This window comes from Rhamphochromis sp. 'chilingali', assembly GCF_963969265.1.
Source record: "Rhamphochromis sp. 'chilingali' genome assembly, chromosome: 1".
NCBI classification, from domain to species: Eukaryota; Metazoa; Chordata; class Actinopteri; order Cichliformes; family Cichlidae; genus Rhamphochromis; species Rhamphochromis sp. 'chilingali'.
In genome coordinates, this window is record NC_137929.1 from 58936935 (window position 1) to 59180727 (window position 243793).

Sequence of the window (243793 nt, forward strand, 5' to 3'; positions counted from 1 at the left end):
TAAAGAGTGTCAGCTGATGTCACACTTGGATCTGATGAGGTAGCTCTGATTTCTGGACCTGGGGTCCGTTCTTCGTACGTCGCTTACTACATCCAAGACCAAATCATCGCTCTAACCGTGAGCTCGCTAATCCGGTTCTCCGAACACACCTGCTGTTGACGATTAGTACAGCTGGATGAAATGATGTGAGATCACTGGGTGTCGTAAAAGGGGCTACGCATCGATAGTAGAAACATTGATCGGCAACCCTCTGATTGGTCGGCGAAATGTCGAAGGAGCACGCACAGTATTTTTTGGCAGCAGAGCAAGAACTCTTGAGTGAGGGATTTTAGGAGTTTCAGAGTTTAATCAGTTGTAGCCACAGCTGCCCTGGGGCAGACTGACAGAAGCCAGGCTGCCATATCGTGCCATCGGCCCCTCTGGCCAACACCAGTAGGCGGTAGGGTAGATTTATTATATTACACTATATTATCCAATATTATATTACATTATATTATATTATGTTATATTATATCCTCTTTCACATTAGAGCCACAACAGGACCCACTAGAACATGGGAACAAGTAAAAGTGAAATATAAGAATATTCCACAGAATGGTAATATTTATCACTTATATTGCTTTTTGTCTCTTGGAAATCTGTGATGTCTTTTTGTATCGCTGCCTGGTTTGGTAACCTGACGGTGAAGAACAAGAATCGATTGGGACTTCTGGTAAAAACCGCTAGCAAAATTTCAGGGCGCTGGCAAGATGGACTTTTGGCCATTTACAATAGAAACGTGCTTAGAAAGGCTCATTCTATTATTAATTGTGTGAACCATCCACTTCACAGTGAGTTTGAGTTGTTGCCTTCCGGCCGCCGTTTTAGAGTACCTCCGAGGAGGACTAAAAGACTCCAGGTCTCTTTTATCCCTACTGCGTCTTGTCTCCTTAATGGCAAATAATTGTCCTTGAATTTTCTATCATTATTATTGTTATTATTGTTTTATAGTATTGTTCTGTTGTTCTTATCCTCCTGCTGCTAAACTAATTTCCCCTTGTGGGACAATAAAGAAAAATTGAATTGAATTGAATTGAATTGAATTGAAATAATCTGTTTGTTTGTTCATAACAGCAACCAAGAAAAGGGCAGAGCAAAAAAAAGACAGGTGGTGGTCCTGCACCCCCACGTCAACAAGTTGGTTAAGTAAATAATACCCTCACGGGAAAATCGATATCTCTCAATGAGCACACTGTCGCGCTGAGCTAAAGGATCCTGTCTATTCCGCAATATACGCTGGATTCTGAAAACTCTCCTTATCAATCTTGCACCTTCCGCAATGGGTGGCTCGCGTATACGGACAGGATATGACTGCGACAGACTTCCCAAATCCACCTTCGCTTTTATAGCCGTGGTCTCTCATCTTGATTACACGAAGTAATTTACAATTACTACTCTGAAATATGAATTACATCTGTAATAATCACATACATGTAATAGAATGTTAATAGTACATTTCCCTTTTATAGGAAATGACCTGTATGTATCTGTGTGACATCAATAAAAGGATCAAGTGCTGCATTATCTTTAGTTACATTGATGTTATTTATTTATGGTGAAACAGTGGTGGAATATCGCTGTTGCTTTCGTATAAATGAAGCGGACATACCTGCGTGGCCGCGATCTAATCCTGTTTACATAAAGTAAACCTGCTCCATTGCAACTCATTCTTGATTGCTTTAATGAACATTTTTTTATTGTCACAGTTTGATACTGATGATTTCTTGTGAACACTCCTTTAGTTTAAACCCAGTGACAGTATGAAGTTATTATGTTTGTTTTCATGTAAGTATCTACACTTATATTATCTATCTATACTTCGTCTGCATCCCTCGAGGCCCCATTTGAAGGCTGATTATGTCCCAACATAGGCCAGAATTCATAGCGCAGTGGTGGCTGTGGCTTTTTTTTTCAACAAAGAAAAAACCCCAGCAGATGGCTGAAGCGTGGTGGCCAAAGAATAAACTTTTAAAAGCAAGTATAAAATTTTAGATCACTTATATATCTGCAAAGAACGTTATAACATTACTGTTGGCTACATGTCCACAAAGTTATGTATAGGGGTGGGTTTTTAATTATCGATTTATCGATTAAAATTGGTTCTAGCTTGGATAATGTGATATCGATTCATTAAAATCCTGAATTGATTTTTTAATACAAATTTATTTTGACCAAAATGCCAGAATTTCAGGTTAAACCTCAGAAAATTTCAACAAATAACAACAACCAAACAGCTGAAATAGTAAATGAGAGCAGGAACACGATTCTGCACAAAGACGTAAACACAAAGCGTGGATCCACCGACGGATCAGAATCAGCGAGATGTCGCCTTTCTCTCACGACAGCACGGACACGGTCGGGGCTGAAAGCCGACAGCTCGCTGATCCGTGCTTTGAGTTCCCGCCCTTTTTCCACTAGATTCTGAAGCTGCAGGTTTTGTCTCTCTCCAAACAATATTGACTAAACCAGCAGCTAAAGAAGATCCAACCCTTCATATAAACATCGTCATGAACTTTTGCTGTTTTACTTCCACAACAATAAAATCACACTTCATGCACAGCTCTCTCCCTCTCTCTCTCTCTTTCTGTCTATGTGTACTTCAAGAACAGTTTCCCGTCAAAAAAATCTGTTTTCTGCATTATTCGCTTGTTTATTACGCACAAGTGTAGCGTTGTTTGCAGCGCTGTCAGCCGCTGTTTTTTCCCTTTTACCTAATTCTGAAAAGAAAGTCTCATTTCTGCTGTTCAATAGGCTACTGAACAAATTCAAACTTTTTAAAATTATGCGAAATTTCAAAACACTTAGCTGTGTCTCTAATAAAACCTCTGTAACTTTGCTCTGCTTCACTTCAGCAGCATCAACTAAGGTTCATATGTTGATTAATGGTTTTCTTTCATTTTCGATGTACTGCTGAATATTTTTATAAAATCCCAGGCCAGGAAAATCAACTTCGTGTTTTTCTGTGTTTTATCCTCAGCTACTTTGACACAAAGGCATCTGCTGTGATGCTCACACCTTTGATAGAGTCTAGCAAGTGTCAGCTTTTTTTATAGATATAAAAATATGGAAGTGTATTGATGCAGGACCTGAATGATGATATATGGAATGTGGAATATCTGTCCATGCAGACAATATTGATTTGTAACTTAAAATTTGTTATTTTAACTAATAATCTTGTCAGCATAAAGTTCTTTATTTGGAGCACAGATCTACAAGAAAGATAAGTTACTGAAACGCACTTGTGCTTAAATTCCATATCACTCTTTGGCAATATTGTGAGTAATGTTAAACTTAAAGATCATCTCTGCCTCCTGATCTGTTTCCTGCTGCCTGCCACTGAAGACAGTGGGGAGAGGTAACAATTACAGTTTTTTCTGATTGCTTAAGCACATTTTTTGTAACTATTGGCTAATTTTGCAAAACTCTTCACACAAATAAGAAAACCTGTCACCCAATAATCAAAACATTGTAGTTCTCTTGCAAAAGCAAACACAGCTAGATTAACTCTTCACACCTTCGTAAAAATGGTGTTTCCGTATCAAACAGTACACACAAGCCATCATCTACTAAGCACACAATGCGCCAACTGCACACTGATGGTATGAATACAAAACACATCTGGCTTTTGCTTTCTCTGTGCACAAGGTAGGCTATGTCAGTTTGAGCTCATACTTCTGTCATAGATCCATAAGCATAGAGGGATCCAAACTTCAAGTACTGGTGTTTATTCAAACACATCAAAACAAACACAAGTGTTTATTTCCAAGTATAGGATTATTTGCAATCGCCATAATGACTATATGGGTTACTTGGTCTGCAGTGAACATGCTTCCTCTGCCCCAGCATCTGGTCATCTAGCAATTCTGTAAAGTAACAATTTCAGTATTTTTACATCAGTGGTATTGGTGTGTTTCTCGTTGGCATATGGCAGTGCTACAAATCTTTGTAGATGTCCTTATGATGCTTGCTACAGTGTAGCGGCTCGAGTTAGGCTGGACCCGTTGGCCAGCTACCCTCAGGGTCATTCCACGGTTGATTACATGGTCCACTATTGTAGCTCTGATGTCATCAGCAATTCTATTTCTTACTCTTCCTACCCTTCCTCTCCCCCCTCCTCATCTTCCTCTCCCCCCTCCTCATCTTCCTCTTGCTCCTCCTTGTCCTTGTCGTCCTCTTCATCCTACTTCTTCACCTCCACGTCCTCTTCCTCGGCCTCCTCTACTTCTCACTCTTTCTGCTCCCTCCATTGTACTCCGCACACACAGCTTACCTGTATTATAGTGCTTAGGCTGATTGCAAAGTGAACTAATTATCTAAAAAAGCTTTCACATGTGAAAGTGTGCCAGACAGTTGGCAAATTAGTGTTAATGATAGCCATACATGTGTATACTTTTGCTAGGAGTGTGTTGGAAATTTGGTAATTGAGTGTTGTGCAGTGAATTGTGCCTACAGTTGTGCAAAGTGTGTGTTACAAAATTGCAAACTGAGTGCAAAGCAGTTTTTGTGCTTTTAGTTTTGCAAACTCAGTGAGTGGTTTTGCTATAAGTCTGAATAGTTTTAGAGATTGTGCTACAGGAATCACAGTTAGGGTTTAAGCATTCAGAAAAAACTGTAAGCAGTGCATTTACTGTGGCATATAATGTCATCTTTTCTCATTACAGTCCACTTTGACCAGCAGGTTTGTGACAGTTGGCTTAACATACTGAGCCAAGGAATCTAAATATACATTTGGGATCTCAGTGGGGCTACCAAAAGTCATCACCTCAGTCTTTTTATCATTGAATTTTAAAAAGTTAAGAGACATCCAAGCCTTAATGTCATCAAGACACTGAAGTAATGGTTGTATGGAATATGTGCCTTTTTTATGTAGGAAGGAAGGTCATTCATTGACTGTCAACTCTCTTTTCAAGAATTTTGGAAAGAAAAGGTAGTTAGAAGAAAGGCCTGTAATTTGCACAACTAAAGAGTTTATTATATTACTCCTTCTGGGTCACAGAACAAACAATTATTATATTTTCAGGCGACAAAGTAGCTGTGTAAGCTTCAAATATCTGCTCGATTTGTCAAGATATCACATATTTGCAAAAGTGCTTCGACATTTTTAGAGATGTCTGTTACCCACCAGATCGATAACTGTCAAGGCTCAGTAGAGCCGGCGAGAACAGTGAACTACTGGCTCATTATTTTAACATAGATAACATAAAAATATTATTGTTTGGCTTTTTTCAGTGTTTTATTTGTTGATCAGTAAATTGGTTTGGCTGCGATTAAAGTTACAGTTTTCATAAAACCCAAACAGAAAACTGATTAAACAATAGCGTGAGATGGTAGAATTTTCTCCAGTGTCCTGTTATATATTAGATAGTAAGGAGCAGACGGCTGAGTTTAACTCCACCAAGGCTAGACCATCCCATTACACAGCTTCGCACTTCCAGCCTTCTCAGCCTTCTCAGCCTTCTGTTGACCCAGTGTTTTGAGTTTTAGTTTATTTGGATGATATGTTTGAGTTCTTTAGGGTAGCTCAGTTGTTTATTAGTTTCCCTATGTGTTTTCTACCCTAAAGAACTCAAACATCCATATCATCCAAATAAACGTGACATGGGTCCTCCGAAGGATGCAGCCCCTGAATTAAGACACAGCCAGTCACTCGTCTTTCCGAGACATTCAGTCAGCTTCAGGTGGCAGTAATAACTTACATTAATGCATCTTAAGCAGACTTCTTCTAAGAAGCTTTAAACATTGTTTTTCTTTAAATAGAGGAATTATCATCAGACCAAATTTCAGTCCAGCATATGTCTCACCCACCTTCCTCCCTACATCCTCTCATTCATAAACCTGTGAGGTTGTTCTCTCTTTCCTCTTTGGATCCTGCTCTTTACTGAATGCCAGGATGATAGTTGACTGTGGACTATCATTTTGGCTGAGAAAAGCTCCGAGACATTTCAACACACTGCGATTCAACATTAAGCTGCACTGAGCTACCACTCTGTTGTTGGTCACGTGGTTTTAAATAAAGAAAAAACAAAAACACTAAAAGCAGCAGAAGGAAGACTGAAGATTTAATATAGATTAAATTTTGTAAAATATGTGTACACACACACACACACACACACACACACGTAGAAAAACATTTAGTATACACATCCAGAAATGCATATACTATTATATATTGTACATATATTTATTAGTTTCAGATGTAGCCATTCTTGTATTTTGCTTGTTTACATTATTGTATTTTGCACAACTCTGTTGCTTGTGAAGCTCGCACACAAGAATTTCACTCACATGTACTGTACCAATGTACCTGCACATGTGATGTGACAATAAAAGTGATTTGATTTGATTCCTTCCATCATCCCATAAATACTACTTTAATTCACTGTGCTATTTCTTTAATTTAGACATCATACAGAAATATCAGAAATATCATCCTCACCAATTTATCAATCCAGACCTCTGACCTCCAGACAATCTAAAAAAATCTATATTTCTTTGTTTTGTTTTGTTTTATGTTTGCACAGGAACCAGTTGCATAATGGACTGTTTTTATATTTGTTTGTTTTTCAAAATACAGTTCTCCTAAGTCTTAAAAACCCAGAAACAAAAATATTTTTTTTTCATTTTTAAAAAAGACCTTTTGTGTTTTTCCCAAAAAAACTAGTTTCAACAGTGAAAATGACTTTGACCTCTTAAATGGTGACCTTGCCAGTCCCATGAAACACTAGTCAAAACATATAGCATATGCAACATAACATAACACGTTTGTAAGACTCATGAGAATACGATGATGACGATGATGACGATGATTGATGGGTTTAGATTTTATTATTGTCATTTGTATTAGGAAATATTTAACCATATATGCTTAGAGGTGTATAATCAATTGTGTAGTGATAGGACTGTGGTCTTTAGCAGACTACAAAAGCTTGGTGTGCATTCCACAGTGGTTGATCTCCACATGATCCCGCACCTCTGCAACTCCGATGTTTGGGATCAGACCTTGGAAGAATTTAGCTCCTCCACTCCAAATGTGAAATTCTCGCGGCACTCCAGTGTCTACTGTCACTCCAAAAGAGTTAGGTGAGGCTCTTGTTCCTTTACTGCTCGGCACCGTCCTTGCACATCCTGTCCACTTCTGACTCTTTGCTTTTACTGGTATTCTGTAAGCCAGGTTGGACTTGCATTCAGTCCTCCTTAATGTCAAGTTCTCAGCGCACTTCGCACTGGTCAAGCATTTCATACACCTGCTCTCATTCTCTGGAGGTCAGTAGGTGTATATGTACCCACATAAGCGAAGCGGCAACTCCCCCACTGACAGTGATCCATTGTTCATCACACACAACGGCAGTTGAGCTGCGTTCAGCTTGTTCAGCAATATTATGTCTGGCAGTGGGTCTGACACTTGAGGCCAGGCCAATAAGTCAGTTTGCCCAGAACAATTCACGTGTAGAAGTGGCGACTTACTCCAGGTGATGTTCAAAGGTGCACTATAGTTGGCCTTGGACCAGAGGACTCTGTTGCCAGGATGAGTTGCTAAGCCCAACAGACACCAACTCCTGTCCTCTGGTATGCTGTACGGCCACAGTCCAGATGTATATGCGGATAACGGCATATGAGCACACACATAGCAGTCCGTTCTATTGTTCAAGTGAGCAGTTGTATTCATAAACTGCCACCAAAAGTTTGTAGAATAGCCATGAGGGTATTGGGTGTGGTTTCCTTGGACATACAGGGTCTCCACAGCTGACCATGATGACATCAAAGCCATTACACCCAGCAGGGTAGACGACACTTTACCAGCCATTCTGATGAGTACCTGTGGCTCAGTTGGTTTCTTCACCGGATTGAGACGAAGGGCCCTAGAGGCTTTCCCCCCCCCTTTGTACCCGGTCTTCCTGCCACTTACTCCGCAATTTCTTGCAATTTTGTCTGCAAAGGCGTTGCCTAGTACAATGGGGTCAGTGCCACGTGTGTGTGCTGCACATTTACAAACTGCAACTTTACTGGGCAGTAAGACTGCTTTCAACAGGTCCTGTAAAAGTGTCGCATGCTCCACCGGTTTCCCTGTTGATGTTGTCATGCCTCGTCTTGACCACTGAGCGGCAAAGAAATGAAGTGTAGCATATGCATACTGACTGTCTGTATATATAGTCACTGCCTGCCCTTCAGCTGCTTTGCAGGCTTCCGTCAGAGCCACTATCTCAGCTGCTTGGGCAGACATGGAATGTGATAACTGCCCGGCACGAATGACCTGCACATCATCCACAACAGCAAAGCCCGTTTTAGACTTTCCCTCTGCTGTTTTAAAACTGGAACCATCAACAAACCAAACCTTGCCCTCAGTGAGTGGTATGTCCGTTAAATCACTTCTAGGTTTACACTGTGTTTCCACATGCTCACTACACACATGTGGTGTACCCTCCTCCTCTGTGAGCAACAATGTAGAGGGATTCAAAGTTGTACACCGCTTAATAGTTATGTGTGGCTGGGAGAGCAACAGTGACATTAAAGACAAGTGTCTTGCAGGTGACAAGAATGTCATTTTAGTCTGCAGCAATAAAACATCAACCTCATGTGGAACCAGCAGGGTCAAAGGGTGAAACAAAACAATTTCACCAGAACACTTTACGGCTTCAGCGGCTGCACACACAGATCGCACACAGTGAGGTAAGGCACAAGCCACTGGTACCAGCCTCTTAGAATAATAAGCTACTGGCTTCATTCCACCTCCACATTTTTGTGCTAACATGGATGTCATAAAATGTACTTTACAGTCAACAGTTTGAACAAAAGGCTTGTTATAATCTGGAAGTCCTAAAACTGATGCTCCTGTCAGCATCTGTTTCAGCATGCACAGAGCTTGCTCCCCCTCAGGGGTCCAACTTAAACTTTCTGACATAGCCAAAGGTTTACTGTACATCATATCTAATAATGGCTGCGCAATTTCAGAGTAATGGGGCATCCACGATCGACAGAAATTTAGCAACCCTAGGAATTGCATCATGTGTTTCTTTGTCACTGGCCTAGGTGCTGCCAAGATAGCTGTTTTCCTCTCTGGATGTATGCTCCTCCCTGCTGCACTAAGCAGATGTCCTAAAAATTTCACTTCTGTCTTTACCCACTGTAGCTTGGAAAGTGAGGCCTTGTTACCTGTCTCAGCTAAGTGAGTCAGCAATGCCAATGATATGTCTTTCCAGTTCTTCAATTAAAATGTCATCGACATATACCAACATCTGTGGATGTGATGGAATCACAAAATCAGACAGACAATTTGTAATATTCTGTGTGAAAATTGTAGGACTATCACAAAAACCTTGCGGCAATCTGGTGTATGTGTATTTTTTGCCTTGCCTTTGCCTTTTTGCCAGGAGTACGCAGAGACTGTTACTGCCTACATCAACAAGTGTATTGAGGATGTAACAGTCACGAAAACCATAACTGTCCGGGCAAATCAAAAACCATGGATGACAGGAGAGGTCTACAGGCTGCTGAAAGCTCGGAATGTTGCCTTCAGAGATGGAGACGAGGCGAGCCTGAGGACAGCTAGGGCCAACCTTTCCCGTGGCCTCCCAGAGAGGCTAAGAGACAGTACTCCAGGAAAATATCTCATCACTTCAAAGACAGCAGAGACTCACGGAGCCTGTGGCGGGGCATTCAGACCATCACAGATTACAAGCCCCCACCACAGACCTGTGATAGCACTATCCCCCTGCTGAATGAGCTGAATACTTTCTTTGCTCGCTTTGAAGTCCAAAACAGCACCACTGCACAGAAGACCCCACCCCCTCCTGGTGACCAGGTGATGACTCTGTCCCCGGACAGCGTGAGGAGATCCCTCGGCAGGATCAATGCACGTAAAGCTCCGGGTCCTGACAACATTCCTGGTCGTGTACTGAGAGACTGTGCAGTGGAACTCACTGATGTCTTCACAGACATCTTCAACATATCACTCATCCAGGCTGTCGTCCCCACATGTTTTAAAGCCACCACAATCATTCCGGTCCCAAAAAAGTCATCTCCCTCCTGCTTTAATGACTATCGTCCTGTTGCACTTACTCCCATCCTGATGAAGTGCTTCGAACGACTAGTCATGCAACACATCAAGACTGTCTTGCCCCCCTCCCTGGATCCCTTCCAGTTTGCGTATCGGCCCAACCGCTCAAACGATGATGCTATCTCCACTGCACTCCACTCAGCACTCACACACCTGGACAAAAAAGACTCATATGTTCGAATGCTGTTCATAGATTTCAGTTCAGCATTCAACACTATAATCCCCCAACAGCCCCAGCTGGACCAGTTTTTGGTCCAGCTGGGCCTCAACACCTCACTGTGCAACTGGCTGTTGGATTTCCTCACCGGAAGACCTCAAGCAGTACGGGTCGGCAGTAATACATCCAGCACCATCATTTTAAACACGGGGGCCCCGCAGGGATGTGTGCTGAGCCCCCTCCTCTTCACTCTGCTGACCCATGACTGCACTCCATCATATAGCTCCAACCTCTTCATCAAGTTTGCGGACGACACAACGGTGGTGGGTCTCATTAGCAACAGGGATGAGACCGACTACAGAAGTGAGTTGAGACGCCTGGCCACGTGGTGTGCTGACAACAGTCTCTCTCTGAATGTGGAGAAGACGAAGGAGATTGTCGTGGACTTCAGGAGAGTGCACACCCAACATGCTCCTCTGACCATTGACGGAGCGTCTGTGGAGAGAGTGAGCAGCACCAAGTTCTTGGGTGTGCACATCACAGAGGATCTCTCCTGGACGTACAACACCACAGCACTGGCCAAGAAATCACAGCAGCGTCTCTTCTTTCTCCGCAAACTAAGAAGAGCAGGAGCACCAGCCCCCATCATGTACACTTTCTACAGAGGCACCATCGAGAGCATCCTGTCGAGCTGCATCACTGTGTGGTTTGGAACCTGCAATGCGTCCTGTCATAGAACCCTCCAACGCATAGTGAGGGCTGCAGAGAGGATCATTGGTGTCTCTCTCCCCTCCCTCCAGGACATTTACAGCACCCGTCTCACTAAAAAAGCCCTTTGCATAGCGGCTGATCCCACGCACCCAATGCAAAGCTTCTTCAAGCTGCTGCCGTCAGGGAGGAGACTGCGGAGTCTCCAGGCCAGGACCAGCAGGCTGAAGGACAGCTTCATCCATCAGGCTGTCAGGAAGCTTAACTCCCTCCCGATTCTGCCCCCTCTCCCCTCTTCTCCTCCACGGTCTCACTGAACTCTGTCACATACACACACACACACACACACACTCTGACTCACTCACTGGCCTGCACCAGTTACCAGTCACTTTGTGGAGCATTGGACTGCCATTACCTCATAAGACTTTGTTGTTATACTATCTCTTACCGTATATTACTAAATCTCCATTTCCACTATTTGCCTATTTGCACTACTCTGCCTGGTTTACACTCAATGTCATTTACCCTTACCTGAATATTGTACATTGTATATTGCATAGCTTTCTTGTTAAATTGTATTGTATTTATTTAAATTTTTACTTTTTAATTATTTTATTTGCATTTTTTAATCACTCTCTTATATTTAAATGTTCATTTGCTATTTCATCTAGGGTTTGAGAGTAACGAAATTTCTATTCTCTGTATGTCCTGTACATGTGGCAGAATTGACAAATAAAGTTGAATTTGACTTTGACTTTGATACGTGAAACCAAGCCAGCCTTGTGAATTCTCATGTACTGGTATGGAAAAGAAAGCATTACTTAAATCTACCACGGTGAAGTGTGTCATGTCTGGTTTAAGCTGATTTAATAAGGTGTGGGGGTCGGGGACGCATGGAGCTATACTCTCCACTGCCTGATTTACAGCTCTTAAATCTTGAATCATGCGCCACGACTGTGAATCAGCCTTTCTTACTGGGAAGATGGGTGTATTACATACTGCTTGTGCACTGTAAACCCGAATGTTCAAAGTAATTAAACAGATTAAGTAGTGTATACTCAAAGTCTTTAAAAAGTTCTGTTAACTTAAATATGTCAAGTTCGTATAACATGTTCTTCTTTTTGAGTAAATGAAACTAATAATATTTGATTGAATTTAACTATTTCTATATTAAGTAAGCATCACTTAAAATAATAACTTAAGCACAACGTAACACAGTTAAGTTAGGACATATAAGAATGGTAAAGTCCTGTTATTTTTGTTGTTTCAAGTAGGTAGGATTTAATAATAAACTTAATTTATGTAGCACATGCTAAAATACAATAAAATCTCAAAGTGTTTCACCAAATAAGTAAAATCAAATTGTCTTAAATGCATTAGTGGAAGACAAAATGTATTTATTTTAATATTCATTGTTTTATCACTGTGTCCTACATATATATTTTTAATTTTTTCCGTAAGTGTTGAGCAGCTGCAGGAATCAATTTTTATTCCGAGTTAATCTCTGATTCACCCTCCGAAGCGGAAGGCGGCGCTAATGAGCATTAATACGAAACACAGAAGAAGTAAAGGTATATGGGCGGGAACAGCACCAAAGAGGCAACACGGACGACTGGAGAAAGTTGGACCTAACAGCAGCAACTAGCATCACTGGACTTACAGTAAGTTTTCAATGTTGATATTAGTTTATTGTTAAAATACGAATATTTAGTTGTATTTTGGGTGCGTGTCGAAAAGAATAGCAGAAATGTCGGTCCGTGTTTTTTATGTGCTTTGCTGCTCTCCCCGAAGGAAACTTTGCGCTTGCAGAGCTAGCATTAAGTTGTTGTAATGAGGGTCGCAGGCTGTTTAAAAAGTTAGATACTACTTGCTCTAGAGGTGGCGCCCGGTCGCCTAGTATGAAACAAAGTATTTTAATCTCTCTAAATTTTTAAACCCCCTCTCATGACTCAGAATAGTTGGGTCCAAACAAGCCCGTTGTCCCTGCAGTTACACAACGGAGATGCCTGTCTGCAGTGAGAGTGCTTTCAAGCAGTTTTCTTGTTAGAAACGCTATATTTTAAACTATATGTGCAGGGTTAGGGTTGTGAAGGAGCTCTTGGACCTCTGGCCTGCTCTAAAAATGGAGTCTGAGGTAATATGGATCAGCTCTGTTTAAAATGAAAATTGTAATTCTTACTCATGTGGCAGCTTTTTGCTGCTTTATAAAGATGTGCGAGATTCTTCAAATTGAACTGTATTGTCCTTCTGCTGTAGTTGTATGCAGAGTTTCAGCGGATTACAAATCAGAACCTGCCCAATACATTCTACGCTGAACTTGACCGCCATCTTCCTCGACTGATGACCTTATTCAGCCAGGGCATCAAAAACTGGGAAGACAGCAGATGACCTGGTTGAAATTCTAAGAATTCACAATGAACAGGTAATAATAGATTGTTACACATTTCATAGGTTGAACCAGTGGAACATTGGACAGGTTCAATGATTTAAATGAGCTTTTTGAATTTTGCTATTACTCCACTTTGTGTTTGCTATTTGTCTGACTGTATTAAAGATGTGAACAGGTTATTTGTGGACATATGTTCTGATTTGACTGTTGTTTTTGTTGTTGTTCAGTAAACTCACCAGTATATAAAATTCTGTTTTTATCTGGAAATAGGAAATCCATGATATCCACACCAAGTGCACTACCGTTCTCCCTGCCCTTCCTGTCTATCTGCATGAGGATGTCTCTGGATTTTTCAGAACCTGCACTGTGAGTGTCCTTAAGTATCTAACAGATACTACTGTGTATATAAACAGTGCATCAAAGTACAAACATGTATTTTGATGCACTGTTTGGACTTACCTTTGTTTAGTCTACTCCTGTGTATTTCCTTTAGCTTAGTTTCAGTCTATCTCACACCACTTGATTCTCTGGTGAATTAGCTGATTTATGTGTGCAGAACATGGATCTTCTGTTTTTCACCTCTTACAGTGAGACTCAGGTCTCCCTTGTAAAAGAGGTATTGGATCTCAGTGGGAGTTGGTAAAATGAGAAATTATATGTCGTCTGTTGTATTTCTTGGGTTAGATTGTGATTAGTATCTCTTTTTCATTAATTCAGGACGAATCTGATGAGTTGGAGCTTGATGGTGTGGAAGTGGCCCTCTTCACTGTCATCAGTGACCATCACACAACAAGTCCAGTTCACTACCAACCTGTGAAAATCTCTGTCGTCATTGAAAGTGATGCCGTGTTCAGTCTCCCCAGATTTGGTGAAGCCTTCCTAGTAATGTTTGGACTGATCTATGCACTTCACCTCAGCTACCCCAAAGCCCTGACCAACACTTTAGAATTTACTCAAAAGATTTTATTTGGTCTAGAAAGTGGTAAACTGTCACCCAGGTTACAGACCCTCAAGAATGACTTGGTTATGTAGGAACTCATCTGAAAGAAGGATGCAGGGTGAAGCATTATAAAAGGCTAGTTCAAAGTTCTCTCCTTTCATCTAAATAATGCCTCAAAACATTATTAGATTACTCTACAGGTATTCAGCCAATAGGTCCAAACTATACAACGTGCCTTTGTTCTCATTAACATAATGCAAAGCAACACTAATGTTTTGTATGTTTTTAATGTTTTTCGTAATACTATTTCCAAAACATTGTGGGCTGCGCAAGATGACCTAAATTTCACTGTTTGATACTGGTTAATGTAAAACAAATAGCATTGTAATTCACTCAAATTGCTGCCTTGTTGTCTTATTCAGATATTAGCCAGAGAGCCAAAAGCACATTTTGATATTATTAATTATTATTTTTCATTACTCTGACAGTTTTCCTGACTAAACAATTTTTGGTCTACTTATTTTAATTTATAAATGTTTTTGTTAATTATTTTTAATTTATGTAATTTTTTTTTTTTAAATGTATTTAATTTCAACATAGTGCTAAAAGGGAGCAGGCAAGATACTGTTCAATGGCAGATGTTTATGACTTTTGCATATTAAGTTACCGATACTCAGTGTAATTGAGGCAATCAATTGCCTCAAAAATTTTAAGTTTTGGGTCACATGTTTTTAAGTATCAAGTAGTCAACATATTTGACTAACGTGTACTTAAAATAATGACAACACAAACTAATAAACATTTGAGTTTTGTTAACATAAAAATGTTGTAGTTGTGTACTTATTTTTTATAAGTTCTGTGAACTTATTTCTTTGAATTTGTAAACTTGAAACTTTAAGTCATATTAACTGCAAATATTTGAGTTGACCGTTCTCAAAAGATACAAGTACCATGTAATCCAAACTTTTATGTTCTGGAAAAATTTGGCTTTTGAGTTGATCAACTCAAAAAAATTGAGGCAATCGATTGCCTCAATTTTTTTGAGTTCTGGTAACTTATTCGGGTTTACAGTGTGGAGCTTCAACTAATATCCCTGCTTTAATCATTTCCTCTATTACTGGTTTAATGCCTTCTACTGCATCAGGCTTCAAGGGATATTGTTTCACTCTTGGCCTAAACGACGTTTTGGGCTTTATTACTACTGGACTCGCTGTTGTTATTAACCCCACATCAGTCTTCCCAGTAGACCAGAGGTTCTCTGGGACCTGTTTAAGCTCCGGGTGATCTTTGACATCTACAACATATCATTCTGCTGTGTCATTCTCACTCCCCTGTAAATGTATTTGTGGTGTAGTATGTGTCACCCATCCCAGCTTTTTACGAAAGATGCTGTGCTGCGCGTCTGTCTCCCAACCCCCTCCTGCTTGCTGCCACATTCCAACACTCTCCCCCTGTCTCACCAAAGATGCTAAGTCTGTCCACTCAGCTGTGCCACTCTTTGTCAGTGAAATATGTGGTGTTTGCCCTGTAAAAAGTTGTTGTGCAGCTTCAGAAGGGATCACACTGCATCCAGCCATGGTTTCACCATCAGTATATATTGCTTTTATGGTGATTCTCTGTGGCCCTAATTTCAGCACTTTATCTGTGTAGGCCTCATCAGGCCCAGGCATGGTCTTAAATCTCAGTGTGACATGCAAGTCTTCTGGTGGCTGTATGTCATGGCTAGTTGTCAACATTTCCTCAGCTGCAGCTAACAGTCTACAGTTTATTTGATCAGGTCTGGAGGCCGAAAGGTCGAGTGTCCAGTAATAATGCAAATCCCCACTGTCCTGATGAACCATTGTCTCAGCAGTTTCACCTTTTCCTGCAGCTATCATCCCAATGGATGTTGGAATTATTGAAATTCCAAGTTTCATCATCATATCTCTTCCCAAGAGGTTTACCGGACAAGTTGGGCACATTACAACTGAACCCTGAGCTGCCTCTCCTGTGGTAGGATCTCTAATCCACACTGGTTTAGAGATTCTATGCTGATTTAACTGACCATTTGCAGACTTCACATAAATTGTGCCATTTGAAGGATCAACTCCTGACACATGATCTTTTAAAACAGTTTTATCTGCACCTGAATCACACAGAAATTGAACAGTTTTGCCTTGCACAGTTAACGTGCGAACTGGTTTTACTTCTTTCCCTGACAGAATTAACAATACTTCTGTCAAATCTAGAGTTTGAAACACAGGCTGTTGTAAATTCTGACAAAGTAAGGGATCATTTGTACATGTATGTGTGTTAGCAGTGTCAACAGGTGCTAGTCATTTATTATAATAAGGGTTTCTTGGATCAGGGCGTTTATACTCTTCAGGCATGCGATCAGGACACTCCCTTGCGTGATGGCCCATTTCCCCACATGCATAGAACTTATCATCTCTTTTACCACGGTTCCTCCCAAATTGCCATGAGCCTCTATTTCTCCTATTCCTGCCTCTATTTTGCTCTCTTCCAGCCTGTCCCTGAAACAAAATTTCACCTGCTAATAAAGCAGCGGCCTCAGAGCTTTGTGACTTCTTTTTTTTTTATTTTTAATGACTTCCTGTGCATGGCGGGCCCAGTTCATGCATTCAATGGACCCGTCAGTGTTATGACTAACATTTTGTTTTCTGATGAAATCAGCAATGGGTGAATGAAAGCCATTCATCAAAGCATGTTTTAACTGCTGCTGATATGGGCTGGCCTTCTCTGCACTCTCTTCAAGGCTGCTATGTTCTTTGAAAACTTCCTCTAATCTCGCCCTGAACTCATGAACATCTTCTCCTGCCTTCTGAATGCATTGGGGAATTTTGTTGTAATCTACAGAAGCTTTAAAAGTATTTCTAAGACGCTCATAAACCCCATCAACTTGGCCTCTTAAATTTGCATGGCCATAGGGCAGGACGGTATTACCATCCCTCCCTGTGTAGGTGCCTCGCACCCGAGCCCAGTTATATGTGAGACACTTCCTGAAAGTGGCTCGTGTTTCCTGACCGTTTAAACGGTACGAGGAGCAGAGTTGCTTGTGTCGGGTGATAAATTCATCAACATTAGTCAACGGGTTTCCTAAATCTTTACATGCCTCTGCACATTCAGATTCAGTCCATGGCCTGTAAACACAAATAACACGGCTTCGGTCATCTTCAACACCAAAATGGTGATTCGCAACCTCCACCATGGGAAAGGTATCATGGAAAGGGTAGGCAGGCATACCAGATGCACTCGCCTCATCCCTTTTAGTTTTGGATCTAGTGTTATAAGGGCTTAAATATCGTACTGCGGCATAAGAGAGGTCCTATCTTCTCTTTGTTGATATATGGTATAGCAAACACACGTATATCTGTTTAAGTATAAGAGCCTTTTGTTCAGATGGACCCGCTAGACTCCTGGCACCAGCTTTGGGGAGTCTTCACAGGGTCACATTTTGACCTCACACACACACACACACACACACACGCAGTATTCTTTGTTCACATGTATACCTTTTGTTCAGATGGACCCGCTAGACTCCTGGCACCAGCTTTGGGGAGTCTTCACAGGGTCACATTTTGACCTCACACACACACACACACACACACACGCAGTATTCTTTGTTCACATGTATACCTTTTGTTCAGATGGACCCGCTAGACTCCTGGCACCAGCTTTGGGGAGTCTTCACAGGGTCACATTTTGACCTCACACACACACACACACACACACACACACACACACACACACACACACACACACACACACACACACACACACACACACGCAGTATTCTTTGTTCACATGTATACCTATGTAAGATGTTATATGTTAATGACCCTATGCATATTCATGTAACCACAATAAAAGGAGTGCTATGGGGAACCTGGCTGAGAGTCTGACGGAGGTCAAGTGGTGGGACGACGCTTGGCTCCAGGCAGGTCTCCCTCATGCATGAGTAAACCAGAGAACTTTGGTGCCTTGTGTCTTGCTTTTTGCTGTGTAGCAAATTGTCCTTAACGTTCCAGCGGATAGGTTCAAGCTACAAACCTATCAATGATGACGATGATGACGATGATGATTATCTTTGTCATCGTATGGTTCTCAGGATTCATGCCTCATGCTGATGAGTCAGCAGTAATAACATTAATACCACTGCTGTCACGTCTGGTGAAGCAGACAACATGAAGTAAGAATATAGTGGACGCAAAGGAGGCGAGGGTGGATGAATAGCAAAAGGCAAGCTTTTATTTTGTAGACTGAACAAAACACAAACAAAAGTAAATGATTTTTTTTTTATGAACATAAATGTGACAGAGGAAACTTCTACATGTTAAAGAGGAAGGTCTCTGTTTAACTCTGCTGAACTGTGTTGGGTGAGCTGTAGCCGCTGCTTTTTCTAATAAGAGCTTCATGTTGTTGTCCCAGATTACAGGAGCAGATCCAAAGTGGCCGATTTCATCTTTGGTTCTCACACTAAAATATTAATGTATCAAGGTTTTTGTAACTTTTCAAAAAGTTATCTAAAGGTTAATTTAGAAGATGATTAGTGACTCTGTCTGCTGTTTTCTCAGTAGTATTTACTCCTGAAGAACAGAAACTAAACATGGCTCAATCAGTGTAGGGTCTACCTTACAATATTAAGCTCCTTGAGGCAACTGTTGTTGTGATTTGGCGTGGTATAAATAAAAAATAAATTGAATAGGACAGCTCACATTCAATATCAGATAAATTATTGCCAAAAAAAGACAATTCAAGTTATCTTTGATTTAAAACAATCTATCCAACAACCTTTAAAAACAAAACAAAACATAATCTTCAATCAATTCAAATTTCCACCAAAGTAAAGGGTTAAAGAATTTTAATTGTCAGCTTCATTCTGATCACATGACGTCTTTAACAGCAATAAAAAGAACAGCCTGCTTTTTTTTCACAATACAGACCATGAAGCAACAATAATAAAACATGATTCATATAACAAAGAAAGAAACTCAGAACTTCAGAACAAAACAGACAGATTGACGAAGTGACGATTTTTCCATTTGGTGTTTATTCATGATTTCATTTATACACAGAATATTTATTTCCTGAACATGGATGTTATTGAATACACATGAAAGAAATCATGTGAAAAGTGTTCAAGGATATGCAAATAGTGGATAAGAAAAAAACCCCACACACACAAAACTTGGAATTACAAAATAAGAATGAAAACCGGAAATCTGTGAATGTCAAATCAGATAAAACTGAGGTTACCTTGGCCTCCAGTAACGCTGTGAGGAACCTTGGAGTCATTTTTGACCAGGACATGTCTTTTCAACGCACATATTAAACAAATATGTAAGACTGCTTTCTTCCATTTGTGCAACATCTCTAAAGTTAGAAATATCCTGTCTCAGAGTGACGCTGAAAAACTAGTTCATGCATTTATTACTTCCAGGCTGGACTACTGTAATTCATTATTATCAGGATGTCCAAAAAACTCACTGAAAAGCCTTCAGCTGTCATGGGCTGGGTCTGTGACCCAGTGTTTGAGTTCTTATATGTATCTTTTGTATTCATTTGTGCCTAGCGTAGTTCACCTAGTTAATTTCTAGATTGCTGTTTAGTCTTGTTCCTTAGTTGTTTATGTCATCTCCCCCTGTACTAAGTCTCCCTGGTTCATGCATCATGTCTGCGTGGTTATGTTTAGTTCATGTCATGTCTAATCTCCATGTTTCCTGTTTTACTTTGAAAGTCTGTATTCAATGTCAGTGTATTCAGTTGCACCCTCCTGTCCTGTCATTAGGTTCATGTGTGTCAGCTGTGCTCCCATGTGTGGCCACTTCCCCTGATCATCCCTCATGTGTATTTAGTCTCTGTGTTTCGTGTAGTCTGTGTCACGTCGTCTGTGTTCCCACCCTCCATGTTGTCACAGCCAGTCTTAGTACTCATAGTTATGGTTTCCTGTGTCTTCATAGTTTTTCCTAGTTTTACTTTCCCAGTTTAGTCATAGTTTAGTTTGTCACTGCGTTTCTTCCTTGTCTGCACTCCTTGTCACCAGCCACAATAAAGGCTCGCTTTCAGTTAAGTTTACTCCAGTCTACTCTCGTGTGTTCGCACCTGGGTCCACCACACACACCACCGCACGGTCTGCCTCCGCAGATCGTGACATCAGCTAATCCAAAATGCTGCAGCAAGAGTCCTGACAGGGACTAGAAAGAGAGAGCAGATTTCTCCTGTTTTGGCTTCCCTTCATTGGCTTCCTGTTAAATCCAGAATTGAATTCAAATCCTGCTCCTCACATACAAGGTCTTAAATAATCAGGCCCCATCTTATCTTAATGACCTTGTAGTACCATATCACCCTATTAGAGCACTTCGCTCTCGCTCTGCAGGCCTACTTGTTGTTCCTAGAGTATTTAAAAGTAGAATGGGAGGGAGAGCCTTCAGTTTGAGTTTTCTGTAAAGTAACCAGCTTACAGTTTCAATTCCTCCACAGCTTCCATCATTCCCATGATGCATTGACTGTTTTTCCTTCAGTCATTTTTTTCACCAAATATGACTCTGCATGGAATCATTACTTGACAGGTGGCATTGAGCAACACTCCACAGAAACCATTAATTTCATTTTGACACTTGAGGACGACTTTATCATTGTCAGTCTCAGCAAACTGACACATATCAAAAGACTATCACGCTGTGATTTGTTGCTAGATTTTTACTTCAAGTTCGATATCTATCCACTATCTCAGCTTTAGTTAAGCACTGATTCACCAAAACTGTGTTATTAATCCAGGTTATGAATTTTGATGAGGTTTAGTTACAAGGAATTAAAATACAGGTATTTTACTGTGATCAATTTTAAACCCATTAAATGTAACTGTATTTTTAAAAAAAGTGTAAAAAGCCAGAATAGATGCAACACAGCTGTATTATAGTGGTTAAAGTTGGATGGCACAAGCCCAAAATAGATCCAACCTGGCTAAAGCTATAATGTGTAAAGACATTTGTAATGTCTCATTTTACAGTATGACAGCATCTTTTCAGCATGTAATCGGTAAGAAAGTTTCAGTCCTTTTCAAAAACACAGTCTACTCACTCATCAGAAGTTCATCTTTCAGTCTCAGCACTTACCAAAGTACCTGATAGCTCTGATTAAATCTAGTCCCAGTGGTCTACTCATCCAGCCCTCTCCTCTCCTTCCTCTTCTGAGCACTTTCTTTTTTACTTTGGTTGCTAAGCCTCAACTAAAAGGTCGCTGCCCTGACAAACTCCTCTATAAGACGCTCGCAGGAGACAAACGGGTGCATAGTTGATGCCAACTGGTTCTCCATTTTACACATATGACATGAAGCAAGGTCTGGAAATTACTGTAATATATTTCCCAGCAAGGCTTTTCAACAACGGTATCTATTTTAATCAGTGTAGGTCAAATGAAATATGCAGTGTATTGTAGGCATGATGTCTCCCTAATAGTCATTGTGACTGGGATACTCTTGAATCGTGAATCATTTTGCTGTGCTGTTGAATATTACGCCTGTGGATCAGAGTAAGTTAATTATTCTTTTTTTCCTCCTTCACTCACAGTCTAATTGTATTGTTGTCAAACGGTAAAGTTGGTGGTTTGTGTGTTTGCCATCACATGCTCTGTAGTCGGTTTCTCCCTCAGTGTCATAGTCATAACAAACTATCATATATTTGAAGATATATTATATTCATTATACAGTTTGGAATTTTATTGACTTACAGTCTAATTATGTGGCTGGAGGAGTCATGAGGATTATTGTGTGCTTTTTAGTCCATTTCCAAATAAAAAGCTCTCCCTTTTGACTCAGAAGATAAACTAAATACACAGAGGTTCTGACTGTTATCAGTCATTTATTGATTTATAGAAGAGAAAATCATAACTGTAGCTAATAATGAAACAAAAAAATGCATGTTTGCTCTGAAGGGGAATTCAGGTCTCATTTGGCCAGATTCCTGAAAGACAGCAGAGGAAACAAAGTGAAGGACTGGAGTGAAGTTTTTTGTAGTTTGAAGTGAATTCAGCTACATCTCCCACACCACATTCTAAATCAGAACATCTTTTAACCGTCTTTTTTTGTCTATATCTTTTTCATTCTGATTAGTCGTCGTCCCTGATTCAGACTCTTACATTTACAAAATGAGTGAGAGAGCTGCTTCGGACTTTAAAAGGCTTTTTCCAACCAGCCTGAGTGTACAGCTTCATCTTTCACACTTGGAAGTTTTACAGATGTTTTACACAGTTAGACAGAATACAAAAGACGCTTATCGTGTTGACCTCAGAAAATGTTGTATTGTGAGAACTTGAATTTGATACTTTTCATACATGGGTAACGCAGAGATGGTTCCAAAAGTTCTATTCAGCAAAGTGACCACACTGCTTTTATTACAATATGAGAGCAATACGCTTTGCCAGGTGATGAACTCCATGACCGTGTGATGGAAATGTATTTTATTTTATTTTTTGTATTGGTGATATGTTTTTATTACAGTTTTTTCTGAATGCTTAAACCCTAACTGTGATTCCTGTAGCACAATCTCTAAAACTATTCAGACTTATAGCAAAACCACTCACTGAGTTTGCAAAACTAAAAGCACAAAAACTGCTTTGCACTCAGTTTGCAATTTTGTAACACACACTTTGCAAAACTGTAGGCACAATTCACTGCACAACACTCAATTACCAAATTTCTAACACACTCCTAGCAAAAGTATACACATGTATGGCTATCATTAACACTAATTTGCCAACTGTCTGGCACACTTTCACATGTGAAAACTTTTTTAGATAATTAGTTCACTTTGCAATCAGCCTAAGCACTATAATACAGGTAAGCTGTGTGTGCGGAGTACAATGGAGGGAGCAGAAAGAGTGAGAAGTAGAGGAGGCCGAGGAAGAGGACGTGGAGGTGAAGAAGTAGGATGAAGAGGACGACAAGGACAAGGAGGGGGGAGAGGAAGACGAGGAGGGGGGAGAGGAAGGGTAGGAAGAGTAAGAAATAGAATTGCTGATGACATCAGAGCTACAATAGTGGACCATGTAATCAACCGTGGAATGACCCTGAGGGTAGCTGGCCAACAGGTCCACCCTAACTCGAGCCGCTACACTGTAGCAAGTACCATAAGGACATCTTGAAATGAGAATCGGTTAGTACAGTCACTTCGCACAAAGATTTGTAGCACTGCCATATGCCAATGAGAAACACACCAATACCATTGATGTAAAAATACTGAAATTGTTACTTTACAGAATTGCTAGATGACCAGATGCTGGGGGCAGAGGAAGCATGTTCACTGCAGACCAAGTAACCCATATAGTCATTATGGCGATTGCAAATAATCCTATACTTGGAAATAAACACTTGTGTTTGTTTTGATGTGTTTGAATAAACACCAGTACTTGAAGTTTGGATCCCTCTATGCTTATGGATCTATGACAGAAGTATGAGCTCAAACTGACATAGCCTACCTTGTGCACAGAGAAAGCAAAAGCCAGATGTGTTTTGTATTCATACCATCAGTGTGCAGTTGGCGCATTGTGTGCTTAGTAGATGATGGCTTGTGTGTACTGTTTGATACGGAAACACCATTTTTACGAAGGTGTGAAGAGTTAATCTAGCTGTGTTTGCTTTTGCAAGAGAACTACAATGTTTTGATGATTGGGTGACAGGTTTTCTTATTTGTGTGAAGAGTTTTGCAAAATTAGCCAATAGTTACAAAAAATGTGCTTAAGCAATCAGAAAAAACTGTAATATCAGCTTAGGCATCCACAGGTAATGATGCCCTTTGTTTCATGTCTTTAGGGATGGAAAAAGACATGACGTGTTATATGTGTCACCCCCCTCCCACACACACACACACACACACACACACACACACACACACACACACACACACACACACACACACACACACACACACACACACACCACCCTCCGTCTGGAGGGGTCAAATGTGTAAACAACAGCTGTGGAATGTGTATCTGCCAGCTCTGACTAAAAGGCTTAAAGACTACCCTATGATTTGTCCTGTCTCGAACCAGAGTGTTTTCTTTGTAAGAAAAAGGTGGCTGGGAAGGCTTTGGGAGGAAGACATTTGTCAGCTGGATGAATTTACTAATTTACTTCACCTCAGGGTTTTTTTTTAAAATTTTATTTATTTTTTCTTAACTGTGCCTATGTACTGGAGTGCCTAGGGGGGCAGTAGCTTAGAGCCTAAACATCCTGTAAAACAGAATATAAAGAATCTTCTTAGTTGGACTGAGTCACCAGTTATTCCTGCACTAGAAGTCTGTGCTCTCTGTCTAAGAGTATTTTAGTTTACTCACACATGTGTTTGAAGCTTTACAATTAAATAAAAACGAAAAAATTGGACTTTGATTGCAGGTTTATTTTAAGATTTTAGCAGGTGACAAGAGAGCAGCTCAGACAACAGAACAATTCATAAAAAAAAGAACTGGTATAAATCACTTCATTTGAGATGACGGTTGCTGGGCACTGGTTAATCCTCTGGTGTAATTTGCACAAAAATCTGCAAACTCCAGCTTTTCTTCCTGTTATTCCTGCTTCATGGCGACTCATAGAAAAACCCTAAATCCATAGCCGGCTCTGCGCTGGGCAAGAGGGGAAAACAAACTTTTAGAAGTCGAGAAAGAAAAAAATAGATTACTAAAAACTGCACATGGACAAAATGTACTGCAATCCACTGGAAAAGGCCCAAATGAGATGGTTTCATTTTTTCATTTCATTTTTCATCTCTTGTTCGCTCTTTCCCTCTGTACTCTCTTTGTGCGCAGGCTCACACAGCACACACTGCTGGTAACTTTGAGCCTGTCTGATGAATAGAGCCAACTCGAGGACGCGTGTCCGTCAGACCCGAGGCTTTCAACTCTCAACTCAGATTCCTCGTTTCATATATTGATGTATTCACAGTGATTATTCACTTTTAAATACGGCTTTCAGCAGCTCACAAAGGGAAAGTTAATAGTGTGTGACGCATCCTTTTTTTCAAGCTTTTAAATAGTGTGGTGTTGTGCCGTCTGCCTTGTGTCCAAAAAACGATGTGGGCTTTATAGTTTATTGGGAAATTGGGAAACTTTCTGTTGGAAACCAAAAGTAGTCTTGTTGTCCATCCCACTTTGGATGGAGCAGCTCTCATTTTTAGAAATATGGACAAATTTATTAAACCCCCCAAAATATGACTATCCAGAGTTGGGACCAGGAAGCAGCGTTGCAGTCTCACACGCCTCTCTGCAGCTTCTCACGTCCTGTTATCCCCCCAAAACCCACCTCCATTGAGAATGTGTCAGCTCCAAAACCGACAAAAAACAAACTAACAATCAACAAAAAAGACTTACACATAAAAAAAAATCACAAAGAAAGAACAATACAACATCCACATCTGAACCAAAGAGTAAAAACAGTGAGATGTAGTTATTATGTTATTAAACATTAGGTCTCTCCCTTCCAAGTCTCTGTTAGTACATGACTTAATAATTGATCAACAACTTCCTTGTACCAAGACAGAGCAGAAGCTACCTGAATGCTGCTCCAAGTGAGGTTGATTATCTTGTTAATAATTTTACATTTTCAGTACATATGTAATGTATGAATTAGTTAGAAACATCAGCTTTTAAATAAGAGATATGTAAGACATTATGAATGTGCATGTTGCATGGCAGCTTCACGCAAAATGCTACAGGACTGATTAGGGCATAGGTTTTAAGGGTTAAATACAATTGTGAGAGTTTGTGTGGTTTTGTGCCTAATGGAACATACTTGATGGTGAGCCATACTTTCTGTTGTGGTCGGTACTGGGGTTCAGGAGTTAAGCTGGGCAGAACCCCCCCTCCTGAACTCAGAAAGCACCAATTATGCAGAAAAAAATCTCTGCTTACCTTATTTTTGCAGCTGCTTAGTGCTTTCTGGGTTTCATAGATTGGCAATCCCCACAGGCCCCCGGTTGTCGCCTCAGACTCCTTGTCCCTTCGTCCAGTCGCCAATTGTTGAGTTGCAAATTTTGAAGTCAATATGATAACCTTATCCCACCAACGCTGTGGAGGTCCAGCTTTTCAGATCTAATTAGAATCAAATCACTCAAAAAGATCCTCTGGAAAAGTGAACAATGTTTAGAACTGAGTCTATTAAACAATGTCATATGAATAGCAGAAAAGTACATTTACAGCAGAAATAAGACAAAGAAAGAAAGCAAAACGAACAAAAGTGAAGCAACCTTGGGGTGTAGAGCCTTAAAGCACAAACAGGAAAAAACACACAAAAGACTGACAGGAACGAAGCAGCAGTCCGGGGCATATCGACCCTTCCCTTAAATAGTATCAGCGACCTCTCCTCCTGCCACTGGGTACTCTTTCATGCTTTGTTCTTTCTTTTCATCTTCCACTTCTGATACATACGACCCTACACCATAACGTCTTGCAAATCAGTCTTTCATCCATCATTTAATTGTGTCCTTTTGTCGTTTTGATGGCCAAACTGAGTCCGAAAGTTTGCAAAACGGCAGTTGATTCGACAATCTTGTTGGGTGCGCATGCCAGATGTAAACTGCTATCTATGCTTAGTAAGAGGTTTTTTTCCCTTCTGGCATTTGAGGCGAGAAACAGAATCCCAGACACCTGCCCTGCAAAGGCCAGGTGTTTTTGCTGTACAGCCATTGAAAGGACCGTACACGTCACGTGAAGCGGTACAGCTAAATACAGCTAAATGCTGAGAAGGGGTCCTATGCACATACTTTAGCAGTACCAGCTGAATTAACCCGATGTTGGACTAGTCACCGTTGGCCATAATACTATCAAATGTTAATTACTGACCCTATTGTTACATTTTCAACCAGCATGTGTTCATACAACAAGTGACACAAACTTTTTCATTAATATAATGGTAGATATTTTTGACCTAAATATATGGGTCATGTGATTTGAACATGCAGGTTAAACGCTTAACACAATGACCTCACTATTTAAGACACTTCATTTTTTTATGTGAGTAATTATGATTGCATGTGTATACAGGTATATATGTCCTAATAAAATCCACAACAAAAGTGAGCTGTCTCAGAAAAATGATCCACAATGGTTAATATCACAGTGTCACCTGCCAAGGGGGGAAGACCAGTGATGAAATCCAAAGCTATATGGGACCGAGGTTGCCAGGGAGTTGGTAGCAGTCGGAAGAGTCCTGCAGGCCGAGAAGTAACAGATTGATTCTAGTCATATACTTGACAGGCTGACACATAGTCAAGTGCGTCTTTAATGAGCTTAGGCCACCAGAACAATCAATAAAAAAAGAAAGATTGCATTATTTACCAGGATGGCAGGCAAATTTGGCTGTATGTCCCCAACTTGGGACTGAACTGAAGAAGGTACAAACAAAGGGTTAGGGTTAGGTTTGTCTCGCTGCACATTGCAGACCAGTGACTCAATCTCCCAGGTCAGCGAACCAATGGATGCAGGAGGGCAGCAGAATAGTGGTTTTCTCCACTGTGGTGTAATAGCTATAGCCTACCTCTGAATAGGTGGGACAAAGCATTGGATTTCATGTTCCGAGAGCTGGGTCTGTAAGTGATTAAAAAGTTTACCGTAACCATGCAAAGACGAGAGCCCACCTGGCTTGTCTTGAGTTCAGCTCTTTGGCCACTTTGAGATATGTGATATTCTTGATGTCGGTAAAAGTCAGCAAACCAATAGAAGTGTTGAAACTGCTTCTGAGTAGTTGGCATGGGCCAGTCAATTACCATTTGGATTTTGTCTGGCTCAGTTGTGATCTGCCTCTTCTCTGTGATGTAGCTGAAGAAGGAAATAGAATGACAGTGAAACTCCTATTCTCCCCTTTAACAGCTTACACTCCAGCAGTCGTTGGAACAACACACAGACGTCAGATATGTGTTTTAAAAGAGATTAAAATCAGAATGCCATTCAAGTATATGAAAAAACTCCTGTTGAGGTAGTACCGTCGAATGTCATTTACCAAGGCTTGGAAGACAGCAGAATGACACAGATGAGTGTTAAATGGGGTTTTCCATTCATCTCTATCCTTTTTACACACTAGACGATATGTGCTGCTAAAGTCCAGCTTTGTAAAAATGGTGGCTGTCTGCAAAAGCTCAGAGTCAGAGGAGAGGAGATCCAAAAGATACTTATTCTCTACAGTAATGCAATGCAAACAACAATAGTCTCTGGAGAAAAAAGATAAGACCTCACGATCCTGCACTAAGAAAAACCCTGCAGCTGATGCCAGCAAGCAAAGGAGTCAGCTTCATGCTCACGTTTTGATAAGCTGTACAACCTGCTGGTGGGGAGTGGAGCAGTAGGAAAAAAGTTGATCGCGCAGTCATACAGCTGGTAAGGAGGAAGAGACGAGGCAGAATTCTTATGAAAAACATCTGACAAGTAATAGTAGACAGATCAGGTGGTTTGAGTGGTTTTTCTTTTGGAGGCATGGTTCCAGGAGGAAAAGAAGATCTGCTGTTTTTGACTTCGGGCTCATTCAGGGTAACTCCTCTGGAACTGGAAGAGGCTTGGTGCGATGTAATATATCTACATATCTTTTATTCACTTACTCACTGACAGAAAAAAACACCATCATTTCAATAAAAATAGGTACAAAAGCTAAATGTACCTATTTAACAACCTCCACCTATCCAGGCCCGAACACACCAGACACACACCCCTCTACATTCAATACACACTCCCATACATGAACATAGAGCAAGCATAGGCTTTCAATTGCTGACATGAGAAAGGAAAGCAAAAGTAAACATTCACGTACAGCATTCAGATTGTACATGTGATACGTGCGACCTGTGAACACTGTGGTGGCTGCATGTTCAGGCATATACCATATTTGGGCAAAGGCAGCTTTCCCATTATGACGGACCTTTAAGCATTACCAGATGTGCAGTTGCCCCATATAAACAAGCAGGACAAAGCCCTTTGTTCAGCATGCGACATCTGAACAAACAGCCTATGCCCACGTGCATCAGACAGGTCAAACTGACTGAGAAAAAGTGAGTTTGGAGACCAAGACATTGATTTCTCTCTATATTAGAGTGGATGCTCATATGCTGGACTACCACTCAAAAAAGAACTACAAATCCCAGGGATCCATGTATGCGTGTGTGAATGTTGCTGTGTCTGAACCGTGATGCACTCATACCTAATTAAGATTAAAAATCCTTGTCTTTTACTCATCACTTCTGCAATGATTTATTTGCTTCATCTTATTTTTATCAATGGAATGGGTGTTGTTGATTTACTGTTTAATGCTGTTTCTGCCTTGTTTTCTGCAGATTTAAAACGAGCAGCAAAACTTCTGTTCATTCCTCTGAGGCTCATATGATTTTCTTCATGTCATTAAAATGTTCAGAGTCATAGAATAAATGTTAGAAATGTTGCATCTGATAGGTAGCAAGTTTCACTACATCCCACCCTGATTAAATAAAACTGTTTAGCACGAAGGCCTCTGTAGAAACCTTCTCAGTACCAGAAATACCAGGAAGGAAGAAAATACCAGGGTAATGAGTTACTGAGGCAGTTAAACTGAGAAGCATCAGTTTACCACTAGCTCTTGAAATTTTAAGAAATAATATTAATTATGGAATAAATGCTCACACAGTAATGCAGTATTTCAGATATTTCTATGCAAATGTGTATTTTTCTAATCAGAGAAGTTAGGTGAGCTTTGTTGTTTAACAGCCATATCGTCATTATATGTCAAGCAAATTTAGGAAATATTGATTTTCTGTCCTTTTTAAAATAGTTTTTTTTTAAAACATCCATCTATCCACACTTTCATCAATCCATCTTCCTGTAACAGCTGTTAATGTGTGATTAAAGAGGTTTAGTATGGTGAAATAAATAATAATAATTAAGTGACAATCTATCAGTAACGTTCTTTTTTTTAAATGGATTGTTATTTTTATGTGTTTATTTTAAAGAGGGGGAGGAGATAGAAACAAAACCTGAGCTTGAAAAAGTCAACTATCAGTAACCACCAAAGTCATTATCAAAACCACTACTCTGATTTTATGTTTTCTAAATATAGCGGCTCGGAGGAGCTTCTGCTTGTAAAGAGTAGAGCTGGAGCTGAGAGGGAGGATGACCACTGCTGGGACTGCATCACTCTGCTGCAGGACTCTCCTCTGCATGTGTCTCCTCGTGGTTTGTGCCGCCGAAGGTGAGCTCAGAATTTACACACACGGAGTAAATGCATGGCCATTTGTTTTTTCTTTCTGTGGGTTGGTCAAAAGCACTATTTTTGACTTACCCGCTATCATATGTACTAACTCGTGTGCTGGAAGACAAAATTACAGTTTTCCTCTTTGAAAAGGGAGAAAAAGCTCTTCTTTGGGGGCTATTGGGTTTGGAGATTCCAACATTCACACAGAAGTTTGAATCCTAAACGTGGCACTTTCTTTTGCTTCATTTATATTATTTTTACATGTTATAATACCTCATGAACTTAAAATTTGTGATTAATTATCATTAAAAAAGTGTCTTGGTTAGGTTAACAAAAACTGTGAAAGCAAATAGTTAAAACTAAGAGAAATGATCTGAGTATAACAGCTCAGAAACGATGTGGGCTTTATAGATAATTGGCAAACCTTCTGGAGGAAACCTGGTCTTGTTAGGAGAGACGGCATCCATTACACTTTGGATGGAGCAGCTCTCATTTCTAGAAATATGGACAAATTTATTAAACCCCCCAAAATATGACTATCCAGAGTTGGGACCAGGAAGCAGAGTTGCAGTTTTACACGCCTCTCTGCAGCTTCTCTCCTCCTGCTAACCCCCAAAAACCCATCTCCATAGAGACTGTGTCAGCTCCCAAACAGACAAAAAACAAACTAAAAACCAGCAACAAACAACTTAAACATAAACAATCACAAAGAAAGAACAATCAGTATCCACATCTGAACCAAAGAGTAAAACAGTGAAATGTGGATTATTAAATATTAGGTCTCTCTCCTCCAAGTCTCTGTTAGTACATGACTTAATAATTGATCAACAAATTGATTTCCTCTGCCTTACAGAAACCTGGTTGCAGCAGGATGATTATGTTAGTTTAAATGAATCAACACCCCCGAGTCATTCTAACTACCAGAAACCTCGAAGCACAGGCCGAGGGGGCGGTGTGGCAGCAATTTTTCACACCAGCCTATTAATTAATGAAAGACCAAGACAGACTTTTAATTCATTTGAAAGCCTGATGCTTAACATTGTCCACCCCAGCTGTAAAACTCAGAAACCAGTCTTACTTGTTATCATCTATCGTCCACCTGGGCCTTACAGAGTTTCTGTCTGATTTCTCAGACTTTATATCTAATTTAGTTCTGAGCTCAGATAAAATAATTATTGTGGGTGATTTTAACATCCATGTAGATGCTAAAAATGACAGCCTCAACATGGCATTTAATCTGTTATTAGACTCAATTGGTTTCTCTCAAAATGTAAAAGAACCCACTTTAATCACACTCTAGATCTTGTTTTAACATATGGCATAGAAACTGAACATTTAACAGTGTTTCCTGAAAACCCTCTCCTGTCTGATCATTTCCTGATAACATTTACATTTACAGTAATTGATTACACAGCAGTGGAGAGTAGACTTTATCAAAGTAGATGTCTTTCTGAAAGTGCTGTAACTAAGTTTAAGAATATAATCCACCCACTGTTATCATCTCCAATGCCCTGTACCAACACAGAGCAGAGCAGCTATCTGAACGCTACTCCAACATAGGTCGATTATCTTGTTAATAATTTCACCTCCTCACTACGTACGACTCTGGATACTGTAGCTCCTGTGAAAACTAAGATCTCTAATCAGAAGTACCTGACTCCGTGGTATAATTCTCAAACACGTAGCCTAAAGCAGATGACTCGTAATCTGGAGAGGAAATGGCGTGTCACAAATCTAGAGGATCATCATTTAGCCTGGAGAAATAGTTTGCTGCTTTATAAGAAAGCCCTCCGCAAAGCCAGAACATCTTACTATTTATCACTGATTGAAGAAAATAAGAACAACCCCAGGTTTCTCTTCAGCACTGTAGCCAGGCTGACAAAAAGTCAGAGCTCTTTTGAGCCAACCATCCCTTTAACGTTAACTAGTAATGACTTCATGAACTTCTTCACAAATAAAATTTTTATCATTAGAGAAAAAATTACCAATAATCATCCCACAGATGTAATATTATCTACAGCTACTCTTAGTACCATCGATGTTAAGTTAGACTATTTTTCTCCAGTTGATCTTTCTGAGTTAACTTCAATAATTACTTCCTCCAAACCATCAACGTGTCTTTTAGACCCCATTCCTACAAAACTGCTCAAAGAAGTCCTGCCATTAATTAATGCTTCGATCTTAAATATGATCAACCTATCTCTAATAATCGGCTATGTACCACAGGCCTTCAAGCTGGCTGTAGTTAAACCTTTACTCAAAAAGAATCTCTAGACCCAGCAGTCTTAGCTAATTATAGGCCAATCTCCAACTTTCCTTTCATATCAAAAATCCTTGAAAGAGTAGTTGTCAAACAGCCAACAGATCATCTGCAGAGGAATGGTTTATTTGAAGAGTTTCAGTCAGGTTTCAGAGCTCATCACAGCACAGAAACAGCTTTAGTGAAGGTTACAAATGATCTTCTTATGGCCTCTGACAGTGGACTCATCTCTGTGCTTGTCCTGCTAGACCTTAGCGCAGCATTCGATACTGTTGACCATAATATCCTATTAGAGCGATTAGAACACTCTGTAGGTATTACAGGTACTGCACTGCAGTGGTTTGTATCATATCTATCTAATAGACTCCAATTTGTGCATGTAAATGGAGAGTCCTCTTCACACACTGAGGTTAATTATGGAGTTCCACAGGGTTCAGTGCTAGGACCAATTCTGTTTACATTATACATGCTTCCCTTAGGCAGCATCATTAGAAGACATAGCATAAATTTTCACTGCTATGCTGATGACACCCAGCTCTATCTGTCCATGAAGCCAGATAACACACACCAATTAGTTAAACTGCAGGAATGTCTTAAAGACATAAAGACCTGGATGGCCGCTAACTTTCTGCTTCTTAATTCAGATAAAACTGAGGTTATTGTACTCGGCCCTGAAAATCTTAGAAATATGGTATCTAACCAGATTCTTACTCTGGATGGCATTACCTTGGCCTAACGCTGTGAGGAACCTTGGAGTCATCTTTGACCGGGACATGTCCTTCAACGCACATATTAAACAAATATGTAAGACTGCTTTCTTCCATTTGCGCAACATCTCTAAAAATAGAAATATCCTGTCTCAGAGTGACGCTGAAAAACTAGTTCATGCATTTATTACTTCCAGGCTTGACTACTGTAATTCATTATTATCAGGACGTCCAAAAAACCTGCTGAAAAGCCTTCAGCTGATCCAAAATGCTGCAGCAAGAGTCCTGACAGGGACTAGAAAGAGAGAGCATATTTCTCCTGTTTTGGCTTCCCTTCATTGGCTTCCTGTTAAATCCAGAATCAAATTCAAAATCCTGCTCCTCACATACAAGGTCTTAAATAATCAGGCCCCATCTTATCTTAATGACCTTGTAGTACCATATCACCCTATTAGAGCACTTCACTCTCGCTCTGCAGGCCTACTTGTTGTTCCTAGAGTATTTAAAAGTAGAATGGGAGGGAGAGCCTTCAGTTTTCAGGCCCCTCTTCTGTGGAACCAGCTTCCAGTTTGGATTTGGGAGACAGACACTATCTCTACTTTTAAGATTAGGCTTAAAACTTTCCTTTTTGCTAAAGCATATAGTTAGGACTGGACCAGGTGACCCTGAATCCTCCCTTAGTTATGCTGCAATAGACGTAGGCTGCCGGGGATTCCCATGATGCATTGAGTTTTTCCTTTCCAGTCACCTTTCTCACTCACTATGTGTTAATAGACCTCTCTGCATTGAATCATATCTGTTATTAACCTCTGTCTCTCTTCCACAGCATGTCTTTTATCCTGTCTTCCTTCTCTCACCCCAACCGGTCGCAGCAGATGGCCCCGCCCCTCCCTGAGCCTGGTTCTGCCGGAGGTTTCTTCCTGTTAAAAGGGAGTTTTTCCTTCCCACTGTCGCCAAAGTGCTTGCTCATAGGGGGTCATATGATTGTTGGATTTTTCTCTGTATCTATGAAGCGCCTTGAGGCGACTTTTGTTGTGATTTGGCGCTATATAAATAAAATTGAATTGAATTGAATAATAACCTCTAATACTTAAAGTACACTGTAATAAATAACTGCTAAACGTTGAGGTGTTGCTTTTTCTGGTAGTGAGTTAGGTCCAGATTCGAGTCTGTTTTTGTAAAATTGATCTTGCAAAGTCCATCCGCCATCATGGAGTATCCGTAGCACAGATGCCAGGAAACACCAGCAGGCATGTGCACAGCGGGATCGCAAAACTTGAAGGCTACCAGCCAATTGAGGGAGACCATGGAATAAAAAAACGTTAAGATTATTTAAAATGTCCTATATTATATGGCTATTCTGCCCTCCCCGTACCTTAATGTAGATGCCTGGTTTAGCAGATAGGCAGTTCCTCAAATGGAGAGGCAAAAGCTTTCAGTTGTCATTGCAGGGTTTATTTGTCTCCCTAATGAAAGCACTGTAAAACTACAAACATAATGTGGTGGCGTGAATGCGGGATAACCGATCCCGAGTGTTCCCTAGCTACCAAAGCCCACAGACTCGTTATTAACAGCAGACGTGAGACATGGATGTTACAAATCAAAATTTATTAGGAAGAACTACTAACTTTTTTTCCCTCTTCCTTTCTCCCTTTTCTTTTCCTCATTCAAGTCTGTCCCGTATCTAGCAAGTGAAAATAAAAAATAAAATAAACAATAAAAGGTGAATCAAATAGACCATTACGGCAAGGCTGGGATGGTCTATTTGGTAAAGTAAATCCGTTGGGCATCTTTCTTCGCCTTTAGACAATAATTCTGATGGCAAAAGAGCCAAACGGGACAGGCAAAAAAAGAAAAAAAAAAGGAAGAACTAAAAGCAGGGTTGAGACGGCAAGACCGTTAATTAAAACACTTTATGAACAACAGTTGATTAAAATGACCTGACTCACTACCACAGTGCTACCCTAGAACAATCACAGCTTGGTAAAAATAACTAAACAAAATAGTGGAGACTGGCCACTTGAGGAGGCAACGTACAGAGAGGAGTGCCACCAATTACTCACCCGTGTAGTTCCACTGCATGAACGTCATGCTTTGCTTCTTCTAGGCGTTAAATGGATAAGCATGTGTAAGTTTAACTGCCAGCAGGTGGTGCTAATCTATTCAAATCCAACAAATCACTATGAAGTACAATCCAGACTCCTGCTATACCAGGTTGGAAATTTCAGCACTGAGTGCCTAGTGTACCGTGTCTGCTTTTTCACAGTCTCTTTTTGTAGCTCATCATGACGGTTCTGTGCAAATGACACATTTAATGTTGACCTTTTTAACTCTCTGCTGCATATCGGCTCTTCTCTTTCAGTCAAAATAACCATCACAGTGGGACAGACTGTCATTCTGCCGTGTCAAACTCCTATCAACAAAAGCGATCCCATGATAGTTTTAGAGTGGAGCAGACCTGAGCTCGGGACAGAATATGTCCTCTTTTACCGAGACAAGAACTTTGATTTGGACAACCAACATCCATCTTTTAAGAATCGAGTGGATCTACAAGACAGACAGATGAAGGACGGAGATGTCTCTCTGATCCTGAAGGATGTGATGATTAACGACACTGGAACATACGAGTGTCGTGTTGTCCGAGGAAGAACAAATCGCAGGAAGAGATCTAATCTGGATGGTGACCCCATCAGCATCATCTACCTGAGTGTTGTTGATCCTCCAGGTGAGTGAATAGAGTTGAGTGTGTGTGTGATCAGAGGTGAAGCTGCTTCCTGGTTGTTGATGTTTGTTTCTAAAGATGTTGTTGATGAGACTTTGTAGAAAGCAGCTGGTCTGAGTGATGTGATCAGAGTGCAGTAGATAATGTCTGACAGCAGTTTGAAGAGGAAATGGATTCTGTTCTGTTCTTCACTCATCACCTACCTGACAGCTGACACCTCACACCTGTTTCTCACCTGCAGGTCAGACAGGAGGACACACAGAGGAGGGATCTGTTGGACTGATAGTTAGTCTGAGTGTTTTTATTGTGCTCGTTGCTGCTGTTGTTGGTTTTGTGATCTACAAAAAACACAAACAGAGTCAGGATTCAGAGCATCCAGAGCTTTCTCAAATTTCTAAGAGCTTTTTCCAGATGAAGTCTCCTCCTGCTGAGCAGAGAAGGATGACCTGAGGACAGATAGATAACCTGACTACAAGTGGCATTCAGCAACACTCACTTTGACACTTGAGGAATGACTTCATCAGCCTCAGGAAAGTAAGGTTCCCTGTTATATGTGTGAGTGCAAACACTAAGATTTGAGTATAAAGTCCCATTTAAGTTGCAGTAAGAATTGCAATGCGACATCATGGGTGAGTAACTGGTAGCACTCTATGGGCACTCCTCCCTGTAGATTGCCTCCCCAAGTGGCCTGTCTTCAACCACATTAGCCATTTTGTTCAGATGCATTTTACATTAGTAAAACAGTAAAAATTAAAATACATTTAAAATTAATTCAAATAAAATGTCCTGCTACTTAATTTGCTGTTTTCTTTGCTTGCTCTCCGTATTGTTTTCAGTTATTTTATTTAATAAACTTATTTGAATTGACTCACCACACCTCTGCCTTGTCAATAATGAGCATGTGTGCTTTTGCACTGGATAATGTAATATTTTTTGGGGTGGAACCGCCCCCTCCCAGGTGGCGTTGCCCATTTAGTTGTCTTCTAAGTTTCCTAAGTTCACTCATTAGAGTTAGAATTTAAATTTGAATAATTTTTGTATTTTTTCCTTATGTACTAATCTTATATTATAATAATATAGCACAACGTATAGTTGCTATTCAAATCTTAGAATTTTTCTTCAAGGAGCGACTTTTTACTTTGAGTACGTTTCAGAGCCTTCACTTTTTCTTGAGTAAAAGAAGTTGCTTCACTTCTTCAACCTTTACTAGAGTGGGGTTGTTTCTCTTCATCAAACCCAGGTTTAATGAAAATGTTACTTACTTAAAGGTTACTTAAATACTTACACACCACATTCTGAAATCTACTGCACCAAATTCATATTTTCAAAATAGTCAAAATGTGTGTTTTACCCTTGATTAATTCTTTTTGTACTGACTAGAATTTCCAAGGTGGGTTCTCAGTCACCTTTGTGGAAATGTTCTCAGCATTAATCTTATATATGAGGGACAGCCTGATTTTAAGAAAGCGAAAGTAAAGGGAAAGTATCCCAATTCTTATGTTTGTTTTCACTCCTTCAGGTAACAGAGTGCAATAGAGTTTAATTTTCAGTGTCACATGCAGCTGCCTTCCACTAGCGCTTTAATGTAAACAGATGGGGCTCTGAGGCATTTCCTCTCAGGTTTCACTTTTTTGGGCTCATTCTATATCGATCCATGCTTTACAGATATTACATACTATACACATACAGCTACTGCAGACTGTTAAAACATCCTTTGTATAAAATGGATCAAATGCAGCAGCAAAATTAGTGCTGCAGATAAATGTTTCCGCAGCCACGGCATTTTTCTTCATTTTTCCGCGTTTTTATTTATTTTTTTGTTGTGAGAGAATCAAACAGTGATGCAGACATGATGATTACAGAGATTTTATCAGCTGGTTAATGTCAGAATCAGTGAAAAAACAAAAGAAACAAACAAAAAACATAAATAAATGTTGAGTTTATCAAAATAAAAGTACAGTTTTATTACAAATGTCAATACTGATGCTAAAGTTAAGACAGCAAAAAGTAAGTTGAGGAGAACTCTCATTAAAAGGATGTTTTCTTGTTACGGAGTCGAACTTAAAAAAAAAAAAGTACCTGTTCAATTATTTTAGATTTTATCATGTGTGAAACCCCCACAGCTTCACTTTCAGCTGACTCTTTTTCACCAGAAACAGGAAACTCAAGAACATGCGAGGTGTTCGCTTTTATTAACCACAGGCTAAAAAAAGACGATCCTGCTCGCGAACAACAACACCCACCATTGCCTGTCATCCACAAACACAGTCCAGCTGTGGTGTTATCTTTTATTGCCTGAAATAATAAAAAATAACTGATCCATACGGGCGAGAGATGGTCTGTACTAAGGATTACAACTAGACTGTTTCTGTTTTTAAAGAATTAATTCTAAACTTTATTGTCTGTGATATGAAAAAAGAATGCTGTTCCAAACAAACCAAACATGATATTTCAGTCCAATTCTGCATTTACACTTTATTGAATAAGAGAAACCATGAATGTTAGCAGTACAAAAGTGCAGAGTAATGAAACACACACACAGTTGGCAAATGTAAAATAGAAAGCATTTTTTGGATTACTTCAGCTTTATATTAAAGCAGTGACTTCATGCATTGTTCAGTCACAGCGAACTAATAACAGCTGTCTGACTGATGGAACAGGAACTGTCTGCCATGGCTGTCAGCCCTTAGCCAGTCTCTGCTCATCAAGGGTTTGTGGTGCTGCTGTCATTAAGATGAGAATATTATTTACTGTCAGATGAAGCAATCATAATTTTTTTGTAATGGAGTCAAAAAGAAAGACGCTTGATAGGTAATTGGGGAGGGTTAGCATCAGAATGTTACCTGTGCCTCTGCTTCTGTATGAAGACACCATGAGGAGAGTGGAGATGAAGTACAGGCAGAACATCACCGGATAAAAGAGCTGCAGGAATGCAACCCGGAGAGAGGTGGAGATAAGGGGAGGAGCTGAGGAGGTGGACAGGATTTGAGAGTTGGTGGGCGTGGCTGTAGCTTGACCTGCAGAGAGAATTCCAACTGCTCAGGTGAACATGTGGATGGAAATAAAAATATAAGGCGAAATCAGAGTGAAGCTCCTCACCTGTGACAGTGATCCAGCTGGATGGAGACTCTCCATGACCGCTGATGTCACACTTGTAGAGGCCTTCATCAGACCTGGAAACATGCTGGATGGTCATGTGACCTGTAGGCTGCTTCCTGATGAGGGAGCCATCTTTATAGAAAGCAGCTGGGAGGTTGGAGGGAGTGGTCTTTGTTTTACAGAGCAGAGTGACGTCATCTCCCTCCATCACAGGGAGGACAGGACTCTGCAGGATCACTGATCCACCTCAACACAGAGACAAACTACAGCATTTCATCCATTTACACACAGCTTCATCAACACTAACTCCACACACTCAGCTTACCAGTGACTGTCAGGTTAACCATGTTACTGATGGGGCCCTCTCTGGACTCACACCAGTAAACTCCACTGTCCCACGTGGTGCTGTAGCTGATACTACAGGAAGAATTAGTCAATATTCCCCACCCAGAACCGCACTCTGTCATTTGTTTTCTGCTTGTGTTTCTCTTTACAGTCCATCCAGCAGAGCTGTCGTCCTCCTCACAGCTCAGCAACATAAAGTCTCCTTTAAAGAACTGAGAGCTGCTGGGACTCACAGTCAGACCAGCTGTGAAGAGAATGTTTTGTTATGATTTAGAGTCACTTTTAAGGAAAAACTGCCAGGGGAACTAAAGGTTTTGATTTTTGCCTAGGGCAGAAACAGTGAACCTGACTACAAGCCCATCGAGTTCAGCCAGCGATTGGAAAAATGGTGGTAAATTGGTGGTTAGAAAACTGGTTGGTGTAAACTACAGACTCCTATTTCCACCCTAATAACCGTAATAACTAGCCAAAACCCTGATCTGGTCTTCTGGTCTAAGTCCTGTCAGTTTGTCATCATCACTAAGCTGATAGTCCTGTGGGAGAAATGGTAAATGGCCTGTATAGCGCTTTTTTACTAGTCCCACCTAGGGACCCCAAAGAGCTTTACACACCCAGTCACACACTGGTGGAGGCAGCTACAGTTGTAGACGCAGCTGCCCTGGGGCAGACTGACAGAAGCGAGGCTGCCATATCGCGCCATCAGCCCTTCTGGCCAACACCAGTAGGCGGTAGGTGAAGTGTCTTGCCCAAGGACACAACGACCGAGACTGTCCGAGCCGGGGCTCGAACCAGCAACCTTCCAGTTACAAGGCGAACTCCCAACTCTTGAGCCATGATCGCCCCACATAAGGATATCGATGAGCCATATGAAAGAAATTTAAAAAAAACCTAATGATGCACAACTATTTATAAAAATGGCTTTAAGTTTATTAAAAGTTATTGCATTTTTTAATAAAGCTGGAACTCTGCACTTTATATTTTTTGATGAAACCTTCAGCAGCTCCAGGGTTAAATTGATGAAATAATTATATAATTTTACATGAAGGCATGGATCCAGAACCAGAGGACTTACAGTTCATTTTCAGGTTTAAACTGTGACAGGAGAAGGTTACTGACCTTGGTTTGTTGTGCAGCTCAGCAGTGAGATCAGAACTAAAGAGAAATGACACTCAGATCAGTACAAAGTTTAAGATTTAACAAAACAGCAGAGAAAACGATAAACAATGAATTTGGGAAATGCATGCATGATTGGTTTGGTTGAATTATGCACTGATAAGACAGACAAAGATTGGAAGCAGTTTTCTCTTTTATCGCTTACACTGGAGCATGTCTCCTTTTTCACTTTGATTGCAACAAAGCACTGAAAATAATTTTTTAAAACAACTATAATCATGGAGGATCATCAGTACTTGTGTGATGCCTTCACTGGCAAAAACCTGCGACAATCTCAGAATTAAGGAATCAAAGAAACTTGTGGATATTTGAAACTTTGCTTGTGGTGAGCATGCTTCAGATCAATGGAAACGAGTTATTTTTTTTCCTGTACCTGACTGTGGTTTAGCTGAGGGGAAGTGAGCTGCAGGTAGTCTGCGTAAGTGAAAGATTTTCAGTTTAACTGCTATTTTAAGACTGTAGTTGTTATTTTTCTGCATGGAGAGGGGCTTTCTGTTACTGAAAGTCAACAACGTTTTTTTTTTATTAAACAGACAACCACAAATAAAACAGAGTTAAACCTTTGGATAATATTGTCATGTGACTAGTTTTTTGTTTCTTTTTAAGTCCTTTGAGATCGGTTGGTATCCCGGGGGGTGAAATGTTTGCAGTTCAATGGCAGCATAAGTTTGAATGATCAGGCTCTATCATCGCACTATCATCATGTGAATGTGATCAGTTTTTGCTGCGGGTAATCATATAGGTTGTTACGAGTTCAAAATATTGGGGATGGAGACAAGAGAAAAACCACAATAACTACACTGGTCCGGTCGGGTTGAGTCAAACGATGATTTTTAATGATCACACACGTGGGAGATGGACACTGATGCAGACAGTCTCAGATCTCAAAATGGTGGAGCATTGCTCAAACTTTTATAGCCTCTGGTGCCTCCACCTTATCATAAAAAGCCTAAACATTCACATGCTTTCTCTCACACAGCACCTAAGCTACGACCTTGGCTCCCTGTTTATCTGCTCCTGCTGAGATGGGGCAGAAAACTCCAGCATATTCTGTTCTCTTCTAATCAGACAAATAAGACAATAACCTTCTGCGAACAGTATTTCTTATAACTCAGCAGTATAATGCATCATAAAACAATATCATTCATTCACAATAAATCAGCAGTCTAATGTAATGCAAATCAGTTTAACAAATGCAATAGTTATCACCTTCTTCTAATTCAGGAGAATAATGCAAACTAAAACTACATAATAATTCACAATCTTTAATTAGGGGTATAACATGGCATAAAATAATATTATAATCTAACAAGGTCTCACTGGAAACATGCTGATTCAGTTCTATAGAAACCAACAAAGCACCTGAATTCAGCTCCAGGCAAGAGCAGGTGAAAACTACACTGAGACAAACTTCAACACTAAAGGGTTAAAAGGAGCTGATCAGTTTTATCCTCAGGCTGATCTTTATGGAGTGGGTCAGATTTGGCAGATGTTTGGTTCATGCATGGTGTCTGTGAGCGCAACGTGAACAGTTATCACCCCATTAGTTGGTAATCCGAGGCTGGTTATAAGGAACAGCTGTGGCTTACTCCTGTCGTGGCAATTTGCACTCATTCCTGTTCAAGGTGGAGAATATTAGAGGGTTTTTTAGTATTTCGGATCGGATTCGTGTAACTGTTAAAGGGTGGCCTACACGCTGCTGCTGTCTTGTCTTGTTGCTTTGTGCATGTGGGATTGTTTCGAGTGTGTGTGTTTGTTCTTTTATCTCTCATTTACTCAGCAGTTTGGAGTATTTCATTTTGCTTTAGTGGAGGCACAGCAGCTTGTTGCGGAGTCTAGGCACGTGAGGTGGAATTCCCTCTGATGCATGTGAGTGTACACACTGGTAAATAGGTATAATGCACTGTTTGAGTTGCACAGAGGCTACACGGGTGAGTAACTGGTGGCCCCCTGGGCACTCCTTCCTGCAGTGGCCGATCTCCCCCATTTTGTTTAAATATTTTACTGAGCTGCTATTTCAACTAGGGCAGTATCATTGCAGCGAACCTTGTTCCTTTAATTGATGTTGGCTAACAAGGTGTCATGATTCACGTTTCTGTATTGCTGGCCCTGCTACCGAAGAAGTTTCTGTTCTGCACTCTACATTCAGTTATTTTGTCTAATAAACACTGTTTTAATTAAACTGACCTACCTCACCTCTGCTAACGAGCCTGTGTGCCTTTTTCTAACTGTTGCAACCTTTGCACTGGCTGTTGTAATCTCTCCTGGGGTGTAACTTCCTCCCCATGTTGCATTGTCAACATCAACTTCACCTGTTTTCTGCCTTCATGCTGCCACATTCAGATGTTGGCTTATTGACCCTGTGCACGAGAAAATGCTAACTTCCTGGTTTGAGACCGGATGTGGGGTTGTACATTTCCGGTAGCTTTACGTTGTGGTCAATCGCTACTTTTGAAGATATACTCCAAAATCATGTCCAAAACTTGAAAACGGAAAGATCGCGTTAAGTTACAAAGAGCAGAAGGTGGGAACACTCACCACTGTTGTGTCATAAAAAAATCTAATGATCAATTTTGAGTTTAAAGCGTTTAGATCGATCAGTTGTTTACATCACTCAACACAAGCAGAACTGCATTACTGCAGCAGAAGACACATCGTCCACATTCAGAAGCACATCTCTGTATAGTGACTGGTCTTATGATTTAAACAGGCAAATGTTCAGCATTCAAACTACAGGTGAAGAATAGTCAAACCAGATGTTTCCCCCGTTATGTCGAGATCAGCTATTCAAGTACACACCTACACAGCATGTCAACAAACCATGAAAAAAAGCCACACAAAAAAATGAACGATTGCTGGTAACGGTTTCTATACATTAGTATGTATGAAGGGTATGTTGTGACTTACCTTCAAAATTACAGTGGTCCCTTGCTATAATGTGGTTCACCTTTCACCTCGCTGTTTCGCAGATTTTTTTAGTGCAAGTTTGCATGCTTTTTTTTACGTCACATTGTGTCCTGCGTCCTGATCGCTGCAGACGATCTCCTCCGTGACGTCTCTCCTGTACAGTACAGAATCGCTGCATCGATCACTAGCAGTGTGACTCTGAAGTGCAGTACTGTATGTCCACGATGTCCACGAAACGTTTTGCACCGTCCAAAAATAAAATTGGCTACTTGATTTCACCTATCGCTGGTTATTTTTAGAACATAACACCCGCGAAAAACGAGGGACAGCTGAGAAATATAACATTTGAATCCATTTTCTCTTTTGCTCTGAGGCGCGGGGGAAAAATATCGACAAGCCGATGAACATCATTTACAGATATATTGGGTAAATGCCCAAAACATCTATAGAAATGTAAATCGCCGCTTGATTCATTCATTTGCTTAACTTGTTTTGGACCGTAAACCAGTCGCGAATAGGACACGGGAAACAAAGCTCCCCACAGGAGTTTCCGCACCGGAAGTAGCATATGCTAACGTGCACATAGTCTATTCCAACATTTCTGACATGGTTCTCATCCGTCTGATGCAAAAAAAAAAAAATCATAAAACAGACTTCACGTCCAGTGAAAGCTGATAAATATTTCCACTACATTTAACAACAAATGGAAACATGTATTTTGAGTTTCAGTTCCACCTTCTCGAAAGTTTTAAGAGGAATTCTTTTTCCTCGGAGAAAAGACAAACTATCCACCAGGTCTTCTTCTAAAAGCAACAGTACAAAACTTTGAGGATTTTGGGAACATGTAATTTCCAAAGCATCAGCTGAAAATGTTCAGATTTAAGTATCAGTTTGTATCTGCTCTATTCTTTTTCCGTAGTTTGGCTCTCTGAAGCAGATGGGAAATCTTTTTTGTGATCAAAATAAAGCTGCTGATGTTACCTGCATGTGCTAAAAAGAAGAAAAGTCACAAAAAATAAAATAAAACTCTGGATTAAATGGAGTTGAACCTGGAAGTGATACAACATTGTTGCCTCTAACTTTAAAAGACTGTTTCAGACTCCAAATGTGGAGGGGGGTCAGAGTCAGCCACATTCAAATATCCACATTTTAGTGGTTAAAAGCCTTAAGTGAGCTGTTTAAAAAGCCTGTGTGCGTGTGTGTGTGTGTGTGTTTGTGTGTCAGAGCAACAGGAGGAAATCTATGTCCACTGTGAGCGACCATCTTTGAACAGAGGCGGGGGTTTACGACACCAACTCTCTGCCATCTATAATCCAGTTTTGAGATCCCTTCCCAGACGCCTTAACGCCCACTCACATCCTGGGCCATCTGACCTCAGGAATTCGCATGATAAGGTGGGGCCAGGTTTCACAATGAACACACCCGAAACTCTGGCTGATTGGGACCCACACCCAGTTTCCCACCTTGGCTCAGGCGATTAGAGGATCATCAGGGGGTCCTTTTGTCCCTCTGTGGGGGGATACTGTTAGGATGCCTGGGACGTTGACCCAGGGTTTTTGAGTGTATGATATTATTTATACTGTCTAGTTTTTGGTTTCTTTGAGTTCTGTCTTATGGCTTAGGTCTCTGTCTTCTTTAGTTGCTCTGGCTCCCCTATCACCTGCATCCCCTTGTCTAGTTCGCGTCTATGTGTATGTAGTGCCTGCTTATGAGCCTGTGTCTTTGTTCAATCTGTGTTATGCGTTTCCTGTTTTACTTTGAAGGTCTCTGTCTTATCTCAGTGTGTTCAGGTTACGCTTCTTTGGTCTCGTCAGTTCTGATATGCCCCAGCTGTGTTTCCCTCCTGTTATTCATTCCCTGATTGCTCCTTCTGTGTATTTAAGCCCTGTGTTTCTCTGCGTCCGTTTCGCGATCTACTGTTTATTTTGCTGTGTGTTTTGTCAATCCGCTGGTGTTAGTTTATTTTTGGGTGTTAGTTTATTTTTGACCTTTTTTCTAGTGATGGGCAGATGAAGCCCCATGAAGCACTGAAGCTTTTCATCCAATTGGTTCACCCCAACGCGAAGCTTCATGAAGCTTCATTTGCTCTAGCAGGACACCTACTGGACGTAAAAATAATAGCTGGCATGAATTTGAAGAGTGTGGCATTTTGCACACAGCCTGTAAATGTCAACAACAAAAGGAGTGTGTAACACATGTATATTGTAGTGATGGCAGTATACTGTGTATATTTATAGTGGCAGTATGGGAAATGATTATTTGGAAATGCTTGAAATGGAAATGATCATTTACTGTGAGGTGAGGTGTGGTTGGGGTGTGGACAGTAGTTGTGCTTTTGTAACGTTGAGGTATGGACAGCTACACACTGAGGCTTTGAGCCTCAGTCCTGCCTGTTCACATTTTATTCTGTAAAAACTAAATTTTCACTGCTTTTATGACCTTTTTAGTGGGGAGAACATAGCTAGGATTTAATGATTTAACAAATCTTTTGAATCCTTTGTCCTCCACAATGCTAAATAGCTGGGAGTCCTCAATCACCATGCTGACCAGGTCTTCATCTATTTGAGATTGTTCTCCTGAGGAAAGACAATAAAGATAAAGCACAAATATAAATATCACACACGTAACTTATAACAGTTGTATAATATTGTTATATCATTTAGTAACATTACTGCATCCTATATTATCATTGCATTTGATGGCTCACCTGGTCTTGCTCCACAATCGGTGTCCCCCTTATTCTCATGCAAAGCTCTGTAGTGCCTAAGCATGGATGAGGTGTTGTTGTTGTCATATCCCAGCTCCCTGGCACATAGCAAACACTTCACCTTGTACAAAAGTCAAGACAGCTCAACATAAATTGTATTGCACCATCAGTATCATGAAAATACATCTTCTGTAGAAATTTACATACCTTGTTGGGAGGAATAAGATCAAAATGTTCCCACACAGCGGAGGACATCCTCCTCTTCTTAGCTGGCTCCATTCTCTCCTGACTTTCCTCACTCTCATAAACCTCCAAACGGTCTCCAAACTCTCACTAACCGCAACTCTCCATCAAACACCCACATTTTTGAATGAAGTCTGAGGGGTTTATATCGCTGTCATATCTCGCGGCAAAGTTCGAACCACTTCATGAACCAGTCACGTGGTACAGCCGGGCAGCGAGGCTTCGGACGTCATCATTTTCAGCTCCTCCCATAAATGAAGCAAGCCTCGATACGCGCTTCGCGGAAACGCCCCCTCCATTACTCGACACACGCTCCGAAGCCTCGATACAGAACGTCCCATCACTACTTTTTTCCCCAGTTATGTTATGTTTGAGTTCAGCATTAAAGCTGTTTTGGTTTAAGTTCTGTATCCGGAGTCTGCACCTTGGGTCCTATTCCTGTCTGCACACAGCCACACCTAACAGATACTCCCACTAGGTTTATATCTGGGACTCTCCACCATTTGACCTTAGAACTGAAGAAGCTTCTCGGATGAGAGGTGAAACGTCTTCAAGTAACTTAAAGAAGTCCAGACGCTTTTCTTTGCAAGCTCCTTTGACAATGAAAGACATGATTTAACTCACTCAAGATTATTAGCTAATTTTGATCGTCAGATCCCCAGATCAGCCAACGATCTGATTATTTTATTTTATTCCCATTATTTTGGAACTGGATTTCATTTCTTTGGTTTTTTACAGTACAGATCCAAGTGACAAATGGAAATGATGTCACCCTTCTGTGTCCAGCAGCAGCCTGTATTCAGTCCGATTACCTTTAGTAATAAAGTGGCACATCCTAAGGAGTGGATATCAGATTAAACCTTTGACCAGCACACATATTTTAAGGACCCTTTGAAGGTTGCAGTTGTTACATTTTTTTTCAGTATAGAGAGTAACTGTTTTTTTTTAACTGAAATCCATGAAGTCCATGATGAGGCATTAAAACAGCAGTTTTATATAATAGAGTTATACCTGTTTTATTTTGATATTCCCTCGTCTATTCCCAGGTGTCTCCTCATGTCTATCTTTGTCGTGTTCCCTTCATGCTGTCTGCCTTGTGCGTTTAAGGGGTTCCTCCTTAGCCAACACGTTCTCACTGTTAGTGAGTTTGTAGTTTCTGCATAGCCTGTGTCATTTTGTCTTATGTTTGTTTTATGTTCAAAATAAAGCTGCTGACTTTAACTGACAACGACAACAAAAAATGTCATCAGAACCCAGAGCAAAGATCGTTCTCCATAACCCAAAAGGACTATTTAAAACTTCAAAAGTTCAACTTCAAAAGTAAGGTGATTGGTCAGAGTCAGTCACATTTATATATCCATATTTCAGTGGTTCTCAGTCTTTGTAAGTGGGCTTCAGGAGGCTGACTATGTACATCAAAGCAACAATAGAAAGGTTTTCATCCTTTTCTTTTCCCACCTTTGGCTTTGACGGACAGCTTTAACTCAAAGCAAATCTGATTGCCTCAACTTCATGTGAACCCGACATCTCATTGGTTTTAACAGTTGAGCTGCATCTGTTTCACTTGTACCAGCTGCTGTAAGTCTTCTGTGTTGCAGCAAGATTAGATGCAGATGTGGCTGACAGAGAGATTTAAAAACCACCTGCCACCATTATTGCTCTCCAGTAGCACATAAAGACTTCACCCCATAAAACTTGTGCTTCTGCATTAAATCAACACTGTAGGTACATAGTAACAGCAAGCACACCGCACTGCAATGATACCATGAAGCTTAAACTTCAAACTGGTACATGATAAGGATGACTCAAATTGCAAAGAACTCTGTGCTCGTTCTCACCACTGTTTCACTTTGTTCACTGTCAAAAGTCAAACTTCTCACAGTAAAACATTTTATTGTATAAAACAATAAATAATATACAAACAAAAACAAAAGTACATGACAAACACAGCAAATAAAAACCCACAAAAACATTCACACTAAGCTTTAAAACAATCACCAAACAGAGCAGAGGATTTAGCTCATCTTCATTCATTTAAATGACCTTGGTCTACATAACAACTTAACCCACATGGAAATAAAACAGGAATGTGGGCGAAAAATGTTAATAAAATTGTTGAGAAGAATAGGAAACAACTGTGACAGTAATTGTCACAGTTCCTGACTCTGTTTTTTGAGTTTGTACCTTTTTTCCATTATATTCTAAGTTCTGGTTCTGGAAGTTACGTGTTCAAGCCACAGTCGTTACTTTTTGGTTTCTGTATCATGTTTATGTTTCCACGTCCTCATTTAGTTTTACATGTGTCTGTCTTTGGCTTCAGTCCTTCCTTTTGCCTCTTGTTCCTATGCATTCTTCCAGTTGTGTTGATTATAATTCCTTGGCTCCCCCTAGTGGGGAAACTGTGTACATTTAAATATAAGATTCACATCCTTGGATTAGATGGTTTTAACATTACTGAATCTGCTGTTCAAAAACGACGTGGTCGCTTTTGGCGCTTTCGTCTTTTTTTGTATTCTAGTAAAATCACAAAGCTAACAACAACAAGAAGTACAACAAAAACTTGCAGAGCAACACCTCCAACCATCTTCCCTCTATCCTTTGTGTGTCCTCCTGTCTGACCTGCAGGTGAGAAACAGGTGTGAGGTGTCAGCTGTCAGGTAGGTGATGAGTGAAGAACAGAACAGAATCCATTTCCTCTTCAAACTGCTGTCAGACATTATCTACTGCACTCTGATCACATCACTCAGACCAGCTGCTTTCTACAAAGTCTCATCAACAACATCTTTAGAAACAAACATCAACAAGCAGGAAGCAGCTTCACCTCTGATCACACACACTCAACTCTACTCACTCACCTGGAGGATCAACAACATGAAGGTAGATGATGCTGATGGGTTCACCACCCAGATTAGCTCTCTTCCTGCGGTTCCCTCCCCTCACAAGGACACGACACTCGTATGTTCCAGTGTCATTAACCGTCACATCCTTCAGAATCAAAGACACGTCTCCATCCTTCATCTGTCTGTCCTGTAGATCCACCCGGTTCTTAAACGATGGATGCTGGTTGCTTGGAATAACTTTTTCATCCCAGTGAAAAAGGACACGTTCTTGCTCCAGTTCAGGTTGGATCCACTCAACGCCTTTGATGGTTTTGTTGTTTGGAGCTTGACATGGTAGAGTGATGTCCTGTCCAGACTCAGCTGTGATGTTTTTCTGGTCTGAAAAAGGAAGCAACACATAGCCGAGATGTTAAAGTAACTAAAACAGCATCCAGTGAGACAGAGACCAGAGCAGAGAGCTCAGGGGGCTGTACAAGGAACTGAAATTCATGAGTTAATGCACTGTTTTGAACTTAAAGTTCCAGTTTTCATTGGCACAGAGGTGGCTCTATTTTAATCCAGTTCATTTCAATTTGATTTAATTTCATCTTTATAGCCAAAAATTCCAACAACAGTCACCTCATGGGACTTTATATTGTAAGTTAAAGATACTTTAATAATACAGAAACTCTAACAATCAGACGACCACCCTGTGAGCAAGCGCTTTGGCAACAGTGGGAAAGAAAAACTCCCTTTTAACTTGGGGAAACCTCTAGCAGAAGCAGGCTCAGGGAGGTGCGGCTAATTTGAGTTGAGGGGAGAAGGACAGGACAAAAGACATGCTACAGAAGAGAGCCAGAGATTAATAGTAACAAATGCTTAAATGCAGAGAGGTGTACAAACACATAGTAAATGAAGTAAGGAGATTGGAAAGAAAGTGAAAGGACTTCTTTGAGATTTTGAAGATGTTTGAGAAGAAGCTTCTCAGATGAGAGGGGAAACGTCTTCAAGAAACGCAAAGAGGTCCAGTCGCTTTTCTTTCTAAGCTCCTTAGATTACCATGACCTGGATGACTGAGATGCTTCACAGACATATTGAGTGAAGAAGAAACAATGAGTGATCCATAGGAAAGTTTTAAGCCTAATCTTAAAAGTAGAGACAGTGTCTGTCTCCTGAATCCAAACTGGAAGCTGGTTCCACAGAAGAGGGGCCTGAAAACTGAAGGCTCTCCCTCCCATTCTACTTTTAAATACTCTAGGAACAACAAGTAGGCCTGCAGAGCGAGAGCGAAGTGCTCTAATAGGGTGATATGGTACAATGAGGTCTATAAGATGTGACACGGCATACCTTCTGTGACTAGACGAGGTTGGTATGTATGCAGTGGTATGTCACGGTATGGAAAAACAATCTCAGGTATGAGGAAATGAAAAAAAGAGGCCGCGAGAGTCAGATAAAAACCGAGTGTAGCAGGTAGAGTTTTTATTATCTATGTTCCTGGATCCTCATCTGCTGGTTATCTGTTCTTGAAAAAAGACCTTAAATCATTTTTGATTTAGGTTTGATTCTATGTCCAGCTGAGATCTGACTGGTCCTTAACCTTAGCTAAATAGAATAAAATAGAGGAGCTACTTTACTCATGCAGTCAGAACATACACCAACTGATGTATTGTGATGACGCATTACTAAAACAATATAATACATCTAAACAAGAAAAAAGAACCAAAGATATTTGCATTATAAAAATGCTGTCTTTTAACTGTGCACATAAACATAACAGTAAAACTGTACTGGATCTTAGAAACAAATATATTGAAAGCAATAGATACACAGCAACAAAACCCCATTCCAGATGTGTTTCACTGCCCTAATACAACATGATTTAGGAGAGTCCAGAAACAGAGGCTGTTCAAAACATGAGGGAATCCTGTTTGGTATAAAATGAGTTTAATCTCACCTGCAGAGACGAGTAGGAGGCAGACAGACAGTAAAGTCCAGCAGAGAGACACAGACGCTACAGCAGGCATTTCACACAGATGACCTAGAATGATGTGAATATTTCCAGAGATAAAAACCTCAGTAAACTACAACTTATCAAATAAAGTGAAAGGAACTGAGAGTTTTACCAGGTGTATGCGGGTGGGTGGATGCCTTCAGCTGCTCTCTATGAATGGATTCTGAGAAAGGTGGAGTCAGAGTGATGGAAGTGTTTCAGAGCTGAGCCCTGAGATCCTGTTTTTCAGCTTCTTCCTGGTATGCAGAGATTCCCCTGCATTCTTTGAATCTTTGAGTGACAGTTGAAGACAGAAGCATGACAGGCCATCAGTTTTTCATTGTAACCCTTACAGCTCACCTGGCTGTGACTCTCAGCACTTCTCAGTTTGTTATAATCTGTTTCGTGAAAGTTTGAACTGTTCCTTAAAATGATCAAGAAGTGTTTCAGCAACATGAGCAGGAGTCAGGGCCGGATCCAGTGTTGTGTTTGGGTGGGGAACTAGAAGTAAGAGCTGGGTGTGTTCCTTAATAAACAAAACCTGACCTAGAATAGAAGATTGGTGTGTCAAGATGTAGCAGCTGACTCATTACCTGCACATTTCTTGTTTACAACAGGAACACAGATACACACACAGGCTCATATTTACAACTCTGATTCATCAGAACAACGACAGAGTCACCACTGTACAGACATTTCTATTAAACATGCTGCTTTTTGCTGGGGTACTTTCACATTAAAAGCTCATTAATGAAGGAAGGTGTAAGATTTGTAATGTGAAAGTTCTGGAGTAAGTCCTGAGTGTTGGCACTATAGTCAGTGAACTCAGTGAAGTGAGTTTAGGAAAGCCTTTGTGTAATCCTGTCATTGTGTGTTATGTAAACTGCACAGAAACTGTGTGTGTCACTTAGAAACTAACCAACACAAACAAACTAAGATGGCAGATTTTTCAACCTTTAGCTAATTGCTTGATTTAAATTAATTTCATGATCACGATCTAGTTTTATGTGACTAAAAAGTCATAATTTTGACTTTTATTTCATAAAAAAAGAAAGTAACCACTTGAACATGTTAGCTTAGATTTATAATTTCATTATATTTGACAGTTGCACTAATTCCAGTCATGTGGTGTAACAGGAAGCAGAGTAAAACTATGGCTATCAGTTTAGAGATCGCTGTTTGGATGTTTGTATTTTAAATGCCCCTCCTCCACGGAGATTCACTCAGTAGTTTAACATGAACACAGAGAGCTGAGATGATTCGGTGTCTGACAAACTTCAAAAACTCATCAGCTTGTGACTCAAACTGAGCCTGAAGATATTTTTTAAATCGTGTTTTCCTTTTTCCTGAGTCAGCACAAAGCCCACACACTCTGTAAACTCCCACTGAGGCTAGTGATGCAGATTCACATTTAAAGTCTTCCGCCATCTGTTGGTAATCTTGGTGTATTACAGCAGAGCGACATATTTCTGCTACAAGAAACATGAAAGTTATTTTAAAATATCCATCCATCCATCCATTTTCAACCGCTTATCCGAGGCCGGGTCGCGGGGGCAGCAGCCTAAGCAAAGAGGCCCAGACCTCCCTCTCCCCAGCCACCTCCTCCAGCTTATCCGGGGGAATACCAAGGCGTTCCCAGGCCAGCCGAGAGATATAATCTCTCCAGCGTGTCCTGGGTCTTCCCCGGGGCCTCCTCCCGGTGGGACAATTTAAAATATATTCTATAATATTTTTAATGATCAGTTCACTGTGGAGTGACACTGATATGCATATTTTATTTTTATTGATCCTGATAATATTGTGCCACAACGAATTTCTTTTTTCTTTTTCACCACTTAACATTTCATGGACAGATGGGAAAATACTAAACTTTAAAAACGGATACAGTCTTTTTTTAAATCAGAGTTTAGCAACAATCAGGCAACTCAACCCCCCTCATCTTTTCTGATTTTTTTTTTACTAGTTTTTCATTTGGCTGGGGTCAGTGTCATTGCTGGTAGCACGAGTCTATACCTGGACCCTACACAGGTTGGCAGTTGGTTGTTGGTCAGTGATGGTCTGGCATATCCTGGATCCTGGGTTCCTCCTGGTGCACAATAATTCCCAGTGCTATGTGGCAAGAGTATGCAGGCAGTTCCTGAAGGCTGAAGAAATTGATGCCACTGACCGGTTCAAAATCCAATTGAACACCTCGGTGACATTAAATTTTCGGTCCACCTCAGATGGTCGAGGAGCTCAGTGATGCCTTATTCCAGGTCTCGGAGGAGACACCATCCATCATTAGCATGACCTGATGTTGTCAGGTAGACATACAAGCACATGGGAGCCATACAAACTGAGCACCAGTATGAGTTACTGAAAAATGGACCAGCCTTCCACATAATCCTTTCACCTTGATGTTTGATGTTTCTTTAAGTTCAGTCTACTAGATAAGTTTCATTTCCATGAAACTATGTGGCATCCCTTTTAACACGCTACCCACTCCATATCATATACCTGTCTAGCATGAGCTTTGACGTCTGATCTATTTTTAAAGTGCTCCTTTAATTGTTTTAAGCAGTATTTTCATGCGGGAGTCCACAAAACAAGTTTGACAAAAAAAAACGGCAAAACACCTTTCTTTGTCTCTTACTCATCAACTGTAACCAGGCAGAAACAGATGTCAGATAAGATCCAGTAACTCTCTGATCTATCAGAACTGACCTAGTATGAGTGGTTCAGGTTCACCTCCCCAAATACTTACTTTTTTTTTTTTTTTTTTTACAGTGAACAGATTTTAATCCGACTGTGATGGAAATACTTGCATCATTTTTTTCTGCTTTAAACCTTGATCTCAAGATTGTAAACTGTAGGAATCTAAAGAATGTCTAACTGCCTAAGTGCCAGAAAGGTAACAGAGGTAGATTTTTATCATTGGTGGGTTTTTCTTTTTTTCCAATTTTCTTTCTTTTTGTTTGTTTGTTTTATTTTCACTGCAACTGAAAAGTGCTGACTTTGCCCCTTCATCCAGGCTCTTATCACAGGTTTTTTTTCTGTTCATGGTTTTGTGATCTGAAAGAAATGAGAGTAATAAATATATCACATGATATAATATATAAGTAATCCTAAATAAATAATTTTTTTACAATGAGTGACGAGTGTAGTTTTCATTGTGAGCCAGCATCTTCACAGACAGTCAAAAACCTCACAGCAGGACTTATGAAATCACACTCAACATTAGCACATGTTCACACTTTATTAATAATAAAATAACACAATCAATATAAACTGGGGAAAGGCACAAAAAAATGCATCAAAACTGATGAAGAAAGTTGATAAAACAGTTAACTTCACTACAGAAATGTTCTCATGATCTTCACAAACACAACTCTTTTCCTCCATAGAAAAACATTTAGGCGCTCCAAAGACATTTCCATGTCTCCCAAAGGAAAACGATGAAAACTGTCATTTTAACTTATTATTATGATGGTTGATTTCTAACTATTTGCAGACTAGACGTACCCACTCCCAAACGCCACCAATCCGAACCAGAAAAACTCCAAAGATGGAAAAAACAAACTCAAGATAAGTTAGACATTTACAGCTGACTACTGTCTGCTGGATTCCCGTCACTGTGAACTCACATCTGTCTTGGAAGCATCTGTCTTTTTGCTACGAAAGGTGGGACGAGTGACACGAGTGGAGCGTTTCAGCTTGCTGCTCGTCTGGGAAGTGCTGTTTTTTTCTCCTTCTGTATTTTCTATCATTTTTATGTAGTATATTATAGTTGCAAAAAGAGCAATAGAAAGCACAATAACAACTGTTAGTCCAACAGCTCCATCCTCTCCGTGTCCTCCTGGCTGACCTGCAGGTGAGAAATAGGTGTGAGGTGTCAGGTATACACAAGCTTCACCTCTGATCACAGGCAACATCTTTTTATGCATTTTGAGTTATCAGTTCACAGCCAAACAACTCTGACAATAACTGAATGTGTCCAAAGCCAAAATGAATTCCACTGACTTACCTGGTGAAATAACCTTTAGGTGGATGACGCTGATGGGCTCAGTCTTTAAAATGGCCAACTTTCTACCTTCTCTTACTTCATGGACGACACAACACTCATATGTTCCCCTATCAGCAGTCGTAACATCCTTCAGAATCAAAGACACGTCTCCATCCTTCATCTGTCTGTCCTGCAGATCCACCCGGTTCTTAAAAGATGGATGCTGGTAATATGGAACAAATTGTTTTTCCCAGTACCAAAGCACATATTGTGCCTTCAAGTCACGTCTGCTCCACTCTACACCTGGTATGAGGACAGTGTTTGGCGCTCGACATGTCAGAGTGACGTTCTGTCCAGACTCAGCTGTGATGTTTTTCTGGCCTGAAAGACAAAACAACACAGAGCAGAGAGGTTAAAGGTCTAACTGATCACTATAGCAGCCAAAAAAAAAATGTATCATGTTTATTTTTAACTAGTTCTTCAACATGTAGCCCTTTACCAACTTTGTCTAAGTTACTGTGGCCATCTAAGAAGAACATATGTTTGTCCACTTATGTTCTACAGGCTGCAGCCAGTAGGAAATACAAGGCACAAAGATCCAAGCTTTGGACCTCTGCTACATGTTTAACTCAAAAAACTTCAGACATCAACAACCAGGAAGCAGCTTCAACTCTACTAATAAACTAAACTCTACCAACTCACTTGGAGGAACAACAGTCAGGTAGGTGGTGCTGATGGGGTCACTATCCAGACTGGCTCTCTTCCTGCGGTTCGCTCCTCTCTGGACCACGTAACACTCGTATGCTCCCGAGTCATCAGTCGTCACATCCTTCAGAATCAGAGACACGTCTCCATCCTTCATCTGTCTGTCCTGCAGATCCACCCGGTTCTTAAAAGACGGATGCTGCTCTTCTGTATCAAGCTTATCGTCCCGGTAAAAAAGGACATATTCTTGCTCCAGGTCAGCTCTGCTCCACTCTGCAGCTATAATGGGGTTGCCGCTGTTTGGAGCTCGACATGGCAGAGTGACCGTCTGTCCCGGCACAGCTATGATGATTTTCTGGTCTGAAAGAGGAAACAACAGAGTGGTTAAAGAGATGCAAGTAAAACCAGTCACTACACAGTTGGGAGCTACTGCGAGATAAGTGAGCTTTTTACTGTAAATTGCTTCAGACAAACACAAGGGGCACATTCATTTAAATACATTTCTCTTCAATCAGGCAACCAACTAATATAATTCCCTTACCCATGTTGATCAGCCAATGGGATAGTTTTAGATTTGAAATCAGCTTTTAATGTTGTGTCATATTTCAAATATCAAGTAGAGGAGGTCTACTATGCACTGGTGCACAGCACTAAGTGGTCAACCATCCATTTCTGTGTTTGGGGTCACATCCATTGTATGTGGAAGAAGAGTGAAATGATGAGTCCAACAACTCTTTTTTATGTGAAAAGTGAGTGCTCACTGGGCCTGATCAAGAAGAAAAGTTGATGAGCTCCATCCAAATGGCCTAGCTTTGCAAGGGAATCCTAATGAATCTCGCTTGCAAAGGTAGGCAGTAAAGCTCAGAACAGCCATTTATGCTTCACTCAAACGACTGATAATGGAGCATTAATCTGGAATCTTGCAGCGAAGTCTACTAAATTCAAGTTTTACATTTTTAAATATCTGTTCTAGCTACTAATGCTGTTTGAAATTCAATGACAGTGACACTTTTCTGTGAATAGTGAAAGGTAAGGTCATGCAGTTAGTTCAAAAATAAAGATCTTTTTTGTCCCAATGAGAAGCTTTTATGAAAGATTATTTTTTTGCCAACTGATTACTGCACCCATCCTTGTGCTAATGACAGACTGCTGTGCAAGAACTGATTCAACCTGACTCGTTATGCTTGAAAAACACAAACTTGTGCAGATAAGCAGATATCAGATGTGCTCTGATGTGAACTTTGACATGACCTGTAGGTATGAGGAAACGAAGCAGGTGTAGCAGGAGGAGAGGACAAGCTCGGGTAAACAGAGTGTTAATGCTGTTAAACGACTCAACTCTCCTCCTGGAAGAAAGCCACATTTCTTTGTGAATCACAGTGTTTGCTGAAACTGCTCTGGAGCAGGAACAGTCAGAATTAAGCTTTAACTCTTTAACTTTAGGCATATCTGGCAGGTCATACAGTTAAACACACTTTTTTAAACCATGAACAGAATTCTTAAAGAGGTATTATTTTATCAATCAGAAATTCAATCTCACCTGCAGAGACAAACAAGAGGCAGACAGACAGTAAAGTCAGGCAGAGAGATGCAGACGTTACAGCAGACATTGCTTCTTCATTTAAAGTGCGATAAATGTCCAAAAGATGGTGGTATTTTTCAAGAATCACAGAATCCCTGAGTTTAAAATCTGATAAAGGAAGCTGAAAGTCTGTGAGTGTGATAGCAGGTATCTATGTTGTTCTTGTCATGGCCATCTGCTGTTTCTCCCTCCTCATTTCTGCCTCTGTCTCTCTCTGCAGGTGAAGAAGAGATTGAGGTTGTCTGGTTCCCTTGTTTGGCCCTGCCCAGAGGCGGAGTCTCTCCTGTTGACCTTGTTACCTGTTTGCCTTAAATTCTTTACTGCAGCGGATTTAAAGACCAGCTTTCGCCTTGTGTCCCCCTCTAGTACTTTGGCATTGCAATGGATACTTCTCCTCTTTCACTTCTACACTAAGAGAAAAAATAGTGATAACCATGTTGGGTTTTATCCCTCCTGATTAATTTTTCTGTGGTTTTACTTTTGCCAGTGTCCTCCATTATCCAGCATGGCATGCCGTTTTCCCTTTTTCATCAGCTTTTGACCTTTATGTCCTTGCGTACTGGAAAATGCATCGAAGGACCAATTTAAAATGTGGCATATTTAAGTTTCTGAAACTCTTCTTTAGCGTGTGAGTAAAATGTAACCATAGTGCAAAGTAGGTTGATGTCGCCTGCTTGATGTTTGGCTGTTAAACTGCTGTCATTTATAAAGCAGCTGCTCTGCTGTAAAACTTAGATTAACCAGCAGATGGCAGCAGAATTTAAAAGTTATTAGTAATTCCAAAGTTCAATGGTGAGCGGTTTAACAGGAGATTGGTGGTTCAGGAGATGTGGTCGAAAAATAAGTCGGTTCTGATTCACATGAATTCACAAATTTAGTCTGGTGTGGTTTGATGTTTATTTAAGTTTCCGTTTTAAATCTTTTTAGACTCACAGAAACACACGAGGAAAACACGCAAGACGAACACTCAAAGCACTTTCGCTTTCTATTGCAAGTCTCATTCACACATACATTATTGCAAGGATAAATATTGTAATATTCACAGACACACTCATATGCATGCATTGGGGGAAGCTCAAAGTTCAGTATCCTGCCCAAGAATCACCTGACAAACTACCAATCAAATTACCATCTGAACCACAGTCACCAGAACATTTTAACATTTACTGTTCACATTTTAAATTTTAGAGAAAATTCACATAAAAGATAAGATAAAATAATGTATACAAGTTAAATAAAAACATATTAAAAATATATATTGTTAACTTGTGGATCTCTGGTTTGAAGTGCTGGGGAGACCAACTAGAGACCAGCAGCTGGACGTCAGTGGTTGTACTGGTGGACTACTTCAGTGAAGAGTAGACAACGTCTGGCTCTGGTTTAAAGTCTGAACACAAACACACACAGTTCAGACAACAGAAAACATGATTAAAAGCTTTGTAGTTCAATCAAGACCTCGGTTGCTCTCTTATTTACACTCTTACTTACATTATTTACAATCTCCACCTCTCTGCATCACACACAGTCCCAGTTCAGACTGAGCTCGAGATATGATGCAATTATATTAGCTTAGCTTAGCATGATGGTGAGCCGGGGGAGCAGCTAGCTTGTTTAAAGTTAAAGTTAAAGAGCGGCTGTACCTGGTCCTCCTGGCTCTGATGGCTGTTCGTCCATTACTCATATCTTGAGTTTTCACTGCGGAGTAGACTGCAGCTGAGTAACTCTCTGCAAAATAAAAAACCTTTGACATTGTACAAAATCTGTATGACTGTCATATTATTGCAAAGATTGTGCAACATTATGAATAAAACCAATGTAGAGATTGAGCAATAGGTTTTATTAACTGCAGCTTCACACGCTTTTCTTATCTTAACATCTCTGCTATGAAACTGACCACATAAATCTGAAGGATGTTTCTGTGAAAGAGAAAAGAGGACAACCACAAAGCTGCAAACATCTGCTTTTAGTGCACACTGATGCACTTCACCACAGAGCAAAGACCTTCACGACATCAATACTATTACTGGCCAAACCAAGAGACACTGTGTTGAGAAGTTTCACTATCTTCAGACTACTGTAAACTAGAATCATCAGCAGGATGACTGTATCTGGTCAACATGCCATAAAGAACAAGATAATTATAAACTTTATTATAGCCAGATTCTGATTTTCATTTTCAAGAATTAGAAAGACTGGATTTAAAATGTTAGCATCATAAAACTATAAAAAGACGTCCTTGATGAAATTATTCACTTTGAATTCATGATGGTCTGTGAGCAGAGTTTAAAGAAATCATTTTCCAGATGATATCGCCGTGTTCCTTCCCGTTTTTAAAATGAACAGCCCTGTGCTGAAACACCTGCAGCTGAAGTGTTTTCTTTCTATCAGAAACAGGATGCTGGACGACTGCAGAGATGTTAGCTTCAGTTAACCACAGACCACAAACACACAGTCCAGCTCACAGTGAACAACAGTAAGTACAGTGTGAGACTTTAGTCAAAGGAGCTTGCAAAGAAAAACGTCTGGACTTCTTTAAGTTGCTTGCCCAGGATGTCAGTGGGCCATCCTGGGCCATCTGACCTCAGGAATTTGCATGATAAATTCAAATTCTGTCCCACCTTATTTTGCATGATAAGGTGGGACAGGTTTCACAATGAGCCGAAACTCTGGCTGATTGGGACCCACACCCATTTTCACACCTTGGCTCAGGCGATTAGAGGATCATCAGGGGGTCCTTTTGTCCCTCTTAGGGGGGACACTCCCACTAGGTTTAAATCTGGGACTCTCCACCATTTGACCGTCTTCAAGTAACTTAAAGAAGTCCAGACACTTTTCTTTGCAAACTCCTTTGACTACGACGACCTGGATGACTGAGAACCTTCACAGACAGTGTGAGACTTTACAGACAGACGGTTATATTTGACAAAACTGATCAAATTTTACATAAAGAAATAAAATTCATTTATAATCTATAAACATAAACGATTTATTGTGAAAGCATCAAATCATAAAAATCTTTATTTTACTGTTCAACAATCCACAATTTTACACAAACTGAAATAAAAAAAATACATGATCACACATAATCCAGAATGTCCTCTTAACCCAACACATCATAATGACAGGCAAGTGTTCATGAACCTATATCTGATTTTATTTTCATATTAAACTAACTTTTAGATTTAAATCTGAGGAGGAAAATGCTTACACACATTGTTACATGTTTGCAGTTCCCTGACTATCTTCACTCCTACTTTCAAAACATTATCTCAGATTGTAAGGCTGCATTAAAGCCTTTCTAAAAGCAAATCTAACCACTCGGTGTCCTGCCTGGCAACGCCTCTAAACAGATATTTGGGAAGTTTTATTGAAATCTATGGCAAATAGATAGAAAATGTCATTTAAGCTGTGAAGTCTGCACATGAAAGAATGTGTGTGAAAAATCAAAAGATAAAATCTGCGTAAAAATTTGTTATGATGAAAAAAAGAGCCCACTACCTTGGATTTCTCTGATTGGCTCTTGTTGATTTTTTGATATGTTGATTATACTGCACATGATGTCAGTGATGACTTCATCTTCTCCAGCTTTGTCTTGTTCTGCTAAGATGATCCATTAGATTAACTATCTAAACAGAGATTACATGTTAGAACGTTTGACTATGATCATAGTGAATGTGAAATTTATTCTACTGAACAAACTCAGACATGAAAGATCAGGAAGTCTGAGTCTCACCTTCAGGTTTCCTGTGAACACATCGCCTCATCAGCAGAACCAGTAACACCAGTAGAACCACAACACACACTGATCCAACACATGACAACACAGAGAGAGCAGGAGGAGAGAGTGATGGAGGAGGTGTGGATGTAGGTGGAGGTGTGGTGGTGTGTTCCCCTAAAATAAAGCAAACACAGTCATTAAGTTGTCGTCACATTGTGAATGTTGAAAGCTGCAGAAACACAGACAGGTGAGTGTGTCACCTGTGACAGTGATCCAGCTGGATGGAGACTCTCCATGACCGCTGATGTCACACTTGTAGAGGCCTTCATCAGACCTGGAAACATGCTGGATGGTCATGTGACCTGTAGGCTGCTTCCTGATGAGGGAGCCATCTTTATAGAAAGCAGCTGGGAGGTTGGAGGGAGTGGTCTTTGTTTTACAGAGCAGAGTGACGTCATCTCCCTCCATCACAGGGAGGACAGGACTCTGCAGGATCACTGATCCACCTCAACACAGAGACAAACTACAGCATTTCATCCATTTACACACAGCTTCATCAACACTAACTCCACACACTCAGCTTACCAGTGACTGTCAGGTTAACCATGTTACTGATGGGACCCTCTCTGGACTCACACCAGTAAACTCCACTTTCTAATGAGTAGATGTGACTGATGTTACAGGAAGAACCAGCTGGTGTTCCCCATTCCTCACACTCAGCTCTGTTGTCTGTTGCTGTGTTTCTCCTCAGAGTCCATCCAGCAGAGCTGTCGTCCTCCTCACAGCTCAGAGACACAAAATCTCTTTCAAAGAACTGAGAGCTGCTGGGACTCACAATCAGACGAGCTGCGAGGGTTAAAGTGAAAAACGATTAGATTTTATTTTTTTCTTCAGTTTTATATGTGAGCTCCATTGTGGAACATGAACCCAATCAGGTCATATCAGTGAGCATTTCTCAGGTTTAAACTGTGACAGAAGAAGGTTACTGACCTTGGTTTGTTGTGCAGCTCAGCAGTGAGATCAGAACTAAAGAGAAATGACACTCAGGTTGATTTGAGCTGAAGATAAAGAACAACTCCACACAAACAGCTGACAAACACAGATAATACACTCTTCTGGGTCTAGGGGTCTCAAAAAAACTAAACGTAGAATCTATCTTGACTAATTCAAACAGAATGAACACTGGAACCAATTCCAATAACACATGTCCTGGCACTTTGTCTCTAAATTTGGGCCAATTGTTTAGAAAGATTTGTGTCACATTCAGACCTAAAATCAGCAGTTAACCAAACATCACAACTGACTCGAACCACTGCACCACTGTGACGTGTGTACTGTTAGATATGATTTAAAAAATACGTTCTCACCACTTTTTCAGCAAATGTGCAGTTGTGCCACTTTAGAATATAATTTACAGATCTTTATATATTGTTTTTGTTAATAATTGAATAGAACAAAAAGTTTTGTTGGTGAATTTGATTTGATTGTTAAACACTCAAAGCAGTTCACACAGGTCGGACTAATTATGTTGACCCTAAGATTATATTTTAAAAAACAACACTTAAAGTTATTGTTTTGATAGTGTGCATTGAATGTTCTAAGTATATATAAAACACTACTTTTCACTACTTTTACACAGTAAAGTCATGTGTCCACTGTGCAGCTGTGTTGATATAATGAGTGAATGATTTGATCTTTTCACTGCCTGCTGTGTTTCCTCGACTCCTGAGCAAAGATAAAGAGTCAGTTCAGACCTGCAGTTGGTCCTCGTGGTGTTTGAACTTGAATTCAGCCTGATTTGTTTTTCATGTCTTCTCCTCCATCATCAGTTATCAGGAGAGCAGACAGTCAAAGTACAAGAATTCAAACAAACACAGAGATTCTACTTACAGAGCAGACACAGCACAGATGTTTCCTTCATCGTCCTTCTCACTCATTTGAGCTTTTTTCATTTCTGTCACTGACACCAAGTAAAGCCCGCCCTCTTCCTCTGAGTCTGTGTTTTTTCTGTTGGTACAAAGGCGGTGGTGGGTAACTCGCTTTTTTACTTGTGTACAGATGCCTATGCTAAATTATATTAAAATATAAATTCAATGTCAGTGTCAAAGATTCCCTCAGTCTGGTGTTGATGAGCTGTGATTTCGTTAATGAACAAATTCAAATAACCGTTAAGTGGTTCATTCAATTTTATAATGTGTTAGTGGTTAAAGCTTTCTTTTGGGTGTCATGTTTTTAGTATTTTTGGTTGTGAAGCACTTTTTAATATTTCCCTTTAAAGGGACTGTATAAATAAAATCTTGCTTACCTCACTGATGAGTATGATGTGAAACACAGGAATCGAACGAGGGACGCTGCTGTTATGGAGCTGAACTGGAACCATTCAGACACTGAGGCCGTCTGAACACATTTTAATTACAGCTGTGCAGAGACACACTGATGACTGACTGGAACACTATGATTCACAGATTGTTGAAATGCTACCCTTCAATGTTGCCACTTGAGCGAGATATTTGACTTTAAATCTTGACATGGATACAAGCAGATCATCAGTGAGAGTCACTTAATATTAAAATTAGTACCATCCATTCGCTTCCGCTTATCCTTTCCAGGGTCGCGGGGGGCGCTGGAGCCTATCCCAGCTGTCATAGGGCGAGAGGCGGGGTACACCCTGGACAGGTCGCCAGTCTGTCGCAGAGCCAACACACAGGGACAGACAACCATTCACACCCACATTCATTCGCACATTCACACCTAGTGGCAATTTGGATTATCCACTTAACCTATCCCCACAAGCTGCATGTCTTTGGACGGTGGGAGGAAGCCGGAGTACCCGGAGGGAACCCACGCAAACACGGGGAGAACATGCAAACTCCACACAGAAAGACCCCGGCCTGATGTTGGAATTGAACTCAGGACCTTCTTGCTGTGCGGCAACAGTGCTAACCACCGTGCCACCGTGTTAAATTAGTACCATCAGCGTTAATCTTATTAAAAGGACGTTAATATCATAACCGTATTAACGCAGCAAATCTCAGTTAGCTAGCTATCACGGATCGCCCTGCGCGTGGGGCTTGTTGTATTACCTCTTTATTTCCCTTTAACTTATCTCATAATTGTAAGGTAAATAGATTTGTGGGTTAAATAGCAGAGTTGAGTATGTGGGTTGAAACCATCACAAAATTGTCAAATTTTCTCTGGCACAATGTATTGTTACAATCAAAATATAACTGATCAAACACAAATTTCCTTATTCTTTGTGACTTTTTAGGAGTTTATATGTCTATAGTGGTCCTGAAACAGGCTGTGGGCAGTCTTTGTTTAAGGGCTTCCTCATCAGGTTGTAATAAATATTTTTTGGAAATATTTTAATAACTCACACATCCTTGCATTGATATGTTGGCAACACCGAGATTTATACCTCCAGATGAGTCCAGGTGACCTTATAACCCAGGCTTCTGTTTAAACATCCTCACAGTTCTTAAATGTTGGACATCATGACATTTTCATGGCTCAGTGCTTTAAAATAAGAGAACCTGTTGTTCGGTCCCATGATCATCTGACTCATCATTTGACTCTTTGTACACAAAGGTTTAGCCTGATGGCATCTCTGTTCAGTTTGCCCTTTGCTTTGAACTTTACACATATAAAAATCACACAGTCTCATCCTTTACAGATGGCTTTAGTTGGATTCTCAATTTCAATCATCTTTTGCATAAGACCTGTTTCCACAGAGTTTCAGTTCTTTTGTAATTTGGCGTATCGCAGTGTCAAAGAGATTTAGATCCCTAATTGCATTTTATGTATATTGGTATATCATAGTACGCCAAAGCTGGAAGAGAAGAAAATTCGTAACTATTGGAAGGATATTTAAATTCATGACTGCACTTTCAGACTAAAGATATGAACATTAATACCTATGTTTTATCGTCTTTCAAAGAATAATATTTCTACATTATCGAAGCAAGAAGAAACAATATAGAGCAACATCATTACATGAGTTTGTGATGCAGTTTTTGCGAGCACTGTTGCATTAAGCCTACAAAGTTCTGGGTTCTAACTTCCTTCAGCTGCTATTATGGGATTGTGTGTTCTCCCACAGTTTAAAAAGATATGCTGTGTGGAAATTAACTGAAAATCTTCCACAGTTTTTACATGAAAAGCTGACATCAATAACACTGTATTATTCATATTAATGTTTTCAACTGGTGGATGTTAAGAGGTTATATTGCTGGCATTTACAAAGCAGCTGCCCTGCTGTAATGCTCAGTGTTGCCAGTAGGTAGAAGCAGACTTGAACTCTGAGTCATGTCCCTTTGTAAATTCACTGAGAAGTTTGAAAGGAGGAGCTCTGTGCTGTGATCCAGAACGAAGTCCAGCCTGGGTCATATAGGTTTGAAGGTTTTCATACAATAAAAAACTTCTTTGTCTTCATGGTGAAGTCCTGAGTGTGGTACTACATTTCCATGGAAGAGGAGCATTAAATGCTACCAAATACATTTCTGTATATCCAATCCTTAATCCAAATAAACAGAGTAAAGGGAAAATTTAACTACTTTTGGAAGTTTGTTTTACAGCCACTGAATGGAGTTCCTGCTGTTTTATGTATGTGGCTACAGTTTAACTCATTTTGGGATTCATTTATTTTTCACAATAAACACAAGTGTGTATCAGCCAGAACCAAACCAGCCAAACTTTCCATTTGACTTTCTTTATTAAACCCAAAGAACTACTCAAGGAAAATATCCGACACAATGTAGAGCACTATGTCTGGATAAAACCAAACACAGGATATCATCACAAATACATCATACTGTACTGTCCGCAGTGGTGGAGGGGTGATGATTTTTGGCTTGTTTTGCAGTGACGGGAACGGGTCACCTGAAAGTAATTGAGGCTATCACAAACTTCTCTGTATATTAATATACTCTAGACTAGAGTCATAAATGAGCATCAGCGTCTAGACCTCAACCTGAATGATGCTGTGGTGGGCATAAATTAATGGGTGCAAACCTCACTACATAAACTGATTCCAGTAAATAAATAAATAGATAGATAGATAGATAGATAGATAGATAGATAGATAGATAGATAGATAGATAGATAGATAGATAGATAGATAGATAGATAGATAGATAGATAGATAGATAGATAGATAGATAGATAGATAGATAGATAGATAGATAGAAGAGCTCTATTAGACACACTGAATGACTACAATGTCTTTCTTGCTGCTGTTACAACCAAATTTCCCTTTGTGGGACAATCAAAGGATTATTCTATTCTATTCCATTGTATTCTATTCTACTCTGTTCTGTTCTATTCTATTCTACAAAAGCATAAAGAATAAAAATATTTTTTTAACGTGTGGTGGGGCCCAGTTAGAGACCAGCAGCTGGACGTCAGTGGCTGGACTGGTTGACAACTTCAGTGAAGAGTAGACAACGTCTGGCTCCGGTTTAAAGTCTGAACACAAACATATACAGTTAAAAAAAACAAAAAAAACCCCAACAGGAAACATGATTACAAGCTTTGTAGTTCAATCAAGACCTTGATGCCTCTCTTATTTACATTTGCATTTGAAGTGTGAACTGGGTCAGAGCTCTGAGCTTCAATCGTGTGTTGTTCTTTTTTTTTTAAGCTTAGCTAAGCATTATTGCTGGAAACAGGGTGAGTTACCTGGCCCTTCTTGTTCTGATAGTTTTTTGTCCATAACTGTCATTTTTAGTTTTCACTGCTGAGTAGACTGCATCTGAATCCGTCTCTGCAGAAGTAAACAATCAGAATTATGTGAAATTACAACAGGTATAACAACTGCACAACTTTTATACTATAGCAGAGCTGTGGGAAACTTTCTACCCTAATTTTGCATCATGAAGAGAATAAGCGACAACTTTAAAAAACCACAGCAGCATTTCATAGTTTTTTTTTAATCTTAATGCCACTGCTATGAAAAAAAAAAAAAGATTGGCCACATGAAGCTGAGGGGCGTTTCTGTGAAAAAGAAAAGCGGACGACCACAAAGCTGCTCCTGCCTTCAGTACAGACTGACTTGCTTCACCTCAGCACAAAGCAAACACTTTCTCACAGTATAACCATTATTACTGTCCAAACTAGGACAAACTGCAGTGAGAAGCAGCTTCAGACTACAGTTAACTGGAATCATCAACATGTGCTCAACGTGTCAGGATGGTACAGAAACTACTAAATTATCAACGTTATAGACGTCAGATTCGTTATAGAGACTGGGAAATGCTTTTAAATTAATTTTAAAATGAACAGTCCTGTGTTGAAACACCTGCAGCTGAAGTGTTTCTTTCTATCAGAAACAGGATGCTGGACGACTGCAGAGCTGTTAGCTTCAGTTAACCACAGACCACAAACACACAGTCCAGCTCACAGTGAACAACACTCACAGTGTGACACTTAAGGCAATTAGAACTGACTAAGCTGACCTATTTTCAGACAAAGGAAACAAGTTCATAACTACACTTAGCAAGTTTTGTTTGCTTGTTTTACTGTTACAACAGTCCACATTTTTACACTTCTGAACTTCCCTCATATGTTCCATAATGTTCCCATAATCATATCATCAAAGTCAGCAACAGTGCTAATCTTCTTCTACCTTCATATTCAACTGTGTGCCTGATACATTTGAAGAGGAAAAAATCAGAGATGTTATTCATCGTCCAAACTATGATCAAAACACACATTCTCAAACATTTCCAGTTCCTTAATTAAACATAAATTTGTTCACATTGTAAAGCTGCATGACAGTCCTTCTAAAAGGAAATCTACCCACTCAGTGGCCTTCCTGGCAATGCCTCCTAACAGATATTTGGGCAGTTTTATTAAAATCTATGACCAAATAGAAAGGAAATGCCATTTAAGCCACAAGGTCACCAGCATGTGAGAGACTGTGTGTGTAAAATCACAAGTCGAATCTGATGAAACCTGCTTAAAAACTTCCTATATTGGAAGACGAGCCCACTACCTCGGATTTCTCTGATTGGCGCTTGTTGATTTTTTGATATGTTGATTATACTGCACATGATGTCAGTAAGGATGTCATCTTCTCCAGTTTTTTCTTGATCTGCTGAAATGATTCAAAATGATCAATAATATAAATTAAAATATGTAAACAGAGATTGCATTTAAGAAAGTTGTTACTGTGATCATCATGAATGCGAACTTTATTCTACCAAATAAACTCAGACATGGAAAATCAGAAAGTCTCACCTTCAGGTTTCCTGTGAACACATCGTTTCACCAGCAGAACCAATAACACCAGTAGAACCACAACACACACTGATCCAACAGATGGCAACACAAAGAGAACAGGAGGAGAGAGTGATCGAGGAGGTGTGGATGTAGGTGGAGGTGTGGTGGTGTTTCTCTCTAAAATAAAGCAAACACAGTCATTAATTGTCGTCACATTGTGAATGTTGAAAGCTGCAGAAACACAGACAGGTGAGTGTGTCACCTGTGACAGTGATCCAGCTGGATGGAGACTCTCCATGAGCGCTGATGTCACACTTGTAGAGGCCTTCATCAGACCTGGAAACATGCTGGATGGTCATGTGACCTGTAGGCTGCTTCCTGATGAGGGAGCCATCTTTATAGAAAGCAGCTGGGAGGTTGGAGGGAGTGGTCTTTGTTTTACAGAGCAGAGTGACGTCATCTCCCTCCATCACAGGGAGGACAGGACTCTGCAGGATCACTGATCCACCTCAACACAGAGACAAACTACAGCATTTCATCCATTTACACACAGCTTCATCAACACTAACTCCACACACTCAGCTTACCAGTGACTGTGATAGAGATCATCTTGTTACTTGCTTTATTTTTGGATTCACACCAGTAAAGTCCACTGTCAGATGTTGAAATGGAGTTGATGTTACAGGAAGAACCAGCTGGTGTTCCCCATTCCGTTCCACAAAGAGTGATCATAGTTGTTGTTGTGCTTCTTTTCACAGTCCATCCAGCAGAGCTGTCGTCCTCCTCACAGCTCAGAGACACAAAATCTCCTTTAAAAAACTGAGAGCTGCTGGGACTCACAGTCAGACGAGCTGTGAGGGTTAAAATAACAAAACAAACAAACAAACAAACAAAAAAACTGATATATTTTTGTTAGAACTGCAAAGATGAACCCAATCAGGTCATATCAGTGAGCATTTCTCAGGTTTAAACTGTGACAGAAGAAGGTTACTGACCTTGGTTTGTTGTGCAGCTCAGCACTGAGATCAGAACTAAAGAGAAATGACACTCAGGTTGATTTGAGGTGAACATAAAGAACAACTCCACACAAACAGCTGACAAACACACAAACTCTTATCTCCGATATATGTGCTCATTTTCAGCTAAAGCTAAAAAAATCCAAAACAAAACAAAAAGGAAAAACAGCAGATCAATTTGGACTTCATGCACTTCTACTCTAATATGTATCTCAAAAAACAGCTTGTAGTACAATCTACAGGGTGGGCCATTTATATGGATACACCGTAACATGGGAATGGTTGGTGATATTAAAGTCCTGTTTGTGGCACATTAGTATATGTGAGGGGGCAAACTCCTCAAGATGGGTGGTGACCATGGTGGCCATTCAGAAGTCAGCCATCATGGATACAACTTTTGTTTTTTCAATAGGAAGAGGGCCATGTGACACATCAAACTTATTGGTAATGTCACGTCACGTTCTGGGTGGTAACCTGCATGTGCGGCCATATTGGAGGCACTCGGAGGTAACCACTGCAATGGATCAATGTCCGAAACCACAGAAAAGCTCCTCAAAATGCGTTATAGATGCAAAGGTATACAGGGAAGGACTTGGTCCACAGGTAAGGGCACGATATTTGGAAAAGTTAGGTTTTATTTGTGTGCAGATCCAAACGAGTTGGCTCCTTCATCTTGGATCAATGACGAGCCGGAGAGTCTTCCATCTATTGCGTATCTTGATATCAACTACCTGGTTTTCTTGCCCAGAAGACAGCAGACCTCAAATCTTATAAAAGTTTGGAGGCCTATAACCAGATGGTGTGTGGATGGGTGAGGGAGATGCAGTATCAAGTCATCAGTGACAGATGTGTTGTGAATGCCAAAGTAAGTAACGCAATAACATCTTTAATCAGCCAAACCTTAACTGTATGATATCATCCCTTACCAAAAAGTAGCATACTTCGAGTATATTTTATTAAGTATGCTTAACTATAGGAAAGAAATGAGTGGAACAAATTCGGATGTTGTCCAGATTTTTGCCTTGTAGATCCTGGTTTAGCTTCGCTAACCACAACCGCCTCTTTTCCTCTGATAACTTTCGGCATTATTCTCCATGATTTGTAATAACTTTTGGCTGTCTATAAAACTGCACATATTTTTCACATATCAAACGATCACTATGGCATTACTGAGAGTTGAAAAACTGTCTAAAGTCTTTCATCTTTAATAAAATGATCAGCGTTCTGCTCTACCAGGTGTAACAATTGAGTTTAACATCCAGGCATCCATGAAAACAGAATGTATGACATTTAACGGAGTTAGAAGTTAGCAGGGAGTTAGCTTGCTAGCTTCTATCTAAATACAATATACCATGTCCTGACTGCGGGGTTTTGGAAACAAATTAAAACGTACAGCTCTGCTATCACTTCCAGTATGAATGAAGACAGAAAACTAAACAGCAGTGACGTTTGTAGGGTTACTGAAGTTGGGCTAGCTGGTATATAATGATGTGCTACGTGACCGCTAGCGACACAGCTATGTTAGCATAATATAAACAAGCTAACTTTTTTTCCACTCGATAAAAGTTAACGTGAGTGTTCTCGGTGGTCAGGAACAAATGTAATCGCATGGCAGGATGCTGTAAAAGGACCAAACTTCAGCCAGGAGAACAACTGAGATAATCCATCCACAATACGAGGTTAGTCATTCATATACTGCTGCATGGGCTGGGCTGTAGTTACATCCTAAGGTTTTAAAAACTGAGCTTAAATAAATGATTAGCGGTAATAAAAGCCGAGGGAGGTCAACAGTGATCACTGACTGTTTTAGGAGCTTTTTGAGATCAAATAGAAGAAAATACATAACATTAAACATGTTAACAACACAAAAGCCATATTAAACGCAGACTACTTTAGACCCGGAAGTAGGATTCGTCGCGTCATCACTGAACAACCGGATAGGTGTTGACCGCTACTAAAGGTAAAGGCTAAGTTTTCACCCACTAGAGGGTGCTAACGTACCTCGTCATGTTTAGGCAGCGATGCAATAATTTACAAGTTTCACTGTTATATGTTATGTAAGTTCAAGATAATTAATTTGTGATTAATGAATAAGGCAAAGGTGTGTTAAAGGTAACACACTGATTTACTAATGGTCTTACGGGGTGTTCACATACACAGCTGTTTAATAAAAGTATTGTGAACCATCAGTTTGAGAGACCATCTTTTCAACCGGGGATGCTACACACGTATCTAAACAGCATCTCCTAAAAATGATCATTGAAATAATAAACATTTGACTAAACTTTTAGTATATGCAAAACATCCATTACTTTTAAATAACCCTGTAAAGTCATGTGTCCACTGTGCAGCTGTGTTGATATAATGAGTGAATGATTTGATCTTTTCACTGCCTGCTGTGTTTCCTCGACTCCTGAGCAAAGATAAAGAGTCAGTTCAGACCTGCAGTTGGTCCTCGTGGTGTTTTGAACTTGAATTCAGCCTGATTTGTTTTTCATGTCTTCTCCTCCATCATCAGTTATCAGGAGAGCAGACAGTCAAAGTACAAGAATTCAAACAAACACAGAGATTCTACTTACAGAGCAGACACAGCACAGATGTTTCCTTCATCGTCCTTCTCACTCATTTGAGCTTTTTTTCATTTCTCTCACTGACACCAAGTAAAGCCCGCCCCCTTCCTCTGAGCACCAGCTTTCTATTGGTTCAAATATAGTGGTGGGAGACTACGAATAATTTTAATTCATCAAGTGAATTAAACACAATAACTATGCGCATTATTTCTTAATTTTTCTGAAGTAAAACATTTGTCAGTTCACACATATGAAAAGAAACATGGCAGAAAATCTCCTCTGCTCTCAGTGATCTGTAGTTTGGTTGATGAAAAAATCCATTTCCATGCAGTGGACGTCCCCCTCAGTGAGAGAGGCAGATATGAGCTGAAACACAGGAATCAAACCAGGGACGCTGCTGTTATGGAGCTGAACTGGAACCATTCAGACACTGAGGCCCTCTGAACACATTTTAATTACAGCTGTGCAGAGACACACTGATGACTGACTGGAACACTATGATTCACATTTTACATGAACACCATCCTCAAACATGTTCATATATGACCACTAGAGGGAGATGTTGGACTTTAAATACTAACATGGATACTGGCAGATCATTAATGCTTCCATACTCAAAAATACATTTTAACAGCGACGGTCCACAATATCAGATGAGTTTGTACAAGTGACATGATAACATCATGATAAATCATGATGACATGATTTAGTGTGGCATGATTTGTAAACATGACTAAATTGGCATGATTTTGATTATTTCTCATTTCTAATATTTTTAAGTGGCAAGGTTGATGTTTGTTTTCTTAAGACTGATTAAAATTCAGATTATTCTATTTCAGTTTTTCTTTAATTATGATTTTATTTTATTTTTTTAATTCTAAGCACCAAACACTGTAAACAAATTAGAGTAAAAAAATAAGAACATTATAAAGCATAAAATAATACAAAAAAACATTTAAGATATAGACTGAATTACAATGAGCACAAGTATCACCATCATCTTTTTTAATAAAGTCTTTAAAGCAACCACAGCTGGCGCAAAGTGCTATAGATCGGAACTAAATAATAAAAATAACATTTGATTTAATTGAAAGCAAATAAAAGAAAAATAAAATAATTAATTAAATAACACATTTAAATACAAGAGACACTAAGTCTCACTGAGGTCAAAGGCCAAAGGCGTGTTTTAATAGTGGACAGAGATGGGACCTCTCTAAACTCAGGAGCCACGATAGAGAAGGCCCTGTCCCCTCTGAGCTTCCTCCCAGATCTCGGTACTCCAACTAAGCAAGTAAGAGACCAACAGGGTGTGTAGGGATGAAGAAGCTCAGAGAGGTAAGGTGGGGCAAGATTGAGAAAACATTTAAAAACAAACATACACATTTTAAAAGAAACAGGCACATATCAACACAGCAACACATGTTCAGTCATTAAAATACAATTTATATTCACAGTTAAGACTTTAAAACACTGTAAAAAGAAACCCAATAAACAGATAAAAATGCATATTGGGTTGGGCGGTGAATCAGGAACTTCAGCTTTAATTTCATTAACATTAACAATAAAATGCATATTAGAAGTAAATATATTGACAAATCCAGACATGTGCAAATACATGTAAGCAGTGCTTAAAAAATGTAATGAATAAAAGCTGCCTAGCTTTTCTTTAAAATGAGAAAACTCTAATAAATATTTAGTAACAATTGCAAGCGACTCAGTTCACAGTTAAAAAGCTCTGAGACATTTTAAATACACTGCTGTTCAACAGGAAGGACGTGTGAATCCTATTTGTGGGGTTTTCTTCTGTAGATCAGAAAACTGACCACAATAAAGACAGTGGAACCAAGTAGACAAAGTATCAGTGGGACAAATCTGCCTCCTCCTGTCTGACCTGCAGGTGAAAAACAGGTGTCAGCTGTCAGGTAGGTGATGAGTGAAGAACAGAACAGAATCCATTTCCTCTTCAAACTGCTGTCAGACATTATCTACTGCACTCTGATCACATCACTCAGACCAGCTGCTTTCTACAAAGTCTCATCAACAACATCTTTAGAAACAAACATCAACAAGCAGGAAGCAGCTTCACCTCTGATCACACACACACTCAACTCTACTCACTCACCTGGAGGATCAACATGAAGGTTGATGTTGTTGATGGATTCCCACAAGCGTGTTTCTCTCATGAAGACACGACACTTGTATGTTCCAGTGTCGTTAATCATCACATCCTTCACAATCAAAGACCAGTTTCCATCCTTCATCTGTCTGTCCTGCAGATCCACCCGGTTCTTAAAAGATGGATGCTGCTCATCTGGATCAAACTGCTCGTCTCGGTACGTTAGGACATATTCTTCTCCCAGGTCAGCTCTGCTCCACTCTAAAACAATGATGCAGATGTCCTTGTTTGGAGCTCGACATGGCAGAATGACGTTCTGTCCAGACTTAGATGTTATGTTTTTCTGGTCTGAAAGAGGAAACACAAAGCAAAGAGGATGAAGTAAGTGTTCACCTCTACATCAGCCAATCACTGTGAGGATCAGGGACCACTGAGATGTATATGTTTTGATTGGCACATAAATGGAATATAAAATTTTCCATTCTAGTTTTCCTGTTTTATTACCCCTACTCTATCTCTCCTCTTTTCTACATCATTCTGGAAGAGCTTGAATCCACCTCCGGTGCACCTGGTCTTGCTTCCTTTCCATTTGGTTTGCTGCACATATATATATCTACTTTCTCTCCATCATATGAACCACCTCTCTCCCGTTACACAGTCCCTACATTAAAGTCCCTGCTCTCACCACCAAACTCCTGCTTTTCCTTCTACCTGCCATCTGGGAGCCTTTGTCTTTTAAAGAGCAAGAGAGAGTGAGAGAGCAGAAACTGAACAAATGGGAAAATGGCAAAGTTAGATGGAAAGAGAAAAAACTGTAAGGGTTTACAAATATACGGAGATAAGATAACCCTTTATTAGTCCCACACATGGGAAATTTGTTAAATAAAAAATGCAAGATAATTTAAAGATATATTTCATGGATGTTTTGTGTGCTTTCCAGTAACACCTTTGCACGGGGACATTCTAAATTGAACACATTGATTGATCTGAATGGTAACAGGATTCAAAGCACTCCAAACATGGCTTGAACAGAACGGCTGCCAATGAAATCTATATCTCCAGCCCTGGAGCAGATGTACCCTGTGTTGAGTCTGCACAATAAGAGGAGGGCTTGCATGAAAACTTTACCTTAAGCTGCTCTCCTATCAGTTTGCTTCTCGTCCAGGTGTATGGAGAGGCAGTGTGATTTTTGACTGCTTGATGATATAGTGGACTGTCTCCAAGTACTTTCAAGTCATTTGTAAATGTCACAACTTCATTTTATCATGTGCCATTTGTTGTGCGCTCGTCTTATTTATATTTCTTGTACAGTAGTCGGTTAAATATCGTTGTAGATGTACAATGGGAATTAAAGTCTATTCTGTTCTATTCTCTGTAGTTAAGTGACTGAATCAATGCTGTGCATGTTTTCCCTCTTATCTGTTTCACTACAAATAATTGTTCAAAATACTTTGGAAAATTCTGAAAAACATGACTGACTGTTAACCTGTAGGTTTAATAACTAAAGGGTTCACCTTAACCTGGAAGAGAAATCTGTGAATTGGTTAATTTAATTTTAATTGTAGGCTCTGCACTTAAAGATTGATCCTAGAATCAATGATAAGTTAGTTAGATGTCAGTACATAAAAGAAAAGAATACAAAGTGGTTTAAATCAAAGGTGTAGTGAAAGGCAAGTGGTGACGCACTCTCCAAGCAACTAATATGCTGTTATACTGATATTAGATTAATCAGAGTTAGAGACAGACGTTTTCAGGGAACACTTTGTCATTTTTTAAATTTCTTACTTATTAATACTTACAGATACAGATACATTTAACAGGTCAAGTCTCACCTGCACGGACCAAAACAAGGAGGCAGAGCCACAGCTGGGTCCAGCTGAGCAGTACAGATGTTCCAGCGGACATTTCAGATGTAATTCTGAGGCGGTGCTACAGACAACTATTCTGTCTCACTACATGTAAGTTTTCACATAGAGCTGAAAGAGACTGAAAGTCCGTCTAGATGCGTCTCCCTCCCTCAGGATTTGACCCCTCATCTGACTTCTGTCACCACCCGGGACAAGCTGCTGACGTCCCTGCTGATCACGTGATTTTAGGCTAGGGTTGAGAAGAGTCTGAGGACACCCCGGATGGATGATCATCTGACTAAATTGGCACAAAGAATGTATTTCTTTGTGTGGAGGGGCATCCATAGCATTCCAACAGAAAGGCCATTTCCGCTGTCACATTCCCAACATTTTCCAAGTATGAGTACTCTCCGCTTGTTGTATTGATCGGGATTATGTACTTGTTCCGAGGCTGAAAACAAACGTAAAGGTCACCGCCTACTTACTAGTTGGAGGGATGGGAGACTGCAGAATACAAGCAGCAGAAAGTGATGGGAGATTTCCAGTCCACAAAGAGTTTGTGCACTAATATACACACATGCTACGGTATATAATGTCATCCACAATGTCTTAGGCAAAGACACCATTTTTGTAGGTTTCCCTTTGTTGATCTCCGGAGAGTATTGCAAGTCAATCGATAAATATGTGATTAAGATGAAGTCTTTCAACTTTCATTTCAGGGTTTTGCATTATATCTGAATTTTGGTAGCATTTTATAATATGGCACGCAGGCTTAGGGTATAATTACCCCTAGAATTAAATGGACTTTAATTTACTGATATTTAATGAATAATATCGCACACTGTTTTGTGTATTTTTCCACAGAACCTAATGGAGGCTTACAGCTGTATAACTGTTTCTATTCCATGCGTTGTCTTTTATCTTCTGATTTAAGCACGCTTAAAAACTCTGTTTTAAAGTATCTATATAACGTTATTATATCATGTAACTTTACTTTTATATTTTATTCATTCATTCATTCATTCATGAGTGGAACTGCTCTCAGAGCACTTCACTCTGCAGCACTGACAGTTGTGGTCATCTTATTTTCATCGATCTGTCAGTCACTGCTGGATGAAGTACTCAAACCACCAGTAACATGTCCCAGTCAAAACATCTACATATAAGCTCCTGTTGTCTAAACCACTCTGAATCATCAGTACAAAGCTCATCCACTCTTAGTACAAACCACCCTGTTTACCACCATTCCAATCAAAAGAGAAAAGAGGAGCAAACAGAGGTAATAACTGAGTGATTATGACTGAGTTTGACGCTCACAGATCTGCACAGAGACTTTAAGGAACAAGTTCCTTTCCTCTGCAGATTTCACTCAAGTTCACAGCAGCATTCATCTGCAGAGTCCTGAATGCCTCATTTCTACACGAAGACTTTAGTGATTTCTGCTGTTGCACTGAAACAAAGAGTCTCAGTGTGCTGATGACAGTATCTCTATACAGAGTAGAGCTTCTGTTCCATTTCCAGACCTAGTGGTTATGAAATCACAGTCGACTAAAATAAGAACCAGCAATTTGGCGGCTTCAGTTAGCCTTCTGCAGAGCTAACCGAAGCCTCTCTCTCTCTCTCTCTCTCTCTCTCTCTCTCTGTCTACATATATATATATATATATGCATACATACACATGTATATATACACATACACATGTATATATACACATACACATGTATATATACACATACACATGTATATATAAAAACACCCAGCACGCCCCTGCGGGCGGTTTATCCTTCAAGCTCGGGTCCTCTACCAGAGGCCTGGGAGCTTGAGGGTCCTGCGCAGTATCTTAGCTGTTCCCAGGACTGCGCTCTTCTGGACAGAGATCTCCGATGTTGTTCCCGGGATCTGCTGGAGCCACTCGCCTAGCTTGGGAGTCACCGCACCTAGTGCTCCGATTACCACGGGGACCACCGTTACCTTCACCCTCCACATCCTCTCGAGCTCTTCTCTGAGCCCTTGGTATTTCTCCAGCTTCTCGTGTTCCTTCTTCCTGATATTGCTGTCATTCGGAACCGCTACATCGATCACTACGGCCGTCTTCTTCTGTTTGTCTACCACCACTATGTCCGGTTGGTTAGCCACCACCATTTTGTCCGTCTGTATCTGGAAGTCCCACGGGATCTTAGCTCGGTCATTCTCCACCACCCTTGGGGGCATCTCCCATTTTGACCTCGGGACTTCCAGGTTATACTCGGCACAGATGTTCCTGTACACTATGCCGGCCACTTGGTTATGGCGTTCCATGCCTGCCTTGCACCCTGCTGTTATGTGCTGGATTGTCTCTGGGGCATCTTTACACAGCCTGCACCTGGGGTCTTGCCTGGTGTGATAGACCCCAGCCTCTATGGATCTTGTGCTCAGAGCTTGTTCTTGTGCTGCCATGGTTAGTGCCTCTGTGCTGTCTTTCAGTCCAGCTTTGTCCAGCCACTGGTAGGATTTCTGGATATCAGCCACCTCCTCTATCTGCCGGTGGTACATACCGTGCAGGGGCCTGTCCTTCCATGATGGTTCCTCGTCTCCCTCCTCTTTCTTGGGTTTCTGCTGCCTGAGGTATTCACTGAGCACTCGGTCAGGGGCGTGCTGGGTGTTTGTTTTTTTTTAATATATATATATATATATATATATATATATATATATATATATATATATATATATATATATATATATATATATATATATATATATATATGTTTTTCCCTATGTTATTACTGTCCATATGTACATAGAGATGCAGAACTGTACCCCCCCAGCATGTTTACACTGAGTAGGAGATGCTCTGTATCTCATTGTACAACTGTATAGTGACAAGAAAGGCATTCTATTCTATTCTAAAACCCTGCACTCACTTCTTAATTACCTGGAAGCACCTTAAAGACGACCGGTGTTCCAGATCAACTGGCGTTTAGATCAACTGGCGTTGGTCGAACAGATGTGTGGCAGTCTTGCGTTTCAGTAGCTCCTACCGACAAACCAGCAAAAAAACGCCAAATGTGTCATCTGTGACACTTGTGAGGTTATCTCAAACACACTCCGTCAGTCTTGATGCTGTTGAACAACAAAATGTTTAAAAATGTGGCGAGTTTACCTGGTGATATCCTCATGCGCGACGCGATCGCGAAAACAGCAAACAAGTAACACCACGCCGTTGTTGTTCACAGGACAGCAAGAGTAAACGATCGGGAGACCCTTGTCGTCGTTATCGTTCCACTCGCACGGTTTATTTCACCGAATTCAGCGTTTTTGCTCCACAACTAAAGCGAGCAGTTTGCTCTGTGCACTAACATGGAGTCGAGTCAACCAGCGCCACCTCTGGCCAAGTGCCACAGCCTACAGCCAGATCAACTGGTGACACACATCTGCAGCACGTTTGAATTCGTGTCATGCACATTTGTACCTTTCAATTGTGTCTGTTTGTGCGTCATGCAAATAAACCTTTGAAATGAATGAAATGATATCATGTATTTATTATCAGCCTACATTTGTACAAAATGCCAAATGACATACACATAGTCATAAGAATCACCATCCTGATATCAACACTTTTGCCCATAAGAAAAATGTCATGAACAAATATATGACACACCAATATTTCACCAGTGTTGTAACTCACATGTCGCCAGCATAGTCTGCCTGTGTCTCCCCTCTGCAAACGAACATTTCAGAGTTGGATGTGATATACAGTCTGCATAAGTGTGGTCAATCTCATAACGATCCGTAAGGGGATGGCAGCTACGCTGAATGTACAGCAGTCACACAGTGATCAGCAATAAACAGTCCCCAAAACTTGCATATAATCCCCAATGTGGAGCCCATCTACTGACTACCACATAGCAGCTGGACCAGTCCCCAATGCAGGTCAGTCCACTGCTGCCACCTGTGGCCAAGTACCATAGCCTACCACTAGATTAACTTGTGACACACATCTGCACCTGCTGCTATGATCACATTGAGTAAAGGCTGAGTGGCTGCACTCACACGTGGTGCATCTAAATCTACCCACAAATATGTTGAAACATGCAATGCCAGCAATGTGGATTGTCAACACTACAAACAATCAGTAAGCAAAGACTACACGGGTCAATTCCTTCTGTCCATCATCCAGCAAGATATACGTATGACACACATCTGCAGCTGGTCCCATCACCACGTTTGAATATGTTACCTGCACAACACATTTGTAATTGTCAATGTTGTCTTTGCTGTCCCATAAACCATGCAACCACATGAAACACAACTGTGTATCCATTTAAATCCCATCATATACATGAAGTTGTAGACATCACAACTCCTTCTGTTTATGTTATTACCCAACAACAATATCCACTCCACACATAGATCACATAGAAATATGTCATCAGTGTGCTCACAACACACCTTGTCAGAATAGGCTGCCTATGTCTCTACTGTGATTCTGTATATTTCAATTGTGCAACTGGAGTCACATGAGGCAATCGTGTGGTGTTTGCCAGGAACACTGGTAGCCAATATAGGTGATTAAGCAGCACAGCTGGAAAGAATTGGTAGTCATATGCAGTCTATATAAGCCCAGTGAGTACAACCAACATCTGTGGGTTTCGTGAGGTGGTAGCAGTCAGTGAATTTACAGCAGTTAGATAGTGATTAGAAGGCAACTATAGCCAGTGTGTTTGGGAAGAGCTTGTGAGAGAGTGGACTCCTGAAAGTGAGTGACTGAGGTGTGCTAGTTGGTTTGTGTGGTGTGTCTGTTAGTCTGTGTGTTTGTGGTACAGTGGAGTAGGTAGATAGGTGGACAGGTGTAGGTGAGGGAAATGGATCCCAGAATTGTGAGGGAGCTTCTGGAGTTCAAGCTCCACGATCGCTATCCTGAAGGATCAACCAGCAGGGAAAGATATACAATCAAAAGAAGAGCTGAGACCTTCAGGATAAATGGTGAGTACAATGGATAATGTCATGTAAACCATCAGAGTGTAGTATTGTGCGTTAATGTGAACATTCCCTCTTGTCTGTTTGTTCTTGTCTCGCCCCACATGCCCAATGGAGATGGAGACCTGTACTATGTATGCAGGCAGAAGAAGAACAGAACGGAGAACCTGGCAAAAGTGGTCTGCACTGCCAAAGAGGCAAATGACATTTTTGAGGAATTTCATTCCAGCCACTTTGGTGGACACTGTGGATGGGAGAAGACCCACTGTGCCATCATGGCACGCTATTACTGGCCTGGCATGGAGGGTGACATTAAAAAATGGGTGAGCACATTCTGTATGAATGAGCCTCAAACGCATTGTGGAAACCCAAGAACCCCCCCCCCCCCCCCTTTGTTTTTTTTTACATTTGTTTGTTTCTCTGTTGTTCGTATGTCTTGTGTTCGTACCCTGTTGCTCCTAACTAACCCATATAACCTACAGCTCCAAGGCACTTTGCTGATCATTAACATGTAATGTTACTTAATTTGGCAATAGGTTGCTCAGTGCCCACAATGCCAGTGTAAGCGGGCCAATATTAAGGAAAGGAAAGGATACGTTCCAATCGAGGTACAGTAACACAGACAGCATATTTGTTACTGTCCAAATACATCAAATGTGACATGTTCTTCTTTACCCCCCTCACAGGTCACAGAGCCCTTTGAGCTCGTTGGAATGGATCTTGTGGGTAAACTGACCTTAACGGATGGTGGTAATCAGTACATTTGTGTGATGGTTGACTATTTCACCAAATGGGCAGAGGCCTACCCACTGAAAAACAAAACTGCAGATGAGGTCACCAGTTGTATTCTGGATTTTTTCTACAAATTTGGTGCACCTAAAAGACTGCTAACAGACCAGGGCTCAGAGTTCTGCAACAAGGTGGGGTATTAGTAGCTCAAGCACATATGTAATGTCAGCTTGGATGACCAATGTGATCACCTTTTCAAGGTCAACTATGGCCTGTGTAAAACCCTGGGCATCCGAAGAAGCCTCTGCTCACCATACCATCCCCAAACCAATGGCTTGGTGGAGAGATTAAATGGCACAATCCAGAGGTACAATACTGTCATTTATATATTGTGCTGTAACTATGTCACAACGATGGCTATTTAGTATATTGTATTCATGCATTGACATTTCAGATCCCTCAATAAACTGGTGAGTGACGAGCCCAAGAACTGGGACAAATTCCTGCAGTCAACCATGTTTGGACTGAGGACAAAAAAGCAGCTGACAACAAAATACAGCCCATATTACCTCATGTTCGGCAGAGAGGCAAGGTATCCATCGGAGATCCCAAAGGCATACAAGGTAAAATGGTGTAATGTACAAGAGAGAAGATGTCTCAATCCTAATCCAGTTACTCAGTCATTGTATTTTGGCAGGTTACAGAAGGCATGGTCACTAAACTCATTTCGAATGAAGACGTGTGTGAGGGCCTAAAATCCCAGGAGGTGGTTTACGCTGACGTAACCAAAAATGTCAAAACCACCCAAGACAAGATCCACAGGGGGAAGGCAGAAAGGGGAGAGGAGGATGGCTTCCAGGTGGGACACATGGTTTTGCGCAAAAATGTGAGGCAGGAACAGAGAAAAGGTGGCAAACTGGATGCTGATATGCTGGGACCCTTGAGGATTGTGAAGCTGGAAGGCAAAAGTGCTGACTTGGTGTCAGGGAAGGGCAAGCGGACTGTGAAGGTCAACGTTGACCAACTGACGCACTACTTCCAGCCTGAGGAGAGGGTCCCAGCAAAGCTGAAGAACCTGTCACCGCCACCCTGCCAGGGGCCATCAGCACCCCCACTGTCACCGCCACCCTGCCAGGGGCCAGCACTGGTGCAGTCTCGCTGTGACCCCGAAAATGGTGAGTAAGCAGACAATGTACAAATGATATGTCTGACAAGTTCCTGACAATGTTGTCTTCACAGTAATAACCAGAATCTGGGCTGGTGAAAGGGGAAAGGTGCTGTGGTCCAGAATTGGGCCTTACAAGCTATTTGCGGAGAACATTGCAGATTTGGCCCCTGGGAAAGAGTTGGAAAGTGAGGTATGTAGATGTTTTCCACATGAGTGGTCACCTCATTGGACGGGAATGACAATGTACCGTGTGTGCCCCTAGATCATAAATGCATATTTGACACTGGTGGGGCGCCAACACGCTGTATTGATTATGGACTCCTATTTCATGACATCAGTTTGGCAGGGGTCCATGAAAGGTTTCAGGAAGGTGAGTTGGCTTTGACATGTAACCATCCTCATTTACGACTATTCATGATGTAATGCCACGATCTTCACTTTGTAGCTGGATCTGCTGAATTATGACGTGGCAGCTGGGGCAGTCTGTGACAACAGACACTGGACACTCATTGTAAGACGCCACACAACCATCAGAATTTGACGTGAACCTACTAGGTTTAACATGATCTCCATTTGTTTTTCAAGATAATGTATCTGAAAGAAATGCGGGCTGTCTTTGTTGACCCATTTGGGGCAACACAAGCACAACTCGATAGGTGCAGGGATGTGACAAGGTACGCACAACAGGCTAATGTTAACCACAGCAGTCATATTTCTAACTTGTACATGTGGATCACATAAGGCTGCTGCACTGGATGACATTCAGTACCTGTTCCTTTTCTTGTTTTTTGTACCCATCTGTTTTTTCTTTTTTTTAACATTTGAAAGAGCTCTGGTTAGACGGAAATGTCCAGCCATCGGCAAATGGACATGCTCAACTGTTGCCCATCCAAAACAGCAGGACCTAACATCCTGTGGCGTCTTTGTATGCAAGGTTAGTACAATGCTCATGGTGTATTGTACCTAAATGGACAGATTCTGATGAGTAGACAATGTTCAGCTTGCAGAACAAATACTGTCGGGGACCAATATATCTTTCACTGTTGACGAGGAGGGGGTTGCCAGGCTCAGACTGGAGCTAGCGCTCTCTCTGCTCCAAAACTCAGGTATACCCGGGAAACGGCATTTGGACCTCCATTTGTGACAGTTATGTGTGTATCCACATTGTGACATATGTATTTATAGATGACATTTCCCAGCTATGTCGTGCCTGTGGTGAGGCAAGCTCAGGTGCAGAAACCGATGACTGGGTAAGATGACAGAATCAATACCTAAGATGGACGCACCTTGACTGGGTTACTTCAACATCACTGGGTGACATGTCACTTTTGATGCACCAACAGTGGAATTCTAGTTCAGGTGACCTGCATGCCTCTGCACTTCAAAGACACTAGAGCACCTACAGGACGCATGGAAACAGCAAGTGATGCACAGATGAGACTGTTGCACAGAAATATGCAGTATCTGTACACTGTAACATGTTTAGTTGCTTTACTCAAGAGCCTGACTCCAGCTGAATGACACTGACAATCTACTTTTCCTTGCAGATTGAATGCACCTTCTGTGGGAAGTGGTACCACAGTGTGTGTCGACTTCCCCTCTGCAGTAGGCGACTACAAATGTAGCGGGTGTTGAATGAACACAGAAGGAATTGACCCGTGTAGTCTTTGCTTACTGATTGTTTGTAGTGTTGACAATCCACATTGCTGGCATTGCATGTTTCAACATATTTGTGGGTAGATTTAGATGCACCACGTGTGAGTGCAGCCACTCAGCCTTTACTCAATGTGATCATAGCAGCAGGTGCAGATGTGTGTCACAAGTTAATCTAGTGGTAGGCTATGGTACTTGGCCACAGGTGGCAGCAGTGGACTGACCTGCATTGGGGACTGGTCCAGCTGCTATGTGGTAGTCAGTAGATGGGCTCCACATTGGGGATTATATGCAAGTTTTGGGGACTGTTTATTGCTGATCACTGTGTGACTGCTGTACATTCAGCGTAGCTGCCATCCCCTTACGGATCGTTATGAGATTGACCACACTTATGCAGACTGTATATCACATCCAACTCTGAAATGTTCGTTTGCAGAGGGGAGACACAGGCAGACTATGCTGGCGACATGTGAGTTACAACACTGGTGAAATATTGGTGTGTCATATATTTGTTCACGACATTTTTCTTATGGGCAAAAGTGTTGATATCAGGATGGTGATTCTTATGACTATGTGTATGTCATTTGGCATTTTGTACAAATGTAGGCTGATAATAAATACATGATATCATTTAATTCATTTCAAAGGTTTATTTGCATGACGCACAAACACACAATTGAAAGGTACAAATGTGCATGACACGAATTCAAACGTGCTGCAGATGTGTGTCACCAGTTGATCTGGCTGTAGGCTGTGGCACTTGGCCAGAGGTGGCGCTGGTTGACTCGACTCCATGTTAGTGCACAGAGCAAACAGCACGCTGTAGTTGTGAAGCAAAAACGCTGAATTCGGAGAAATAAACCGTGCGAGTGGAACGATAACGACGACAAGGGTCTCCCGATCGTTTACTCTTGCTGTCCTGTGAACAACAACGGCGTGGTGTTACTTGTTTGCTGTTTTCGCGATCGCGCATGAGGATATCACCAGGTAAACTCGCCACATTTTTAAACATTTTGTTGTTCAACAGCATCAAGACTGACGGAGTGTGTTTGAGATAACCTCACAAGTGTCACAGATGACACATTTGGCGTTTTTTTGCTGGTTTGTCGGTAGGAGCTACTGAAACGCAAGACTGCCACACATCTGTTCGACCAACGCCAGTTGATCTAAACGCCAGTTGATCTGGAACACCGGCCCCTCTCAACAGCTGCGACAAATCATCTGGAGAAATGGTAAGCATAGGAGACCAAACACTGAGGAACAAATCCACATTTCATCCTATGATAACAGCATTTTCACCATTTCAGCCAATTCCTTTTGCACAATTTGTCTCTTGTGCTCAGGCAACATCTAGGGCCATGAACGCACTTTCACGCCAGACTGCGTTTCAAAGTGGTGCTCCATGAGAGTCATGCAGCCGGGCAGGGGGAAGAACACATCTGCAAACCGCTGTTGCAATGCAGGAACATCTGCTTTGTGTGAGATGTTCATCACAAAGCATCTTAAACACACTCTGTGAAAACTTCATGCCCACATCTTGTTTTTAAGAAAAATCAAACATCTTTGTCCTTGAAGATCATTTCAGAGTTTTTAATGAGCTGCAGGAACCCTGTTCAATGTTAGTGGAGAACAGCCAAGTCTCCTCCTGTGATAAAGCTCCACATGTACCACTGAAAACAGTTAAATTACTTTGAATCTGAAATCAGGGCTCAAACTACTTGTTGTGAGACCATTTCTTTATTTTTCAAAGTTCATCAAATATAGGATCAAAACAAATCACGATTTCATAATACAAACTTCAAATCAACAAGAAAAAGGCTGCAGAACATGTGGATCAAAATGAATTCATAAAAAAACAACATGTGGACTTCAAGAACACAGTAAACACACTAAAGTGAAAGGAGGAGCGAAAAATAGAGGTTTAATAGAATTTGAATTTTTGATCTTGTAACAGTTCTTTGCTGCCAATGTGAATACGAATGTGGTCTTTGCCTAACTGAATAAAGGTTACTCTGACTCACTGCTCCATCTTCTGGTACAAACTGGTATTACATGGAAGTACAGCCCAAAACCAGTTTAGCTTGAGTTTCTTTTTTCTGGACATAAAGTCACAGCAGGTGTTGTTTCAAAGCTGGTGGACAGATTTAGTTCATTTTGGAGGATTTAAGAGCAACTGCTGTGAAAATATTTGCAATTTTGGGAGAAAAGGTTCAAAAGAAGAAACAGCAAAAGTTTAAATATGAATAAAGAATTTAAATTTAACTGAGGTAACACATTAAATGAATACATTTAAAAAAAGAAGTTAATTTTGGAAACACTAAGAAAGTTCAAATGAAAGAAACTGAAATATATATCCATATCTGCAATTTTGATACAAAGTCTGTTTGGTAAAAAAGACATTCCTATAACTTTAATAATACAGTAACAAGTACAACTACTAAACACTACTGTGTCCTAAGGGAACAAAGGTTAAAATGTAACAGGGATAACATTTTAGAGAATTAAAATCCCTCAAAGGAAAAAACAAACTTGATATGCATATCTATACATGCAGCTTCCTAAATGTAACATTCAGGATTATTCACTGCAGGTCCAGAAATCAGAGCTACCTCATCAGATCCTAGTGTGACATCAGCTGACACTCTTTACAGGAGATTCCATCTGAACTCTGTGGAGCCTGATCTCAAGGTTTTTAAGTCTGAGCCTGAAACCAGAAGAGGATCTTTCTCTCTCTTCAGATTCATTGTGATCCAGTGATTTCAGTCCTGCATGATCAGGCTGATGTTTGCACAGAGCAGATAATGAAGTGAAGGCTTTTCCACATTGGTAACAGTGAAACAGTTTATTTACAGTGTGGGATAGTTTGTGTTCGGAGTATGAACTGAGATTCCTGAAACTCTTATCACACTGGTCACAGCTTAAGTTCACTTCCATGTGTGTACGTTCATGTTTGTTACGATGACCTGATTGTGAGAAGCTTTTGTCACAGTGTCTGCACTTGTATGGTGTCTCTCCGGTGTGGATTCGCTTATGGTTTTTCATTGAGGTCATGTCCAGTGGTAAAGGATGACCCACACTGGTCACAGATGTGCTTTTTGACCCTACTGTGGAAGAGTTTTTGTATTTTTAATGTACTTGTGTGTGGAAGCCTCTCCCACATTCTTTGCAGTAGTTCATTTTGTCTCCAGTGTGGATACGTTGATGTGGTTTTAGGTCCAGTTGATGATTGGAGGTTTTTCCTCAAAGGTTAAAAAGAAACTCTTTCCCACCACCACAGTGACGACAGGGTTGAGAACTGGATCCATCTGTGTTGCTCTGCTTTTTTTATTTTTATCCTCAATGTTGCCTGAAACAAAGAGCATCTCTGCCAACGTCCAATTACATTTTACTGTTTACATTATAAGACTGAGTTTACTGAACAAAAATGACTCTTCATTTTTCCCAAACAGTTCATTCAGTATAACTCCGTAAGTTTACTGATCAGACTTGTTCCAAACACTCGGGTTACAATTACAAGAAAAAAAACGAATACAGCCTCACAGTAACTGCACTTGTAGAGTTACTTTCAGGTGTGGATCCGTCGGTGGTTTCTCATGTGATGTGGAGATTTAAAAGTCTTCTCACACAGGTCACATTTATAAGGTCTCTCCTCAGTGTGGCTAAACATGTGTAGTTGTAACTGTGCGTCTGTTGTAAACAGTTTCCCACACTGATCACAGCAAGAAACATCATTTCCAGTGTGAATCCGTAGGTGACTATTTCGGTACTGTTTGTCGCTGAAACTTTTTCCACAAAAGTTGCAGCTGTACGCCTTAATTCCAGAGTGGGTAACTAGATGCCTCTGTAAGTCCTTTTTTTCAGCAAAAGCCTTACCACACAACTCACAGCTGTGTGCTTTAACTCCACTGTGCACGATACGGTGTGATTTTAAGCTTTGATAATGGGTAAAAGACTTTCCACACAATTTGCAGCTGTAAGGTTTAACTCCACTGTGGACGTGTTGGTGTGTTTTAAAGGATTGAGCGTGGGTAAAAGACTTTCCACACAAGTGACAGTTGTACGCTTTAACTCCACTGTGGATAAGTTTGTGTGATTTTAAGCTTTCAGCCCGGGCAAAATCCTTCCCACACAAGTCACAGCTGTACGCTTTAACTCCACTGTGGATGACTTGGTGTATTTTTAAGCCTCTAGCCCGGGCAAAATCCTTCCCACACAAGTCACAGCTGTAAGGTTTAACTCCATTGTGCATGACTTGGTGTCTTTTTAAGCCTCTAGCCTCGGTAAAAGACTTTCCACACAAGTCACAGCTGTAAGGTTTAACTCCACTGTGGACGAGTTGGTGTTTTTTTAAGATTCGAGCCAGGGTAAAAGACTTTCCACACAACTCACAGCTGTAGGGTTTAACTCCACTGTGGATGAGTTGGTGTGTTTTTAGGCTGTCACTCCGGGTAAAATCCTTCCCACACTCATCACAGCTGTAGGATTTCTCTCCCTTTCTTTGACGTTTGTCAGCCTCCTGAGAGCGCTGACTTCTTGCTCCATGTTGGTCCTGCAGTGACAGAGATACAAACAGAGGCACTGAGTGAAATGCAGTCGCGGAACGAACTGAAACTCCCTCCGTCAGTGGAAACAAACATGTCAACAAACACATTGTTGGTGTGTTAGCACCACCTTCTGGTGATAGTATCACATTACAATGATGTGACACAATGAGAGGTGTAATGAAAATTACATTATTGAAGAAATATATAAGTGGAGAAAATCTTTTACTTCATAAAATATTTTGAGTTCAACTGATGATATTGTTGTTTCAATATGTGCTGATAAAATATGATCTTTGCATTTTCTTCTAACTTCTGTGGTTTTTGGTTGTGAATGTATATTCTGTATATAAGTAGGAGCCCAGGATGCAAAAGACAAAGCTGCTGTTAATTGTGTTTTAAAAACCAACCAGTTGCACACACAGTTTCAATAACAGTGTAACTGTGATGTTTTTCTCACCTTTTGTGTTGAAGTCATTCTTTCCTCTGTAGTGGCTGAGCTGAGTCCAAATGGCTGAAATTGTCCTTCTACTGCTCCACCAGACTCCTGTTACTCAGCTGGGACACAAAAAGTATATAGACATATTTTACCCCTTACAAAAAGAAGCAGAGCAAATAAACATTACTACACTCCTCAGTGCAGGGCTTGCAAAATCTCAAAATCCCTGGTAACCCTTTGGGCAGGGAAGGGTTTTTGGTAGCCCAAAACAAATTTAAGTAGCCCAAATAAAAAAAGAGAATAATTTTTTGATTGATGTTTTGTTTCCTGTTTTGTTTGCTTTACAATATTATACATTAAAGTATAATATTGTAACAGAAACATTAATCAAAATTAAAAAAAAAAAAAAAATTACAACACTGTATAAAAATTACAATCATCAACTCAAATACTTGGTTCTAATTGAACAGAAATTTCTATGAACTTGTAAGAACTGTGTAGGACATGAATCAGTCTGTGTCAGATCCTGAATTTGAAATTTCCACTGAAGTAACGGGTAAGAGGCAAGTGGAACCAAGATCTAGGCCATTTGCTTTTTTGAAGTTTGCAAAGACTGCTAAATCGTGCCAGTGGTAGTTCACTCTTTGCAACATAGTACGCTGTTCTAAACAGATTTTTCAGGTTTATTTTTAGTATGTTATTTGCAATTGGTGTTTGTTCTGGGAAAGATATTGCAGACTGAGCAATAATGCATTTCTTATGGGTTCTAATGGGGGCCTTTCTTAAAATGAATGGTCCCAGCAACAAAGGCGCTTGTCGACTCAGAAATCAAGGGAAAACCAACAACACACCCGGCAGAACATTATGTTATTTACACGGATGCACATAAGTGGTCCGCATGTGCGCATTCGCTGTCAAAATAAAAGATGCAACGCGCGTTTGCGTCCATATAAAAGGCACTGTTTTTGTCCGCTGGAGTGGGATTCTCACGGCACATTCCACACCACATCTCTGTGCGTTCATCATTTGCTTGAAGCCAGCTCACCTCCTGCAACTACTTTTCCGAGAATACGTGCTTCTTTTGTGGTTCGGACTCCTTCTGACATTTCTTCTGCCGTGGAGGAACACTACAGTAATTGCTTAAAGGACCTTGCTTCTTCGACATCTTTAAAAGTTCTAAACAAATGTCTGGCCTCCTCCTGAAAATATTATGAACGCAAACACGCGTTGGAACTTTTCATCTGGTTTTATTTTGACAGCGAATGCGCACCTGCGGACCACTTATGTGCACCCCTGGTTATATAGCTCATCATATTGCAGCCACAGAAATTCTTTTGTCCATGAAACCATAAAGCTGCACTTTCTTTTTGCCTTATAGTCTGATTTGTCATAACTTCTCCGTTTTGTGGTAAGCTTTTCTTTGGCTGTCACTTCTTCACCCTGACCTGTCTTATTTGGCTCTGCAGAACTAAAATATATATCCTGCTGCTTTTACACACGCACTCACATAACGCTCAGCGATTCTCTGTCACTATACACAGTTCGCGCGATTGCAAAGTGAAAGCAAAAAACAAGCGCAAATTCAAACGCGATTTCAATATGTCACATATTGACAGTGGCTCACCGATGCCAATGACATAATTACCCAGCTACATTTCCGAAGGGATGCAAAAGCATTGACATATAGTTTTCCTTCCTACGATAGCCCGATGGGCAGGGCAGCGATAGATTTTGGTAGCCCGACTGGAAAAATCGCTTGCCCCGGGATGTCGGGCTAGCGATTTTGCGAGCCCTGGTATGGATTTGAACGGAACAGATCAACAGCAATAGCATTAATGAATGCTATTGAAAACATTTCATCAGAAAATATAATAATAATATATACTATAGGGGTATTCATTGATTTAAAAAAAAAGCTTTTGACACTCTGCAACACTCCATCTTGATTTCTAAGGCTACGTTCACACTGCAGGTCTTAATACTCAATTCCAATTTTTCGATCAAATCCGATTTTTTTTTGTCTGCTTGTTCACACTACAGATGAAATGTGACAGCAAACACGCTCCTGTGTGAACCCTCAAAGCGGCCCACATGCGCAAAAGAAGACATTACACAACGCGGTTCAGGCCCAGACCAAACCGTTTGTTTGACTGATGGCCCTTAATATAAAGACTTGTTTTGGACTTTACATTTCCCCAACTTTGCCGTAAGTTATTTTGTTATTTACATATGGCCTAATAATTATCCTTATTGCCGTTTTAGAAATCTGCAGATTATACAGTATAAATAAAATGTTCACGTTGTCCTTCCAACAGTTTCACTAACATCTACACGGGATGGACAGGAAGCGTTCGCGATGTCTTCTCAGGCACTTCTCCAGCGCTGATAATTGGCGTCCGTCTTCTGTCAGTGACGTAAAAGATGGATTTAATGCGACATGACCATTCAAACAGCAGTCGCTTTCTAAAACATCAGATATGTATCGGATTCAGTACCACATATGAAAGTGACCCAGATCAGATTTGAGCCGTTCACACTGTCATACCATGATCAGATATGGGTTGCATAGGGTCAAAAAAGTCGGATTTGATGCGCTTTCGCCTGCAGTGTGAACGTAGCCCAAATTAAGTACTTGTGGTGTGAGAGGAATACTATTGAACAGGTTAAGCAGTTATTTAGATAATAGGTTTCAGTATGTGCAGTGTTTAGGCAATTCATGTGATAGAATGAAAATAGAGTGTGGGGTCCCTCAAGGTTCTATTTTAGGACCAGTTTTTAATTTATATATAAACAACGTTTGTGATGTGTCAAAAATGTTCAATTTTGTTGTTTGTAGACAAAACAATTTTTTTTCCTGAGAAAACTTGAAAGAAATGGCTAAAATTATGGTTATTGAAATTTAAAAAAAAAAAATTAAAAATGATTTGATGTAAATAAGCTAACGCTGAATTTGGAAAAAAGACAGTTTATGATATTCAGAAACCATGTAAAGGAGGAAGAGATAATATTATCTATAGAGGGAGCATTAATTGAAAGAATGACAGGTTTCCATTTTCTGGGTGTAATAGTGGATGACAAGTGGAAACCTCATATTGAACATGTTAAAAAAAGTTGGCTAAAAGTATTTACAGTGGGGCAAAAAAGTATTTAGTCAGCCACCGATTGTGCAAGTTCCCCCACTTAAAATGATGACAGAGGTCAGTAATTTGCACCAGAGGTACACTGCAACTGTGAGAGACAGAATGTGAAAAAAAAAAATCCATGAATTCACATGGTAGGATTTGTAAAGAATTTATTCGTAAATCAGGGTGGAAAATAAGTATTTGGTCACCTTAAACAAGGAAAATCTCTGGCTCTCACAGACCTGTAACATCTTCTGTAAGAAGCTTTTCTGTCCCCCACTCGTTACCTGTATGAATGGCACCTGTTTGAACTCATCATCTGTATAAAAGACACCTGTCCACAGCCTCAAACAGTCAGACTCCAAACTCCGCCATGGCCAACACCAAAGAGCTTTCGAAGGACACCAGGAAAAGTATTGTAGACCTGCACCAGACTGGGAAGAGTGAATCTACAATAGGCAAGCAGCTTGGTGTGAAAAAAATCAACTGTGGGAGCAATCATCAGAAAATGGAAGACATACAAGACCACTGATAATCTCCCGCGATCTGGGGCTCCACGCAAGATCTCATCCCGTGGGGTCAAAATGATCATGAGAACGGTGAGCAAAGATCCCAGAACCACACGGGGGGACCTGGTGAATGACCTGCAGAGAGCTGGCACCAAAGTAACAAAGGTCACCATCAGTAACACACTACAACGGCAGGGAATCAAATCCCGCAGTGCCAGACGTGTTCCGCAGCTGAAGCCAGTGCATGTCCAGGCCCGTCTGAAGTTTGCCAGAGAGCACATGGATGATACAGCAGAGGATTGGGAGAATGTCATGTGGTCAGATGAAACCAAAGTAGAACTTTTTGGTATAAACTCAACTCGTCGTGTTTGGAGGAAGAAGAATACTGAGTTGCATCCCAAGAACACCATACCTTCTGTGAAGCATGGGGGTGGAAACATCATGCTATGGGGCTGTTTTTCTGCCAAGGGGACAGGACGACTGATCCGTGTTAAGGACAGAATGAATGGGGCCATGTATCGTGAGATTTTGAGCCAAAACCTCCTTCCATCAGTGAGAACTTTGAAGATGAAACGAGGCTGGGTCTTCCAACATGACAATGATCCAAAACACACCGCCCGGGCAACAAAGGAGTGGCTCCGTAAGAAGCATTTGAAAGTCCTGGAGTGGCCTAGCCAGTCTCCAGACCTCAACCCCATAGAAAATCTGTGGCGGGAGTTGAAAGTCCGTGTTGCTCAGCGACAGCCCCAAAACATCACTGCTCTCGAGAAGATCTGCATGGAGGAATGGGCCAAAATACCAGCTACTGTGTGTGCAAACCTGGTAAAGACCTATAGTAAACGTTTGACCTCTGTTATTGCCAACAAAGGTTATGTTACAAAGTATTGAGTTGTATTTTTGTTATTGACCAAATACTTATTTTCCACCCTGATTTACGAATAAATTCTTTACAAATCCTACCATGTGGATTCATGGATTTTTTTTTCACATTCTGTCTCTCACAGTTGCAGTGTACCTCTGGTGCAAATTACTGACCTCTGTCATCATTTTAGGTGGGGGAACTTGCACAATCGGTGGCTGACTAAATACTTTCTTGCCCCACTGTATATCCTGGGTAATGTAAGATTGTGTGTGTGTGTGTGTGTGTGTGTGTGTGTGTGTGTGTGTGTATTAAAAAAAAAAAAAAAAAAAAAAAAACACCCAGCACGCCCCTGCGGGCGGTTTATCCTTCAAGCTCGGGTCCTCTACCAGAGGCCTGGGAGCTTGAGGGTCCTGCGCAGTATCTTAGCTGTTCCCAGGACTGCGCTCTTCTGGACAGAGATCTCCGATGTTATTCCCGGGATATATATATATATATATATATTAGTATAGAGAACACAGTAATAGTTTGTATATAAAATCTAAATTATTAAAACTAGAAGATATAGTGAAATTATAGACATTAATTATTATATTTAGGGCAAAAAATAAAACACTACCTCTTAAGTTACAAAGTGTATTTGTATTGTGTTCAGAACATGGGGAGGGAAGAAGGAAGTTTTATTTTAAGCATCGGTTTGCTCGAACCACACAAAGGCAAATGTGTCGAACAGTCATCGGCATAAGAAACTGGAATTCTCTCAATGATCAACTCATGTGTTGTACAAAGGTTTCTCAATTTAAAATCTGCTATAACAATAAAACGATAAACCAATATGAAGAAGTTGAAAATAACAGAATTTAACTGTAGACAAAATTATCCTTTCAGTTTGATATTTAGTGGTATTGCTCAATGTTGAGCATATTGTTCTGTTTGTTTTGTCTTGTTTTGTTTTGCGTAGAATATTGTCTGAGTATAATTTTGGTTGCCTATTTGTATCATCACAGATAGGGGGAAGGTTTTAATGAGGTTTTCCTGCTCCTTTTCCTGCATGGAAACAGTGTTACTTTAATTAACAGGAAGGTTGTGGATAAGAAATGAATTACTGCTGTACAATGTGTGAAACAAAAAATTAAATAAGTAAATATGGACTTCCATAGATCCACAAAGGAGTCCCGCTCAGACTCATCGGTAGCAGTATAAACTCAGCCAACTAAGTTTATACTGAACCTCATTATCATCCTAGGAGTTTAAAAAAAAAACCATTTCAAAAATCCCTTTGTTAATGAGGAATTGAAAAATTTTACAAATGGAGAATTTATTCTACAATTCATTATTCAAGCACAGAATTCTTTATTTCGATGTTGTCCTCCATATGGGGGTGTCAAAAATCACATTAGAAGTGGCACACATCACACGGGGGTACCTGTTGACGGTGTTGACGGTGTTAACAACACCTTTACATTCACTTGGTGAACTTGCAAACGCTTAGGATTTAGCTGAACCTGACTTTAGATGTTTCTGAAACAAGAAGGACAAACTGATTTCCTCTCCTGATATTGAGAGTGTAGTATTGATATTTTAACCTTTAACCCTTTACAGCCGATCGGAGCGGGCACGCTCTGTTTTGCGTAACTATTTTTAAATCCCGGTAGCTCTGCAACCACGTAAGCTAGCGCAATCATTTTTTTTTGCATATGAAACTGGAGGAGTTGTACTTACATCTTATGCCATCAGCTTGTCCTAGGTCACAGTTTCCTTCCACATATAGCTTTGCAAAAACTGCATAAAAATCACTTGCAGCAACAAAAACATGATATTCCAGAAACACGCTTCGCCGATCCGATCAGCTGTTTGTAACACTTCCTACGTCCATCAGCGCGAACTATCACATGACCGCATGACCTGCCCGAAACCGGAAGTGATGTCATTTTGCGGAAATGTAGTTTTTTACGATCGGGGCCTTATGAGCCTATACTTGTGTTTTTAAAAGTTATGTTTGAGTTTATGACTTTCTGTGTCGTTTCTGGGATGCTCAGGACTCATATTGCACTGCTGGAAATAGTTTATTTTGATGCATATGCTGTTATTTTGCAAATTTGCATTATAATATTTATTTTCGTTTTTCCTGCAGTATATAAAAATTGGTGTATTTCAAAAATAAAACTATGAAGACACTTAAAATAAATTTCCTGTGGTTGGAAACTAGTTTGTGCAACTTTTTGTATTTACAGTTTTGAGGGATAAGCCTCTTAAATTTCTCTAACTAGAAATATATGTTAAAAAAAACAAAAACGATTTTCAATTTTTTTTGTAGTTTATTGCACTTTTTTGCAATTTATGTAATTACTATGCACTTAATGCAGACATATTATTAAAGTTTGGGCTATAATGGTTGTATTGATGTATAGCAACTTGAAATGCTCCCAAAAATGGCTCCACAGCATGTAAAAATATAATATAAGCTCTGGCGGACTTGGTTCTATGGTAGGTCTTAAAGGGTTAAGGAGCACAAAATGTATTAATCCTACTAACACATACACGCATGCAATGAAGCTGTGTTTCTGATTTTATGGTTCACTTAGTGGGATGAGAAGCAATATATGAACTAGTGGACTAATATTATATTAGGAAAGATGATTGAATTATAGCAGGGGTGAACAGAATGCAGCAGAGGGATTAAATGAGTGAGACTAGTAGATTCTTAGTTTCTTGTTCCTGGTGTGTGGGGGAGGTTTTACCATGACATACACCTTGTTACTTGGGATTGTTTGCCATTTTTGCAAACGATTCCTTTATCGATTCCAATGACGTCACCACGTTGCGGAGCGTCAGTTACCTGGCAGGAAACACGGCTCAAACGCTCAAAAGTTTGGTTATACTTTATGAGAATGGATGACAACAGGGCAACTTGCAATACTTGCCAAATTTATATTTCATTTAAGGGATACCCTCACCTATGGCCACGAGCTGTGGGTAGTGACCGAAAGAACAAGATCGCGGATACAAGCGGCAGAAATGAGCTTCCTCCGAAGGGTGGCTGGCCTCTCCCTTAGAGATAGGGTGAGAAGTTCGGCCATCCGGGAGGGACTCAGAGTAGAGCCGCTGCTGCTCCACATCGAAAGGAGTCAGTTGAGGTGGTTCGGGCATCTGACAAGGATGCCCCCTGGGCGCCTCCTGGGTGAGGTGTTCCAGGCATGTCCCACCGGGAGGAGGCCCCGGGGCAGACCCAGGACACGCTGGAGAGATTATATCTCTCAGCTGGCCTGGGAACGCCTTGGTGTTCCCCCGGATAAACTGGAGGAGGTGGCTGAGGAGAGGGAGGTCTGGGCCTCTTTGCTTAGGCTGCTGCCCCCGCGACCCGGCCTCGGATAAAGCGGATGAAGATGGATGGATGGATGGATGGATGGATGGATTAAAACACTACAAATATGCAAAAGCATTTGCTCACAAAACACACGATAACCTTAAATGAATGTCGTGTCTTTAATCCCGCTCCGGACTCGTGAATCAGCAGCAGGGACATTACTAAATATTCTTGTGTAATTGCTACAGAATAATTTATGTTACACTTTGTTATTGCTACAGAAGAATATTTATTTTATTATTTTACATTTACAATTTTTTTTCCTGGGGACCCTGTGACACCCGATTGAAGAGCCGTAGGCTGTGGATCTCTTAACATCTCACTGTTGGGTTTGTAAGGCCATGTTACTCCTAAATTTCTATCTTGTTCAAAGAGAAGATATAAAACAAAGTTCTAAGCTAATCGACCTTAATGTTCTCATTTAAAAAAAAAAAAAAAAGAATCGATAAGAGAATCGATAAAGAATCGAATCGTTAAACAGAATCGAAACTGGAATCGGAATCGTGAAAATCTTATCAATACCCATCCCTAGATGTATGTATGTTTTTTCAGGAACAGGAAGATGACAGCGACATCCTAGGGTCGCATGAACTTGTGGGCTATGCAGACTTAATCTTGTAATTGTTCATTTCTGTGTGTATTTACCGTGTGCTATGCTATTTTCATGATGTGGTGCCAGATTTCTTTTCCTATGTATTACAGTTTTTCTCGATTGCTAAAACACATTTCTTGAAACTACGCCTCATATCCTCACAACAGTAAACACAAATCCATAACATCTCACTCAATTTCCCAAACATCCTATTTCCAGGTCAAAATGAAGCTCCACACCCAAAACTATTCACTCCTGCTGAAAAACCAAACTTTGCCCTCAGACATCAAACACAAGCCCTCAAAAACACACACACTACAACAGAGTTTTGCACACTGGTACAATTAATTCAAAACAATAGTTCCAAAACAAATAGGTTGCTTATGGTTCTCCCCTTCAAAACCCTTGTCACATGATAAACACAAAAGACGCAACCAATGTATGTACAGTGGCACATTGTCATTCATGTACTATACAGTACAACACACACCAGAAACATTATCCCACCTCAGCATCTTGTCTTTGGTCTGGGTCAGGCCAGAGAATCTCATCCACATCACAGGCTATATTGGCCCCAGCCAGGCAGTGGGGGTAAAATCCTCTTGCATGCCTGATCCACCCCTGGCATGCATCTACTGATATGTCTAGGCAGGCCTCTTCCATGGCCTGAAGGAGGTGAACACGGACATAAGGTTCTCGGTCATACACTTTCCACCGCCATGCCGAAAATAACTCCTCTATCGGGTTTAGAAAGGGAGAGTATGCAGGCAGAAAGATATTAGAAAACCTTGGGTTATTGGTAAACCAGTCACGAACCAGAGCAGCGCGATGGAAGCTGACGTTATCCCACACAACAACGTAGTGAGGCTGCTCTGGCTGTGCTGGTTCCCTGTAGTGCAGCTGGAACATATGTTGTCTTAAACCATCAAGAAAAGCAAGGAGAAGCATAGTGTTATAGGGTCCTAGTACGGCATGGCGGTGGAGTACCCCTCGTTGGCTGATGGCTGCGCACATAGTGACATTCCCCCCACGCTGACCAGGGACATTTACAATAGCCCGATGGCCAATTATGTTCCTCCCCCTTTTCCTTCTTTTGGTCAGGTTAAAACCTGCCTCATCCACAAAGATTATTTCATGGGGAACAGGCCGTCCTTCAATCTCAAAGATCCTCTGCAAAACACATAACACAGTAGAGTCAATCGGTACCCTGAACCACAGTTCAAGAGTGCTGAAATGGCAGCATAAACTGCCATGCTGTGATGGTACACAATACTTTATACAGTATCAAAACTCATACCTGAACATATTCCACACGTTGGTTTTTCACTCTGTCAGAGTTTCGTTCGAAAGGGACTCGGTATGCCTGTTTCATCCGGAATTGATTCTTTCGGAGGATGCGGTCAATTGTGGAGAGGCTGATGGCATTTATGCCTCGAAAAAGATGATCATCCTCAATCACTCTCCTTTGCATCTCTTTGGATCCATTGTTTCAAACCTGAATGAGCTGACTTTGGCCCTTTTATCTATCCATCGCAGGTTCTGATTGGTGTGTGCTAAATTTTGACTCCTAGTGTTTCCACCTGGTTAATTGTGTGCTAATTGAGCTCAAGCTATGCTGACTTAAGTTAACATTATTGCATGCTAGTGCTTTCTAAATGACTACATGGTGTACGCACTGTAAAATGTAGGGATTTGTGTGTAGAGTTTTGCAGTAACAGTTCACCAAATTTGAGTCATGTGTCAAAGCAGGGAATAGTGTTTATAGTTCAGGGAAATGGGTGAGCTTTTTGAACAATAGCGTTACGGTTTTGAAATTTTAGTTTAGAGGCCTGGTTATAGTGTTTAAGCAATCGAGAAAAACTGTAATAATATCACATTAGTAATAGTAATATTATTTCCTCACTTTAGTGTTCACCAGTTGTATGCATTCACATAGAATGTTATCACAAGTGGGCCCCATGTTATTGCACCTTCACAGTCTGCCTTTGTTTTCATACGCACATGGCTGGAAAAAGCACAGCGGTGACAGAGAATGAGAAGGGCGAAAGCGGATCGTTGAATGAAACGGATGAACCAGAATTGGTTTGTAAAAATGTTGCAACTTCAACGGCGTGGAACTGATTTAGCTTTCGTCCATTAGATACACAACAAAGCACTATTTTTGGTAGAACGTGCTAGCGGGCCACCGTTATTACTGTGTTTTTTGGAAAATACAGCACAACACTAAAATCAATCCTTTGATTTTTCTGAAAATTGACAGTGAAAATAGTGAAAATACATTGACAGTTGTTTTTGGTTTTTTTGCACTAATAAAATTGTGGAGTTGTAAAGTATTTTGTCTAGCGTCAATTATATCATTATCGCAAATTTTCTAATTATATTGTGATAAATATTTTTTAATCATATAGCCCTGCTCTATTTAAAAGTACTGAATGCTATGCCGCTTATTTGATTGCAAATGTTAAAAAACAAAGAACATTAAAACATGACTGTTGGAGAGATGTCGGCAAAGTTATGTGACATTAGTGATGTTTGAACAGGGTGGGCCATTTATATGGATACACCGTAATAAAATGGGAATGGTTGGTGTATCAAGTTACGTTGAAACCAAGCACACCATTGGTTTTTTTTTTGGAGACATTACCAATAAGTTTGATGTGTCACATGGCCCTCTTCTTATTGAAAAAACAAAAGTTGTATCCAAGATGGCCGATTTCTAAATGGCCACCTTGGTCACCACCCATTTTGAGGAGTTTGCCCCCTCGCATATACTAATGTGCCACAAACAGGACTTTAATATCACCAACCACCATGTACTTTCAGCATTAACATGGTTTTAAAGCCTTCACTGTAAAATATATAGTATGTAAATCTTACAGAGAATGTCTTGATTTTATGGATAATTAAAGCCAGTCATATATCCACAAACACAGCAAGCTGAAATCCACTGAAAACAGTCGACTGAAAACAGTCAACAGCTGACTGTGAGAGAAAGTACTCGGGGCCTTCAAGTTAAACACTATGAAAGGCACATCAACCACACTTATACAGACTGTATATAACAACCAACTCTAAAATGATCATTTGCAGAGGAAAAGACACAGACAGACTCTGCTTACAGCATGTGATGTGACAACACTAATGAAATATTGATGTGTCATATTTGTTCAAGACGTTTTTCTTAACAGGGGTGGTAATTCCCATGACTTTGTGTATATAATTTGGAATTTTTTTTTACAACTGTGGGTCAAAAATAAATACATGATATTATTTCATTCATTCATGGTTGATTCTAGTCCATGTTAGTGCAAACAAAGTAAACTGCACGCTTTAGTTGTGAAGCAAAAACGCTGAAATCGGAGAAATAAAACGTGCGAGGAGAACGATAACGACGACAAGAGTCTCCCGATCGTTTACTCTCGCCTTCCTGTGAACAACACCGGCGTGGTGTTAATTGTTTGACAATATCACCAACTCGCGACATTTTTAAACATTTTGTTGTTCAACAGCATCAAGACTGACGGAGTGTGTTTGAGTTAACCTCACAAGTGTCACAGATTACACATTTGGTGTTTTTTTTGCTGGTTTGTCGGTAGCAGCTCCTGAAACGCAAGTCTACCACACATCTGTTCGACCAACGCCAGTTAATCTGGAACACGGGCCGATTTTTTGTCCCAGTCCAGCCCTGGATGCATCTGGAGACGGTCCTATTAAGTCCTATTCTAAAGGCTGATTGCCCTCCCCCACGCTTGTACCTGTGGCTTTCTGTCCTGGGGGTGGGGGCTGGTTGTTCTCCTGCCCTGCAGCCAATCTTTTTGTTCATATTCAAAGACCGTTTTTCTGTATGTATTCTTACCCCCTAAAACCCGTCGTATTGTAATGTTGCAAGCAATCACAAACTCTACAGTCTGTCTAACTCCAATGTATACCAAGCAATCTATTATTATCAACAGAGCTAAAAGCTTACCTTTAGATGAGCCCACAAACCGAGAGAAACTCCGTGATGAAGCTGGAAGTCTTAACAAACAGATCAGGGAGCAGAGACCCACGTGGTTCACGCTGATCTGAGCTAAGATCCAGGAAATAAGGGTGTTCAGATCGATGCAGAAATTGATCCCAACGTTGGTAGTGGTATATGTTCCTGTAAGTTTACTACTTTACTCCAGTTTCATGAAAAAGTAACTCTCTCTCTGCTCGACACCTCTCCTGCACACACACACACAATTTCTCCGCCCCTTTTTCCCGACTCTGCCGTGATTTGTTACTCGGTTTGGTCACATGACTCACTTGCGCAACGTAACCACGCGGGGTGTAATTTCAAAATGAGCGCTTAGCGCTTTGGAGTTGACGTCACGCCGCAATGCATTGTGGGAGCGCAGCGCCATTTTCGGGGTCTACGAATCAAAACAAACACACTGGTTGTGTCGATCTTGTAATACAACGAACTGACTGAATGGTCATTGGTTGATTGCTGTAATGGGAGTTGAAAGTTTGTTTTTCATTTTAGTCAACGTTTATGGATATAACAATGAAAGTCAGAATAAAATTATGTTAGAAGATATAACTTCAAATATTTTTGAACTTAAAGGTCGATACCCTACAGAATACATTTTAATGGGTGGTGATTGGAATATGACTCCTGATGAATGGACTGATAGATGGCCCTCAAGGACAGGTAGACCACAAAAAAAAACCTAATTATAGAATTTTTGATTAATAACAACTTGACAGATATTTGGAGAGTAAGAAATCCAGAAATTAAGAGCTTTTCCTGGTTTAAACCAAATGGAGCTTGTAAATCTAGAATAGACTATTGGCTAGGAAGTGACATCATTCTTAGCCACACTGTAAAAGTTGCAATGTCAAATGCACCTCTATCTGATCATTGCTTTATTGAACTGTGCTTAGAATCGGAAATTAGACAATCAAATAAAAGAACTTATTGGAAGTTCAATGCCAAACTTTTACAAAATGAAGACTACTGCAACATAGTCAAAAAAATTATAAAAGATATTATGGCTGATCATCTAATTGTAGGATATATCAATAAATGGGAATTCATTAAATTCAAAATTAGAGAATTTAGTATTCAATTCAGTAAAAACATAAGTCAAAAGCAAAGAGAATATGAATGTAAATTATTCCAAGAAATTACTTATTGCTGTAGTAAAGATGATCTAAATACCCAAGAAAGGAGTAAACTTATGGAGTTGCAAACTAAATTAGATCAGCTCTACCTAAATAAAGCAGAAGGAGCTTTTGTGCGTTCACGGGCCAAGTGGATTGAGGAGGGGGAAAGAAATTCTTCATATTTTTTTAATTTAGAAAAGAGCAGACAGAAAAGAAATTTTATATCTTCTCTGTTAATTGATGGCATTGAATGTGACGACCCTAAAATTTTGGAGAATGAAACTTATACATTCTATTCCAATTTATACTCCTCACAGTTCTCCCAAGCAGATTGTGATGTCTTTTTTGATCAAATAGATAATCTGATCCCTAAAATTGATGAATCATTTAAGGAATTATGTGAATCTGACTTCAGAATTGAAGAGTTAGATGCATCTGTTAAGAAAATGGCACTTAATAAATCCCCTGGTCCAGATGGGCTTACAGTTAATTTCTTCCAATTTTTTTGGGAAGACTTACGGGAAATTTTATTCAAAGCTATACTGGCCAGTATTGAAAAGGGAGAATTGATGTCTAGCATGAAACAAGGATTAATTACATTAATTCCTAAACCAAACAAAGATAAACGACAATTGGATAACTTAAGGCCCATAACTTTATTAAATACAGATTATAAAATTTTCTCTAGCTCAGTTGCAACAAGGCTCAAACAAGGGGTTTCAAGTATAATTAGTGAGACACAATCAGGGTTTTTGAAAGACAGGAACATTCATAATAATATCAGATTGGTTTTAGACTTACTGGACTACAATGATCTGATTAGTGATGACAGTTTTATTCTTTTCTTGGACTTTTATAAAGCTTTCGATTCAGTAGAACATCCTTTTATTTTAGAAACACTAACTCGATTTGGATTTGGGGATAAATTTAGGAAGATAATAGATATACTGTATAATGATATAAATAGCTCTGTGTCATTAGGCTATGGCACTGGTAAAAGATTTAGCGTCAAAAGAGGAATTAGGCAAGGGTGTGGAAGCTCTCCGTTGTTGTTCATAATGGTTGTGGAGATGCTCGCAATTCTAATTAAAAACAGCAGCGTTGCCGGAATTGAGATTATGGACAATTCTTTAATAATTAGTCAACTTGCGGATGACACTACTCTTTTCTTAAAAAATGAACATCAGATTCCCCTGGTAAAACAAATAATCACTACATTCTCAAAAGCTTCAGGCTTAAAGTTAAATTTAAATAAATGTGAATTATTGGCATTAAAGGAGTGTAATTCACAATTACTGTACGATATAAAGGTGAAGAAGGAGGTAAAATATTTGGGCATCACAATTTCAAAAGATCACAAAGTCTTAGAAAAAGTAAATATTTTAGATAATGTTGACAAATGTAAGACAATCCTAAATAAGTGGTTACAAAGAGACATCACAATTTTTGGAAGAATATTATTAACCAAAATGGATAGTTTATCTAGATTTATATATCCAGCTTACTCTCTATCAATATCGAATAAAGTTATTAAAACAATTAATAGCTTGAATTTTAATTTTAGTTGGAGGAATAAGTGCCATTATATATCTAAAGATGATTTGGTTAAACCATACATTGAAGGCGGTGGAAACGCAATTGATTTTGACATAATGAATGGTGTTTTGAAACTTAAATGGTTAAAATCCTTCCTAAATAATCCACACTCCATTTGGTTTTTTATACCAAGTAAGGTCTTTAACACACTAGGGGGTATCGACTTTCTCCTAAAGTGTGACTTTGAAATTACTAAGCTACCTGCTAAACTCTCTGAATTCCATAAACAGGTCCTTCTTTATTGGAAAATGTTATTTAAACATAATTTCACTCCACATAATAGCCCAATTTGGAACAATAGATATATACTGATGAACAGAAAATCTATTTTTATTCAAGATTGGTTATCAAAAGGTGTTTGGGCAATTGCCCATTTTGTAGATGAGGAAGGACATGTTCTAGGACATCAAGATTTTTGCCAAAAGTTTAATATCCAATGTTCTAAAAGTAAATTTAATCGGGTTATAAAATCCATTCCATTGTCACTTAAAAACATAGTTGTAAATGATATAATATATTCTGACATCTCCCCCAAGTTAAGGCAATTATATATAGATGGTATTCGATTTTGTGATGTTAAATGCAACAATAAGTTTCTTAGATCTTCATTAAGGAGTCTTTATTCTCCAAATTTACTTAGACGTAATTACATATTAAAAGATTTCCAAAGGGAAGAAATTGAAAAAATAAGAACTGATTATATCACCTTCCCTATCCCTCCTAAAGGGAAAGAAGTCCAATTTAAAATCTTGAATAAAATTTACCCGACAAATAGACTCCTTAGTGATAGATTCAAAATAGAAACGGGTAATTGTGTATTTTGTGAAACAGAAGAGGAGGATTTGGACCATCTATTCTTTTTGTGCAATTTTATACAAATATTTTGGTTGGATTTTCATACCTGGCTTTATTCCAGTGGGATTCAAATTACCCCATTTACCTTAAATATGATAATGTTTGGAGTGTTTTTGAAAGAAAAGAAAGCTAATTATGGTGTTAATGTGTTATTAATCTTGTGTAAGTATTTTATACATAAATGTCGCTTTTTTAAGATTAAACCAACACTGGCTCACTGGAAAAACGACCTAAACCTGTTGGTTAAATCTTTGACTTTAGTTAAAAAAAAAAAGGCTGCTTTTTTTGTTTCCTTTGTAGAAGATTTTGATTTAGTGAGTTAATAATCTGTTAATTTATTTGACCCCATCTTTATATTTTATTTTCACTATATATGAAAGTTGCTAATATGTAAGAAATGTTTATTCTCTGAATCTGTAATATATGGTGCATTTTGTTTGTATGTTTATATTACTAATAAAAAAAAAAAAAAAAAAAAAAAAACCCACTGGTTGTGTCCAAATTCATGGGCTGCATCCTCCTTGTCACTACCCGATCCGTACCATGGCCGGGAGAGAAAGATGGCGGAATAAGCGGTTGTACAATCTGCGGGTCTGATTAAGAAACGTGATTTTGATGTCCTGTAAAATACTTTACTGACAAACTGTTACTCCAAAGGAAGTAGAACGCAAGCGAAACCCCCTGGAAGTTACTTTGACAGACCTTCAGGCAGACACAAAGATAAACTTAGAGTGATAAAAATGGCTAACCCCAAGCTAACAGGTAGCCTCTCCGACCATGATTACAACCTTGCTGCTATGCAGGAAGCATGTGAGGATGAAGATATAGAAGAGATGGAACTTCAGAAAGAGATCGGAAGACCCATAGGTGACCACACTCCGTTACCAAGTCCCAATCCCAAAAAAATGAAAAGCAAAATAACTGAGAAGCAGGTGAGCATCGAGAATGTATATGAAGTTTTACTTGGCTTCACAAAGAGATGCGAGGAAAGGTTTGATTCGCTTGAAAAGAAGTTGGAAGCCTTCGAACAACGCATTGAAGTAAATACACAGGCGACCCAAAAAAACAGAGAGGAAATTGACAAGCTGACGACGAAGGTGGAGTCGCTGATGAAGGAAAACAAAGAATTAAAGGAGAGCTGTCGGGAGAGTGCACGTTACCGCAGAAGATGGGACCTCAGAATTTTGGGTCTGACAGAGAAGGACAACGAGAATACACGTGAAACAGTGATCGGCATTCTAACAAGAGTGGTTCCTGTATCAGTGGAAAAACTGCAGCTCATGATTGATACAGTACACCGACTGGGGAAGAAAGACAATGCAGTGAGCAACAAGGTGCCAAGACCAATCATCATACAGTTCACCATGAGGACGGCAAGGGATGAAGTATGGAGGAAATCCAAAGAGGCCAGGGTCTGCAAAGAACTGAACATAAAATTTAAAGAAGACTTCTCCAAAGAAGACCGTGAAGCTCGGATCAAGTTGTGGCCCAAGGTGCAGGAAGCTCGAAAAAACGGCAAAAGAGCGTTCCTAAAGGAGGGTTATGCAATAATAGACGGTAAAAGGATCGATCTGTGAGATGCACTTGAAGAAGTCACTACAAGTTAACCATAAAATGTGGGTATGTATGTGTGTATATATATGTTTATATATACATATCTGTTAAAAATACACAAATAAAAAATAGGAGAGGGTCAAAAAGCAAAGCCGTAGTTAAACGTGGGCTATCCAGAGCTAAAATTGCCGCATATATAAAGGGGTAGTACTGTGATAGGGTCGGAGTACTGTTATGATTACATAGGTAGGACACTAGGCTTATTCCTGCTTCAAGCACTTTTTTTTTCTTCTAGTAAGTGCCAAGGAAGCCGTTACTGTTCTTGTTTTGTATTTTGTTCTTGCGTTTTTGTTTTTTCTTTATCTTATAGATGGCTGTTCTATTAAGTTCCTTAAATGTTCGAGGCTTAAAAAACAATGTCAAACGTAAGGCCATGTTTTTATTCTGCAAGGAAATTAAGGCAAACATTTTGTTTTTACAAGAAACACATTCTGGTAAGGAAGAGGAAACATTTTGGAAACATCAATGGGGAGATAGTATTCTTTATTCACATGGTACTACTCACTCAGCAGGAGTTATGATCTTATTCAACAAATTTGCAGGGAGAGTTATTGATCATAAAAGCGACGGAATGGGGCATTGGATCATGGTGTTGGTAGAAGTCTGTGAACAGAAAATTATTCTTATTAACGTGTATGGATACAATAACAGGTCACTAAATAGAAATATGATGTCTAACTTAAGTAAATTAATTGCAAAGTGGAGTACTACATATGGTTCTACCCAGGTGATAACTGGAGGCGATTTTAACCTGGCTCCTAACTCATGGCTTGACAGACAACCACAAAGAGGAAATCAACCAGAACACGATAGCATTATTTGTGACTTTTGTACGACAACCAATATGATCGATTATTGGAGGATGGCAAACCCAAATACGAAGAAATATACTTGGTTTAGTCCATCAAATAAAAACGTATGTTCAAGATTAGATTATTGGCTTGTCTCCCAAACAGTATCATCATATGTTACAAAATGTGAGACCCAGTCAACCCCACTTACTGATCATTGTCTGATAAGTCTCTTATTATCTCTACGTAAACAACAAAGATCTGACAACATATGGAAATTTAACAATAGTTTATTACAAAACGAAGACTTCTGTAAACAAGTTAAAGAACTTAAATCAGAAATTAACAATATGAGCATGACTAATGTCAGTAAATGGGAATGGTTTAAATATAGTGTGAAACAATTAGCTATAGAAACGGGAAAGAAAGTGTCTGCCCTACGCGTATGTGAACAGAAAAATCTAATTGAACAAATTCATTTGTTATGTGGTAAACCCTGTAGGACTGCGGAAGAGTCAGAACGCTTACAATCTTTACAAAATAAGCTAGATGAGGTGTACTTGATTAAAGCTAAAGGAGCGTATGTAAGGTCTAGAGCCAAGTGGATTGAACATGGAGAAAAAAATTCATCTTATTTCTATAGTCTAGAGAAGCGTAGACAAACAAAGAAAAAAATAACTAAATTGAGTAAGGATGGTACTATAATTGAGGAACCAAACAAAATAAGTGAGGAAATTAACATGTTTTATAGTAATCTGTATAAATCAAGAACTGAAAAAGAAAATGCAGATATCTTTTTTGATATGATTAAAGATCAGGTCAAAAAATTGGAAGAGGATGATAAAAATTGGTTAGAAGAAGATTTGAAAATATCCGAATTAGATACAGCTCTAAAACAAATGAAAAATGGAAAATCGCCTGGAATTGATGGTTTAACGATTGAATTTTATAAAACCTTTTGGCAAGACATTAAAGATTTGTTATTTAATGGCTTTTTGGATTGTTTAAAAAATGAAGAACTATCCCCAACAATGAAAACAGGATTAATAACCTTATTACCCAAACCAAACAAAGATTTACAAATGCTAGACAATTGGAGACCCATAACACTTTTATGTAACGACTACAAATTATTAGCCTTAGTATATGCAAATAGGCTTAAAAGCGTCTTAACCAAATTGATTGATGAGTGCCAATCAGCGTTTATTAAAGGAAGGCAGATTCATAATAACATAAGATTAATATTAGATATGATTGACTATCGATCCTTTATTAATTCAGAAAGTTTAATACTATTTATTGACTTTTTTAAAGCATTTGATTCAATAGACCATAATTTTTTATTTAGATCTTTAGAACTTTTTGGATTTGGAAACAAATTTTGCAAAGTGATCAAACTGTTCTACAAGCAAATTTATAGTTATGTTTCGCTCAATCCAGGCATAACATCTAGGATAGACATATTCTGTGGAATTCGACAGGGTTGCCCAATTTCTCCAAAATTATTTATTCTTTGCACTCAATTAATGGCTTACCTCATTGTGAACCATTCAGACATCAAAGGAATAAACATTTTTGATATTGAACTGAAAATAAGTCAGTTTGCAGACGACACAGTAATATTTTTAAAGGATAAATCAATACTCGAGAAAGCATTGAATGTCATTTTAATTTTTTCTAAAGCTTCAGGCTTGTGTCTGAACCTAAAGAAATGTGAACTTTTGCCACTTTATGATAGTTTGGAAAATAGCATGAGGACGATTCCAGTGAAAAATGAAGTTAAGTATCTAGGCATCTATTTAGATAAAGACATCAACACTAGAGAATCAAAAAACCTAAAAGACAAAATTGATGGCATGTCCAAAACGCTAAATCATTGGTTGACGAGAGATATTACAATTTTTGGACGCAATCTATTATCCAAATCAGAGGGCGTCTCAAAGATGGTTTATCCAGCATACTCACTATACATTACCCCGAAAAGTATTAAAAAGATTAACTCTATAATCTATCAATTCATTTGGCGCAATAAAACACATTACATTAAAAAATCACAACTTGTCAAAGATTACGCTAAAGGTGGTATAAAGTCAATTGATTTTCAATCAATGGTTGGAGTATTTAAAATACAACAACAACAACAATCTTTATTTATAGAGCACATTTAAAAGCCTTGGATAAAAATAAACTGGATAAAAGCCTTCCTCTTGAAACCTGACTCCATATGGTTCCATATCCCAAAAAATATTTTCAAAAAGGTGGGAGGGTTGGATTTTCTCCTGAAATGTGATTTTGATATATTGAAGTTGCCTGTGAAACTGTCAGAATATCATAAGCAGGTCTTGTCTTATTGGAAGATGGTGTTTGCCCATAACTTTTCACCACATTGCTCCACCTTGTGGAATAACAGGACAATTACAATTAATAAGAAGTCATTGTTTGTTGAAGAGTGGTTTGAAAAAAACATAATCTTCATAACAGACTTACTTGATGAAAGGGGTCAGTTTCTCTCAGTGGGTGTTTTTAATGCTAAGTTTAACATTCAGTGTTCCCTTAGAGAATATGACAAGGTTTGTAAGGCAATCCCCTTATCTCTGTTGAGTTTGATTCAAGGTTATTTGTATTACTCTAAGGCACAAATTAGTCTACCTTCTTTACATCTAAACCAGATTCCTTTGATGGATAAAAACTGTAATAATAAAACCATGAACAAGATATTTAAAAACAAATTATTTCACGACTTTAACAGTAACACAAAACTAAAAGGGAGTAATGTTAAAATAACGAACAAATATACGCACTTTTTAAAATGGCCTATCCCCCCCAAAGTCAAAGAAATGCAATTTAAAATAATTAATGGATATTACCCAGCAGCTGCAATGCTTAAAAAAAGGTTTGGGTTTGAGGTAGAGCCATGTGGATTTTGTTCACAAAATGCGGAAAGTATTGATCATTTGTTTTTTTCCTGCTCAGTAACAACTGACTTTCGGCAAGATCTAGTAGACTGGTTGAGTATAAGAATAGATGGGATGACCCCACTGACTCCAACACAAGTTTTATATAATAATGGTGATCCATCTAAGGAACTGTCCATGCTACACAAGGTGGTGATAATTATGGGCAAATACCACATACACAAATGCAAATGGCAAAGTAAAAGACCTTCCCTAACTGTATTGAAAATTGAATTAAAATCTTTTTTGTCATCTTTAGAATTACTGAGGGATTCATGTAAAGAGGCTGCTTTGATATGCGACAATGGGACTCAATCTCTATCCTTTTAATGATTGTGTTTTTGGTGTACTAAGTAAGCCACATGTATGTTAAAGTGTTCGCAGAAAGGAAACTGTTATATGTCATAAAAATGGCCTTCATATATTTATGTATATGTATATATGTGTTTTTGTTTTTTTGTTTTGTTGTTTTTTTGTTTTGTTTTTTTCGTTTGGTTTCTTATTCAACCTTTTCAAGATGTTGTTGCACAAATGTTGTCTCCCAACGAGAGATTGTAATATGTGCATAAATTTAATTAAAGTATTAAAAAAAAAAAAAAAAACCCGATCCGTACCGGAAACCCGATCGGTACCCCGCATGCGCAAATCTTACGTCACTTCCTCTCTTTGCCAACATTGCGACATTCAATATTTTTGAATGATACCGTTAGCGCCCAGTTAGCTCCTAGCATTTCTCAACAGCTCTGCCTCCTTTTCGACTGCCCGGGACATTTAAGCAATGGATAATCCGTATACAAAGAAATTCATGCTTTTCTCCTCAACAGAGAGCGTCCCCCGATTGAGCAACAGCGCCGTAAAATAAGAAGAATGGCGCCTAATTACAGAGTTAATAATGCAGACTTTGTAATATCTCACGTGTAGATTCATCAGCCAGATTAAGTGTTTACAGTTTGTTTACAGTTTTTTTTTTTACAGTTTCTTAATTGACAGTGACAGCGCACATCATCACTATTCCAACAATCCTCTCCTCACAGACAAGCATAAACACACTCGACTATCGCTAAATCAGATTTAACACACGTTTGTAATGATGCTAATTCAGTTTATAATAGGGTTCATTCGCTCGGTCAGCAGGTGGCGGTATCCTCGTACACTGGGGAGTAAACTGCCATTAAACGAACAGAAGAAGAAGAAAACATCTGCACATGCGCGGTACGGATCGGGTAGACCCGATTTGTACGGTCAGACTTTACACATGCGCAGTAAGGATCGGAGAGTCCTGATCCGTAACTTTATTTTTATTTTTCGTTTTTGTCTACATTGTACTGAAATGCTTCATTATTGCAAACATTTTAAGATATACTTGTTATTCTTAACATCTTAACAGATACTCTGACCCATAACTATCGTAAAACGCTACGACCGGAAGTAGAAACCTTTCGCGCATGCGGGGTACCGATCGGGTTTCCGGTACGGATCGGGTAGTGACACTCCTGACGACCCGGCCTTCGCAGTATACTTGGGCCGGGTCCTCAGAACAGAAGGTAGGGTAGGCCTGAAGTAAACGGCCATGAAATTGGACGGTCTCGCCTTCTGATTAGCGTCACCGCTGTCTCGGTGGAGTTTAATAAACTCAGCCGTCTGATCCTTGCTATCTAAAGTATAACAGGACACTGGCGTAAATTCTCGACTGTCTCATACTTCTGTTTAATCAGTTTTCTGTTTGACGTTTAGTCAGCTGTGTGAAAACCAAGGAGGAACCCACCCGGGGGATTGATAAAGTTTTATTTTATCTAATCTAATAACTTTAATCTCAGCCAAACCGATTTACTCACGAACAAACAAAACACTGAAAAAAGCCCAACAATAACATTTTTAGGTTGTCTAAGTGACTTATATATTACGTTTAACCTGAGCAGCGAAAGTCTGCGGTGATCTGAAAATGATGTGCCGGGAGTTGTGCCGTTCTCGGCCGCATCAGTAACCCTCGAGCTCCCGGCTAGCTATCAAGCTGGTGGGTAGCAGACGCCTCCGAAAACGTCGAAGCAATTTTGCAAATATGCGATATCTTGATAAACCGAGCAGATATTTGATGTTTACACAACTACTTTCTCACCTGAAAATATGTTGAAAGTTTATTTTGTGACCCAGAAAGATTAGTATGAGTAATTTTAAAACTTAGTAGTGGCCGCCATTGTTGGAAACTGGAGTTTGGCTGGGCCACGCTATGAATTCTGGGATATGATAGGCCATGAAGGACACACCCGAACCATCCTTCAAATTCGGGGAAAAGGAGGACGCATTTGTCGGCTGCATTCGGAGGTGTCTACGAATTTGGACAGCCTTCGGCGTGTCGCTGTGACGTAATCGGTCTACAAATGCGGCCTCAGGAGGAAGCAGCCCATGAATTTGGACACGACCACTGTGTTGGAACGACGATTACAAGATGCTTAAAAGCAGCTCAAAAGAGAATGGACTGTATAGAGACTGATTTTGTTCAGAGGCGAAGCAGCGGTACTTGCAGAAAATAGCGTGCATTGGAAACCGGGGGCGATTTTAGCCCATTTTTGGGGGTGCTTCAGCACCCCCAAAAATGAATCAAAGGACCCCAAAGATTTCTTACTTTGTTGACAATATTTGCTGTTTGTGTGACACACTACTAAAAATATAAAAGCATACAGTACATGGTTGAGACGTAACACTTTAACAACAAAAATATAGATAACCTCCCCCCTCCCAAAGTGGTTTGTTCCAGCTCGTCTCTCCTACTCTTTTTTTTTTTTTTTTTTTTTAAATACTTTAATTAAATTTATGCACATATTACAATCTCTCGTTGGGAGACAACATTTGTGCAACAACATCTTGAAAAGGTTGAATAAGAAATCAAACGAAAAAAAACAAAAAAAACAAAACAAAACAAAACAAAAAAAAAACACATATATACATATACATAAATATATGAAGGCCATTTTTATGACATATAACAGTTTCCTTTCTGCGAACACTTTAACATACATGTGGCTTACTTAGTACACCAAAAACACAATCATTAAAAGGATAGAGATTGAGTCCCATTGTCGCATATCAAAGCAGCCTCTTTACATGAATCCCTCAGTAATTCTAAAGATGACAAAAAAGATTTTAATTCAATTTTCAATACAGTTAGGGAAGGTCTTTTACTTTTCCATTTGCATTTGTGTATGTGGTATTTGCCCATAATTATCACCACCTTGTGTAGCATGGACAGTTCCTTAGATGGATCACCATTATTATATAAAACTTGTGTTAGAGTCAGTGGGGTCATCCCATCTATTCTTATACTCAACCAGTCTACTAGATCTTGCCAAAAGTCAGTTGTTACTGAGCAGGAAAAAAACAAATGATCAATACTTTCCGCATTTTGTGAACAAAATCCACATGGCTCTACCTCAAACCCAAACCTTTTTTTAAGCATTTCAGCTGCTGGGTAATATCCATTAATTATTTTAAATTGCATTTCTTTGACTTTGGGGGGGATAGGCCATTTTAAAAAGTGCGTATATTTGTTCGTTATTTTAACATTACTCCCTTTTAGTTTTGTGTTACTGTTAAAGTCGTGAAATAATTTGTTTTTAAATATCTTGTTCATGGTTTTATTATTACAGTTTTTATCCGTCAAAGGAATCTGGTTTAGATGTAAAGAAGGTAGACTAATTTGTGCCTTAGAGTAATACAAATAACCTTGAATCAAACTCAACAGAGGTAAGGGGATTGCCTTACAAACCTTGTCATATTCTCTAAGGGAACACTGAATGTTAAACTTAGCATTAAAAACACCCACTGAGAGAAACTGACCCCTTTCATCAAGTAAGTCTGTTATAAAGATTATGTTTTTTTCAAACCACTCTTTAATAAACAATGACTTCTTATTAATTGTAATTGTTCTGTTATTCCACAAGGTGGAGCAATGTGGTGAAAAGTTATGGGCAAACACCATCTTCCAATAAGACAAGACCTGCTTATGATATTCTGACAGTTTCACAGGCAACTTCAATATATCAAAATCACATTTCAGGAGAAAATCCAACCCTCCCACCTTTTTGAAAATATTTTTTGGGATATGGAACCATATGGAGTCAGGTTTCAAGAGGAAGGCTTTTATCCAGTTTATTTTAAATACTCCAACCATTGATTGAAAATCAATTGACTTTATACCACCTTTAGCGTAATCTTTGACAAGTTGTGATTTTTTAATGTAATGTGTTTTATTGCGCCAAATGAATTGATAGATTATAGAGTTAATCGTTTTAATGCTTTTCGGGGTAATGTATAGTGAGTATGCTGGATAAACCATCTTTGAGACGCCCTCTGATTTGGATAATAGATTGCGTCCAAAAATTGTAATATCTCTCGTCAACCAATGATTTAGTGTTTTGGACATGCCATCAATTTTGTCTTTTAGGTTTTTTGATTCTCTAGTGTTGATGTCTTTGTCTAAATAGATGCCTAGATACTTAACTTCATTTTTCACTGGAATCGTCCTCATGCTATTTTCCAAACAATCATAAAGTGGCAAAAGTTCACACTTCTTTAGGTTCAGACACAAGCCTGAAGCTTTAGAAAAAATTAAAATGACATTCAATGCTTTCTCGAGTATTGATTTATCCTTTAAAAATATTACTGTGTCATCTGCAAACTGACTTATTTTCAGTTCAATATCAAAAATGTTTATTCCTTCGATGTCTGAATGGTTCACAATGAGGTAAGCCATTAATTGAGTGCAAAGAATAAATAATTTTGGAGAAATTGGGCAACCCTGTCGAATTCCACAGAATATGTCTATCCTAGATGTTATGCCTGGATTGAGCGAAACATAACTATAAATTTGCTTGTAGAACAGTTTGATCACTTTGCAAAATTTGTTTCCAAATCCAAAAAGTTCTAAAGATCTAAATAAAAAATTATGGTCTATTGAATCAAATGCTTTAAAAAAGTCAATAAATAGTATTAAACTTTCTGAATTAATAAAGGATCGATAGTCAATCATATCTAATATTAATCTTATGTTATTATGAATCTGCCTTCCTTTAATAAACGCTGATTGGCACTCATCAATCAATTTGGTTAAGACGCTTTTAAGCCTATTTGCATATACTAAGGCTAATAATTTGTAGTCGTTACATAAAAGTGTTATGGGTCTCCAATTGTCTAGCATTTGTAAATCTTTGTTTGGTTTGGGTAATAAGGTTATTAATCCTGTTTTCATTGTTGGGGATAGTTCTTCATTTTTTAAACAATCCAAAAAGCCATTAAATAACAAATCTTTAATGTCTTGCCAAAAGGTTTTATAAAATTCAATCGTTAAACCATCAATTCCAGGCGATTTTCCATTTTTCATTTGTTTTAGAGCTGTATCTAATTCGGATATTTTCAAATCTTCTTCTAACCAATTTTTATCATCCTCTTCCAATTTTTTGACCTGATCTTTAATCATATCAAAAAAGATATCTGCATTTTCTTTTTCAGTTCTTGATTTATACAGATGACTATAAAACATGTTAATTTCCTCACTTATTTTGTTTGGTTCCTCAATTATAGTACCATCCTTACTCAATTTAGTTATTTTTTTCTTTGTTTGTCTACGCTTCTCTAGACTATAGAAATAAGATGAATTTTTTTCTCCATGTTCAATCCACTTGGCTCTAGACCTTACATACGCTCCTTTAGCTTTAATCAAGTACACCTCATCTAGCTTATTTTGTAAAGATTGTAAGCGTTCTGACTCTTCCGCAGTCCTACAGGGTTTACCACATAACAAATGAATTTGTTCAATTAGATTTTTCTGTTCACATACGCGTAGGGCAGACACTTTCTTTCCCGTTTCTATAGCTAATTGTTTCACACTATATTTAAACCATTCCCATTTACTGACATTAGTCATGCTCATATTGTTAATTTCTGATTTAAGTTCTTTAACTTGTTTACAGAAGTCTTCGTTTTGTAATAAACTATTGTTAAATTTCCATATGTTGTCAGATCTTTGTTGTTTACGTAGAGATAATAAGAGACTTATCAGACAATGATCAGTAAGTGGGGTTGACTGGGTCTCACATTTCGTAACATATGATGATACTGTTTGGGAGACAAGCCAATAATCTAATCTTGAACATACGTTTTTATTTGATGGACTAAACCAAGTATATTTCTTCGTATTTGGGTTTGTCATCCTCCAATAATCGATCATATTGGTTGTCGTACAAAAGTCACAAATAATGCTATCGTGTTCTGGTTGATTTCCTCTTTGTGGTTGTCTGTCAAGCCATGAGTTAGGAGCCAGGTTAAAATCACCTCCAGTTATCACCTGGGTAGAACCATATGTAGTACTCCACTTTGCAATTAATTTACTTAAGTTAGACATCATATTTCTATTTAGCGACCTGTTATTGTATCCATACACGTTAATAAGAATAATTTTCTGTTCACAGACTTCTACCAACACCATGATCCAATGCCCCATTCCGTCGCTTTTATGATCAATAACTCTCCCTGCAAATTTGTTGAATAAGATCATAACTCCTGCTGAGTGAGTAGTACCATGTGAATAAAGAATACTATCTCCCCATTGATGTTTCCAAAATGTTTCCTCTTCCTTACCAGAATGTGTTTCTTGTAAAAACAAAATGTTTGCCTTAATTTCCTTGCAGAATAAGAACATGGCCTTACGTTTGACATTGTTTTTTAAGCCTCGAACATTTAAGGAACTTAATAGAACAGCCATCTATAAGATAAAGAAAAAACAAAAACGCAAGAACAAAATACAAAACAAGAACAGTAACGGCTTCCTTGGCACTTACTAGAAGAAAAAAAAAGTGCTTGAAGCAGGAATAAGCCTAGTGTCCTACCTATGTAATCATAACAGTACTCCGACCCTATCACAGTACTACCCCTTTATATATGCGGCAATTTTAGCTCTGGATAGCCCACGTTTAACTACGGCTTTGCTTTTTGACCCTCTCCTATTTTTTATTTGTGTATTTTTAACAGATATGTATATATAAACATATATATACACACATACATACCCACATTTTATGGTTAACTTGTAGTGACTTCTTCAAGTGCATCTCACAGATCGATCCTTTTACCGTCTATTATTGCATAACCCTCCTTTAGGAATGCTCTTTTGCCGTTGTTTCGAGCTTCCTGCACCTTGGGCCACAGCTTGATCCGAGCTTCACGGTCTTCTTTGGAGAAGTCTTCTTTAAATTTTATGTTCAGTTCTTTGCAGACCCTGGCCTCTTTGGATTTCCTCCATACTTCATCCCTTGCCGTCCTCATGCTGAACTGTATGATGATTGGTCTTGGCACCTTGTTGCTCACTGCATTGTCTTTCTTCCCCAGTCGGTGTACTGTATCAACCATGAGCTGCAGTTTTTCCACTGATACAGGAACCACTCTTGTTAGAATGCCGATCACTGTTTCACGTGTATTCTCGTTGTCCTTCTCTGTCAGACCCAAAATTCTGAGGTCCCATCTTCTGCGGTAACGTGCACTCTCCCGACAGCTCTCCTTTAATTCTTTGTTTTCCTTCATCAGCGACTCCACCTTCGTCGTCAGCTTGTCAATTTCCTCTCTGTTTTTTTGGGTCGCCTGTGTATTTACTTCAATGCGTTGTTCGAAGGCTTCCAACTTCTTTTCAAGCGAATCAAACCTTTCCTCGCATCTCTTTGTGAAGCCAAGTAAAACTTCATATACATTCTCGATGCTCACCTGCTTCTCAGTTATTTTGCTTTTCATTTTTTTGGGATTGGGACTTGGTAACGGAGTGTGGTCACCTATGGGTCTTCCGATCTCTTTCTGAAGTTCCATCTCTTCTATATCTTCATCCTCACATGCTTCCTGCATAGCAGCAAGGTTGTAATCATGGTCGGAGAGGCTACCTGTTAGCTTGGGGTTAGCCATTTTTATCACTCTAAGTTTATCTTTGTGTCTGCCTGAAGGTCTGTCAAAGTAACTTCCAGGGGGTTTCGCTTGCGTTCTACTTCCTTTGGAGTAACAGTTTGTCAGTAAAGTATTTTACAGGACATCAAAATCACGTTTCTTAATCAGACCCGCAGATTGTACAACCGCTTATTCCGCCATCTTTCTCTCCTCGTCTCTCCTACTCTGACTCTAGCGTCCTTTCTGCCAGAGCGATGGTGGCTGAGAGGCAGCGGAGCTGCGGTGTGAGTGCCTGGCTTAAAACAGGACATGTTGGCTGCATTTAACCTTCAGTTACTCTTTATATAGTTAGGTAAGAGTCCGACCATGTTTCTTTTTAGCTGAAAAACATTATAGGTAACCTGCAGTGTTGAAAACGTGTTTTCCGACGATGTTTGCTACCCTACAATCCGTCCTGCTGTGTAGTAAAATCAGCGACATTTGACCATCCTGTTGCTCCCATTGAAATGTATACAGCCTATTTAAAATCTAAAACTTAAAATTGTCCGCAGCCTGCTGTTGTTACCACTGTCCTGTTTGAAATGGATACTAACTAGCTAACTGACTGAATGCCCATTAACCTTATAACTCCTGTTGTGTGTGTGTGTGTGTGTACAGAGAGACAGCCAGGTTCATAATGGATATAAGGAAGTTTTTTCAAAAAAAGGAGCCACATTCAGGTAAAAGTGTAAAATCAAATGATTCGTTAATCAAGAATAATGTTGGATCAGTTTTTCAATATCTATATATTTTATTAGGTGTACATGTTGTTAGAGTTTGTATTGTTGATTGTCATTTATGCTTAGAAATATTTAACCATAGATGCTTAGAGGTGTATAATCAATTGTGTAGTGATAAGTTGTGTGATCTTTAACAGGCTACAGAGGCTTGGTGTGCATTCCACACCTACATCCTGGGAGCATGAGAGAGGTCATACCTTCTCTTATTGTTTTATGGTAGGATTAACGTAGTTACGTCTGTTCTAGTCTAAGTGCTTTTTGTGTATAAATGAACTGCTGGACTTCCTTACTGTGTTATCTAGGATGAGGGGGGGTCTACCCTCTTCCTGACCAAGGATGTTTGCTTGTGTGCTTTTATGACCCTTTGCTCAGCAGTACCCCCCCCCCCCCCCCCCCCCCACACACACACACACACACACACACACACACACACAGGCAAGGTACTCTTTGTGTGTATGTAGACGTCGTATGTTAATGAACCTATGCATATTCATGTAACCTCAATAAAAGGACAGTGTTACGGGAGAACGGACGAGAGCAACTGGGGTCAAGCGAAGGAACGGTGCCTGTCCGGTTCTCTCCCGTGCACGAGTAACATGAAGAACTTTGCCTATTTGTGTCTTGCTTAGCAGTGTAATTATATTGTCTTCAACGTTCCAGCGGATGGGTTCTAGCTACAAACCTATCATTAATTGGTCCTTCGATGCCGGAGCCCTGGAATCGCATTCACCGAGGGGAGGAGAGGCACGCTGAAAGACTGACGTCAGCCAGGAAGTTCCTGTGGATTCGCGGTCTGTCTTTTCTCCTCGATGAATGACGGTCGGCGGGATTCGGGCTGATATTACACTCTAAGCAACGCCAAGTAAGTTTAAAGAGGCCGACTCTATAACCGTGTGGTTGTGCAGTCTCCGCCATTTTGTGAGGCGTTGAGAAGTTCGCTGCTTTGTGTAGCGAAACCCGGGTTCCTTGCTACTGTGTGCAGCAAGAGGTTCCTTACCGCTTTGTGGGGTAAGAGGTTCCTTACCGCTTTGTGGGGTAAGAGGTTCCTCGCTACTTTGTGCAGCGAGAGGTGAGTTCTCCGCCACTTTGTGAGGCGTTGAGAGGTTCCGCGGGGTCCAGATTGTGCTGGACGATAGGCCTATTTTGTGTTGTTGTCATTGTCGTCGTCGTTGTTGTTGTTGTTGTTGTTGTGTGTGTGTGTGCGGAGCAGAACATGTGGTCTGTGACACCGACTGTTGTTGTTATCATGGGTTTCTAAGCAACCAAGAGTGAGTCGGAGGGAGACAGACGTTTGTGCTGGACTTTGCTCCTGGCAGCACAAAGTATTTATGTAAAAAAGAGAGGGAGCGACAGCTCCACAGCTGCGCGGGTTCACGCGAGCGCGGTCACGCGGGTTTCACGCGGACCTGAGCCGTGCGGTTAATCGCAGGCTTATAAATGGAAGAGATTCAAATGTTAGAAGTTTTCAGAAAACACACCAGCCTTGAAGAGCGTGTGGAGACCATAGACGTAATTGAGGTGGATAGTTGTTAAAAGTAATCTACATTACGCTTGTGGTTGCTCAAATTCAGTACAATGACATGTGAGGTGAAGTGATATAGATAAATATTTAAACTAATGAAGTGCATAGAGGCACTTGACCTATGTGGAAGACTGTCGTCTTATTATGAACCATTGTTGAGATGTAGAGCACACCTGTGAAAACAACTAATATGCTGAACCCTGTATGAAACATCTAAAAGTACATGATGGAGAAGCTGTGTTGAATATGAAAGTGTAAGACTTTGCCGCTGTGAGCAGAGCAACTACTGTGTGATGTTGCGTTGCGGTTTTTTTTCTTCTGAGCTGATGAGCAAGCTACACATTATCAGATCAAGAGCTGTCTGAGAATTACTCAAAGAGAGGGAAACAGAGCTATGAGTGTGCAGCGTTCCCGTGAGCAGTTTTCCTGCACCTTGACTCGTGTGTGTAGCATCAGCATCATGTTTTTGTTTATTTGTTTTGTTGGGTTAATAATAATTAAATAAACTGGTGATCATATTTATGGATCACCATGGCACATATCATCAGTCATGTGATTTATTTACGCAGATCACAAAGTGTGTGTGAATGTGTCTGACATCACAGTGTTTTTGTGCACTGTGCAAAAGTAATTGCCTTTGATTGTGAGTGACAGCGGTGATTTTGCAGGTCGCCAGCTATTGTAGGGGGAAAAAATACTCATAGGAAAAAGGTTTTGTGTTGATCAACCAAAAAAAACCAACTATAATTTCATTTTCTGCTTTTAAGAAAGGATTGTTCACAAAAACACAGAGCGAGAGAGAGAGAGAGAGAGATATGTGTTGATTAAGCAGTGATGATAATAATGAAAATGTCTTAGTTTGTCACTTTCAGGTGAAAAGCAGACCTGAATCAATTTTCCACATGCAGCGGTCGGAAGAAAAGTTATAGTTTAACAATTGGAAACATTCAAGCCAAGTTTCTGGCTGACTTATTTACAGCACGATCTGTCTCAAAACTCTCACTCTTCCCTGAAAAAACCTGATCAGCAGCGGCAGTATCGGAGCGGAGGCTGCAGAAGCAAAAAAAAAAAAAAAAAAAGCAGCAGAAGAAGAAAGCAAACCCATCTTCCTGTCTGATTGGATGAATTCCACGGAAGGGCGAGCAAGATGGCGGCGTGAAGAAGAGTTTTGTTCGAGTGCTTAGCACGAGACACTTATTTGACGTCTTTCTGGCTTTCGGGACTTTTTTTGGAGATCAGCGCGCTAAGCTTGCTGGATTTGAGGCCAGGTTCGGCGGCGGCAGCATGTCAACATGTTCAGAAAGGACTGAGTGACTCGGGCAAGCCACATGCGGCTAGCATGCTGGCTAGTGACCATAGCTACATGAAAGAAATGGACCCTTCATGATGCGCTCAACGTGCCGGCGCTGTGGTGGGAAAGGCTCCATCATAAACACGCCCTGCGCCCTGTGTAGAGGTTCAGGCCAAGACGAAGAAGACGACGACTTCCAAGCCCAAGAAGGTCGGCCCCAGCGTGGGCAAGCTGATTGTGAAAGCCGTGGCCGCTTCCAAGGAGCGCAACGGCGTGTTCGCGGCCGCTCTCAAGAAGGCTCTGGCTGCCGGAGGCTACGATGTGAAAAAGAACAAGGCCCGTGTCAAGACCGCCATCAAGAGCCTGGTGGCGAAGGGCACTCTGGTGCAGACCAAGGGCACCGGGGCCTCCGGATCCTTTAAGATGAACAAGGTTACTGAGAGCAAAGCCAAGAAGCCCGCCGCGGCCAAAGCCAAGAAACCGGCAGCAGCTGCTAAGAAGTCGCCCAAGAAGGCAGCAGCAGCACTTCAGCCACTAGTACAAGGTCAACCGCATCAGAGGAGGGACAGGGCAAAGCTGAAGGAGAAACTGCCTGCTATTGGACTATTGAAGTGGGAGAGGACAATAGAGTGAGAGTGGTGAGAACACAAATTTTGTTATTTAATGTGGGAAATTAAAATTTGGGGTAAAAAAACCTGGGAAAAGAAAACTGACTGCTTAAGTTGGAAAATTGAGAAGGAGTCTGGATATATGCAAATATAAAAAACATATACATCATATACAAAATCACACACACAAGCAGAACATGCATTAACCCTACTAACACAAACACAAGAGAGCTTATGAAAATTAGACAACATCTTCAGCATGTGAGTCTGTTTATTATCTTGTCCAAGTCACTTAGTGTGATGCCAATACCAGTGGACTCAAAGCACATCAGTTAAGAAATGATCAAACAATAGTAGAGAAGTGTGTAGGAAAGGCAGCTTTAAGAACATGCTCTGTTGGATATGCAGCTCCTCAGACATTGATTAAACCTGCCTAATAACACAAATGCAATGAAAATTAGCTTGTTATCCTTTATCAGTGTTAAAATAGTGTCAGTTTAGCAGACACTTGTTATCAAATACTGAATTTATCCAATGCAAAAAATTGACTCTCTAGGTTGCAGGACAACAGTTTGACTTTTGTGGGAAAAAAGATCCTGGTTTGACCAACCAGTGATCAGATAATAAATTTAGTTGTTAATATAGTAAATTGGGAGAAGCTTCCTGCTTGATTGATGCAGCACAAGTTTACTACTAAATTTACTGTATGAGGGAAATTCTCTTTTAGTGATAACATTTTGAACATGCATTTCTGTCGTCCTGTCATCCTAGTGGGTTAATAGCCGATATGCAAATTAGTTGATCGGTTTTAGATTAATGAAAGGTGACTGAATTCTAGCACGAGTGGATGGGATGTTTGTTGTGTGTTGAGTGGAGACTCTAAAACACTGAGTTTCCTGTTTTGATGTGTGAGTGAATCCTGTATTTAGATACACAACTCTGAATACGTCAGAACAAACTTTTTTATGAAGTGCATGACAGCATGTCACATGTTTTATGATGAAGGGAAAAGGAAAATTGAATAAAATAGATCTGTGGCTTAAATGAGTGAAGAGCACAGACCTGGTGATTAAACTCAAAGCTAATAAGACATTAGGATTATGTTGTGTGTTGTGCAGCTGATGGTTGGTTTGGAGTGAATCTAGCTGATGATTTTTCTTTTGTTGTGAAGTTGAGCCTGCCAATTAGTATGATGGTATGATGAACCATGCTAATAGTATGATTTACCCTCCTGAGATGAGGAGTTTGTGTCATGACTTAACAAGGCCTTTTTATTTTGATACTTTTACAGTGCACTGAAAGTTTTGTTTGATAATCTGTTATTTTTCATTTTTATCTTTTGAACAGGCACTGATTTTGTTTGTCTATTTCTTTTCTTTAAGCAGATCTGCACGTCGGGAATTGAAAGTGCTATAAGATCTGTCAAGAGGGCCGTTGCGGGTGGGTTTCTCCACATTAAAATGGGCTCTGGAGAACGCCACTTATTGGGACAAGTTCCTGTCCAAAAAGGATTCAGCGAGGAAATCCGATCTAAAGTTCTTTTTCTTTTTGAAATGACGTCATTTTGCTGAGAGTGGAAACTAAATGCGACGATAGGTTCCACTATCAGCAAAGAAAGAAAGAATGAATGCATGAATGAGTGAGTGAAAGGAAAACAAACTGACTGACTGGTAAAAGCTGACAAAGCTGACAAGACTTTACTGATGTAACACGACTGTGTGAAGTTAACCCCCGCCTGGCAGGGGTGCAGATGAGTCTGTGTGTGCTTCCCTTTACAGGAGCAGAAAGATGACAGCAACACTCGAGGTTGCGTGATGATTTAACATTTTAAATGCCATTTTCTGTGTCTGTGAATTTACTATGTGTGTGTCATTCACTAGCTTGTGTGCTCACAGAGATAACTGTGACAAAGTATGCATACGCCTGCGCAAGCGCTAACATTTGCATTTTCTTTTTTACAGCATTACGGTTCTTCATGTGTTTGATCATGTGATTTATAGGAATACTGGCTAATGTTTCTCTACTACAAGATTTGTGGGTTTATGTGTGAAGAAAACTGTAGTTACAGGCTATATGTTGATGGAGAAATTAATATAGTTTGGGACATACTGTGATGAGACCAGTGTTACTTTTTTTTCCACAGCGAGTGTTAACTTTATGGTGTTTTATGGCACCGCTGGAATGTGGATGGCCGACGCCTGCCCACCAGGATAGTCATTGTGTGTTGCTAATGTTTGTTTTTCTGAGACTGCATTTAGAAGATTCAGCTGAAGCGGACAAGTGACATGAGTAAAACAAATAAGAGATTACGGTATTTATGGAATAGTTTATTATGGGCTCATTTGCTGGCCACTTTTGAACCCATAATAATAATATATGAGTGGAGTGACTTTGCTTAAGAGAAGTCACTGATTACATTAATGTTAACAGAGTACATGGGATAATCCATGTCTGAGGTGAATTAGGGTAATAGTTGTAGTTACTGATTTGAAAACCTGCACATGACACTTGTCTTGCTGATGTTGAATGCTTCTTGTTCTTATGATACAATTGTTTACAGGTATGAAGTTTGATTTTACTTACAGATTTTGCTTTCCAGGTCGTGATGGTGTGTATGCAGGCTCCTGGGAGAGCCAGGTGTTAAGAGAACTTAATATGCAAGACACACTAACATCTTTTATTGCAGGGTTACGGAGCTAATCCGGAGGAGATGCCCTGATGTTGCCTGGGACATGATCTAGCTAATCTTTTTCTTTAAGACAGGGATCCAGCTTTGATGAGTTGACGCGTGGGGGTGCCCATGCGTCAAGAGGAGGGGTCCAGGAATTAACATTAAACAATGTTTAATATTATTGTTGCAGTGATTTGTGTGATTAGCTGTTTATTTACAAGTATTAAATCTATGCAAGTGGTGCATAGATTTAATGTTCAGATGAGGCTTTGATGGCCTATAAGTGAAGTTCACTGAACTAAAGAATGTGGTTTGATGATTGTTGACATGCTCTCCACATAGAAGTCTTTCTGAAATACAGGTGCAGCAGTGAGAAGCGAGAAACATTCCAGGCATAGCCCAGGCAGTGATTGAGGTCAAAGGTCAAGCTGGTTGGGGCCCATCATGAGATCAGACCTTGGAGCCACAGCAAGGACCATGAAACTGCCTGCAAAATAGAGGAGAGGATCGTCCACAAGATGGGAGCTGAGGCCAGGAGAGAGGCTTCAGGAGGATCAGAGATCATCTTCAGCACAGCAGACATCACACAGAGAGCTGTGCTACTGAGCTTCCAGGAGATTTTAAATAAAATGAAAGATTCAATATTGACGCTGAGGAAGACAACTAAGGTGTACGACGTGCTCTGCCTTAAACCTTCAGCAGCGTTGGAACATGAAAACTCGAGGGATGAGGGGAGCGTGCCAAGCTCCATCGACAGCGCAGAAGGAGTTCGAGGATGACATCATGATTCTGTGAAAGCACAGGAACCAGAAGCTATGGTGGTGATGACAGCAGTTTCCTATGAACATCACCTAATGCTGTGCCACTATACTGTGCATACGATGACACTCTGAAGGCTGCTGGGATCATAACAGCAGTAAGACAACTGAACCCTGCACCCTTTCCACAGAGGTGTTTCTCTGCAGAGCGTGGACAATGAAGGAGTCATAAATATCCCCCTCGCAGGACGAAGGCCTGAAGTGAGGTGATGGGAGGCCATAAAACTAGAGTGCTGAGAGGTCTGCAGCTCTGGAAATAGCTGAGACCCATGTTGACAAACAACAAAACCAACTGGTATGTTTGAATGTTTATTCTACATACATTTGGACTCTGGTCCTATGGACAAGGAAACAACTAGAAGAGACATTCATGACGCCCTGCAGAACTCAAACCACTCTGCAGAGAGACATGTGATTTGCACACCCGGAGGAAGCATCACCAAGCTGAGATGTTTTTGAAAATGTTACTTTCTTAGTTTCACTATTAAATTAACAATTTCTTTGGTTGCTCGTAAGATGCAGTTTGCCATGAGATGAGCTCAATGAATGGGATAACTGCTAATACATTTATTAAACTGTGTATCTTTGCAGTAATTTAGGGTAATTTGACATATGCTGAGTATAAAAATGTTTGCATTGAAACTGTCAGACATGAGGTATTCATAACTGGGAACTTTCTAGCATAAAGGTCAAAAACGGGGGAATGTTAGAGTTTGTATTGTTGATTGTCATTTATGCTTAGAAATATTTAACCATAGATGCTTAGAGGTGTATAATCAATTGTGTAGTGATAAGTTGTGTGATCTTTAACAGGCTACAGAGGCTTGGTGTGCATTCCACACCTACATCCTGGGAGCATGAGAGAGGTCATACCTTCTCTTATTGTTTTATGGTAGGATTAACGTAGTTACGTCTGTTCTAGTCTAAGTGCTTTTTGTGTATAAATGAACTGCTGGACTTCCTTACTGTGTTATCTAGGATGAGGGGGGGTCTACCCTCTTCCTGACCAAGGATGTTTGCTTGTGTGCTTTTATGACCCTTTGATCAGCAGTACCCCCCCCCCCCACACACACACACACACACACACACACACACACACACACACACACACACACACAGGCAAGGTACTCTTTGTGTGTATGTAGACGTCGTATGTTAATGAACCTATGCATATTCATGTAACCTCAATAAAAGGACAGTGGTACGGGAGAACGGACGAGAGCAACTGGGGTCAAGCGAAGGAACGGCACCTGTCCGGTTCTCTCCCGTGCACGAGTAACATGAAGAACTTTGCCTATTTGTGTCTTGCTTTGCAGTGTAATTATATTGCCTTCAACGTTCCAGCGGATGGGTTCTAGCTACAAACCTATCACATGTGGTTTGGTTATCTGCATTTTGGTTGAAATTACACTGAAACAGGACTTTTTTGTTAGTGATCTTAATAGTATTTTTTTTATATTAATGTCATTTTTTCATCTAATTGAATACAATCTATTTGTGTATAATTGCCAGTCCAAAGAGGGAGAGAGGAAAGAGGGAACGTGAGGAGAAAGTACAAGGTCAGGATGAACTGTCATTTAATTGCGTTGTCTGTTTAATGTATGGTTTATAACTTATATCACTGTTTTTTACTAGAAAGCACTTTGGTTACCCATGTTGTTTTAAAGTGCTCTATAAATAAAACTGGATTAGATTTGAATGAGGAAGATAACAGAGAGATTGTACAAGAGAAAAAAGAATGGAATATGGTGGTGAAGTTAGATGGAAAAACTGTTTATTCAAAAATAACTAAATGAACGTATTGCAAGATACTTCTCTGATAGATTTCATGGATGCTTTGTGTGCTTTTAAAAATGCAGATTGATACATGACTTTATGACTAAGGTACCTGTAAAAGTGTGATCTCAGAATAGCCTGTAATTATATATATATATATATATATATATATATATATATATATATATATATATATATATATATATATATATATATATATATATAAAAACACCCAGCACGCCCCTGCGGGCGGTTTATCCTTCAAGCTCGGGTCCTCTACCAGAGGCCTGGGAGCTTGAGGGTCCTGCGCAGTATCTTAGCTGTTCCCAGGACTGCGCTCTTCTGGACAGAGATCTCCGATGTTATTCCCGGGATCTGCTGGAGCCACTCGCCTAGCTTGGGAGTCACCGCACCTAGTGCTCCGATTACCACGGGGACCACCATTACCTTCACCCTCCACATCCTCTCGAGCTCTTCTCTGAGCCCTTGGTATTTCTCCAGCTTCTCGTGTTCCTTCTTCCTGATATTGCTGTCATTCGGAACCGCTACATCGATCACTACGGCCGTCTTCTTCTGTTTGTCTACCACCACTATGTCCAGTTGGTTAGCCACCACCATTTTGTCCGTCTGTATCTGGAAGTCCCACGGGATCTTAGCTCGGTCATTCTCCACCACCCTTGGGGGCATCTCCCATTTTGACCTCGGGACTTCCAGGTTATACTCAGCACAGATGTTCCTGTACACTATGCCGGCCACTTGGTTATGGCGTTCCATGTATGCCTTGCCTGCTAGCATCTTGCACCCTGCTGTTATGTGCTGGATTGTCTCTGGGGCATCTTTACACAGCCTGCACCTGGGGTCTTGCCTGGTGTGATAGACCCCAGCCTCTATGGATCTTGTACTCAGAGCTTGTTCTTGTGCTGCCATGATTAGTGCCTCTGTGCTGTCTTTATATATATATATATATATATATATATATATATATATATATATATATATATATATATATATATATATATATATATATACACACACACACACACACACACACACACACACACACACACAGTGGGGCAAAAAAGTATTCAGTCAGCCACCGATTGTGCAAGTTCCCCCACTTAAAATGATGACAGAGGTCAGTAATTTGCACCAGAGGTACACTTCAACTGTGAGAGACAGAATGTGAAAAAAAAATCCATGAATCCACATGGTAGGATTTGTAAAGAATTTATTCGTAAATCAGGGTGGAAAATAAGTATTTGGTCAATAACAAAAATACAACTCAATACTTTGTAACATAACCTTTGTTGGCAATAACAGAGGTCAAACGTTTACTATAGGTCTTTACCAGGTTTGCACACACAGTAGCTGGTATTTTGGCCCATTCCTCCATGCAGATCTTCTCGAGAGCAGTGATGTTTTGGGGCTGTCGCCGAGCAACACGGACTTTCAACTCCTGCCACAGATTTTCTATGGGGTTGAGGTCTGGAGACTGGCTAGGCCACTCCAGGACTTTCAAATGCTTCTTACGGAGCCACTCCTTTGTTGCCCGGGCGGTGTGTTTTGGATCATTGTCATGTTGGAAGACCCAGCCTCGTTTCATCTTCAAAGTTCTCACTGATGGAAGGAGGTTTTGGCTCAAAATCTCACGATACATGGCCCCATTCATTCTGTCCTTAACACGGATCAGTCGTCCTGTCCCCTTGGCAGAAAAACAGCCCCATAGCATGATGTTTCCACCCCCATGCTTCACAGTAGGTATGGTGTTCTTGGGATGCAACTCAGTATTCTTCTTCCTCCAAACACGACAAGTTGAGTTTATACCAAAAAGTCCTACTTTGGTTTCATCTGACCACATGACATTCTCCCAATCCTCTGCTGTGTACCATCCATGTGCTCTCTGGCAAACTTCAGACGGGCCTGGACATGCACTGGCTTCAGCAGCGGAACACGTCTGGCACTGCGGGATTTGATTCCCTGCCGTTGTAGTGTGTTACTGATGGTGACCTTTGTTACTTTGGTCCCAGCTCTCTGCAGGTCATTCACCAGGTCCCCCCGTGTGGTTCTGGGATCTTTGCTCACCGTTCTCATGATCATTTTGACCCCACGGGATGAGATCTTGCGTGGAGCCCCAGATCGTGGGAGATTATCAGTGGTCTTGTATGTCTTCCATTTTCTGATGATTGCTCCCACAGTTGATTTTTTCACACCACGCTGCTTGCCTATTGTAGATTCACTCTTCCCAGTCTGGTGCAGGTCTACAATACTTTTCCTGGTGTCCTTCGAAAGCTCTTTGGTCTTGGCCATGGCGGAGTTTGGAGTCTGACTGTTTGAGGCTGTGGACAGGTGTCTTTTATACAGATGATGAGTTCATGTCATGGTCTCCGTGCCTGCCCGGTCGGCCCCACAAGGCTACAATTGCTGTTGCTGTTTTCTCCCTCTCTGCCTGGGCGGAGCTCACTGTGGGCTCCCGCCCTTGGCCCACACACACACCTGACAACACTCACCCATCATCACCGGGAGCACTATTTGAGGCTGGAACACAGATCCTCTCGTCGCTGGATGATTGTACCCCTAACGTTAGTTTTCTCACAGCTCTTGTGCTTCATATCCGTGACTTGTGATTAGTTGGTGACCTGCCTTCTCGTCTGCTTCAGATTCCCCCCCGGACCTGCGACCTCCCTGCTGCGGGAAAGTGTGTGAGTGTGAGAGAAGAAGACGTGAGCGAGTTACCCTGTGATTTCCCCCCCCGGAGTTTTGGATCCCTTCACTGTACATATATTGCACTGCACTGTAAATAAACCACACCTTGGAGATACCTTACCGCTCTGGGCTTGAATCCCTGTACCAGATCGTGACAGAATCATCCAGCCACGGAAATGGATTCAGCAGACCCAGCGGTCTCGACTCCCACCCTCGCCACTTTGGCCGCGATGCTGGCACGCCACGAGCAGATGTTCATTCACCTTCGAGCAGAGCTCGCGAACCTCACACAGGCCGTGGCTCAGCTAACACCGCTACCGGCCGCTCCTCTGGTCGCCGCTCCTCCGTTGGAGGCGCCAGTTCCAGCTGTAAGTGTCGCGCCACCTGTTCACGTTGACAGATTCCTCCCTACTCCCAGGGCTTTCACGGGAGAGATTGATAAATGTGCTGGTTTTCTCACTCAGTGTGCCCTTCAGTTTCGCCAGCAACCGCAAACCTTTTCTACTGATGGTGCGAAAATCGCTTATATCGTCCAGTTACTCCAGGACCGTGCTCTAACCTGGGCTCAAGCTGCGCTTCAGGCGGAGCCGGACATCACCTTTTCTGACTTTCTTACTAAGTTTAAAGGTGTGTTTGACAGGAAAGCCACAACTGCCACCGCCGGCCAGCGCTTGCTTGCGCTTAAACAAGGTAAACGCAGCATGGCTGATTTTTCTATTGACTTTTCTACCTTGGCTGAACAGGCGAAATGGGGGGAAGAGGCCCTTAAAAGTGCATTGCTCACTAATATTAATGAGGAAATAAAGAATGAACTAATGCTCCGTGAACTGCCTTCCTCCCTGGATGCGCTTCTGGTTTTGTGTATGCGGGTGGACGATCAGGTGCGCGCACATCGGAGCGCACGCGCGCGTTCGGGGCATGCCCCGCTGGACTTTTGTGGGACCCCTACTGCAGCCCATGGGTCGTGTGACGCCGACACCGGGGATGGGGAAGAGCCCATGCAGCTTGGGCGCTCACGGCTGTCGCCCGCGGAGCGCCAGCGCCGTCTTGCCTCCGGTGAGTGCGTTTATTGCAGCCGTAAAGGCCACTCTGTCTCCTCCTGCCCAACGCTGGCAAAAGGGCGCGCTCACCAGTGATCGTGAGGGTGCTGGTGGGCGATCTGTCGAGTGAAAGCCCTCTCCCCAGGCTTCTTTTGCCGGCTACTCTGCGTGTTCGGACTGTTTCTCATTCTCTCTCCGTTCTCATTGACTCTGGGGCTGAGCAGAACTTTATTGACACCTCACTCGCCGCCAAACTGAACATCGCCTTGGAGCCTCTGTCACGCCCCCTCCGCGTTCACGCACTGTCGGGCCAGCGCCTGCCTGACATCACTCATGTTTCTGAATTCCTTTCATTATCTCTCTCTGGCAATCACGCAGAAAGGATTTGTTTTTTTTCGTTTAAGGCTCCTCTCACTCCGCTGGTTCTGGGTCACCCCTGGCTTGTCCTCCACAACCCGCATATCGACTGGGAGAAGGGTGCCGTACTAGGTTGGAGTGTGGCCTGCCATATGAACTGCCTCCGGGCTGCGGCCTCCCCCGTTTCGCTCCCACCCACGGCCTCGCCGTCGGATGCCCCGGACCTCTCGATGGTTCCGCGGGTTTATCATGATCTGCGGGATGTTTTTTGTAAGGATCGGGCGCGGTCCCTTCCCCCGCACCGCCCGTACGATTGTGCCGTCGATCTTCTTCCTGGAGCTCCGCTGCCGTCTAGCCGCCTGTACAGCCTCTCCCGGCCTGAGAGGGATGCTATGGAGCGTTACATCTCGGAGTCGCTGGCGGCAGGGTTGATTCGCCCCTCCTCTTCCCCTGTCGCGGCTGGGTTTTTTTTCGTGGATAAGAAGGATGGTTCGCTGCGGCCGTGTATTGACTTTCGGGGCCTTAATCAGATCACTGTTAAGAACAAATACCCTTTGCCGTTGCTTTCCTCCGCCTTTGAACTGCTTCAAGGCATGACCGTCTTTACCAAGCTGGATCTGCGCAACGCTTACCACCTGGTGCGCATCAGGGAGGGGGATGAGTGGAAGACCGCATTCAATACGCATCGGGGCCACTTTGAGTATCTTGTGATGCCGTTTGGGCTGACTAACGCCCCCGCAGTGTTTCAGGCGATGGTTAATGATGTCCTTCGTGATTTTGTTAACCGTTGTGTATTTGTGTACTTGGATGACATCTTGATCTTTTCTAAGACACTCGAGGAGCACAAGGTCCATGTCCGGCAGGTCCTGCTACGCCTTCTGGAGAACCGGCTCTTTGTGAAGGGGGAGAAGTGCGATTTCCACGTGGCGTCAGTGAGTTTTCTGGGCCACATTATCGAGAAGGGGGACTTGCGGACTGATCCGGAGAAAGTGCGGGCTGTGGTGGAATGGCCTACTCCTCCTGATCGCCGCCAAGTGCAACGTTTTTTGGGATTCGCCAACTTTTACAGACGGTTCATTCGTGATTTCAGCAGAATCGCTCTCCCTCTCACTAAACTCACCTCTCCCAAGGTTCCCTTCCAGTGGGATTCTGCCGCTCAGCGAGCCTTCGCCCTGCTCAAGGACAGGTTCACCACCGCTCCCATACTCCGGCAACCGGACCTTACACGGCAGTTCGTTGTGGAAGTGGACGCGTCGGACTCCGGGGTTGGGGCAGTTCTGTCTCAACAGATGGACGGTAAGCTGCACCCGTGTGCCTTTTATTCTCGCCATCTCTCCCCAGCAGAGTGTAACTATGACATCGGGGACCGGGAGCTTCTGGCCGTCAAGCTGGCCCTGGAGGAGTGGAGACATTGGTTGGAGGGAGCAGCACAACCATTCATCGTCTGGACGGATCACAAGAATCTGGAGTACCTGCGCTCGGCTAGACGTCTCAATTCCCGGCAAGCCAGGTGGGCACTGTTTTTCGCTCGTTTTGACTTCACTATCACCTACAGGCCAGGAACACGGAACGTAAAGCCAGACGCCCTGTCCAGGCAATTCTCCATCACTGGGGAGGACTCGGACCCTGAGCCTGTCCTCCCGGCCGCCTGCGTAATTGGAGCCATCTCCTGGGAGATCGAGGGGCTCATCCAAGAGGCGCAGGAGACCGAACCGGATCCTGGCACTGGTCCACCTGGTCGCCTCTTCGTTCCTTCAGCCGTCCGCTCTCAGGTTCTCCAGTGGGCTCACACCGCCCGCTTTTCATGCCATCCTGGGGTCCTCCGCACCTGCTCGTTCCTCCGACGTTACTTCTGGTGGCCTGCTATGACTAGGGATGCCAAGGAGTATGTAGCCGCCTGTTCGACCTGCGCCCGGAATAAGCTTTCGAACCGCCCTCCACCGGGTCTTCTGCAGCCTCTCCCTACACCAGCTCGACCATGGTCCCATGTTTCTTTGGACTTTGTCACGGGCCTGCCGCCCTCCGCTGGTAACACCGCCATACTTACCATTATCGATCGTTTCTCCAAAGCTGCACACTTCGTCGCCCTCCCGAAGCTCCCCTCGGCCTTGGAGACGGCCCGGCTCCTCACCTCCCATGTGTTCCGTCTTCACGGGATCCCCGAGGACATCGTCTCGGATAGGGGGCCACAATTCACGTCCCGTGTTTGGAGGGAGTTCTGCTCCGCACTGGGGGCCAAGGTCAGTCTGTCTTCCGGTTTCCATCCACAGAGTAACGGGCAATCGGAGCGGGCCAACCAGGAGCTGGAAGCTGCCCTCCGCTGTGTCACTTCGCACAACCAATCGACCTGGAGTGAACAGCTTCCATGGATCGAATACGCCCACAACAGCCACACATCCTCCGCCACGGGCAAGTCTCCCTTCGAAGCGTCCCTGGGCTATCAACCACCTTTGCTCCCGGCCATCGAAGGTGAGCACTCCGTTCCTTCTGTACAGGCTCACCTCCGCGGGTGCCGTCGTGCCTGGCGGGCGACTCAGGCTGCCCTGCTCCGTACTAAGGAGCGGAACAAGACCCTCGCTGACCGTCACCGGACACCGGCCCCCGTGTACACCATCGGTCAACGAGTATGGCTGGCTACCCGTTTTGTGCCGCTACGGACTGAGTCGAAGAAGCTGTCTCCTCAGTTTATTGGCCCTTTTCCTGTTGAGGCCATTGTGAACCCTGTGTCTGTCCGCCTCAAGCTGCCGCGCAACATGCGCATTCACAATGTCTTTCATGTGTCTCAGGTCAAGCCGGTGCTCTCCAGCCCGTTGTGCCCTCCCTCCAGGGCCCCGCCGCCCCCCCGGCTCGTGGATGGTCAGCTGGTCTACAATATCACCCGCATCATGGACTCCCGGCGCCGGGGTCGGGGTTTTCAGTACCTGGTTGACTGGGAGGGCTACGGGATAGAGGAACGCTCCTGGGTGCCTCGAGCTGCTGTCCTGGATGGTGCCATGCTCCGGGACTTCCACCGCAGGCATCCAGGTAAGCCTGGTGGGTCACCGGGAGGCTCCCGTTGAGGGGGGGGTACTGTCATGGTCTCCGTGCCTGCCCGGTCGGCCCCACAAGGCTACAATTGCTGTTGCTGTTTTCTCCCTCTCTGCCTGGGCGGAGCTCACTGTGGGCTCCCGCCCTTGGCCCACACACACACCTGACAACACTCACCCATCATCACCGGGAGCACTATTTGAGGCTGGAACACAGATCCTCTCGTCGCTGGATGATTGTACCCCTAACGTTAGTTTTCTCACAGCTCTTGTGCTTCATATCCGTGACTTGTGATTAGTTGGTGACCTGCCTTCTCGTCTGCTTCAGATTCCCCCCCGGACCTGCGACCTCCCTGCTGCGGGAAAGTGTGTGAGTGTGAGAGAAGAAGACGTGAGCGAGTTACCCTGTGATTTCCCCCCCGGAGTTTTGGATCCCTTCACTGTACATATATTGCACTGCACTGTAAATAAACCACACCTTGGAGATACCTTACCGCTCTGCGCTTGAATCCCTGTACCAGATCGTGACAGTTCAAACAGGTGCCATTCATACAGGTAATGAGTGGGGGACAGAAAAGCTTCTTACAGAAGACGTTACAGGTCTGTGAGAGCCAGAGATTTTCCTTGTTTGAGGTGACCAAATACTTATTTTCCACCCTAATTTACGAATAAATTCTTTACAAATCCTACCATGTGAATTCATGGATTTTTTTTTCACATTCTGTCTCTCACAGTTGAAGTGTACCTCTGGTGCAAATTACTGACCTCTGTCATCATTTTAGGTGGGGGAACTTGCACAATCGGTGGCTGACTAAATACTTTTTTGCCCCACTGTATTTGACTGGCGATGTTCTCCCAAGCCTTGTCCACTGGCTCATTGGAGTCCACGTCGAGGTGTTCAAGGGCATCCATAAGCTGCTGTTTGCACTCAGGGAGGCGCCACCACTTGATCTTCTCCACCGTCGTGGTTGGTGTTCTTCGTCGTCGTTGGCCAAGGTTGAGTCGGAGATCCATCACAAGTAGCCGATGTTGAGGGCCAATATTGGTTGATGGTATGACTTTTACGTTCGTGACTAGGCTGAGATGGGGTCTTCGGACTAGCCAGTAGTCGATTTGGGTGTCTCTGCCGCCGCTGGAGTACGTGATGAGGTGTGCCGGCTTCTTTTTGAAGAAGGTGTTGGTCACGGCAAGATCGTGGGCCTCTGCGTAGTCCAGTACCCGGCAACCGTCGTCGTTTCTGGTCCCAAATCCTTGGCCGCCATGGAATCGGTGATATCCGTCTCTCCCCTTGCCTACATGTCCATTTAGGTCGCCGCCTACCGCCACGTGTTCCTCAGGGCTAATCGTTTGCAGGTGGTTGTCAAGGGCGCGCCAGAATTCTGTCTTCTCCTCGTCGGGGCAGTTGGTCTGTGGTGCATAGCAGGAGATAATCCGTAGGACGGTCGGGTCGGCGTCGATCTTCACTGACATGATGCGATCCGATATGCGGGTAACTTCGACCACGTTGTCCCGGAGCTTTTGACTCACCACTATGCCCACTCCATTCTGAGCCCGGTTGCCATTGTAGAAAAGCTTGAAGCCTTCTCCAATGTCCCGTGCCTTCGATCCCTTCCACTTGGTTTCTTGAATGCACGCGATGTCGATGCGGCGGGTCTTGAGGGCGTCAGCCAATTCTCGACTTCTTCCGGTCATTGTTCCGATGTTCAGGGTTCCAAGGCGGATTTGGGCTTGCTTCTTCAGCCCACTCCGTCCATGAGCAGGTAGCCTTTGTCCACTTCTCATGTCGTTCAGGCGGGGACGACGCGCGTCGCCTGCGGGGGACGCCCTAGCTTTTTGAGACGTCATTGCATGGGATGTGACTGGAATACATCGACCGGCGCGTCACTCCACCTGACGTCGAGGACCCTCACCGTTAGCCAACTTCCCGAGGGTCGTTGTTTCCAGCTGGCACCGCAAGAAGGTGGTGATGGGATTTTGCCAGCCTTAGAACACTCAAGCATCAACACTACATATGAGCGGGTGGAGGGAGGTTTGGAGTCTTCTCTCACCCCCGTTCTCTGCGGCCTGCTGGAGCGGGGGGCAGAAGGGAGGCCCCCTGCTCCAGGAGGAGAAGTTGGCCGTCCGACTGGGGTCTGGAGTGTGGGGCCTTCCTGCTGCTGCGGAGTCGGGCGGTCTGCTTCTCCCCACCCCAGGGAAAAGGGTAACACTACCTGGGTCTGGGTGCAGTTTACCCCTCCGGGGTAAGGGTACCTAGACCTGGGGCTTAGAGTATGCTTGGGGAGTGTGATTGTGTGTACAGTGTCTATTTATGTCTGTCTCCATGTTGGGTGAGTGTTGAGTAATTGCCTATGAGAGCATGAGGGTGGGAATGGATGTTTGTATCTGTGTGTGCCTGTTTGTCTGTGTCTATATGTCAGGTTGGGTATCAGACGCAGCCTCTCTGGGGACATCTCAGGCCCCCTAAGGTATGGAGGCCTATCTCCCCCACCACTTCCCCTGCCAGTGGCAGACGCCCTCAGACATCGGTGCGTTGGTGGTTCTTTGTGTCCGGGGATGGGCGTCCAGGCACACACCGGCTCACTCCTTGGTGGCTGCTTATTGGGGCCTGGAGCCTGGGGCTCGCTCGGGCCACTTTGGGGGTGGGGTGCCCTCGGCCACTCTGGCACAGCTGGCTGCCGCCGGAGCTCACGGGCACGTCACTGCAACCCCCCCGGCTTCTGCTCCGCGGCTGCTGAGTGACCCCTCATCTGGGGCTCTCTTCAGCTCTTTCTGGGACAGTGGCGCAGCTGCCCCTCTGTTGGTATTCCTTGGTCTCTTGTGTTCTGGATGTTTGGAGTTTTGATCTCCTCCATAACTGCTTCATGCCCTGGAGGACAGGGCTGTGGCTCCCCACACCCTCTAGCAGATCATTACATGAAGGAACCTTTTAAAAACAAACGCGTCCATGCTCACAGGTACACTCTACACCCTACACCCTGAAGCTGTTAGCTTCAGTTAACCACAGACCACAAACACACAGTCCAGCTCACAGTGAACAACAGTAAGTGCAGTGTGAGACTTTAGTCAAAGGAGCTTGCAAAGAAAAGCGTCTGGACTTCTTTAAGTTGCTTGCCCAGGATGTGAGTGGGCCATCCTGGGCCATCTGACCTCAGGAATTTGCATGATAAGGTGGGGCCAGGTTTCACAATGAACACACCCGAAACTCTGGCTGATTGGGACCCACACCCATTTTCACACCTTGGCTCAGGCGATTAGAGGATCATCAGGGGTCCTTTTGTCCCTCTGTGGGGGGATACTCCCACTAGGTTTATATCTGGGACTCTCCACCATTTGACCTTAGAACTGAAGAAGCTTCTCGGATGAGAGGTGAAACGTCTTCAAGTAACTTAAAGAAGTCCAGACGCTTTTCTTTGCAAGCTCCTTTGACTACGATGACCTGGATGACTGAGAACCTTCACAGACACACAGCACCATTCTCGCATGAAAATATCTTAAAAGTTTATTTTGTGACCCAGAAAGAGTAATGTTTCCAACTCCGCCACTCTGTGTTCCCACCCAGCATACACCCACCTAGACCAGCACTGTGAGGGTCATGTTTTTTTTTACTTTTCCAGTGCTTTCAACTCCATCAGGCCGACCCACCTGGGTGATGCAGCGATGCAGGTGTGTGTATATCTATATATATATCTATATATATATATATCTATATATATATCTATATCTATATATATATATATATATATATATATATATATATATATATATATATATATATATATATATATATATATATTAGGGGTGCAACGATACACAAAATTCACGGTTCGGTTCGGTTCGATACTTTGGTGTCACGGTTCGATATTTTTTCGATACAAAAAAATGTTCATGCATTTTTAATTTGTCATTTATTAAAATTATAAATATATATTTTAACTCAAAAGTACAGTTTTTAAATTTAACCCTAACCCTTGTGCGTGTTTTTTATTTTGACAGCGAATGCGCACCTGCGGACCACTTATGTGCAGCCCTGGTTATTTAGCTCGTCATATTGCAGCCACAGAAATTCTTTTGTCCATGAAACCATAAAGCTGCACTTTCTTTTTGCCTTATAGTCTGATTTGTCATAACTTCTCCGTTTTGTGGTAAGCTTTTCTTTGGCTGTCACTTCTTCACCCTGACCTGTCTTATTTGGCTCAGCAGAACTGAAATGCTTTTACACACTCACTCACATAAGCTCAGCGATTCTCTGCGCGATCAACCTCTCACATGTTTAAGCTTGCTGCGGGAGATTTCACTTGTCATGTTTGCATAGTAAGCTAACGATTAATAAGACGATGTCAGAGGAATTGGTGCACAAATTATCATCACTCACAGATCAGTACTGTCGCTCTCTATACACAGTTCGCACGATTGCAAAGTGAAAGCAAAAAAACGAGCGCAAATTCAAACGCGACTTCAATATGTCACATATTGACAGTGGCTCACCGATGCCAATGACATAATTACCCAGCTACATTTCTGAAAGAATGCAAAAGCATTGACATATATTTTTCCTACAATAGCCCGACGGGCAGGGCAGAGATAGATTTTGGTAGCCCGACTGAAAAAATCGCTTGCTCCGGGACGTCGGGCTAGCGATATTGCAAGCCCTGTATCTGATTGAGGAATCACTCATCTTTGGAAAAGAGAGTTTATTACAGAGAAATGGCTCTTTCCAAAATAAAAGCTATACTATCCGCTTCTTCTGGGCTATATTCTCAGCAGCATAAGGAGAATCATGTGCTAACAGCTGTCTAAATGACTCGGCTAAAGTTAGTAGCATGCTTGCTTTTTTTTGTCTGCTTCCACTTGTCTTTGCACTAGGATGATGTCGGCGTAAATGTGCAGTCATATTCGTCGTGTTCCCACTAGTGCTTTCAGGTTAATCTCGTTGAAATGACCTTAACGCCACAACACGGCAAATCTCCGTTAACGAGCTACCGCTGATTGCTCTGTGCATGGGGCTAGACGGCCAACACGTTAACGAGCTAACTGCGCTAGCACACTAGTTCACACCAATGTAATTGAGCATTGCATGGCACATCCAACATACTGTTTTACTTTAGTCCATGACTCGCTTACCTTCAGGGTCATACGTCACATGAAAACCAAAATAATTCCAAACGCCAGATCTGAATGAGGGTGGGGGAGGTGCCCTGCACTCTTCCTTCTGACTATGCTGTCTGTGTTGAGCGCTCAGTGGATCTGCGCTGGACAGTGCAGCCTAGGCGGAGTAGTCGAACACAGATTCACTGAGCGCTCAACACAGACAGCATCGTCAGAAGGAAAATTGATAAAATAAATTACAAATGTTGTATTGTTCGATACATATGCGTACCGAACCGAAAGCACTGTATCGAACGGTTCAATATCGATACGAATATCGTTGCACCCCTAATATATATATATATATATATATATATATATATATATATATATATATAGAGAGAGAGAGAGAGAGAGAGAGAGAGAGAGACTTCGGTTAGCTCTGCAGAAGGCTAACTGAATCCGCCAAATCGCTGGTTCTTATTTTAGTCGACTGTGATTTCATAACCACTAGGTCTGGAAATGGAACAGAAGCTCTACTCTGTATAGAGATACTGTCATCAGCACACTGAGACTCTTTGTTTCAGTGCAACAGCAGAAATCACGAAAGTCTTCGTGTAGAAATGAGAAATGAGGCATTCAGGGCTCTGCAGATGAATGCTGCTGTGAACTTGAGTGAAATCTGCAGAGGAAAGGAACTTGTTCCTTAAAGTCTCTGTGCAGATCTGTGAGCGTCAAACTCAGTTATAATCACTCAGTTATTACCTCTGTTTGCTCCTCTTTTCTCTTTTGATTGGAATGGTGGTAAACAGGGTGGTTTGTACTAAGAGTGGATGAGCTTTGTACTGATGATTCAGAGTGGTTTAGACAACAGGAGCTTATATGTAGATGTTTTGACTGGGACATATTACTGGTGGTTTGAGTACTTCATCCAGCAGTGACTGACAGATCGATGAAAATAAGGTGACCACAACTGTCAGTGCTGCAGAGTGAAGTGCTCTGAGAGCAGTTCCACTCATGAATGAATGAATGAATGAATAAAATATAAAAGTAAAGTTACATGATATAATAACGTTATATAGATACTTTAAAACAGAGTTTTAAAGTATCTATATAGTGAGTGGGCGTTAAGGCGTCTTCCCAGACGCCTTAACGCCCACTCACATCCTGGGCCATCTGACCTCAGGAATTCGCATGATAAGGTGGGGCCAGGTTTCACAATGAACACACCCGAAACTCTGGCTGATTGGGACCCACACCCAGTTTCACACCTTGGCTCAGGCGATTAGAGGATCATCAGGGGGTCCTCTTGTCCCTCTGTGGGGGGATACTCCCACTAGGTTTATATCTGGGACTCTCCACCATTTGACCTTAGAACTGAAGAAGCTTCTCGGATGAGAGGTGAAACGTCTTCAAGTAACTTAAAGAAGTCCAGACGCTTTTCTTTGCAAGCTCCTTTGACAATGGTGCTGTGTAAACTTCAATTATCTGCTCGATTTATCAAGACATCACATATTTGCAAAAGTGCTCTAACGTTTTCAGAGATACCTGTTGTCCCCCCTCGCTTTTAAAAAAAATACGTTTTAGACACTATTGAACCTTATATTCAAAGGCTTATAAACAGCAGCCTGACTTAAGGCCATGTACTTATAACTTTTAAACAGGCAGTGTTCCAGCCTCTGCTGAAACGCCCTGGCCTGGATTCCTCTTGTATAATTTCAGACCTATTTTTAAGCTTCCTTTTGTTTCTAAAGTTTTGGAAAAAGTAGTGTCTTCACAGCTGCAGTCTTTTCTAAATAGTCAAAACATTTTTGAGGTATTTCCGTCATGTTGTGAGGCTCTTCACAGCACAGAGTCTACACTTTTGAGAGTTTTCAGTGATATTTTACTAACTGCTGACTCTGGGACATCTTATTTGTGCTTTTGGATCTGACAGCAGCTTTTGACACCATAGATCACAACATCTTAATTTCTCACCTAAAACGTTGGAGTTAGGGGCACTGCCTTGGAGTGTTTCAAGTCATACCTGTTTGACAGAAATTTCTCTGTCGCACTTGCTAAATTCCATTCAACCTTCACCCCCCTCCAATGTGGTATACCTCAAGGATCCATCCTTGGGCCCCCTCTTCATCCATTTACTTCCCCTTGGCCTTAAGATTTCTCACTTTTTTGACAATATTTGCTGTTTGTGTTACACACTACTAAAAATATAAAAAGCATACAGTACTTAATTGAGATGTAATATTTTAACAACAAAAGTATAGATAAATGAAATGGAATGAGAGAAGCTTCTTATTTTGTCATATGTGCATGTGCCGATATTAAACCCAGGAGCAACATTCAGGTAAAAGTGTCAGATCAAATGATCCGTCAATAAAGGATAAATACAATCCGTCCTGCTCTATAGTAAAATCAGCGACATTTGACCGTCCTGTTGCTCCCATTGAAATGTATAAAGCCTATTTAAAATCTAAAACTTAAAATTGTCCGTAGCCTAAAGTTGTTACCACTGTCCTGTTAGAAATGGATACTAACTAGCTAACTGACTGAATGTAATTTTTCATCTAATTGTATACAATCTATTTGTGTATGATTGTCTGTCCAAAGAGGGAGAGGGGAAAGAGGAGATTGTGAGGAGAAAGTAAGAACCAGGTAAGAAAACAGACAGGGAACAGTGACAGGCAAAACAGAAACTGTTAAACTGACGAAGAGAAAAAACCTGGAAGTTGTGTTCTCCCTATATTAAAGCAGCTATACAGAATCTGCTAAAAAAAAAACAAAAAAAACAGGGTTGAAACATTTTTGACCCTCTTTAACAACATTCCAACATAACATTATCATTGATTGGGGAGATTAAAATTAATGATATATTTTAATGTAGTTCAGCCACAACTCTTCTAAAACCTCAGCCAGTAATAGGTAGGCCAACTTTTGGACCGTCCAGTTGTCTGTATGACTGCCGCAGTACGTACATCACATTTTGCACACTATCAGAAAGTGCCAAATAGTGCCTCACAGCACGTCATAGTGTGTTGTACATTATTATATGTATATTAAATGTATTTTTCATCTATTGCATTTACCAACATCAAGAAGTCACAAGCAAAGAAAGACCACACCATGGTAAATGTTTAAAAAGGAAAGTATTGATAAAAAATTATTTAAAAAAATAAACATAACAATTTTCAAAGCTGTTCAAAGCAACACAACAGTGGGCCAATGTCAAACAAAATTGTGAACGTCACTCTGTAGAGTGGGCAGTCATAATGAAGCAGTATGCTGAAATTTGAAAATTCAAGCTGTGCTTCATATTTTTGGTCGCCAGACAAAAAGCTTTATTTGGCCATCACTGGCCAACAGTAATGTTGTAATGGTCTTCCATATTTAACATTTGCACATAAATAAGTGATATAATATTTAATACTTTTTTTTGAAAAATTTCTTCACCACAGTTCTGCCATCTGCCGTTTTTATTAGAAAAAATTGGCCACAGCCACTGCGCTATGAATTCTGGGATATGTTGGGCCACAAACGATACACCTGACCCATTCTTCAAATCCGGGGAAATGAAGGGGGCATTTTCGGCCACATTTGGAATTTGGACAGGCTTCATCATGTTGCCGTGACGTAATCAGCCTTCAAATTGGGTCTTGAAGGATGCAGACACTGAATTGGAACAGTTATTTTGGCAGCAGAAAACGTGAAAGAGGAACATCACGTGAAGACACTTTAAGGCTGGAAATGAAAACACTGACATGAAAATAAACATAATTAACTTGATACTGTCACTGGGTTCAAACTGAAGGAGTGTTCACAAGAAATCATCAGTATCAAACTGTGACAATAAAAAATGTTCATTAAAGCAACCAAGAATGGGATAAGTTTGATGTGAATCTTTGGTAATGCGTGGGGGAAGCTCTGTGCCAGTTTTATCATACTGTACCTCCCTCCATCCAACCACACACTTCTTTGGGTTTGCCATCAGCCCTGCCTGCCTCATGGACACCGGGACCGTGACCAACCACTGCACATGATCCACCGAGGTATAACTATGAATGACAACATCATCCAGGTAGGAATTAACATATGCAGTGTGAGGACACAGCTATCGCTCCAGCACGTGCTGAAAAATGGCCGCGGTTCCAAAGAAGTATAAACTGTGCATCAACACAAAAACCAACAGACTCAAAAACAGTTTCTTCCCCAAAGCGATAACCACCCTGAACTCACACATGCACAGATAACACAGCCCCCCACTTCCCACTTCCTCTATGGACCACCACTGTGCAATACCAATTCCATGTGCAATAACTCAACTGTATATACATAACACAATTTATTACATATTACTTATGTCTTGTATATTGTACAATATATATATATATATATATATATATATATATATATATATATATATATATGTATATGTATATATATATGTATATATATATATATATATATATATATATATATATATATATATATATATGTTTTTCTCTATGTTAATACTGTCCATATGTACATAGCGATGCAGAACTGTACCCCCCCCCCCCCCCCCCCCCAGCATGTTTACACTGGGTAGGAGATGCTCTGTATCTCATTGTACAACTGTATAGTGACAAGAAAGGCATTCTATTCTATTCTAAAACCCTGCACTCACTTCTTAATTACCTGGAAGCACCTTAAAGACGACCGGCCCCTCTCAACAGCTGCGACAAATCATCTGGAGAAAAGGTAAGCATAGGAGACCAAACACTGAGGAACAAATCCTCATTTCATCCTATGATAACAGCATTTTCACCATTTCAGCCAATTCCTTTTGCACAATTTGTCTCTTGTGCTCAGGCAACATCTAGGGCCATGAACGCACTTTCACGCCAGGCTGCGTTTCAAAGTGGTGCTCCATGAGAGTCATGCAGCCGGGCAGGGGGAAGAACACATCTGCAAACCGCTGTTGCAATGCAGGAACATCTGCCTTGTGTGAGATGTTCATTACAATGCATCTTAAACACACTCTGTGAAAACTTCATGCCCACATTTTGTTTTTAAGAAAAATCAAACATCTTTGTCCTTGAAGATCATTTCAGAGTTTTTAATGAGCTGCAGGAACCCTGTTCAATGTTAGTGGAGAACAGCCAAGTCTCCTCCTGTGATAAAGCTCCACATGTACCACTGAAAACAGTTAAATTACTTTGAATCTGAAATCAGGGCTCAAACTACTTGTTGTGAGACCATTTCTTTATTTTTCAAAGTTCATCAAATATAGGATCAAAACAAATCACGATTTCATAATACAAACTTCAAATCAACAAGAAAAAGGCTGCAGAACATGTGGATCAAAATGAATTCATAAAAAAACAACATGTGGACTTCAAGAACACAGTAAGCACACTAAAGTGAAAGGAGGAGCGAAAAATAGAGGTTTAATAGAATTTGAATTTTTGATCTTGTAACAGTTCTTTGCTGCCAATGTGAATACGAATGTGGTCTTTGCCTAACTGAATAAAGGTTACTCTGACTCACTGCTCCATCTTCTGGTACAAACTGGTATTACATGGAAGTACAGCCCAAAACCAGTTTAGCTTGAGTTTCTTTTTTCTGGACATAAAGTCACAGCAGGTGTTGTTTCAAAGCTGGTGGACAGATTTAGTTCATTTTGGAAGTTTTAAGAGCAAGTGCTGTGAAATTATTTGCAATTTTGGGAGAAAAGGTTCAAGAGAAGAAACAGCAAAAGTTTAAATATGAATGAAGAATTTAAATTTAACTGAGGTAACACATTAAATGAATGCATTTAAAAAAAGAAGTTAATTTTGGAAACACTAAGAAAGTTCAAATGAAAGAAATTGAAATATATATCCATATCTGCAATTTTGATACAAAGTCTGTTTGGTAAAAAGACATTCCTATAACTTTATTGTTTATTGTTTATTGGTTAAATGCATTTCATGTCACCCAGAGGGCATAATGCAAAAACGCTTACACACACATAGGTGTGATTAGAATAAGTCCCTGAGATATTCTGAATATTCTAAACCAATTCTGAATCCCTAGAAAGTCAGTAGATAACAACATTAGATTATTAGGGTTAGGAAGAGAGGTGTTTTGGTTTTCTGTCTCTTACAGAGAAAGGAACAGACACCAGACGAGGTCACAGAGATACGAGGATCCTTCGCAGCAGAGACAGACACAGTGACTGCCGAGACACCAACTGGGTCCAAGGGTGATGGCGTTTGGGCTCCAGCTAGTCACTTCAAAAGGATGGATCCCATAAACACAGCAATAACCATGAAGGGGTTGGCGGAAATCCGGGAACACCAGACCAACGAGGTTCGAGAGGCTATTGGGCAAAAGGGGGACGCGTTCCTGATCTTTTTCTGGAGGACACACAGATCGTTGTTTGAAATCGGGGCAGAATAATCCCCTGATCTGTGCCACGACTGAAGGGTTGTCTAACCCCTAAGGTTGAAGAATGAAGAGCAGAGGATCACCCAACTGGACGACACTGGTAGCTGCAGCAATAAAATAAAGGCTAAAAGCTCCTTGGACAGAGGTTCTAGTCTGAGTACGTCTGAAGGGTATAAGGTAGCACCAAATAAAGCTGTGGGAGAACTGGGCAGTGTCATATGTACCTGATATTGTTGTAATAATAGTTTGTCTTGCATTTGACCTGCGCAAACACAGAGGTCATCTCACATATGGTTCGCCCAACAGGGGGACAGAGGTCCTCAGGAGTGAGAAGAAATGAACCCGGCCACACTGGATTACAGGGTGTTGGTGAGCTCTTTAGAATAAAGAGCTCATCAGGGGGAGTGTAAAATTATAATATTATTTTATGCCATGTTATACCCCTAATTAAAGGTTGTGAATTATTATGTAGTTTTAGTTTGCAGTATTCTCCTGAATTAGAAGAAGCTGATAACTATTGCATTAGTTAAACTGATTTGCATTACATTAGACTGCTGATTTATTGTGGATGAATGATATTGTTTTATGATGTTATAAGAAATACTGTTTGCAGAAAGTCATCGCCTTATTTGTCTGATTAGAAGAGAACAGAACATACTGGAGTTTTCTGCCCCATCTCAGCAGGAGCAGATAAACGGGGAGCCAAGGTCGTAGCTTAGGCGCCGTGTGAGAGAAAGCATGTGAATGTTTAGGCTTTTATGATAAGGTGGGAGAACCAGAGGCTATAAGAGTTTGATTAATGCTCCACCATTTTGAGATCTGAGGCTGTCTGCATACAGTGCCCATCCCCCACGCGTGTGACTATTAAAATCATCGTTTGACTCAACCCGGCCGGACCAGTGTTGTTATTGTGGTTTTTCCTCTTGTCTCCATCCCCAATTTTTGAACTCGTAACAACAGTAACAAGTACAACTACTAAACACTACTGTGTCCTAAGGGAACAAAGATTAAAATGTAACAGGGATAACATTTTAGAGAATTAAAATCCCTCAAAGGAAAAAACAAACTTGATATGCATATCTATACATGCAGCTTCCTAAATGTAACATTCAGGATTATTCACTGCAGGTCCAGAAAGAGCTACCTCATCAGATCCAAGTGTGACATCAGCTGACACTCTTTACAGGAGATTCCATCTGAACTCTGTGGAGCCTGATCTCAAGGTTTTTAAGTCTGAGCCTGAAACCAGAAGAGGATCTTTCTCTCTCTTCAGATTCATTGTGATCCAGTGATTTCAGTCCTGCATGATCAGACTGATGTTTGCACAGAGCAGATAACGAAGTGAATGTTTTTGCACATTAGTAACAGTGAAACAGTTTATTTACACCGTGGGATCGTTTGTGTTCGGAGTATGAACTGAGATTCCTGAAGCTCTTGTCACACTGGTCACAGCTTAAGTTCACTTCCATGTGTGTACATTCATGTTTGTTACGATGACCTGATTGTGAGAAGCTTTTGTCACAGTGTCTGCACTTGTATGGTGTCTCTCCTGTGTGGATTCGCTTATGGTTTTTCATTGAGGTCATGTCCAGTGGTGAAGGATGACCCACACTGGTCACAGATGTGCTTTTTGACCCCACTGTGGAAGAGTTTTTGTATTTTTAATGTACTTGTGTGTGGAAGCCTCTCCCACATTCTTTGCAGTAGTTCATTTTGTCTCCAGTGGTTTTAGGTCCCGTTGATGATTGGAGGTTTTTCCTCAAAGGTTAAAAAGAAACTCTTTCCCACCACCACAGTGACGACAGGGTTGAGAACTGGATCCATCTGTGTTGCTCTGCTTTATTTATTTTTATCCTCAATGTTGCCTGAAACAAAGAGCATCTCTGCCAACGTCCAATTACATTTTACTGTTTACATTATAAGACTGAGTTTACTGAACAAAAATGACTCTTCATTTTTCCAAACAGTTCATTCAGTATAACTCCATAAGTTTACTGATCAGACTTGTTCCAAACACTCGGGTTACAATTACAAGATAAAAAAAATCAATACAGCCTCACAGTAACTGCACTTGTAGAGTTATTTTCAAGTGTGGATCCGTCGGTGGTTTCTCACGTGATATGGAGATTTAAAAGTCTTCTCACACAGGTCACATTTATAAGGTCTCTCCTCAGTGTGGCTAAACATGTGTAGTTGTAACTGTGCGTCTGTTATAAACAGTTTCCCACACTGATCACAGCGGGAAACATCATTTCCAGTGTGAATCCGTAGGTGACCATTTCGGTAGTGTTTGTCGCTGAAACTTTTTCCACAAAAGTTGCAGCTATACGCCTTAATTCCAGAATGGGTAATTAGATGCCTCTGTAAGTTGTTTTTTTGAGCAAAAGCCTTACCACAAAACTCACAGCTGTGTGCTTTAACTCCACTGTGCACGATACGGTGTGATTTTAAGCTTTGATAATGGGTAAAAGACTTTCCACACAATTTGCAGCTGTAAGGTTTAACTCCACTGTGGACGTGTTGGTGTGTTTTAAAGGATTGAGCGTGGGTAAAAGACTTTCCACACAAGTGACAGTTGTACGCTTTAACTCCACTGTGGATGAGTTTGTGTGATTTTAAGCTTTCAGCCCGGGCAAAATCCTTCCCACACAAGTCACAGCTGTACGCTTTAACTCCACTGTGGATGACTTGGTGTATTTTTAAGCCTCTAGCCCGGGCAAAATCCTTCCCACACAAGTCACAGCTGTAAGGTTTAACTCCACTGTGCATGACTTGGTGTTTTTTTAAGGCTCCAGCCTCGATAAAAGACTTTCCACACAAGTCACAGCTGTAAGGTTTAACTCCACTGTGGACGAGTTGGTGTTTTTTTAAGATTCGAGCCAGGGTAAAAGACTTTCCACACAACTCACAGCTGTAAGGTTTAACTCCACTGTGGATGAGTTGGTGTGTTTTTAGGCTGTCACTCCGGGTAAAATCCTTCCCACACTCATCACAGCTGTAGGATTTCTCTCCCTTTCTTTGACGTTTGTCAGCCTCCTGAGAGCGCTGACTTCTTGCTCCATGTTGGTCCTGCAGTGACAGAGATACAAACAGGCAGTGAGTGAAATGCAGTCGTGGAACGAACTGAAACTCCCTCCGTCAGTGGAAACAAACATGTCAACAAACACATTGTTGGTGTGTTAGCACCACCTTCTGGTGATAGTATCACATTACAATGATGTGACACAATGAGAGGTGTAATGAAAATTACATTATTGAAGAAATATATAAGTGGAGAAAATCTTTTACTTCATAAAATATTTTGAGTTCAACTGATGATATTGTTGTTTCAATATGTGCTGATAAAATATGATCTTTGCATTTTCTTCTAACTTCTGTGGTTTTTGGTTGTGAATGTAGAGTCTGTATATATGGAGGAGCCCAGGATGCAAAAGACAAAGCTGCTGTTAATTGTGTTTTAAAAACCAACCAGTTGCACACACAGTTTCAATAACAGTGTAACTGTGATGTTTTTCTCACCTTTTGTGTTGAAGTCATTGTTTCCTCTGCAGTGGCTGAGCTGAGTCCAAATGGCTGAAATTGTCCTTCTGCTGCTCCACCAGACTCTTCTCCTCCTGTTATTCAGCTGGGACACAAAAAGTATATAGACATATTTTACCCCTTACAAAAAAAAGCAGAGCAAATAAACATTACTACACTCCTCAGTGCAGGACTCGCAAAATCTCAAAATCCCTGGTAACCCTTCGGGCAGGGAAGGGTTTTTGGTAGCCCAAAACAAATTTAAGTAGCCCAAATAAAAAAGAGAATAATTTTTTGATTGATGTTTGGTTTCCTGTTTTGTTTCCTTTACAATATTATACATTAAAGTATAATATTGTAACAGAAACAAAATATTAATCATAAAATTTTGGAAAAACAAATTACAACATTGTATAAAAATTACAACTCAAATACTTGGTTCTAATTGAACAGAAATTTCTATGAACTTGTAAGAACTGTGTAGAACATGAATCAGTCTGTGTCAGATCCTGAATTTGAAATTTCCACTGAAGTCACAGGTAAGAGGCAAGTGGAACCAAGATCGAGGCCATTTGCTTTTTTGAAGTTTGCAAAGACTGCTAAATCGTGCCAGTGGTAGTTCACTCTTTGCAACATAGTACGCTGTTCTAAACAGATTTTTCAGGTTTATTTTTAGTATGTTATTTGCAATTGGTGTTTGTTCTGGGAAAGATATTGCAGACTGAGCAATAATGCATTTCTCATGGGTTCTAATGGGGTCCTTTCTTAAAATGACTGGCCCAGCAACAAAGGCGCTTGTCGACTCAGAAATCAAGGGAAAACTAATAACACATCCGGCAGAACATTATGTTATTTACACAGGTGCACACAAGTGGTCCGCATGTGCGCATACGCTGTCAAAATAAAAGACGCGCACCAGATAAGAAGTTGCAACGCGTGTTTGCGTCCATATAAAAGGCACTGTTTTTGTCCGCTAGAGTGGGATTTTCACGGCACATTCTGCATCACATCTCTGTGCGTTCATCATTTGTTTGAAGCCAGCTCACCTCCTGCAACCACTTTTCCGAGAATACTTGCTTGAGAATGCTTCTTTTGTGGTTCGGACTCCTTCTGACACTTCTTCTGCGATGGAGGAACACCACAGTAATTGCTTAAAGGAGCTTCTTCGAAATCTTTAAAAGTTCTAAACAAATGTCTGTCCTCCTCCTGAAAATATTATGTAAGCAAACACGCGTTGCAACTTCTTATCTGGTTTCATTTTGACAGCGAATGCGCACCTGCGGACCACTTATGTGCACCCCTGGTTATATAGCTTGTCATATCGCAGCCACAGAAATTCTTTTGTCCATGAAACCATAAAGCTGCACTTTCTTTTTGCCTTATAGTCTGATTTGTCATAATCTTTCCATTTTGTGGTAAGCTTTTCTTTGGCTGTCACTGCTTCACCCTGACCTGTCTTATTTGGCTCAGCAGAACTAAAATATATATCCTGCTGCTTTTACACACGCACTCACATAACGCTCAGCGATTCTCTGCGCGATCAACCTCTCACATGGTTTGAGCTTGCTGCGGGAGATTTCACTTGTCATGTTTGCATAGTAAGCTAACGATTGATAAGACGATGTCAGAGGAATTGGTGCGCAAATTATCATCACTCACCAATCAGTGCTGTCGCTCTCTATACACAGTTTGCGCGATTGCAAAGTGAAAGCAAAAAACAAGCGCAAATTCAAACGCGATTTCAATATGTCACATATTGACAGTGGCTCACCGATGCCAATGACATAATTACCCAGCTACATTTCCGAAGGGATGCAAAAGCATTGACATATATTTTTCCTTCCTACGATAGCCCGATGGGCAGGGCAGCGATAGATTTTGGTAGCCCGACTGGAAAAATCGCTTGCCCCGGGACGTCGGGCTAGCGATTTTGCGAGCCCTGGTACGGATTTGAACGGAACAGATCAAGAGCAATAGCATTAATGAATGCTATTGAAAACATTTCATCAGAAAATATAATACCGCCGTATTTTCACGACCATAAGGCGCACTTAAAAGTCTTCGATTTTCTTCAAAAAGTACGGCACGCCCTATAGCGCAGTGCGCCCTGTGTGTTGTAATGAGGACGTAGTAGAGAACACCATGAGAACGCTAAAGGGTGAAGTGTGTGCGTTGACTTTATCGCACATACCTGTATAAAAGAACAGGTATGTGCGTTATGCAGGACATCATTGTTTTAACAACCCTGAAAATGGCAAAGAGACACGCTTACGAAGCACAGTTTGAACTGAAGGCCATCAGCTACGCGGAGGAACATGGAAATCGAGCAGCGGCGAGAGAATTTAAGATTAACGAATCAATGGTTCGCAAATGGAGGAAGCTAGAAAACAAGCTCCGGCAGGTCAAGAAAACGCAGCTGATGTCTGTGAAGGTTCTCGTTCATCCAGGTCATCGTAGTCAAAGGAGCTTGCAAAGAAAAGCGTCTGGACTTCTTTAAGTTGCTTGAAGACGTTTCACCTCTCATCCGAGAAGCTTCTTCAGTTCTAAGGTCAAATGGTGGAGAGTCCCAGATATAAACCTAGGGACAAAACTGAGGGACAAAAGGACCCCCTGATGATCCTCTAATCGCCTGAGCCAAGGTGTGAAACTGGGCGTGGGTCCCAAACAGCCAGAGTTTCGGGTGAGCTCATTGTGAAACCTGGCCCACCTTATCATGCGAATTCCTGAGGTCAGATGGCCCAGGATGTGAGTGGGCGTTAAGGCGTCTGGGAAGGGATCTCAAAATGTTCCCTCTAAGCCTGAAGGAAAAAAAGAAGGAACACACACATGTAAAGGAAGCACTCAAAACCTGCGGCTATCCTAAATGGGCGTTCTTAAAGTCAGCAAAGAGGCACAGAAAAGAATACCAGACACCAGCGAGGGAGGATAAGAAGGACAGACGCAACAACATTGTCATCCCCTATGTAGCCGGTGTATCAGAGAAACTCAGGAGAGTTTTCTCCAAGCATGACATCCCAGTGTATTTCAGACCCAGCAACACGCTCAGACAGAAACTGGTTCACCCGAAAGACAAAACGCCAAAACACAAACTCAACAATGTGGTGTATGCTGTACAGTGCAGCGAGGAATGCCCAGACCTCTACATTGGAGAGACCAAACAGCCACTTCACAAGCGCATGGCACAACACAGAAGAGCCACCTCCACAGGACAAGACTCAGCAGTCCATCTGCATCTTAAGGATAAAGGACACTCTTTCGAGGATGCCAATGTTCACATTTTGGACAGAGAGGACAGATGGTTTGAAAGAGGAGTGAAAGAAGCCATCTATGTCCACTGTGAGCGACCATCTTTGAACAGAGGCGGGGGTTTACGACACCAACTCTCTGCCATCTATAATCCAGTTTTGAGATCCCTTCTCAGACGCCTTAACGCCCACTCACATCCTGGGCCATCTGACCTCAGGAATTCGCATGATAAGGTGGGGCCAAGTTTCACAATGAGCTCACCCGAAACTCTGGCTGATTGGGACCCACGCCCAGTTTCACACCTTGGCTCAGGCGATTAGAGGATCATCAGGGGGTCCTTTTGTCCCTCTGTGGGGGGTTACTCCCACTAGGTTTATATCTGGGACTCTCCACCATTTGACCTTAGAACTGAAGAAGCTTCTCGGATGAGAGGTGAAACGTCTTCAAGCAACTTAAAGAAGTCCAGACGCTTTTCTTTGCAAGCTCCTTTGAAAACACAGCTGAGTTTCCGCGGACATAAGGCGAGGTGTCCCGAGTTGGAGGAAAGACTCGAGCGGTGGATCATCGAGCAAAGAACGAGCGGGAGAAGCGTTTCGACGGTCACCATTCGGCTAAAAGCAGTTTCACTAGCTGAAGAGATGAACATTTCCAAGGAAGTCCGTCTTGGTGCTTTCGTTTTATGAAACTGTGCCATTTTTCCATCTGGACCAGGACTACGGTAGCGCAGCAACTTCCAGCGGATTATAAGGAAAAGCTGGCCATCTTCCGCTCCTACTGCAGCAAACACATCTGCGACAAAAACATCCAGCCCAGCCACATCACAAACATGGACGAGGTCCCGCTCACTTTCGACATCCCGGTGAGTCACACTGTGGAGAAGAAGGGGACCAGCACGGTAGCGATACGCACAACGGGGTATGAAAAGTCTTCTTTTACTGTTGTGCTTGGCTGCCATGCTAATGGACAGAAACTATGGTGATTTTTAAGCGAAAGACTTTGCCTAAAGAGAAGTTTCCAGCAGGAATCATCATTAAGGCAAATGAAAAGGGCTGGATGGATGAGGAAATGATGAAAGAGTGGCTGAGGGAGGTGTACAGTGGGGCAGAAAAGTATTTAGTCAGCCACCGATTGTGCAAGTTCCCCCACCTAAAATGATGACAGAGGTCAGTAATTTGCACCAGAGGTACACTTCAACTGTGAGAGACAGAATGTGAAAAAAAAAAATCCATGAATCCACATGGTAGGATTTGTAAAGAATTTATTCGTAAATCAGGGTGGAAAATAAGTATTTGGTCAATAACAAAAATACAACTCAATACTTTGTAACTAGAGCTGGGCGATATGAGATTTTTTCATATCACGATATGTTTTTTTCATTTCAGGCGATAACGATATCTATCACGATATAAGCCAAATAACTATATTTGTAAGATTTAAATGTGCCGTTGCTCACAAGTAAAATGTGAAATAATCAGCAGCTTGTTTTTATTTAAATATTTATTTCCCATAATAAGTTCAACAGGGTAGATGTACTTAAGGAACATGAGACTTTTTCAGATAAATAAAGGCAAATATTGCAAACTACACAAAAGGCAGCCGCTAAAGCGTTTAAGTTTCAAAATAGAACAAACGAAACAGACTAAATTGTCAATTCCACTTAGAAACAAAATATTAATTCTAAAAATAAATCTTAGTTTGTTTTACAGAAGAACAGACAAAACTGACTAACTTTTGTCAATATCAAATAAACTGAGAACTAAAAGGAAATTCTCAATCTCTCCTTGTTGTATAGCTTAGCTTTTCAAACAGTTTTAACAGTTACTTTAGTCTGACAAAAGCCGAATGACGAATTAGCGCTTCCAGTCAGAGACTGAGGCTACGTCCACACGTACACGGGTATTTTTGAAAACGGAGATTTTCCGTTTTCGTTTTAAAAAAGAATCCCGTTCACACGTAAAGGCAGAAATGAAAGAAAACGCTGCTATGAACATGCCAAAGCAGCAGGTGGCGCTAGATTCCTAACCGTGCAGAAATGTTGGCCAATCAGAAGTCTAGAAGCCTCGGTGGGAAAAAGTAAACAAAGCTGGGGCATAGAAGCAGAACCGAGTCGTATGTGTGGACGGACAGTAACTGTGTGTATATGTAAGCATTTAAACACTGCAGAGAGTAGAATTAACAGTAACAGTATTGTAGAAATTCATTTCACCGAAACAATAACGTGGCGCACAGTGTGATGCATGCACCAGTTTATTGTATTTCCAGACTTGCTTTCGGCACAATTTACAGTGCACGCTACTCTGTTTTTTGTCAGACTTGAAATAGCCGAAATACCTTCAAACTACGGAACTTCCGTTCCCGATCTTCCGTTCGACAATCTCTCCGGCATTGGAACCATCATCTGTTTTCTCTTCGGTCACGCTCGGTTGATTTTTCTAGTCGGCACACTCATTTCCTCCATTACGTGCTGGCTCCATTACGTGCTGGCTCCATTACCCGCTGGCTGCTTCCCAAACAAACACACGTGCAGCTTGGCACTTGTGCTGTACGTAACAAGTCACGCGACGTGACGCTGCGGCTGTGATTGGTTCGGCTGACCTTTTTTTTTTTTTTTTTTTTTAGAGGACAAGAGCGGCGAGGTCTATCGCGATAGCTTAATTTCTCTATCGAGTAAAAGTTATATCGCGATACATATCGTTATCGTTCTATCGCCCAGCTCTATTTGTAACATAACCTTTGTTGGCAATAACAGAGGTCAAACGTTTACTATAGGTCTTTACCAGGTTTGCACACACAGTAGCTGGTATTTTGGCCCATTCCTCCATGCAGATCTTCTCGAGAGCAGTGATGTTTTGGGGCTGTCGCCGAGCAACACGGACTTTCAACTCCCGCCAAGGATTTTCTATGGGGTTGAGGTCTGGAGACTGGCTAGGCCACTCCAGGACTTTCAAATGCTTCTTATGGAGCCACTCCTTTGTTGCCCGGGCGGTGTGTTTTGGATCATTGTCATGTTGGAAGACCCAGCCTCGTTTCATCTTCAAAGTTCTCACTGATGGAAGGAGGTTTTGGCTCAAAATCTCACGATACATGGCCCCATTCATTCTGTCCTTAACACGGATCAGTCGTCCTGTCCCCTTGGCAGAAAAACAGCCCCATAGCATGATGTTTCCACCCCCATGCTTCACAGTAGGTATGGTGTTCTTGGGATGCAACTCAGTATTCTTCTTCCTCCAAACACAACGAGTTGAGTTTATACCAAAAAGTTCTACTTTGGTTTCATCTGACCACATGACATTCTCCCAATCCTCTGCTGTATCATCCATGTGCTCTCTGGCAAACTTCAGACGGGCCTGGACATGCACTGGCTTCAGCAGCGGAACACGTCTGGCACTGCGGGATTTGATTCCCTGCCGTTGTAGTGTGTTACTGATGGTGACCTTTGTTACTTTGGTCCCAGCTCTCTGCAGGTCATTCACCAGGTCCCCCCGTGTGGTTCTGGGATCTTTGCTCACCGTTCTCATGATCATTTTGACCCCACGGGATGAGATCTTGCGTGGAGCCCCAGATCGAGGGAGATTATCAGTGGTCTTGTATGTCTTCCATTTTCTGATGATTGCTCCCACAGTTGACTTTTTCACACCAAGCTGCTTGCCTATTGTAGATTCACTCTTCCCAGTCTGGTGCAGGTCTACAATACTTTTCCTGGTGTCCTTCGAAAGCTCTTTGGTCTTGGCCATGGCGGCGTTTGGAGTCTGACTGTTTGAGGCTGTGGACAGGTGTCTTTTATACAGATGATGAGTTCAAACAGGTGCCATTCATACAGGTAAAGAGTGGGGGACAGAAAAGCTTCTTACAGAAGACGTTACAGGTCTGTGGGAGCCAGAGATATTCCTTGTTTGAGGTGACCAAATACTTATTTTCCACCCTAATTTACGAATAAATTCTTTACAAATCCTACCATGTGAATTCATGGATTTTTTTTCACATGCTGTCTCTCACAGTTGAAGTGTACCTCTGGTGCAAATTACTGACCTCTGTCATCATTTTAAGTGGGGGAACTTGCACAATCGGTGGCTGACTAAATACTTTTTTGCCCCACTGTATGTAAGGAGACCAGGTGGTTTTTTCCACGCATCACCATCGCTCTTAATCTGTGACTCTATGCGTGCCCATCTCACAGCCGATGTGAAAAAACTAGTGAAACAAATTAACTGTGAGCTTGCTGTCATTCCGGGAGGCCTGACAAAGGAACTCCAACCGCTGGACATCGGTGTGAACCGCCCGTTCAAAGTAAGGCTGCGAGCGGCTTGGGAGCGATGGATGACCGATGGAGACCACAGTTTCACCAAGAGTGGAAGGCAGCGCCGGGCGAGTTTGATTGATGATAAAAATGTGAGTACCAAACTCAGTTTTGCTCCTGCTTTATTTTTAAATATGCACACTTGTATACTTGTGTGTTGTTGATGATGACGATTACCGGTAATAGAAATGTGAGTAAGGTACCGAACTCAGGTTTGCTCCCGCTTTATTTTTAAATACGCATACGGTACTTGTATGCGCCCTATAATCCAGTGCGCCTTATGTGTGTGTTAAATACAGTAATGGCACACATAACTGAGACTGCGCCTTTTAGTACAGTGTGTCTCATGGTCGTGAAAATACGGTAATAATATATACTATAGGGGTATTCATTGATTTAAAAAAAGCTTTTGACACTCTGCGACACTCCATCTTGATTTCTAAGGCTACGTTCACACTGCAGGTCTTAATACTCAATTCCAATTTTTGGATCAAATCCGATTTTTTTGTCTGCTTGTTCACACTACAGATGAAATGTGACAGCAAACACGCTCCTGTGTGAACCCTCAAAGCGGCCCACATGCGCAAAAGAAGACATCACACAACGCGGTTCAGACCCAGACCAAACCGTTTGTTTGACTGATGGCCCTTAATATAAAGACTTATTTTGGACTTTACATTTCCCCAACTTTGCCGTAAGTTATTTTGTTATTTACATATGGCCTAATAATTATCCTTATTGCCGTTTTAGAAATTTGCAGGGATAGTTGCAGATTTCTGTCAGAATCTGCAGATTATACAGTATAAATAAAATGTTCACGTTGTCCTTCCAACAGTTTCACTAACATCTACATGGGATGGACAGGAAGCGTTCGCGATGTCTTCTCAGGCACTTCTCCGGCGCTGATAATTGGCGTCAGTCTTCTGTCAGTGACGTAAAAGATGGATTTAATGCGACATGACCATTCAAACAGCAGTCGCTTTCTAAAACATCAGATATGTATCGGATTCAGTACCACATATGAAAGTGACCCAGATCAGATTTGAGCCGTTCACACTGTCATACCATGATTGGATATGGGTTGCATAGGGTCAAAAAAGTCGGATTTGATGCGCTTTCGCCTGCAGTGTGAACGTAGCCCAAATTAAGTACTTGTGGTGTGAGAGGAATACTATTGAACAGGTTAAGCAGTTATTTAGATAATAGGTTTCAGTATGTGCAGTGTTTAGGCAATTCATGTGATAGAATGAAAATAGAGTGTGGGGTCCCTCAAGGTTCTATTTTAGGACCACTTTTTAATTTATATATAAACAACGTTTGTGATGCGTCAAAAATGTTCAACTTTGTTGTTTGCAGACGAAACAATTTTTTTTGTTCCGGAGAAAACTTGAAAGAAATGGCTAAAATTATGGTTATTGAATTTAAAAAAAAAAAATTAAAAATGATTTGATGTAAATAAGCTAACGCTGAATTTGGAAAAAAGACAGTTTATGATATTCAGAAACCATGTAAAGGAGGAAGAGATAATATTATCTATAGAGGGAGTATTAATTGAAAGAATGACAGGTTTCCATTTTCTGGAATAGTGGATGACAAGTTAACATGGAAACCTCATATTGAACATGTTAAAAAAAGTTGGCTAAAAGTATTTATATCCTGGGTAATGTAAGATTGTGTGTGTGTATATATATATTAAAAATAAATAAATAAATAACACCCAGCACGCCCCTGCGGGCGGTTTATCCTTCAAGCTCAGGTCCTCTACCAGAGGCCTGGGAGCTTGAGGGTCCTGCGCAGTATCTTAGCTGTTCCCAGGACTGCGCTCTTCTGGACAGAGATCTCCGATGTTATTCCCGGGATATATGTATATATATCATCCTAGGAGTTAAAAAAAAACCATTTCAAAAATCCCTTTGTTAATGAGGAATTGAAAAATTTTACAAATGGAGAATTTATTCTACAATTCATTATTCAAGCACAGAATTCTTTATTTCGATGTGCGTGGCTCTTGTTGTCCTCCACATGGGGGTGTCAAAAATCACATTAGAAGTGTTAACAACACCTTTACATTCACTTGGTGAACTTGCAAACGCTTAGGATTTAGCTGAACCTGACTTTACATGTTTCTGAAACATGAAGGACATACTGATTTCCTCTCCTGATATTGAGAGTGTAGTATTGATATTTTAACCTTTAAGGAGCACAAAATGTATTAATCCTACTAACACATACACGCATGCAATGAAGCTCAAGAAGACCAGATAGTATTTTAAGCCTGTGTTTCTGATTTTATGGTTCACTTAGTGGGATGAGAAGCAATATCGTTGCCCTGTACCTGTGCATGTGCAATGACAATACAGTTGAATTCTATTCTAATTCTATTCTATTCTAATATATGAACTAGTGGACTAATATTATATTGGGAAAGATGATTGAATTATAGCAGGGGTGAACAGAATGCAGCAGAGGGATTAAATGAGTGAGACTAGTAGATTCTTAGTTTCTTGTTCCTGGTGTGTGGGGGAGGTTTTACCATGACATACACCTTGTTACTTGGGATTGTTTGCCATTTTTGCAAACGATTCCTTTATCGATTCCAATGACGTCACCACGTTGCAGAGCGTCAGTTACCTGGCAGGAAACACGGCTCAAACGCTCAAAAGTTTGGTTATACTTTACGAGAATGGATGACAACAGGGCAACTTGCAATACTTGCCAAATTTATATTTCATTTAAGGGATTAAAACACTACGAATATGCAAAAGCATTTGCTCACAAAACACACGATAACCGTAAATGAATGGTGTTTTTAATCCCGCTCCGGACTCGTGAATCTCAACCCAGCAGCAGCGATAACGTTTGCACGTCCTCTCCCGTTAATGCGGCAGGTAAATAATCAACTAACAGCGCAAATTATGTTAGCGCGATCTGCGTTATTACAAAACCTGCCATTACTGTGCATTTAGGTGACCATGATGAGAGAGACCGACAGAGTCTGGCTGGCTCAGATGCTGGCAGTTCCCGCTGCAGTCTACCGGTAGCGTCTCCTTTCAGGCCAGGATAGACGAATGTCACTGAGCAGTGACTAAGTTTGTGGTCAAAGGCTTGCACCCATTTGCCACAGCAGATGCCCTCGATTTTCGGTAGTGAATGTGTTTAATTGTAGGCAGGGACATTACTAAATATTCTTGTGTAATTGCTACAGAATAATTTATGTTATACTTTGTTATTGCTACAGAAGAATATTTATTTTATTATTTTACATTTACAAATTTTTTTCCTGGGGACCCTGTGACACCCCATTGAAGAGCCGTAGGCTGTGGATCTCTTAACATCTCACTGTTGGGTTTGTAAGGCCATGTTACTCCTAAATTTCTATCTTGTTGAAAGAGAAGATATAAAACAAAGTTCTAAGCTAATCGACCTTAGTGGTCTCCTTTAAAAAAAAAAAAAAAAAAAGAATCGATAAGAGAATCGATAAAGAATCGAATCGTTAAACAGAATCGAAACTGGAATCAGAATCGTGAAAATCTTATCAATACCCATCCCTAGATGTATGTTTTTTCAGGAACAGGAAGATCACAGCGACATCCTAGGGTCGCATGAACTTGTGGGCTATGCAGACTTAATCTTGTAATTGTTCATTTCTGTGTGTATTTACCGTGTGCTATGCTATTTTCATGATGTGGTGGCAGATTTCTTTTCCTATGTATTAATAATATCACATTAGTAATAGTAATATTATTTCCTCACTTTAGTGTTCACCAGTTGTATGCATTCACATAGAATGTTATCATAAGTGGGCCCCATGTTATTGCACCTTCACAGTGGACCCATCGTAGACTGGAAGATCTCCAGAAATCCTACTTTAAGGGAGGTGACATGTGGTTGTAATTTTTCTCTGATCCATCCTTTATTTCCCTGCGTTTGAAGGATGGGTGAGATTCAACAATTGTCATAGCGCAGTGGTTGGCGTGGATAATTTTTTCGACCCCCCCCCAAAAAAACAAACAAAACCAAACAGCGGATGGTTGATGTGTGGCAGCCGAATAGTAAACTTTTAAAAGTAGGGCTGGGCTATATCATACTGCTCACGGTAATACCGGTATAATGTTGGGCAACGATAAGAAAATTAAATACCCCGATAAAATAAGGGTAAAACACGCATGCGCATTGCCTTTGTTTTCATACGCACATGGCTGGAAAAAGCACAGCGGTGACAGAGAATGAGAAGGGCGAAAGCGGATCGTTGAATGAAACGGATGAACCAGAATTGGTTTGTAAAAATGTTGCAACTTCAACGGCGTGGAACTGATTTAGCTTTCGTCCATTAGATACACAACAAAGCACTATTTTTGGTAGAACGTGCTAGCGGGCCACCGTTATTACTGTGTTTTTTGGAAAATACAGCACAACACTAAAATCAATCCTTTGATTTTTCTGAAAATTGACAGTGAAAATAGTGAAAATACATTGACAGTTGTTTTTGGTTTTTTTGCACTAATAAAATTGTGGAGTTGTAAAGTATTTTGTCTAGCGTCAATTATATCATTATCGCAAATTTTCTAATTATATTGTGATAAATATTTTTTAATCATATAGCCCTGCTCTATTTAAAAGTACTGAATGCTATGCCGCTTATTTGATTGCAAATGTTAAAAAACAAAGAACATTAAAACATGACTGTTGGAGAGATGTCGGCAAAGTTATGTGACATTAGTGATGTTTGTACAGGGTGGGCCATTTATATGGATACACCGTAATAAAATGGGAATGGTTGGTGTATCAAGTTACGTTGAAACCAAGCACACCATTGTTTTTTTTTTTGTGACATTACCAATAAGTGTGACGTGTCACATGGCCCTCTTCTTATTGAAAAAACAAAAGTTGTATCCAAGATGGCCGATTTCTAAATGGCCACCTTGGTCACCACCCATTTTGAGGAGTTGCCCCCTCGCATATACTAATGTGCCACAAACAGGACTTTAATATCACCAACCACCATGTACTTTCAGCATTAACATGGTTTTAAAGCCTTCACTGTAAAATATATAGTATGTAAATCTTACAGAGAATGTCTTGATTTTATGGATAATTAAAGCCAGTCATATATCCACAAACACAGCAAGCTGAAATCCACTGAAAACAGTCGACTGAAAACAGTCAACAGCTGACTGTGAGAGAAAGTACTCGGGGCCTTCAAGTTAAACACTATGAAAGGCACATCAACCACACTTATACAGACTGTATATACCAACCAACTCTAAAATGATCATTTGCAGAGGAAAAGACACAGACAGACTCTGCTTACAGGATGTGATGTGACAACACTAATGAAATATTGATGTGTCATATTTGTTCAAGACGTTTTTCTTAACAGGGGTGGTAATTCCCATGACTTTGTGTATATAATTTGGAATTTTTTTTTACAACTGTGGGTCAAAAATAAATACATGACATTATTTCATTCATTCATGGTTGATTCTAGTCCATGTTAGTGCAAACAAAGTAAACTGCACGCTTTAGTTGTGAAGCAAAAACGCTGAAATCGGAGAAATAAAACGTGCGAGGAGAACGACAACGACGACAAGAGTCTCCCGATCGTTTACTCTCGCCTTCCTGTGAACAACACCGGCGTGGTGTTAATTGTTTGACAATATCACCAACTCGCGACATTTTTAAACATTTTGTTGTTCAACAGCATCAAGACTGACGGAGTGTGTTTGAGTTAACCTCACAACTGTCACAGATGACACATTTGGTGGGTTTTTTTGCTGGTTTGTCGGTAGCAGCTCTTGAAGCGCAAGTCTACCACACATCTGTTCGACCAACGCCAGTTAATCTGGAACACGGGCCGATTTTTTGTCCCAGTCCAGCCCTGGATGCATCTGGAGACGGTCCTATTAAGTCCTATTCTAAAGGCTGATTGCCCTCCCCCACGCTTGTACCTGTGGCTTTCTGTCCTGGGGGTGGGGGCTGGTTGTTCTCCTGCCCTGCAGCCAATCCTTTTGTTCATATTCAAAGACCGTTTTTCTGTATGTATTCTTACCCCCTAAAACCCGTCGTATTGTAATGTTGCAAGCAATCACAAACTCTACAGTCTGTCTAACTCCAATGTATACCAAGCAATCTATTATTATCAACAGAGCTAAAAGCTTACCTTTAGATGAGCCCACAAACCGAGAGAAACTCCGTGATGAAGCTGGAAGTCTCAACAAACAGATCAGGGAGCAGAGACCCACGTGGTTCACGCTGATCTGAGCTACGATCCAGGAAATAAGGGTGTTCAGATCGATGCAGAAATTGATCCCAACGTTGGTAGTGGTATATGTTCCTGTAAGTTTACTACTTTACTCCCGTTTCATGAAAAAGTAACTCTCTCTCTGCTCGACACCTCTCCTGCACACACACACACAATTTCTCCGCCCCTTTTCCCGACTCTGCCGTGATTTGTTACTCGGTTTGGTCACATGACTCACTTGCACAACGTAACCACGCGGGGTGTAATTTCAAAATGAGCGCTTAGCGCTTTGGAGTTGACGTCACGCCGCAATGCATTGTGGGAGCGCAACGCCATTTTCGGGGTCTACGAATCAAAACAAACACACGACGATTACAAGATGCTTAAAAGCAGCTCAAAAGAGAATGGATTGTATAGAGTAGTGATGGGCAGATGAAGCCCCATGAAGCACTGAAGCTTTTCATCCAATTGGTTCACCCCAACGCGAAGCTTCATGAAGCTTCATTTGCTCTAGCAGGACACCTACTGGACGTAAAAATAATAGCTGGCATGAATTTGAAGAGTGTGGCATTTTGCACACAGCCTGTAAATGTCAACAACAAAAGGAGTGTGTAAAACACCTATAGTGTAGTGATGGCAGTATACTGTGTATATTTATGCTGGCAGTATGGAAAATGATTATTTGCGGCAAAGTTCGAACCGCTTCATGAACCAGTCACGTGGTACAGCCGGGCAGCGAGGCTTCGGACGTCATCATTTTCAGCTCCTCCCATAAATGAAGCAAGCCTCGATACGCGCTTCGCGGAAACGCCCCCTCCATTACTCGACACACGCTCCGAAGCCTCGATACAGAACGTCCCATCACTAGTATAGAGACTGATTTCGTTCAGAGGCGAAGCAGCGGTACTTGCAGAAAATGGCGTGCATTGGAAATGTGGACCCGTATGAAATACGGCCGTGGAGTGGAAACCAGGGATGATTTTAGCCCATTTTTGGGGGTGCTTCAACACCCCCAGAAATGAATCAAAGCACCCCCAAAGATTTCTTACTTTGTTGACAATATTTGCTGTTTGTGTGACACACTACTAAAAATATAAAAGCATACAGTACTTGGCTGAGACGTAACACTTTAACAACAAAAATATAGATAACCTCCCCCCTCCCAAAGTGGTTTGTTCCAGCTCGTCTCTCCTACTCTGACTCTAGCGTCCTTTCTGCCAGAGCGATGGTGGCTGAGAGGCAGCGGAGCTGCGGTGTGAGTGCCTGGCTTAAAACAGGACATGTTGGCTGCATTTAACCTTCAGTTACTCTTTATATAGTTAGGTAAGAGTCCGACCATGTTTCTTTTTAGCTGAAAAACATTATAGGTAACCTGCAGTGTTGAAAACGTGTTTTCCGACGATGTTTGCTACCCTGCAATCCGTCCTGCTCTGTAGTAAAATCAGCGACATTTGACCGTCCTGTTGCTAACATTGAAATTTATACAGACTATTTAAAATCTAAAACGTATAATTGTCTGTAGCCTACTGTTGTTACCACTGTCCTGTTTGAAATGGATACTAACTAGCTAACTGACTGAATGCCCATTAACCTTATAACTCCTGTTGTGTGTGTGTGTGTGTGTGTGTGTGTACAGAGAGACAGCCAGGTTCATAATGGATATTAGGAAGTTTTTTCAAAAAAAGGAGCCACATTCAGGTAAAAGTGTAAAATCAAATGATTCGTTAATCAAGAATAATGTTGGATCAGTGTTTCAATGTTTATATCTTTTATTAGGTGTACATGTGGTTTGGTTATTTCCCTTTTGGTTGAAAGTACACTGAGACAGGACTTTTTTGTTAGTGATCTTAATAGTATTTTTTTATATTAATGTCATTTTTTCATCTAATTGAATACAATCTATTTGTGTATGATTGCCAGTCCAAAGAGGGAGAGAGGAAAGAGGGAACGTGAGGAGAAAGTACAAGGTCAGGATGAACTGTCATTTAATTTCGTTGTCTGTTTAATGTATGGTTTATAACTTATATCACTGTTTTTTACTGGAAAGCACTTTGGTTACCCATGTTGTTTTAAAGTGCTCTATAAATAAAACTGGATTAGATTTGAATGAGGAAGATAACAGAGAGAAAAAAGAATGGAATATGGTGGTGAAGTTAGATGGAAAAACTGTTTATTCAAAAATAACTAAATGAATGTATTGCAAGATACTTTTCTGATAGATTTCATGGATACTTTGTGTGCTTTTAAAAATGCAGATTGATACATGACTTTATGACTAAGGTACCTGTAAAAGTGTGATCTCAGAATAGCCTGTAATAATTTTTTTAGATATTTTTATATATAGAGATTGAAAATGTGACGTCACTCAGGGGTAAAACCGCAAAGAATTCTGGGAACTCGTGGCAAGAGGTACTAGCGCACGCAGGCTTTCAATTGAAATCAGTTATACAGCGATAAAAATAAACACAAAAAATGGCAAGAAGCTGTTGTATTATTAACTGCAATAGCCGGTCGCATGACAGCCACGGAAAGCCGACGGGTAAAGAGATCGGTTGTTATCGGATTACGTCGTTGAAGAGAAATTGTTCGAGCCATGTTTCCGAAGTAACAAAGAGGCGACTGGATTGCAGCCATTCAAAGACAAAATATAACATCCCAGAACACTCCAGCTCACAGGTTAGTCTGCTCTAAGCATTTCCACAAAGGTCAGTCTGCTGTTGTAGTTAATGCGTCATTTTTCTTAACATAATTGGTGATATAGGTTACAAGCAAGTCTGGCGCTGAACAGAAATTATTGCGCTATGCTCCTTTGTTTATTGTGCATAAATAGTAAATTGTCCTAACACAGTGTTGCGTTTCGCTTCTGTTATTACCATGGGACATTGACAAAAACATATACTTTTTTATTCACAGGATAAAACTCAGTGTAGATTAATCTGAGGAGGGCTCCAATTCCTGTTTTATCAGTTCCTTCAATCACATGTTCATATCGTGTCCTCAGAGTGACCTTTAATACATCAAAAACTTTTTCTGGATCAGTATCTGTTGAAAGAATGGAAAACAATAAAACAAGAGAGCAAGAAAACTTAAGTTTTCATTTTTGCACAACTGCTCTTACTGGCTGTCTGCTGAAAAGTTCTGGTTCCAGACTTGACTCCACATTGGGGACAGAAGTCTGTAGATGAATCCTTCAGGACATCCTGACACCACACACAACATGACACTGGCTTCTCCACAAAGAAATTCCTCTTCTTCTCTCTGTGGACACAAACAAAAATTATTCTGACCAAAGAAAGGAAGTAAAAACATTTGTAGACATCATGCAAACACTTGTTTCTGTGGTAGGTTCATAGTAGTGGGCATTCAGTTACTGGTTTTTCCCCTCAGTATCTTTCACTTATTGTGTTTTCTGTTGCCTTTTCGTGTATAAAACAGTGCATTTATTCTTAATCGAAGCAAAACAGCTTTTGTGTGGGTGGCTGTTTGGTCTACTGAAATAAGGAGATTGGCCTTAGGGTTTAGCCTAGCTTCCAAGAATGTTGTCTTGACTTTCAGAAAACTGGTTATTCCAAAATCTGTACTTTGTACCTGATGATCCAGGTTCATAACTGAATACTCAAGGATAGTCTCTACAAAACCTGCAGCCTCTCATCCAACATCACACGCCTCTACCTTTGCCTTCATCTTCACCTCCTCTGCTCGCTAGTTCATCTTTTAAACCTGTTTGTCTGCTGTGCTCAGGATTTCCCTCTCAGTTTGTTCACGTTAATTCTCCATTTTCTGTTGTCTTTTGAGTTCAGCTATGGTTCCCACACTGCTCAGAGGAGCTAGCAATCCGCCTGGTTTGCACGTGTTTGGTCACACACACTCCCCAACACTGTTGCCTCTAAGCTGAGCACGTGAGCAATCGCACACTGCTGACACGGTCTCCACACACAGAAAATCAGTGAAATTAAAATAAATACATGTATTTACTTTCATTTCAATTCACGCTGGGTTTTTTTGTGCGCAGCGCAGATGTGTGCAGAGACTGTGTCAGCAGCTTAGAGGGAACACTGCTCCCCAATCTGCTCTGGTTTTGCTTCCTCTTCTTAAAGCAGTACAGTTATATTAATAGGGTGTCTACCATACATGATCACATATCTGAATTCAAAAAGAATCAGATAGTCGACTAGAACACAAATATCAGTGCAAACATTAGGACCTCTCGACATCAGCTGTTAATTATGGCAGAACTCAGGTGGTGAGGGTGGGTAGATGCGTCTCTAACAGTATCAGCATCAACACAGGAGCACCTCAGGGATGTGTCCTCTTGCCACTGCTCTACTCCCTCTACACAGCAGACTGTGTGGCCCACCACGGCTCAAACATCATTGTGAAGTTTGCTGATGACACAGTGGTGTTGGGCGTCATCTCCAACAACGATGGAGGAGGTGAAGAATCTGGCATCATGGTGCCAGGATAACCACCTCCAGCTGCACTTTGGCAAGACCAAGGAGCTGGTGGTGGACTTCAGAAGGAGTCAGCACAGAGAGTGGAGCTCCAGTGGAGAGGGGGCAGTCCTTCAAGTATCTCGGTGTCCGTATCTCCTCAGACCTGACATGGTCTGCCCACATTCAGGTCCAGACGAAAAAGGCTAGGCAGCGCCTGTACCACCTACAACAGCTAAGGAAGTTCACGGTCTCTCCAGTGATCCTCAGGATTTTCAATACAGGCACTATGGAGAGCATCCCCAAACAGAACATCACATCGTGGTTCTGGAACAGCTGTGTTAAGGACCAAAAAGCTCTCCAGAGAGTGATCCGTACAGCAGAACGCTGCTGCAGGATTGCTCTCCCCCTGCTTCAGGACACCTACACCAGGAGATGCCGGACTAGAGCAGCGCAGATACTGAAGGACCCGTCCCATCCTGGCAACAAACTGTTCCAACTTCTGCAATCTGGTAGAAGGTTCTGCATCATCCGGGCAAGGACAGAGAGACTCAAGAGGAGCTTCTATCCCCAAGCCATCCGGGCCCTAAACCATAACATCACAGATTGCCCCATGTGTGTTATGTCCAGTTTTGCTTCCTCTGTCTAGCTAACCAAGGGAACCAGTCTACTCTGAAGTGTTGCATCTGGGCTGTATTTAAGCCAAACACGCAATAGACATTAACACAGCTGTGTTAGTGGTTTTGGGGGAATAATTGCTTAATTGCAAGTGCGTTAAGAGCCTTCTCAGAAAGACTGTGTTTAGCCTCGATCTTTTAAGAATGGTGTCTTTAATGTTTGTAAAAAAAAACATGTTTGTGGCCATATGTTTTTTTAAATTGCAGTAATTTCATTCCTACCAATCTCTGATCTGCTTCAGAGGAGTATAAGCACAATTCAGTGACTCTACCCCTGCGAACTCCTTTGAAACAATACGAAATACTTGAAAACTAAAAGCATCTTCACTCAGTTTATAGCCAGAATCAGCCTCTTACTGTGTGACTGGGGGTCCAGGTTCATGACTGAAGACTGGAGGATAATCTCTGGACATGTCACTGTTCATGGACACAGAGCTGGATCCTGGAAACTCTGCTTGGTGTTTGTGTTGTTTACGTCTGTAAACACAAACATAGAATAAAGCACAGATTATTCTTCTGTTGTTGATCATTGAGCTGCTTCTCTCTCTCTGTCAGATTTATGAGGCTATACAACTCTCTTACAACTACTCTAATTAATGTAGGACAAGCTATTGCCAGGTTAATCTTTTTAAATCGTTTTAGAATCCTTAACTAATATTTTTGACTTTGGATTTCCATTTAGATTTTTCTATTATATACACAAATAATCTTTCTCTCATTAGTATTTAGTAATGCTAACATTAGTTACCAGCACAAAGAGTCACAGGAAGCTGGTTAACCAACTTGCCATGTTTACAGGGATTTATCAGTCTAGCTGTGAGCACATCCACATAAAGGCAGTTGGCAGCATCAAACCAATCAGTCACAAATAAGTGCACTGGTAGTACAACAGTTATTTTATACAGGAACATAAAACTGCAAAACTTAATGGAAAACAAATATTAGGCGTTCAAACTCATAATACAGGCTGAAAGTAACACAGCTGTGTCAGTGGTTGTTTGAGGAAAAGCACTGTATATGAATGTTTTAATGGTTAAGAGGCTTTTCATAAAGACTATATTATGTTACTAAAGCTTATTGTGCCCACTCACCATTTTCACATAAAGACAGTCTGTTAATTACTACAAAACTTCATAGGAAAACATTTCAATGGGTTATACACAAGTCAAGGACCCTTGCAGACCCCTTTGAAATAATGTGAAAGACTCGAAAACTAAAAGCATCTTCACTCAGTTTATAGCCGAAACAGTCTCCTACTGTGTGCCTGAAGGTCCAGGTTCATGACTGAAGACTGGAGGATAATCTCTGGACATGTCACTGTTCATGGACACAGAGCTGGATCCTGGAAACTGTGGTCTGTGTTTGTGTTGTTGATGTCTGTAAACACAAACAATGAATCCAGAACAGATTATTCTTCTACATGTGCCTGTTGTTGGGCATTCAGCTGCTTCTCTCTCTCTGTCAGATTTAGGAGACTGAAAAACTCAATTTTCTCTCTACTACTGTACTTTCTGTAGGGCAGGCTGTCACCAGGGTAATCGTTTTTAACTCACTTCCAGATCTTCATTTAATATTTCAGAGCTTTCCATTTAGATTTTTCTGTTATATAAGCAAATAATCTTTCCCTCATCAGTATTCAATCATCTTAACATCAGTTACCAGGATAAGGAGTCACAGCTTGTATTATGTTCCTTTATAAAATAAAATACAAAACTCAATGGAAAACAAATATCAGGAAGTCAAAAACATAATACAGACTGAAATACATAATACAGCGTCAGTGGTTTTTTGAGGAAAATCACTTGATATGAATGTCTTAGTGCTTTAAGAGCATTTTTCAGAAAGACTTTACTATGTTACTAAAGTTTGTCCTCTCCTTTCACCATTTTCAAATTGTTTATAACAGACACAGTTTCTTACTTTTTGCCTGATGGTCCAAGTTCATGACTGAACACTGGATTATAATCTCCTAATTTGTCACTGTTCATGGACATAGAGCTGGATCCTTGAAACTCTGCCATGTTCCCCTCCAAAACACTCATCTTTAGGCTTCCTGGGAGAGAAACAAGGAACTGTGACTGTGAGCACGGCAGAAAAAAACATCAGAAATATTTTTAAAGAAAGCCATAACTGGTAGAACAGGAAACACAGCACACACACACACACAGAGTTAGCTTGTATTAAACCCAGCTGACCCTTTACCTCAATTAATAGATAAGTTTACTCTCCTACAGTTCACTGAGAGAGAGCTCAGCACAAGAAGTTAAAATGTCAGTCTCACCATTAACCAAAGATATAGTTTCATCCATCATGTTTCGTTCTTTTTCGTTCTATGGTGCAACAAACTCGAGTACAGAAATAGACCCTAACAATTTCCAGCTTTTTGTTCCACCTTGAGAAACATTAATGTAATATCTTCCAGTAAGAAATAGTTTTGCTATTTTTCCGACAACCCATAAATGCTCAGTAACACTCACCTTTTTTTTTCACTCGTCTGCTTTTATGACTGTAGAAACTGAAATTACAGTACTTTGTTTTCTCCTCACCTCAGCAGAGCAGCTCCTCCCCTCTCCACAGGAACTTGTATGACTACATTCCCAGTGTGCAAGAGAGATATCTTTGCTTGAAAACAACAAATATGAATGTGAATTTATCTTAAATATAGACTAGACCTCCTACACACTATCAATTAATATTTAATTCAATTCCCTTCTAGCATCTAATAACAACAACATTCATCTCAAGGCAACTTATATTGTAAGGTAAAGACCATACAATAATAAAGGAAAAAAAAAAAACCCTCAAAAATAACATCAAGACAAACTTATTTGAGCAAAGGAAGGTAGGAAGGAAACTCCAGCAGTATTAAGGCACATAGGATCAGTGTTGGGAAGGTTGCTTTTAAAATGTATTCCATTACAGAATACAGAATACATGCCCCAAAATGTATTCTGTAACGTATTTCGTTACGTTACTCAATGACAGTAACGTATTCTGAATACTTTGGATTACTTAATATATTATCATGCTTTTTACAACAACGTGAATGTACTATTGCTGTGTGATTTATTACTATTACTGAAGGTCCGCGACTCCGAACTGTAGTAAAGGGACCTCTGACTAATACGGCGGCGGGGTCCCTGTCGGCTCGTAGCCGAAAAATAGCTTTACTTTGTTGTGTGGGTCAATTTTTCTTGCGAGAGACAGAGAGAGGCGTTGAAAGGCTGCTCCAACGGAACTTATTGTTTTTGGAGGAAAACACGAACACGGTGTACAGTCGAGTCTTAATAGCTTACTTACAACTGGGCTCGTCAGGCACTCTTCTTGGCTGAAGTGGTTATTATTATATTTACATGCTTCCAGCTCCCGTTTTTCCTCGATGACAGCTCGTACCTTTCCACTCCCCTTTTTCTCCCTCCTCGCGCTCACAGACCCATAACGTGTATGGCAGTCCATTCTCCCTGCAACACGGACTACACTGCCCATGATGCTACATTCTTTAGAGCTATGCTTGTAGCATTCTGCCTGTTAGCTTAGCACAACAACAACGAAAAGGCGCTCTCTCACCCAGGAAACACACAGTCGCTGAGAGAGAGAGAGAGAGAGAGAGCGTAGCCCTGTAACCATGGCAACCGTAACGCTGCCGCCTGGAACAACAGAACGTAGCTGTCAAACAAAACCCAAACAGTCCTGACCCGCGACAAAATGAAACAGGAAAGTACCGCAGTGTAATCCATTTATTTCAACAAAGTAACTGTATTCTGAATACCACCTTTTTAAATGGTAACTGTAACGGAATACAGTTACTCATATTTTGTATTTTAAATACGTAACGGCGATACATGTATTCCGTTACTCCCCAACACTGCATAGGATAGAACATTCCAGAATATTCCATGTGCTTAACAATTCCCCACCGTGTCAATGAAAGCAAAGCAAAAGCATGCCAGTAAAGAGTACTTGCCCAGTTTGTGCATTCTGTGACGTACCTTTGTGTAACCAGTAGAAACACAGCCACGCTAAATTTAGCCACACAATGAACAAAATAATGCAAACATGGAAAAGCTGATTCTGTGCACATCATATTTCAGTGAGTTTTATGACTAAAGTGTAAGTGCAAATAGGCACCATCAGAAGGAAGTAGTGGAATTGACAGACACTGCGCTTGTAGGGATAGTTTCAAAGCTTTATGGATGACAGATTCATGTTTTCAAATGACAGCGAGCAAACACTTACATGCACAGGGGTGCAAAAAATGACATACAGTGTCCATGTGGTGTGACAGTGTGTGGTATGTGAGAATACAAGAGAAAGATGCAGAGGTAGGAGGAGATTTAAAGAAAAAGTGAGCTCTTTTATTGAGCACATGAAGCTCAATAATCCAAATACAAGGGTGAAACACCAAACATTACAAAAAACAATGTGATGGTTTTAACTCTGACCGTTTAATGAAATGAAACCATTAATAGGAGCTGATACAGTACAAACATACAGTCACAGGAGCTCAGTGTCAGAGAAATAGACAGAGAGGTATTAAAAGTGAGGATAAATAACACAGTTTATCAAGACTTTGCTAATAACAAAAACAGACAGTGTTGTTCTCTGATAGCTGTGACAGTTTCAACATGTCTCCTAATTCTCCTCTGACTAGGGACAAACACATGAAACTGAAGATGAAACTTGATGGGGGTTTTGTGTGTGTGCAGAGATACAGTACATTCTTTCTTATATGTATGAATGTATATATTATATTCTTTCTAATATGAGTGTTGGCTATAAAGTGGATAATGGAAGAGGGACCTTATGGTAAATGGTAAATGGCCTGTATTTATATGAAAACAGATCATATGATCCACATGTTTTTTACTGAGTGTTACCAAAAGCTGTTGAACTGCATTCCAGTCATGCTAGGACATGTTCACTGAGTTCAGAGATTTTTATTTTCATTTTTAAATTCTGCCCATTCTGGTAGCTTTTGCAATCAGAATTGTGATCTGAATACGCTGTTGTGCCAAACACATTTTGCTTTTCAGCTCTATAAACTTTCTATAGGCTCCTTTAGATTTCTTTTACCTGTTCATTTCATCATTTCAATTTATTTTATTTCAGTTATCTGGTATGTGGTATACAGTATGACAATGACTAAGGCAGGAGAGACAGAAGAGGGGATAGGGAGGCATAGGGGAAGATGTAATAAAAGAATAGAGTAAAAATATAAATGCACAATATATCACCAACTGTCACACCTGCAAGAAAAATGAACATACACCACCTGGATCACAAAAGGTCAGCAATGCATCTTCTTGTGCTGTGTTTCTGTGTGTGATAGAGAGTGTTTGTCTTTGCTGTTCTTACGGCCAAGACGGAGAACGAGGAGGTGGGCTCTAGTAAGGAAGCTCCTGTGGTCCTGGGCTCGCAGAGGACTGGCTACCTTGGAGTTCAGGGCTAAGAAGAGAGCCAATGGTGTGACGGATAAGGGCCGGTGCAGCTGTTAAAAGGAGGACGATGTGCCAGGTGAAGGGGGACGCCTTCACCTGAGCCTGCCAGTTGCCTCCATGTCGGACGCCATAGAGACTGTTTGTTGTACACAGCCTGAGTGTTAGTAGTGACAAGTGCATTGGCTGTTTGCCTACACATTGCTCCAGCTTTGTTGTTTTATGTTTTGTGTTTGCCACTGTTAATAAAGTCCGAACCTCAGACACTGACCGAGGCAGTCTCTCGCGTTATCTCCTTTTGTCCCTGAGCTGGGCGGTAACAGCCGTGAAAATGTACTTGAGGGTAGGAAGCAAAGAGGCGATGGTTTGGTCTCTTTGATTGTAACTTCTTGATGTTTGCAGAATAGATAAAAAATAATATAGAATTAAACAAAAACCACACACACACTTTGTTTAATAATGTACAGCACAGTTCAAGCTTGGAAATATTCTTGTGCTGTTCCAATGGGGAGGTGAGTTTTGCTATAATATCACATTGTTATTTTTATGTATAATGCATTGCTTAAAGTACACTACAAATCTTTTGTTTTGCCTTTTTTTTTGTCACCATCAGCTTCAAACAGACCACCACTAACTGTAAGTCACTTTAGGTCCACTTCATGATTCACTGCGAAGAAGATGAGACTGAGAACACTTTATGATCTGTTCACATGATCATGTGCTCAGTTTTAACTATGCAAACCTGTGACTGTAGGAACTGTTGTTAGATAACTTCAGAAAATAATTACATCTCAGCTGTACCATGCAGGCAACATTAGTGCGCTCTGATAGCACATAGTACATAGTAGAGCGGTACAAACTCTAGCTCACCTAACAGTGGATTCATGGTTTTGTATCAACAGTGTAGATGTGTTGTAACTGCAAACATTTCTGTCACACACCATAACTTACGTTTACTTTCTTAGAAATGCAATTACAAATTACTTTGACACATTCAGCAATATAAGCACTGTGTATGAGCATAAATGTTGACAACAAGGTCGACCTCTTATTTAGAGACGTGGAAAATTGAATTCTCACCAGGTTAATTCTCATTGCAGGCTAAAAGGGTTTGAAATCCAGACTTTTATGTTTAAAATGACAGAGTCTATATCTGCTTTTGCTACTAATAAATCATTTTGTATTATTAATCAAAATTAAATCAAAGTTTGAGTGATGATGGCTGAGAAATACAGTTAATGTAATGAAATGGTTCTAATACCTGATCTTCTGACAAATCTAATGATTTTGTGTGTGTGCATGTGTGTGTCTGCTTATGTGCTGTCAATGTTTGTACAGGCGGGGAATTCAACAGTGGCACAGAGCCCAGATCTTGTCTGAGAACTTTAGTGCTTCGTGAGAATGACTAAGCAAATATTCACACAATGTTTAAATTTAACATGTATGATTTAATAAAAGAAATTAAATCATACATGTTTAATGAAAATGTCAGGGTTTTCCTATTGGTCTGCAGAGGACCCATATGTGTGACATCATCCCCGAGCAGCTGCTTTGTGAGTGGTTGTTACAAACGGGACAGACAGCGTATGCAGCGCGCCTGATGATGTTTGAAAGATACCAAAGCGCAACTGCAGCTTTTCAGACGAACTGCAAAAGAATTTTCCCTCGTACAGTCTTGGGACTGGTAATTTTTCTCATACAGATGAGGCCTTATTTCTGTGCCCTTATTTAATTCCAGAGGTTTTTAAGGTATACCCCTTGTGGTGTCCTCGGGTCAAAATTGGTCCCTAGGTGAACGCCAAACAAGTATATGGGAATCCCGAGGACACAAAGTTCTTCATGACTGGGCCAAGTGTCTTCTTTTTTTGGAAATCAAAATATTGTCACCCTACCATATAGTGTGAAATGGAATTAAAAAACAAAAAAACGCCCCCTACTGGTGAAACTAGAAGTTACAGCAAAGGAGCTGTGAAACCTGCTGATTTCTAACAAATTACCACTTAGAGGTAGGGACAGGCTGCATTTTAGCCACATGCTGACTAGTTTCAGTCTTTCTGAAAATATGTGAAATGTGCTTTTTTATTTGTGTGTTTAGTAGTTTTGTTATATGTGTTATGTGGGACAAACACATGTTGTTGTTCATATCTTTTGATCGACTTCTCTGTGAAGAGAGGTAACTGGCACCTTTAAGAAACCTTTGAGTCAATCACAATTAGGCAAGAAGAAAACTCTGACTTTAACCATATGTATATGTTTTATTTAATTCTTGTGGAATTGGTCTATCTTTCTATTGCAGTTTCAGTAAAAAACAACTGAAATTTGTCATCATTCCACAGGGTGGTGCTGCAACACAAAGCAATGCAGTAGTATCTGCCGCTTTTACAATAGTTCACAGACAGTGAAGCACTTTTGCGTTCTTTACATGATTGTATATGTTGTTGTGTCATGAATAGCAATAATCTGCAGAATCATTCTGGCTTTGGAATATTTAATTGAATTAAAAGATGAAGTAAAAATAGAGGTGGAGGATATGGGTGTGAAAGAGAAGGTGTGGAGGAGTCTGAGTGTGTCTACAAAGAGTGTGAGAAGGACAGAGCAGCAGAGCAGTCCACATACATCGATGACCCTCTGTCAGATTCTGAGTGACACAAAGGGGATGATGCTGGACTCTACACTGTGTGACAGTGGAGCTGTTCTCAGAGCAGCTCCTGATGCAGGAAATCCAGTATAAAGAGCAGCAGGGACTGCAGTCCTTTCAGAGCAGCTGTGTAGTGTAGCCAGCTTCCTTTTAGTCTTGGTCGAGTGAACACAAAAAGTTTAAGTTCAGAGCAGAGATATTTAACATCAAGTGAGTTTCCTCTGTTGATTTTGCTCAAGTCCACAGTTAAAATAATCTGCAGAGAGTCCTGAATGCCTCATTACCGCAAAAAAGATTTAGTGATGGATTTCCTTCTGTTCCACTGAATTCATTTTTCACCTTAAAATTCTACACACTATTGACAACGGGAGAAAAAATTCAAGCGAAAACATTCTTGAAATTGTTGCACATGTATATGTGTGTGTGTGTGTGTGTGTGTGTGTGTGTGTGTGTTTGTGTTCCTAAAATAAAACATGTATTCAAATATTGAAGTATTTACAGTTTTTACCATGACACTCAGAATTGAGCTCAGCTGCACCCTGTTTCTGGTGATCACCTGCCAGCTGTTCCTACAACTTGGAGTCCACCTGTGGTAAATTCAGTTTATTAGAAATGGTATGATTTATTATGATTTGATAGGTTCCCATGTTTGACAGTGTATGTCACAGCACAAATCTAGCTACGAAGTAGTTGTAATTGTAGACAGGATTACATTGATCCATTCTCTTCCACTTATCATAATCAGCATTGCACAGGGCCTATCCCAGCTGCATTGGGGCGAAAGGCAGGGTACACCCTGGCTACATCGCCAGTCTGTTGCATGGCTAACACAGACAACCATTCACACTTACATTCACACCAATAAACCGAACCCCACTAATTGCAAATCTTTTGACTGTGGGAGAAACGCGCAAACTCCAGACAGAAGGGTCACATGACATGATAGACCTTCTGTAAGATAATAATGCTAACCACCCTACTGCCCCAGGCTAACATGGCAAAATGTAGAACAACTTAAGTGGTGTGAATACTTTATTTTTTACTGCACAATACTTCTTTAACCAAGTACCTGTATTTTCTGTTTGTTGCACGATTACAAAACTGAATTGCCACTTCAACATGACACAAACTTGATTGAACTGTAATATAACACAGCACTGAAAAACACACTGCTGGAGCTCTAGAGAACACCATAAACATGCAACATTAAAATTACTACAAAGTTCCATAGCAAAATAATAAAGTAGGACTGGCCAAGCAATGCCTGGCTTTTAGCTCCAAGACCAGCTAGAGAGCAGCCATAGTACTTCAAAAGCAACATTCAACTCAGGAGAGAGGCAAAAAATAAGTGATCAGTAGTGCAAATAACATATTCCAGCACTTAATCCAAAGTTTAATGACTCTTCAAGGCACAGTCCTTATTTCTAGGAATGTGAGTATGCCAGTATTGACACATCCACTGGAGTTATTAGAGTCATCCAGAAAGTAAAGGCAAACAGCAGCAGCTGAAGTGAAAATGACACTGGCACAGTCTGGGGTCAAAGTATTTCCCCTCTGTCTTGTAATCCATCCACTGAAGAGAATTTCAGTAGTTTCTCAAACGCGTATCAATAAGTCAAAGCTTGACACTGAAGTCAAGGCCACACTGTCTTTGTACCTTCTGGAACAGATTCAGGAAGTCTGGGTAGAGTCAGTCTTTGACTTACAGAATCACTCTGCAGACGTCACTGCGTGCCTCGATCTGTTCAAAAGTAAAAGATTTGTCTTAAAATGATTGTTGCGTACTCTTCACTTCCTTAAAGGACACCAAAAGTTTTACTGTATTTTTATTCACACACTGATGGGGTGCATTTAAAACATCATCATTGAAAATAACGTTTTTGAGAACACCACAAAGAAGGATTTAAACAGCTACAGTCAATGCAGACTGAAAACTCACTAATACCAATAGAAGCAATTACCAATTAATGAAGAGAATGAAGTCTTTTGAGTTATATTCACCAAATAGTGAAATCTTGCATAGATCCATCAAAGAAAACCAGTCTTCGAAAGCTTTGTGCAGAAAAGAAAGCATCCACACTAATGCAAGGTATCAATTATATATTAGACCTTGGAATGATATTTATAATTAAAAAGAGTTATCCTAAAATTACTATGAAAGTGAAAATACATAAATTAATCCCACTAAAAGATCTGAGCAATACTCACCCCAGTACAGCATCTAAAGCAAAGTAGAGGTCAACCTGTAGGAACACGGTGTGATAGGATCAAGAAAAGCTTGCAAGAAAATGAAATGTTAAACCTTTGTTATATGACAGCCTTGTCCAGAAAAGATGCAGAAAAAGAAGTAATACTAAACAAATAATATTAAAAAGCACTATATACAAAGCCACTAGCAGGATTTGCCTTTGAAATAAACTCACTTTTTGTGTTACACTGTTTCTGATCTGCCACTTGTGGGAGGTGTGGGTCCAGTAAGAAGTGAGCAGCTTCCTATTATGAATGTGTTAGAAATAACATTTCCAGCACATAACCATAGCCCTTGTGAAATGCATGCCAACAGGGATCTGAACGGGCTTGTATTTTGATGAACCATATTTTTTAATGTGCAATTCAGCATTATTAGATTCTAAATGCTGTGAATATTGTTTAATGTGCACCATGTGCTCCTTAGTCTTTTGCTTTGTTTGCTCTGCAGACTCAGAATGAATGATAGTCGCACTGATAAACAAAATTTAAAGAAATGTTTTTTGTTCCTCAGTTGTGGAGTTAACTGACCTTAAGGTCTCCAGTCTACAGTGTGGACTCTCCAGGTAATCACACAGTTGTTTCATTCCTGATTCCTGCAGGTTGTCTCCTATTAGAGCCACATGTTTCAGATAGGGGGGGTTGGACTTCAGAGCCCGGACCAGAGCAGCACAGCTGATCTCTGACAAACTGCAATTCTCAAATCTGAATAAAGAATAGAACATGTAGAAAAAATAATTGGTAATGTAATCTGATGTTTTAAGCTTAGCATTATTATGTCCTAATGAATTAGTTTTTTTGAACATAATACATGATTATCATCATGTCAGTCTCCTGCATTTATCATCCAGTTATCAGCATACCATCCAAACACCTATTCATCCCAACACATTAATCGCATGTTGGATTAAATACTGTTTTTTAATATCAGAATAAATCAAATCAAATCAATCTTATTTATATATTACTTTAAAAACAACAACTGTTGATCAAAGTACTGTACAACTGAATAATCAGATAAAATTTAAAAGGAAAGTAAAGTCAAGGATAAGAAAATTATAAGAATAAAATAATGACAGCCTCAAACTGACTTGAAAGCCAAGGAGTAAAAATGGGTCTTTAGACGTGTTTTAAAAGAATCCGTGTTGGCGAGGTTGTGATATGTAAAGGCAGTTTTTTCCACAGTTTCGGAGCAGTCACAGCAAAAGCCCGATCTCCTCTGTGTTTTAATCTGACAAGTAGAAGCATTTGGTCTGCAGATGGACCAAATGCTTCTAGAGACTTATTACACAAGCTTACAAAATCAAGTAAGCATCTAATTTACAGACTTTAGCAAATGGATTAATGCTAAGTGCAACAACTTGCAACATTCAGCAGCACAATCACCTCTCTAGACTGATTATAAATAACCAAGCTCCAATTGGCTAGAATTGCTTTTGTGTTTTGTCCATAGCGAGAGAATTGCCAGCCACTCATAGCATTTTTTGACAAGATTCACAATCATTTCAAGACTCCTAGAACATAAAAATGGTAAATAGATCAAAAGAAAAAGAACACACAAAAACGTTCTCCATACTGGTTTTAAATTATGTTTTTTCCCATTGTGATTTTTTTTTTTTTTAGCACAAATAAAAAATAATAACAAAACATACAGTTTGCACAGCCTAAAATGTCATGGAGAATCCATGCTTTAAGAACATTAAAATATATCTGTGATATCAATGTTCACTTCATCAATCTGATTCTGAAAGTGGATTGAATAGATTGAATGAAGCATCCAAATTTGAGTTCTTCAACAAGTGCAAGGGTTGCGAAACTTTATCACTTCATTTACCCTGGGATTTTCTTTACTTAGCATCCATGCTGAATAGCCCTACTGTGCTTAAAAGCACACTGTCCTGTTTAGGAAGTTTACAATGTCATTAGCTATGCAACAGCACTCAACTCAGCAACCTGCAGGCTATTAGTCGGCTGCTCTAAACTCTGGTCTTTGTCTTACCCACATTGTGCCCTTCACATTTCCAGTTGTCCCACTTAGGACACCAGACTAGAGCTGACCCACGTTACTTACTGGTGCAATGTTGAGGTGAAGATTATTACATTGCTGTACCTTAGTGTAGGGTTTTCCATTATTATAAGTGCTTTTATAGTTTATAGTTATGGGTATAGTTTGAACTTTGTAGTTAAAACTATTGAAAGACCTTGAGAAATAACAACAGATTCAGTTAACTGACCTGAGTGTCTCCAGTCTGCAGTTTGGTTGCCCAAGACTAGCAAACAGTGTCTCTGCTGAATCCTCCAGGTTGATTGAACTCAGGTGCAGCTCTCTCAGATGGGAGGGGTTGGACATCAGAGCTGAGGTCAGAGTTTTACAGTGGTTCTCTGAGAGCCAAACATCATGAAGTCTGTGTTGACATATGTGTTAGAAAATATGTCATTATGAAAAAGTCACATTATGTTTACTTCATGCACTTGTCAAAAAACAACTGGACACTTTCTCTTCACATCAGTGTTTCCACTGAAGTGTTTGTTTGACACAAAAAGTTAATTACCTCAGTCTCTGTCAGACCCACAATTTTTTTTTTATTTTTTTTTTTTATTTAATGTGCAGACAAAGGGTTCCAGTCAGGCTTCCATGTGGTTATCCAGTGTAATGTGATCTAGCACCAACTCCTTAACCTTATGTGGTCAAGGTTTAACTGGATGTTTCTGACTACTTTTGATTTTTCCTTTTTATTACCTTAAAAATGATTTAGCTTACTTTAAGTGGACTCAGTTTTTTTCAACACAACCTCAGATGTCTGACCTTACAGACAGTTTTTTTAATTTTTCCATTTTGAAATACAGTGTTAATATATTGGACCTAAAATCCCAAACAAAAAACAAAAAATCTGTGAGGTTAAAAAGTAAGTTTTTTAATGGTGAAAACCAGAAACATGTTTATTGAACTATTTCTAGACCTTGAAATGCAAAAATAAATCATGAAGTTCAAAAACCCATGTGCAAATTTAGAAAGGAAAGAAAGTATACATTACTATTTATATTAAAATTCAGGCAATTCTTTAAGTGTTTTTTTTTTCTTTTTTTTTGTACAAGTATTTACAAAACAGTCATATGTCACAGTTATTCTGTACCACCCCGCAACTGATATCTCATGTCTCTGATGAATCACTGGAACAGTGTAATAAGAATAACAAGTAGGTTTTAGTCAGAATAATTTAAGAACTAACCTACTAATGTACAGTGATTTATAATGTTATTCACATCTGGACTCACCGAGCCTTTCTGCAGTTCTTCACAGCTGCAATTAGTCTTTGCCGTCCCTCCTGTGATGTATTGTAGTTCACCAGGTCCAACTCATCCAAAACATCTGACACGAGAAACATATATGCCAGACACGAGCACTGAATTCCAGAGAGTTCCTTCTTTGATTTGTTCTGTGACTTCAGGAAGTCTTGGATCTCCTGATGTACTGAGAGATCATTCATCTCCATTAGACAGTGGAAAATGTTGATAGTTCTGTTAGGACACTTGTCATAAGTTTTAATCTCCTTCAGGTTGTTGATGACTCTCTGGATGATTTGTGTACTGCACTCTGTCTGACCCAGCAAACCTCCTAAGAGTCTCTGGTTGGACTTCAAGGAGAGGCTATGAAGGAAGCGAACAAACAGTTCCAGGTGGCCGTTCTCTATTAGGAAGAATTTCTCCATGGCTCTTATCAGAAAATCTTCCAGAGATGAGATGTCCTCACTCAGGAAATCCTGCAGCACCTCTGTCTTCCTGTTGGTGTAACAGTGGAACATGTAGACAGCAGCCAGAAACTCCTGAATGCTCAGATGAACAAAGCAGTAAACTGGTTTCTGGAAGATCACAGACTCTCTTTTGAAGATCTCTGTACAAACTCCTGAGTACACCGAGGCCTCTGTGACATCCAGACCACACTGCTCCAAGTCTTCTTGGTAGAACAGGATGTTCTTTTTCTGCAGATGTTCAAATGCTAGCTTCCCCAACTTCAGAAGAACCTCCCTGTCAGCACTGCTGAGCTCTATTCGTCTCATCTCTTTCCCCGTATGGTACTTGTGATTTTTCTTTATCTGAACCATCAGGAAGTGTGAGTACATGTCAGTCAGGGTCTTGGGCAGCTCTGCTCTCTCCTCTGTAGTCAACATGTGCTCCAGAACTGTAGCAGTGATCCAGCAGTAAACTGGGATCCCACACATAATGTAAAGGCTCCTGGATGTTTTCAAGTGGGAGATAATTCTGCTGGAGAATGCTTCATCTCTGAATCTTCTCCTGAAGTACTCCTCCTTCTGAGTATCAGTGAAGCCTCGAACTTCTGTCATCCTGTCAACACATTTAGGAGGAATCTGACTGGCTGCTGCGGGTCGGGAAGTTATCCAGATGAGAGCAGATGGAAGCAGATTTCCCTCAATGAGATTTGTCAGCAGCTCACTGATGGTGGACTTCTGTGTGACATCAGATACAAGCTTCCTGTTAGTGAAATCCAACAAAAGTCTGCTTTCATCCAGGCCATCAAAGATGAACAAAAGATTACACACAGTGAGCTTCTCTGCTGTGACGCTCTGTAATGTTGGATAGAAATCATGGATCAGCTCCAGGAGACTGTACTGCTCATCTCTGACCAAGTTCAGCTCTCTGAATGAAAGCAGAACCACCGCACTGATGTGTTGGTTTTCTAAGCCCTCTGCCCAGTCCAGAGTGAACTTCTGCACCAAGAAGGTTTTTCCAATGCCAGCAACACCATATGTCAGAACCACTCTGATGGGTCTCTGTTGGTCAGGAAAGGTTTTAAATATGTCCTGGCAGCTGATTGGTGTTTCACAGGGGATCTTCTTACAGGTGCTCTCCACCTGCCACACCTCATGTTGGAAGCAAAATTATTTATTCTGTCCCTCTATGATATAGAGCTCAGTGTAGATCCTGTGGAGGAGGGTTCCACTTCCTGATTTTTCAGGTCCTTCAGTTACACGTTCACATCTTCTCCTCAGATTGACCTTTAGTGCATCAGAAACTTTCTGCAGACGCAGATCTGTTGACAGTGAGAAAAACAAGAAAAATAAAGAGCAAGAAAACTCTTTAATGTCTTAGCAAAACAATAGGAAGTCCAGTTTTCCAAAAATGAGTTCATTAGCAGAAAGATGTCAGGTCTTTCTTTGTACATAGCTTCGCTGATTGGCTCTCTGCAGATTACCTCTGATTCTGGATCTTTCTCCACACTGGGGACATGAGGAGTTTCTTGATGAATCCTTCAGGACTTCATGACACGAAGCACAGTAGGGCAGCAACTCTGCCCTCTTTCTTTCTCTGTGGACACCAAGAACCATTTATTCTGACCGAATAAAAGCAGTAAAGTAAAGAAATATCTAAGTTTATTAGTGGCACTGGCTTCCAGAAAATCTTTATTTCTCTCACTGTACACCTAGTCTGTTTCCCTAAGTATGTTTAATTTCTTCTCATCTTTGAACTCCAGAAGGTTTGTTGTAGTTTATTGTGGAAATCACTTTTTGTTTTTTGCCAATTGCAGAAATAATATAAACTTTGAGGCAAATGTGAAATCAATTAGTAAAAAAAAGGCAAAAAATAATTCTTTGTGGTGAGATCTGACCACCAACTCAGTTCTGGACAAATAGTATTTTACTTGATGTTTGAAGTACCTAGGACGATTCTTTTAAATCACTTTTGAATCTTTTGTTGATTTTCATTAGTTTTGATTTCTGTATAGTTTATTCTATTGTAAATTGAAGATATCTTTCCTACGCCTGCATTCGCTAATCCTTACATTGGTAAGCACAAAAAGTACTCATGCAAAGCTGGTTAACCATGTTGCTATGCTAAATCAGGGTTCTTCAGTCGATGTTACAAACTCATTCACATGAAAGGTGTGGTGTAGGGAATGGAGTATGAAGGAAGATAAAACTACAAAAGTTCATAGGAAAAATATTAGGAGGTTGAAACATAATGCAGAATGACAGCAACACAATTGCTGTGTCAGTGGAAATTGAGCTGAAAAAACAACTTTATATGAATATGTGAGCTGGTTGAAACTTGCAAATACAAAGACTAGAAACAAGCTAGTATAAATTTTAGCCTTTTCTTCTCCAAATCACAGAACATTTTACATAGATCTTTAAAAAATTGTATATTTAGTTTTCATTTAAATTTATTACATTTAATGGAAGAATCTTTATTCATAAATGGGGAGTAACAAAACATCTGAAAGACTGGGCAGAAAAGTACAGGAGGGACTGGTGAAGAGACCATACTGTGAAGTCGGCTAAAAACAAAGCTATATTACACAACACCAAAAGACATAGTCAGTGAATACTGTTACAGAAATTGTGTTTTGGAAAAAAAACACTTGAAGATTGTCTTAGGAAATAAGCAATTATCTATACTTTTTTATTTAAATTGCTACACAAAGTACCTGCAGAAAAATACCACTATGCATTGTAATAGGAACAGGAAGTAATACTCAAAGAGAGAGCTGACACCATGTAAAATAAATATTAGAGACTATAAAATCTGAAATCATCTTCAGTTTACTGCAGAAGCAGTCTCTTACATTTTGCCTGAGGTTCCAGGTTCATGACTGAAGAGTGGAGGATAATTTCTAGAGTTGTCACTCTTCATGGACATGGAGCTGGATCCTGGAAACTCTCCATTCCGTTGCTGACGTCTGGAAATAAAAACATGGAATGACGACACCATTATTGATATGCATGTTCCTTCTGTTGGCCATTAAGAAGCTTCTCTCTTACTGTAGTGTCAATTTCATAGGGGCGAAGCACTGGATGTTCTCAAAACTACTGTACCAGCATGTTCACGTAAATGGTTTTGGGTTGCTATATAAGTGTACTCTATGAAAACAGTTATTTTACAAGAGAAGAAAAAATTACAAAATTTCAAGGACAAAAAAAGAAAAAAAAAACAGGCAAAACACATAGTAAAGACTAAGAGCAACACAGCTGCTGTGTGAGTAGAAGTGTGGGAAAACAAACAAACAAACTTAGGTGAAGCTGTGAGATGGTTAAGAGTTTTATTCAGAGTGACTTGAAACCAGCTGATATGTTAATAAAATTTAACCTATTCTGAAAATAATCATGGAGGACAGAAGTAAGCCTTGATCATTAGAGAACGGTGTCTTTAATTTCAAGAGCAATACTTCTTCCAAAAGCAGTCATTTTATATATACTGATTCATAATTTCAAACTTAACCTGCTCCTGAGGGGGTTAATGATAATTCAGTGACTCCACTCCTACAAACCCCTTTAAAATAATATGAAAGACTGTAAAATCCAAAATCATCTTCATTTCAGTTTACTGCAGAAGCAAACTCTTACGTTGTGCCTGAGGTTCCAGGTTCATGACTGAAGAGTGGAGGATAATTTCTAGAGTTGTCACTCTTCATGGACATGGAGCTGGATCCTGGAAACTCTGCACTGCGTTGCTGATGTCTGGAAACACAAACATTCATATTGCTGACCTCTGTAAATTGTATATATATGTATACACTCACACACACACACACACACACACACACACACACACACACACACACACACACACACACACACACACACACACATAGATATTGTGGGGATTATATCATTTTAATATCATGTTTATTCATTCATATCCTTTTTATTCGTTTATATCCTTTTTATTAAGCTTTGAGTAGTGGCATTTGATTAAAACGTTTATTCAATATATTACACATATAGTTTCAGTTATGTTATTACACATATTGCAAATGTCCTTACAGAAGAGTTGGCCTTCTGTCTGGTAAGAGGTTATAAGCTTTAGTTGGCAAGGTGAGAGGTGAGACAGAGTGCACTGAGGTTGAGACACACAGTTTGCCTGCACACACACACAGTATATAGACTTATTTTTAGGTAAGAGTTCAGACATATTTTGCTTGTAACTGCATTTTGTGCATAAGTGACAGTTTTTGTAGAATGTGTTACTGATGTTCAAGAGATAAGTGAGAATAAGAAGATCAACAGGAAGCACCTGGCGTGGAGACGGAGAAAATGTCCTTTTGAGTGTATGTCAAAGGTTGTCAACAGAAGAGCTGTGGTTACTGTAACTTATGCATGTTATGTATCTGCTTTGACACATGAGGGGGCGTTATACCCTGACATATAAAAACATTGTAACGATGCTGTTTTGGAAGATTTATGCTGAGGATTGTGACGGTGTATTTCCTCCACACGTGTGTTTAATAAAATCATTGCTTTGACGCACTTGGACTTGTGGTCGTTTGTCCCTCACCTCAATCACGAATCGGGACTACATATATATATATATATATATATATATATATATATATACATATATATATATATATATATATATATATATATATATATATATATATATATATATATATATATATATATATATATATATAGTGGTGTGTTGGGGGAGCAGCTAGTTCTCTCCCATCATGCCTTGGGACATGTGCTGCTGTTTAGATTTTCTTGTTTTATTGTTTATGGTTACGTTACTTTTAACCGTTATCTTTAATGTTGTGTTTATACTATGGTACAAAGTCACTGACAGTTATTGCTTTATAAAAAGAATCCAGTACCATAAGTGAGTTCTGTTATGCTGTTATTGACCCTTGAAGCACATTGTAGTATCAACAAGTGTTTAATAAAGAGCCCCCCCTATTAGCTTGGGGCTGAACAGCAAGTAACAAATTTCTATGAAGCTTCTTTGCAAAGATTCCTTCACATGCCTCAATGTATATTTATATATACATATGTTTATGTGCATACAATATTCTAAGTGTACATACATTTGTTCTTCTAACTCTCAAATCCCTGATCTTATTTTTTGCTTGTTTCTTATGTTTCTTGTTTTTAGTTGCTTGTGAAGCTTGCACACAAGAATTTCAATTGTGCTGCACCAGTGTACCAGTAATGCGATGCGACAATGAAAGTGATTTGATTAGAATGAAGACACCGTTGTTGATGTTCCTTTTGTTGGCCATTAAGCAGCTTCTCTCTTAGTGTCAGTTTCACAGGAGTGAATCACTGAATGTTCTCAAAACTACTGTACTTGTTGTAGGACAGGCTGGACTCAGGGCCATCCATTTAAATCACTAATGAAACTTTAGTTGATTTGTTTGGAATTCCATTTTGAGTTTTCTGCTTTATATATGCAAGCCCTGTGTCCTTCCAATGGAATCACTAATTCAAACATTGTTAATTAGGATAAGGAATTATGTGAAGGTAGTTACCAACTCCCAATGTCATCCAGGATTTATCATTCTACCTACCAGCATTTTTATGAAAGGTGTTGGGTTGATGGATAAGTGTACTGGTATGAGAGCAGTTACTTTACAAAAGTAAGAAAAAATGACAAAATGTCAACGACAACAAAAAAACCAGAGCTGAAACACACAGTAAAGACTAAGAGCAACACAGCTGCTGTATGACTAGATGTGTGGAGAAAAAGAAAAAAAAAATCGGTGAAACTGTGAGATGGTTAAGAGTTTTGGTCAGAATGACTAGCAAACAAGTGGATATGTTAATAAAATTTAACCTATTCTGCCAATAATCATGGAAGATAGACGTCAGCCTTGATCTTTCAAGAATGGTTTCATTTTGAGAGCATTAATTCTTCTATAAGCAGTCATTTTATATATACTGATCCGTAATTTCAAACTTAACCTGCTCCTGAGGGGGTTAATGATAATTCAGTGACTCCACTCCCACAAACCCCTTTAAAATAATATGAACGACTGTAAAATCCAAAATCATCTTAAATTCAGTTTACTGCAGAAGCAGTCTCTTACATTTTGCCTGAGGCTCCAGGTTCATGACTGAAGAGTGGAGGATAATTTCTAGAGTTGTCACTCTTCATGGACATGGAGCTGGATCCTGGAAACTCTGCTCTGTGTGGCTGACGTCTGGAAATACAAACATAGAATGATGACACCATTATTGATGTGCATGTTGTTTATGTTGGCCATTAAGTTGCTCCTCCCATAGTGTCAATTTCACAGGGGCGAAGCACTGGATGTTCTCAAAACTACTGTAGTTGTTGTGGGATAGGCTGGCACCAGGGTCAACCATTTATATCAGTATTGAAACTTTAGTTTGGGATTCCATTTTGGGTTTTCAGTTTTATGAAGTCATTTGTCATTCCAATGGAATCACTAATTATAACATTTTTAATCAGGATAAGGAATTATGTGAAGGTAGTTACCAACTCCCAATGTCGATCCAGGATTTATCATTCTACCTACCTGCATGTTTGTATGAAAGGTGTTGGGGTGATGGATAAGTGTACTGGTATGAGATCAGTTATTTTACAAGGGAAAAAATGTATGAAGAGCTGAAACATATAGTAAAAACAAACAGCAGTGGCTTCTGTCTAAATAGACCCCCACAAACCCCTTTAAAATAATATGAAAGACTATAAAATCCAAAATCATCTTCAGTTCAGTTTACTGCAGAAGATGTCTCTTACGTTGTGCCTGAGGTTCCAGGTTCATGACTGAAGAGTGGAGGACAATCTCCAGAATTATCATTCTTCATGGACATACTGCTGGATGCTGGAAACTCCTTCACACCTTTAGAGAGTTTGAGCAAAATCAGCAACACTGACTGCGAGTGTGGGACAAAAATCCTCAACATAGAAATATAGAAACCCATGACTTGCAGAACAGGAAATACAACACAGGAATAAACACACAGAGATACACACATTCAAGTCTACAATAAACCCATTAGACCCTCCACCTCACAAAGACAGCAGAGAGGCAGAAAAAGAATGATGATGTCCTGCCCATCAATTTGACCCAAAGTTATTTTTTTGTGTCATATTTCTTTTTAGTGTCACAAACTCAAGTACCAAAATGGACCAAAAGAGCTTTTTAGAGCTTTTGTTCAAACTTGAGAAACACTCATATCTTATTTCCATTCAGGAACCAATCATTCTGACAACACATTAATGCACAAAAAAACTCACCTTGTTTTCGTCCTCCTGCTTTATAAAAACAGAGTCCGAACTTTGTTTCAAATACTTTGTTTCCTTGTTACTCAAAGAGAGCAGTCCCTCCCTTCTCCAAAGGAGGTTGTATGACTACATTCCTGGTGTGAGACACAGATTGGCCTTTTGAAGTGTTATGTATTTGCTTAAAAGCCACAAACATGAATATAATCCAAACATAGACATAGACCTACACACCAGTCAGTTGAACTCAATTTATTTTCAATCACAGTCCTCAGACCTCCATCCATAGTGTTTTACTATTGTTTTATTAAATAAAATAAAATAAAATAAAATCCAACTGAAAATAAATAGCTATATATCTCGCTATATTGACATTATGTCTGTGTGGCTTTGTGGCTTCAGATAGAGTCTAAGTATACATTTGTGTTAAAATGTGTTGTAGAATCTTTAGCTGACGTTTTTCTGACTAAAGCAAAACCTGCTGAACTGCATTCCAGTCAAGACATGTTTTCTGGTTGTGTGTCAGAGATGACTAATAGTTGTGTCTTTGATCTATTACACGACTATTCAGGGGGTTTCTAATATGTTAGTAATGTTTTTAAAAGAAAATCAGCCACTTGAGAAAAAAAAAGATTTTTTTAACGTGAAATGAGAGGGAGAGTGAAAGAGTGAAGCTCTCACTGAGCACTTTGTCATTTGGAAAGTTTTCAATATTTATTTTGGGATTGCTGTTATTTAAAACTTGTATTTACATAAAGGTCATTGTGTGTGTGTGTGTGTGTGTGTGGGTGTGTGTGTCACAGAACAACTGTTTCTGTTTGATTTAAAGCCTCTTACAGTGCATTTAACCTTTAGACCAGGCAAAATAGAATGTGATGCTAAAATGCTGTATGATGGGCGACCGTGGCTCAGGGGGTTGGGAATCGCATCTGTAACCGGAAGGTCGCCAGTTCGATCCCTGGGCTCTCTGTCCTGGTCGTTGTGTCCTTGGGCAAGACACTTTACCAGTGCCTACTGGTGTTGGCCAGAGGGGCCGATGGCGCGATATGGCAGCCTCGCTTCTGTCAGTCTGCCCCAGGGCAGCTGTGGCTACAACTGTAGCTTGCCTCCACCAGTGTATGAATGTGAGAGTGAATGAATAGTGGTATTGTAAAGCGCTTTGGGTGCCTAGAAAAGCGCTATATAAATCCAATCCATTATTATTATTATGATAAGGGTAAAACAGATTAACGGATTAAAAGAGAAATGAGATAAAACAAATAAGTGAACTCTTGGAGTATGCAATATGTGCATATGCAATTACATATGCAATATGTAATTATGTTTTGTTTACTTCAGTCCCAAGGAATCAGTAAATGACAGATGTTTGCTGGTCTTACAGCTGAAACAGTCTTACTTTGATGTCTCGATGTCACAGTTCTTTAATGTGAATGTGATCAGTCTTGGCAGCAAGTAAAGCCCGCCCCCTTCTTCTGAAGATTTCTTCTTTCTTTATTAAATGGTCTGTATTTGTACAGTGCTTTATTAGTCCCTAGGGACCCCAAAGCACTTTACACATCCAGTCATCCACACACAGGTGATGGTAAGCTACATTGTAGCCACAGCCACCCTGGGGCGCACTGACAGAGGCGAGGCTGCCAGACACTGGCGCCACCAGGCCGTCTGACCACCACCAGTAGGCAACGGGTGAAGTGTCTTGCCCAAGGACACAACGACCGAGACTGGCCAAGCCAGGGCTCGAACCGGCAACCTTCCGATTACAAGACAAACTGCCAACTCTTGAGCCACGATCACCCGTAGGCAATTTGGACAAAGATAGTGGTGCATTGGTATTCTTTTTAAGATTCATTTAATAAAACTATTGTAAAATATACCTATAATCACACTGCAATGCGTCTGTTATGATAGAAAATGTTAACTGTAACACAAATATATGTATGCCTATGACCATATTTGCATATATTTATGTGTGTGTGTGTTAAAGCCAATTGCAAGCCCATTGTGGCCATTAAGGTACAGAAATCAAAAGTACTGCTTTGTCATAATTTGCAGTTACCCAGACAATTAAATGGAACTTTATTTGATAAATTTAATTCAAAGACCCGACATCCCTAGCGAGATCAGGAGAAATAGACGGGGTGTCGTGCCGGGAGGGAGCGTCGTCACCCGAAAGGGAGACAAAACACACCATCTCTCCCTTCTGTAATCATGGGAAATGTGTGATTGCTCCCTAATAATATGGACGAGCTAACAGCAGACTGCAATTGCAATCTCTGAGAGCCCTTGTTCTAATATTAGGGGACTAAAATCATGCATCTCTGGACTCCACACTGCCCACCTTCACCCTGTATGTGTCATGCCCCACCAGAGACAATAAAACATTGGACTTACTATATGCCAGCACAAAGGAGGCATACATTTCATCACATCCAGCTCTGGGAAGATCCGATCACAGCCTGGTGCACCTTGTCCCTGTGTACAAACCCTTAGTGCGCTGACAGCCACAAATCAACCGCACAGTGCAGAGATGGTCAGAGGAGAGCGATGAGGTTATTAAGGACTGTTTTGTGTCTAATGTGTGGGAGGTGATTTGTGACGACCAGGGGAAAGACATTAAAAAAATTGTGACCTGCACTACCGATTACATGGTGCTTTTCTAACAACAAACCTATATAAATAGAGAATAAATTTGGCCCCAGTATCCCTGGGGGACACCACAACTAAATCTCCAAAGCTCACAGAGGAAGTCCTGTCAGATAGGTATGACCTGTACCACTCTAATGGAATGAGCTTGATGCCGCAATGCTCCAATCATGAGATCAAGATGCTGTCATCAACAGTATCAAAGGCAGCTGTCATCTTCAAAAGCAAAAGCACCGCTGAGTCTCCTGAGTCAGTGGCTAATAAAGATTGTTAAGAACTTTTAAAAGTGCAGTTTCAGGGCTGTGAAGAGCTTTAAAACCAGACTGAAACCTCTTAAGAACATTGTGTCCATTTACAGCTGAACAAATACAATATTTTCCAAAATTTTAAATAGAAAGGGAAGCTTTGAAATACGCCTGAAATTTGAGAGGACAGAGGAATCTGTGTTTTGAATTTACAAATTTGAGTTTAAGCACATAAATATGTTCTTTTTAATATTTAATTGTCTGTTGCCTCTAAGATTTAACGTAGGCTTTAACCGAAGTTCACCATTCCACAGTGACGCTGCAACACAGAGATAACCATAAAATGCATTTAATAGATTTTCTGTCCATGTATTTATCTTGCTATTCTCTAATTATATGTATATCTGTTGGTCTACAGACTGACCTTTGTGACAAATGCATTTTTCATCAACCGAAACATACAGTATGTGACAGGGGAGTATGTGCAGCCCTTTCTGTGACACTCAAAACTGAGCTAGCTGCTTCCTGTTTTATTGATCATCTGTCAGATCTTCACACATCTTGATAAGAATCCACCTGTGGAAAATACATTTGACTGGACATGATTTATGAGTGATTAGGTATTATGATTTATTGTGATTTGATAAGGTCCCATACTTGATAGTGCATGCCAGAAAACAAACCAAGCCTTGAAGTCCAAGGAATTGTATATAGAGTTAATAGACAGAATTGGAACCATTTCTGAAGCTCTCCACCAACATGGTCTGTATCATAGAGAGGTCAGATGGGACCCCCTCCTCAGTAAAAGACACATGATAGCCTGTTTACAGTTTGACAAAAGACAGCTGAAGGACTTGTGGACCATTAGAAACAACATTCACTGATTTGATGAAAAAAAGACTGAACTCTTTGGCTGTTAATATATTTTAGTATATATTCATATTTAAAAAATTGATACATTTGAAACAATTACAAATATTTTTCTGACTTTGTCACTATAGTGCATTGTGTGTAGAGATGAAAATGAATTTAATTCATCTTGGAATAAGACAGTACCATGACATAATGCAGAACCAGTTGAGTGTTCTGAATACCTTCCAGATGGACTGTACTCCTTTAACAAATATATGTATGTTCCATATACTGCAAAATTACAAAACAGGAATCCCATTTAATCCAGTATGTGGTGACAAACCCTTCTCTGAAGTGCAACATAACACACATAACACAAAAAACACTGCTGTATCAGTAATGAATCACCCCAAGCAAGACAATGTTCAACAGTGAAATTACAGCAGTGAAATTATTAAAATGTCTCATCGTAGAATAATAAACAAGGACCTGCACAATGAAAGTCTGCTTTTTAATTTGAAGACTAGCTAGATGGAAGCTATTGTACCTGAAAAGTATCCTTCAACTCAGAAGAGTATCTGGAGGTATGAAACTCAGTTGGTCCTTGGGTGTGAAACGAGTGCAATGAAACCTGTATCACAAGATTGTTCTTGGAAATAAATCAAAACTGAAGACAAAATCTTGTTTAGCTGGGTGAGCTGAATGTTTTAGAGTGTAGGAAAGTCAACAGTCTATTAACGACACACTAACTAGAGTTATACGAGTCATCCATCAAGTAAAGGTATACAGCAGTGGTGAAGTGGAAATTACCTCAGCACACTCTGAGGTGTTTTACCTCAGTCCTGTACTCCATTCACTGAAGAGAAGTTCAGCAGTTTCCAAAGACCTTATCCATGAACTGAAGCTTGACATTGGAGTTAAGGCCACACTGTCTGAGTAGAGTCACACTTTGACCACTGATTTCTTTCAGGGTCACTCTGCAGGAATCACTGCATGACTTGATCGGATTAAGATTAAAAGACTGATACATATGCTTCACATCATTTATTAGGAAAACAGTCATTTCATTTTCACCACAGAGAGGAATGACACATTTGCTTCTTAACTCTGAAAATAAACAGACATCAAACATTTTTGTGATTCATGACCCTGCGACAGACTGGCGACCTGTCCAGGGTGTATCCCGCCTCTCGCCCTATGACAGCTGGGATAGGCTCCAGCGCCCCCCGCGACCCTGAAAAGGATAAGCGGAAGCGAATGGATGGATGGATATATATATATATATATATATATATATATATATATATATATATATATATATATATATATATATATATATATATAACAATGATTCATCTTAAAATTATCTTTAATACTCTTGGAATTGACAGTGAAATACATAAATTAATCCCACTACAGTATCTAAATAATACTCACCACAAAACAGCATTTAAATTGAGGTCACTCTGCAGGAACACAATGAGACAGGACCAAGAACAGGAGAACATTAATTGTTACATCATATGACAAAAAGTCATACTAATCAAACAACATTAAAACTGAGTATAAGTGCATCCAGGATTTAATAATAATAATGGATTGGATTTATATAGCACTTTTCAAGGCACCCAAAGCGCTTTACAATGCCACTATTCATTCACTCTCACATTCACACACTTGCCAGTGTGTGAATGTGAGGCAAACTACAGTTGTAGTCACAGCTGCCCTGGGGCAGACTGACAGAAGCGAGGCTGCCATGTCCCGCCATCGGCTCCTCTGGCCAACACCAGTAGGCGGTAGGGTAAAGTGTCTTGCCCAAGAACACAACGACCAGGACAGAGGGCCCGGGGATCGAACCGGCGACCTTCTGAGCCATGGTCGCCCCAAATGTTTGCAATCAACTCATTGTTGTTACTATTACTGATCAGCCAGTGCTTCTTGGTGTAACCTGTTAAGATGTAGGTCCAGTAAGAAGTGAGCAGCTTGCTATTGTGAATGGGACAGAAGTAACATTTCCTGTCATATTTAGTTTTGATACAGACAAATTCACAGTTCATCTGTTTTCAAGAAGGAATTTTCCGTTTCTGAGAACATAATGGCTATAAAATATTTATTTAAATTTGCCGCATTTGCAGTTAGAAGCCATGCAGTGTCAAATCTCTATCAAAAAGCTATACACACTGTACTTAAAGAGCTGCTCTGCTCCTGTTTACTGTTTTCCACAGAAAGAGGTGGGTGTAGTTCCCATTCCAATTTGACTTGAATCCACAGACACTGAAAGGAGTTTCTAAGGTATGCAGACATGGTTAAAAAAAGATCTTGTGTTGTTTTGGACAGAAGTCCAGAAATATAGATTCTGTGGACATGTGAAACTAACAATTCAGAAACTTTTAGGACACGAGACCTTTAAATGTGCAGTTCAATGTTACCATATAAACTGCACATTTAAAGCTTTTTTCTCTAAAAAGAGGAGTAACTTTTACTTTTGTTACTGTGGATCATCACAAAGTCAGCCTTCTACACGCATCCTTATTCTCTTTGTATGTGTGATTGTTTTTTCTGCAGACACACTGATAAACAAAAACCAAAGAAATATTTTTCCTTCATAATCCAAGTCAAGTGAACTGACCTTTTAAACTGTAGTTTGCAGTGTGGACTCTCCAGGTAATCATACAGCTGTTTCATTCCTGAGCCCTCCAGGTTGCATCCTATTAGATCCAGACGTTTCAGATAGGGGGGGTTGGACTTCAGAGCACTGAGCAGAGCAGCACAGTTGTTCTCTGACAAAGTGACGTTCTCAAATCTGAATAACAATCATGTGAATTACAGAGTGTTATTTTATTAAATTACCTTTATCTTTTGAGAAACCAAGTAAACAGCTAATTGAGATGCAGACTATTGCAAACTGTACAGAATATTGTCAAGTGCAAACATGCAAAAAAAACCCCAAAAACCCCAAAACAAAACCCCCCACACACACAAAGTTGGTACTCGGCAAACCCAGTCTTTTGTGTTTTTTGTATTGGTTTCTTATGTTTATATTTTGTTCAAGTAGTGTGCTTTTCTTAAATTTAAGGGTTTAGTTGAGTTTATGAGATAAAGCTAAGTCTTAATATTGTTATTTATTGCCTTAAGTTGTAGTCTAGTTTAAGTCCTTTCATGTCTCCTTAATTATGAGTCTCGTCATGTCCCCTGGTGTAAGTCTGTTCTGGTCTTCTGAGTCATGTTATGTATTTGCTGTTTGTGTGTCAAGCCTGTGTCATGTCTGCATCTCTCTGTGTTTCCTGTTTTGTTTTGTTTAGGTCTTTTGTTCAGTGTGCATTGTTTTAGTTTCACCTTCTCTGTGGTGTCATGACGTTCATTTGTGTCAGTTGTGTCCCCGTGTGTTTCCACTTCCCTTAATTACCTCCTGTGTGTATTTAGTCTATGTACAGTGGACATAATGCGGAACCAGTTCAGTGGAACCCCAAAATTAATTAGTTCCCGAGGGTCTTTCGTAAGTCAAAAATTTTCGTAAGTCGAAGCACCCATTGCGTGTTTTGAGTGATGCGATGCTGAATGATAGGCTATAGGCTAATTGCTAACTAGAACAACAATACGTCGTTCAAGTGGAACAGCGAAGCACAAGAACAGAAGCCAAGGGGTTGTCACATGATTCGGAAGGCATTGTAGGCTCAGCCAATCAGAGCCAGCGGATTTCGTTACTCTGGCATTTTGCAGTAACACGGGCAGAAATATTGCCGTCCAACGCCTTCATAACTTGAATTTTTCGTGAAACGGGGTATTCGTAAGTCGGGGTTCCACTGTATTGTTGTTAGGGTTAATGTGTTGTAGGTTGCCATTTAAAAAGCTAGAATGCTTTTGTTTGATCCCTATGTAAACCATGCATATGAATATGTGCATGACCTCCATAAAGGAAACAAGCAGCCTTGAGAAGAACAGACTGCACTCAGTGAAGAAGCCACCTGGGTGGACAAGATAACCACAACAACCTAGGCGGGCTGCACTCACATCATATAACCACGCTTGCACAGCACACTTTGTAACCAAATATAGTAATTTGTCTTAGTTAACACTGCAACAAGCTTTATGAATATTCACTCTCTGAAGATATAAACAAGACTTGAACATGCCCTGAACACCATTGTCACACACAATAACATGACATGGGGTGGTACAACAGATGACCTGACACTGACTGGACAGAAAGACACAGACTAAATACACACAGGGGCTGATCAAAATAAAATGAAACACAAAAACACTGGGTCACCCAGAACCGTGACAGGGTTTTTAGTTGTTTCACAGTCTGGTCACTGCTTAGTCAGATATTTAGTTTTGCCCCACGGGTATCTTGCGTTGTATTTTTGTTTCTCATGTTTCAGCTCAATAAAGGCTCGCTTTTTATTCACGTTCAAATTCTGTTCCCCTGTGTCTGCATTTGGGTCCTCTACTCATACTCCATATGGTCTGTCCACAGACCATGATAGTAACACCCTTAAACAAAAACGGGATAATCCCAAAGTCAAAACTCCCAAGCACAATTTAAACAACATAGTATACACTGTGAAATTCTGCGTGATTGCTCAGACCTCTAAATGAGGTAAATGAAAGGACCACTCTCAAAACGCATGGCACAACCTAGAAGAGCCATATGGAACGCCAGGACTGCCATAATGAATTAATTAAATACACCATTAAATAATTAATTAAATGTGGCAATAATTAATTAAAATTGGAATTAATTAATTAAATAAATAGTTATGATATATGTAATTAATTAATTATTGACACATTTAATTAATTATTTATGTATTTCACGTTTTAATTAATTATTGACACATTTAATTAATTAATTATTGACATATTTAATTAATTATTTATGTATTTCACATTTTAATTAATTATTGACACATTTAATTAATTATTGACACATTTAATTAATTATTTAATGATATATTTATTTATTTCATTTTGGCAGTCTTGGCGCCTGGCTCTCATCATGAAATAATTTTATCTGTCAGCCTCACCCATCAAACTCAGGGGGCGGGGTTAACGCTGATCGAGTCAAAACCATTGCTTTGGCCTGGTGGCCATTGTTTCTAGCACACAACAACCGGCATGTGGAAGCTAACAGAACTGAGCTTTGAAAAACCCTGTTTGTGTGTTACCAAATACCGTTTTAATATTTTTTTAGAATGTAGTGGTTTAATCTTCATGTGTCTGGTCGGTTTGTCAAGATACAGCCTCTTTGCAAAAGTGTTTCGATGATTTCGGAGATGTCGTCCCAGTCTCACGGCAAAGCGTGGGATAGACCCGCTCGCCTCGCAAGCAATCCCACCGACAAAGCGCAGGCCCCGGTACACAGCTGTAGTAACCCCCGCTGACTTCTTTTACTGAGGTTATATTTATCGGTGTTTTATTTCCTGATGTTCTTATGTGTCCTACGTGTTTCAGTCGCCAATTCTGAATTATAACTAACATTAAAAACATGTTTAAGGAGGAGAGAGAGCAAATAAATCTGTTTAACATCTGATCTTTGGGTTTTTGTTCAGTAATCAGCGTGACCTGTGTATAAACACATAAAAGAGATAACGTTGGTGTTTCCGTCATGTAGTAACTGCTGGCTTTAACTGTACAAAGGTTGTTCGACACTATGAAACACATACAGACTTCATGATGTTCGGCTAATATTTTTATTGTGAATATTAATCATGCTGACCTCGCTCTGTACACCACGCAGCGAGGTCAGCATATCCACGATATCCTCAGCTCCATGAGTTAACACAAAGTTTCCCAGCTGACTATCTAACTGCCAACTATTCCAGAGACGTGAAAATATACAGCATAAAGAAAAGTGTAAGAGACTCAGCAGCAGATTAGAATAACAGTTATACATTTAATAAATCACCAAATGAATCCAAGAAACGAGCAAACCTGTTCCGACAATTTGAATTTGTATTCCCTCAGCTGCAGACTCGCTGCTGTTTAAATGTTTGAAAAGGAAGATTAGATATAAACAAACGTCAAACATAGACTCAGTCTGCCTTCACATTTGATATGAGGCCAGCACGTATAGTGGCCTCAGCAGGCTATTACTGAAATACACGTGCTATATCTTAAACTATGATATAAACAGGGAGGTCCTATTAACATGTTTAGTTTTAAAGGACACCTTCCTGCCTTTAGTCTCATTCATGAGCAGTATTCGTTTTCTTCTAACATCCAGAAGTCTGCACAATGTGTTTCATAGTTTGTAACAAGCCTTTGACAGGTAAACATAACATGACCGAAAAAGCAAAAAAAAAAAAAAAAAGAGAGAGAGAGAGAGAGAGAGAGAGAGAGAGAGAGAGAGAGAGTGTTGACATAAGAAGAGAAAATGCTCTCAATTATGGAGACAGGCAAATGGTTCATTTATGTTTGATGTGTGTTTATTCCTCCCTAAATATCGTCGGTGAAGTTTGCCATGCACGTCAGATTTTCCTGCGCATTTTTATACCTCTGCCAACAGAGAGAGAAAAAAAATCACATTCTAACAGACAGCTGGTGCTTAGAATACAGTTGAATAACTATTAAAAAACAGATGATATTTAGATGATAGTTCAGTCTAACACATGTGCCAGTGAACCATTAAACGTCTGTGAAACTATGCAGTTATGAAACGTAACTTTAACCTCAGCCAAACCGATTTGCTCAGTTGTAAATAAAACAGCGAAGTAAACGTGACCCGACAGACAGAACCTGAGTGAATGAAGTCCAGCGTTTAACCACTGAGAGCTAAAACTCAGCTGAGGTTTGAAAGCTGTGTGCCGGTGATTGGACATCAGCCGCTGATAAAGCTGTTCGCCTATAAAGTGCTCTGTAAGGAAACAAGCTCCAGCAGCTCTGCGCTCGGGGAAAATACTATATTTACTTATCTTGTGCAGAAAAATGCGCTGACATTGCGTTATATCGAGCACCGGCTGCCCAGTTAAACTGTGACTATCACCAGGTAACGTAGGCGTGTTTCTTGAATTAGCAGCAGGTGTTAAACAGCTGACAGATGAGGAGGAGGATGCATGCAGGTAAACTGAGGGTCTGCTGAGCTGATCGCTGGTTTCGTGAGAAAAATGTCAGCTTGTTCTTTATGTTACAGAAGCACAGAGACACAAGACCAGGCGGAAAGAGACGATCGTTCGGTGAAAATGAGAATCTGCGAATGCAACATGTGGAACACGGAGAGTGGAATATGTAAACAAACCGGTTAACGTAACCCCCTCGGTGCACTCTGCATGCTAACTGTTAGCAGAGCTAGTGAAATCTCTGAAAACATCTGAGCACTTTTGCAAACATGTTCTATGTTGACAACCTGACCAGACATACGTCGCGACATTCGCGGCTAAAACACTGTTAAAAGTGTAACTGGTGACAGAAAAACTACACCACCACCATTGCTGCCTGTGATTTGATCTGCATTCTGGGATAACTGGCTGCCCCAAGTCTACACAAGCAATCGATTATCTAGGATCGACCTGTTTTGACTTACTTTGCACGGCAACCAATCAAATGTTAGAGAAGCTGCATGGGCAGCGTTAACCCCGCCCCCTGAGTTTGATGGGTGAGGCTGACAGATAAAATTATTTCATGACGAGAGCCAGGCGCCAGGACTGCCAAAATGAAATAAATAAATATATCATTAAATAATTAATTAAATGTGTCAATAATTAATTAAAATGTGAAATACATAAATAATTAATTAAATGTGTCAATAATTAATTAATTACATGTGTCATAACTATTTATTTAATTAATTAAGTCCAATTTTAATTAATTATTGACACATTTAATTAATTATTTAATGGTGTATTTAATTAATTCATTATGGCAGTCCTGGCGTTCCATAGAGCCACACCAAAAGGACAAATACAGCTGCATCTAAAGGACAAAGGTCACTCTCACTCAAACTCACTTTCAAGGACACCAGTTGTGACATTATGGACAGAGAAGACAGATGGTTTGAGAGAGGAGTGAAAGCAGCCATTTACGTCCTCTGTGGATGACCATCATTAAACAGGTGGTGTCTTACGAAACCAACCATTAAGAACCTATTTGGGCTCCGTCTAAAACCTCAAACAAAAGTTTAGCACGTGTGTGTTTACGTGTAAGCTAGAGATTGTAACATTTATTTTTAGCAAATATAAACTTTACTTGCATGATGATTTTACTTCAGCTGTAAAAGCATTTATTTATTTTGACAGAAAAGATTTTATTCTAAAGTTTTGGACACAGTCTGTCTTTATTTGTATCTTAATTAAAAAATAAAAATGTAGACATTGACAGCTCTTCTTAAACCTACAGAACCCATCATACAACTGGTACACATGGATTAGAACTAAATAATGCTTTTAGAATTTGTTTATTTCATTGTTTATTTTTATCTTTAAAATGTCAGCATGTGAACAAGGTCTGACTATTAGTCAGCTGCTCTAAACTCTGGTGTTTGTCGCACCCACATTATCCCCCTAATATTTCCAGCTGTCATGGTTACTGGTACAATACTGGGCTGAAGATTTTTAGATTCCTGTAATTGTGTGTATGATTTCCCAATATTATACGTGCTGGATTTGAAGGAATCAATTAAAATATATCTTGTTCATTTAAACAGTTCCCACAATCACCCACTAAAATAGAGGTCCTGGATGAATAAAGTTAAGGTATACTATTGGAACCACAAAATAAATAAAAAAAATAAAGTTGGATCGGTGCCTCTGCATCATCTGTCTAACAACACAGCAGTTGAGTTATAAGGACATAACTTCACAGTTCAAAAGACCTTCAGAAATAACAACAGATTCAGTTAACTGACCTGAGTGTCTCCAGTCTGCAGTTTGGATGCCCCAGACTAGCAAACAGTGCCTCTGCTGGATCCCGCAGCTTGATTGAACTCAGCTGCAGCGCTCTCAGATTGGAGTTGTTGCATATCAGAGCTGAGGTCACAGTTTTACAGTGATTCTCTGAGAGCCAAACATCGTGAAGTCTGTGTTGACATATGTGTTAGAAAATATGTTATTATGAAGAAGACACATTATATTTACTTCATACACTTAATGAAAAACAACTGGACACTTTGTCTTGACATCAGTGTTTCAATTGATCTGAATGTTTGACATGAAACATTATTTATTCCCAGTCTCTGTCAGACCCACCGATTTTTAATCTTTCTGTAGATTTAATATGCAAGCCAAGGAGAGAAAAGAGGGACAGTTTTCAGGAATAAGCATGGCATAAATTATTTATCATAAGTCTGGTTTTACTTCACAACCTAAAACCTGGTAAATAGTTTGAAGTTTGCACTTTTGGCACAATTTGAATGGAGACTCGGCAAGGCTGCATCATGCTGCTACATTGTCTTCCATCTGTCGTGTGATTTGGATGTGCAGATGCATTCGTCGACTATTACGTGTTAGTCTCTTTTGCATATGATCAGTGGTTTATGGCCGCTCGTAGTGATGTTGTCAAGATTTGTTAAATAGATAATGTTTTTGCATAAGATAAAAGGTCTATATATCTATGACTTTACTCAGATTTCACAGAGTGTATATGTCACGGCTGGGGCGGCAGTCGTGTGGAGGGTGAGAAAGGAGGATCCAATAGCAGACAATGGCGGAGGTGCAAGTGGGTTTTATTTACAGTGCAGAAAACCAAGGTGTGGACAGAACCGAACATAAACCTAAACTGGGAAAACTAATGCAAAATGGAGGACACGAGGCGAGGGGCAGAGAGACACGAAGAAACATGGAACAGAGCAGACTACACGAGAGGTTCACAGAGAAACGCAGACGACGCCACGAGGAGCACAGGCAGACACCAACTATAAATACACACACCAGGTAATCAGGAAATGGCACACAGGAGGGGACACAGCTGGAACTAATGGGCATAACGAGGCAGACCTACAAAGTAAAACAGGAAACCCTAGACACATGGAACCAGACAAGACATTGAACTAAACAGACAGATTCACAAACAGATGGGGTGACATCATAGACAGAGGCACAGACGCAGACTCAAAGGCAGACTGAATATAACACATAGAACTCAAACCATCATCATCATCATCATCATCAACTAGAAAGTGAATACAAACTAAAAGCGCTAGGTCACTGACCCAGGACCATGACAGTACCCCCCCCCTCAAGGGCTGGCTCCAGGCAGCCCAACAGAAACACAAAACCCGCCCAAAACAAAACAGAAAACGACCCAACCAGGGCGGGCGGAGGGGGCCCAGGACGGAGGGACAGAGTCCAAAAAGACCCAGATGGCCAAGTTCAGGAGGCCGACCATGCGAATGGCAGCGGGGCAGGTCCGGATGCCAGCCACGCAGTAGGCAGTGGCGCGGAAACAGTTCTGGGGGCCGGCTGTGCGGACGGCAACAGCGGCGTGGAAACAAGTCCGGAGGCCGGCCACGCGGAAGGCAGTGGCGGCGTTCAGGAGGGCGTCCACGGTGGCGGAGATGCCCAACAGGCGGCCAGGCAGATGACCGACGATGTGGAGGTGGTAGTAGGGGACCTGAAGGCTGCGTGGCCCCTGCAGCCCCAGGTGAAGCGGAGGCTGGACCAGACGAGGCTGAAGCAGAGGCTGGACCAGACGAGGCTGAAGCAGAGGCTGGACCAGACGAGGCTGAAGCAGAGGCTGGACCAGACGAGGCTGGACCAGACGAGGCTGAAGCAGAGGCTGGACCAGACGAGGCTGGACCAGACGAGGCTGAAGCAGAGGCTGGACCAGACGAGGCTGAAGCAGATGCAGAGGCTGGACCAGACGAGGCTGAAGCAGAAGCGGAGGCCGGACCAGGCAAAGCAGCTGATGAGGATGCTGAAGCTGGACCAGGCAAAGCAGCTGATGAGGATGCTGAAGCTGGGCCAGGCAAAGCAGCTGATGAGGATGCTGAAGCTGGACCAGGCAAAGCAGCTGATGAGGATGCTGAAGCTGGACCAGGCAAAGCAGCTGATGAGGATGCTGAAGCTGGACCAGGCAAAGCAGCTGATGAGGAAGCTGAAGAGGAGGCCACTGCAGGTGATGCGGAGGCTGGACCAGGCGAGGATGAAGCAGTGGCTGGACCAGGCGAGGATGAAGCAGTGGCTGGACCAGGCGAGGATGAAGCAGTGGCTGGACCAGGCGAGGATGAAGCAGTGGCTGGACCAGGTGAAGCGGATGAAGCCGAAGCATGCGCTGGACCAGGCGACGCTGAGGATGCTGAATCCGGACCAGGCGACGGCGTGGAGGATGCAGCAGAGGCCGGGCCAGGCAACGGCGTGGAGGATGCAGACGGAGGCGCTGCAGCAGGTGGCGGCATGGATGAAACTGCTGCTGCAAGCGTGGATGAGGCTGCTGGTGGAGCAGCTGGTGGCTGGACGGGCTCCTCGGGCCCCCCAGCTGACGAGGAAGGAGGCTGGACGGGCTCCTCGGGCCCCCCAGCTAACGAGGCAGAAGGCTGGACGGGCTCCTCGGGCCCCCCAGCAAAAACAGTCTCAGAACCAGTGGGCACTGGAGCCCCTGGCACACACAGAACAGAACCAGCAGGTGCGGAGACCTCTGGCAGGGACGCAACAGAACCAGCAGGCACACGGGCCTCTGGCAGGAACGCAACAGGACCAGCAGGCACACGGGCCTCTGGCAGGGACAGAACAGGACCAGCAGGCACACGGGCCTCTGGCAGGGACAGAACAGGACCAGCAGGCGCGGGGACCTCTGGCAGGGACAGAACAGAACCAGCAGGCACACGGGCCTCTGGCAGGGACAGATCAGAACCAGTAGGCACACGGGCCTCTGGCAGGAACAGATCAGAACCAGTAGGCACACGGGCCTCTGGCAGGAACAGATCGGATTGCGGCTGCGCGGAGCACCGACCCTGCTCAGGCAGCGACAGCCGGGTGCAGTCCTGAGCTGGGTTCTTAGCCTCCAGGGGTCCAGAGTCAGCTGAGGGCTGTAACTTAGCTTCTGGTGAGGCCCTGGAGCAAGTAACAGTCTCTAAACTAGCCAGCTGTTGAGGGACGATTGCATTTTTAACGTGCTTGACTCTCTGCGAATAATGCGTACTAGAAAAAGAGTCCAAAATGGGAGGCACAGGCACAGCCTCCCGTACAGAGGGAGTCGGTGAAGACGGAGACGGCATAGATGACCGGGCTAGCGGGGATGCCGGGGGCCGAGTTGAATGCTGTAGTGCATCTACACGAGCTTGCGGCAGTGCATCTACACGAGCTTGCGGCAGTGCATCTACACGAGCTTGCGGCAGTGCATCTACACGAGCTTGCGGCTGTGCAGCTAAACAAGGCAAAGACAGCCGAGCAGGAGAATGAACAGGCAACAAACAGTTCTCATTGTCATCTGCCGCACCAAACAAAGCCCCTGAATAAACTGTCCCACAGTCCAAAACAGACAAGGGGTCCTTCCCACTAACCACAGCCGGTGGCTCTGAAGTCCTGATATCCGGCTGCGGGGTGACGCGCTGACGCCGCGATCGTCGCCTCCTCCCTGCCGACGGCTCCGACGGGCTGGGCAAAGTCTCCTCCAGCGGGCCGGGTAACTCCTCCGGCGGGCGAAGCTGACGTGGCCGTTCCGGGGCGGCTGTAGCCCGCTGCTGCTGGACAAAGCCTGTGGATCCCCGAGCTTGCACCACCCCCCGGGCTTTATGCAGGTCGCAAACGAAGGCTGAAACTCCCTTAAGCTGGCAGAGGTAGGGATTTCCCTCCAGGATTGCCTCGATGGCGTTTAACCCCACCACTTTTGCCCGTGCGTTGGTGGTGTGGGTTACCCAGTCCATCAGGCGTTGGATGCGTGCGAGGTCACTCTCTCCGGACAAAGCTGCTGGATCCATCTTGTGGTGGCGTCGTACTGTCACGGCTGGGGCGGCAGTCGTGTGGAGGGTGAGAAAGGAGGATCCAATAGCAGACAATGGCGGAGGTGCAAGTGGGTTTTATTTACAGTGCAGAAAACCAAGGTGTGGACAGAACCGAACATAAACCTAAACTGGGAAAACTAATGCAAAATGGAGGACACGAGGCGAGGGGCAGAGAGACACGAAGAAACATGGAACAGAGCAGACTACACGAGAGGTTCACAGAGAAACGCAGACGACGCCACGAGGAGCACAGGCAGACACCAACTATAAATACACACACCAGGTAATCAGGAAATGGCACACAGGAGGGGACACAGCTGGAACTAATGGGCATAACGAGGCAGACCTACAAAGTAAAACAGGAAACCCTAGACACATGGAACCAGACAAGACATTGAACTAAACAGACAGATTCACAAACAGATGGGGTGACATCATAGACAGAGGCACAGACGCAGACTCAAAGGCAGACTGAATATAACACATAGAACTCAAACCATCATCATCATCATCATCAACTAGAAAGTGAATACAAACTAAAAGCGCTGGGTCACTGACCCAGGACCATGACAGTATATTTGTTACTAATTTGATTTGAATTATTTTGGATGAGGATAAAGTGTAAGATAATGGGGAATTTCAGTTTTTACTTTACAATTTTGTTTAGTGTAACATTTACAGTTAAGTTGTATTTTCTTTCCTTATTTCGTTTTTACGTTCTGTTCCTTTAATACATCATAATTGTGCACAGGGGGAGTAGTCACAATCGGCACTGTGGACTAACGGGGCTTTAACTAGCTGTGGAGTCAAACAGTTTTCTTACCATGTTTGGCAGTGTGCAGAACATTCAGACATATGACAATATGAGAGCATGTGGGTGGGAATGGATGTTTGTATCTGTGTGTGCCTATTTGTCTGTGTCTGCTGTCCATTTGTAAGCTGCCATTTCACTCGTAGTCTAAATAGGCAGCTGGTCTTATTACCTGTTTTATTTTATGACAGACGCAGCTCTTAAGACGCTTCTTTTATCCTGACATTATTGGAAGTTACAGTTGATTAGGACCTACCCAGTTCTTATGTGTCAAATGTAAATAGTCCAATGTATACTGTTTGTGGATGATTGTAAACTGTTTGTGAGCAATGGAAGAATATTTTTGTTTATTTGTTACAAATATAATACCACGTGTACAGCCTGACTACCAGCTAGTGTTTCCGCAGCAATAGTTGTCACTGACTTTTGTATTTGCACTGCTGAAATCAAATCACTATGACAACATTCAGTGTTATCCCATCCTTTTCACATGTGGCCACAATGGCTGCTTCAACTGAAGCTATAGACATGCAAAAAATTAACTAACCAGAAAATTATTGAGTAAAAAATAGTTTTTTATGGGATTTAAGTAGCTTTAAAAGACACTCTTAAACTGACATTTAATGTTTCTAATAAATAAATAAATTAAATAAATAACAGGAACAGTGTAAAAAGAATCATGAGAATGTTATAGTAAGAATCATTTAAAGAACTAAACTATAAATCTACTCTAATTTATATTATTAATCACATCTGGACTCACCGAGCCTTTCTGCAGTTCCTCACAGCTGCAACAAGTCTCTGTCGTCCCTCCTGTGATGTGTTGTATTTCATCAGATCCAGTACATCCAAAACCTCCTCTGACATCTGCAGCATATATGCCAGAGCTGAGCACTGAATTCCAGAGAGTTTCTTCACAGATTTGTTCTCTGACTTCAGGAAGTCTTGGATCTCCCGATGTACCGAAAGGTCATTCATCTCCATTAGACAGTGGAAGATGTTGAGGCTTCTGTCAGGACACTTATCATAAGTTTTAATCTCCTTCAGGTTGTTGATGACTCTCTGGACGATTTGTGGACTGCTCTTTGTCTGACCCAGCAGACCACCTAAGAGTCTCTGGTTGGACTTCAGAGTGAGGCCATGAAGGAAGCGAACAAACAGTTCCAGGTAGCCGCTGTCACTTAGGAAAGATTTCTCCATGGCATTGCTCAAAAGATCTTCCAGAGATGAGATGTCTTTGCTAAGGAAGTCCTGCAGCACCTCTGTCTTCCTGTTGGTGTAACAGTGGAACATGTAGACTGCAGCCAGAAACTCCTGAATGCTCAGATGAACAAAGCAGTAAACTGGTTTCTGGAAGATCACAGATTCTTCTTTGAAGATCTCTGTACAAATTCCTGAGTACACCAAGACCTCTGTGACGTCCAGACCACACTGCTCCAAGTCTTCTTGGTAGAAAACGATATTTTCTTTCTCCAGATGTTCAAATGCTAGCTGCCCCAACTTCAGAAGAGCTTCCCTGTCAGCATTGGTAAGCTTCTGTACACCTGTCCCATGCCCTTCAGAGTATTTGTGCTTTTTCTTCTTTATCTGAACCAGCAGGAAGTGTGAGTACATGTCAGTCAGGGTCTTGGGCAGCTCTGCTCTCTCCTCTGTAGTCAACATGTGCTCCAGAATTGTAGCAGTGATCCAGCAGAAGACTGGGATCCCACACATAATGTAAAGGCTCCTGGATGTTTTCAAGTGGGAGATAATTCTGCTGGAGAATGCTTCATCTCTGAATCTTCTCCTGAAGTACTCCTCCTTCTGAGAGTCAGTGAAGCCTCGCACTTCTGTCATCCTGTCAACACATTTAGGAGGAATCTGACTGGCTGCTGCGGGTCGGGAAGTTATCCAGATGAGAGCAGAGGGAAGCAGATTCCCCTCGATGAGATTTGTCAGCAGCTCACTGATGGTTGACTTCTGTGTGACATCAGACAAAAGCTTCCTTTTTGTGAAATCCAACAAAAGTCTGCTTTCATCCAGGCCATCAAAGATGAACAAAAGATTACACACAGTGAGCTTCTCTGCTGTGACGCTCTGTAATGTTGGATAGAAATCATGGATCAGCTCCAGGAGACTGTACTGCTCATCTCTGACCAAGTTCAGCTCTCTGAATGAAAGCACAACCACCGCACTGATGTGTTGGTTTTCTAAGTTCTCTGCCCAGTCCAGAGTGAACTTCTGCACCAAGAAGGTTTTTCCAATGCCAGCAACGCCATATGTCAGAACCACTCTGATGGGTCTTTGTTGGTCAGGCAAGGCTTTAAAGATGTCCTGGCAGCTGATTGGTGTTTCAAGGAGGATATTCTTCTTGGAAGCGCTCTCCACCTGCCTCACCTCATGTTGGAAGCAAAATTCTTTATTCTGTCCCTCAGTGATGTAGAGCTCAGTGTAAATCATTCTGAGGAGGGCTCCACATCCTGTTTTATTAGTTTCCTCAGTCACATGTTCATATCTTGTTCTCAGACTGAGCTTTAGTGCATCTGAAATTTTCTGCAGATGAGCATCTGTTGACAGAAATTAAAACCAAAAACCCATAAAACTAGAGAGCAAGAAAACTGGTTAATGTGTCAATAGCATAATAAGAAGTGCAGTTTTTCCAAAAAAAAAAAAAAAAAATCAGTCCATCAGCAGAAAGGTGTTAAGTCTTTCTTTTTCAACAGCTGCTCTTACTGGTTGTCTGCAGACCAGGTCTGGTTCTGGATCTTTCTCCACATTGGGGACAGGAGGACTTTCTTGATGAATCCTTCAAGACATTCTGACACAAAGGACAGCAGGACAGTGGCTCCCCAACCAGTGCCACATCTCTGTGAATACCAAAATAAATTCAGAATATACCCAAGTTTACATACCTTCTGGAAACTTTGTTTCAAAGACAGAAACACGTAATGAAATAGGACATGTCAGTGCTCATGTCTATAGCTAATAAATTGTGAATGACCCAGAAACATTTGCTTGGAATGCATTAACACATAGGCAAAGATAGTTAGACTTCATAAAAAAAGTTCTTTCTGCTGACAACTGACTATCAGCTCAGTTTTGGACAAACAGTCTATTAAAATGGTAAATGGCCTGAATTTGTATAATGCTTTACTCAGTCCCTAAGGACCCCAAAGCACTTTACACTACATTCAGTTATTCACCCACACAATGGCAAGCTATTGTAGCCACAGCTGCCCTGGGGCGCACTGACAGAGGCGAGGCTGCCGGACACTGGCGCCACCGGGCCCTCTGACCACCACCAGTAGGCAAACATGGGGTTAGTATCTTGCCCAAAGATATTTGGCATGCAGGAGACAGCCTGGGATCAAACCACCGACCTTCTGATTAGTGGCTGACCTGCTCTGCCACCTCAGCTATAGCCACCCCATATTACTTCATGTTTATGGCCTAGGTTCGTCATTTTAAATCGATTTTAAAAAGAGCCTGCTTGGGGAAAAACAAAAAGACAAAACAAAAAAGATTATCAAAGCCTTTCTCAAAAAGACTAGAAAAAAGCTGGCATGTTAAAAAAAAGTTCACCCAAATAATTCCCTGTTTTTGGAAGACAGAATTTACCCAGAGCTTTGAAGAATGGTGCCTTATGCTCTCCACAGACTTTAATAATAATAATAATAATGGATACTTTATTGATCCCCATGGGGAAATTACTTGTTTTTCTCTGCATTTGACCCATTCACTCAGTGAAGCAGTGGGCAGCCCACTAAGCAGGCGCCCGGGGAGCAGTGTGTAGGGACGGTACCTTGCTCAGGGGTACCTCAGGGTAGCCGTTAAGTGGATTCGAACCGCCGACCTTCCGATCATGGGGCGACCACTTTACCTACTGAGCTATCCCTGCTATCCCTGGTTCATGACTGAAGACTGGACGATAATCTCTGGACTTGTGACTGTTCATGGATATAGAGCTGGATCCTGGAAATAATTTTTATCCTTAAATAATTGTAACCAAGGAATTGGCAGTCTTGCTACGAATGTGTTCACATTACTAGTGATGTGCGGATCGATCCTGAAATATCGATTCCTCCGATACCAGTCATTTATGTTCTAGGATCGATTCTCACATTAAAATATCAATATTTTTAATAATTGAAGGTTAATTTGTAGTTTATCATTAACAGCAACACAGTGGAAAGAAACTATAACATTTGGATTGTCTACATTCAAAGGAACTACTTCCTCTTCCGCCTTTCATAGTCATGTGCGAAATACGGCTGTATAAATGTCTCGCAGCGCCTTGGCGTGCGCACTCACAACAATGGCTGAGCCTAATTGTGCGGACGTATTTTACCTCCACAAACAGAGCTGAGACGTGGTTTGAGATACATGTGGCAAAAACGTGCTCCAAGAGTGAGGTGTTGTGGCTATACTTTCCCAAGCTTGAGACCTCAGAATTAGGGAGACAATCAAAAGGGCACATATTACAGTGTTTATTTATCGGATAAAATACGTTAAATGTCACCGTTATTATTGGCCGGCCTGGAAACAGCGGGGGTGTCCAAATTCAGAGGCTGCTTCCACCTGAGGACCAGCCCTTCGCGGTCTAAAGAAAGCCGGGTAGTACGTCATGAGTTCCCTCGGTGGAGTGAAACTCAGCCGTCTGCTCCTTGCTCTCTAAAACATAACCGGGCGCTGGCGTAAACTCTCGACCGTCTCACACTTTCTTTAATTAGTTTTCTGTTTGACGTTTATTCAGCTGTGTGAAAACCCCGGAGGAACCCACCCGAGGGATTAATAAAGTTAAATTTAATTTAAACATTTAAAAGCCAAACCGATTTACTCACGAACAAACAAAACACTGAAAAGGCCAAACAATTAACATTTTTAAATTATCAAAGTGACTTATATATCATGTTTAACCCGAGTAGTGAAAGCCTGCGGGGGTTTGAAGACGATGTGTCGATCGGCTCAGATATTTGAAGTTTACACAGCTACATTCTCACCTGAAAACATGTTAAAAGTTGGGTTTTTTTGCGACCCAGAAAGAGAAATAAGAGTAATATTAAAACTAAGCAGCTGCCGCCATTGTTGGAAACTGGAATTGGATCGGCCGCGCTATGAATTCTGCAATATGGTTTTTCAATTTTGTTGTCCAGGTGGAAATTCGGGAGAATGGTGGCTCCGGGATTCTCCCGGAAAAATCGGGAGGGTTGGCATGTTTGGTTGTGGCAACATCACTAACCTTGTCAAACACCTCAGAGTAAATCATATCACAGAATTTGAGGCGCGTATGTTGAGACGAATCGCGTCTCTCACGGAGTCCTTTAGTGCTGCAGGCAGGCAACGTGTTCAAATAGCGCACAACTTCAGTTTTTTTTTATTTCTATATGATGAACAAGTAATCTGATGTCCTGTAATCATTATGACGCTATAATTTGAGATACAATAAATAAAATACGTTTTTTTTTGTATAAAGTATCGGTATCGGATCAGTATCGTCGATACCACCCTGAAAAGTACTTGGTATCGGATCGGAAAGGAAATCAGTGGTATCGCACATCACTACACATTACAGGTGTGTGGTTGGGAGCATCTAACCAATTAAGATCATGGTTGAATGCACTGATAGGAGAGCAGTAGGTAACATCCTAAGACCCAAGCTCTTCCACAGCATGCATTTTAAATTTCTCTGTGATATTTGTGCTGATTGGGACCCGCTGAATGTAAAAACAAAGAATCTAAATAACTCAAAATGTGATGTCCACATATGTGGATGCCAGGTCCTAGGAGGTTAAAGATAAAACTACAAAACTTAATGGATAAACAATATAAATATGTTAAAAAAATCATACAAACTGAAAGAAACACACAATTGTTGCTCATATATGAGACTTTCCAGACTTTTCCAGATGAATTTCCAATGAATTCCTCCAAAAGCAGTCATTTCACACCTTGATATTTAATTTTAAATAAAACCTGTCGCTAAAGTGGTTGAGAAAATTCCAGTGACCCCACCCCACAAACCCATTTGAACTAATACCCAAGACTGCAAAAAGCAAAATCATCTTCAGTTCAGTTTACAACAGAAGGAACCTCTTACTTTGTGCCTGAGGATCCAGGATCATGACTGAAGACTGGAGGATAATCTCGAGAATTGTCGCTGTTCATGGACATACTGCTGATGTCTGGAAACTCTGCTCTGTGTTTGTGCCACTGATGTCTGGAAGCACAAACACAGAATGAAACACACATTGTTCTTCTACTTCTATGTTCCTGTTGTTGGCCATTAAGCTGGTGCTCTGTCAGTGTCAGACTCATGAGGCCGAAGCCCTGGATGTTCTCAAAACCACTGTACTTTCTGTAGGGGAAGCTGGCACCATGGTCATCCTTTTTAAGCCACTTTTGAATCCTTAGTTAATATTTTTGAGTTTGTTTTTTGTTTATTTCTTTCTGTTACATATCAAAGTCATTTTCCTTTCATCTGGATTAACTAATCCTGGCAACGGGAATCGGGATAATAAGTCACACAAAGGTAGTTAATTAACTCGCTATTTTAACACAGGGTTAGCTACGCGCATGTTGACGTGAAAGGTGTTTAGTTGGCATCATCTAACTAATCATCATGGATAAGTATACTGTTAAAAGAGCAGTTATTTTAAAAATGAAAGAGAAAATTAAAAGGTCAAACACATACAGAGAGACAGCAAACCAGCTGCTTTGTGAGAGGTTGTTCGACAAAAGTAATTAAGTCAAGACAGGTGGGGTTGGTGCGTGTGTGCGCTGCTCTGCTGGATTCTTTGTAGCACCGGGCACACAGCCCAGAACTTGTCTTAGCGAGAAAAACCTTTAGCTGCTTGATTAGGATGACTAAGCGTAATTTAGATGATTGGGATTTCATTGTTTCTGATTGGAATACAGCTTTCAAGAACTCGGGTCTTTTCCTATTGAGTTACATTTACACAGAGACAGGTGTTTCATGGCCAAAGCATGCCCATTTCTCTCCTCCAATGTCTCTCCTTTCAAAGATGAGACCATAGGCAGATTCAAGTGATTTGTTTTTGTGACTATTGTTTGTTGATTTTATTGCTTTGCTCCGGCTGAATACAGTGGCTTGAAAAAGTATTTGGCCCCTTGAACTTTCCCACATTTTGTCACATTACAGCCACAAACATGAATCAATGTTATTGGAATTCCACGTGAAAGACCAACACAAAGTGGTGTACACGTGAGAAGTGGAGCGAAAATCATACATGATTCCAAACATTTTTTACAAATGTTTTTTTACAAAATTTACAAAGTGGGGTGTGTGTAATTATTCAGCCCCCTGAGTCAATACTTTGTAGAACCACCTTTTGCTGCAATTGCAGCTGCCAGTCTTTTAGGGTATGTCTCTACCAGCTTTGCACATCTGGAGACTGAAATTCTTCTTAAATAATATTAAAGACTGCAAAAAACAAAATCATATTTGCTCAATTTACAACAGAATCAGTCACTTACTTTGTGAATGAGGGTCCAGGTTCATGACTGAAGACTGGAGGATAATCTCGAGAATTGTCACTGTTCATGGACATGGATCCTGAAAACTCTGCTCTGTGTTTGAGCTGCTGATGTCTGGAAACACAAATATAGAATGAAGCCCAGATTGTTCTTCTACTTGGTGGCCATTAAGCAGCTTATCCCTCTGTCAGACTCATGAAGCTGAAGCCCTGGATGTTCTCAAAGCCACTGGAACCATGGTCATCCTTTTAACACGACTCTTGAATCTATAGTTAACATTTTCAGTTTTGTTTAGGTTTTTATGTTACATATCCAAGTTATTTTTCATTCATCTGCATTCACTAATTCAAACACTGGTAAAAAGGATAATGAGTCACACAAAGCTAGTTAATTGAGTCTCTTAATTAAAGGTCTAGCTATGAGCATGTTCCTTTGTAAGGTGTAGCATCTAACCAAATCAAAATCATACATAAAGTAGAAGAGCAGCTATATTACAAATGAAAATAAAACTACAAAACTTCATGGGGAAAAATGTAAAGAGATTAAGCACATATTACAGAGAGACAGCAACACAGCTAAAAATATAACTGTGTGAGTTTTTCGAGTGCTTTGATCAAAATGACTGGAGAAGAGCTAAAATGTCAATAAAGCCTAAAATAATAATAATAATAATAATAATAATAATAATAATAATGATAATGATGATAATAATAATAATAATAATAATAATAATAATAATAATAATAATAATAATAATAATAATAATAAAATCTAGTCAAGTTGCTTAATTGTAATTTCAACCATGTGTTACAGTACACAGTGAAACAAGACAGTGTTCCTACAAGACCCATGGTGCTACACATAACAGAAAATCAACACAGGACTGCAAAACACAGGGCAACACCAGACAGAGGTGAATGATACAGACACAAGACAGTTAAACAGAAAAGTGCAACATTGAGAGTGGGTTGTGCAAAAGACAAAAAGTGGTGTTGTATAAGTAAAACAGAAACAGTCTCTTACTTTGTGCCTGAGGATCCAGGATCATGACTGAAGACTGGAGGATAATCTCGAGAATTGTCGCTGTTCATGGACATACTGCTGATGTCTGAAAACTCTGCTCTGTCCTCAGCTAAGCTTTTCATCTTTAGGCAGTCTGGTAGAACAACAACGACTGTGAGTGCAGGTTGAAAATCCTGACAAACATATTTATAGAAACCTGTGACTTGCAGAACAGGAAATACAACACACATATGACACCTAAATACAAACACACACGCACACATAATAAACCTATTCGACCCGCCACCTAATGAATGAACAGATCCTTGTTCTCTCTTAAAAACCACAGAAAGACTGCTGACAGGAAGATGACCTGACCATGAAGCAAAGATTTGATGTTATCCATCATGCTTCTTTCTGGATTAAGTCACAAACTTGAGCACCAAAACTAACCAAAACAACATTCACAGTTTTTGTTCTAACTTGCGAAACATTCATGTCATGTTTTCCAGTCAGGAACTAATTTTCTGATTATTCTAAAAAACACATAAATGCACAGTAACACTCACCGTGTTTTTGTCCTCCTGTTTGTTTTTAATCCTTTGTTTCCGCCTCACCTTATGAGAGCAGTCCCTCCCCTCTCCACAGGAAGTTGAATGACTACATTCACTCACACTGCTGTGTGAGACACAGATTGGCTTTTTGAAAAGATTTATATTTGCATAAATGCCACCAGCATAGAGTCACTCACCCAGAGTGCTCAGATTACGAACTAAAACGACTTTAAACAACTAAAAATATGTCTTCAGATATTTTTAAACAAGCTCATTTTTTAAAAAATGTACTTATTTCAATTTGAACATGCATACAAATGATATTAGTCTCAGCAGTAGCTTTCACTGTGTCATGTGCCGATTTAGGGTTTGCTCCACCCACAGGTCAAAGGTCGAACCTTCATCTACTCCTCATTTTGCTAAGCGCTGAGATGTTGGTGTCACATAACAAGTCAATAAATGAAAACAATAATAATTAAAGGACAGTGTAATCACCAAAAAATTGGTTTCTTGCCCAAGAGCAACAACGTGCCATTGTGGGATATACTTTCAGCAGGGAAATGATATTCAGCACCCCTGTCATTTCAGCATTACTTTTTAGATAGTTATTTAATGTATTTATGTATTTTCTGTAACCATTATCACTCCGGTGGAAACACTTTGGGAAGCTGTGCCTCCTCTGGTTTTCTCCGTGGACCTCCGACACTGCCGTTAAGTCTAGTTGGACTTTTTGGTACAACATTGTTACCTTTTTCTCTACTTCACCTCCACCTGAACTTGTTACTTTATATAGAAATGCAGCATCTTACATCATCATTGTTACTGTATGCAAACAGTGTCCAGCTTTACTTTAGCCAGTTTTACTAACGTACTTTTTTACTTCAGAAAATCAGCCTCTCTGGGAGGCTGATTTTATAGCTGATTTCTTTACGCACTAATTTTCTACTATAGTTTACAACATAGCATTTGAATAAAGGTAATTCAGTTCATTATATGACAAATTGTGTATTCGATGATATCATCTATCTCTGGATTTTTCTATTTGTTTGGCTTTTTTTATAAGATCATATGTTTAAAAATAGAAATGATTTAAAAACACTTTTTTTCATCATTTTGTTTTGAGAAAATTAAGGTTTTGTTTGTTTATTTTAGTCTTGAATCGCAGGTCGTCTTCACGAATGTTTCCCATGCACCTTTTCACATTCAAGATCAAAATCAGTGACAATGAACATTAGGTCAGACGTCACTTTGATGCTGCCCTCACAAACAGGGCCGTCATTTATTGATTCATTTCCAACTTTTGTCTCATGTTTGCTTTTGTGTTTCATAATCTCAGAGTTGGCTGAGGAGGAATTCAATGTGCCACAAATGTACTGACAGTAAATGTGTCTGTGTGTTAATGGAATGCAGTTCAGCAGCTTTGGGGTGACTTTGTTTCTCATGAACTCCGGATGTGAACTGACATGTTCTGTCATTTCTTAAATAGTAAAGTAACAGCAACGGTTTGTGTGATTTCAACAGTTTTATTGTGTTTAGCATTTAAATCAAAATGGGATTTAAATTTATGTTACTTATGTTATGTTACTTAGTTTCTACAGCATTTTAGCTGTAGAAACTAAGTAACATAACATAATATATACATAATAACAGTAAAACAACAGATTAAGTGAACAGAACTTAAATAAATAAATAAGAAACACGGGAAGCATAAAAGGGTGTTGTCATCAATTTTATATAATCGTTTTTTTGGTGCTCTCAATAAAATGCTGCTGATCCAGTTCCAGAACAAACACAACAAACCACAAATTACACAGAATGATGGCTTAAAACAGTCATCCAGTGTTGTCCTCGCCTGATCTTTAGACATTATAAAAATGTTGGGCAAACATTTCTTGATATATGATAGAAAAATAGTCACAAAACCTGCTTTACATCAGATATCAGATGTACGAGGTCGTACCTGTAGAAGACAAGTTTGACCAGCAAAAGCTGATAATCAACATGACTGTGTATCTTCATGAACAAGAGTAACTAACTAAACTTAACACAGATGCATATGATTTGAAGTTCATGACCCTCATGCCCAATTGTCCGTTGCAGAAATGCTTTTGTACTTTAAAACAAGCTCATGAGTAAAATCTAAGACCATCTGACTAATCTGCTCAAATAAAAAGGACAAATGTTTTAAAATATACTGCACTGATGACTGAGCTGGTTCTGGGGGGTTAAAGATGGATGTGTTGTGCTTTGATGCTGCTCAGTAGGTCAATACGACTATTTCAAATTTCAAATGACAAAAAGTGAAGGGTCAAAGTGAGCCAAATTTAACTTAAGTAAATAATATTCTTATTTACTCCACAGCAGAGTTTTTGCTCTTTTTTGTGGACTTGTGTGGAGTTGTGTCACATTCACACAACTAAATCTAAAATACATCCTGGAGCAGTTACTGCTGGACTCTGATATTTGTCAGTTTTCTTGTTTTGGCTTCTTTACGTGAGATTTGCCTGTTAAATTAAACCAAAGAGCATTTCTGTTTGTATTCAGTATAAAGTCTAAGGTCACTCTCAATATCAGTCTTCGTCATTATTGTGTTTACAGCGCTCTCGTATTTTATTTTATTTATTTATTTTTATTTCCATTAAATTTCCATGAATTTTCTTCACTTGTTTAACAGATTTTAAAAAATGGTTTTCATGCTTAAACTGACATTAATAAAGCGGCCGCTCTGCTGTAACACCAGGTTTCACCAGAAGATGACAGCAACCTTCAAATTACACTCCTGCTCATTTCAAGATTCATGGAGAAGTTTAACTAGAGCAGCTCTGAGGTCCAGGAGGTTACATGTTCATGAGTTTGTAGTTTATCAGATACTAAAACACTTTAGCTCTTTGTTTTTTAACTCTGAGTGTGATTTAATTTGTTTCCCAGCTTAAGGAACAAATTTTCTATTGATTTTCTATTGTCAGCATCAGGTTTATTCACCACCATGATTACTTTAAAATAACATTAGTTTAAAAATAACAAAAAATTTAAAAAAAAACAAAAAACTTTTTAGTCTCAAATATACGGGCATCTTCTATGTTTTTCTGTCCTGTTTACACTGATTAATATTCCCTCATTTTGATGATTTTTATTTGCTTTTAGTACTGATGTGAGGAGTTTATCAATGAACACAACAAATACATAACTACTGAAATTTTCTCCCCAACAGCTTGGGGAAAACCACAGAACCACGTGACAAACACACATGATGACAAAAGCTTATTTAGAAATTAAATCCCTGCTACAGTAACAACAGCAGGGTCAAACATTAAAACAATTTCAATGTCACTGCAGACATTAAAAACATACATATTTATTCTACATTTGATTTTACAAGGAAATGCACTTTTAAATTTTAAGATAAAGAAGGAAAATATTTTTTCTTATTTAGTAAGAAAGAAATATTAAAATCTGGTCATGTTGTACTCTGGTCTGAAGTGTTGGGGGCATCAAGTGGAGAACAGCAACTGGATGTCACTGGTTGGACTGGTGGACTGAAGAGCAGATGATGTCAGGATCTGGTTTAAAGTCTGAACACAAACACACAGATTAAAACAATCATTCTGTTTTTCATGCTGGGCCTTGGTATAGCACCATGGTTCATCCTCTGTCTGAAACAAATGGTTTTAGTTCCTGTGCTTTAGCACTTATTTCTTCTGACTGGCTGCCCCTCACTAACAGCAGGTTTGAACAGCATTTGGGAGAGACTTCTATGCCTTAGATTACCGTATTAAAGGATCTCCTCTCTTTCTAACATCATAAAGAAACAAAAAACATTTTAATAAGAGAAAACGGCATCATAAACATATTATTAGGTGAATTACCCCTGAAATTAAATTTGATAGGACCTAAAATTACTTGTTGGCATAACAGTGACACCTTTTGGTGAAGAAGTTAATTACAGTCACATGATTGGTTGCCCTTCAAGCTAAAGCAGCACAGGAGCCAGTTTGGCTTACCATGCACTGGACGTTTCCTTCTGTGCATTTACGAAATAACCTTCAGTAGTAGGTTTATTACCTGTCAGGACATTTGTGTTTTCAGTTTATTGCAAGACGTGTTAAATTTTGTTGAGGGAAGTTTCTATGGACGCTAACTGTATCTTTGCACTCCATGTTGTGAGTAGCATCCATATGCTAGTCTAAGCAGTCTTATCAATGGCCTTGTGTTACCTGATGAATCTGTTTGAATGTGTTCTTAATTGTTTCACATTTCTCAGTTCTGTTTATTCTGTTTGTTTAATAAGTATTATGTAAAGTAAACATACATTTCTGTATCAAGACATCTGGAAGAATCAACAGTGCTTAACTAACATATGCTACTGATTCCTGTGTTCACAGACTACACACAAACACACCCCATATCCAGCTCTGCATGTTCTAGACTAAAAGTTAATATTGGTGTTGTTACGAGAATCTTTAATCAGGTTTACATTCTGCTGCATATCTTGCTCAGGAACAGGTCAAACTTAGAGGAAGTGGTTTACTTCTGACAGAGAGATGAGAGGTTTGATAAGTCTGAGCCCTGAGCTTGAGTATTGGTGTGGTTTTGTTAGCTTAGTTTAGCATAATAGCTGGAAACAAAGAGAGCAGTTAGCTTGTTTCTGTCCAAAGTCAAAGATAAAGATCAGCTGTACCTGGGCCTTCTTGTTCTGATGATTGTTTGTCCATAACTGATGTCTTCAGGTCTCACTGCTGAGTCAGCTAAATCTGTCTCTGCATAATCAAATACATTTAAATTACTGCATGTACAACAACTGCAAGATTATTATTGCACTACATTTATAGCAAGACATTTTATTTTAATCTTCATATCTGCATTGTTACGAAGGCATTAAGAGATAATCTTGATAAACCGAAGCAGCTTTTCAGTTTCCTCCTCTAAACGCCTACTGTTGACTGCATAGAACTGCGGGCTATTTCTGAGGGGAAAAAAAGTCGACGACCGCAAAGCTGCCATTTTGTTTCAGTGCCAACGAACACTCTCACCTCATGAATACTTTTATAGACCTACCTAGCGCACACTGCAGTGAGAAGTTTCATCAGATTAACATTAAACAGCAGGAAGTAGGTGCAGTGGTTTTACATGAAGAACTTTAAAAATAATGAATTGCTCTGAAGAACAGGTTAAGAGGCTGAAAACACAGTTCAGAACCTTTGGTCTGTTCAGTCTTTCTCTTTAAACGTCTCATGTTAACTGTAAATTTGTTCTTTAAATCCAGCTGATACCATCCAGGGAGGTAACTGAAACCACTGAATCTATTTATGCTGTTTTTGTGCAAATAGAAGTGACAACAGGTTTCATAGTATCACCTTCAGACTCTTGACACTGTGCTGGAACAAACAGAGAATCTGAATGTGACGACAGTGTATCGATAATGGCACCCTGCAAGAGCTGGACGGGCAGTAAGACCTGAATGGGTTACAGGTTCCATCTCATGCTACAGTAAACACTATGAGAACAAATAGATTTAGGTCTGTTTGCAGACATCATTTTCACATAGAAATTATTTCTACATGCATTTTCCTCTAATAGAAAGCAACAGCTTTAAAACAGGGCGACATTTATGGAAAGTGGCAATATTTGATTTGTATTTGAGAAATTGGTGTCCCAATGTGCATTAAAGACATGGTTTGGATTATGAGGACATTTTCGCTGACCTTCATCTTTTCAAAGCTCTTAGGCTGAGTTTGAGACAGCTGAAGTGTTTTCTTTCTATCAGAAACAGGATGCTGGACGACTGCAGAGCTGTTAGCTTCAGTTAACCACAGACCACAAACACACAGTCCAGCTCACACTGAACAACACTCAGTAAGTACAGTTAAAAACACAGATGGATACATCTGACTGAGCTCCAGTCTCTTCTGCTTATTCAGGTTGCTGAAGGCAAATCTTATCAATTCAGCAAGATGTTTTATCTTACTTTTCTACAACCTACAGCTTTACCCTTCTGATCATGTCTAAAATACATCAAAATCAGCAATAGTCTTCAGAAACCTAAATCTGATTCTATCTTTATACTACACAGCAGCTTGAGGCAACTTTTGCTGCGATTTGACACTGTATAAATAAAATCAAAGGGAAACGGTCAGAGAAAACGCTTTTGTACTCCCAACTCTGCTCATAATGTCACTGTCACATAATCTTGTCCCTCTTTGGGGGGAAACTCCCACTGGGTTTAAACCTGGGACTCTCCACCATTTGACCTTAGAACTGAAGAAGCTTCTTGGATGAGAGGTGAAACGCCTTCAAGCAACTTAAAGAACTCCAGACGCTTTTCTTTGCAAGCTCCTTTGACTACGATGACCTGGATGACTGAGAACCTTCACAGACTATTTTGTTATGATCTCACTCCCAGATTGATCCCAAATTAATTCACAAAGAAATTAACAATTCACACATTCACAAAGAAACTCAGCATCCATCTTAGTAATGCATCTCCTTCATGTGTGAAATTCTGTTAAACAGCTTCAGTTCAATCAATTTCCTACAGCACCAATTTAACAGTCACCACAAGGTCCTCTAAAGTCTGAGCATTATGCCAAGCACAAACTTTAAAATACAAAAAAATGAAGTACCAACAGCTGGAGTTCCTCTTATGTTCATGTGAGTCTCCAAATGTGAGTTTAGTTCACTTCATGAACACAGTAATCCAAGAAAAATCAAGAACACTGAAAAAACATGTTTGCTATGATAACTTGGAGCTGAAACTGGAATGAGCCTCACCATAAAACCTGCCATGAAAAAACAACAACACAACACTACCTTTGCTTCGCCTGATTGACTGTTGCGAATTATTTGATATCTTGACAGTGTTGTACGTGACGTGAGTGATGATGTCATCTTCTTCTTGATCTGATCAAGTGATGCAAAATGAATGACAATGTAAATGCAATATCTAAACAGAGATGGAATGATCTTCTTCTAAACACAAATACTCTCAAACTTGAATGTGAACTTTATTCTACTAAACAAACTCAGACATGAAAGATCGGGAAGTCTGAGTCTCACCTTCAGGTTTCCTGTGAACACATCGTCTCACCAGCAGAACCAGTAACACCAGTAGAACCACAACACACACTGATCCAACACATGACAACAGAGAGAGAAGAGGAAGAGAGAGTGGTGGAGGAAGAGTGATGGAGGTGAAAGCCTGAGGAGAGGTGGATGTAGGTGGAGGTGTGGATGTAGGTGGAGTTGTGGTGGTGTGTTTCCCTAAAATAAAGCAAACACAGTCATTAAGTTGTCGTCACATTGTGAATGTTGAAAGCTGCAGAAACACAGACAGGTGAGTGTGTCACCTGTGACAGTGATCCAGCTGGATGGAGACTCTCCATGACCGCTGATGTCACACTTGTAGAGGCCTTCATCAGACCTGGAAACATGCTGGATGGTCATGTGACCTGTAGGCTGCTTCCTGATGAGGGAGCCATCTTTATAGAAAGCAGCTGGGAGGTTGGAGGGAGTGGTCTTTGTTTTACAGAGCAGAGTGACGTCATCTCCCTCCATCACAGGGAGGACAGGACTCTGCAGGATCACTGATCCACCTCAACACAGAGACAAACTACAGCATTTCATCCATTTACACACAGCTTCATCAACACTAACTCCACACACTCAGCTTACCAGTGACTGTCAGGTTAACCATGTTACTGATGGTACCCTCTCTGGACTCACACCAGTAAACTCCGCTGTACCAGGGGTACATATAGCTGATGTTACAGGAAGAACCAGCACCTTCTCCCCAGTCATCTCCACACTGAGTCCTCTGTCTTTTGCTTGTGTTTCTCCTCAGAGTCCATCCAGCAGAGCTGTCGTCCTCCTCACAGCTCAGAGACAAAAAGTCTCCTCTAAAGAACTGAGAGCTGCTGGGACTCACAGTCAGACGAGCTGTGAGGGTTAAAATGAAAGAATTATGATCTGTTAGACTTTAAATTCTGAAACATGAACCCAATCAGGTCATATCAGTGAGCATTTCTCAGGTTTAAACTGTGACAGAAGAAGGTTACTGACCTTGGTTTGTTGTGCAGCTCAGCAGTGAGATCAGAACTAAAGAGAAATGACACACAAACTCATATCTTTCTCAAAAAAGACTAAACATAAAGTGATCAAATCTAAAAGCCATCTGGTAGAATATGTCATCAATCCATCCATTTTTTTAACCATTTATTCAAATCACAGTTGAGGAAAAGCTGCAATTTATTCCAGCTGTTATAAGGTGAGTACAGATCATTAGTCCATCACAGACTAACATTCACTATCCGAGTTAACCAAACATGTCTTTGGACTTTGAGGTAAACCTACACAGGCACTAGTCACTGCACCTCTGTGAAACCTGTACTGTTAAATATGATTTACAGATCATTATTTTGATAAACATCTTCAGTGTTGGGGAGTAACACTATACATGTACCACAGTTACGTATTTGTTCCGTTACAGTTACCGTTTAAAAAGGTGATATTCAGAATACAGTTACTTTGTTGAAATAAATGGATTACACAGCGGCCTTTTCCTGTTTCTTATGTTAGGCTATGCCCTCTCTATTTCTGGTAATTCCACGCCGGTAGAACCTGAACAAAACTCGCATTAAGAGGCACTAATGCCTGTATCTCAATCTCACGGGCCATGTCACCTCTACTTGCGGCCTGCATAATGACGTGAAGAAATGTTTTTTTAAATTATTTTAAATTATATAAAAATGTTTAATATAAAGCCAATAGGCAGAGTGTTACAGGCATCGCCCTAAAGAATGTAGCATCATGGGCAGTGTAGTCCATGCTGCAGGGAGAATGGACTGCTGTACCCGTTATGTGTCTGTGAGCGAAGGAGGGAGAAAAAGGAGAGTGGAAAAGTACGAGTTGTCATCGAGCAGAAACAGGAGCTGGAAGCATGTAAATATAATAATAACCACTGCAGCCAAGAAGAGTGCCTGATGAGCGCAGTTGTAAGTAAGCTATTAAGACTCGACTGTACGCCGTGTTAGTGTTTTCCTCCGAAACAATAAGTTCCGTTGGGGCAGCCTTTCAACGCTTCTCTCTGTCTCTAGCTAGCAAAGCTGACCCAGACATGAAAGTAAAGCTATTTTTGAGCTCAACATGGAACCCGACGTATCAGCCAGAGATGCCTTTACTACAGTTCGGAGCCGCAGACCTGTTTTATATATGCGTGGAATAGTTTTCTATACGAGATCGCTGCTAAAAGTGCAGCCTTACCTAATGTCCATTTATATTAAGATATTGGTATGGTGAATAACCTTTAGGAACAGTAATAAATCACACAGCAATAGTACATTCATGTGGTTGTAAATAGCATGGTAATATATTAAGTAATCCAAAGTATTCAGAATGTGTTACTCTCATTGAGTGACGTAATTGACTATGTTACAAAATACATTTTGGGGCATGTATTCTGTAATCTGTAGTGGAATACATTTTAAAAGTAACCTTCCCAACACTGGACATCTTACACTTTTTCTCTGACTGCTACTGAATTTAAAGTTTTTATTTTTTATTTTTTTATTTTCTGTTTTTTAATCTGAAAAAAGTGTGCTGACTCTACTGTATACTTTAAATAACCCACTAAAGTCACTTCAAAGTTCTGTTGATATAATGAGTGAATGATTTGATCTTTTCACTGCCTGCTGTGTTTCCTCGACTCCTGAGCAAAGATAAAGAGTCAGTTCAGACCTGCAGTTGGTCCTCGTGGTGTTTTGAACTTGAATTCAGCCTGATTTGTTTTTCATGTCTTCTCCTCCATCATCAGTTATCAGGAGAGCAGACAGTCAAAGTACAAGAATTCAAACAAACACAGAGATTCTACTTACAGAGCAGACACAGCACAGATGTTTCCTTCATCGTCCTTCTCACTCATTTGAGCTTTTTTTCATTTCTCTCACTGACACCAAGTAAAGCCCGCCCTCTTCCTCTGAGCACCAGCTTTCTATTGGTTCAAACACAGAGGTGGGGGACTATTTATAGTATTTACTATTTACTTATGTTGTACTTGTGTACAAATTAGAGATGGCCCGATACCACTTTTTAATGTCCGATACCGATTCCGATATCATAAATTTGGATATCTGCCGGTACCGATATGAATCCGATACAGCGTATTTTTTAATCAATAAAACTGTTTTTTATAAATATCTTGCTGCATTTTGTATAAGTTCATACTCAAGTTTTAAAAAACAAGAGACTGAAGCCATTCTGTTATACCTGTATCCAAAAAATATACTCCACCCAAAACATTTTATAGTTCAGCAACACTGATCAATCTAATAAACTTAAACCTACACCATCCTTCCTATGGTATTTTAAAGACTACTTAGTGGAAATATTAAGCAACCTAACTAATAGGGTTGCCAACTCCAAGCAAAAATATTAGGGAACCACCCTCCGCCCTTAATCGATGTAATCAACTTTAATTTAATGCAAGTTTAAAACAAACGCACAGAAATCAATAATTTCTACAATATTTAAATAGATTCAACATCTTTCTTCAACAGAATTGCAGACTGCACAGATGATATCTTCCCAAAGGAAAAAGTACTATACCAGGGTGTATATATGACTTATTACTTACTATATACAATAATGTATTTTTATACATTTAATCAGATGACCACTTTTGTTGTAAGATTCAGATAATTATTTATTCAAAGTTTTTAAATGACATAAAAAAGAAAAATATTTCTTTGTGCCCCCCTCTCCCTGTTAATGCCCAACCTGTGCCCTGGGCAAAACTTTGCCCGCACAGTTACCAGCTGTCAGCTATGTATAAAAAGGATCCTGGTGTTATTTGTCTCTCAGAAACAGTTCATAACTTCCCTTCAACTCATTCATGTCACCTAAAAGGTAAACCTGTTTCTCCATCACCTGTTCAGCTCTGATGATTCAGTAAGGACATCTCCTGGTTTCATCTTCATGTTTCCCTCTCACCACATATCCAAACGGATATCATGACCAGCAGCTTTACAGCTGTGGCTCCAGCAAACATCAGCTGATACTAGAATGTAATATTAAACAAATTATAACAACAGCTTATCAAACTTAAATGTGCTGCTGTTGTTTATCTGCTAGTCTCCTCTTTCTAGTGCAAAGTGAGCGATAAACAAACAAGAAAGACGGGACAGCTGATCATTGATCAGTTTCATGTTTGAAGTATTAACAGGAGAGGGAGGGGGTGAATGAGAGAAGTAGATAGTGATGGTAAAGTTGATTCTTTTTACTGAATCGAGTTTTACCTCCTTAAGGTACTGAAAACTAAGTATAAATTTAAAGGTGATTGTGCTTTTTCTGTAGCTGCTCCAAAGTTGTGGAATGATCTACCCTTGTATGTTAGGCAGGCCTCTTCTCTCTCTGAATTTAAAAGTCTTCTTAAAACATATTTATTCGCTGAAGCCTTTGGCATTGATTAGAGGGGTTGACTCAATTTGTTTTAACATGTTTCAATTTATTTTAGTTTTTTTTTTTTTAGCTATTTATTTTATCTTATCCCATTTTAATTTTCTTTACTTATGCTATTAGCATGTACAGCACTTTGTGAACTCTGGTTTTATGTTAAAGTGCTTTATGAATAAAGGTGGTATGGTATGGTTAATGAGTCACTCACCAAAGTGAATCGGAATTCTAAAAAAAAAACAACTATTTTATAGAGCAAAAAAAGAGCAAAACCATTTCTAAAATTAAGCAATTTCCTATCAAAATTGCTTAATAAACATTTATTTTGTTTATTTGTATTTTATTAGTATTTTCCTTAAATGTGCCAAATATATATTTTCTCATCTAAATGTCCACTGAGCTGTGAGCCAGGGGGCGGTAATGCGCCTTAACATTGGTTGCCAACCAAGAAGAAGAAGAAGCTGTGAGCCAGGAGGGAGGGGGTGTGTTGGATGTTCCATTTTCTAGGGCAGAAATACCGTGGTAACTCGCACATCTCATGGAGGAATAAACCACATACACGTTGTTAGAGTTTTACATCAGAGGCACACGCCTACCTCTGCGCCATTATTTATTGAACACACACTTCCGTATTTATACCTTTCAGATTAAGAGCACATACATATATGATAGGGCAACAGGGTGAGTAGCTCAAATGTGCTGTTAGCATGTTAGCAGAGCGATGCTACTGTGAACCGAGGAGCTATTTTCTTGATGTGAGCTTCTACTCAGGGTTTTTTCTTCCAGTTCAGAGCAGAAATGCTTTTGTTAAGAAACTGGCTGTTGTTTTTTTCCCCCACAATTTGAATTATAAGCTAGATATATTTCTACTAATGGGATTAGTTTGCTAACAGCAACAGGGGTGAGTCAGTGAGTCAGTTGGGCTTGTGAATCATGATTCACGAGTCAGTAAAGTGATTCTCGAGTATTGAACGATTCGTTCACGAATCGAACATCACTAGACGTAGATGCAACTGCGCAGCAAAGACAGAATAACTCCAGCTTTGTGTCTATTTTGAAATACGGGACAAATCGCTTCCTTTTCACCTCAATATGGAACTCCGATGACCAGTCCAGCTGTGGCTCAATATATCAGTTGTTAAGCTTAACGTGGAAATACTATGCAAACATCCAGGGATGAACTGACACACTTGCTTTACTTCTCTGGCAGTAGCGGTTTTAGATACGGGCGACACGGGCGGTTGCACGGCGCGGCATCAGGGGCATCGGCAAAAAAAAAAAAATGCTCGTACTCATGCTGCCCCGACGTCATGCCAGCGCATACTGGGAATATCATAGGCACCGATCGGTTTTCTATCGCCCATTTGCTGGGAGTAAGGGCGCCCTCCGTTTGCGAGGTGCGCCTGCTGCTTGCGGCACAGGGAGGAGAGGGCGGGGCGGCGGGGGATTCTCTGGCTTGCTGGAGCAGCATCTAATAACCAACTCGCAAAATAAGAAAGACGAAAACACCAGACATTATGATACAGACTTATAATTTGCACCGATGTTATTTCGAAATTCTGTACACGAAAAGTGATCGCGAGAGCCCTCGGTGCGCCTGCTTGCTGCCAAAGTCAAAGTAAACTTTATTGTCATCTCCGCTACAGTCCATGGGCCCGTTCTTCGTACGTCGCTTACTACATCCAAGATCAAATGACACATCCAAGACCAAATCATCGCGCTAACCGTGAGCTCGCTAATCCGGTTCTCCGAACACACCTGCTGTTGACGATTAGTACAGCTGGATGAAGTAATGTGAGATCACTGGGTGTCGTAAAAGGGGCTACGCATCGATAGTAGAAACATTGATCGGCAACCCTCTGATTGGTCGGCGAAAATGTCGAAGGAGCGCGCTCGGTATTTTTCGGCAGCAGAGCAAGAACTCCTGAGTGAGGGACTTCAGGAGTTTCAGAGTTTAAGTAAAACGCAAGGGAACACTGCAAAGGCTGCAAAAGCAAGGAGAGAGGGCTGGCAGAAAGTTGCTGACAAATTAAACTCGTAAGTAATTTAATAATAACAATAATAATGGAGTGGATTTATATAGCGCTTTTCAAGGCACCCAAAGCGCATGACAATGCCACTATTCAGTCACTCTCACATTCACACACTGGTGGAGGCAGCTACGGTTGTAGCCACAGCTGCCCTGGGACAGACTGACAGAAGCCAGGCTTCCATATCGCGCCATCGGCCAACACCAGTAGGCGGTAGGGTAGATTTATCATATCACACTATATTATCCAATATTATATTACATTATATTATATTATAATATGTTACATTATATCCTCTTTCACATTAGAGCCACAACAGGACCCACAAGAACATGGGAACAAGTAAAAGTGGAATATAAGAATATTCTACAGAATGGTAATATTGATCACTTATATTGCTTTTCGTCTCTTGGAAAGAGACCCTGAAATAATCTGTTTGTTTGTTCATAACAGCAACCAAGAAAAGGGCAGAGCAAAAAAAGACAGGTGGTGGTCCTGCACCCCCTCGTCAACGAGTTGGTTAAGTAAATAATACCCTCACAGAAATATCGATATCTCTCAATGAGCACACTGTCGCGCTGAGCTAAAGGATCCTGTCTATCCTGCAATATACGCTGAATTCTGAGGACTCTCCTTATCAATCTTGCACCTTCCGCAATGGGTGGCTCGCGTAAACGGACAGGACATGGCTGCGACAGGCTTCCCAAATCCACCTTCGCTTTTATAGCCGTGGTCTCTCATCTTGATTACACGAAGTAATTTACAATTACAACTCTAAAATATGAATTACATCTGAAATAATCAAATACATGTAATAGAATGTTAATAGTACATTTCCCTTTTTTAGGAAATTACCTGTATGTATCTGTGTGACATCAATAAAAGGATCAAGTGCTGCATTATTTTTAGTTACATTGATGTTATTTATTTATGGTGAAACAGTGGTGGAATGTCGCTGTTGCTTTCGTATAAATGAAGCGGACATACCTGAGTGGCCGCGATCTAATCCTGTTTAGTGCGCATGCGCCAACCAGCGTGCAGCCTGTTACAGTCGCTCCTGCTTTTCTCTTAGTTTAGCTCTTTTTTCTTACGTATTCTTTTTTTTTCTGACTTGTATTTTCCTCCGTTTTCTATCTCTTACTCAATCATGTGGATTGAGAGAGTTTTTGTTCTTCTGGTGGCCGTGGAACTGTTCCTTTTATCATGGAACGGGACCGCGGCACATCTCCTACACGCACGGACTGTTTACTCCAGAGATCAGCTGATCGCCCTGATGCCGGCCGGCTCGCTGGCCAGGCCCGCAGAAGTACCAGCTGAAATTTGGAGGAAAACACATCGGGGATGCAGAGGTCAAGGACAGAAGAGAAGAAAAAAGGTGACGGTGAGACAGCGGAGGCTCGAAGCGAGGAGGAGGTTTAAACCGTGTCTGCCGTCTATCGTGATGGGAAATGTGCGATCGTTGGCAATTAAAATCGACGAGCTCTCAGCACTGGTACGGAGTCAGAGGGAATACTGAGAGTGTAGCCTGATGTGTTTCACCGAATCATGGCTGCACCAGGACATTCCCGATGAGAATGCTTCCGTGGAAGGCTTCCACACTGTTCGGGCGGACAGGGACAGCATCGCTAGCGGTAAGCGTAAAGGAGGTGGGCTTGCTGTTTTAGTTAACAACCGGTGGTGTAACCCTGCCAACATAACAATCAAAGAAAGGATTTGTTGCCCGGACACTGAACTGTGTGCTGTTGGACTCAGGCCGTATTATTTACCCAGGGAATTCTCTCACGTCATCTTGGTGGCTGTCTATGTTCCCCCCTCTGCTAACCCCACAGCTGCATGTGACACTATCCACTCTGCCATAGCTCGGCTACAGACTCAGCACCCGAGTGCCTTTATTGTGATCTCGGGTGACTTCAACCATGTATCACTGGACAATACACTACCAACATTCAAACAATATGTGGACTGTCCCACCAGGGGAGAGAAAACTTTAGACTTACTGTATGCTAACGTCAAGGATGCATACAGCTCCTCCTCCCTCCCCCCACTTGGTAGGTCAGATCATAACCTGATTCACCTCACCCCCTGCTATGTGCCAATTGTGAGGAGGGAACCTGTGACCACCAGGACTGTTAGGAGGTGGTCAGAGGAGGCCTTAGCAGAACTACAGGGCTGTTTCGAGGTGACCGACTGGGAAACACTCTGTGAGCCTCACGCCGAGGACATCAATGGGCTTACTGAGTGTATCACAGACTACATAACTTTCTGCACCGACTCCATTGTTCCAGCTCAGACTGTTCATTGTTACCCAAATAACAAGCCGTGGGTGACTAAGGACATCAAAGCCCTCCTCAACAACAAGAAGAGGGCTTTCAGAGGGGGCAACAAAGAGGAGGTGAGGAAGATCCAGGTGTTACTAAAGGACAAGATCAGAGAGGCTAAGGACAATTACAGGAGGAAGCTGGAGTGGAAACTCCAGCAGAACAGCATGAGAGAGGTGTGGAGGGGCATGAAGACCATCACTGGATTCAGGCCAACCAACAGCAGGGGAGCTGAGGGAGGTGAGAATAGAGCCAATGAGTTGAATCTGTTTTTCAATAGATTCGACACCACAGTGTCTGCTCCCACCCCCACAACCTCACCTGCAGTCAGCCTGGAATCCAGAGCCACACCACTGTGCCAGCCTCTCTCTTCACATGTTGCCTCCTGTGAGATTCCTGACACCCCTCCCCCACCCATCACCTTCACTCAATACCAGGTTGAGATGCAAATGAGGAGACTTCACTCAGGCAAGTCTGCTGGACCAGACGGAGTGAGTCCCCTTGTCCTCAAGACCTGTGCCCCCCAGCTGTGTGGAGTCTTTCATAAACTGTTTATGCTGAGTCTGAGTCTGCAGAGGGTCCCGGTGATGTGGAAGACATCATGCCTCGTCCCTGTACCAAAGACGCCTCGTCCCAGTGGCCCCCAGGATTACAGGCCCGTGGCACTGACCTCCCACATCATGAAGACCCCGGAAAGGCTCATCCTGGACCAGCTGCGACCCATAGTAAGACCACATCTGGATCCCCTTCAGTTCGCTTATCAGCCTCGTCTCGGAACAGAGGACGCCATCATCTACCTGCTCAATCGTGTCTACACCCATCTGGACCAGCCGGCGAGCACTGTGAGGGTCATGTTTTTTGACTTTTCCAGTGCTTTCAACACCATCAGGCCGACCCTCCTGGGTGATAAGTTAGCAGCGATGCAGGTGGATGCTTCTCTGGTGTCCTGGATTGTTGATTACCTGACAGGAAGACCACAATATGTACGTCTCCCACAGTGTGTGTCTGACAAGGTGATTAGCAACACAGGGGCACCACAGGGGACTGTCCTCTCCCCCTTCCTCTTCACCCTCTACACCACAGACTTCAGCCACTGCACAGAGACCTGCCATCTTCAGAAGTTTTCTGATGACTCTGCGGTGGTTGGATGCATCAGCAGGGATGATGAGACAGAGTACCGGGCTGTGGTCGACTCCTTTGTCACGTGGTGTGAGCAGAATCATCTGCAGCTCAACGTGGCAAAGACCAAGGAACTGATCGTGGACTTCAGGAAGACCAGGAAACACTTGACCCCTGTTTCAATCCAGGGGGTCAGTGTTGACATTGTGGAGGACTATAAATACCTTGGAGTACACATTGACAATAAACTGGACTGGGCTAATAACACCACAGCACTTTACAGGAAGGGCCAGAGTCGTCTCTATTTTTTGAGGCGACTGAGGTCCTTCAACATCTGCCAGAAAATGCTGAGGATTTTCTATGAGTCTGTTGTGGCCAGTGCGATCCTCTATGCTGTTGCATGCTGGGGGAGCAGGCTGAGGGTCGCAGATGCCAACAGACTTAATAAACTAATCTGTAAGGCCAGCAATGTTGTGGGGATGGAGCTGGACTCCCTCAAGGTGGTGTCGGAGAGGCGGATGCTGTCCAAGATAAAGACAATGTTGGATAACACCTCCCACCCACTCCATGACATGTTGGTCAGTCACAGGAGCTCGTTCAGTGAGAGACTGAGATTACCGAAAAGCACCACTGAACGACACAGGAAATCATTCCTGCCTGTGGCCATCTCCCTGTACAACGCATCCACTTAACACACTGTTTGCTGCTACAGCTACACATGTTTCTTTTCCAAATATTTATTTATAAGTGACTTATGTATGTATGTATGTATGTATGTATATATATATGTATATATTGTACTATTCTTAGTTAGCGTATTGTCTGTCTTGTCTTAATGTTGGTTTAAAATGGAGCACTGTAACAAAAAATAATTTCCCCCAGGGATCAATAAAGTATTCTGATTCTGATTCTGATTCTGATTCTGTTTACATAAAGTAAACCTGCTCCCGAGCAGGTTTACGCTTATGGCTCTGTTGCTATGACAGCAAGTCCCGGATGAGCTTCGGGGAACCGAACGATCCAAGATCACGCGAAATCGTCAACAATCAAATCCAGCTAACCTACTTAGCGAGGTACGAAGAACGGGCCCCAGTATATAGAGAGACGAGACGACGAGGCTCCAGTTACAGCAGTGCAAGTAAACAAACAATATAGTAAGAAAATAAATATACACTTTAGGACTAGGGGTAAAGGGATCAATAACAATTTAAAATTTACAATTTGATGATTTAAAGACGCACACACAACCCGGCTGCTTCCAAATAGAACACATTTCATTCATAATTTTCATAAATCCAAGCCCATCCACGAAATAAACCCTAGACAAAGTGAATCTGTGAACTAAGGTGTAGGGTCTAAGGTCTATTAGGTTATGTTGTGGTGATCCTCGGGTTGGGGGATTTGTGTTCATACTGGAGTGCAAATAAAACCAAGATGGACAAGAAAAGTTCAAAGCCATCAGGTGGTCAGTTTAGAAAAAAGAGAAAAGAAGAGGAGGAGAAACGAGCAAAAGATACAGGTAGGCAGATGTGTCATTGGATAATGGCAGCTCATCCTGAAACAATCAGAATCAGAATACTTTATTAATCCCTAAGGAAATAATGTGGGTTACAGTTGCTCCAAGAAGAAATGGTAAAAATAGTAACAGTAACACTATAACTATAAAAGACGCATCTCCTGGATGCACTGGTACGCATCTTCAGTGATGTATCCTGGGGTCATCAGGTGTTTCGGGTCTCACAACATCATACACCCTCGCCCAGGCGACCCAGTCGGGGGTGATCAGGCCCCGACTTGCGTACCAGTAGCTACCCACGGAGCAGCCCTCTTGATCCACAGCCACCTTGTGGTTTTCTCTGCCACTTCACTCACAGCCTGGATGGCCCTCTTCATGGCTGCCCCAGCCACGCCCAGCCGGCCTAAGACTTTGCAGAGTGATTGTCCTGCAAAGCCCCTACAACCCACTTCTATGGGCTCATAGAAAGTCTTCCAGCCCTTTCCCCTGCACACCTGCACTAGTTCCTGGTACTTTCCTCGTGTCCTTTCATTGGCCTCCTCGATCCGCTCTTCCCAGGGCACTGTGAGTTCCAGCATGATCAGCTGTTTTGAGGCCTCAGAAATAATTATCATGTCTGGCCGGAGGGATGTTTTTGCAATGTTCTGAGGGAACTTTAGGTGTTTACCCAGGTCAGCCTGTAACAGACTAAACTCCAAACATTATGTAACATTATGTTACAGATTTTACACATTTAAGAAATAGCACTAATATATACAGATCACTCAGTTCTAAATATCAAGGATTAACAGAGGTGTTTATGAATAAATATCAAGAAGATTGACAAGAATATTCCGGAGTAGAAAAGAGCGCGTGTAAAACGGGTGTAACTATTGCATTGTTTACTGTCATGGTCCCCGTGCCTGCCCGGCTGGCCCTGTGTGGCTACATGTGTGTTGCTTTTGTCTCGCTCTCACTCTCCTCTCTCTCTCCTCTCTCTCTCTACTTGCTGCCTGGGCGGAGCTCATTGTGGGCTCCCGCCCCTGGCCTTCACCGCCTACAAGCAATCACCTGTGGCTCCTCACCTTGTTTGCTCTCGCTACTTAAGGCAGTGACTGAGAGCACCTCGCCGCTGGACTATTGAGTAACACTCGTCAGTGCTACTTTAGCCTAAGCCAGTTTTGAGCTCTCTTCGTGAAAGTTTTCCGTGTTAATTCCTGATCTCCGTATGCAGATTCTTCGTGCTCGGTTTGGAAGTTTGGACACCGAAGCCTGTTCGTGAGTGCTGCAGTGAGAGTGGCGTGTGTGAGGAAAGGACCTTTCCAAGTGCATTGTTCTGTTTGTGTGGAGCGGAGCAAGAGAGGACAGTTTTCCTGATTCTTCCCTGTACCCCTGGGAACCTTGGCCCCCTTCTCCTTCACCTGTATATAGTGCACCGGGAGTGTGTAAATAAAATTCTGTTTTCTGTGATTTCAGTCTGCGCCGAGTCCTCCCTGTTCCCTCGTGACATTTACAGTGTGTTAGATGGAGGAGTTGTGCAGGGAGATGGCCACAAGGAGGAATCATTTCTTCTGTCGGTCAGTGGTGCTTTTTGGTAATCTCAGTCACTCACTGAACATGCTCATGTGACTAGCCAGCATCTCATGTCATAGAGTGGGTGGGAGGTATTATCCAACAATGTCTTTATCTTGGAAAACATCTGCCTCTCAGATACCACCCTAACGGAGTCCAGGTGCGTCCCCACAACGTTACTGGCCTTGTGGATCAGTTAATTTAGTCTGTTGGCATCTGTGACCCTCAACCTGCTGCCCCAGCATGCAACAGCATAGAGAATAGCACTGACCACAACAGAGATATAACGAGATAAGATCAATTAGTAGGGATAGTGAAGTGTCACTTGACTATGATAGTAAACAGTACACTGATGTAGCTTACTGAATCTTTTGGACTGGGTTACGTCAAGTTGCACGTTTTGTGAGGTGATTTTGTGAACGGATTACATTTTTTATTTTATTTTTTATTTCTCTCCGATATCCGATCCAGTAATTTAGGTCAGTATCGACTGATACCGATACGGTCCATCTCTAGTACAAGTACAAGCACAGACACACAACAACATATAAAAAAAATGTCCATGTCCATGTAGTGGACGTCCCCCTCAGTGAGAGAGGCAGATATGAGCTGAAACACAGGAATCAAACCAGGGACGCTGCTGTTATGGAGCTGAACTGGAACCATTCAGACACTGAGGCCCTCTGAACACATTTTAATTACAGCTGTGCAGAGACACACTGATGACTGACTGGAACACTATGATTCACATTTTACATTAACACCATCCTCACACATGTTTATATGTGGCCACTAGAGGGAGATGTTGGACTTTAAACACTAACATGGATACAAGCAGATCATCAGTGAGCTTTCATAGTTTGTTAAAGAATGAACAAAATCAGGGCAGTTCTAATGAAATGGTTACATTTACTGTAGATAAAGATTAACTCAGTCCTGTGTGATGCTTCGACTTTTCGATATTAAAATTAATATATCATCTGATAACATATATTTTTAAACTCACATCACCTCTTTTACTAAAATGATGACACAGTGACAACTTTCCATGAGACTGAATGTAAAGAACTAGTTGTTCTTTTAAACTTCCTACCTGATGTTAAATGTAATAAAAATTCTGCAAGTCAGTTCCTAGAAATCAGGAATCCTGTTCTTCAACCTGTAAACATCTCAAAATTGGTCCTTTATACAAAAATGTTAAGCAAGGTGACAGCAAAATCCAACAGGTTCAGCAGATAGTCTCCTTACTGTTTTTAGCAGACAGCATCATATCAGCTCTACACTGGTTCCTCTGCATTGGCTACGAGATTTACATTAAGGTATTAATAAAAATGACTCAAAGCTGCTCCCATCAGGGTCATCACAAGGAGATCTCTGCATGTTTGCTTTTGCACATTTTTTTTTAATTCCTACACCAGATGCATTTCCTGACAAAGTGATTCTCCTTTTAGAATAAAACTAGGGATCTCTTGCTTGTAAGGCAAAGGTTCATCTAAGTCTAGATGAACTAGAAATAACAAAACCTGAGCAAATTAATGTTTGTCACACGAATCCATCCCCATGCAGCAGTTGTATAATGGTTTCTACAGAAGAACAGCTGGAATCAACATCTGCACATTTCTTCTCTAAAACAGAAACACAGTTACACACAGAGGCTGCTCTGATCCATCAGTGACAGTCAGCACCGTACTGAGACTTTTCCCTCCGTTGACACAAATTAGTAAGGACTTCCTGCTTTTTTTCTATCACATTAAAAGCTCACTTATGAAGGTTTGACTGCTACACTTTTGTGACTATGACAGTATATGTGTGAAATGAATGTTCTGCAAGATGTTCAGAGACACGAGTTTAGAAATAAAAACCCTTTTATATGAACATGTCCCAAAAAGAGCCTTTAATAGTATGTTACCTGCTGTGGTCTGATACATGTATGAAAACTCACCAGTCCAACCACTGGAACCCAGTTTCTGGTGTTCACCAGCAATAGGACCTGAGGACATTAGCTTAAGTCTGTGTTCTTTTTTTCTAAGCTTATATTCACAAAATCAGAAAATAACATGTTTTATGTAAAACACTTGAACAAATACCCTGTAAATTGGAGGGTAAAAAGGATTGAAATTCAATAGAATATATTTTCTTCATTTTTTAATCATCTTTGTCTCATCGTGATTCAACTCGGTTTAAGATGAAAACAGAGATGACTGTTTGACTCAAAATGTAGCACATAAAGACAAAAGGACCATAATGTTTTTGTATATAAAGAAACTACACAAACCGTGCTTGGTAATGTTTTTAGCACTCAATCTTCTATTTACTAATTTAACATGAATGCATAATTATATGAATCAAATTAAGTGAGACTTGGCTTTGGTCTGTCCTGTAATTCCTCTGCCTGATTATTCAGAGCCAAGCTCCACAATAATATTGATATGTTAATGAAACAAGTGGATGAGCCATAAAAATATGCATCTTCTAAGTTCCCCCTGCTATCAGATCTGTTACATATCAAACTGAAAGGTCATTAAGCAACAATTAATGCAACTCGTGGAGATCTGAAAAGTTTTACATTAATGTTAGAGTGTTACTATATACAACATATGAAATGACTTTGATATTACCTGCAGCCTCACACAGCCTAAGGAGAGGAAATACAAAAGTGGCACAAAAAGAGTAATGTCACTAACACAGCCTCTGCCAGAGAACACTGTTTAGTTTTAGTTTTCAATAAATGGCACAGATTAGCTGTTGGACACACATTTCATGTTTATGCAGTGAAATAGTGTGCATAGTGTTTACCCTTTACTTACTTTTTCATCCCTTCTCACACAGCAAATGTTGCAGAGAAGTTCGTACTATACAGCAAACAGCTTTGTTATTTGGCGGCTCTAATGTCGTACCCTAAGCATCGGCCAGAAGAACTGAAAAATTGAAGCATCCACACCTGCAGCTCTTCTAATGTCCTCTTGAGGTCGGCTCCAAAATAGCTTTAAAAAAAAAAGCTTCGGTCTCTGTGGATAGTTTTTTCCTTCAGCATTATGAAAACAGAGGGTGGTGGATTTTTTTCCTTTACAGCTTATTCATAACTCATAGCTTGCGGTCACTTTGACAGGCGTCCTAACACAGGTTGCTTGTCTGTGAAGTTCCATGCCAATCACAGATATGTTACAGTCATGGCAGGTTGTTGTGCAATTTGGGGAATCTGAAACTGGGGACTAACTCCATGACCTCTGTGTTGATGTTGATGTGTATCACACTGTGTGAGCTGTTCTTGGCATTCCTGAAATATATAATAACACCTTGGTCATAGTATTATTAAGACTAAATTAAATCTATAACCTCCTTTATATACATAAAAACACAAAAACCAAACCAAAACCCTTCATAAAAATACAAATATATAATAACAATAACATAAAAATAAATAAAAAAGCTTTACAGCCATGATGCAAATCACTTTTAAGAATTACATTTCCAGCTATATCAAAAAAAGATGTACTCAAAGCATCCCCTTATGGCTAAACATAAATACATACTTGCTGGGCTCAGTCAGCTGATATTACAGTAATGTGTCATTATTGTCCATTACGAGTCTGTACACTGTTGAAGCATCTGTAAACAATGCAGTAATATTTGAGTTGGCAGTTATGTGTGACAATTGCAAGTAATTCTCCAGAAAGCAAATCTCCCAGGACTCTGAGTCCACAAACCCCTCCACCACAACAGGGAGGAAATTGAAGGGGGTAACATGACAGGTGCAGACATAACCTGAGAGTCTTGATTCTGTTTGTTTTGTTAACATTTTCAGAGGAATTTCCACGAGCGTTCAGACATGTCTGCACTAGAGATGGACCGATCCGATATTACGTATCAGTATCGGTCCGATACTGACCTAAATTACTGGATCGGATATCGGAGAGAAATAAAAAATGTAATCTGATCCATTAAATATCACAAAAGCACCTCACAAAACTTGTGACATGGCATAACCCAGCTCATAACCTTAGCACGTCGGAGCAGTATGCACGTCAGAAAGAGGAAACCAGCGGCTAAACAACAGCAGCAGGTTTGAGCTTGATAATCTGTTGTTTGAATTTATTTAATATTACTTTGTACACCAGGATCCTTTTCTAAGTAGCTGACAGCTGGTAACTGTGCAGGGGCGGATCGAGCAAAGTTTTTCCAGGGGGGCAGGTGGGGCATTAACAGGGGAAAGGGGGCACAAAGATATGCTTTTCTTTCTTATTCTCATTTAAAAATGTCTAGCTTGTTGCGCCTGTTTTTTTCCACTGTGACGAGTGAAATATAAATATATTGCTTTCTTTCCCTGCTCTTCATCACTGGACAGAGATGAGAATTCTTCATCAGTTTTATAGTCATCACAAGCAGGCAAATTGCACAACAACTGATATAACAGCTACCAGTCCAAGATGTCTATTTACTCCATCCTTCTTCCCCCCCATATTTTCCGTGTCCTCCCGTCTGATCTGCAGGTGAGAAACAGGTGTGAGGTGTCAGCTGTCAGGTAGGTGATGATGAAGAACAGAACAGAATCCATTTCCTCTTCAAACTGCTGTCAGACATTATCTACTGCACTCTGATGTCACTCTCTGGAAGGAGTCCTGCTGTTTCCTGAGGAGTATGAGGATGAAGTAGTTCATTCTCAAGTGTCAGAGTGGCATCAGGAATCCCTATGGAGTGCTGGTGACAGCTGTTTTCTTCCGGGTCATTTCTGTCATTGTGTTCATTAGCAGGAGATTCAGAACTCAGAAATCTCTCAGACATTTCAATCTGTGGTTCAGTGGTGGGGCAATATGAGTCCTGACAACATTTTTTATATGTTATGTAGATCAAAACAACAACAACAGCAAAAACAACCACAACAACAATTGGAAGACCAATGATGAGTCCAACAGATCCACTCTTCTCTCCTCCAGCCTCCTTCCCTCCATCCTCCTTCCCTCCTGCCTCCTTCCCTCCATCCTCTGTGTGTCCTCCTGTCTGACCTGCAGGTGAGAAACAGGTGTGAGGTGTCAGCTGTCAGGTAGGTGATGAGTGAAGAACAGAACAGAATCCATTTCCTCTTCAAACTGCTGTCAGACATTATCTACTGCACTCTGATCACATCACTCAGACCAGCTGCTTTCTACAAAGTCTCATCAACAACATCTTTAGAAACAAACACCAACAACCAGGAAGCAGCTTCACCTCTGATCACACACACACTCAGCTCTACTCACTCACCTGGAGGAACGACATGAAGGTAGATGCTGCTGATGAGCTTCATACTGTCTAGCTCGTTCTTGACACGACACTCGTATGTCCCAGTGTCATTAATCGACACATCCTTCAGAATCAAAGACACGTCTCCATCCTTCTTCTGTCTGTCCTTCAGATCCACCCGGTTCTTAAAAGATAGATGCTGGTTGTCTGGATCAAACTGTTCATTCCGGTACAAAAGCACATATTTATCTCCCAGGTCAGCTCTGCTCCACTCTACAATAATAATGGTGTTGTTGTTAGGAGCTCGACATGTCAGAGTGACGTTCTTTTGTCCAGATGTGATGTTTCTGTGATCTGAAAGATGAAACAACACAGAGAAGAGAGGTTAAAAGTACAAATGTTCACATATATAGCAGCTAATCTGAGTGAGGATGACAAAGAGACTGCTGAGCTCTCCTGAACCGAACCAGATGGAGCACATTATCTGGCAGACCGGCCATCACCCAGTTTATTTTGAAAAGGTGAATTTGAATGAAATGACCAATAAAATTAATAAAAGTGATCACATTTCCTCTTTACTATCATTGGCAGAAAATTCTTATAGAACTCATGAAACAAAAATGTTAAATAGTTGATAAGTTAAATTCATAGTTAATCTCAAAAACTGAAGTAAAGTGGGATGCACACAAGACAGCAGCAGTCAGAGAAATGTTGAGCCGGTTAATAAACGTGAGCTATGTAGTGTCACGAAAATGACAAACAAGCAAGCAGAGCTCACACCACAGTTTGCAGAAAGAGAAAACCTTCACTCACTTCTTTAAGACTCACTCTTGAAGAAGATGGAAGGTGATGAAGAGGATTTATTGCCCTAATGGAAGAGCAAACCGACAGCTGTCTTGCATGTGTAAGATTCAAAGTAGGACACCAAAGTGTTAGCAGGTCAGAAATATAATTCGGAGTAGAAAGAAGTCTTGGGACTCACATGGACCTGTGGGAGACTCATAGAGTTGTAAATGGGTATGCCTAAGGTTTTAAGAGCAATAGGTCAAAATTCTCAGGGGGTAAAATGTCAGTCTCTACTGCTACCTCCAGGTTAAGGGCATGTGATCATGATCCCACAGTGTGTATAACCCATCACATTATGCAAGTGCAGGTGTCATCACATAGGAGTATGAGAGAGGAGAGTGACCACAAATGTGCCAACAAGCTTTAGTGTGCACACAAGCTCATGTCACCTACATCTAGGTAACATGTGTGGGTGACAGGGACTGTAGTAAGGCAACATCCAGCACCTTGTTGATCTTGAATGTGCCTTTTTGAAATATATGTGTCACCTT

At 40.8% G+C, this 243793-nt stretch overlaps 9 protein-coding genes, 5 long non-coding RNA genes and 1 pseudogene across 20 annotated transcripts in view; 3 read left to right on the forward strand and 12 right to left on the reverse strand.

Annotated features, from left to right (window-relative positions):
• LOC308402070 overlaps window positions 1-1067 on the forward strand; it is a 20851-nt gene extending 19784 nt beyond the window's left edge. For all 4 annotated transcript variants that reach the window (XR_013972683.1, XR_013972684.1, XR_013972685.1 and 1 more), the window contains one exon: window positions 1-1067. This exon is cut by the window's left edge and continues 2833 nt beyond it. This is a non-coding gene — a long non-coding RNA (uncharacterized lncRNA).
• A 37786-nt stretch (window positions 1068-38853) lies between these two features.
• Window positions 38854-39680, reverse strand: LOC308409352 (Fc receptor-like A; the record flags this gene model as incomplete). Its single annotated transcript, XM_080902035.1, has 4 exons — window positions 39599-39680; window positions 39274-39519; window positions 39018-39191; window positions 38854-38897 (listed from the first exon to the last, which is right to left on the reverse strand). Exons 1-4 carry the CDS (start codon window positions 39618-39620, stop codon window positions 38854-38856), a joined length of 486 nt encoding a protein of 161 aa, XP_080758161.1. The 5' UTR covers window positions 39621-39680.
• A 6022-nt stretch (window positions 39681-45702) lies between these two features.
• Window positions 45703-46668, reverse strand: LOC308402086. The gene is made up of 3 exons (XR_013972693.1): window positions 46613-46668; window positions 46406-46526; window positions 45703-46274 (listed from the first exon to the last, which is right to left on the reverse strand). It is a non-coding gene; the product is annotated as an uncharacterized lncRNA (long non-coding RNA).
• Window positions 46669-49088: 2420 nt separating this feature from the next.
• LOC308402083 lies at window positions 49089-53195 on the reverse strand. Its single transcript, XR_013972692.1, has 4 exons — window positions 51591-53195; window positions 51422-51505; window positions 49504-49866; window positions 49089-49267 (listed from the first exon to the last, which is right to left on the reverse strand). It is a non-coding gene; the product is annotated as an uncharacterized lncRNA (long non-coding RNA).
• A 1178-nt stretch (window positions 53196-54373) lies between these two features.
• On the reverse strand, window positions 54374-57927 carry LOC308402030 (matrix remodeling-associated protein 8-like). The gene is made up of 5 exons (XM_080890565.1): window positions 57685-57927; window positions 56142-56504; window positions 55461-55820; window positions 55081-55301; window positions 54374-54508 (listed from the first exon to the last, which is right to left on the reverse strand). Exons 1-5 carry the CDS (start codon window positions 57752-57754, stop codon window positions 54494-54496), a joined length of 1029 nt encoding a protein of 342 aa, XP_080746691.1. The 5' UTR covers window positions 57755-57927; the 3' UTR covers window positions 54374-54493.
• Window positions 57928-59069: 1142 nt separating this feature from the next.
• Window positions 59070-63386, reverse strand: LOC308409359 (uncharacterized protein; the record flags this gene model as incomplete). Its single annotated transcript, XM_080902044.1, has 5 exons — window positions 63335-63386; window positions 62435-62470; window positions 61705-61950; window positions 61460-61618; window positions 59070-59113 (listed from the first exon to the last, which is right to left on the reverse strand). Exons 1-5 carry the CDS (start codon window positions 63363-63365, stop codon window positions 59070-59072), a joined length of 516 nt encoding a protein of 171 aa, XP_080758170.1. The 5' UTR covers window positions 63366-63386.
• Window positions 63387-66120: 2734 nt separating this feature from the next.
• Window positions 66121-72317, reverse strand: LOC308402035 (high affinity immunoglobulin gamma Fc receptor I-like). 2 transcript variants are annotated; one of them, XM_080890577.1, is made up of 8 exons: window positions 72258-72317; window positions 69658-69693; window positions 69250-69513; window positions 68925-69170; window positions 68681-68839; window positions 68436-68534; window positions 67121-67205; window positions 66121-66907 (listed from the first exon to the last, which is right to left on the reverse strand). In XM_080890577.1, exons 1-8 carry the CDS (start codon window positions 72286-72288, stop codon window positions 66901-66903), a joined length of 927 nt encoding a protein of 308 aa, XP_080746703.1. In that variant the 5' UTR covers window positions 72289-72317; the 3' UTR covers window positions 66121-66900. The 2 variants fall into 2 exon arrangements, with proteins under 2 accessions (XP_080746703.1, XP_080746702.1); XM_080890576.1 differs by having other exon boundaries at window positions 68436-68537.
• Window positions 72318-72898: 581 nt separating this feature from the next.
• On the reverse strand, window positions 72899-106272 carry LOC308409366 (myelin-oligodendrocyte glycoprotein-like; the record flags this gene model as incomplete). The annotated part of the gene is made up of 4 exons (XM_080902057.1): window positions 72899-74139; window positions 74371-74712; window positions 102114-102301; window positions 106259-106272. 4 exons carry the CDS (start codon window positions 106270-106272, stop codon window positions 74033-74035), a joined length of 651 nt encoding a protein of 216 aa, XP_080758183.1. The 3' UTR covers window positions 72899-74032.
• A 12959-nt stretch (window positions 106273-119231) lies between these two features.
• LOC308402090 lies at window positions 119232-197365 on the forward strand. Of its 2 annotated transcripts, none has more exons than XR_013972697.1 (4): window positions 119232-119358; window positions 119664-119725; window positions 128208-128254; window positions 197244-197359. It is a non-coding gene; the product is annotated as an uncharacterized lncRNA (long non-coding RNA). The 2 variants fall into 2 exon arrangements; XR_013972698.1 differs by lacking the exons at window positions 119232-119358; window positions 119664-119725; window positions 128208-128254 and adding exons at window positions 165346-165713; window positions 166027-166088; window positions 166311-166357 and having other exon boundaries at window positions 197244-197365.
• LOC308400316 (histone H1-like) lies at window positions 122694-123231 on the forward strand (the record flags this gene model as incomplete). Its single annotated transcript, XM_080887954.1, has 2 exons — window positions 122694-122718; window positions 122762-123231. The coding sequence occupies 2 exons, from the start codon at window positions 122694-122696 to the stop codon at window positions 123229-123231; spliced, it is 495 nt and encodes a 164-aa protein (XP_080744080.1).
• On the reverse strand, window positions 149424-164575 carry LOC308402082. The gene is made up of 3 exons (XR_013972691.1): window positions 164310-164575; window positions 150607-150712; window positions 149424-150156 (listed from the first exon to the last, which is right to left on the reverse strand). It is a non-coding gene; the product is annotated as an uncharacterized lncRNA (long non-coding RNA).
• LOC308400324 (uncharacterized protein) lies at window positions 167260-174523 on the reverse strand (the record flags this gene model as incomplete). The annotated part of the gene is made up of 6 exons (XM_080887964.1): window positions 171975-174523; window positions 171418-171550; window positions 170755-170874; window positions 169855-169974; window positions 167509-167648; window positions 167260-167432 (listed from the first exon to the last, which is right to left on the reverse strand). The coding sequence occupies exons 2-6, from the start codon at window positions 171537-171539 to the stop codon at window positions 167260-167262; spliced, it is 675 nt and encodes a 224-aa protein (XP_080744090.1). The 5' UTR covers window positions 171540-171550; window positions 171975-174523.
• LOC308400332 (NLR family CARD domain-containing protein 3-like) lies at window positions 174533-190502 on the reverse strand (annotated as a pseudogene). Its single transcript, XR_013974752.1, has 10 exons — window positions 190318-190502; window positions 189641-189754; window positions 187179-187292; window positions 186401-186514; window positions 185030-185142; window positions 183094-184867; window positions 182052-182222; window positions 180349-180522; window positions 179532-179813; window positions 174533-179311 (listed from the first exon to the last, which is right to left on the reverse strand). The product of XR_013974752.1 is annotated as an NLR family CARD domain-containing protein 3-like (transcript).
• Window positions 196672-217344, reverse strand: LOC308401946 (NLR family CARD domain-containing protein 3-like). The gene is made up of 8 exons (XM_080890419.1): window positions 217276-217344; window positions 216728-216860; window positions 215705-215818; window positions 214308-214427; window positions 210944-211077; window positions 208995-210777; window positions 203389-203559; window positions 196672-197346 (listed from the first exon to the last, which is right to left on the reverse strand). The coding sequence occupies exons 2-8, from the start codon at window positions 216847-216849 to the stop codon at window positions 197073-197075; spliced, it is 2718 nt and encodes a 905-aa protein (XP_080746545.1). The 5' UTR covers window positions 216850-216860; window positions 217276-217344; the 3' UTR covers window positions 196672-197072.
• Window positions 217345-220776: 3432 nt separating this feature from the next.
• Window positions 220777-227243, reverse strand: LOC308409372 (Fc receptor-like A; the record flags this gene model as incomplete). Its single annotated transcript, XM_080902072.1, has 5 exons — window positions 227127-227243; window positions 225316-225351; window positions 224604-224849; window positions 224314-224382; window positions 220777-220832 (listed from the first exon to the last, which is right to left on the reverse strand). Exons 1-5 carry the CDS (start codon window positions 227155-227157, stop codon window positions 220777-220779), a joined length of 438 nt encoding a protein of 145 aa, XP_080758198.1. The 5' UTR covers window positions 227158-227243.
• Window positions 227244-243793: the final 16550 nt, after the last annotated feature.

What these genes read in the sequence shown, in the direction of transcription:
- LOC308401946 (XM_080890419.1), bottom strand. Translation starts at nt 216,849, where the DNA reads ATGAAAAGCTTAGCTGAGGACAGAGCAGAGTTTTCAGACATCAGCAGT. An exon ending in ACCTGGTCTGCAGACAACCA is followed by an intron (nt 210,778 to 210,943) that starts GTAAGAGCAGCT and finishes TTCTGTCAACAG; the next exon opens with ATGCTCATCTGCAGAAAATT. An exon ending in AGGAACTGCAGAAAGGCTCG is followed by an intron (nt 203,560 to 208,994) that starts GTGAGTCCAGAT and finishes ATGTCAACACAG; the next exon opens with ACTTCACGATGTTTGGCTCT.
- LOC308402035 (XM_080890576.1), bottom strand. Translation starts at nt 72,288, where the DNA reads ATGAAGGAAACATCTGTGCTGTGTCTGCTCT. An exon ending in GATCTCTATCACAGTCACTG is followed by an intron (nt 69,171 to 69,249) that starts GTAAGCTGAGTG and finishes CTCTGTGTTGAG; the next exon opens with GTGGATCAGTGATCCTGCAG. An exon ending in GCCAATCAGAGAAATCCGAG is followed by an intron (nt 67,206 to 68,435) that starts GTAGTGGGCTCG and finishes TTACTTCTGCAG; the next exon opens with AGACGGATTCAGATGCAGTC.
- LOC308402030 (XM_080890565.1), bottom strand. Translation starts at nt 57,754, where the DNA reads ATGTCTGCTGTAACGTCTGCATCTCTCTGCCTGACTTTACTGTCTGTC. An exon ending in CCTCTTGTTTGTCTCTGCAG is followed by an intron (nt 56,505 to 57,684) that starts GTGAGATTGAAT and finishes TTCCTCTTTCAG; the next exon opens with ACCAGAAAATCATCATAGCT. An exon ending in CCTGACTGTTGTTCCTCCAA is followed by an intron (nt 55,821 to 56,141) that starts GTGAGTTGGTAG and finishes TTTGTCTTTCAG; the next exon opens with GCCAGAAAAACATCACAGCT.